This window comes from Zosterops lateralis (genome assembly GCF_965231275.1).
Source record: "Zosterops lateralis genome assembly, chromosome: 6".
Taxonomy (NCBI): domain Eukaryota; kingdom Metazoa; phylum Chordata; class Aves; order Passeriformes; family Zosteropidae; genus Zosterops; species Zosterops lateralis.
The window spans coordinates 11,198,746-11,487,103 of NC_139761.1; the positions used below are offsets into that span (position 1 = coordinate 11,198,746).

A 288,358-nucleotide genomic window follows, 5' to 3' on the forward strand; every position below is an offset into this window, starting at 1 on the left:
TTTGGAATCAAATCTGGCAAGAGATGTCGAGGATGACAAGAAGAGCCTCTTCAAGTACATCAGTAGCAAAAGGAACACTAGGGAAAATGTGGGCCGCTGCTGAATGGGGTGGGTGCTGTGCTGATGGAGGATACAGAGTATGTGGGGTTACTGAATGTCTTTTTTGCTTCAGTCTTTGCTGCTGAGGCCACCTCTCAGGAATCACAGACTGTGGAGGCAAGAGAGAAAGTCTACAGCAAGGAGGGTTTTCCCTTGGTTGAGCAGGATTGGCTTAGAGATCATTTAGGCAAATGTGACACCTGCAAATCCAGGGACTCCAATGGGGATGCACCCACCGGTGCTGAGGGAGCCACCAGATGTTATTGGTAAGGCACTCTCCATGGTGATGGGGAATAGAAAAGGTGCCTGAGATCAGGCCACTCTCCAAAGTCATGAAGCAAAGGAGAAACATGAGGATTGGAGGAAAGCCAATGTCACTCCAGTCTTCAAAAATGGCAAGTGGATCCAGGAAACTAGAGGCCAGTCAGCCGCACCTGCATATCTGGAGAGGTGCTGGAACAACTCATTCTAGAGGTCATGTCTAAGCATGTGGGAGTAAAGAAAATTATCAGTGTAGTCAGCATGGATTCACCAAGGCAAAATCATTCCTGACCAATCTGATAGGCTTCTAGGATGGACTAGCTGGCTGGGTAGATGAAAGTGGTGGATGTTGTCTACCTTGACTTCAGCAAAAATTTAAACCTGTTTTGCCTGACATCTTCATGGACAAGCTGAGGAAGTGTGGGTTGAATGAGAGGGCAGTTGAGTAGACTGAGAGCTGGATGCATGTCAGAGCTCAGAATTCTGTGATCAGCAGCACGGAGTCCAGGTGGAGGCCTGCAGCCTGTGGTGTTACCCCAGGACCAGCACTGCGTCCCATCTCGTCCCTCTTATTCATCAGTGCCCTGCATGAAGGGACAGAGTGCAGCCTCAGCAAGTTTGCCAGTGCTACAAAAGTGGGGGGAGTGGCTGGTACCCCGAGAGCTGTGCTGCCATTCAGCAAAACCTAGAGAGCTGTGTGGAGAAGAACCTGATGAAGTTCAGCAAAGGCAGATGCAGGGTCTACTGCTGGAGGAGAATAACCCCTGTACCTGCACAGACTGGGGCAACCTGCTGCTCTGAGGAGAAGGACCTGAGGGTCTTGGTGGGCAACAAGCTGTCCATGAGCCAGCAGTGTGCCCTGGGGGCCAAGAAGGACAATGGAATCCTGGGGTACTTTAGGGAGAGCATTGCAAGCAGGTCAAGGGAGGCGATCCTGCCCCTCTACTCAGCCCTGGTGAAGGAGCACTTGGAGTTCTGTGTCCAGCTTTGGGCTCCTCTGTTCAAGAAAGACAAGCAACTTCTGGCATGGGTCCAGCCATAAAGATGATGAAGGGAGTTTGGAGCATCTCTGTGAGGAAAGACTGAGGGAGCTGGGCCTGTTAAGCCTTGAGAAGAGATGATGGGATCTTAGTGCATACAAATATCTTAAGTGTGGATGCCAAGAGGATGGGGCCAGACTTTTCACGGGTGCCCAGTGACAGGACAGGAGACAACTGGCAAAAACTGAAACCCAGGGAGTTCCGTCCGAATATAAGGAAAGCTTCTTTGCTGTGTGGGTGACAGACCACTGAAACAGGCTACTGGAGTGGTTGTGGAGTCTCCTTCTCTGGAGGTATTGAAAATTTGCCTGGACATGGTTCTGTGCAACCTGCCATGGGTGCTTTAGCAGGAGGGATGGACTAGATGATCTCTAGCAGTCCCTCCCAACCCCAACTATTCTGTAAGAGTTACCAGATTTTTGCTTTTCTTTGAATAACAGTAATAAAAACCTATGATGTGGTAATGCTTTAAGATCAAGTATGTTAGTCTTAATTGACTGAAAGAAATTTATTCATCTATTTAGACTTCATAATGGTTTTGCTTTCACTAGGAGTGGGTAAAAGGCAGATTCCAGTCTGGAATCAGACTGGAATCAGTTGGTCAGATTTTTCCTGTTAGGCCAGTACATACTGTCCAGAGTAAAGGAGGAGTTGATTAATCCTCTCAGGACCTCGTACTTTCTCTGTTTGTCCTGTTTTTCCTGGCATAAAAAGGCTAGACTTTGCCTCTCACTGTGTCCAAATTGACAAGATCCATGGTGTGTGAGAAATTCAGGGTCTGAGAAGAGACACCTGTATCAAGACTCTATCTCAGCTTAGGATTTGCTGTAATTCCAGTACTGCTGTTGTGCCATGGCTGCATCAGCCTTTTTTAGAAAGGCTGATAGGTAAGCAAGGGTAGACTGGAGTACAAAATCAACAATTTAATTTGAAAAGGGAAAAAACCCTTTTTGTGGTTGTTGTGGTTTAAGCCCAGCTGGCAACTAAGTATCATGGTATCATGGACCTGACTTTCACCCTTGTTAATTTCCCCCTCACTCTGGTGAGATGGAGAAATTGGAAAAAGGTAAAAATTTTGGGCTGAGAAAAGAACATTTTAATAACTGAAAAAAATAAGTAAAGTATAGTAATATTAATAAAGAATTTGAGAGGTAGGGGAATAAAATCCAAAAGAAACAAGTGATGCACAACACAGTTGCTCACCACCCACTGACCCATGCCCAGCCCATCCTGCAGCAGTGCCCAGCCTTCCTGGCCAGCTCTCCTGGTTTATATACTGGGCATAGTATGCTATGGAATATCCCTTTGACCAGTTTGCTTCATCTGCCCTGGCCATGCCCCTCCCAGCTTCATGTGCACCTCCTCACTGGCAGAGCATGGGAAACTAAAAAATCCTTGACTTCAGGTGGGCACTGCTCGGCAGCAGCCAAAACAACTGTGCTATCAACATAACTCTCACACTGAACCTAAACAGCACTGCACCAGCTACCGGGTAGAAAATTAACTCCATCCCAGCTGAATCCAGTGACAGGAGTGATTACAATGTTTCACTGAAGCTGGATATAGGTACAAAATTGCATATTTATGTCATATATATAAAAGGATATATAAATGGTGGGCTGGAATCTAACTTGCTGTTTTCCCACTGCTGCCTTCATTCATTTGGGCAGTTTAATTCTGATTCTGTATCGCTAGGTTATGTAAACTAAATATTGCTTAAATGCTTGACTTCAGCAAGTTCAGTGCAATCCACTCCAATACATTAAGCAACCTCCTTGAAAGCTCACAGAACAGTTTTCTTATTGATCTGAGGGACTTGTTTTGTTGATACTAAATTGATACTTTTTAATGTGCCTTTGGATTTATTCGGAGCATTTGACTGTGCCAAGCTTTGCGAAACTGTAAGAAATGTAATTTAGTAACTGTACAGTATAGAATTTCTTGTATGTACTGTGAATGTTGGCACAGATGGAAACTGGATTAGGTGAGTGCTGAACTCAGAGTATTTTGGATTTTTTTCTTGCACATATAAAGAAAATTATAATGAACTCATTTACTTGAGGTCATTCTAGAATAAATCCACTTTAATCAATGATGTTAAACTACTGAGGTGTGTTACTGATACAGCTGCATTTTATTGCCTGCTTCGTAAACCACAAGTAGCAGAGAGAACCAGGTAAAGGTTTTTAGTTTCAGATGCAGGATGTGTGATGCAATCCACTACAGGGCTTATGAACATATGCACAGAGCATTTTTTTGAGCTACTGTACTTTAAAATCTGTGCCAGACATCTATGCAGCCAGACAGTAAACAAAGAAAAAAGATACCTTAGGCCAGGAACCTTCAGCACAGAGGGTTTTCCTCAGAGACTGGAAGGGGAAGTGTAGCATGTGTAAAGTCACAAAGGTTAGTAGGCCAACCAAGAGCAGCACTGTGCCTGTGAGCTACATGTATGGGATCTGAAGTAGTTGAGAGTTTTGCAGCTAATTTCAAGAGAGGTAGGACTGCCCCAAGTGCTTTGACAGCAGTTTCATTCCATTGGTATTGACTGATTGACTTCAGATTTGGTCAAGGATGCACAAGGTGAATTTCATCTGCTGTCAAAGAAGGTTGTGAAATTTTATATGTATTGCTTAATTCAAAAAGCATTTTCCTTAGACTATCAAATACTTCATGAAAATTTTGCCTCAGTCTATGTAAAAGTGCTTTGTAACTGAGCCATGTTCTGATGCCATTGAACACAGATTTCACTGCACAATAAAAGATTCTAATTGCAGTGAATATTAACTGCAGAGTCTTCCAGATCCCATGATGAGACTTTGTAGTTTAAAGTTTTGATATGTGTCTTGTATGTTTTTAGAAATTCTGTGAAATTAATGAAAAGATTGAAGAAAACACTGGTATTTTGATTTTTTTTCCTCCAAAGCCAAATATAAGATTAAAAGCAAAGCTGCACAATTGGTTTTAGACTTAAAGAAGGCTTGAAGGATTATTTCCCATTCTGCAGTTGCAAGTGAATATAGCAGCTAAGTAAAAAATATTTATGGAAATGGAATATTAAGCATAAAATGAATTCATAGAAAGCAGGGCTGCTGGAATATGGTAATACTGCTGATTTTGATTTGGCTTTTAAGGTGTGAAGGTTTTTTATTAATTTAGTTTTCAGGTGATTTATTTTTGATCCATTAGTAATAATGATTATTATGACATGAGTAGAATAATGTAGTGGCCAGTTAATGACAGTCTTCTGCACCATCAAAATCAATTTGTCATGCCTATTGGGAAATGCAGTTTCAGGTCTTTTCTTCCCATCATAATGAAAAACACCCGTAGTGTCAAAAGTTGTTTTCCTTGTCTGTCAAACAGTACAATAGAGAAATTTGGAGAGGTTTTAGAACTCTTAACTTCTTTCTTTGGAACATCTGAACACTGGTTCTACTGAAGGAGGAAAACTAATGTTCTGCTGGAGGTAGAGAAAAGACTAAGTAGCAGAAGATATTTAATTGCAGAGAAGGCAAACAGGAAGAAAAACTGCAAAATGGGATTTCTTCCTGTGGATATTTGTAATCCAGAGGGTTCAATCTCTGAACATCATCCAGAATCTGAGGGGACTGGATGGAAGTCTGACAGAGTTTGTAGCAGTGATATGCTGTCTGGGAAAACAATGAGTACTACCAAGAACTGGTCCTTGTATTTCGGTGGCAGTTTTGTGGAAAGAATACTCAGAACTGTAACTGATCTATTTAAAGGTCTTAGACACACTGACATTTTGCTGTCTTCTCTTTACTCCCTGTATACTACCATTGCCTGAAAAGTAAAGAAAATAATAATCATGCCTCCATCTTCCTGCTTCACTGGGTAGGAGTGTGCTATAGTTGAAGGATGGGTGCAGTGCTGTGCAGGGTAGGGAGAAACCAAATTTACAATATAATATTGATCTGCCAGCTCTTTTCTAATATAGAAAAACAAAAAAGTATTTTTGCTTTAGAGTGATCCCCCCAGGTGAAAGGGATTTATTTAACAGAGTTTTGTGTTTTAGATTCTGTGTTTTCCTCAGGGTCCGTCACAGGGGTCACACACACATCAACAGCCTTCAGCAGTAAATAGCTGGATGAGACCTGTTAAGTCCAGGAACTGGGCTTTTATCGGAAATGCAGTAGATCATACCCTACTCAGAACAAGAGAGGTGGTTAACCTTCCCAAGATTTTGACAACTGCATGGGAGCAACTGACCCTGATTATGTGACTAAGACATTTTCATGCAAAGGGCTGGATTTGCTCCATCCCCTGCAAGGTAGTGGCCAAAACTAGTTTGGTAGTTTGAGAGCAGGGTTATTCTGAACCTGCAGTGTCCCCATTCTTTATATGCTTGGGATTATATGGTGGTTGTATGTCTGGGTTGTAAAAAGATGATTAAGGTTCTTTAAGCACAGTACTAAAAACAGAAAATTAAGGCCCATTGATTCTTTACAGGAAACCTATTGAGCTAATACCAACAAAGCTTTTTTTCCCATTTTAACTAACATGGTTTTGTTAGTTTGTTTTAGCTGCTTTTGTTGTAATTCATTCTGGCTTTTTCTCAACCCTTGCACTTTGCCTTTGTGATCTCTGTTTTCTTTCCATCCAGAGTTTCCTTTTCTATGCTTCTCTCAGGCAGATTCCTTCCATCCACTACAAGAATAAGTCTCAAATCAATTGTTGATTGAAATCTTGGTTCCCTGGGTGTTTCTCTCCACTGCCTTAAGTAGTGTCAGGATTCAAGATACATTTGTTTTTCTTTCTTGCCATTACACAAATAATGCTCCCCAGTAGGACTTTGAAGCTCATATTGTATTCATTAATAAGATTTTAAATCTTTTTGAGACAGTCTCTCCTAGCCCTTCTTCACCAGCAGGATGCGTATTGCAGCCCATTGCATATGATTTGGTTCTGGGAGTGGGGCCAAGGAGTAAGGGAATGGGGCTGGGCCAGGAAGCAGGAATAACTGCTTCCCTAAGTGTAGGAAAAGGGATTTCTGGGTCCAAGCTTGTGAGGGTTGAGGAGGTGAGAAGTGCTGTTGTCTGCACTGAGCATGGCAGGGCGTGGGGTCTGCTAGGACCCCAGGAAGGTCACAATTTTTGAACCAGCTGTGATTTCAAAAGTTGGTTTGACCAAACTGGGATGAACTGTTTCCAGCACAGTTTTGGCTACCCACAACCTCTTTTGGCTTATTCCTGTATTCCTGATGCCAATGCATTGCCCAACGATGTCAGTGGGTGTTTTTGAGTTTGCAAGGAATGCAGGAATGGGATCTCTGAAAACAGAATCTGTATGGTAGAAATGTTCTAAAACAGAAAGAAGTTTTGCAGAAGCTTGCCTGAAACATTTTAGCAAGAAAACTGGGCTCCTTCAGACCCTTGGCTATTGTTTTTATGAATTATCCTTGCAGGTAGCTTGCCTTCTTCCATGCTGTCATCAGACACTTTTGTGAAATGCTTCTGAAGGCAAATAATTCAGGAGACTCTTTCTGACCAAGACACCAATTGCCTGGATACCACAGAAGTTTGCGACATTTCAGAAGTACTTTTCTGAATTATGCCTTGCCAGATCATCATGGGTATTCCAGTGGATCTTTTGTGGAGCTGATAACATCTCTGAAGTGTTGAAGATTTTAGCTTTAATTGAATTTTGTCCCAGAATTTAACAGTGTGCTATTGTGCCTTCATTGGCCTTTGCTATTGTTTTCTTTAGTTGTCAAAGTGGAGTGGAGTCACCACACTTTATCCAAGAGTATTTTCTGCCAGAGTCAGTAGTATGGCTGTCTTTAACATTTCTTCTCATTCTTGGCAAAGGAGTAGACTTCCTTTTCTTTTTTTTTTTTTTTTTTTTTTTGGTTTTATTCGGTGGCATGTAAGGTCTGAGACAGGAATTTGGTTCTTTGTAGTAGAGGTGTCACACAAGGTATGAAGCAATGCCTTTGTCAGTGGGTCTGTAATGGACTCATTGCTGGGTCTTAAAATCTGCAAGTTCTTTAAAAGAACCTTTGCCCTTCTGCAAAGAACTGATTATAGTTTGATGCAAAGGAGAGTGTTACCTTTTCTAATGCAATGCTCTAAATATTCAGGGATTCCTTATTAAGTGTCTGATGTGCTCAATAAATTCATCAGATTTATCCCCAGTTACCTTTAGGATGAAAGGTTCTGAAATGTGTCAGCTAGTTAGATGTTAGTTTTTATACCCAAGATGTCCTGGACACCAGACAGTTCCTGCTGGAGCAGTGTGTTGAATCAATTTCCATGTAGCCTTCAGCCACTGCTGTGTGTTGGCTTTTGTCAGACTGTGACAACCCCAACTGTGTTGGGGTTTCCCTACCTTCTGAGACAAATGTCATTGGCCTTTTCTGACCTTGCCTTGTTGTCACACATGAGATTTTGAAAGGTCTTTTGAAATTGCTTGGCTTCTCCCTTAGTACGATAATATTGCAGAGTACTACTTCCTGGATTTTCCTGCTAGAACATAACAGTTTTTACAGTGGTAAAGATTTAAATAGAATTTGAAATACTTGGCATCAGGATAGAGGTTTTTGCATGCAGTATATCAATCAGTGTGACTTACTAAACCCCTAAAAAGAGTGGCTTGTGCAAGAAACTGCATATTCCCTAGTAAATCATAGAAGTGTAGGAATGGGAGGGAGCTCAGGCAACCAGTCCATCTCTCTGTTTTGTGGCTGAGCCAAGGACTATTTTTGACAGTGATGTGTCTAACTTTTCCATAATGGACTCCAGTGATGAGGATTCCATGACCAGCCTTGGTGAGCTGTTCCAGTGTATGGCTGTTTTTGTTAGTTATTTTGTCCTAATAGCCAACAAATCTTCTTTTACCACACGGTAAGTTGAACTATTCTTCTAACCTCGCTGAACCTGGAGAACAGTTGATCACTGTCATATTTATTCCAGCATCTTGCATATTTGAAGACTTATGTCTCTTTTCTAGACTAAACAAATCCAAATCTTTCAGCTTTTCTTCCTAGATTGTATAGTCCAACCTTTTTTTTTTTTTTTTTTTTTTTTTTTTTTTTTTTTTTTACTAAGTCTGCATAAATCTTGAAAGATGTATTTCAAAACTGGACTTTATTTTTGATTTGAGATATCACAAGTGCCAAAAGGTATGGATTATTTACCTCTCATAGAACACCATGTTTGCAAGAGAATTATACTTCTAACATAGTTTTCAAATGGTTGTATTATAGATTTTTATACAGCTCTGTAGCTAACTTGCTTTTTTCTACTTGTAGTTGTTAATTTGATTTTCCTGCTGAAGTGCAGAACTTGTCTTTTTTATTTCATCCCATCAACTTCACAGCCAATGGTTAATTGACAACCCTTTCAACCTGTCCTGTGAAGGTTTTTCTACTTTTGACAGCCAGACGCTCTGCAAATTTGAAATGTATCCTAATATTCCACCATTCTGCTTCTGGCTGGGCTTTAGTCAATCTTTTCAAAACAAAGTGATAATAATACAGTTTTCATCCATATGTAATCCATATGTAAATCATCTTGTTATGTATTTTGAAGAACTTTCTTCTACTGGTTTCTTGATGAAAATGTTGAGGGCATGTTGTGCAGCTTGTGTCAGAATCTTTCTAAACTTGAGATCCTATTTTCTTTTTCTCCCTTAACCTGTGGGCCATAAACATGGAACAAAATAGAATGGTCTGAGATGATTTATTTTTCATCTCTATTAGGAAGGTTGTCCAGAATACTTCCTGTGTCCTTGTTTCCCCAGCCCTTCCCTAGAGCCAGTAGTCACTTCTGGTTGGTCTGGTCTGAGTCACACCTGACAGTTTTATTAGTGCTCATGAACAGCATTGGGCAATGGCTGGATCACTGGCTGAAACTTGGCAGAATGTCTGTAATATCACGGATTTGGGCTTCTGGCAGGCAGGCAGGCAGCTGACACCCTGAGACACTGGTTTGACAATGGACGTCTCTGTTCATCTCAAAAATAATTGTAACAGAAAAAAAAATAATCTTGCTGTGATAGTCATCTACAAAGTAGGGAAAAAAAAAAAAAGGAAAACATAGCAATTTACCTAGTGTCTGGTCTGTTCACTAAAAGGTTTCTCAACACTGAAATGGTTCCTCTTTTCTTCCCAAATTATTTAAGAGCAATAAACATACTCATCATCTGACTTGTCCTCCAGCGGCTTTGAGAGTTTTTAAAGGGCTGCTTTATTTCCTCCCCTTCATTCCTGGCAAAATCACAAACATCTAACTGAACTCACATTACTTAAATAGAAACTAATAGAAGAGATGGTTGTAGAAGTAGTTCAGGGTCTGGTCATAAATATGCACTAAGCTGCTGGTTCTCCTGGGTGAATTTCACCTTGAACAGAGAAAACAATTACAACTTGTTTGCTCAAAAAAGGTAACCATCCTTCATGTATTTTAGTCAATCCAGCTATAGACTGAAGTGGAAAGACAAAAGAGGAATTTAAAGAGTGTTGGCCTGATAGCTCAGTGGTTATTTATAGCAAAAGAGAATAATCATAAAATAAGATGAAAATATTTTTGTTTTAGACTGTTATCCTTAAACAAATCACATCCAATCTGAACCAATAAATAATGGAGAGAAGTGTTTAAAAAGAAAAAAAAATACTAATAAAACCATGATTTTTAAAAAAAATATTTCTTCTGGAAGTGTGCTGTGCCAGGTTCAGTAGTAAACATACTTGAGCTTAGGTTGTTCCTATGGGTTTATAACTCTTTTGTCTTTTGAGCATTCAGGAAAATACGGCACACAGATTTTTAAACTATGATTCTGGCTACAAAGGCACAACACATTCTTTTCTGTTTTTAATAAGTCTCTCTCTTTGTGCAACAAATCCTTCTAAAAAAATGGTACCAGCAGTGCTAACCAATGGGTAGCAGCTAGAGGCTGGGGGGAGAGGAATTGCTTTGGCTGGACAGAGACTAAGGGATTTGTACACCCAAATTTCTATTGTCTTTAATAAGAATTTGGCTTCAAAAATCATAGCCCTCATATGTATTCAGTCTCTGAGAACTGGAGGTCTCTAACCATGCATTCCTATCTTGCTGGATCCAGTCCCCCACTGGCTGGTGCACCAGGCAGGGAGGCAGGTGTGGCATTGCACACATCCCTGGCAAGGCTCCTCCCTTGTCAGGTGCACTTGGCTGCTCTTCTGGTTGAGAGCATCCACCATCTGCTGGCTGGAGCTTACAGCTGGGGGAAGGAGGAGCCCACATCCCACCAGGACTGCAGAGGTTACTTAAGGATCTTAAGATTGTTATAATATGAATTGATTTTTCTTATTCTTTCAGTGGCTTTTTAGGAGATTAGGAGAGACTTTATGAAAATACTAGGTACTTGTGCACTCTTCCATATGCTCTGGTAAATTGTCATTCTGATTCTCCCATGCAAATAACTGAAGGAAATGGAAAAATAAACTGTAAAAAATCCTTTTAATAAATTGATTTCCTCATTTCAGTTCTGAAGGGAAACCTGAATAGAAATGTGGAAGTATTAAGTATATAGCAAGAAGATGCTGATTTATTTTCTGAAGATCTCTGTGATTATTGAAAACTCTATGATTTAGGATAATTTACAGGATGGCTAAGTGTTACTGTTATTTTCTTGTAGTCATTTCATCAGTGGCTGAATAGTAAAGAATGTACCTTGGTAAGGTGTTGCAGGCAAAGGGAATTTTTGCAATAAAGTTTGCATTTTCACTACCTTTTCAAGGAACTCTTTAGTTTGTACAGAAGAGTAATAGCTATACAAGGACAGCATTCACTGCTACATGTGCTGATTAGAAAATTTCAAAGGAGTAGATTCTTGAGCAGAACTTCAGTGGTGGTGCATTTAGTTTAACATATGTTCACTATAAGTGTTAGTGTGGAAGATGTCAGAAAAATGAGAAACTTAGAAACCTTGATCAAGGCATCAAGACAATGGGACACATCATTTTGACACAGGAATTTTTATGGGTTGCATGAGTCTGGCTGTACTCCAGAATTAGTTCCAGGCCGAATTATGGTTCCATTCTGTATCTTCCTTCATGGTAGAAACCTGAGTATTGAGTGGTTATTATACTGAACTATATTACGTGCACTGTTTAAGCACACTGAGTACAGTACATGATTATGACTCTATTTTTAAGTACACTTCTCTTTTATGTGTTTTTACTTAGAATGGCTCTGTAGGTTAGTGTTGGACACAGCCCTTAGACACAGTGTGTGTGGTTCTAGAAGGGAAGTCACATTATCTGCCAGTGCTGAGCATAAAGAAGAAGGAAAGTGCTCTCCAAACTGTATGAAAAGAATGTATGAACAAGCATATTATTTTTACTTTTTTTGCCATTACAGCTGCTGCTTTTATCCTGGGAAAATAAATGATCAGTACAGATAAGGTGATGGTTGAAATTCTCCATGTTTCCACAAATATCCAGCTTTCTGGCAGAATAGCACAATTCTTTGTGCAGGCAACTGAATCACCAGAACTATTGGGTTAGATTAATGTGAGGAATTATATTTAAATGTCTCTTTAGTGCTTAGGATATCTCTAGGTGTCATGGCATTTGCCACCTACCCTTTCTCCCTCTATGCCAATCCTTTCTGGGCTAGTTTCTGCAGTGAAATATCCACAGAATCTATCAGTCTATTTCTCAGTTTGTGCCACCTGCATGTGTCCTGACCACATCAAGCCCTGTGGGGTTCAGCCCACATCTTAAAAATGAGGGAAATGTGTTCTCATCCTCTTTCTTTTCTGTCTTGCTTGTGGTTACAGAAAAAAAAGTGTGTGGAGAATATGTATAATTTCATCAGAAAAAGGCCTGTTTTGTGGTGTTGAATCAAGCATTCCTTAGGGTTCTTACCTTTCAGTCAGTAGATGTTGAGATTTTTTGCCTGTTTTGGTGAATTAAAAAATCTTTTTGCCAGGAGAATGATGTAACAATATTCAGGGCTGGGGTTTTTGTACCTGATGCTCTCTTACTTATGTTCCTGCTGAATCTTCCCTATGCAGTTTCTGGAGGGGTAAGAAAAAGAAAGATTTCTAGAAAATCTATCTTAGGATACTTGCCACAGAGGAAGGAGAGGTTTATCTATTAATTGAGATTAATAGGCGTCTAAAAAAAAAATGAAATAGTATTTTTTGAAATTGAAGAAAATAAAAAGATGTGTGTGTGTAGGGATGGTGGGCAGGACAGTGAGAACCTGCTCTGGCATCTTGCTGGCTGACTTTCTGCTGGCAGATGAAGGTTAAAAGTCTTTCAGCAGAGGAAGAACAGAAAACCAAGGCTGAGATCGAGCCATTTGTGAATGTGTATCTGTGTGTGCATGTGTGTGTGCAATCTTACACTGCACTTGTCTTTGTGTTTCCTAATGGCTGGTTTAGGCAGCTTCCTGCTTAGTTTTCTGCTGTCTGTGTATTCCATTTCAATGTGCCTAGAGGCCTCTGATTGATTTATGGTTGCTGCCAGCTTGAGAAAGCTAATGTGGTTATCACCTCTAGCTGTTTACCCCACCCTTAAAGAGCTAAATAACTCCAGTGGTTCAGCAGCTGGTTTGTGACCAGCTCAAATATCAGCTCAGGGAGAGTGAGGGGGACACTTGGGCACAGTAACCTCACCAGCTGTCTGGGGCTGAGCCATCTCCTCTTGTTCGTGTGAGCCACTGTGCCCTCATATGGCACAGAGCAGGTACAAAGCAGTTCTGTGGCCAGGTGCTCTTTTGAATACAGCTTAGATACACAAGAAATAGATGTTACAGAGCTGAGGGTAGCCATTCTAGTATAGTTCATCTCAATTAAAGTGCCTAAACTCTGTGTTTAATCACGAGCCTCATTTGCAATTGCTAGATTGGGAAGTGTTGTTAAGACTAGGAAAACCTGTTTGAGATATACCTGGAAATGGGCTCCTCAGGAATGTCACTGGGAAAGAAAGACATCAGAGACTGGGATTCAGTTAATTAATTGTGTCTCTGCTTCTGGACCTGTTTTTTAGATTCTTTTCATAACTCTAAGTGGAGAAATGGATACTCTTTCATGGTATAGAGGATTTCTAATTACTCAAATAGGCCAAGTAATGGGGCATCCATTCCTGCTAACCTGTTCATTCCTGCCCCATTTTTGCAGCTGCCTCCAGCTCATATAGAAAAGGGCAAAGTTCCTCTTATTTACCAAATAAAAGTTAATTTCTCAAAGGGCTCACCCTCTGCCTAGTGACTTTTTCCAGTGTGTCTAGAGTCACTTGACTTATGGTTCTCGTCATACCACTGGATTTAGAGAGAGAAGAGAAACTTCTGGGTAGAGATGTTGATAGTATCAATTGCTCTGGGTTTCTGGGAAATGTCTAGCTGATACAAACTGTGTAAACAAATCTCGATGAAAAGCTATTTTAAATTTGAGTTTACACAGTTGAGGAAAAAACTTATGTTTCCTTCTTCTGTCCAGGTTAGAATGACAAAGATGCATATAATTAATGCTTTTCCTTGAAATTTTATCTAGTTATTTTCCATTTATTTCTCTTTTTCTTGTTTACAGTCTCCGTGCTTATATAACAGCTCTCAAGAGGAAGCTGCTAACAAGCTCATCCGATTGTTTGTGCCAGCTGTTTTAATGGAGGCATGCTGCATGTGACTGAGCTCCACCTTCTTTGTTGAGGTACATTTTATGAGAGACACCATAATGTATGGTTCAGTCAGAATGATAGCTGCTTAACCTCTTGGTACTCTTTTCATTAATTCTTTCTTGGATCAGTTATTGTGTTTTGTCTGTCACAAAACTGGGTTGAAAACTGCTCTGGGCATGGAATGTGTCATTCATTTAAACAACATCAAGGCTCACTGTTCATGTTTAATTATTACTTTAATGCAAGTGCTAAACTGTTTTCAGTTACATCTAACAAACATGTTTTCTGGGACTGGTTGCTGGCTGACCTCAAGTAAGGGCATGTTAGGCTAAGCCTTGAAATGCTGCATCAAGCTGTCATCTCAAATAGGAGTGAGCTCATTCATCCTCCCGTGAACTATCATATAGAGGAACCGATGGAAGCAGGATATATTAACTGCCCACCACAAAGGACATTGCAGTGTGCTGACTTATGATGAGCAAATTCTAGAGTAATCCTATTGATGATGCTTAAAAACATCTGTTCACAGTGTTGCAGTAGCTAAACTAGGAAGAATACTGTGTAGTAGATGAAAGCCACCTGTTGAGGAAATCTTTAGAAACGATATATAAATATTTCTGTTGGTATTGTTGCATCAGTTCTTTTTCAGGATATTCATTATGGCATGACACATTCATTTGGAAATGGTCAGAATATTTATAGGCCCAGTTCCAATAGAACATGAGCATGTGACCAATGCTCTTACTTTCAGTTGCTCAAAAAACCAGTTTGATGCAATGTTAGAAGTGAATGTCATGCTAAGTTAACTTTAATGACAGAGAGAAAAAAATATTGAAGTAGATTTTTTGTTTTTAGAATAAGGTACATGTAGAAAGCAAGGTCTAAGCTGTCTCTATTTGAGAGATCATTCTAAAAGTTTAATAAGAAACCACCACAATACCTAATGCCTTGGTAATGGTAGGATTTGCTGGATTTTGACATGCTCCAAATAAATTACTTCTGAGCAATGGATTTTGGGACATTTACAATCATAGGGCTGATGCATTCCAATCTGAAACTAAGTCAGATCCACTTAAATTGACCTAATGTTCACCCTGATACCATCATTACTCTGTCTCAGCAGTTGACTGATATAATGACAGCACTCCTATAAAGATGCAGACCTGAGTTAAAACTTCCTACAGGCATGATCCTAAGGCTTGGGGACTTGTTTGTTTCTAAGTAACATCTGTTGGGAAAATCCGTTATATCTGTCAGTGGATTTGTTTTGACATCTAAGACCAAACTTTCCAGGGTTCTCATTTTTATTTTCTTCCTTCCTGCCTATCTTTCATGTTTCTCCACTGAAATGATGCTCATCACTACCCTTTTTTCCTGCCAGTGGCAGTGGGAGCAGCCAGCAGGGCTTGGCTTGACAAGTACCAAATGAAGCTTATATGTGCCAGGAATGTCTGCCTGTGTTAGTGACAGCCACTAGCTTACCAGTTATTGTACCAGAGTCTTTTGAAAGGGAATTTGTAAGTGGGAATGACTGTGAAACCAGTTGTCTTTTGCTGCCCTTAATGTAGAACCATTAAGAGCTTTAAAATTTCAACTCAACTTTTGAGTTTGAAGAAAGCTCTCTTTGTAAATTTCCTGGCCCAGAGTGCTCTTACTTCATGTTCTTGCCACGGTACTCTGTTGGTTTGTCGTGGTTCTAAGGAATAAATCCTGTTTTAAATTTCCTTGGTTTCTTATAACAAAGGGCTCTGGAGGAAAGAAAATCTTTTAATCCTCCCAGCAATAACCTGACATGACCTTCTAAATACGCTATTAACTCAAAAATATTAGCAATATTTTGTAGCTGTCTTAAGAAGAGTTTACAATAGAGATGGACCAAATATTTAGAAGAATAATTATATTTCGTTCTGAGGAAATTGGTATCCATAACACAATTACACATTTAAAAAGGGCTAAATGTTAAAAACTATTTAAAAAGCCAGGCAGTAGGGTATTGTTCAGTAGCACTGGCAAAATACAGACAGTTTTCTGCATCGTCTTTCTAGGCTTGTGATTTCCTGACTGCCTTAGCACAAATTACTTGCCTTCTCTGTGTTCTTTAGTTACTCCAATCTGTTTTTCCTTTCCTTCATAACTGCTTAGCTTTCAAAAGATGTTCAAAACTTTTTTTAATATGCTCAATATGAGATGCTTCTTAGAAGATTTGTGGGAGGAGACAGTTTGCTGCAAACCTGACCTCTCTGCTATGTCAGTAGACTGCCAAGAGTTGCACACAGCTTAAATATCAAACAGGTGTTCTACAAAAATTGAACACCATCGTACTAGTATAAGTACATTAACCTAACTAATCTGGAAAGAAAATTACAGCAGTAAAAAATCACAAAGGGAACAACTTAAAATTAGGTATCCAACACTATACTCTGACTGGGGGAAGAGAGATAAACCTCAGCGTGGGATGCAGAGTAGAAAAATTTAGAGAAAAGTCAGTAGAAATAGCTAGAGAAAAGAAATTCAAGCTTGTTTTCTGTCTCTTTGGTTAAAATTTCTGAATTCAGAGATAAAATAGGGGTTTAGAACCTGAAGAGTTTTTTGTTACTTTTATGCTTCTCAGGTATGCATTTTGGTATGCAGCAAGGAGCAATTGTGCATTCCCTCATAAAAATACTTGCTAAATCCTGCAGCCTTTGACTAAAGCCATCCTCCATCATGAATTTCTATTAAATATCTGATCTAAACCTGGTGAAGTCAATGAGAGTCTTTCAATTGCTTCAAGCACAATTTAAAAAGTAACAGCTCGATCCATGGAGGGACATGGGGGATATGATGCCCCAAAGTAAGATGTACACAGGTACATCTGCTGCTGCTATGTTGCCTTGAAGCTGGTAGTAACCATGCTATCTCTCTTGAGAGGAGAGGAATGGTGGAATTCCCACTTTGAATTCAGATTTGAACCCAGATGAGCAGTTCCAATGGGAGCATATGCTTGGTGCCAACTCCTCCTCCTGGTGTGAGAACATTTTTGGGCCAAGAAGTATAAGACAGCATCACTAAGGTGGGAAAGAACCACTGGAGGTCATCTGGAGCAACCTCCCTGCTGAAGCAGGGTGCCCTGTAGCACATTAATCAAGATTGTGTCCAGACAGCTTTTGAATATCTCCAGAGAGGGAAACTACACACTCTCTCTGGTTAATCTGTCCAACACAGTAAAGAAGTTCTACTTCATGTTTGGGTGGAACCCATTGTGCTTTAGTTTCTGCTCATTGCCTCTTGTCCTATTTCTTGGCACCACTGAGTAGAGTCTGCCTCCATCCTCTTGTATAGTACAGGGAGGGATCATGAGAGGAGAAGTGTGGCAGGAACAGTCAGGTATGGATTACCTGGGTCTTTGGTGTCCCACTTTTTCAGCCCAGGCCCTCTGTCATGGTAGAAGAGAATGGTGGGCGCAGTGGCTCCACTGGCTATAGCACTGCTGGCTCTAGCACAGCATGTCCCTGTTGTGACCAGCACAATGTCTGTACTGTCCCTGGTCCCAACCACTATCAGTCCTCCAGCAGCTATCACTTTCCCCCCAAAGCTTTCTGGTTTTCTTTGAAGGTTTGTACTACTGTGTTCACTAGCCTCTGCAAACCCCTCTCTGGACCATGTCTTGTTCTCCTGCATGTTATGTTCCTCTGACAAGAAGTAGTTATAACAAGCAAAGTCCAACTCCTGCTTCTGTGTTTGACTCTGGAGGAGATCCCTCAGGCTGCACTGGCCAGTTCCTTCTCCAACCTTGTCATGCTGATTCGTGTTTTAGCCTGTAGCTTCTATTGTTATATTTATTGCTGAACAAAAGGAGTATTTTCTTGCTCCCTCACTTAGACTAAGTAGAAGATAGTTATGTCCATCAGCTTCCATGAGCTTTGTGGCTGCTGGCTGCTCAGAAAGCTTGCTTGCTGAGCACCACCTCATCTCCAGCAAGGCAGGGTGCAAAAAGCCTGATGGCCTGGCAAATTCAGTAATTTTATCCAAGCCCATATGGATCTTATATTATTCATGGCTTCTGATGGGCTGCATATTCCTCACTGATTTAGTGGTTGACTTGTGATGTTTTTCGATGAGTCAAATCTCTGTAATAGTGACACTACATCCATGTATGTGGTAAATGTAAAAGAAAACAGATGTCTATAAAAATCACTGAGTTTGATTTGGAACGATGAACAGTATTGTGATTAATCATAGCTGTACAGCTCATGTGTAGTATTTTTACAAGATGGGATGGAAATTGCTTTTTTCACACCTATATGACTCCTATCTTAATATTTGGACTCAATCAAAGTTATGTATTGGACTGTTTATTTGGGGAGGACTGGCACAATTACTACTGAGTTTTGAGACTTCTATTACAGTCATGCAACCTTGAATTCAATTCAAAATTGATTTTTTTTCTGGCAATATCTGCACTGTGCTCATATGTAAAAGGAAATAAACAGTAGCCAAGGAGTGTCATCTACAAATGTGGAAAGAGAATGTAGCAGTTGCTCCCCAATAGATTTCTCCCAATAAAACGTAAATGCTTTTAGTTTTTTTCTTACGAGTTGCCTCAGACCAAAGCTAAAACATTTGCTGAACTCTAGATTAAGGACAGAATCCTAATGCAGATTTAATCAGACACTCTGAAGCACAGTTACAAAATCCCTGAGATCGGAAGGCAAAGAATTTCGCAAAAAATAAGTATCAGCCAAGTCCTATTCCTGTAATACTGGAGGTTGAATAATGGAAGAGCAGTGGTAGAAAGTAATAGCTGAACACAGAAAAATGAAAGGTCTGACCCTATGAACTAGCTTTAAGGTCATGGACAGGATCTTACAAAATCAACACAGATTCATTACTGGAAGAAGCTAGAATAAAATCTTAAGCACAGGGCAAGTGTGATGAGTCAGATCTGGTCAAGTGGTGCATACGTGCAAAATTCTGAATAAAAATAATCAAATTAACATGCAGTGAAGAGAGAATTTCCATAATGAAGCCTGTAGTTTCCTGAAGAGACTTCTCTAGATTGCTAAGCATGGTTTGGACAAGTCACAAGACAAAAGAACTCCTGGTTTTTTGCAAGGCTCTGTGTGCTCTGTAACAGGACTTTGGGAGACAGAGAGACAGTTTGCAGTGCAGACGTATTCTTTTGTTGGATTGCTTTCTTTGGTTTCAGGGTTGAGGAGCTCTCATATTCTGTAGAACCCTCTTAAAACCTTGTCCTCTGGCTTAAATAAAGACTGTAGAATGTTATAAGCAGCAGTAGTGGAGATCTGGCTTTTGTTTTACACAAGTACATGAGGTGTGTGTTGGTAAGTGGACACTGAGCGTAGGTGTTAGATGTCTTTCATTTTTTTGTACTACCTTTTCAAAGATGATATTTCTCAGAATAATGTGAGAAGGAATAAATCAGAACACTGATTTATTCCTGTTGGAAAAATCATTCTGCAAATGACTCCAAATTGCAGTAATTTAGAAATCTCGAGGTTCTTTCTATATTTGGATTTGTACATTCTGCAAGCTTTTAGTACAAATATATGAATCTTTGGTAATTACTTTAATTCTTGAATAGAACTTTAACTGAACTAAAAACATGAATGTACCTTATAGGGCTCATGCTTTGTGAGACATTTCTGCTAAATCGGCTTATGAATTTCCTTTTGATGAGCTTAATTGTTGACAGATTTTTCAAAAGCCAACAACAGCTTGCTTTGCTAGCTAGTATTCACATGAACTGGATAGTCTTGTGAAGTCCTTTATGCAATTTGCATAGTATTTTTCTTTTACTGTAAGATGAAGTGAAATCCTTTGTAGTGAACCTAACAATGTTAGACATTGTAAAGACATCAATCCAAACAAAATTGAAAAAACCAGAAAAATTACCCTCCCAGCCTGTTCTTCAACATCTCAGAATATGCAGAGCTAAAAAAATTAGACTTTTTTCTCAAAAAATATTTTTCTCCCAGAAGACTATTTAGGAAAAGGTCCTAATTAATATTTGATGTCCTAATGAAGAAGATATTATGAAGATACTTTGCTAGTTTCTGCAGGAGTCCTGTAAATTGATTTTTCATTTGAGATCTCTCAAGTCAGAATGTATTACATATGCAAATCTATTCATTAAATTAACAAAATAAATAAGCCTTTTTTTCTGTCCATGTGAAACAGATAGATCTTACATACCCAGAAATTTTTGTTGTTGGTTGTAATAGTTGGGGCTTTCTGTCTTTGAATTCTACTGTCTGGAGGCATAGGTGGGAAGAGAATGAAATGTGAGCTAAGCATTAGAATCTCTATCCATAATGATGGTTGTGGATGTCTGAGTGAAGTGAAGCATGTAGAAGCCTCAAAAATAACTGACCCTGTTTTTCTCCAAACATTTCTGAAGAATTCTGTTCCGTTAATAATGCCTTAAAAGTAATAAAGACTGGGTTCTGTGGATTCTGGCCAAATGAGGCCACATCCTACAGTCCTTGCTTTGTTTCACTGGAGTGAATTTCCCATGTCCTCATGGTAAGATGGGGATGGAGGATTGAGTAAAGGTGGCAGGATGGGAAATGGCTTGTCACCTCCGAGACTGCGTTTGCAAACTGCTGGAATCACAAATGAGCTCAGTGTTTAGCAAGATGGTGGATGCCAGCATGAAGCTTGGAAGTGCCAATTTTAATTAAAAACTGCATTTTCAAATCACGTTCCTAGTTAACAATGGGTGGGAAATTCTTCCCACCATGTAAGTTTTCTGAATGCTGTATTGACTGTCAAGATGGGTACAGCTTTTCCTTCCACAAAAGTCCTGCTACCATCATCTTCCCCGTCACCTCCCCCTGCCAGAAGAAAAAGACTACATTGTTTGTGGAATGTCTCCTGGTTCATGTCCTGCATTTAGGCCAGAGTAGACAGATTTTATTTTGTCCTCCCCATCCCCCTTCCTTCATTAACAATGGAGTGAGCACATGAGATTAACATGGCTCATGACATGGCTCAGTTGTTCGCCATTTGGAAACTACCAGTTTTTCAGTTGTATAACTGTGAGAGGAAGAAAAAAAATATAAAAAGATTCAGTCATTTTCTGTTTATTCCAAGGATAAGGAGAGCAGAATACTAGGGAGGGAGAACAGAATACTAGGGGAGAAATGGGGGAAGCCAACAACAAAAAACAAATTAGTTTAAGAACCAGCATGTTCCCCTTACTTTAAGGAACACAGTAAACATTTCAAAAGTGCATGCCAGCTCATTATCTAACCCAGTCTTCATTGACTTCATGAAAAACAGAAGCAGTTAAGCAATGTTTGCCAAAAGCAAATTTGGGTACATGCATTGCTAAAAAAAAAAAATAGTGACATCCGCTCTGTACAGGTTCCTTAATCTGCCAGGCTGGGGCAAATCAACATTTCATCATTATCATGTCTCTCTGTTGTTTAGTCCTCTCATGATTGCTCTTCTAGTCTGTTTTGATCATTGTTTATCCAAAACTGTGGTATGACGTATGATTGGAATTGTTAGCCAGAAACAAACCTCTGCAAGCATTTAAATATGCAGAGATAGTTTTGGTTAATATAATCTCAAGTGTAATATCTGTTTGCAAGTATTTTTCTTGCAAATCTTATTGTTTAAAAAAATCTTAAATGGATGTGGAATATTTATGAATTCCTTTTTCAAGGTTGAAGATTTAATTTATCATTATTTCATGTATTTTTAAGAACTAGCTCTGTTTTCTAGTTCAGGAATAACACAGGTATCTTTCTTTTTCAGTCAGTTTGGTTTGGCATATGCAACTTACAGTTACATTATTAAGAATACTGTGACAAAACATTTGAATATACTTTATATTCAGGTATTGCCATTTATTGTGATATGGCAAATGATACAGCATATTTCATTAGTTGTTCCTTATAGATAAGCTCTGATAACATTCCTCTGTTTGTTCAAAGTATATAAGTTTACAAATATTTTGAACCATATTGAACTTTGTTTCCTTTGGGAGCAACTCTTGCTCTTTAGAGAAAGGTAAGCATCTATTGAACAATTGTTTTATTAAATAGCTTAAAGAAAAGTTCCCTTCAGATACCATACAGGATTTTCCCCAGAGTCCTCACATTTTCTGGTGTGCATATTTGGGTCCTGTGGGCATTGATTTCTTTCATCTTAAGTCTCTGCCTTCAAAATTATCAGGTCATTTTAGTAAGCTTTATTTTGCTTTGGAGTCTATGTACTCTTCTGCCATATCTTTAAAATTCAGAGTTGCTGTGCAGCTCTGATCTTTAGTTTTTCAACTCCACATACAGTATATCGTACTCTTACATTTTTGTCAGCAAGGAAAAATGCTTGTTTGCTTGTTTCTTAAATATAAAGTATCTGATCTTTTAAATTTTATTTTTAAAAACCAGAAATCCTCTGATTCAGGATTTCCTAATGAAATGGGGAATTCTGTTTGTAGAAAATAATGCCACTTGCTTATGTTTTCAAACATTTATCTCCTTTTCCCATGGGGAGAAAGAAAACAGCTGGTGAAATTAGGATTTCAAAATGGGAGAAAAAAAGTTAAATAAACACCCACTTGACATTTTATCAAAAGCTGGAAAATGCTGGTAAAATTCATCTTTGCTAATTTTCCCTGTCCTCAAAAATCCCTCTTGTTATTGTTGAATTTGTAAATCCTCATGAGGACCAGGTGACAGAATGCAAATAGGATTTTCTCCTTTTTCTTTTTTTTCTTTTTCATGAGGGGATAAGTTTGATTTTTTTTTTTTTTTTTTTTTTTTTTTTTTTTTTTTTTTTTTTTTTTTTTTTGGTATTTATGTCCAAAACCAGAGTATATCAATATGTTCCAACATTTATTTCAGGCTTTTCCTTATGAAGCAAAGATTGCTTCACTCCTGTGGTGTGGTCACTTCAGTCAATGCAGTGCAGTCTGGGAAGGATGCTGACATGGAAAATCAAGGTGCTACGGTTCAAAAGTAGTTTTTAAACAACAGGAGAAAGAGCACTAACATTGTCACTCAAAATAACTACACCTTGGCTATTAGTGTTGATGGGGGAAATGTCAGAGAAAGAGTATAAGAGGAGCAGCACATGCTTGTACCAAAGGTCTCAGCACATTTTTCCTGATAGCAGCCAGAAGGTGCTCAGGGAGAAACATAAGAAGCAGGGCCAGTACAGAGTGATTCTTCCAGCTTCTGACAGTCGGCAGTTTTGGGACTCCCTGTGCTGAAGTTGCATCTTAAGCATTGTTTTTATGAACCACTGAGTGAGGAAGCAACAATAGGAACAATGGATCACTGTTCAGCATCAGTGGCAACTGCACTTAGAAATAAGTAACAGTGCCACTTCAAAACGCTTGACATGGACAACTGAGACAGAAGAGCCAGGAAATTATGGTAGTTCTAAAGCCACACCCATGGCCAGAGGCAACATTTTACAGCTCCTGCAAGTTGTGAACTCCTTGGGAGCTGAGAATCCCTACCATGCAGAGAGGTAGGAGCCAAGCTCATCATTATATAATGCAGCAACTTCTGCCCATGTGGTATCTTAATGGGATATGGTGTCCTATTCTTCAGTGTAGGGTTTCCTGCCTGTGTGTTCCTGCTGGGATTTTTGGTGAGAGCTGTCTGACTTTGCCTCATACCAATACATGATGACACCAGTCACCTGATCTCTTGAGGTTGACTTCTGCATTCTCTTGGAGTTACTGTCTCATTCCTCTGGTTCAAGGATCTGCCTCATGTAGGATGAAAGCAATCCCATGTCTTTTCCTCTGGCAGGCCTCTTTGTGGCCTCCCCAGTAAGTCTCTGCATAAGACTTCCAGCACAATGCTTGCCTTAATATGTGATCAGCTGCGTGTTTCTTTCTACAGAAAATAATTTGGAAAATGGCATAGCCTAAAGAATAATGGGAATTCAAAATCTGGCTCCAAATTTCGTTGTGAACCAGTCTGTGCCTCTGCATCTGCAGAAAGGGACAGGTGGGTTACTGCAAAGAGCTTGAGAAGCCCCTCCTCAGTGAGCCCCACTGCTAGCCAGTCTTTTGACTCTGAATGAGGCAGTGACTCCTGCTGGGTTCCTGCAAGTTTTTGCGTGCAGCACTTCTCCCTGCAGAGTGGCAGCATGCTGGGACAGAAAATAGAGGGTCCTGTCCTGGTGTGAGCCCTGCACAGGCCAGGAGGGCAGTTGTGATGGATAGGAACTGAGCTGTATTGCTGTTGTGGGTAGTTCCTGCTGTGTTTTGGAGACAGCCTGTGTATGTTTGAAGTTTTCTTGGGGATGCCAGGCAATGTGCCAACACAGGTTTTTGAATAGTTCCTTGGGGCACAAATAGCCCCATTCATTGCAGCAGATGGCTCTGAGCATAACCCAGCTGCTGGACCCTCGTCATCTGCATGTGCAGCTCTTTCTTGTTTTACTTGATTTTGGTTTCACAAGAATGTTACTGAACCCCACATAAACTTTGCTTCGGCAAGGACTGTGTTAAATCATCAAAAAATGTCAGGAGCTGAGACTAGATAAGAATGAAAATTGTAACTGTGTCCATAGTAATAACAAATGAAAGGAGTTTTTTCCTGTCACCTGTCTCCCTTTTCCTGAAACTGAGATGTTGTGAATGGCAGGCCTTGTTTCCTTTTGCAGTACAATTATTTTTACTACATCTTTTATCTTTGTCTTTTGGAAAGAGCAAATAAAAACAAAGCTTTGCTTCACCTTTTTGCTTGAAGATAAACTGGAACATTTTAACAGACTAACTTTAAATAACTGTTTACTTTTAGGTTGACCACAGCCAGTTGTCAGGGCTACAGCTACATGACTAAACTCATATTTTTTAGCAAGAATTTAGGGGTCAATGTTTTTGAAAGTGTGAGAAGGATGGCATTGGTGCAAAGCAGTGGGTATGCTGCCCACTTTGCCTGAGAGAACTGCAAGACTGAAAGTCCACCTGATGTAGGTCAGTCCCAGGGAAGTGGCAGGGCACAGTCTGTGAATAACACTGATGTACATAGTTACATGAAGAGAGTTTTTCTGTATTTTTTTTCATGGATAAACTTTTACTACCTGCTAATTTTAGACTCTTGTTTCTGCAAAGCCAGAGCTGAGCCACACCCTTTAAATGTGAAGAGCTGTTGCATTAAATCATTGTTCTTCTCAGAGGGCTCAGTCAAATGAGGACAAGATTGCAGGCAGGTGCAATTTCCCTTCAGAAAATTGATAGATGGTGCTTCTGCTTTCTGTAATGTGTTGATTTTAGTCTTTACAAAATACAGCTTGCATTCTGTTATAACTAGTAACAAATCACACATCTGGAACAAAGAGGAATGTAGCTGAGTAATATATTATATTTATCTGCAATCTGGTTCAGATCCCCTGGTTCCTTTCAATTTTTACTGTGCAACAAATGTACTCCCAGTCTTCATTTTATCACTTGTTGTAACATTTAACAAAGGTCACTGTGACCCAGAGGAAGCTTAAGAGGAAAGTGTTATGGTGGATCTTGGAAATGGAGTTTAACTATGATGGTGATGGGCACGAAGCCAAGCCCAGCTCTCCTGCGTGTATTCAGTTTGTGCTCTTTGTTTTTCCTTGTGCTGGGCTGGATTCAATCATGGAGCCACATATATGGATGAGGCAGAAATGTTCAGTAATTAGTACATCTTTCTTCTCTGATGCCTTTTTTCAAAAGAATACTTTAAATTGTTTACTTTTTCTGTGGTTGGATTGTTGAATTAATAACAAAAATGCAGCCACTGTTTAAAAGAAGTCATCCAGTGAATGCCTAAAATATTTAGCTCTGTGCTTAGTAACCAGCATCTTGTCAAATCTGGTGACAAACTTTCTTTTAATGGGGATTTAGCTGCTCAGGTCACTAAATTCAACACCATAATGTCCTTGTTTTTTCCATTTGTGGTTTTATCAGTTTAGATTTTGCCTGCTTAAGGTCTCTCTGATTAGGCTGGTGCAAAGGAAATTATTTTTTGTGGTTCAGAAATGCCAAAGATATCCTGATTTCCAAAATACTCAGATATAAATAATTGCTCATTTTATTAAAATTTATTATGGCTCTTTAAGACAACTTGGTGCTGTGTTTATCAAGTTGTTTGTGCTCAGATTTTACTAATTTACTAATTTATACTGTCGTATTGATTATAATTTCTGTTTCCTCTGATGAAGAAATAACATGCAGTGCCTCAAAAGTGTGTGTTCAAAAACATGGCAAACATGGCATACATAAATTATATTGTGTCCATTAAAAAATGTTCATGTCTTTGAAATGTAATCAATTTTCTGCCTTTTCTGCAACTGCACTCAGAGCACTTTCTTTATTCTTCTTTTGTTCCTGCAGTGAAGTAATGTTGGGGAGAGGGAGTGGCACTTGCATGTATTTAATTCATTTAGGATTTTATCCTGTGCCCATTTGGTGTAAATATCCTGCACTTCTATATTCTTTCATATTTGCAAATATATGTGTATATATATATAGATTACTGATTTTTTCCATGAGTTCTTTAATGCTATAAATAATACCTGAGACTTTACAACTTTGTGAAGTCAAAAGACAAGATCTAAAAAGTCAAACATACAAGCTGAGATGCAGCAGCTTATTAGCTTAGCTGCTAATAAGCCAGTTTCAACTTTTGTTTTTTTTTGCGAAGGTAGGAGTTACTTTTGAAAGAAAAGTCTTTCAGTGATTGCATAGCTCAAAGTATATAATTTTTGTTCTAAATGTAAATATTCTTGTATTGCTTCTAACTGCATCATCTTCTTGCAAATTGTAGATTTCCATGTCTTTCTGTGATGATATTCTTCCTATTCATTTAGATAATTTAGTTCTGATCATTGTTGTATATTCAGTCAATGGAAGGCCAAAATCCCTTTAAAAAGACATTAATCACATTAAAATTTGTTACCAGGCTGTTTGCAACAGCCACAGGACATGTGTATCAAATCACAGTATATTAGTAATACATTTTCAGTATGCTTTCATTTCCTACCTCCCTCCTACCATTGTGTATTGGGCTACAAAAATGACTGTTGTCTCTAATCAAAGTAAGAAAATGTAGTGTTCATAATTTCAGGAGGCCATGAGCAATGAATAGTGCATTTCCTGTGGTTCTGTGATTAGTCTGTACTAAAGTATATTACAAATGTAGCTCTAACATTGTCTCAGTTAAGAAAAAAAATAGGAAAATGTATCAGGCCCTTTATTTGCCATAATCACACTGAGTAAACTTTCTCTTGTCTCAAGGCTATCTTAACAACACAACAGACAAACGGAAATGAGTTAGAGAACAAAGTACAAATGTGTTTGTAACCAGCATTTCCATGAGGTAATTCACATTTTTCTGTGTACTTACGGGATATCACTGTGACACTTGGTTGATGCATACATGCTGAGTAGGTAAGGGAGGGGGAATCATGTTGTAGCTATGCTTCCCTCATGGACTCATGCCTCTTTCCTCACATGTTGCTAAATCCAAATCCAGCTAATTTCTGCCTGTTTTAAGTATAATTACCCCTGTTTCAAGCAGTGCATACAATTAAAAATGTTAGAATTTCCCTTACCTGTGAGTGAGCTGCCTAATGTGTTGGCCATTCTGACCATGGCAGTCAAGGTGGCCATCTCACAGAAGTCACCTCTGGTCAACCAGCAAAGTCACTGTGTAGTGTAGACTTTAGAGACAAATCTAGGCCCTCTTAAAGTTAATGATGGTTTTGCTGTTTACTCTGATGGCTTCAGAATTTATAAAGATTATTTCAATATGTCCAAAGATCTGTTTTCTCAGAGCATTATGTACAAATGGGTCTCTTCTGCAGTGGCATTTGTGACCTGGGACTCGGGATGTGGGAGTTTGCAAAGGGCCAAGAGCAGCTCATTGAAAACTTCCTTTCTGGACCATAGAAACCAACAGGCACTTCTGAAAATGCCAGTAAGAAGATGAATCATGTTATCTGGTGTATCTTAGAACTTCTGATTAAGTATTTAAGAATTTATCCCTAAATATGCCAATTCTTTTAACTTAGTGATGTATCACCACATTGGTTTAATAGTACAGTCACATTTTATTAGCTTGCATGATTCTGTGGAACAAAACCCTTAAAAAACTTGTAGGACCATCTAAATACCATTTTTTTAAAAAAAAGCGCTATTATTATTTTAAATGCCAGAGGAATCACAGAAGAATTTTAATCGTATTAAGGAAATACATATTTAAAAATATTAATACTTGGCTTGATAACACAGTATCAAAACAAGGTGTAAATGTGTTTGTAGTTAACTTCCAGAGGACTTGCTGTCAGAAGAAATTTCACTCTGTCTTGTCCTTTTTAGGAAGGTGGCCTCTACCAGATGTAAGCTCAGAAATGTCAATTGCCATTCACGTAAATGACTAGCAGGTTTATCCTGGCTTTCTCTGGGGCCATCTTGACTTTTGGCAAGAGGCAAAGAGCAGGACTATAAGAAAATAGTAGTTCTCATGGGAACAGTAAAAATATGTTGGTATTGTTTAATTCTTTCATAACATGCTAAATTAATTTATTTGTAGAATCTTTTTAAGTATTATGCCATTGGGGAATGTGTTTTTCATATAGCAGTCTTAAAAATATATTAAAGTTTTAGGGAGAACAGTCACAGAGTAAACATCACTGGTTATCCGTGTTGGGTGACTGGGAGACACAAAGCTTGATTTTTTGCTGCTTTATATAATGTGTGGTTATCTGCATCAGTGCAAAGTGATCTTATCTGTACATTTTGCAATCTTTTTGTACAGATGCAAGCAGCTGTAAACCATTCAGGATTGTGGAGTAGCAGATTCACGTTGTTCATAAATTCTTGTGAAGTACCCTGTTACAACACTTATCTTTTAGTAGATGCTTTTGATTAGGTGGATACTTTTGACAGTTTTCAAGTTTGTTTCAAAAATGTGTGGTTCAACTCTGTTTCTTCCAAGCTGCTGTTGGATATGCTTGGGACTAGGCCATTAATTTTGAGAGACAAAAGAAATTTAATCTTCAGTTGGATTATTTTAGTAGGGAGACCTTATTATTTAAGTTGAAGGGAAACACCTTCTCTGTTCAATATACCATGAGTAAAAAATAATATCTCAATTTTGTTCTCCATTGTTCTATTGATCATTCATAAGGCAATATCTTCAAAATGCCAATACTGCAAGAAAAGCTAACTTTACTACTATTTGGAGAGATACAACACCAGAACCATGTATACTATACGTGGTTCTCTTCTGTTTATATGGAGCACTTTTTGATCTCTAAATCTGTGCAAGTTAAAGAGGAAAAAAAACCCAAGCCAGATTTTTCCAGATGGTTCAATATCTTTGCCCATTACCAGGAGTATCTTCTGTTCTCCACCATACCTCCTGACAAGTATTTTGAAGACAGAAAAAGAACAGGAAAAACTGAAAGCCTTTGGGGCTCTCCAGTTTTTCCCACATACCCTCCGTCTGTCCATTTATCATCTGTAAGATATTTCTGTGACTTGCCATACATATCTAGACATAGAGAAAGACAGGATAGCAACCATTTTTATGAATACTGCAAATATCAGAGTTAACCTGTGGGTCAGAAACACTTCATTTATTTGGAAACAGGAAGAAGCTGATGCTTGGATACAGATTGGCAGGCTTCCCTTAGAATCAGTGGATCTCTGCCAGTATATGCCATGGTTCTCATTTGCAAAATCCCTCTTACTGCATCTACTGATGATCCTTTTCAGCAGACACCTTTTTTATTTCCTTTTGGTATTGTCATGACTTGAATGCAGCAATGGTGACAGTCACAGAATACAAGTTATATGCTTTACAATGAAGGCCAAAGAATCTTATAAACCAACAGACTGAAATTAAAATAACCTATTCAGAGTTGAATTTAACTGCTGATTTTTTTTTTCCCCAGGCAATTAACATACTTATTTTACTCTACCAGAGCTGATAACGAACATGTTAGCCTGCATCTGGAAATTCCTGAGTGTCATCACCAGGAGCACAAGTCCACCATGGCCAAACCTGGGCTTTTAAATTTTTCACCCAAGTCTTATACATCCTTACTTGATCACCACCTTTCCTACTGTTCAGGCTTTTGACCTGGAAAGTCATATCCAACAGAAGCTTTCTTCTAAGTCATCACTTTCAGATCTTCATGCCTTTCTTTATAGAATTATCTAAGATCAGCTATTCTCCTTTATACACAATCATCCAGATGTCTCCTAACAAATGTGAACTATTTTGCTTTGGTTTTGTGGTCTTTTATATTTTCAGCTTCACCTTTGGATGTTATCTCCAAGCTGGCCTTCTACTTTGCAACTGATGCCAACCTTCATTTCTAGTTTTTTACTTCTAGCAATTACCTTTGTGCTTTTCTTTCTACTGCTCCTAATGCTTGAAAAGGATTTCCTGTAACCAGCCACTAAACAAATATGTAGTCTTACTCTATACTCTAAGACTTTTCTTTTTAGTTTTTGGGATGGCTAAAGGAAACCTTGGCAAAAACTAGGTCTGTAGTGCTTGTTTCTTACAGGTTGGACTACCTGGTGCTGTGTTTGTTTGGTATTCCTTTCTCAACTGTTCTATGCCCATAATGTAATTTCATTGGAACACAGTCTGTACGCTTTGCTTATGTTACCACAGCGCCCAGCACAAAGGAATCTTTATCCCTAAACAGTGTTACTAATCATGAAGCAAGGTTAGATAAGCCACAGGATTTTAGGAACTTTCAAAGTGTCAATCCTCACTGATTCTGGGCATGTGTTCTGCAGGAGATATCAGTCTAGAGAAAACTCCAGCGAACATCTGCTGCCTCAGCTTCTATTGGAGGGATGATAGATAAGTATGTCACAGAGCACTTGTATTTTATTGCCTATCTTTAGCACTAGGGTTTCAGGTCATATATAAAAAGAAGTTCAAAAGGACTGTGGAAGCGCACTAACAGAATCTCTGACAATAGAGTTGTGGGTTCTCTGAGAGGCAGGCATCTGAACATCTGGGAAAGAATGGTAGTGGGATTATTTGCAACTTCAGGAGGAGAAATCCTGCAAAAATGTAGCTAAGTATTCAAAATATAAGAGAAATGGAGTAAAATTAGGATTAGATAAACCTTAGCGTGATTGGGGATCACTAGTGTTCAACTGATGAAAAATATGTGCTCTAAAAATAGCAAAGCTAAACTCAATATCAGGCTATACTGCTGGGAACCCAGAAAAATATCCTCATTTTAAAGATAGGAGATGACAAATTTCACTCCATGTTTTCTCATTCCTTGCTTTGGAACTGAACTCCAGGTCTTTATAATAGGAATGTTACCTGCAGATGAACTTTGTGTTTTTGTAAATAATAGATGGTTTTATGCCCAGGTTTAGTGGTTTTTTCCTACCCAGACAAATGCTCACCTGGGGATAAAACCTCTCTAATGCTAAGACCAGACTGATTCAGGAGGCTGAAATCCAAAGGCAGTACAAGAAATGTGGAGGTGAGATACTGAGAAGAGAAGTAATGGCCAAAGGATGCTGTGAGGAAGAAAGAAAATATAGGAGATATAAGTTTGAAACACTAATAAGTTGAGAATTTGGTTTTCTGAAGAAAGGGGGCTAAACAGGAACTTGAATACAGATGGCAAGATGTTACAGAAAATGGGAATGAGTGATAATGGGAGAGAGAAATTGGAAGAGTATGGTGCTTATATTTATTTCCTAAAACGTCTATTTCTAGTCTTTCAATAGCCGTGGTAATGAGCTTCTGTTTTGGGTAAGCTACTGCAAGTCAGCCCCCTTCACTCATAGTAAATCCTCATCTTTAGAGGAAAATGTCACTGTTTCCACAAACAGTCATAAAGTGTGTAATCAAGTTCTCAAGCAGTAGCGTACTTGAGATCATAACAACATGTATACTTCTTCAGGAACATGAATCTTAAATTCACTGCTGGTATTTTCCTGTGGTCTGGAAAAAGCAATGGCTAAAAGGAGAATTTGTTTTTTCAAACTGTGGAACAAAGCTTATGATGTTGCAGCATAAAACACATTGCTTATGTTCAAGAAACTTTAAAAATACTGTAAAATACAAAAGAAAACCACCCTTTCCTCAGGACTTGCAATGTCTTTGCATTTGTTCTGGTTTATAATAGAATCATAAATTTTTTTAGGTTGGAAAAAAGTTTAAGGTCATTGAGCCCAGCTGTTAACCCAGCACTGCCAAGCTGGTTGTCCCTAAGTAGCACACCTACATGTCTTTTAAATACCTCCAGGGATGGCAACTCTACTACTTCCCCGAGCTGCCTGTTTCAATGCTTGACAACCCTTTCTGTGAAGAGATTTTTCCTAATATCCAATCTCATCTCCCACTGGCACAACTTGAGGCTATTTCCTCTCTTCCTATCTCTTGTTACCTGGGAGAAGAGACCAATCCCACACTGGTTACCAGTCCTAAAAAGGTAGTTGTAGACAGTGAAAGTTCCCTCCTGGAACCTCCTTTTCTCCACACTAAACAACCTCACATCCCTCAGCTTCTCCTCATCAGACTTGTGCTCCAGATCCTTCTCCAACTCCATTGCCCTTCTCTGGACATGCTCCAGCTCCTCAATGTCTTTATTGCAGTGAGGGACCCAAATTCGAGCATGGAATTTGAGGTGTGGCCTCACCAGTGATGGTTATGGGGGGATGGTTACTGAACTGGTCCTGCTGTCCATGCTGTTGCTCATACAGACCTGGATGCCATTCTCCTTCTTGCACATGTGGGCACAGACTGGCTCATGTTCAGCTTCTGTTAACCAAGACTTCCAGGTCCTTTTCTGTTGGGCCATTTTTCCAGCCACTCTGTCCCCAGCCTGCAGCACTGCACAGGGTTGTTGTGACCCTTGTGCAGGACCCAGAACTTGGTCTTGTTGACCCTCATACCATTGAGCCTGGGCCATCGATTCAGCCTGTCCAGATCCCTCTGCAGAATCCTCCTGCCCTCTCTCAGATCACACTCCTGCTTGGGGTCATCTGCAAACTGCAGGTGCCCTTGGTCTCCTCATTGGTAAAGTTGTTAAACAGTTGCTGGCACCAACACTGATCCCTGGAGAACACCACTGGTGACTGGCTGCACTGGATGTAAATCCAGTTACCACAAATCTTTGGGCTCAGCCATACAGTCAGTTTATTACCAACTAAAGAGCATGCCAGTCCAAGCCATAAGTGGGCAGTTTCTTCAGGACAATCCAGTGGGAAATGACGTCAAAGGCTTTACTAAAGTCTGGGTTAACAACATCCACAGCCTTCCCTCATCTACAAGTGGGTCACCTTGTCATAGAAAAGATCAGGTTAGTCAAACCTGTCAACTTAATTTCCTTTAATTTAATGCTCCTTTTATTTATTTTTACTCAGTTTTTATTAGAGCAATAAATTTTTCATGGGCTTAAGAATTAAACAACAAGTCTTAAACCAGCTAATTCTTTCTAAACTGTTCTTCTGAGAGCCCTGCCTTGACTTAGCTATGAAAAGCATGAGCAGTCCTTAGAATGAAGAGGGAAACTAGCACTGTGGCTTATCAGTTTGTGATGTATTTAACATCAGTTAAATTGGGCTGAATGGCTTCTATGGTGGTGTTATAATTTAAACAGAAAATAGTCCAATACTTTGGAAAGAAACTCCAAGAAACTGTAAAATGCTTTATTAATGTTGTCAAAACTTAGCCACTAGGAACCATCAACAACTCAGCTTTTGCCTTGTGGTATGCTGCTTGTAAGAACAGTGCAGACTGTCTGAAGCAAGTCTGAATCACAGGCAATCTCCACAGCATGGTATGGGATTCACTGTCCCTATGATGCTTTAAGCTTTAGCTTTCATATTTTCAGATTCTGTGCTTCTTGGGTGTAGTTCTGAGCCTCATATTAAGTGCTAGTAAGCTCTCTTCACAGAGTAGGTAGAAAAAACAAATCCTTTTCTTGCTGAGGACCAAGGACAACTTTCAGCCCAACAGCAGAACAACAGTGGACTGAAAAGAGAAACAAGAAGGATGAGACCTCACAACCTGAAACTCTAATTGGACAATTAAACCCCAATAGGCAAATGCATCAAAACTTATAAAAATATAAGATCTTGTGACTGGTCAGGCATTTTGTGGCCATTCTTAGTCCACCCTGGGTGTAGCCCTGGTCAGATTCCTGTCCTGGCCAAGGTGGATCCTGGAGGCCTTCCAATAAATGCCTACTTTATACCCTCTCTCTGTCCAGTCTGTTTCAGGTCAGCTTTCCCAAGGCATCACTACTACTGGCCTTTGAGAAGAATGGATTATTAAAAGGCCTTTGTCTCCAAAGATTTTGCAGGCAATGAGTCTGGGTAGGTCCTTTGACTGAAGCAGGGTACCTGTAAAGCTTTGCTTTTTGTCTCCTCTTTTATTTGGGAAGAACTTTGGGTTCATTGAGATAATCTGGAAATACAAGGGAGCAATCTCTGTAACCTTGGGGATGTTGACAGGTAAGACTAGATTTTTTATCAGTGTGGAAGAAGAAAAATGGCAAAGGGAAACATCTTGCTCTCATCTCCCTCCCCTTGCCAAAACCCACCACCTAAACTGAGAAATACTGTACACAGGCCAGGGACAATGTCATTGTTTATTTCAAGCTACCGTTAAGAAGCTTTTATTTATTTAAAATTTCAAACAAGATTGCAAAATCACGAGCATCACGATCACAAAAGGATGTTCTCTTTCCCCTTCCATAACATTAACCACAGTATGACAAATTATCAGAAGCCTGTAGCAATCAGAAAAACCCAAACCTTTGCTCTTTCTTCACAGAGGTTTTTAAGATAAAACACATAAATATTGAAGCTACCCAGGACAGTGGATGAAGGAGCTCATAGTGTTCCTGTCAGAACCTGGCTTTCCCTTGACTACCCTCATACACCTTTTTAAGTTGGATGCAGAGAAGACTTGTGCATGCAGAAGATTCTTCCATTTTACTTGATGCCAGCCAATAGTGGGCAAAGTATTTACAAAATGACAATGATAGTTTACACATTCTCCTTCATAGTAGAAGTAGTGCCTGTAACAGTAACCTAATAACAAGTGTAAGGAAAGGAGGAATGAAAAATTAGTCTATTTTGTACCTTCATCCTGTTTGTCTTGTACATTCATGTCTTGTACATGCATTTTGGGTAGAATTCTGTCTTGGAAATGATGCCTTTGTAAAAGGCTAGAAAAGAAACTGGTGGAGGAGTTGAGGTCCTGTAGGACTTCAGTAACAGTTTGGGAAGAGAGGTGAAATGTCATTCTCACTTTAATAGTCCTGCTGGTTAGAGCCTTTAGACTTTGGTGAAGAAGGAAAAATGCCATTTGATTTAAATAGGCAGTTTCTCTGTATGCCCTTTGGTGTTGGTTTCCCTTGTTTAGTGTGTGGGTATCATACATGACAATGGGAAAGAAAGAAATACTTTAGAAAAACAAACAAACAACTCCTCCCTCTCTCTCTCTCTCTCTCTCTCTCTCTCTCTCTCTCTCTCTCAAAAAAAAAAAAAAAAAAAAAAAAAAAAAAGGAAAGAAAAAAACAAAGAAAAATAAGAAACTGTGGTTGTAAAACCACAAATATTGGCATTAAGGCTCCAAGGCAAGTGTAAGCCTTGGAATTTCTTTTAGCTCTTAAAAAAAATAGTCCAAACCAAAAAAACCCCAAAGCACAACAACTCTCTTTCCATGGAATCCAGCTTAATGATGCTCCCTCTACTCCCCCCTTTCTTTTATGAAGATTTGAAAGAATTTATTTTAAGCTTTGGCATAAGTATTCTTTTCTGCTTTATGTTCTATAAAGCATGTTGATATTTTTTGCTGTTTGATTTTTATTTAGAAATTAAGAAATGCCAAGTCTGCTCTGTTATGGTTTTCCCGGTGATTTCCTGCATATCTCAGAGGATAGGTATTAATTTCTTTCTCAAAAGAACAGCAGGAGTGAAAATGTGAATTCTTTAACAAAGAAAATCAAAGCCTATGTTTGTTGCTGAAAAAATAAAAAGTAATTTAAAACAAAAAGAAGAAACAAAGGCTTCAGAATAGTCTCACTTTTGAAAGAAACGAATAATTTTTTTTCAGCAGTTGTTTAGTTTTCACTCTCTTGAGTTTGTAATGTGATGTGGTCAATCATGAGAGCCATTGACAGCAGAATTTCTAATACAAAGGGAGAAAAATAAGGGGAAAGAAGAACATATGCAGAGGAATAATATTTAGAAGAGCTGTTCTTTGTGCTTCTAGCTCTGCATGGAACACACCTGGTGACCCTTCTGCACTTCAGTTCCTTGTTAGGTGAAGTATCCCTGAGAACACTTATGCTATTTTTTGTCAAAGTGCACCTAGATACAAAGATGTAAAATTCTTACCAAGTTATTCTTCCTTTGTGTTGGAGAAGTGGTATTTGATTCTGATTTTGTGTGACACAACCCTATTAGCACTTGTTGGCACTTGATGTATACAAAATAAACAAGTTATTATTTATACTATATTGCATGTATTAATGGGAAAAAAGCAAATTTGATGATTTAAAATTATGTTCATTAGATAATCTGGTTTGATTGTAGTAGACTGAAATAAAAAAAAGGTTAGATTCTTTGTATCTAGTCTCTTTGAAGCATCTGATTCTTGCAGGTTATCTGCGGGAATATAAAATATTGCATTTTCAGTTGCAAACCTCTAGGGAAGAGGACATCAATGATCAGTTTTGGAAATCTTGGCCAATAATCAGCTGTGGATGAGGGTGGGCATGGTAGGAGGAGTAATGAAGGGAAAAGAGCATTTCTGACTATTGACAATACTGGTTTTTCAGTGTGAGCTGATGAGAATCTGCAAACATTGAATGGGGCAACAGTCACCACTGGAGGCCAAACAACAAAATGATCCCTCGTAAAATGTGATGATTCAACTGCATGGATACTCTCTAATGACATGGGTCTTTAATACAAGTGTCTCAAAGAGACTGATTTCAAACTAATTACAGGATAACTACCATGTAATTAATGCCTCAGGAATCCAGAATTCACTGTCTAATGTCTGAGACCAAAGGTTAATTATAAGCACAGCAGACGTTAAGGCAACTGCTGCTATATGGTTTTATGATCTTTATTAAGATTAAAAAAAATCAAATCTATTTTAATTAAAAATGTCAAAAGCAATCTTGAACTTTTTCTTCCCTTTTGCCCCCATCTGAAGCTGGAACGTCCGACATTTCATGGGCACTGATTTGTGACCACAGATGGATTAAACTGAATGGTGAAATGATAGACATTCCAGCTGACCCCTGTGCTTTACTTTTCTCATGGAATTTGTTGTCCATCTGGACATTAGAAGTGGCTAAAGTGTGTACATAGTTTCTGTTGAGGAGCCAAAGGTCAGTGGTGAAGCAAGGGGTCAGAAATTTCCAGGTGGAGATAACTACAGTTGAGGAGCTCCTTCACGGAAAATTTGAGCATCTCTGCCACTATGGGTAGCCACTGATTTAAAAACAAGGTGGGTGGAAATGAGCAGTAATAACAGAGGATTTCTGCCATCCAGCTATGACTCACCATCATGCAGGGATCAACAGTCATGGACTGTCTTGTCTACATATTCCCCAGGAACCTGAGTGTTGGCACCTTAACATGGACAAGACAAAGCGTCTCAATATCTAAATCACATACTAACCTGAAAGGCATCTAGCAATAGAGTATTCCTCTGCTTATGACTTCACATATTAGTATAGAATATAAAAAAGTAGAACAGTTCTGTATGTGGATGGGAACATAATACCTGGTAACTGTAAACAGCAAATAAAAGTGTTTTGTATGGACTTGCTGAGATGCTCTTTTTCATTCCAAGTTGAAGCTCAGCAAGCCCATTAGTCCAAGTTCATGCTTTTCTCCCCTTTTCCTGTGTCTCTTTGGTATTCTTAACAGTGAAATCTTGACATGGTTGAGATGAGTTTGGGTTTTGTTGACCGCTTTTTTTGGGACAGGGAAGAATGTTTTGCTAGTTTCAAGAGATAAAAACCAAACATGTTGAAGCAACATATTTTGGAATAAATTAGTTGGTGTTTGAATAAGGTCAGAAGGCATGTAAGAAGAAGTTTAAATTAAAGAGGTAGATGATATATCAGTGTGGGAAAGGCAAACCTGGCAGGTTTGTGAATTTCAGATGGGCTTAATCTGTATGGGATATTCATGTGCTGGGACATTCAGTCATTTCACAAAAACCAGAATAAAAAAAATAAAAAGAGTAGGAGCTGCTGACTAATTTCTAAAGTCACCACACGGAGTTTCACCCAGCCTGAAGATTGAGATACTTGAGCAGAATGAGTGAGAATGCTTCAGTTTCCTTTTATCTAATAAGGTGAAATCCTACATCTTCCACTGAATGAGTTATACCTGGCCTCTAGGCTGTCATTTAGTCTTGGTTTGTGTGGCAGAGCATTATCCATCTTACTCCATGAAGCTCTGCCACTGGGTAAAGTGAGTAGTGGACTACTCACTCTGCATTGTTTCATTGCTCACTTGAGCATGCAAGTGGAGAGCTCAGATTACACAGAGATGTGTTTCTTCTCCCTGCTCCCTGAATATACTGTTCATTTTGAGCTGCTGCTTGATAAAGTAAAGAAAAATCCTGGTTGAAGAGGAAAAGGGGTGCCTCCTTAGAAGTAAAGCTACTGATCTGTTGTGCTTCAGTTTTTAATCTCTGTTTTGGGCCCAGAACTTCTTGACTGTGCTTCAGGGATTGAGCATTCTTGCAAGTAGGAACATTTCTTTGGAGATGTGATTTTGAGCTCCCGTGAGCTGAGAGAAGATGAGATCCTTTACTGCCTGGGCAATTACTGGGTGATTATATGAAGACAGGAGCCCATCTGCTTTCCTAACCTCATTTTAATAGGAAAGCATTAACCATGGATTTGTTTGTTTGTTTGTCTGTTGTTGTTTGGGATTTTTTCCCCCTTTTTTTTTTTCCTTTTTCCCACAGAGATAGATATATAACATGAGTGGAGACTTCTGGGCTCCAGAGACTCTGTAAATGAAACTACTAACCTGAATGATTGGGATTTAAAGCATAGCACTCATCTAGGGCACTTCTAGGGGGTTGTTGCCATCAGTTGCCTGCATGGTATGTCCACTGCTTTGGATTAAGTTCTGAGGCATGAATTTATTCTCTGTATTGAATAAGAAAGTCCAAGACTCCATTTCCTTTTTGAATTTTTGTGTGGGATCTGAGGTACTGAAAGACAGGTGTTATAGTGCCTAGCACTGAATTGGCCAACTCCCTTACTGGATCTTACCCAATTTAGCTACAACGTAAATTAACATACTTTACTTTTGAAGCATGGCTGATAATTTTATGCATATTTTTTAAAAGAAAAAGGTCTTGGTAATCAACATGCTAGCAAGAGGCTTATTCTATATAAGGTTCCTGAAGGATTATGCTTCAGAATAAGCAAGAGAACACCATTAAACTGTCAAAATGATCATATCATGAAACATTAGCGTGCAAATATATAAAAGCAAAAATCTCAAAGGAGAATCAACAAAGCACAAATGTTATTGGCATTATTCCTGGGATTTTTTTTCTTGCTTCCCTCATAAAAACAATTGTGAAAGAAGGACAAGTAACTTAGCAGATTCAGTGGTATGGTTTGGGACACCTTTATGCTAAGCATTATAGTCTCAGGAGCATGTAAGTGAATCCTCTTCACACACACATACATGCTGTATGAATTGCTATCTGGAGATCTGTTTTATCTTGTTTTGCACTTCATATTTTCCTCCTTACCCCTAGAATAAACAGGTAAGTAGCGAACATTAGTAATTCATGTCTCAATGTAAATGACTTCCCAGAAAGAACAGGGTAATTTTGCAGTTGTGATACCCCTAGTGGAAATAATTATCCCCAGTTTGAACACCATAAATCAGTGTTTAAAGAGGTGCATGTTAAAAACTTTTCTGTTTAGAGCCAAGTCTGCTTTCTCTCAGGAGTTAGTGCCTGAATGATAGGTTTTCTTGCTACTGCTTTTCTTCATTGGTCATGTATTACTTCTTCCCAGCTCGCCTCCTGCTGAAATAATTGTGGTGCTAATAACAATGTGTGGGGAAATGACCAGATGTGCTAGTTTTTTTAGACAATTATACCAGTTTTTCCAATTTTCCAGACATTTTTTCATTTCTTTATTAACTCACCGGTGCCAGGAATTGGATTTTTCCAGTACATAAATCCTAATTAGCAAGCCAGAGAATTGAGTGCTCCATTTTACTCCTGATGTGTCATTTCCCCTCTGTTCTTGGTTAATTGGCATTTTAAAAAGCCTGCTCTTGTGTTTTTAAGGGTAAAAAAAGAAATCCAGGAGTATTTTGGGACAGAAATGAAAATCTGGTAAAGGGCCAAAAGTTAGAAGAAGTTGTAGTTGGGATCAGGGCCTTTTGGTAGCTCTGGGATTGCAGGACATGGAGACTGCAGAGTGGCTCAGCTCCTTGAGTTCAGCTATGTCTTTCTGGCACTAGGAGTGACTGCACCCCATCCTGCTGTGCCCCTGCTGCTCTCTGCTTGCTGTGGGCATGGAGTGATTTTATTAAATGGTGCTGGCCCTGAGGAGCATCTAGAGACTGATTTGGTAGAGCAAAGGCAGTGTTTGGTGCACTGCTGATGTGAGTTTCTCTTACAGGCTTTCCTTGCAGCCTCCTTTTCTTCTTATCAAGGACCAGAAATAGAATGGAGTAGGAGGAGGAGGCAGAGGCTTGTCAGGAGTGAGGGTATCCTCAGATTTTAAGTCTAAGGACTCTTTTCAGCCTTAGTATGTGCTTAGGGATGCCCTGAGCCTGTGGGAGGGGTTGGTGGAGGGTTGTCAGGACAGGAAGAGTGGTTGTGAGTCTCAGGGAGGATGAAGCACTATGTCAGGAGAAGGGAATGGTACTAAAAGGTGCTTTTCAGGATAGATGGGATTACTGGAAACTGAAGAGGTTTATGAGGTTCTGAGATTCACCTCAGAAGAAGTATGAGTGAGGTAAAAAAGGTTGTGTGTTCCTGTTGGCATTGGTATGTTGCAGTTTGAGTCTAAAAAAGATTCACTCCTAAAGACATGATGACAAAGTGGAGGTTCTTGCCAGCTTGTACTGGACAGTTTGAATCTTGGGAGGATAAAGGGGAGAATGTGAGTAGAAGATGGTACCCTTTTTTAGCTTCTGCCAGGGTTTTATAAAGGACAAAGGGAAGAGAAACAAGCCTGATAAATGTAGTTCCACAACTTAGATGGCAACTGGTAAGATGGGAAATAAATAGCAAAATTTTTTTGTCAGCTAGGAAGGGGTAACACAGTTCAGCCCCATCTCCATGAAGGTCTGTCCAAATCTTGAATCTTTTGAGGTTCAGAAAAGGATGATTAATTTTATTTTTTTTTCTTTGCTAATGCATTAATTGGTTCCAGGCAGACAGTGAACAGCAGAGCCAAGATATTGCAAGCAAGGCTGCAGTCCAGGTAATTTGAGGGCTGTCAGGAGACTGAGAAGCACCAGAGGTCATGATAAAACCTGGAGTCTTTTATTTTCCAAAATGTTTCATAGGTCCAAGAGGTCTGAACAGTGTCATGGTTTGGGTGAAAGAAAGGAAGAAAGGGAGAAAGGAAAGAAAGAAAAATAAAAAAGGAAGGAAGGGAGGGAGGAAGGGAGGGAGGAAGGGAGGGAGGGAGGGCGGGAGGGAGGGAGGGAGGGAGGGAAATGTCAGAGTACTTTGGAGTTACTCCAGCACTGCTGTGTTGCCCTGAAAGGGAATCTCAGGAAATTATCTCCTAACCCTGGGGACCATATTTCTGTCTCCTGGGATCATCTTCCCAGCTGGACAAGATCAGTCCTTAGCACTGCATACTGCACTCCCTGACCTGAAACTCAGGCATTACCTTTGCTTATGACCCACTTGGGTGCTGGTGTTCCTGGCTGTGGGTGCCTTTCCCCACTAGCCAAAGCCTGGGCCTATTATTTATTTACTACTTACTTGGGTTGTTGCTGTTTTAAAATATGCCATTGCAGAATTCATGCCTAACAGGTGCCTTTGCCTTTCCCTTTTAGCTGTCCAGCTTGGTGTATTGTCTTAGTGTGAGTGCTGGGGAAAAAACAGCACAACAACAACTTTTGGGGGGCTGCATCACCAAATCCTGCCCTGCCAGTCAGCAACAGCACACTATCACCAAACTACAAGAGCTTTCACATGAGGCTTTCATTTAAAGAAAGTAAAAAATCATGCTGGTTTCAGTCATAATTACTTCTCTTTTTTATTAGCTTTTAGGGAATGAGCAACAGTTCAGTGAGTTATGTTTGTAACAAATACAGGTTATGAAATAAATGTATTTCATTATTGAAATTTGCTCATTTTGCAATGAAAGACTCTCTGAATCTGTCTCCTAAATGGTTTAACTCAACATTAGAAATGATGCTGCCAAATACCGACTGATTCAATAGACGATGAGTTTCAAATTTCTCTTGTACATGGGGAATGTGATATAGAACAATGACCTCAATTTTCAGCTGTGTCCTCAGATTCACCTCCTTTTTGGCTGTCTCTCTTTCAGTATCTTATCGTAGTTTTTCAAGTCCTGAGGGTCTTATGAGGGCACCAATATTTAATAATTAGACACTATATCTCTGATGACTCTTCTAGTGACATCTTTTACAACTAACGAGTATTTAATAGAATGTAATTAGAAGCTCTGATCCTCAGACCTTGACCTGTCTAGACCTTGTATACAACTAAGTGACTAGACAGCCCTTAACACTCATTAGGAGTTATCTGCACCCCACTTTACAAAGCTATGTGAGGAAACTGTTTAGATTTAGCCTCAAGCCACCTGCTTCATAATCTGTTGCTGTGCACTCAGTTGATCCCACTGTCCTTACAGTAACTGGAAAACTACCAATGATTTAATTTTAAAGCAAATATTCTAATTCAGGAAGCACAGAATGGAAAGCTGGTTGCTGTATTTGACAGCATGAGATCTCCAGAATGCATGTAAATAGGAGAAATTGCTTTGATGTTGTGGAGAAACATTTACATTTTAAAATGAAACAGAAATATCCAAAGATAGTTAAGGAAGTTAGCAAAATGTGTTGTTATAGAGTATATTCATCTCAGATATATTTAATAGGATTCTTTTTACAGGTAATATATTTGTCTTCATAATTCTGGAAGCCCGTTATATCTTTAAAGTAAATTAACTCTTTTTTTACTGGTTTTAAAAAAATTAATTTAAAAAAATTCTATATATGTGTTTCTGAGAAGCAGTATTTCTATTCTGAGCAGCATTTCTATTTGGCATGCCACCAAGAAATGCAGGGAGCAGGTTTCTTTCTTCTCCATTAATTTTTGAATGTATATGTGCCTATATTGTCAAATATTCTTAAGTATCTTTTGCCTGGCCCATATACCTATTCTGTCTCTTTGTACTTTTTCTCACTTCAGTTTCACTTTAATTGCATAGACCAGTTACTGTCTGAGTTATCACTCAGACTTTGGAGACCATTACCATTTCACATCTAGGGTTTTTTTTTAAAGATAAATGTGACAAATTGTAACAAAGGAAAGGAAAAATAAAATTCTTAGGTTTTCTTTGATAAATTTTCAGTGGCTTAGGAAAAGGATCCAAATACATTCTTAATACATTTGATCTTGATCCTTTCTGGAAACAATTATATGTAACCAAATGCATCCATCTATAGAAGACAGATTTTTTAAAAGAAAGTGTCCAAATGATCTTCTTAATGCTGATACAACATTTCAATTATTTGTCTTTTGAAATGAGTTCTGTTTTGAGATGTTAGTTGCAAATAGAGGAAATGAAGTGTTGATGTAGTAAGGAATAATTTACTATGTTTGGAGAGTTCTAAAGCAAAACATCTGGATCAATTTGTTTACCAAGTCCCTGTAGATAAAAGCACTATCTCTCCAAAGGATCAGTTTGTGCCCTTTCTGAAGAATAATATTAAAAAAAAAAAAAAAAAAATCTTCTATCAGCATACACAGAAAGCTCCAGGGAATTTGTTAGTAGGGAATCCAAAGATAGTTGGAAATCCTGTTTCATAGGAGATCAGCTAGTTGCTGAAAATGTGGTGTGGTTTTGTGATCTTAATTTAGTCTGACCTTCCCTGTTTTTCTGCTTCCCCTACACCCTTCATATTAAAATATAATATATTTTAGAAGCTGAGAGTAAGTACAACAAGTTTGAGATATGGCATAACAGGATGTGGAATAGAAATGAAACCTTTGGTTTTATATGGACATGAACATCTCATAATTAAAGATTTTTGAAGGTCCATCTCTTGGTGCTATTGAATTTAGTGGGAGGTAACCCCTGACTTAGACACAAATAGTTTAAACTTATTCTTGAAATGTTCTTTAGCAGAACAAAACAAAAACTTTTCACATGTCACAACCTGGAAGAGCCCAGGATGCTGTACTTTGTTGATATTGCTTCTGCTACTGAAAGGTATTTTTGGGTCCTCCTTTAACAAATGTTGCCACAGCAATTAATATCACGTTAGTGAATTTTGCAATGACTTTATTAATAGGTTAAATTACAGCAGTGATTTATTTAGAATGTTAGTATGGTCTCCTCATAGAACTGTAGATGTTCTGCAGGGTCTTTGAAAGTCTTTTGTTATATTTAGTACAAGCAGCAGTTTAGCTGTGTTAGCAGGTAGTTGGTGCTGGAGGTCTGTACCAAACACTTGGTTTTCAAGAGCTGCTTCATGATTTATGGGCTTTTTTCAGATATTTCCTTCATTTACAGGAATTTACATGGAAAGTGAGGCTGAGCCATGACAGATAAAGACTGAATGGATATTTTCCTCTAAGAGAACACTTTTTATAGTTCTTGTCTATTACCTTGATTTTTTTTTTTTCTCTTCCAAGTTTACCTTTTATGTGTGCTTTTAGTTAAAACATTGAAATTTAATTTTGTGGTTAGAGATTTGGCATGCTCACCTACTTCTGTTACTTTCTGAAAAGGTCAGAAACATGGGCTGATAATGTCTATATAGCCATCCTTTCTCAGCTCCAAAGGGCATGTCTCTCCTAGTATAATGCCTTTTCTGCTGTTAAGAGAAGCAAAACCTCCATCCCTGCTGGGGGATGTTATCCTTGGAGTGTCAAGGGAATGAAACAACCATGTAGAAGAAGAATGGCCCTAGGACAGAACATGGGTCTCATTCCATCCTCAGTTTGGTCGTGAATCTGAAGGTTGTGGTTCAGAGCCGTTTAAATTCAATTTCAGCTCAGCATCGGCATCCACAAAGCCCAGCTGAGAGTCCCGTTGTTGTTGACAGTATACTGAACTCATGAAAACAAACAGGATCATTATATAAATCAAAAGAAGATGAAAGTAGAACCCACATCTTTCAGCTTGAATACTAAAAGTCTGCCAGGAGGAATAAAAGATACTTCCTGTAAGGGTGATGAGTTGAAAGCCTTTCGAGTTTTCTTATTTTACACGGTAAAGGGAAGGGGAGAACCACCTTATTAAGCCCTATGTATATGGATGCTGTCTCATTCTAATAGGTTTATTTGATATTAGCGACCTGTCCCTACTATTTTAATTCATTTTATGACACCAGCCCTACAAAGTGATGCTGGTTATCTTCATCTTGGGGTTCTGGAAGAATGAAAGACAGTATTTTTGTTTCCCAAGAAAACACAGCAAAGTCATTATACTTGCCTGGACTAAATCTCCTGCTGTTTCTAGATCATGCAGTATTTGTTTAATCCTGTGTTCCCTTGTAAAAGGATTTTGCATGTGTTTTCATGCAGATGCTGAGTAATCTGTCAGTAGTGTGGAAAACATTGCAAAGAGTTTTGTGCAGTGTTTGTGCTTCTTAGTGTGGACAAGCAAAGTGTGTGCATATAAATGGTTAATTAGGTGTCTTTATACATTTGTTGATAGCAGTTAAGCATGAGATTTTATGATCTAACAACAGTAGAGTCTCAGAAGTCACTACATGTTATTTTATTATAAAGTGGTTTAAGCACACAAACCAGTGTTTTAGGTTTACTTTACAAATGTGTTTTCTTTCACAGTTCATTTCAAACCAGAAAAACAATTTAATACACTCTTTATTTTGTTGTTTAGTGAAATAATCTCATGTTCTTTTGATAATTGCTGGAGAAATTAATGGAGTTTTTGGAAAAGGTTTTATGATATGTAAGAATTTAGAGTGAGATCCAAAAAAGCACTTAGGTGCATAAAGAAAAACTTAGGCAGAATCTGGATACCCAAATCCAAGGGAGTGATTCAAATGCTCTGTGCAGAGACCCAGAGACTGCACTGCTGAGGCTTCTCATGTTGCTAAGAGCCCAGTGCTCTGCTAATGCTCGTGCTCCTCAGAGCTGTGTCTGCAGCACAGAGGATGCAGCGTCATGCAGGGGTGGCAATACAAGAGGTGTTAGAAAATGAGCTGCTGTAGCTAATGAGATGTAGAAGACCTGAGACAACCAGCTTATCATAGCTTTGCTCTTGCAAACTGGGATGCTAGAGAACATGTGCAGTCCACGGAGAACTAGAATTTGGTGCTGCTACATCTGGATGCAGCTACTGCTTCGTTTCAAATTGCAGAGACTTGTGCTTTTGTTGATGCAAGATCTATTTCAGCCTTAATGAAAATGAAAATGTGACAGAAGGAGAATTTTGAAGGAAGAAATGAGTAAATTTTTCATTTTTTACCTTCCCAAAGTCAAGAGTCCACAAATAAACTAAAATTCATTAATTAGGTTACTCGCAATTTCTAGAGACAAACTGTTTTTATGCATTAGCTGTGGGAAGATGCTTAAAAACAGTACATGGAGCTAAGAAACAAAAGCAAAAGTGTTTCAAAAACTGCACAGAGATTCAAGGTTTGTCTTTTAATTCTAAATGCTGCTAATTTAAGTTTTACCTGTCCATTTGGGGAACTGTCTTGGTCAGGCTCCACTCATATATAGAGTTTCATTCCACTCTGTAATAGTTTCCACAAAATTCTATAAGTGGAGTGGTACTTTATGTTCACATCTTTAGTGTTCCAGAAAAGGAGCTACATGTTTTTTGTTTATTGTAGATTGATTTATAGTAAAAAAATAATTAAAAAAAAAATCTAAATTCATCTATATGTTGGCTGGTAGCAAAAATGTAAGAAAAAATTGGTGACATCATTGTTCTTTAGCTGATAAGCTATTTCCTTCTGCTGTAAAGTGAATAGTTTGGAACATACCTGAATAGTCTGAGAAATCCTACAAGATTTCTACATGGAAATGGGCATAATATTAATTGAAGGATGATAAACTTAAAATAATTTTTTGAGACCCAGAAGATGAGCAAGTTATAAGAATAGAGGATTCATATGGCAGCTGACAGAGATCAAACCTGTATGATTTCATGTGTTCTAAGTACATTTAACTGACTATCAGGTGTTGCTTTCAGAATGTGACACAATACAGGTGGTTCATGGCCTTCTATGAGCAGCTTTATACATTGTATTTTCTGCACCCAAATGTCTGAAGACCAGATTAAATCTGTTTCTCCCAGAGAGGCCAAGATTTTCTAGGGTTCTCACTGCTTGTGGTGATTTGATGGCATGGGCCAAAGTCCATTTGCTGGACAGGAGCAATCTCTGCTCAATATATTAGGAATTACACAGTTTGTCTCACTGATGTGTTGATTGCATGTCATTCAGACATGAGAAAGTGGATAATTCTTTTACTCGAGCGTCTTCTAGGAATTGTATTAACCCATGTCCATGAAGTTTGGCTGTGAACTGTAAAGAGAGCACTGCTGGGTGACAATGTGAATGTGACCCTCTGCACAGGGGAGCCTGTGCAAAATCACACTCTTGCTTCTTCACTAGTAGAGCTGGGGAGCAGAGTCCAGTGGAGCTGAACAACTGGTGCAGGTGACACACCAGTCAGGTGTAGAAAAGGACTTGAATGTGCAAACTAACATCATTTGAACAAGAAGTCCCAGGGAATTTATTATAGGAAGTTATTCCAGAAAGGCTCCTTCTGATAAATAGCCTCAGATTAAATTTCTGCACAAATTCTCAGGCAAGTCTGTGCAAGACAAATCATACCAGAAGTTGCTATCTCAGGGATTGATCAGGAAGATTTGCCTTTAAATTTGTACTCTACTGTAATCCAAATTAGCTTCTCTGTATAGGTCAGTCTTCACATCTGTCAAGATGCTGGAATTTCCTTTTCTAGTTATTCTTAAAAAACCCCAAAAAATGTATTAGTGAGCATAGTTATTCACTCCCCCCACCATCCTAGGCAACTTGAAATTGTCACTAGATGGCAATTTCTGCTTTTTAATACAGATTACATGGTACCCAAGGTTTTGAATAAATTACCCTGCCTGTTAAGTTAACTGGCACTGGAAGTCAGTGGCAGCATTGTAATGAACTGTTACTAGATCATTTACAGTCAGGGAGCAGCCATATAGCATTTAAGTGCATGTGCCGGTCTACTGACATGGAAATTGGTCTGAAACACTTGACCTGTGTTAGCTGTGGAAATTCTAGACTGAAGCCAACTGCTACACTTCCCAAATGTCACAGGAAAACCTGCTCTAATCCGGGAATCCCATTCTATAATATAGACCTCCATGTACTTTGGAAAACAAAATGAGAATGTATCGTGCTCTGTTAAAATATTTAAGTTGCTCTTCAATTGATGTCTTCGCTGCATTCCAGATGCAGGAGAGAGGAATTTGAAGATGGTTTACTCGAGCCAAATTTTACATTGTTGAATTGAGCAAAATATTCAAAGGAGAATATACTTCAGTATCTTTTATCTTTTCCAGTTAATTTAAAGTGAAATGATAGAGCTTTTCCTCTGTCATGTTAACTTAGGGAATAGAACAACTTTACTTTCATAAATTACCTTCCCAGATCTCCAAAACGTGTATTCTTCCATGGGAATTAGAAGAGAGCTCTTCTACGTGCAAGAGAATGTTTAAGACTGACAGTGATCTTGTTTTGGAACACTGCTGGGAGTCTATGGATTTCAAGGAAACACTTGAGGACAGCAGCACATACTCATAGCTTTCTCCCACCTGCCCTCCCACTCCTTGACAAATACCTAAATCTGTCATAGTGCGTTTTACTCCTCATCTGTAAATGCTTTTAGGCAGAAAACCATGGATGTTTTTTACTAAACCCTGAAGATTGGGGTTGGATTTTGGGTTCACTAAATGCTCCTTTAAAAATTTTAGAGAATACAAAACAATCATTAAACCATCTGCATTAAGCACTTTTGATAGGTCAGAGAAGAACTGGGAGTAGCAGAGCCTAAAACTTTTAATAAAATTCTTTATTTGTAAAAATAAGTACAGAAAACATTGCAGTGATGTTTTTTACAAACCACTGTTTTGAGAATATAATTCCTGTGAATTATTATGGATTAAAAATCTGCTTTAAAGTTATTTTGGGCATGTTTAAAATCACACCTCCTCCCTTTGTTCTATTTTCTTCTGACAGAGAAGCAGCAAGGTGACTACATTTTGAAGTAATTCTTTTACTGATATAAAAATAATATTTTACATACTGTGTCTTGTTCCTTACCCCCGAGGGTCTCAAAGTGTGTTAGATAAAATATTGTATCTGTAGCAAGTGTTTTGCCTCCTATTGACAAAAATCCACTTGGGAGGCAAATGCAGCAACAGATCACAGTTTATTTGAGGGGTCTGTTCTGAGGCCCGGGGGAATTTCTTTTGGTAGGAAGGACAGAATTTCTTATCAACTGAATTTGAGCATGAACTTGAGGATACAAGAGAGGCAAGGGTCTCATACCCAGCCTCTTTCTGTCACATGCAATGCAGACTCTCACCAATATGCCATTTGATATTTAATGAAGTTAGCTGTGCTGATTATTTGATACAGAAGTTGGAAGGTATCAGGTGCTGCTTTTTTGGTTTTTTAAGAACTAAAATGTGAACTCTTCCTTTACTTTGGCTGAAGTAAGCACAGGGTAGAAGAGTGGTAAACCTTGTAGTTCAGCCAATTTTTGTTAATCATCAGAAACCTGATAACAGCACATATGCACTGTCTATCTTAATTGCTGACAAAATGGTTTAGATAAAATCCCCTATGTCATGACACGTATCCAGTATTGAATGAGCTGTTTGTGTACAGCACATCAAAGTGGTAAGGAGAGAGCATTTTTTACAATCCAGGTAGAATCATGTCAGCACAATGCTGTATTGGGCTCAGTAGTCCTCCTGAAAGATTTGGATGTTAAATCAATCACGTATAATGAGTGGAGCTCTAGTGTGGTGTGAATTTAAGTTCCTCTGAGTGATTGGCAGGGAAGCTATGAGCTGGAATAGTCTTGCTCTTGTGGAATGGAGAACTAAATGCAAGGCTTTAGATTCTGTGAATGGGAGGGCTGAGTATTCCCAGGAAGCAATTTGTTTGTCTTCAGAAAGAGCACATGCTAAGCATGGTTTCTGGCTCTATTTGTATTGATTATGTAATAACAGGTTGTACCACTGGCAGTGGTCTATCATGCTGCTTGCTTCTGTCATATATTTCTTTTGCTAAACTTGCCTTTGGGTTTCAGTTTAGATTTGAGGTAATGGATGTTTCAAGAGAAAAATGAGCCCTGATCTTCTTCCGGTCTCTCTTATATTTTCTTGAAGTGTCTTTCTTCTATTTGATGGGTGGACAGCAGCATTTTCAACAGATGTTTTTCACAGGCTATTGCATAATTATTTTTCAAGTGGCTTCTAAAAGCAGATGTTTCCATGTCTTTGATCTTTCTCCTCCTGACACTTTAACACAAACAGCAGATTCCACTGCTGCTGCCCTTTAGGTCCAGTGAAAGAAAATACCATAGCAGTGATGTTGATTTTTTTCAGCCTATTTGGCAATAATAAACATGTGCAGGCACAATTCTCCTCCCTTTTTCCCTTGTCACTAGAATTGCTTACAGATACTATCTCAGGCTTTCTCTTTTAAAATGTTGCTTTTCTCCATGACCTTTGTCCAAAATTTAGTATTTGATCTTTATTTTATTCTACAGCTTTGTTTCTAGTAACATCTTGAGCGTGTAACTGTGTCTCTTTTACTCTCTGGAGCTTTGGTGTATAATTTTTTTACCTCATACCAAGGTAGATCACAACATCACTGCGGCATCTCCATTACTGTGAAGACCTTTTGACATGATTTTTTTTCCCTCAAATAATCTCATTTTATTTTCCTCTCTTGTGAATAAACATTCAACAACTGGACTTTTCCATTGTTTGCAGAAATAATCCTGCTTTCTTGTAAACCATTTTGTAAGAGGACTTCCTAATTTGACTACTTGTTCCTCAAAGACTAAGGGAATGCAACTAAGAATGAAATAAAGGGCAGGCCCAGACAAGTTTCATCCAGCCATAATTTATCATAACAAAAGATGAACTCTAGCTGTTAGTCTAAAATTATGATAAATGCTTGAATCAAGAAAACAAAAGCTTTCTAGTAAATCTACTCAGTATCTTAATTTTTTGCCTCCAGCATGTAGAACGTCATCTGATGATGTCACATTACAGCTACCTGACAGATCCTGTTCTATTCTCATTCTGGCTTATTTACTAATTAGTGTGGGTGTAGTAAGAAGGATTCTGTTTTCTTCATCTGAACTTCCTAGCACTGACTGCAGCCCTTTGAACCATTCAGCTAGTTGTCAGTCCACCTTCCTCTCCATTTATTTAACTCATATTAATTTTCTGTAAGAATGGTATTGGAGATAGTGTCAAAAGCCCTTCCAAAGTCAAAATAAATTATGTCCACTGCTTGTCCACCCAACTAATCTTATAATAGAAGAAGATTTGATTTCCTCTCCCTAAATCCATACTGACAAGGATCGATCACTTTTTCGTATCAAGTATGTTTGGAAATGCCTTCCAAGATTGGCTTCAACACCTTCCCGTGCACCAAGGTGAGGCTGACTGGTCTATAGTTCTCCAAAATCTCATTCTTGCTCTTCTTGAAGACAGGAATCAGAATTTTTACCATGTAGAAACCTGTTCTACCTAAGCATCACAGATAATTGAGAATCGTCTCACAGTGACATTGACCAACACAAATATGTGCATCTTATTAAGTCCCATAGGATTCATAGGTATCCAATTTGGTTAAGTGTTTCCACCTTGGTGGAAGAGTAATCCTTGATCTAGATTTTCCCACTGGTGTCTAGGGCTTGGAATTCATCAAGTTAAATCTCCTTCTTATTAAAGACTTACTAAAGAGGACACTGAGTATAAAATCATAGAATCACAGAATCAGAGAACCATATAACAACACATGTTGAGAGAGACATTGAATGAACATATATGGCCTAACCTTTTTCAGAAAAGGGAGTCTAGAGAAGATGATCTAGCACCCTGCTCACTTGTATCTTGAAAAGCTCCAGTGGACTCCACTGCACCCTTTGGGAGGTTGTTCCAGTGACTCATTGTTCTTATGAAAATGAAAAATGAAAAATGTCTTTCCTATGTCTTTACTTTCAAGATGAGTTGGCCTTTGTATCTTTCAGCAGCTGGCCTATTTTCCCCCTGGTTTTCTTTTTGCTGCCACTGAACTTGTAGAGGCTTTTCTTGTTCCCTTTCCCATCCTCCAGCTGCTGGTGGCTTTGGCTTTCCTAATCCAATTTCTGTGTGATTAAACCTTTGTATTCTTCCTAGGTCAACCTTCCTTTCTTTCTACCTCTTGTATACTTCCTTTTTGTGTGGGGGTTTTTTTCAGGAGCACCCTTTTCATCCATTCAGGCTTCCTGCCACTTTTGCTTGAGTTCCTGCATGTGGGAATAGACAGTTTTGAGGCATAGATGAGGTGATCTTTGAAAATTAACCCTCTGTCCTGGACGTTTCTTTGCTCCAGGATTCTCCCACAGGATTCTTTCTAAACTGGTTCTGAATCAGGCTGAATCTGCTCTTCTGAAATCTAATGTAGTTCTGCTTGTTGCCTGATTGTCTCTCAGGATCCTGAATTCAATCTCATGGTCACTGCAATCAAGTCACTCAACCTTCAGGGCTCTGATCACTTCTGTATTTACTTCTTCTCTTTGTTGCACCAGGAGGACAGCTCGAGTGAATGACAGGAGTTTACTGATACCAGGAATCTTTGAGCCTTCTTATTTTTTTCTTTCACAATGAAAAATTTGAAGCTCCATGAAATCTCTCCTTTTTTTCTTCTTTTTATTTTTCTTCTTTCCTGGGTTGGTGATTATCTTAGTGTTTTAAGTTTCTGGCAAAGTTAGTGATCACTTCTCCAACAAAAACAAATTTTATCAGTTTTATTATGACATAAAATTTTGATGGAGAATGAATTTGCATTTGACTTTTCATGTTGTTTTTCTTTTCCCTGAACTATTTATCCTGTATCTAATTGTTTTTCCTGCTGTGTAATAAGTCCTGATGACCACAAAACAGTGGAACATGACTGAACATGTAACAAATGAAGATGCTCTTTATTTCAATTTTTCTGTTCTCCAGGTATCTGTTGAATTATCTACTCATTAAGATGTTCTACTTTATCTGGTCTTTCTCATCTGTTTTTTCAGGCTCAAATTTCTTTCTAAAGTGCTGCTAGGCATTCTTAAGCCAAAAAAAAGAGACATGTTTACTTCAGCTAGTAGAGATATAAATGTAGTCTTGCAAAAGGAACCAACTGGTCAGCCTTGTAAAACCATGGGAAACTTTCTTGCAGATTACAGAAAATGAAAGAAAAAAGTGTGCTAATTGTAGTATATTTGTTAACTATGTGGAACAGTGTAACCGTAATACTAGCTGTACCAAAAAAAAGAAAAACAAACAAACAAACAAAAACCCAAAAATCCCCCCAAAACCCAAAACCGAATATAAAATAAAAAAAACCCAACCTATCGGTTGCTGCAGTGTAGTGTTTCCTTCTTTTCCAAAGCATAATCCAAATTTTTCTTGAATTAATGTACACAAGTCACTTTAACTGCTGGCTGCAAAACTTTTGGCAATTTGTTTGATATTTCAAGCAATCTTTGTATAAAAATTGCCTAAATTGTTTATAGGTTTGTTCTCCTGCCCGGAGTTTATTCCATAATCTCTTATTTTGAAAACAAGTGTACTTAGAGGGATGCTATTAAGTAGTTTGGGCCTTGCATTGAAAGGTTGTGGTTAGTGGGAAGGAGATTCATAGAAGTTGGAATCATTATACACATGTTTATCAACAGTTGAGAAAGAATAAAATAAATGAGTCAATTCTACGTAAATATTCCCATGTAGTATTCTTATTATGCAGTATGACAATGATTTAAGTTTTCATAATGAACTCTTTTCTGTTTTTTAAATTCTTGGAAATACAGAGTCACAGAGAAATAAATGACTTGTTAATTGTTCTCTCCACATTGAATGTAGGATGGAAAGGGAGCTGAGTATTAGATGAGGTTGATGACTATATTATGACTATTTCTACTGATTCTTTTTCCGCTTTCAATGTGTGGATTATGTTGCCAAGGTAGGTAGGAATTTTTGGACACTCATAATTGCACAGTCATGGAATTAATAGTAAGCTGGTGTCAAGACTCTATACAAGCGTGTAAGCAACACTTTCATTTGCTTAAGTGTATGCTTAGATTAACCTTGGTTTTGTATTTGCTTGAGGGGAAGGGCAGTAGATGGAAAGCTTTGCCATTTTTGAATCTGACCTGACTCTGGCTGAAGTCAGTGATGCCTCACTGTGCAAAAACTCCTCTGTCTTTGAAGAATTTTATTTGCCATCTGTAAGCACTGATGCTTAAAGACTGGATGTGGCAAATAGTGCCATGGTTTAGTAGAGAAGATGGTGATAAATCAGAGGTTGGACTTGATGAACTCCAAGGTCTTTTCCAGCCCAATTGATTCTTTGATTCTGTGATATTATTTTGTGTCTGGGATAAATAGCTCTGTAGAATAGGTTTAATTAGTTCAGATGCAGCATTTCACTGATATTTCTGCATGGTGCTATAGTTTTTGGGAAGGGAAGATGTGAAATAATTTTTTTTAGTCATCAGAGAATCCAAGCAGGATATTTATTCTTCATAGCCATAAGACGAAATCTGTATGTGAATGATCCAGCTTTGTTCCTAGGCAACAAACAACACATGCTGCTAAATAACCAGCCATTTCCCCCAATTGTTTAAAAAGGGGAGAAAGGTTTTATTGAAGGGGCAATTAAAATTCCGAAACCAAAGACTGAAAAACTCAGGAAATTGCAAAATGAACCTTCATGTTTCTCTGTATACTTTCACTAAGGTTTTAACTGTATGGTATTTAACTAAGTTAATGGTTTCAGATTGTCTGGAATTTATGTGATACCTTCAGACATTTTTAAGAAAGTGTGGTTTAGAATAATTAGTAATTGATAACTCACTGAAGATAGGTGAGAAAAAGGAAAAAAAGTAGTGATTAGCTTTAGAAAGGAGGGGGAAAGAAATGTTAGAAAGAACAGACTGATCAGTATGAATACAATTTCCCTCCAAATGCTAGAGAAATTGCAAATGACCTAAATTTAAACTCATAGAATACACAGAGAACAACATTCAATGTATGAAGAACAGTCAGTAACAAATTACATCAGTTGTCTGTGTCAAGCCAATCCACAACAGAGAAGCAAATCCAGGATACAGAAGAATTAGCAAGTCTATGTAGATTTCAGTAAGATTTTTGATATTGCTTTATATAGCATTCTGATGAGAATCAAGGCAAATATTCTCAATTAACCTAATGTGGAGTGGGTGCAAGAGAGGCTTATTAAGTGCATCTGAATAGCACTTTCAGTAGTTCTTTAATGTATTGAATGAGTATCTGTTCAGGTCTCCCAGTATTCAAGGTTTTAAGTAGTGTCCTTTATGATGGTATTGAATAGACTTATAAAATTTGCAGTTGACACCAACTCTATATGCACTACAGAAAATACTTAGAGTTCAAAAATACATTTAGAAATTAAGTTCAGAGATTGTTTGACATACAAGTAGAAGTTATTGCACTTAGCCAGGAATAATCAACCATGTAAATGCAGAATGGACAACCCAAGTAGGAACTGTAGAAAAGCACTAAGGTAACAGTGGGTCTGAAGCTGAATGTCAGTTGGCAAGGTGATTTTAAGGAGAGGTCTGAATATATTTGGGTTGATTAACCTAAAGAAGAGAAAACCAAAGAGAGGACGTAGTGGGAGAAGAACTAATAAGACTGTATTAGTTCTGTAACAAGAAAGGTCTGATTAGAAGTAAGGAAAACAGTTCTAATGACAAGGGAGGAGAAGTGCTGGAACAGATTGCTTACTGTTAGCTTGGAGCATCCATCAACAGATGAGACAAACAGCTGTTAGGAATGACATGGTTATAACTGAGCCTGCTACACTGTGGGATGGGGGAAATGGATAACCTCTGGAGTGATTCTGTGTTTCTGTTTATGACATTTTCCTGCAGAAATCTTATTAGAAACAAGAGTTGAAAGTGGAGCACTTGTGATTCCTCCTTCTGCACACTGAGTATTCTTACTGCAGTGTATGGACTCTCCATGAGTAGAAACACAGTGGCTGTTCACTTTATTTAATAGGTAAGCTTTTTACTGCATTCACTCAATTATCATTCATATTGTGTGGTGTGGGTTTGGCCCAAAATTCATCAACAGGCAGAATGGGTTAATAGAAAGAGCAGGAAATCAGTTTTCCTTGCTTTGCCACATTTGGTAATCCAGTTTAAATCCCTTGGGCTCCTTTTGGATTCTTTCCCATAGGGTTTTTTTTTTTCTGTATTTTTTTTTCCCTACATGATTCAAGGTCTTGCTTGATGCAAGCACTGGTAGAAAGGCATTATGCCACTGTGGGTGTTTGTGTAGCACCTTGAATTACAGTGCTTGAGCTTAATTGAATATTCAGTGTGCTACTGTAACACAAGTAATAAGCCACAATAACAGACGATGAAGACCACAAGTCTTCCTGTTGACTCCAGTGGAAGTAATTGAATCAGGCCTTGAATGAATGAAGAGGGGATCTTAAAAGGATATTCTTGGTCAGTAGTCTCTCCAAATGTCTTCACATCCTTGTGCCATCTTATTCTCCCGTTCCCATTTGCTTGTGTGAGCTGTCATCTTACTCTGATTTGATGTGTCCCTGCTGGAGCATTTTGAAATACAGAATACATGAAATATGCCTTTCATATGAGCATGAATTCTAGTTTTGTGCAGACATGTCTGTGGTCAAAATATGATATTCTCTGTCTAGTCTTATAGTTCAGAGGCGACTCTTTCAACTTATCTAGGAAAGCATATTTTCCTAGAGAACTGGCTTGTACACAGGGTATATAGAGAATGGAATATTTTAAAAATCATGAGTAACTCTTTCAAAAATGTTGGACTAATAGCACAAGTCACAGCATTCTACATTTCAGAATCTATTTTTTATTTTTTTCTGTCATTTAAAGCCAGTATTTCTTTAAGTTTTACATGATGTATTTTTTCATTGGGAAAAAAAAAATCAGAGTCTAGCTAATGGTGAGACAGCTTAAAAATAATTGTAACTAGGAACTGGGCCATGATTAAAATTGTTCAGCTGTTCGTTTTATTGTTTGTTCCCAAAACCTTAAATGCACTCTCTGAGAACAATAACAACAGTTAGCATGTAACTCCGTATGGGCCAATTCATGCAGTCTTCTCTCAGCCCTTTCTTCCTGCAGAAAAACTCCTGTTTAGGGGACTTTGTAAGGAATTCAGGGCTGGAACTATCTCTTCTAACTATTTTGTAATAATAACATGGAAACTACCAAGAAGAAAGGAGGAAAAAATCATAAAGAAGAAACAAAATGAAGTCTACCTTGCCAGCATAATTGGATTTGAGGGAGTGAATAGAACAGCACAGTCTGTGATATCCCCTTTGAATAGTATCTGCATCTTTTTCAGCCTCTGTGAAATGTGTGGGATATTTACTATTTGGTTTCCTACAAGAGGGATGAATCTCTGCAATGAGGGTTACAGTGGTAGGAATGGCAAAGAAAAATATACAGAAAAAAGATGATGGCCACTTGCTACGGTAAAACAAACTGGTTTCATGAGGAAGAAATCATATTTGCTGTTGGTTGACTTTAGCTGAGTTGTAGAAGGTGGCAGCTTTTTCAGGCAGTGGCTGGTTGACCTTCTTAGTTGCTTGATTTGGCCTCTTTGACTCTGCACTAGCTAAGGACCTTTGTTGTTAAAAATGGACTTTTCTCCTACACATCTGAAATCTTGGTCTATGTTTCCATGTGCAGAACAAACTTTTAAGACTGATGGTGAAATACAGGAGATTGTAACTTGTTGTGGCTGAGCTCAGAAGTGATGAGCCACATTTAGGGTGGGATTCTCACCCTAAATTGCTGCTCAACAGCTGCTGGAAAATACAGTTATGCAGGCACCCATGAAAGCTGCACTCAAAGTGCCAATTTATAGACAGCTAGAATATATACAAAGACTATATAGTTCACAGTGCCTTTCCACTATAAAACATCTTATGACATCATTAATATTTTGATTTCACTGAATTTCAGCTGGGTTACCAAGTGTGTATGGGATGCACAGTTGGGTCCATTTATTACTTAATTTAGGAAGAGCTACTGTAAGCATAATTTAAGCCTTTTCTCTCAGGAGAAGTATTGAAACCTCATTCACGTTTTAGGATGAGTAAGGATGTGGTGTCACTCACAGCAGGAACCTCATTTAGAGCCCATCGATGTCAATGGAAACACTTCCCTTTGCCTCAGTGGGCTATGGACCAGGACTATGCAAGAGCAAGAGAACTAAGGATTCTGCTGACTGTACCATATAGTATATGCTGTACAGTTTTACTAAAATAAACACATTTACTTAGCCAAAATACTTAACGTTTAATTTAAAAAGCATAATATAAAAAGAATGGTTTTTGCTTTACTGATGTTTTAAGCTTTAATTTAATGTAACATAGTGAAAAAGACACCAAATATTCTAGTTTTGTTTCATTAGAACCAGATGGTCCATGAAAGACTTTTTGGCTAAATTAGAGTTGCGAATGCTTATAAACTCTGACTAGTCTGAAAATGTGCTCAAAATTGCTATATCAGATGATATGCCCAGTTTTATAATGTGAAATTCTTTGGCCATTTTACTAACATCCTGGTAAGGTGTTGTACAATTCAGGCAATTACAAGAAACTCTTTTGGATGCTACTGTCATTATTGTTCTGCTTTGGAATTGGAAAAACAACAAAATTGCTCTAATGCAAGCGAAATATCCGAGAAAACATCACAGTGATGTTGTTAGTGAAGAACTAATGAGGAAAAAGAATTGCTATTACTTATTATTGAATTTTTTTTATATGATGAGATAAATTTGTTTGTCTCAAAAAATTACCACCCCCCCCCCTCAAAAAAAAAAAAAAAAAAAAAAAAAAAAAAAAAAAAAAAAAAAAAGCCCCAGCCAAAAACCTCATGCCTTTCATCCTGAGAGAATGATAAATCTTTTCTCTTTATCCTAACAACACTGCTGGTATGGTAAATACACATCCCCAGCTGACAGTGATCAGAGAGAATATTAACTCCAGAATAAAATATTAAAGTAATAATGACCATCAGGAATGACACATGGAATTTGAATTTACTTCAGTATTGTTTTACTGCAGTCCTGTGGCAGTCCTTCTGTGTTCTGGGAAGATATCTTGTGCGTTCTGATGAGTGGAAAGCAGAGGCAGTTTTGATGGGGTGGACAGGTAGGAATTAAAAAAAAAATGCTTTGAAGAAATATAGGTAACCTGAAACATATTTCCTCTTGCTAATAGAAATTGAGAGAAAAACAAATGCCCATAAGGGGTTACTAGGGTTCAACTCTGTTTAAGGTCAGAGGTAACTTTCATGGCATTTTGCCCTGACTTATATAACAGGTTGCAGATTGCAACCAGTAATCTGCAGTTGAATTGGAGCATATCAAGTGTCTTTGGTTGCTACTTTTAAAGGTCTTGATTATGTTATACAATAGTTTCATACCTTGGGCATTAGGAATGGATTTTCAAAACTTTTTTCCTGCGATTTCCTACTAATCCTTCTCAGGTGAGAACTTCTTGCCTCTACTGTTTTAGTGGTTTCATTGTTCCTAAGTAAGCTGTTTTCATGCAGGAGGCAAATGGGATCATGTTTTCTGGGTAGGTATGTCTTAATTTCAGTACTGAAACCTGGTCTTGCTTTAAGTTTTGCAAATACAGATCAAACTGATTTGAATAGGGCTACTCACCGAGTAAGGGCTGAGATGGAAAGTCCTTTCAGGAAGTCAAACTACCTTTAAAAGAAAACCAATTTTTGCAACCATGGCAATGTGAGGGTGACAGTAGGTAGCACAAGTTCTCAATTCAGCAGCACTGTATCTCTGAATGAGTCAAAACTGTAATTGTTTTATGACATTTAGTTTCTTTCTAACTTCTTACCCAAATTCCTGGTAGCTTTTCTAGCCTGATTTTTTTTTTTCCCCAAGCAGCTGTATATATACACATATACATTTATATGTAGGTGTGTGCAAACACACATTTTGCATATGTCTGATGGAGGTTGTGAGTTTGTATCACTGATTTGCACAACGAAGTCAGGTGGGTATATATAGCCCAACAAATATTGACAAGTCCTTTGGTCTTCTGTAGTTTCACAGTAGGGTGTTGCCTTAGGATTTTCTTTGCTTTTAATCTGTCTGGACTTAGGACATTCCTTTTCATTTAAACATTGAGGTCTAGTGAATCAAGCACTCCTGACTTCATACATTGTAATTGACAATTTTTATCTATTAGAGAGTTTAGATGAAAAGTTTTATTGCCTCTACATGCTCAACCAGACCCTTTCAGAATTAAAGATAATGAAAAAAAACCTTAATGATCATTAAAAGGCATGACTTGCACAATTCTCTATACAAAATCATAGAATTGTTTTGGCTTTGCCTTATTCAGCATTAGCACTAATTTGGAAGCTAACTTGTATCTTAGTGAGATTTTTGAAAAACTACTCTGTCTGTCAAGTTTGTCAGGGAACTTGAAGCAAGAAAAACTTAATGCGACTTTGGGTTAATATTTCTCAAGAATGTCTATGTCATAAAACCCAAGACATTCATTTGCATAATTTGGCCCTGGGGTACAGGGAGGAGTGGGGAATAGGCAGAGGAAAATGTACTGGAGGAGCAGAAGAAATTTTGATCAGAGAGACTGTCAGAAACTTGTGAATTTGCACAAAGCTGTATGTCTTTAAAAAAATTAAGTGGAAAGAATCTTGACTCAGATGTCTATAACCATTTCTTAATCTGTGACCTACAATCTGTCCTTTTAGAAAATACAGACTCTGCAAACCTCACATTGTAAAATCACTGTGGAAATTGCAGCTCAGGCAAAGATTTAACTTTGGAACAAGCAATGAGTTTATATTAAAAGATACTGATGGTCCACTGGATAAATTATGCATCCAGACAAGTCCTGCAAAAGATGAAATCCTTCCCTTTAGAACTAATGTGTCTTTGCATTGTGTCCAAAATATGTGGCACCAGTGGTGCCAGAATAGGGACCTCGTGGAGATCCTGGATTCTACTCTCCTCCCTGGCTTCTGCTCTTGCTTTAGAGAGTAATGAAGGAAAATCTAGTCAAACAATCTCTTCTCCCAGAATATCAACTCAGTGCTGCAGGTCTTTGTGGTTCCAACATAAAACCAGCCACTGCTCAACTGATTTTAAACTTAAATGTTCTCTCTGGACCATGTGCTGTGAAGTGGCCCATGCACATAAGCAGCTCTTGGAAGTCTGTCAGCCACTACCTGCTCTGAAGGTATTAACCTATACAATGAAACTCAGATACTGTGGAATGCCAAACACTCATTAGTCTTCCTAATAACAACCTTGGGCAAACACAAATGACTGTATACACTGTGCTGAGCTGTGTAATTACTTGTATTTGTTATAATGGAGATGTCAGAGCAGGCATCTTGTGGCTTCAAAGTACTTTGCTTGTAAATATGAAAGATAATATTAAAAATGTCTTAAAAGACAACTTGTAAAACAGGTAGAGACCATTTTTATTGCAAGAGAGTTATTGCAAGAGAGAAGCAAATAACATAATGATTTAGTTCTGGCCTCATTTTGCAAACTTAAATTTTGCCCTTAGGTCAGGAGATATTTGAAAGCTGATGCTACACAAACCTGTGCTTTGGTCCTAGAACTAGCAAATAAAACACATGGTAAATACTGAAACCCCAAACAAGAAAAGCTTTTTTGAGAGTTTAGGTTAGAGTCTAGGAAGTCAGGAAAAGGGAGAAGGAAATACAGACTTTTTAATGATTGCTTTAAAGTTATTTTGTATGTCAGCTCACAATGAGATTCTCTAGCTCTGCACGTGAGGAAAGAGTATATTGTAATTTCAAGACAAATTAGAGAAATATCCAATACTGCCTCAAACTGTCTGAATCCATTTAATACCAAGAAGTGAAAAAGTCAGACAAATCCATGGTAGTGTTTTAGGCTGTATGACCTAGTTGAGGGCTACCTCGTAGGTGCTTAAGGCCACACACGAAGCAGTAAATGCAAAACCCTGTGAATGGGGAGCCATGTGCAAAAGGCAAAAGAAAAGTGCAATTTATTGGAAAGTTATAACCCAACATGGCCATACTAACCAGGAATTGTCAGGATGATGTGAAGCAGAAATTCTCATTCTACTTTTCATTAGGTGACAAGGTGACATCATGCGGTGTGTACTATCTCTGGTGTTGACTTTGTGCCTTGGGGAAGCTGTTGGAGAAGAGCACAAGGAGGAATTTTTGTGCATTCATTTGGATTGGGAAGCTCAGTTCATGTGTTCAAGTCGTAGCTTCTAAGGGCAGAAGGGAGCACAGTGAGCACTCCCCGGTCCTGATGTAGCACAAAATTTTAAAGAATCATTGCTGTTCCTGCAATCTGTTATGTGACTCTGCAATAGCTCCTATGCCAATGCATAGCCACAGACAGGATGGTTTTAACATGAATCAAACCAGCCAGCCAGCCAGATATTTTGAGGCACATAATGTAATTATTGATATGAAAATCAAAACAAGGTGCCATATAAAAGCAGCCACTGTTAGATCATTACAGACGAGACCATCAGTCTTTTTCCTGTAACAAACTCTGTATTCATTATTTTAGCTCAGGATATTTTTTTCATTGCCTGAATTGGCTGTTCTCTTAATGAATATTGCAAATCATGACCCAAATTATATGCCTTGAGCTGTCTTGATTTTTGATTTGCAATGAAGGTTTCGGGAGCTTGATTTGTGTCATTGCAAAACATTTCCTGGTGGAGGAAAGGGGGAGACACACCATGGAGGTGCAGAATTCTGTGTGACCAAGCAGTGAATCAGACCTCTGGTACAGAGTAATCTCCATGCTGTGTTTGGACTTCACCCTAGGCTCTTTCTCCTTCACAGGAGGTAGTAATGATTTTGACAGTGTTTTCATAAAGACTTGAAGTGTTTCAATGAACAGATTGAAGCTTTTACTGCTAGTGATGTATGTCAACTCTATTAGTGTCATGAATGGAAAATTTTGGGGGAAGAAGCGAAAACATCCTGAAATTTTGTTTCCAAGTTGATATAAAAATGGACTTCTTTTACTTACTTGCTTCTTTCCAGGTAATGTATTTTACCTTTTAAAAGATTATGGATTAACTTCTGGTTGAAAATCAAAGCAAAATAGAAGAAAAGTCAGAATCATCAAATCCAAATGTCTGTTAAAAGCTACTGAGAAACATTTTTTTTTTAGTTGAGATATTTCTATTTTTCAATTAAATCATATGCTTTATATATATTTGACCTTTGTGCAAAAAAGCCACAAAGATTTATTGACTGTCACAAGTTGCAATAAAAATGGAGTTCCAGTAAAACAAATATGAAGAATTTTAAAGACAAATTAATTAGCTCAGACTCAAATTTTTTCTGTACCATAACAGGCAGCAAACATATATGTCCAGTGGCAACTGGGAATTATATGCAGACACCTGTTAACATCTGTTTTCTGTGTATCATTTACTGTCCAAGCAGGGCAACCTCTTTGTCACATTGACCTTAAACTAAAGTCAGTCATGAAATAAGAACAATGAGTCACAGTAATTGCTTGGATCAAGCAAAGGACCAAAAGCTCTTGGAGCTGTTCACCTTCAGGGTGTGCTTTTCAGCCCAGCTTCTTGAACAGATATCTAGGGAGAGTTGGGATGGGTTGGCCTCTCTGAGATGGGGAGATGTTGTGCAATAGGATCTTCTTGCTGGCTGGTTCTTTCATGTGGGTGGAGTTTTGTTGTTCTTGTTTTTATTGTTATGGATTGTGAGATGGGGAATTGTTTTTCCATTAGCAAAGGCAAAACAACTGCTTTCAGTGTAGAGTGACCTTTTTGATTATGTACATGAACCACAGACAAAAAGAACACAATAAAATACTCCATGGGCAAACATAGTGAGCTTGACTCATCACTCTGTTACTCCAGTTCTGTACCAGATCAGTTCAACTGAACAAAGATGGAACTTTACCATCCATACTATCTGAAGCAAAGGGGTCTTGTTCTGCCCCTGACCAAAATGCTGATTTGCAGAGAATGAGCACTGCTCACTCTTTGTAAAGAGAATTATTATCCATGGGGATCTAGAGTGTGAAGAAAAGCTTGGCGCAGAATACTGAGGTGGAGGATGTGGTGTGTGTATCACATACACAACAGGATGTATCCTGACGTGGCGTGTTTTATGAAGAATGTTCTGAACAATTAGACTAAACAAAAAGTTCAGTAGAAGTTGCAATTTCTAGTTCACAGTGACCTCCACAATATCAGAGAAGGTGTCAGCACTTTGACTGTTTTACAGAAAATACTTGCATCCATGTCAATTCTAGGAAACAGGCCTTTCTAATGGGTAGTGTCTGACATAACACATATGTCACACTTATCCTTGTTAGGATGTTTTGAGGCTTTCCTTTGAGTAGCTCCCTACCACAGAAATAAATCATCTCCTCATAGAGAGCAGCAGATGAACAACAACAACAACAACAACATGTGAGAAGAGGATTTATGGTGGTGGCTGCTTTCCCCGCTGCCGTAGGTGCCCGGCACTGCAGTTCCATGGTGCCTCCTAGAGGCGCCGGGAGCTGAGATATCCCCGGTGTGTGGGGACAGCCCGCGGTGCCAGCTGTGTGTTTACCAGCCTGTCCGCCCATTTCTCCATCAGCTGTTGTGACTTGAGACTGTTTGATTCGTTTAATGCAATAGAAATGTTCGGTTCATGGCCACATGTCTGCTAAAGTGCTAGATAACCATAGATTGTGCTCTATGGTTTCTGTCTTGCCTTTATTCTCTCACTGTGGATGCTACACTAATACCTACACCTTCCAGGTGAGAAAAAGGAATCCTTGCTTTCCAGGACATGGCAAGTCTAGGTGAGAAGTATGCCATTCTGTGAAGGACGATCACAGAGCAGCATGTTGATTGGCAGACTTAACTACATTGTAAACACTTTTAATCTTCAGCCAAGGTAATGGCTTGCAAAACCCAGACGAATTTGTTTCAGATAACTGAGTCCAGTAGGCTGTACTCCTGAAAACAAAGCAAATTGAACACTGACTGTGCAAGCCATGGCTATTCTTGCAATCTCTAGATAGGTGCTTGTTAGAAACATTTTTGCCCATGTTGACACTGGGTTACTTCCAGTAGTCAGAAAAGAATGTGGAATACAGATTGAATAGAGGATAGAAAAGGATGAGTTTGGATATTCAGCTTGTCACTTCTTTTGGCACTTGGAATCCAGATGGTATATTTCTGGCATCTGCGTTCTCCAGGCTTTTTTTTTTTTTTTTTTTTTTTTTTTTTTTTTTTTTTTTTTTTTTTTTTTTTCTCTTCTCTGTAACTTGCCTCATTCAAAGTGGTTAGGACTGATATTATGTGACACTGTTTTGTACAGACCATTTAACATTTCTGAGATGGGTTAAATCATTTCAGTGTGCTGCAAGGTTTTCAAATACTTTCAGAGAATGACCCATTTCTGAACAGAAAAGCTTCCTGTTTGACACATCCCTTCTGTTCACAGCTGCTTACATCATTGCTTCCCATCTGTGATCCTGTTGTCCATTTGCAACCACATTGTTTCCCTGTTCAATGGGAAATGCAGGCTAGGACTACTAGGGGAAGCAGAAATATTTAATGTATCTTCCAGCAGTCTTTACTGTGACAAGAGTTTTATTCTTTCTGGACAGAGGCTAGTCATTCTGGATAATGCTACAATTGATTTGGCCAAGCTGATGAACTTAAAAAGTTCATCATGCTGTTCCTGCTCATGCTTCAATGCTCCTTTCTTCCTGTGTGTTTTGACTCCTTGTACTCACTCATGATTCAAGCTCCTGTGGCAAATCTTGTCTCTCTTTTAGTTTTCATTATGGTTCTGGTATTAGGATAAGGTGGTTTTTTTTCTTGTCTGTCCTGAATCAGAAGAGGCATCTGGACCTTTATCAGGCAATTAAGCAGAAGTGCAAAGCAGAAGCAAAATCAGTGTAACTGTATAGCTGTAATGTGTAATAGGAATTCTTCAGTTCATCAAAACTGATCCTTGGTGAGTGGTACTTGTAGTAATAACAAGGATATAGTACTAGGTAAAGCATTAGAAAATACGAAATGAAGGGGTTTATCTTGGTGTTGCCTTGCTTGCCATCTTCTTGAATCAGGATGAAAAGGGTGCATGTGTGTGACAAGTTTCTGTTAAATAGTCCTGAGGCATTATAGCTTGGATTGGATAGGCTTTTTTTAAAAAATAAAATATTATTATTATTTTTAACATTTAAATAGAGGTTTGACCTGGAGTAGAAGGAGACAGATGGTGTCTGATGGCAAAGCTTTGACCCTGATGGTGACATTGTATTTGGCAAGAAACCAGTTCTGTCTAGGTTCATGTGGACGTACCAGACTGTTTTGGTTTTTTCTTCAATGAAATCATCAATTGTCACTGAGACTGAAGGGAAGACTAGATAAACCTCTGCATTGTCTCTGAAAAATTAACTCTATTGATCATATAAGCTAACATCCAGTTCTTTGTGCAGGCAGACAGTGTGGCAAAGGGGAAACAAAAGGGCAAGCAAGACTGTATATTGGGTGAAAATACAGCTCAAATGCAGATTCTGTTTAATATATATGAGCAAAACTCAAAGACTGTTGGGAATGTGTAGTGCATCAAAGCTGGCTGTGTGTGAAACCAGATGGGTTTGTAGCTGAAACAGTTCTATTTCTGAGGATATCGAAAATCTGCCTTGACTGAGCACAACCTACTCCCCAGGGGTGTTCCTCAAGCAATTCTAGATCTTGGGGCAATCTCAGGATTCCCCTGGAACAGCTTGCTGCTAAACAATGAAATGCATTTACTTTTCTAAGACAGAATATTGTTGACATTTCCTTCTTGCAGGAGACTTGAAGGTGCCGTGTTTTGACTTCTGTTTAGAATGAAGACTTGTTTGGAAATGTGGGAAGTTCCTCCCTACAGAGCAGAATGTCCAAGTTTTTATCAGCTGTTGCAGAACTGTGGTGCTCTCTGGAAATGGAGACCTTATGCCAGATCAATACCTCCAGGGCAAGAGAGAAATATCATTAGGTCACTTAAGCAGACATCTCACAGCTTCCCCTTGCTCTTCCTTGACAAATGACTGCATTTTAAAAAAATATGGTATTTTTTCCTTTCCTAAGGCAAGTTAATGAGCATACAATGATTATCTTACCATGGTATCTCAAGCTGAAACAAGGTGTCTGAAATATCTGCAAGGTCAAGCTAGAATTATGCCCTAAATTGTGTTGCTCTCTAATTTAGATGTAAGTATTGAACAATAGATTAACTAATGGGAGTCATTCATTCTGTAGTAGAAGTGCACTTCTTATTTTCAGACAGGACAATTTTAAGAATAATCATTTGTATCCCCTTACTCTTGGAGAAGGCTTGAGGTAGTAATCAATGTTGGTTGGGCATTAAAAAAATATTATTTTTTATTCTTTGAAATTAGATTGAGAATGGCATTTGAATGCAATTTTTTTATGCTGAAGTGTGTCTGAGGTTGAGAGTGCTGAAGTATGTCTGAAGTATAAACTGACACTATGAGACACCTGTAGCAGCAGCTAAAAGACAGGAGGAATCTATTCCTTTGCTGAGTTTCTGCTGAGGCACTTTGCCGTAAGACTGCAGGTGATGTACTCTTCCAAGTTCTCCAGACATGGAATTTGCTATTGTTTCTCCAAACTTCACAGTGCTGGTTTTGGAGAACTAACCATTAAATCATCTGCAGTCAACTGACTGACCCATCATGTTTTAATTAAATCACTTTAATCAACAATCCTGATGAACAAATTCAATTTTTAAATTTTCTATTTAGGAAGTGTTGTCTATGTAATTTCAGATATTTCCCTCAGAGATAGTGTAATTAGTTTCTTCTTTATATGTCCAATTGCAGATTTATTTGTGATTAAAATTGTATTACTAGTATCCAGTATCAGTATCTCGCATGCCTCGGATTCCACCATTGAGGCTGTTGGCATTTAAAAAAGCAAGCAATAAAAAAAAAGAAAAAAAACCCAAAAAACCTGCAGAATTAAGAGAGAAAAAAATAATCTCAAACAAGATAATGTACATTTAGATTATTTATGGTGCAGTCATGCTCGTTTAGAAATAATTATTTGGTCTGTTCTTCTCTCTATGAAACTAAGTGATGAGGCATGTCTGGGACTTATTTTTGTTAACAGAATTTGAACAGGTAAAAGCTCTGTGTTTTAAGGGTAAAGTTTAGGGTTTATGAATAATTTTTCTGTGAACTGGTACTTTCCCACAATGAAGCAGCTGGCTGAGAGTACAGTTTTCCCTGAGTTAGATGAGATCGTCTGTATCCAGGAAGATTTTCCCTGGAAGTTTTTCAGCACTGCAGGAATGGAGAGGTCCCTTGGAAGCTCTTTCTGCTGATACATAAGTCAGGCTGTCGAGAGCTCTTTGCTATGTGTTTCTGTGACTCCCATAATCTGTAAACCTGATACTTGTGTGGTCAAAGTATAGCTGAAACGGAAGGGAGTGTTTGTGAGCTTATGACTGGACTAGCTGCAGTTTCACAGAAGAAAACCAGCTTTATCTCTCTAATCCTTCTGCTGGCAGGCAGGACATGAAAAACGAAGGTAAGACACTGTACCTATTTACTGCTTAATTTCTCTCCATAAATTCTAATCTTGTGGTTAGAAAACCCAACAAAATCCAGTAATTCTCAAATGTAAACAAGTAGAAAAATAATACTCCAGAGTGCAGGAGTTTGTAAGTATCCAAACCCTAAATATGTTAACACAGCTGTGTGTCATGTGATCCATTGCAGTTCTAACACAAAAATATGTGAAATGTTTGAAAATGTCCAGAATACTGCAAATTTCTGATGATCCCCTAACTGAACAGCAGCAAAGCAACTTTAAAAATCCAAAAGGAATGAATAAAGAGTTGTGCTGAAATGATATAAACAGCTCTTTTCCTTAGCTAATATTTAAAAGTTCCAACTAAAGCCCTCCCACAGTAAAGCTGTGTAAGCTAGAGGTCTTGCAATACTTTCTGAATGTATTACTCTGCCTGTGAGCAATCCAGCTGTGTTTTAAGGCATTCCCATAATCTGTTTGGGTTTTTGGGGAGGTCAGTATGCCACAGTTCAGTGAGAGGCAGTTTCTTCAGATGTTGCTGAACAAGGTAGCACAGAACAAGAAGTATTCTGGCAGTGGCAGTGTGGTATTCCAGCTCGCGTAACTGCTGTTGCTGGTTTCTGAATGTCTTGTCTGTCTTTATGCGGGGTGTTCTTAATGCAGCTCCACGACTTGAAATGTTTGTGTCTCCTGGTCAAAGGCTGGAGTTCTGTACACTCCAACTATACCCTCAGCTGGGTTCCTGTGGCAGGTAAAGCATTGGTGGGAATACCACCTGTGTGTGCAACATTTGAAAGCTAAAAGTCATCGTTAGTCAAGAAGCTAACCTGTACCCTTTGAAAGCCCAAAGTGGAGTGAAAAGCACACAGAAAGTCACAAAAACATGGCAGAAAGCAAAACCAATTGCTTAGAGAAGTATTGTGGAATTTACTAAGTCATAAGTGTTATCTGCATGCCAGGTCTTCTTTCAAAGACACAGTGTTTTTTCCACATAGTAATAAACCTAATAACCTTCTGCAAATAGCTTTTTGCCCCTGAGCAATAAATGCAGGATTCAGCTATAATGATAACTGCGGGAGATTAGAAGTTAAGCCTCCATGAAAAAAGAGAACAAAGGAAATTTATGTGGATTCAGTAACATTTACAAAATAATTTTAATTCCATGCAGTTTCAAAAGCAATGTTTCCATGTGCTAATAATGTCAAACAAAAAATAACACTACTTTCACATTTTCTTTTTTTTTTTTCCTTTTAAATATATTTCCTTCTCATTTCTACTACTTGAGCAAAAATGTTATTTCTTGGTTTAATCCAGCTCAACATATCTTAAAAGGCATTTTGTGGAGCAAACTTTTCTACTTCATAAAATTTCTATTCATTGTATTTTCAACCTCTGATGCTAAGAGAAAGGTGTCACCTCCTAGTTATTTTGTACATTCAAAGAAAATGTTGCCAAAATATATGGTGGTTGGTGTTGGTTTCTAACAGGTTTTAACTGTCTCTTCCTGGAAAAAGCCTGCTTGGAATTAAATTTCAGCAAGCTCAGGTATATAGTTACAGAATCTTTTCTTAGGATCTTTCTTCTGGGACAGGGTCTGGTTTGATTAATCCTATTATTCAGCAAGTGTGAATGACTAGTATTGAACTAGTATTGAACATGAAAATATTGATCTATATTGATTCTCTGTCATATTAGAAATCATTGCTTCTGATAAATGTATCTAAAATATATTTGTCCACTGCTATCACTGCCAAGAATCCTGGGCTGAATCAAAAGGCCAGCAGGTTGAAGGAAGTGATTCTTCCCCTCTGCTTTTGTGAGACCCCACCTGGAGCATTGCATACAGTTCTGGTGTCCCCAGTACAAGGAGGACACAGAACTGTTGGAGCAAGACCAGAGGGGACCTCGAAGCTCTTAAGAGGACTAGAGCATTTCTCCTTCAAAGATTGAGAAAGGTGGTTCAGCCTGGAGGAGAGAAGGTTGTGTGGGGAACTCAGCAACCTTCCTGTATCTGAGGGGGGCTGCAGGGAAGTTCTGAGCAGCTTGGTCTGGTGGGAGATGTCCCTGCATGTGGCAAGGCAAATTGGGACTAGATGGTGTTTAAGGCCCATTCTAACCCCTCAGCTTTCCATGGTTCTGTGATTGTGGCATCTCTATAGATGTATAAAACTCACCAAACAGAAGGGCCATTTCTTCACAAGCCTTCGTGAATTCAGGTATTTCACACAACATTTTGCTGCTTGTCCAGCCAATGCCTTGTGGAAATAGTGCCAAGATGCAGAAAAGAGCATAGATTGTAGAAATGAGTAGGAATGGTGTGAAGGCTGGATTTTTTCCAGAACTTTTCTGTCAATCAGGCAGATGATCTGAGATGCAGTGCCTTGGTGCTTCAGGTATACAAGGATTTACAAATGTGTATACTACCATATGTGTGATCAACTTGATTCGTAATATATAATAAGTCTTATCTAGAAGAGTTTGGTATTATATTTACCAGACTTTTTGCTTTGCTAGAGACAGGATATTCCTGTTTGAGGGATTATTCTTTCTCAAAGGTCTGTGTATGCTTTCTAGGAAAGTAAGAGAAAAACTTAGTGTCAAAAAAGGCAGTTCTGGCATTGAGTGAATTATTTAGGATAATTTGATTCTTATCTGCCAGAAAATTTAATCTGAGAATACTGGCAGAGGTGGGAAAGAGGTAGGCCTTCTACTTCCTCTCTTGGTGGTTAAGCTGTTCATCTGCACTGATGGATGCTGTGGTTTAATTCTGCCTTCTGCTCTGAAGATTTAGATCCTGCTGTCCTCTCTCTTGGGACAGGACATGAACAACAGCAGCAGTGAGGTCTGCTGCAATGTGTTCTCATTTGTTCCTCTTTACACGTTTTTGCTTCAGAGGAGCTGTCTGTGGGTCTGATGCCCTCTCTGCCAGGGGCTTGTGCTAATCAGATGGCTTTAAAGATGTCCAGTTTGGTGGTGGCCACTCAAGTGCTGCATGCAGAGTGAACAATTTTCAATACAAGGGGTGAGAACCTGCCTCACAATCCTCCAGTAACTATTCACACAAGCAAAATCAGATCATATCTCAAACCCATGCCCCGTACAATCAAGAAAGGAATTTGAATTTATGTTCCTAACTCCTCATAGGAGTATCTCAGCAATTACTCTTTGTATAATTCCAAAATGGAACTGGTCCAACAAGCCACTTCATGCGAACTATTTCAGTGATAGTTGAGAGTGAAAGAGCAATAGAGTAAGAATGATTCTCTAGCCTGATGTTAATGGCACTCTGGAAGCTGTGGCTTCAATACAGTAGGAAAGTGTCTTAGTATAACAAAGGGTGAACTGTATATAAAAACTCAGAACAATCCCTCTGCAACAATTTTGTAAATCTTGTATTGTATTTCCTTGTCTTTTATGTTTGCATTTGCCAAATGTTTGCATTTTCCAAAAATGCTTCCTCTTGAGACACATGGAACATTTCATGTTAAACAAAGTACAGTGGGCTGGGTGGGGATGGTAGTGGTTTTGGTGTGGAAACCTGGAAAAATTGTGAATTCGGTTCAGTTTGAACCAACATTCTTTTTCAACTGTTTGGCTTGGCAGCTGAACTGAAAAACCAGTTATTTGACAGCCCTAAGCCCTCCTTTGCAGTTGGACCCTTGTGTTTTACTAGGAAAATTGTAGCATTAGTCCCTGGAGCTGTTCATGCATGGCACAGAGGCATGAAATGGAAATCCCAGTAAAATTTAGGGTTGTCTGATTTTTTTTTGCAACTGGTGGAACTCTGAAGCGAGATTAAATGATGGTATCCACAATATGTGCACCACTGGACTCTCCAAAGACACACTGTTATTTTCATAGATTCCCTATGTCGCTTGCTTGTCAAAAGGATATCTTTGATCCTTATGGGAAATATTAGGAGGAAAGCTCTTGACTTGTGTGTATTGTTAGCTGGGAACAGAGACATTCCTTTTTTTAACTTGTTCATTCCATGATGTAATGAGAACATTTTAAATGAGGACAAGCAAATTGCAAGCGCCAAGCTTTTTCCTAGATGTTGCTTATAATCAAACACACCCAACCATGCTTTTAAATAACTCATAATTAAACATGCAAAAATGGAGACTTAATTTGAACATGTAAATTAATCACATGTTGTAACAATGGAAATTCATAACTGAAAATCCATTAGCAGACAACGTTGTTCCTCATTCTTTTGTTTACATGTTTATACTAATCACGCAATAGGATTTTCGGTGCATGTCACTCTTTGAAAATCAATTCTGTATCAACTTAGGAGATGTGTTCCCATTTCTATTGTATAGCTTTGCTCTATAAATGCAAATAATTGCAAATTAAGCCGCAAATGTCTAAAGAACAGCAGGAGTGACCATTATTTGATGTATGATGCACATCATGTCATTTCTGTGTCACTACTCTAGGGGTTAAATAAGTATCATGTTTTGGACATCTTAGGAAAATAATAAACAATGTAGCTCATCCAAAAAACATCTGCTCATATTTTTTTTGTTAAATAGTAGACAAATATATTTAAAATGTGTTTTCAATTGTCTGCTAAGAAAATAAGTTTGCATAAACCCCATGCTTTTATCCTGAAAAAAAATTTGTGAATTTACCTTCTGTGGCAATTTAGAAGAAGCCAAAATTTATGCAGATTTTGTATTTAGCAAGTAAAGAACTCAGTTGCTGTGGTGGACTACATTAAACATAGATGGATGAGAATGAGGTCAGTGGAGTGAACACAAGCTGTACTCCTCAGAGCTACTCTGCATACACATGGCCTTAAAGATGTTTACCCAATGGAAGTCTGTACTTGCCTGTGTATTTCAGTGCCTGTGCATGATAGGCTGTGAAGCTTTGCCTAAAAAGCAAACCTGTGAAAGAAATATCCTTTTCACATTTGCATTTTGGTTGAATGCTAGCAGCACTTCTATTGATAGGGTGAGGGTCTGAATTCACTGGAGGTCTTGGGCTCTTTATCACCTGATGGCAACCCTGGTCAGTAAAGCCTTTTTCATTAACTTAGATCAGGCCTTGGAATCCCTCTGCATCAGTTAGTGCTTACTCAGTTGAAAATATTGCCTTGAGCTTTCTCACTCATGCAGGAAATGTTCTTCTCAACTAAACCTCTTCTCTGGTTTTATTGTATAAATCCTGCTTGATCCTCAGCGTCCTGCTCCTTAAGGTACTGCACAGCTGTCTTGTACTCTTGACTTCAAGCCAACCTCATGTTACACCTCCCAGTACATCAGCCATTTCCACTCTGTTGTTTTGTTAATCCCTTTTAAATAACCACTTTTTAATAGCGCTACTTATAGGAAATACCTCTCCAGCAATTCCTCTGAATCACTTACATCCTAAAATGTTGCCATATGCATCTTAAACTTAAAAAACCCCATATTGCCATATTCTATATGCTAACATTGTGTCTACAGACATTGCAGTGAGTTAAAGTGAAAATAAGGAGGAAATTTTTAAGGAAAACTTCTCACCTTCTTGCATAAGAAGTGCTGAATTTTGATGGGAAGCACTTGGACATAAAAAAGAGCTTGGACTGGTCGCCTATCAAACTGGAGTCTAAATAATGAAGGGGAGCTACACTGCAACAAAGTGTATTAAGTGTGAAAATAGGGAAGCATTTATAAAAATGCAGCAAACAGCTTTGTGATAATTAGTGGAAATGAGGTCACAGCCTGTCTTTCTGTCCTACATGAACCTTTTCTTTATTATTGTGGCATCACAGCTTATGACTCTGAGTTTTCAGTGGACTTGTACCATTTCTCAGTTGTTTTTGCTCTCTCTTTTCTCACAGTAAGAGGCAACTTAAATTCCTAAACTCAAAACCCCCAAAAATTCAACCCGCAAGCCTCAGTGGTATTTGGAGTTTATGTATTCTTTAACCAAAGGCCTTTGCATAACCAGATATTGGTACATTTTTTGGAGAAATTCTTGAAGCTTTGGGTTAACCACTGCTTTTTGCAGTGATATCCTTGAAAAAATGTCAACTATGTAGCTGTAATAGAGGGCTGTGGAGTTGAGGTATGTCCATTTTCTGGAAGTGGTAGACTGGTGTCAAGGTCTAGGTTGACCTCCATCAGGGTTCTGGCTCCAGCTTGAAGAGTCCCATGGTGACATCAGAACTTTGGCATCTGTATTTTAAAAATTTTTGTGTTATTGCCATTACTTCAGAGAAAATCTGATGATCTGGCATGAATGAATCCACTACAGACATACCTGCTGGAGTAAGCAAAGTACTGTAAAGCTTTATGGGTTAAGAAATTGCCTCATTCATTTTTCATAGGTGATTAATTCTGAAACTTTTCTGTTGCCTACAGCAGTAGACTTGGGTGAGTATGGGAGAAGTTCTTCAAATTGTAGGCAAAGAGACTTGATTTCTGAGAGAACAAACAAGAAAAATACAGCAAAACCCTTGTGGGAACAAAAGATACAAAAGCACTTAAAGAGGTTGAGAGTGAAAGAAGCACACAAAGGGTTTACAAGGCTGGAGTTAAACAAAACTAAGTAGGATTTAGAAACGTACTTAGAAAAAATAATCCTCAAAAGGAAGAGAACAGCATCCCTTTCCACCCAAAATCAAAAAGGAACACTATTAAAATGTTCTTAAACTTGTTCTTAAAGTATTTAATTTCTTTTAATAACACTCATGATATGTTGGGTAGTCCAAAAAGATTGTGTGTGTATTGGCAAACCACAGTAGCCTTTTGGATACCCAGTCTTCATCTAAGTGTGTTTCAGATCTATGTGTGATTTACTAAATATAGGAGGTTGATCTATTCTATAGCACAGAAATTATGTGAGAAATTTCATTGTCAGGACCCTTTTACTAAGATATTCTGAAGCTTTGTGATTGCTTTTCTTCTTGATCCCCTACACAATCTGCTTTGCCATTCATTTTATTATGGAACACTACTGAGAGAAACCAGAAATAAAATCCAAGACCTGAACTTTCTTTCCCATATTTATTTTTTTGGACGATATTCTTGTTCAGGTACTGTGAATGGGAACATCATCCATCAAGAAGTGTAGGGTTCAACAGCCAGAGTCTGGAGCAAAATAATTTGGCACTACTATTCTGGGCAGTGGATCATTTGTGGCTTTGGACAGACAGAGCACGTGATCTTTAAATCTCAGTTTCCCTTTCTGTAATATAGAGTGATGGGAATAATTTAATTCTTATCTGACACAATATTTCTATTTACTATAGACAGATGAAATGGTATGTAAATAGCCTTAATGAGCATTGTTCAAAATCAGAGCATATCCATCATTCATCATTTAATTGTTTCAATTTTTTTTAGTGAAGAAACTGAGTTCATAATTGAAGAGACCAAAACATTTAAAGGTTGGATTTGTATTCTGGAGAGTATTCAGAATTTCAAGAAAACTACCCCCCCACTGTTTCATTATGAGAAATATTCTAAAGGCTTTCCAAAAGTTTTGTCTTTATGCACAACCACAGTCTGTTTATTTCTTCATGCCAAAGATGAGGTTTGGCACAGGATTGTCCCATACCCTTGCCAAAAGCTCTCCTAAGAGCACACTCAGTTAGTTTATATTACTACTTTTGAGAAAGGAAACATTAAAGAACCCATCTTTTTAATACAGTATAAAGGTCCTCTGAAGGCTGAAAATGCCTTCCTCTGGCCCCACCTCACTGCAAAGGACTGGGGTATGTGAGGGAAAAAGGAGTCCTACAGTCAAAGAGCTGCCTCTGTGTGAGGCCTGGGAGCGAGGACAGCTTCATGCTAACCCTCATTTCCCTGCAGGCTATATTTTCAAAAAGTGCTTTTAAGTGTGGTTGCCCAAGTGGAGACAACCATAGCTTCATTTTCAGCAAGTCTGGGCACTCTAAGCACCTGTTGATTCCGGTGAAGATGGACCTAGGCTGCCTCCTGCCAGTGTTTCCAAACTTCTGCAAGTGCAGGGTACCCGGTGTCAGGTTTGTCCCTCTCCCTCTGTGTTCCTGATGCACTGGTGCATTGCCTTTGCAGCTTCTACAAAAGGTCACTAAGCCAGAGAAAGGCCATGGTTATTCTATTTATACAGATAAATATGACTTGTATATAACTAGCATTTTCTCTGCTCTTAAATTGGTATAACCTGTAACTGATGTATGGAACCCTGGGCCTCTCTGTGCTACCTAGAATGATGCACCAGGTGTAATTTTTAATTTTGACTTTGGCACTGTCTTATATATTTCGGAAAGAGAGACTTAAGAGATTTGCTAACTCTGCTGCAGAGAGACTGCTGATTACTAAACCATTTCATTTAAATGCAGAGGGTTTATTTTTTTACACTTTTATGAAGTCTTGAAATCTGAGATAATACAAAATTTGAACAAAGAAGGCTATTGTCATAGAAATGACTGAGTCTGTAGACATATTGTGCACAGAGTGAGAGAGCATTTTAGGTGATTTTATGATGATCTGCGCATTGTAAAAGAAAAATGTGCTCACATGTACCCGTGCATCTGTGTATCCATTCCTCCACTCAGAACTCAGACTGCACATTTAGAAATGGAAGCCAGCTGTTAAAGCTGTCACCCAGCTGTGTATCTGCCTCCTCCTGGGGTGTCCACTCAACCCCACAGGCTGCGTGGGGCAGTCAGCTATCAGAGAACTCAGCTGAAGCATGGAAGACACTTCTTTCCATTTGAGTTCCCCACACCATATGGCAGCCAAATTTAATTTTCAAATATGCTTTCCCCCCGCCCCCAATGAAACTGCCACTTCAAGATTTTCATGTTCAATCATCTTGTTCAACCACAATGCCTCTTTCTCCTAGGGATAAGTCCAAAGAATTTTCATTAGGTGGGTGAATATCTAAATATTAGGGATGTCTGTGCAAAACCTGCATATTAAATCTGAGTATCCAGTCTTGCGTGGATGGAATCCTTTTTGTTTTCTGTTAAGAATAGCTGTCTTTGAGACCTATCAGAGTTGCACCACTGTGGATCAACCTTCAGTGTCCAGGTCCCTAACACTTTTTATTGAAATTTAACACTTGAGTTACAGAGCAATTCCAGTATGATATGGAACTGAAACCATGATGAAAATTCTCAAAGTATTCAAAGAGGGAGTTATTTTATAATCTGCAATTATGCTTAATACTGGTGTTTCTGGACAGAGTAAAAGTGGAAAGCTTTAACGGATAGATCCTCCTGCCATAACTTCACACTAATACTCAGATGTCAGTCCTTGAAGAACATCATCCTCTTTTCTGCTGTAAATAAATATTTTGTTTAGTTAACCTGCTGGAGGATTGAAAAGAAAATCAACATGTTTTGTAGACTCAAAAAATGAGGACTGTTTATTTGTACATTCTGTCTGCCTGCATATTGCTGGCCAAAAAATATTCCTCTGTCACATCTGCAATGAGTCCAAGTCCTTCCACATTTGATTAAAGTGTTACCTGTAAATGTTAGCTTGTGAATACATTTTCTTTTGTACTGATGTTGATCTTGAAAAACTGTTGCTCTGAGCTTGAAATGAATAAGTGCTGTATCCTATGGCACTGTATAGCCCTAGTTGGACCTCTCTAGTGTCTGGGAAATTCCCAATGGATCAACCCTAGCAGATTCTCTGAAGCCTAATAGGTTATGTTCCTATTAAACCTTTAATTATTTAGAGTTAAAGCCCTTATTAACACCATTCTGCTCACCCATCCAATGGGTATTTCTGCCTTTTGTTAAGAATTTAATTGTTTCTGAGGTGTCTGCTTTTATCAGATGTAGTTTGAATTGGTGATCATGTCCAAAAGATTGTTGAAGGGGTAATATGCATGGGACCACTCATCCAGACAAAGCTTGGCTGCATAAGATTTGTTTCCCTAGGAAATCTGGCACCTGTGCTGTTAGTCATACCTGAACTTCTGTGGATTTTTGGTGTTCTTATTTATTCATTAGAGAAGGAGAGATAAGAAAGTTTCATCAGATGCAAATCATCATTCTCAGAGGAGATCAGCAGTGACCAATGGAGCAATTTTTTTCTCACATTTTGTCTCTTTCTGGGGTTGGTCTTTGATAACTGTATTTGAAATACACTGGCATGATAGACTGGAAATGAGAGTTAGTAAACACTTCAATTTTCTGTCAATATTTTAAAAATACTTCCTCATGTCAACAGCCAATAGGCAAGATGCAAATGAAATGTTGAGACTCTGTTTGCCTTCACTTCTGTTTGTATTTGCTATATCTGAAGATGCTCCTAGATCTTGTTACAAAAATACTTTTCATTTAGAAATTCAGACCTCCTCTGATGTAAGCCCCAAACATTTCCATTTCTAAGTGCAAGAAGTTGATCCCTATGTAATTACAAAATGGTGCCAGGTTCTAACCACACTACCTTACCTACCCTAGTCCTTTGGAAATGTTTTACTTGCAACAACTTTATATACCAAACATGTTTGTTTAATGAAAATGTTGTTATGATAACTATAAACAACATATTTTTAATATGACTAATGTTTTGATGAAGTTGGTTTCATTTTCACAGGTCACTGCTTCCTTTTCCAGCCTCACAAACAGTTTTCTCAATCATTTTGGGCACTGAGTTGGTGCCTCAGCACTTGGATCTGTGTCATATGATTTGATCTTCTTTTCAGTGTCCTCCTATTTGTCCCTGTCCATGTGCTGTTTTTTCTGACACTTTTTTTTTCTTCTTGTGTCATTTTATGACAGTGTTTCTCCATGATGTGCTTGTTAAAAGAGGTGAGATATCTGGAAAAAAATTAGACTTTTTGTGAAAAAAAAAAAAAGAAAGAAAAAAGGCAAAAGAAAAAAAAAAGAAAAAAAAAAAAGAAAAAAAAGCAAAAACAACTGACCAATAAGCTACCTAGAAAGTAATTTTACTTTTTCTACTTATTTGCGTGCATGTTATCTTAAAATCTTCATTCATGACTTTATCTACAACGTAAGGCATATTTTGTAAATGAGTTTAAGCACTCTATCAAATTGTAATTATTCATGAATAGTCTCTCTTTATGGCTGGAGATATGCATCACACTAACAGAGTTTGATATACTGGTTATACAAATAAAGTTCATCTGAGGTAACACAGTTTATTCCTTTCTCAGGCATCCAGCCTGGATCTCAGCTGCAAAGTAAGTACCTCTCCACATCTCATTACCAAAATAGCAACCTTCTTAATCCTTTGCTGTGAAGAACAAAGGTTCGATTCAGTCTCTGGAGCAGAAATAGGATCTTATTAATGCACTGGCAACTACAGTGTTGTTATTTTTGTTAGAAAAGAGAGAAACAGGAATTTGCTGATATATGTTAGATTAAGGGCTGTTATTGTTTTGAGATTAATTGGATTGTTAGCTGGGCCTTTCCGATGTGAGCTGAAAATCTACAAAATACCTTGCAATTTAATATACTGGATGAGATCAGGAGCTACTTCCTGGAAAATCACTTCTGTTCTTTGTATTTTTTTCTGAAAGAATCACTGAGGCTATCAGTTAAATGGTGTATTGTTTACTGTGCAGGGAGAAAAGTTCTTGTGTCAGTCTTGCCTGGAGTGCTGGCCTTTCTGGACTCAACCCATTGCCATCCAGTGGATTAAAGCTGAGACCCAAGACAGCAGTGAGGTACCTCATGCTCAGCCTCTGGGAGGTCTGTGCATTGGCTGAGTGTTGAGGCTTGAACATGTCACAGCTGAACTGTGAATTCACATTTTGGAGTGTTAGAGCTCCAGTTATGTTTTACGGAGTCCTTTTTTTCTTTCAAAATATTTGCTGTCATGTAGTGTTGGGCTGCAGTGGGCTGTAGCATTTGGGATCCCTGTGGAGTAGACTCTGTCTCTGGCAGCTCATCAGGATAAAAGTTGAAATTAAGATTTCAGAGAAGAGCCAGAGAAATTCCACTTGGTGACTTAAATGTTATTGAGCTTGAGGACCTGGAAAAGGGTTAGTGATGTATCTGGGTGAACTCCCAAATTGGTATGAATGACAGGCATAGAAGGTATTGCTTAGAGCAAAAATAAATGCAGTGTAACTGATCTGTTGAGACCAGCTGTTGGAACAGTTTCTGGAAATGACTGGTGCTTGATAATTCTTTGTGATAGGCAAATGGCATACTCCAAATTACGTGTGGTCCATTGTGTAATTCTGTGTGGGTGTGGACCTTTGCAGGTTATTGGCCTAGGCTACCTGGCACAAAATGTGTTTGCTTAAGTCTTAGCATGTAGAACTTTGGGTGTTTGTATTCATGTGTATGTGAAAGGTTCAGGGTTAAGTGAGGGAGAACTAACCAGAAACTGAGATCAGCAGAAGCATTCTGGATAACTGTTCCCAGGCCTGAGTAATGAAGACCAGTAAGATGGCATTTGCAGTGAACCTCAACTCTCTGCTTCTATTCCTCATGGTTAGGAAAAACCCTGTGTTTGGCCTCTAGGAGATATGACAAAGATCTGTCTATTGACTGAGCATGTAGTCCGAGATTTGTGTCTTAAGTATGTGAACTATTATTTGTGAGTTGGAAGAGATTTCTGAGCATAGTCTAAGGCTATTATGTAATATTAATTGCTAATTTATCCTGATTGTCCATGTCACCAGAAGGTTTTAAGCATCAAGTTTTGATGGAACAAGAATGTTTGAAGTACCAATAAGATAGTTGGGCCCAAGTCTGTTCTCTGTTACACCACTGTAAAGTTAGGATACTTGTATTGGCTTCTGAGTGACAGAGCAAAGCAGGACTGGACCTGAGAGACGAAGCTGTGAGTTGCCTGTGTGTGCCTTGGGCAGTGAAACAGCTGACTGAAGAAACAGCTCATGTACTGCTTGCATTTCTCCTTGATGGTTTCCAGCTGTCCTCTTATCCCTGGCATGCAAAACATTAATTAGTTTCAGCTTATGAAAATAAGTAAGAGGCAGTGTGTGCTACCCACCTTATAGTGCTGCACATGAACAAGGCACTGCAAACAGTGAACTGAATCAAATGCTAAGTGACATTGTTGTTATTAAGCCAGGGGCTGAGTAAAAAGAAAGTTTCTTTGTTGCTCAGCATAGTCTAGATGGTTTCTCAGCTTATGCAATAGAAGAAGACATGCTTACATCCAGGAGATCAGTGTGTATTGCACTTGGAGCATACATCAGAGTGTCACAGACATCATGTTTTCATCTCCGCAGGTCTTTTAGCATTAACAAGCAAGAGAAAGGAAAGAGCGAAATAGGACAGTAAAAGAAGAAGGCAGTTTTTCTTTTTTCTTCAGCCTGTAAACACATTTGTAGGATATTAACAGTCTGGGGGGTTTTGTCATTATAGTTCTTGCACATTTTCAGATGAGAGGTCCAAGACAGCTTTGTCAGAGAATATGAATAATTTGTAGGTATAAGATGTATTCAAAGAGTTCACAGACCTTAATTTTCAAACCTGCTAGTTTATTGTTACAACACGAGACTGAATAAGTGATATTTTTATGCTGCTGCAATAAGATCTGCCACTACCTTGCTGCCCAGGCTGGAAGGGAAGTATTGGAGAAACTAACTGAAATCAAGAGATGCAGGAGAAAATGCATTAAGCAAAGCATGAAAATCCCAATGTCTTTACACCATTGCTCATCCTAAAGAAAGATTTTGCTGAATTGGATGGACTGCTACAGACTCTGTTTAAAGCAAATTGAAAAGGACAAATTGAAATCTAAGTGAGTACTAGAGACAGTGGACAAGGTTATGCAAAAGTTGGAATATGTATGGATGCTGCATTCATGATGGAAGAATTTCTGCAAATAGGAAAAGAAGGTGTTGACAGGTTGGTGTTGCCCAACTAGGAGTGTTGTATAAGCCTGGAGAAATTATCCCTATGATTTAAAAATATAAATAATAAAAGAACTACAGATACTTGTATGGACAATAATGAGTTTGGACAAATATACTACTAAAAAACCAATGATTACTAAGACTACTTGGAAAATGAATCATCTGGGGTCATCAAAGAACAAAATTAGATGAACTGTGGTTGAAATGTTAAATAGTTTTTTTTTAATTTCAGTCACAGAATGTAACTGTGATGAAGTTCTATTATGATGGTGGAGGAGAAAACTGAGAATAAAGCAGAAAACATGTTGGTAAGAGTAGGGAGAAGTGGTTTGTATGAATTTTCTGTCTTACATTCCTGATGCCATCTGAGATCAGAAGTACTGCAGATCTCCAAGCAGGTAGTTTCCACTTAATTTATTGCATTAACTCAGATACACAGTGGGTAGATAGAGGTGGCAGACAAACTTACTGTTATGTGTTTTGCTATAAAAATGATGAGTGAAAAGTAGCCCGAGATCTAGAAGGGACTGGAACAGACATGGTGGAACTGCACAGTAGACTGGACTGGTAGGTGAAAGTGGAAAACGATCAGAACCAATCCTGGTTTTTTTCTCTCATTTATGCATTTTACTATAGAAAGATAAAGCAATAGGATTTGTGTGCACTGTAGAAATTTTAATTCTATTGAAGCATCTGATGTTTATCTCATTTGTAAGATGAGTGCTGTTGTTGGAAATCTCAAATTGCCATGTTGCCAAATTACCATGATCTTAACCAGAGGGTTTTCAGACTGCAATGCCAAATTTAAATGTCTATCTCATCCATTCAGTAATACTTTGTGAGGTGCTGGTATTTCCTAGGGACCTGTCACCCTACAGAATATGGGAAATTAAATTAGTGGAAGGAATTTGGTAGCGCCACATGTTGACTTTATATTTTCTTGAGGAGATGAATCCTGAAGGAGTACATGCTTCTGAGCAGGAGATCACTCTGTCTTGTTAATGGAGTAAGACTTATAGTGAAGTTGGGAAAGTGTCAGCCAGGAAGAGTTTTGATACTCAAAGTAAGGAATAGTTATATCAATCCAGAAAGCAAACTACCATGCTCTGGCAGGCTTTCCAAATTAGTGAGCAAAGTCAGCCTTTACTGAACTGCGAGAATATTGCTCAAGATTCATCCTGTATTTCTACTCTTAACTGTCTGAGTCACTGAAGGTATGTCTACTCAGGGTTTGGCAGGCAGATATAAACTCACTCTGTCCATGCTCCAAGCTGGCTGGATGAAAGCTGCCTGGGAATGGGAATCTGTGTAGCCTTCATTAGTATGTGGCTGAGTCTGAACTGATAAGTTCTGCTGGGAAGCAGAGTATGTTAGTTTGGGATCAGAATTAGAGGGTTGCAGTTACAAGACTTTAGGATCAGAGGTAGCTTCTATCAGGGCATCTTGGAGCATTTGCAGATAGAATTGCATCTTTTTGCAAATCTGCCATGGAATTGCATCCTTAATATATTAGAAGGGTTAGCCAGATGTGATCTGGAAAAATGGTGCCCTGAAGGCAGCACATTCTTTTAAAAGAAATCTTGAGTAAAAATCCAGTGCCAAATTCAAGCTTTAGCAGTTTGCTTTCAGATGCTTTCTGTCAGGTCTGAGGATTGATATATGCTAGTGTTAGAGGGAAAGACTTAAAACTATATTTGAATCTAAACCAAACTGGTCCATGGAAAGGACTGTGTGCAAATGAACACCTTGCAGTAGTAGCTGCCTGAATTAAATGTCCTTCCCTATGCAGTCCATTACACAAAACACTTGCTCCCTTGTCTACAATGAATGGAAACTGCTAATGACAGCTGATTTATCTGATGTTTCAGGCTCTTGAGTCACTTAGGTACTTTTGAAGATGTTCTTCCAAATTACCTTCTGTAATTTATTTCCATGCCTCTGATTTTCAGAAAAAAAGCCCTGTTCCTAAATAAATTCATGAGTGTTTAAAAATTATTTTGTCCTTAGCCTTAGGAGACCATTAGTTGCTATGTTCTGGAAGCAAATGAAAACAGTGCATTCTGTAGGACATAAAACTATTCCTAACTGTGGCAGTGGATCACTGCAATCATTAGATTAATACCAACTATTATCATCCAGGATGCTCATCTGGTTTTATTGAGCTTTGTTAACGAAATGGAAATGATTAAATTCATCCTGTCTGTCCCTCTAAAGTTGTGCCTGTGAATGAGTCACTGTTTTACAAATGGGTGTTGCCAGACACTGATATTGAATACGGCTCCAGCCCTCAGAGCTCTGGGTCCAGCACCGCATTCTTGGAGTCCAGACTGGAACACTGAAATTCCCATTGAAATCTGTGGGAATTCTGCATGGCCAAAGCTCAGCTACCTTTATGGCTGGCTGAGGCAGCTTAGACAGAGCTGTAGTTCTATGCATGTAGTAGCTTGGGGACTCAATACGCATCTCTTCACTTAGTCACTTGAAACCCAAGATGCAGTTGAGGATACCACATTCCACTTAGGCTTTGTTTGCTTGAGGTCAGCTGAGTGCCCGCTGCTGCCTCTGGACGTGACACCTTCCACCCCACTGGCAGAGCTGCAGCTGTGGTTTCTGTGCTCCCTGGGCACAAGAAGTATTTGCACAGAGCAAACCCCAGTGTGTCAGTCAGCTGGCCTGCCCTGCCTGCTGCAATGGTCCTGGCTGGCTGCACCAAGGGTGGAATATGCTTCAGCCTTTTCACAGACATGGAGCTGTTTGCATGTCCTGAAAGTAAACAACTCCCAAAGATCTTCTTTTGGAGTTGTTCACAGTAAGCTGTGTCTTATGGACAAGGTTGACCCAATAGTTAATTTTGCTTGTTTGCCTCACATGTGAGACAGGGATTGAATAGTCCTGGCTTTGGAGAGTTTCACATCTGGATTCAAACTCTTTATGGCTACTGTTCCCTAATCTGTGCCATGGGTTGTTCCCAAGTCATAGTTCTGTAGTTTTCCAAGCTTTGTGTCTCATATCATCCCCCCGGGGTCATTTGTAAAAGTGGGAGGGCCAGATTGGTAGTTGCAAGAAAAAGAAGTCTCATCACTGACGTCAATGCAGCTCTTCCACTTTAGCAAGGGATCAGGCCCATCCACCAGTGTCACGGTCTGCTGGGGAGGAGGGGAGGCAGCCTCAGAAGTGTTGGGTTTGCAGTTAGCCAAGTGACAAACAGAGAATCTGAGTGCGGTAGCCAGGCGTGTTACAAAACACACTGTTGGAGAGACAGCTCTCTCTGGAGGCTTCAGTCTTGATTTACTTACTCCTGGTCGTTGTCCTGATATTCCATGGCTTTCAGACAATTAAAAAAACCCCTTGATATATGGACTTCTGTGAGAATAATTGGCTGAGACCCCTTGTGGGATTTCTGGGTGGTTTTATGTGGTATAGCAGTTGTTGGCATAGCTGCTTTTGTGCAGCTGGATAAGGCTGTATTTGGAAAATCCAAGGCTGGTTGCTCTGTGCTACTAAATGTATGACTACACATAGGTTTAAAGTAATTTAAAGCTTCCAAATATTTTAGAAATCTTCATATACTTTAAATAATTTTGAAAGCATGAATTTAAGACAATAATCCTGAATTGAAAGGAAGGGAGTCTGAAAGCTCTGAGTAAGGCAGAAAAGAGCTAGGGTTTTCTCAGGTGTAAAGGGGAGTAGAGGAGGGGAGAAAGGCCACGGAGCCTTTCAGAGATCCACTAGTGCTGTTGCCAGAACTCTGCCTGTTTTGTGCATTTCTTCTCCTTTTGCTCAACTGAACAGTCTCTCCAGAAATCAGCAATTGGAAACACATAACAAGTAATTCTCTTTGCCAGGTAAACGGGAACAATAGTTGAGTGGGAAAGAATGAATCACTGCCATTAACAAGAAAACTAGGGTTGCTCTCATCATCAACACAATGCAGTGTCTATTCTCAAATGTCAGGGCTAATAACTCACCATTTACAAATTAGACTTAACCCCCTCCCACACAAACCCACATAGCCCTTGCTAGCCTTCAAGCTTAGGTTATAGCTGCCTTTCTCTGAGGGCTACCAATAAAACCTTCAAAATACATATCCTCCAGACAGTCTGGCTTCTTTCAAGATCAAATACTCTTCCCCTTTTCCCTCTGGATTTTGTTTTAATTACAGCTACATCACTGAAAAATGTGGAAAGCCCATCTAAGGCCCTAATTATCCTTAATGTAAGAGGACCATTATTGTCTACAGATGAAATGAATAATACAACCAGTAAGAAAAATTCCAAAGTTTTGATTACCTTAATAAATTCCTAAAATGAAGGAACTCACAGATCTTTATCCAATGCAACCACAAATTATTAATGCAGGTGGGAGTATCAAAAGCTAGAGTGTTTCAGCTGGCATCTTACAACATCTGTTGAGATGGTGTTTTTCATCCAGTGTACTGATGGATTATAACTATAGCCACCCAGAAAAGGTGTAACAAGGATGCCAGTATCCTAGATAACCATCATGTAGGTGTAGAACATGAGATGCTGCTAATTTCAGATGCTCATCAGGATATTAATAACCTCCATACTTTGAAAGTAATGGGCTTCTTTGAATTCCTGGTCCTGAAATACAGAAGATATTCTGGATATGTTTTTCATTCAGGATGATTTTTAAAGTGAAGTTTAAACAGGTAACTGGAAAAAAGGACACAGAAACAAATTTGGGACTTGTTAGTAGAGTCCCCTTAGCAAATTCTGATTGCCCAGTCTGACACCAGCAGTTTTTTATTAATGAATAAAACATTCTTTTTTTCTCTGCAGATTGAGAATTCTTCAAAGTGATTTACATGCAGTTCTTACAGTTCTTAGCACAGCTGTTTGCTGGGGGTGTGTGCTCTGTGTGGGGGATCTATCAGCAGTCTGGCTACCTCTGTGTGATCTTGGGTAAGGCCTGGATAAAAATCAAAGGCCAGATTGTTCTGTTTTCCCAAATGTGTTGCCTGGGGCCTGCTAATTAATAGAATGTCTAGGAATGTCATACATCTATTGAAAAAAAAGCGTCACTTGAAAATTGCTATTGTTTTAATTGAATGTTGTCATTTTCACATAGTGACCAATATCTCAGCCTACCAGTCCTCTTGAAAGAGCAAACTGGAACATGGGAAAACTGGACACTCATGGGGAAATGCTGTCTGTTTTTAAGTTATTTTTTAACGTAGGTCTCACAGAGTCATAAATGCTCTTACATGTTGACTGGGGTCCTTGTCCTGGAATCCAGATTTTTATTTTATTCTTATGAATTATTCCCAACATAAACCAGTGCTGGAGGCTGAGTGCAAACAGGGTTAGAGAATTGAGCTGATTTTGACCTAGCAATGGAACATAACTCTGGAAACATTTGCCGGAGATACGGCACTTTGTGTCATGGGCAGGCCAGCTGAAACTCTGAGGCTGTGCATGGCACTAGGCATGCAGGGATGTCTACCAGTAAGTGCTTGCAGGATTGGGTGGTAGGTGGTCCTAATTTATTTGCTGTTTTAACAAAAATCTGGGATTTGTTATGGAGTGAGTTAGTTCCTCTGGGAAAGGTGGGTGTAACTTGTCAGGACATGAAGGATAACTAACCTCAGACATTTGGGAAGTTGTGTGTGTGTGTTTTGATGCATATGATTTTGTTATGTAAAATATTGAGGCTCACCCCCTGCTCTGCCTGTGGGTTTCTGCACAGTTCTTTTGAAGGAGAAGGGTAGCTCATATGATGAGGTGAGAAAGAAGATGAATGGAAATAGAAACCAGGAGGAATCACTTCTTCAGCTGAATAGTTATAAGTGCTTCTAGAAGTCAAAAATTTTTGTCCTGTTTCAGCGGGCATATACGGCGGAAAATAGAAAATTATCTAAAGGCTACGTCTTGATTTTTGCAAACTTATTTGGCCACAATTTATTTGTATATGATGAGAGACATTTTGTAGGATATCTGAATGTAAGCATTCCCCAAATGCACCACATGCTGTCAAAAGAAGGTAAAATCCTTCCTTTTTTTTTCTAAGTCTTGGATTGGAAACTGGTTTTCATTTGATTTGTTTCTATCAGTGCATTAGAGCAAAGGTGTGTGCTTTGGACCATGGGTATAATTTTGAAGGCTTCTTATGTTGAAAACCCTCTCAGTTGGCAAATAGATCATTCAATGCTATGTTTTCTGAGAACCCAGCAAAGATGATGGCATTTTGGAGGCGGAAAGAAGCAATAGGGAATGAGGGGGAGTATCTTTTTATCTGTCAAATGCAGTTGTGGTATCTCTGCAACACTGTGCTTTAAGTGCAGTGTGCTGGTCTTGGCTTTTATGAGAGTTCTGGAAGAGTTTTGTGCACTGCACAGTCTGATTGACAAAGAGGTTTTTCTGTCCTCGCATGACCTTCTTTTAATTTTAAAAAAAATTCAATAAAAGTTCAGCCACACAGCAAGGGATGAATTTAAAGACTGCACACCATGTGACAGTGGTAAAACTTTCATAATAGCCGTCATATTTGTTGGTTTAAAAATCAACTTCATTGTCATAGTTAATAGTTTGCAGCTGCTGTAGAACAGAGGCAAATTGCTATGTATGTGTCAGCTCTAAATGCAAGTAAGATCCACTGACTAGGAGGACTCGGTTAGTTTTTCCTATCTATTGGTAGTATTGCTGATCATCATCTCTATGCGATGAGAGGATTTCATTGCCACATTTCAGCACTGCTGAGCTGATTATGTGAACTTGCAAGTAAAATAAACTTGTTTTCAGTGTCCTGCCAAAATATGCTCCACAACATCCCATTAAAAAGGCTTCCAGGGTCATGCATAAGTAGGTGCAACCTCCTGCAAATCTATGGGATATCATTGGCATTGATTTAACTAATGAATGTAAGTTATATGAAAAGTGTTAAAGAATCAGAATTTAGCACCTTATGTGAAGCTCAGTAATAAAAGCTTTTTTGGAAGATCACAAGGTATGCTCTCTGCCAACTTAAAACATATGAAAGTAGTTATAATTTTTACCAGGTTCATATCAGATGGGAACGGGAAGTAGATGAAACAACTCTGTCTCCTTCATGCTGGTGATGTGCAGAAGGTGTGTAAAGTCAAAACAGCCCAGTGGTCAAAGTGTAGCAAGCAGGCTGGGCAGGCAGAGGAATTATGTGAAGTGTCTGTTGATTATCCTGGACTGAAGGCTATCCAAGAAAGCCTCTGTATGGCATCAGGAGTTGTGAGAACCATGGGCAATTATGTCTAAAGAGATCTGTTGTGCATTTAGGCTGGGCAAATGTGGTGTTACTGAGATTTAGGGAGATCCTGCTTTACTTCTCCTCCTTCCTACTCTATCTGCTTTTAAAGTAGAACCGAGTTTAAACTGTGGACCTAAAGCTGCAGAACAAAGTATGAGGGGCATCCCTTTGACATGATGTCAGAAGGAATGTGGTTATTTAAAGAAGAGCATCCCTTGGTGTTTTAGAGAAGTCATGGAGTTCAATAGGTGCAGGTCTGGCTGCCCAGGATGCTGTGTTCTCATGGCTGAGGGTCAGCTGCTCCTTCAAGAAAGTAAATAGTAGAGGAGCAAGAAAGGCTTAATGACTGAGCTTACAAGAAGACAGTACTTTTAATGCTGAAGTCAAAGACTTAGAGCCTAAATGGTGGGAAAATTTCCCCAGGGAAGAGGCAGCCCACACAGTCCTGCACTAGATTACTGTTAGTGCTACTTCACTTATTTGGTTGAGATTTCTCATGTGTTTCCTGGGCCAGAACCTGACCCTCAGGTCTCATTTACAGTTCAGAGAATTTCAGTTTGGCATTTCTGTGAACATTGTGTAATTGCAATAATTTCAACTCTTGTTATTCCTTCAAACTTGGATAATTTCTCAGAGTGCTAGTTTATTTTATTCACATAGAGACGGTCACTAGCACTGAAGTCTAAAGTAAATACATGGGATATCTAGTTAATCTGTGGGTTTTTTCCTGCTGGCTGTCTGTATCGGTTTATGGAGGTTGCTTTGTTTTACAAACAAATGGAAGTGTATACAAGAAGATGGGTGGAACCTTCAATGCACCCTGTTCAGTGTGTGAGGGCTCGAGGAGAGTGGCTCTGGAGTCTGAAAATGCCACACAGTAGGTACCTCCCCCCATTTCTGAAGTATATTCCCTATCCTCTTGATGGAGTTTCCTAGCCCTGAGGAGTGAGGGACATCTGGACTGAGCCCCGGGTATTTGTCAGCCAATTTATAATTAGAAAAAATTTCTTTCCACAGAAAGAGTAGAGAGGGAAGGAAGATCATAAAATCATAGGCTCAGGGCCCCATCCAGCATGGGGTTTTACACTTGTGGGGCATCCAAAACTTATGTGGGAAACCTGTTCTGTGTCTCACCACCCTCAGAGTAAAGATCTTTTTTCTAACATCTAATCTAAATCCCTCCTCTTTTCATCTAAACCCCTTGTTCCCCCTAGTCACTATATGGCCATTTAAAATGTCATTCTCTCCCTTTTTTTAAAATAAGCCCTCTTTAAGTACTGGAAGACAACAGTAAGGTCTTTCCAGAGCCTTCCCTTCTCCAGGTTGAACAACTCAACTCTCTCAGCCTTTCTTCACAGGAGAGGTGCTCCAACACTAACATTCTCTGGATTTGCTCCAACAGGTCAATGTTTTTCTTGCACTAGAGATCCCATAGCTGGATGCAGAACTTCAGGTGGGATCTCATGAGTGCAGAGTAGAGGAGCAGGACCACCTCCCTTGACCCCCTGGCCACACTGCTTTGGGTACAGCTCAGGATGCAGCTGACCTTCTGGACTGTGGGCATACCCAAGATATACTCCTGTTAGAAAAGGTGGGACAGATGTCTGGAAGATAACAGCTATAGATGTGTTGGAACTACCCCTTTAGTATTTGACCTATATCTATTTTTCTGCCTTTTGGGACAGAGGAACTTGCAAGTTTTTGACCAATAGTTCTCTGTCTGCAACATTCCTGAGTGTTTCCTGAAGGTTGTGGACAAACAGCCCTATTTTTCCTTGATGGTAGTCATTCTTTTCTGAAGGAGACTTCTTCATTTAGGCCTACAAGGGCAGTTGGCCTCTGTGATTAGAGAAAGAGGGTGGACTTCATCTAATTAAATGTAAAAGTATCTGAAATGGAAACATGTGCTATTACAGTAGTACTTGATCATTCTCTTATAATCTGTGGATATGAAGCCAATGTAGTCAAGGGGACTGTAGGTGCCAGCTCTACTTATCCTGTAGCAGATGTGTAAAATGGCAAGTGGACTCTGTCCATAACAGTGTCTCTATCTCTTAATTAGAGGGGGACTGAGACAAGAAGAACATTCCCAGATTTTTTGTCTTCTGCTTCCACAGTGGTGGAACAGTTTGTAAAGATGGTGTTCTGTATTTTATCTTCGTTCTCATGTTGCCTTCCTTCATGCCTCTAAACACTGACATAACTTTTCAGGGTAGGCATGAATTAAGTCTGTTGAACATAAATTTTGATTTTTGTCATTGTAGCTTTGCCTGGAACAGCACAAAATCTACTGGCATTTTGGATCTGCAGGAGAAAACCAGAATTTTTCCACCATCAAAGGTCTCTTGGAGTTGTTGAAAGAAGGCTGGAACAGTCCTGGCTTTTTGACTTTCTTTTCTTAAGGTATTTTTCCACCTATCTGATTTCCAGAGAAGTCTGATTTTTATTTTACATCGCCCCACCCCTGTGGCGTTTTTGACATTGGCCAGAAATGAGAAGCCTTGAGTTGGAAAGGTGTCATCAAAACAATGACTAGATATACTCGGAAGAAATGTTTATTATTTGGCTTCCTGCCTCTGAGAGCTGCTAATTACCTAGCAATTATGACCAGACATAATTTTTCACTGTCTAAAGCTGCCTCTTGGGTTTAATATCTGTCAGAAAACAAAAACCAGAAAAATTTTGAGGAGTCCAAAAATGGCCAAGAGATGTATAAATATTTCCTCAGGGCATCCTTTGCTACCTTGGACTTCAAGGCCAGGAGTTTGGCTATCATTGCCTCCTTAGAAAGCATTCTTGGCTCCAGTATCCTGATCCATCTTTTCTCTCCTGGCTTTTCAAATAATCAAATCATAAAAGTAGTTAGGGGAGTACATTATGCATCTGTAACTTCTGTGATCTTTGGATGCTTTAGGAGTCAAAACTCTGCATGGATTTGCCACAGCTGAGGGCTGTGTGTTTGACTCAGAAATCCTTTTGCACGCAAATTTAAGGGCAACCAGTGCAAAACAATGTGGTTATAATGCATTAGCTGAGCAGGAAGCATGGAGATCTGTCTCTGCTCTGTCAGGAAACAATTTGTCTGTGGAAATGGCATGGCACAGTGCTTGGGAAGACAATGCTGTGAGCAGTGTTCAGTAGGCTGGTGGCCTGAGAAGGTCCTACAGGGGCACTGTCAGTGCATCAATAGGCCTGATTTATCACTGTATTATATTAGTTCTACTCCAGGGTGACTCCATTCAAGTCAGTGAATTTATCATAGGGTAAAGCTGGTGAAAAATAGTGCCTCATCCCTCTTGATTTTTGCATGAATTTCTTCCACAGAGCCTCATCGATACTTTCAGTTCTGTCCTCCTCATGCCCAGCTATGACAAGGTGGGAGCTGGAAGCTTCTCATTATTGCATAGAGGAGTTGGGATATATTCCTGGCACTGGCAGAAATTTCTGAACCCCAGATTTGCCAACTAATGCTTAAAGATGCTTTCTGGTGAAGACAGACACATGAATCTTACAGTGTGGTTCTTGAGATGGCACTTTGAAAATGGGATTTACTGTTGAGGTGGAACACCAGAGGCTGTCACACCACTAAGCTGAGAATAAACAGAGAAGAAAGCCTACATGAGAATGCCATGAAAGTGGGTATAAATGAGGGAGGGAGTAAACTCTTGCATCCAAACAGAGTTTGACATTTGCCTGTAACATGCAGGTGCTTTGCCAGCATGAAGAACAGAACTGAGAAGTGAAAATCTACATCTCCATGTTCATCTTTCAGCAGGCTTCCAAGCATGCACATTTCGTTCAAAATCACTACCAAGCTGTTTATGGTACATCTGTGCCAACTGCAATGTTTTATGTAGTCATCGAAACCAAATCATTGTGACCTGATGTGACTCAATTTTCTAAAAGGGTGCATCTTGAGAATTCTCATTTTCTTCAGTTCAAAGTGAAACACTAGGAAAAGTGTTGGAATGGATCTGAAAACAGTGCAGCATTCTTATGCAGAGGCAAGAGTGCCATTCAGGCAAATGCCAGAAGAAAATCTGTCTTGGGTGTGTTTTTCAAAATGAGTCTGAAATATTCATTGGAAAAGTGTCAGGAATATGAGACTTAAATGAACTCATTTACATGCTCTAATTTTGCCTATATCTGTGGTATTGGGAAATGCAATAATAAATTCTAAGTGCTCTGTTCCTGAAATTTTAGTTCACTTTTTTTTTTCTCTGCATGGAAATTTATTTAAGAGTGTATGTGAAGTCTGGGTTTTTTTCTCTCTGTTTTTATTTTTTTTCTCCATATTTCTCTTTGTTCTTCTCCATATTTCTCTCAATATAAGTTTTATAACTCTGTGTGACTTTTAAACCTGTTAAGGATATGGAGAAAAGTAAAGGGAATTTTTTTGTCTTTTGTTTTGCTGCTGTTTTTCTTGGATTATAGAAAAATTCTTGTTTATATATTCAGCTGTTTAGATATGTTCTCATGCATAGGTCATGGTTTATTATGCGTTTTATTCTTGTTTCCTCAAGTGCTGCTGAATACCAGCAAAATTTTCCAAAGTTCTTCAAATTAAGGTCAGATGCTTTCAGGCTCATAAATCCTCCTGGTCAGTGTAAGATATTTTGATACTTGAAATTTGTCACCATCTTTCTCTTCAGTAGCACTGCCTGGTTTTAGCTTCATCTGAGATTGAACTGAACAGTTAAGCATTGTCAGAATTTATAATCAACAGTTGGATTTATGTGTAATAATACTTACCAGTGGTGCTGAGTAGTTTTGTTTTTTAGAGGTTCCCACTACACCAGACAACAACAGACACAGAAAAAAATGGCTTGTAGTTTTCCCATGCAAACCATGAAAGTTGTTTAATTTTTTTAAAAAAATATAGTAGTTGATGAGAGGCTTCCTTCTGATGAAATTAGATTCAGTACCATAACTGATGAAATAAGGAGGAGATTACCCCAAATGACCTTTGTGTCTGAATCTTTGTTTGGAAAGAAAAAAGACTTTTTTGAATGTACTTCCAGATAGTATCTACATTTCTTAGAAACTTGCAGGGCTTTTTGTGGGAAACCCCCAAACTATTTCTGTGTGGCTTTGGCCAAAATTATTTGGTTTTCTCTTACCAAATTTCAAAAAGGTTGAATAGTTGGCTTTTCTGAAGGAAAGGCAATACTTTCCATATAGAAAAGTCCCTATGTTTTTTTAGCATTGCTTTTTTTTTTTTTCTTTCCACATTTCTGACAAGCAAAAAAGTACAAAAGTACCTGGAATTACAGTTCTTATGTCATGAAATTTCTAAGTGAAAAATAAGATTTACAGTCTCTGAGTTTTTGCCTGCTGCAGCACCAGTCAGTGCCAACACATTAGGCTCACAATTTGACGAAAATTCAAACCCAGATTAGTGTTTCTTCTACTGCAACATTGCAAATAACATTATGACTAATTGCCAGTGACACCAGTCGGTGAGGAATAGGGGCTGTAGTTGCCTAAACAATCTGTACTATTACTGAAAGGGATCAGCTGCCCTTTTGGTACCCTTCTGCTGTGACTGCTGGAGTGTTCATGTTAGTGCTAACGGTGTCAGATAAGGAAACTTTGCCAACTGAAAACTCATAATATGAAAAAAAAAGAAAGTTAATGTGGATGGAGGGAGTGGCATAAACTGAGGTAGTATAATTTGATTGAAGTCTGAATTGATATTGCTTTGAAATTGCAGTGCAGTCACGTTACATGCTTGAGATTATGCAGTGTTGGTGCCACAGGGAATTACAGATGTTCAGTTTTGTGGTGCAGTTCTGTTTAAAAACAGGCTTGGATGCTATACCTGCTGGGTAATGTGCTTTATGGGCTGTTTCAGCAGGTCAGCATGAAGCAACAACTCTGATCATGAATCTTTCTCCCTTATGAATGAGAGAGGCTGTGCTGATCTGCATTGCCCTTCCTAGACACATGGAAGGGGTTCTCAGGTGGTAGTTTTTTTCCTATCCTTGTCTCCATAGACTGTGGGGATACATTTGCAGAGTCTGAAGCTGCTTTTCAGAATGAGGGAGTACAGTATTGTTGCTGTTCTGTCTATTTCTTATTTTAAACCAAGAGATTGTGCCTCCTGACTTCCCTAAATCAGGCTTGGAGCCTTCAGTTATGATTGAAACAAAGATGAAGGCTTAAATGCAAGGATTAGATAGTTAAGATGAGGGTTTATAAAATATCCATTTTTGCCACGAGATAATTTTGTGATGTTTCTGTAAAGAAGGCTCTTCAACAAAAACTAGAAGGAATTCGGCCATGAGGAATTCCAGCAGTGAGAATTTGAGATGTTTGGGAAATCAGGAGCAAACTGAAACTGAGGTCTTAGAAATGGTGGTATTTTTTTTTCTGGTGCCAAAAAGCAAGCCAAGTTATTTTGTCCTGAACAATCTGTAGATTTAATCTCTCTTGAAGTGCCCAAGGGGTTCTCTGACAGAGTTTTGGAATCTGTGGTTCTCCTTGGTGCTGTGTTTTACAGCTTCATAACAAAACACTGTAGCTGATTTCTGTAATGGATAAAGTGTAGTTCAGTATATATTTGATCTCTTTCAATAACTAGAAACCTTAACCATTTTGTAAACAAAGACTCAGCCCATGTGAATATGCCTAAGAAAAGAGAAATTTTATTGGATTGTGGAAGTAGTGTATCTTGTATCTTCTTCACTTATTAAAACATAAGGCCTTAATTTTAGAGTTAGGAATAAGAAAGATGACAAAGAATAGCACTAGATTGGAAACTATGAAGCCTGTGTCTTACTCCAGTGAAAACAGTTATGGCTGAGTCATTTTGATGAAAGCATGTACAGCCAATAAATTCAATAAATAGATATATTTAAACACATGGAGGCAATGATTACATGAGGAAACTTGAGAACAATATTTTAAGGTGTATAAAGTATTTTCATTTGCCATGAAAATGAATATCTATCGTATAGATTTCTTTTCTCTTTCCCACAGTCTATGAAAAGTTGAGGCCAGAAACAGCTTGAAGATTGAACATGGTATGTCTTTAAAATTCAGCCATTCTTATGCACATTTGCCAGTAGTGGACATTGACCTTCTCTTTCCTGCTGTGGGCAGACGTCATTCAGTTCAGGAAATATCAGAGAAGTGACACAGCTCTGGCTTAGCACAACAGTGACCCTGCAAAACGTGGCCTTGAAAATCTTATTGTGCTGGCAAACCAGAATGTCTGAGCATTCCCACTGCACTCAGTCTTTGGCATGGTGACCAAGGGTAGTGACAGTTTAATCTTTGCCCTTCTCTTAGCTATAGATGTGACTAACAGTGGGAAAAGCTAATGAGCAGATGAACAGCAGATATTTTGAACTTTCAATATTTCTGAGATATTTAGGTAAAACAAGGTAGGGCAAAATTTTGTATAGAGAGGTAATCCTTTTACTAGGTGAAATGATAGAACTGGAAAGGAGCAGCAACCCTCACTTGATGAAAGCTTGTCACTTTTTCCCAACTTTTACATCAGTTGCTCTCGTGATGTTTGCAGCTGGGTAAAATTACTATTTTTTAATTACCATTAGTTATTCATTAAGTTTAAAGGCAGAAGACAAAATAATGTAACTATCTGCATTGTGTGGATGTTGCAATGTGGAACAATCCTGACGAATATACTCTTCTGTAAACTGATTCTTTGTTTTAATTTGTGTATCTATCATAAAAAGTATTTAGACTGAACATTAAAAAAATTAGAACTGTGATATTTTACTAGGAATATGTGTACTCAAATGTATATTCAGGTGAGGATGAAACGTATTAACAGTGTGGTGTTTGTATCAGGTACCCTTATTTTGCAAACTACCTGAAGTTATGTGTCTGACCCCATCACTACCATGTGCCATCATAGCAATCCAGTTTCACTAAGTGTTAAGTTCACTGCTATCCAGGAAACTGTTTCTTTGAATTCCCTTTTCTCTGTTTCTAATAAATCTTGGTTTTGGCTATGATCACTCTTGCCTAGGTAATTTTACAAAAATGCCTGTAGAATGCTGAGAAGCTCATCAGCTTTGTGGAGAAGACCATCAGACTTTCCAGAACTTAAAAGTTCCTCTCAGTGCCAATCATTAGACCAGAAAGAGGTTATCCAGTTATTTTTCAGTAAATTTTGTCTGCCATCAGGCTCCAGTGAACAAACAAACAAAAAAACCCAGAATCTTGAAGACTAAAAGAAGGCTAAAAATTGGTGTTGGTGGGTGGTCATATCATATAAAAAAAGATGAGAACTGTTTAATTTATGCTTGGCTTTTGCAGTGCATGAGGAATAGCTCCCTTAGCCGTGGTGTCATTTGGAGCATTAGTCACAAGAAGAGCTATGTGTCTTGATGATAATATCTGCATATAGGAAATCCTCAGAGGGTTTTTTTAGGATACATCCATGGCTGGCTGGACTCTCATGAGCTGTCTGGCACAACCAGAGCATCTTGTATGGGCAGCTCTCTATGTGCACTCAGGTAATTTTGGCCTGTGAATAAAACTGTCAGCCATGCTGGACTCCTGTGCTGCAGGTGGCATTTCGAATGCTGCACTACCTGGGTGCCAAAGTCCTTAGAAGTGATTCAGTGGGTTAAACCCAGAAATATGAGTTTGCCAAGTATTGTCACAGATAAATTCTTTCAGCAGTTGTTCTAAGACATCTTATTTAAACATAAGGCCTCAATTTCGGAGTTGAGAATAAGAAAGATGACAAAGAATAGCACTAGACTGGAAACTATGAAGCCTGTGCTTGACTCCAGTGAGAATAGTTACGGCTGAGTCATTTTGATGAAAGCATGTACAGTGCAAAGACAGTGGCTAAGACAGAAACCAATGGCTTCAGAAAATGAATTAAAAAGAATTCTTCCTCCTATTAGAAAAAAGGCATTATGTCTGATTTCCTATCTGTAAAAAAACCTCAGAATAAACACAGCTGTTTAATATCTTGAGGTAGAAACCCAATCTCTTCTTCATGCTTTATGGTCTATAAATTTAGTATGTCAGGCTCCTTACATAGTAACTCATAAGCATTTTCCACTAAGACAGTTTGCATGGTGTGCTTGAAGATGAAGTTTAAAGTATCTGTTCCAATAGCTACTTTCAGCCTGTTTGACAGACATTTGTACAGGGTAAAATGCACTGTGTAATTTCTGGCTGGTCTTTCAGTAGTAAAACTTAACATCAAATTCATAACTTTATTAACACTTTTATTACCTTGTGACCTCATCCTGCTAGGACCAGGTTGGGTTCAGGCAGGGGATGTGATGCATTTGTTATAGGACATATTGGCAACCTGATATCCACGTTTATTATGATGTGTGATATATCTGAGCTAGAAATATATATGTGAATGCCACATTTGGGGGAGAAAACTTCCTAAAACATGGAAGTCAGAAGTTAACCTCAGTTCTTTTCTTCTATACATATACTTGGACTTAGTCACTTACTGAACAGAACTTAAATAAACAAATGAGACTTAATTTGTGCTTGGTAGAAAGTTCCAGCCTCTTTCCAGTGAAAACTTCACCATTAGGTCTTAATGAATAATTAATTTTTCACTTTACTTTCTGAACTAAAAAAACTAATAAAATATTTCAGATTGACTCATAGCGAAAAAAACCTGTTTATCTCACTGTAATGAAAAATCCAAATGTAATGCAAATAAAGCATTGTTTCTGCTTACACTAAACATTTTCTACACCAAAATACTTTATTTCATATAATTGTGGGATTTTTAATTCTCCTTAATTTTAAGTACATTTTAAAAGAAAACAATTATTTTGAAAAGTCAAACCATTAAAAACAAACAAATATTTTCAAGGCTTTTATGTAGCTCTCTGATATCATCCCAGCTACATTTTATAGCAAATAATCTACTTGAGTGGTTTTTTGTTTTGGTGTTTTTTTTTGTTTTTTTTTTTTTTTTTTAGTGTTGATTTATAAATGATTCCTTTAGCTGTCCTGGTCATTTTCTGATGGCTGCTTGCCATGGTGTAATGTGTTTCGCAAAGTTTTCAGAGAATTCTGGTGCATACAGTTTGTGCACCTGAAAAATAAATATGGATAAACACATGTGAAGGCCCTTCCTTATCTATGGTTGGTGCAGGCTGCAGGTAAGGCTTGTCCTAATCTTGAAAATCTTTAATTTCCCCCCACAGGGTAAGTAAACCTTTAGGCTTTGTTTTCTGTGCTTGGAAGGGAATCAGACTAACACTGTGTTATCTAATTCTCCATCTCCTCTACATTTCAGGTCTCCATTTAGTTGATTTTGGAAAGCGTGAAGTGTTTGAGAGGATTAGAGACAGCAGAAGAAGAGGAATTCAGAGTATGTATTGAGTAAGGCATGTTGACTGTGGAGGGAGATTTTGGAGTTTGTTGTGTTTATGGACAACTACATTGCAGAGTTCATTTGAATGCTCTGGGGTTCATAAACTTGTGTAGCCTGGAAGGCAGGGCCCATTGGAAGGAGTCAGAATTTCAGTGCAAATGATTTACCCAGCTGTTGAGATAACACTTAAAGGTTTAGTGGTAAGAAAAAAAAAATTAAGGTCTAATTTAAGTTGACAAACACACTGAAAACTGCAGATGGGCTCAGGCTGAAAAGTAGAGTCTGTGAAGCCTTTCCAAGCTCAGGCAGGTTGGGATCCAAATCTTCTCCTACTGCTCTGGCTTTTGGTTGCTTTTAAATTCCTCTTTGGTTCTTTTTTATGTCTTGTGTAAATCCAAGATGGTGGGAACATCTGGTTACAAGGGATTTACAATTGTTTGGGTGGGTATGTAATGAGAATTCACTTTTTCTCAAGTGAAGCCCTCATTCCCAAGCCAAGGTCAGTGTCCACTGATGCCTAAAAGTTTGCTGTCTAGCTCAGAGTTCCAGCTAGGAATGGTTCAGTTCTACTAAATTTTCCAGTATCCTAAGACTTTTCAAAGGCTTTGCTTCAGTCATTTCACAGTGAGGCTGGTCTGCTCTCAGCCCCAGTGTGATGGCTACTAGGGAAGAGCCTCAAGAGTTGCTCTGTGTATTTTTGGACAGGGTAGAAATATTATTATTTTTAGACACATATAATGCCACTCAACTCTTCATGCTACAGAATTGACAATTATCTGGGCACTGCTTTTCTTCTTGATCAGTATTGAAACAGTAACTAAAATTTGGACTAGAAGCCAGGAAGTCTGCAATTGATGAAGTGATAAATACAAAAGCCTGTTTTCGTTTCAGCATTCCTCATTTGACAAGTGTTTACCTAGACAGTGTGTAGTCAAAATAAATTGTCATTTTTTGCAACCCCAAGTATTTGATATGTCAAAACTCCTGTGAAAACAGATAAACAAAATCTGAAATTTCCAGATGGATAGCTGTACTGCAAGCAATCTACCCATGATTCAAATTTGAAATTTATTTGAATCACTTGTTGCAATACAAGCACATGTCTTAAAATATTAGGACTTGTTTCACAGAAGACTTGCTGTAATAATGAAAAAAAAAAATCTTAGTTTCTATTCAAAATAGGTTATGGGATTTGATTTTGGTGGAACTGATTTTACCTAATTCTTCAGAGTTTGTTAGATGTCCTGCCAAAAAAAAAAAGCAGTGGAAAATGTTCCCCAATGAGCCCAACACAGGCAGATGGACCAAAACTGTCCTTGGCAGTGGAGGTCTGCTGTATTCCTGTTCTAGTGAAATTGTGAAGAATGCTGTTATGTATATTTCCTGTGACTTATCTCCTAAACTTATTGTACTTTTCTGTGATAAGTACATTGAGAAGCAGCCTGCATGCCTAAAGCTTGATTTTTCAGAGGAGCTTATATGTGCCCTCTTGTAATCTTTGTGATTTTACATACTTCAAAGTGCAATCTGAAGTTAAGTAATATAGTTGTTGTTCTGTATGTGGTTTGAGAGATGTGGTTTGTAGATATTTAAAACCTCATGTGTGGACCTTAAAAGTGTAGATACCTGGAAGTGGAAAGTGTAATTAATTTCTGAATTCTTTTTTCCTCCCTCCTTCATTTCTATCCAACTATGTATCTCATGTGTGCCTACCAGGGATAGATGCAGAAATACACATCGAGTGTGCAAGTTCCATATTAATTCTTTCTGAGTGAGCCATAGAAGCTCTATAACTCTGCTCATTACCTGGAGTGGTCAAGCTTTTGTGTATTTTTTGTGTAGACTAGAGAGGAAGTTTACATCAAGTTGACAATTTTCAGTTTTAACTGAGGTCGGAAGGGCATAGGCTCAAGCACTGGGATTCTGACACTAGTCATGAAATTTCAGTAGCTTGTATATTTTGTATGTTACTGATGAAAAGTTCATACAAACAGCTTCTTGAAATTTAGAGAAAATCTTCCCTGTTTCTCTATGAACTCAGCCCTGAAATTTTTTATAATTATGTCAGTTTTAGATAGCTTTCTTTGCTGAAGTTGGTCCTCACATGTAGAGTATAAAAAAAGACTCATATTCTTTGAGGGAATATGAAAGGGAAAAAAACTACATTGCACCAGAGCCTCAATCCATATCTCATCTCTTGTCTTCATACAGCAACAGCTACTACCCCTACAGTAAAGGAAAGCTGAAATATCCCCATATCTGTCAAAATACATAGCTGAAATTAGGAAGAACTTATTTTCTGACCCCACACTCACACACACTTACTTCCTGAAAAATGCAGTTTTGATGCTGAATACATTGTTCTATCTTGCATAGCTACAGAAATTATTAGTGGTCATAAATGATTCATTCCTCTTCAAAGTCCACTGACTCAGTGACAGCTAGGAGCACTTTGTTCCTCAGGTCCACCACAAATAGCACAAAGAAGTCTTTAGAGTTTTTTAACTTTGTAACATTTATGACAATAATATCTGAAAAAACTTTACCCATACACAGCATTGTGTGTGGTATTGGACTTGGCCTTGAGACAGAAGAGAAAGAAGCACATTATGTAGGGTGTTAATACCTTTTAAACATAGTCTAGATTGTATGTATCTAAGTTAACACTCATTTTCATCTCTGCTTTCTAAATGTGACTCTTGTTTTATTTAATGTTCATGTTTTAAACAGAAGGTAGGAGGAAGAAAGAAAGGAAAGAAAGGAAAGAAAGGAAAGAAAGGAAAGAAAGGAAAGAAAGGAAAGAAAGAACTGAAAAAATGTAATTTCCATTGTGAAAAGGCAGTGGCATTTGATACTAGTTGGTGCTACATAAATTTGGCTCAAATTCCACATTTTATGAAGTGTAGGTCTTATGAATCTTATTAAATACAGTGAAAAGAAAAATATCCAACATATTAAACAATGTCTTACATTTATATAAATTATTAGAGCTTTGTAGACTATGTAAAGGTCTAAGTATAAAGTATATTGAGAGGTTGGAATAGGATCTCCAAGGTCCCTTCCAACTCAAACCACTCTATGATTCTCTGATTCTACCTGCTATATTATAGAGATACTAACTGTTGTGTGTGAGCAGCTTGGTATCTATTGATGAAAATCTGCATCTTAGATATGCTTAATAATTTTATGTGGACATTGGACAAGGGAAGGGTTTTACTGGGCCATTATTTACAGTCTTCTGTGCTGGGGATGAATTACATGATGTAATCCCATCCCTAACCTCATTGTCTTTCATCATTAGCCAATGAATTACTTTTTGCTCCTGCACTTCTTTCAGGAAGCTCTTTTAAGGCTTTGTGCAGCTGATTGTAATGCAACTTTTTTTTTTCCTTACCTAAATTAATTCAGGCCACTTTATTTCCCTCCCAACATAACCCTACAGTTAGTTATTCAGTTCTTACCTCATGATAACACAATTCGTAGAGAGCAGCCACATTTCATCTGTGCTCCCATTTTTGTCTGTCCTCCCAAAGTAGACTCTCAGTTCCCTACAAGGATGACTAGACCTTCCTTCCACCTGTTCTGGTCTGAGTTCATCTTTGCACACAACCCAGCACAGAGCACTGTCTTCAGTTTACTCTTATGTTTTATAGTGATATTAGTACATCCCAATTTCTATTGGAAATACTTTGCTTTTACCTTGGGCTAGTATCACATTGTACTTTATCAACGCTGGTGACTCATTGTAATCTTGTGATTAAATTCTATGCCCAGGTCTTCTGCTGGATCTGTCATTTCCAGCTGACCGGAACAGTTTTTGTAATGGTACTTATTAGTCACACTACATTTAGTGAAGAAATATGTTGGCTATCACATTCAGGAATAAGTAGGTCCTACCATATTTGGTAGCATGTTTTTTCCAATATGTCTCACAAATTTATGTGTCCACAAAATGATACAATTTCTGATGGCCATTTTCCTTCCAACAAAATATTAATGAGGTCTTCATCCAGGTTCAGATTTGATCCATGTGAGGCAATGGCAAAATTCTGACCCTAATTCATTTTAAAGCCCTTAATTCAAATTGATTTTGACCTTAAAAGCTATGGTTTTATGCATGTTACTACAGATTTTTATTTGCAGAAATTGTCTTTATTAAACTGTGGCAGTATTCTACTCCTGATTTTATTTCTAGTTTTCAGAAGATTATCATATATTTCAATATCCACTTTCCAGTAATGAATGTTAGTCCACCAAGTCTTGTTATGGCTCTACTGTCTAATTTCAGATCCTACCCTATTGGTTTCACTTCCTCTGGTTTGTAACCTTGCCACCTTTCATTGGTTTCCAAATAGCAAAGTTGTCTCCCTGTTACCTCACCCATTTCAACTCAATCCCTTATAGTCCTTTCAGTAACTGAACTGTCTCCATGACTACTCCTATATTCTCTTATACTTTTCTCTTTCCTGCTTCTGCTGATATTATTTTCTTTTTGCTGAACCCTTTCAACTGTTTTTCTTTCAACTGTGGAGCAAAGTAGGATTTGCAGAGTTGAACATGACTTCTTTTTTGTTTTCTTACTTGGGTCTCTTAGCTTAAAGCTCTTCTGAATGGTGATGCTAGTTTGAATCTTACAAAATCAGTTTCTCAGGAACTCTGGTAGAGGCTGTTTCATGTTGGCATTTTCTCCAAATGCTACCTTGTATACTTATTTTATTATATTATTTTATTTAAGGCATATGTTGGACCTGAATCATGACATGATTACATTCTTTTTTTCCCTGTGGAAAAAGGTTAGACTATTTGTAGAAATATTGTCATTTGCCATAAAGGAATGTAAACAATTTATTCCCCCCAGTTCAAGAAACAGCCCCTGTAGAGAGTGTACAAAGTCAAGAATGTTGATTTGGCAGCAGAGTTATTCAATGTAAATCCCATGTAAGCCACAAAGCCATTTTGGCTGCCACTTCTCAGAAAGCTGCTTGTGGATGTAGTGTATACACTGACAAATCTCCTCCTTTCCATCATCCTGATCCAAAGAAATATCCCTGTGGAAATACTTCTAGAGAGACACATCTTCAATTGGTGATCCTTTCTTTTGTGGATGCCTGGCTTTTTGCCAGGAAAGGCCATTTCTTGATTAATCTGAAGGCAGTACGTGTTTGTCGTATTTCTGATTTCTTCAGATGCCTCTGACTGCTCATTCCAGCTGACTGGACAGCTGGCTTATTCTGAACAGAGCCAGGTAATGCTTCTGTGTGGAGCAGATGTCATTAAACACAATCAGTGCATTCCATTAAGTCTGCCAGGTATCTTCTGACTTAGTCAATAATTTTCTGTTTCATTTAAGGGGCTTGAGAGGGATCCACCAATGTAAGAATATATTTGAAAAGAAATACAGTCATGTTTAGTTTCATCCCTTAAATCCAGTCAAGGCTCCAGACAATTCTGCAATCACAACTATTTGGTTGTCAGCCCTCCAATTAATTAGTTGCAAGAAATGTTGCTGGCTCCAGTAGATGCTACATCTCTCCCAATGTTAGTAGTGGGTCATCAGCTTTTAGAAGAATTCTGCAAGAGAAGATTCTGGCACTTTATGATCACTTTTTACCCTCTGTCTTTAATGATTGGTTGGTTCATACAAGAGCTTGTGCTTACATTTGAAAGTGCAACTATTATCACTAAACAGTGAGATTGTATTTCCTTGTGTGCAAATTGCCAGAGCAGACACAAGCTGAGAGTTCATATTTTGGATGAAATTTGCACAGATTTTCACTTCTTATATATTTGAAAGTTTTGACATTCAGAACACTGGAGAAAAAAATTCCTCTTGTACTTCTTCCTGTGGAGGAGAAAAAAAAAAAAAAAAAGAGAGAAAACAAAAGTGGGAACTAAATACTTTCCACTGGTTTGTTTTCTGTCTTTGTTCCCATCTACTTACGCTCAGACATTTTCATGTGGCACTTTGGCACATCCAGGTGTATAATTCATGCTGATTCTTTTGTCTGCTTGGAAAAGGCTTCTGTCTTTGGAAAATTTGACCCTATCTATTCATGGACATTTTTGACAACTCTATGTATTTTTTTTCCTTGTTGTTTCAATAACCTCTTGGTTGGCCAAAGGGACACTGTGTTGACACTACATTGGCCAAAAACCTCCTGCAGTTTCAATTGGCAGGGTTATTTTCCAATTCCTTCTCTTGATTGCTGGGTCATGCAGCTAACTTTATGCAGCTTCTTTGTTTTAGCCTAGAGATGGGAACATTTTGTGGAGAGAGAAGAGTGTGCCCTCTTTACATTCTGTTTATTTTACATTTGAGGTATCCTTGAGGGAGGATGTTCTACATCACTTCATAGTTTTAATAAGGAATTATTTCCAGATTTTATTTAACTGAGCATTATTAAGTGAAAGGATACAGATACTTCAATCCAAACATCTTTATACATATTTTCCAGCAACTTCCTTCACCACATCAGTTTTTCAGAATCTGTAAATGTAACACACTTTAATTACACATAAAGTGATCATAATGTGATGTAATGAAAAGCTTGTTAGTCTTCAGCACAAGTAAATAAAAGAAAGAACTCAAAACCCTTGAATTTAATCTGTGTTTTTAACTTGCATGTTTTTCTGTGCATATCTTAACATCTACTGTGCATTCCTCTCTTGCATACTCCTATTTTTTTTTTCAGTGCTGCTTTTCCTGATGTACTCTGTGAGCCTGGAAATAAATAGATAGAGGGGAGAGGAGGTGAACTGGGAAAAAAGAGTTCCTGTCTTGTATTTACCACTTGCAAAAGTGGAGACTGGCCTCTTTCTGATAAGAGTGTTTTAATTTATTTTTTAATCTGCTTTCATAGTAATTTTTCTTAATAGCTTATTCCCTCCAGCTGAAACACAGAAGGCAACAACTTCAATGCTCAGAGAAATCGCTTGGCATTAGAAATGACCAATTACTTGTTAAAACAAGGACAAGCAAACCCTACTGGGGCAAATCCATTGCCATAGCAATGAATTTTGGCTGATTAGACTTTTGTTTTTTCTTCCTTGTGTAAACATTTTTGCAATGATATCTGCATCTATATTTTGTTAAAAGCTCAACACCCTTGTCTTGTTTGTCTCACCTTCTAAAATATCTGCTTCCTTCATGTTCTGGTCTCTAAATCTTGTAAAAATTGTCTCAGCATGGCATAAATGTCACATGTATAAAGTGTTCCTGCTAATGTCAAAAAACGAAATGCAGTTGAACAAGTCAAAGGTAGCTACTTGCAGAGTAATAAATAAACTACATTACTGGAGTATGGGAAGTTTATTTTACCTACAAGAAGGGTAATGTGAATATTAGCTAAATTCTAGGATTGATGAAGACTGCTCATTCTCATTCATAAAAAAGCCCCCTTTCATTCAATATCAAGCAGCTGAAATTGTTGACCGTAGGTTCCTTTTAAGGTAAAAAAAAAGTAACTTTCTTCTCTCCTGGTTTTTAATGATGTCTGGGATTTCAAAAGAACCTATGGGATTTAGCAACAATTTCCCTTTAAAGGGCACTTTGATTTGAAAGTCTAACTCTTCTAGGTTCCTTCAAAAATACAAGCTGTTATTAATAAACTATTATCCAATGCCTGTAACATTACATCAGGCTTCTGCTTTTTTTAAGTTCAGGAGACCATATGGGTAGTTTATTCTCAACCACTTCTAGGAACTAGCTATCTTACCAAATATTTAAGAAAATTTGTTTAGGAGTAAGAGATCACTGGTAATTTGTTGTCCATTCTAGGAATTCGGGCAAAGAGGGCCACTCATTATTTACTGAACTGCTTTAATGAACTACTAAGCACTGTAATGATAATCTGATTTAACTGTGAAGGTGTTCTTATAAAGAGAGATTACGTTGATTTTAATATATCTATTACCTAATATCTAAATGATTTGAAAGAAAAGACAACATAAGTAAATGGGACTAATTTTATAACAATGTTTTCCATAAGTAACCAGGAAATCATGATAGCTTTTGGAGATATTCAAAGACATCTTCCTAATGGTAATATGCTAATATGAAATATGCTAAAAAAACATTATGAAATCCTATTTTATACCCCTCATATCACTTTTCTATGGGAAACTGCTTTTACCAGGATGTGCCTAGAATTATGGTGGAGTAAAAGTGAAAGTGTTTTAAAAAAATCTGTTAAATAATTTTGCAGTTAAAACATGATTGCCACAGTTGCAGGACTAATTCTTCAAGTGTATGCTTTGCACTTTAGAGGGATGATTCTTGAAATAGTAATCTTTCAATTAAAGAGAAAAAAAGTCCTCATATATTATTAGATTTCTTAGGTTAGGTCTCATGGACAGCAGTTGTGAATTCAGAGTATCCTTCTGTATGATATTACTGTGATTGAAGCAATCATATTGTTGAGACAGGTCCTGCAAATGTTTCCTCACTGTGATTGCTACCAAATCCTAGCTGCCTGCTGCCTCCTAGAATAAACATATGGTAGGAAAGCTGCTGGTGGAAATTTTGTTTTATTTTCAGTGTAACAGGGTAACAATGGTAACAGTTGCCACTGTTCAAAGCGAAACGACTGATTCAAAACAAAACCTTAACCTGGCAACCTGTCAGAGTGAGACAAGCAGTGATGCCAGTCAAAACAGCAAAGGCTGTACTGTTCCTCCTCCCTTGGTCTTTCTCTTACTATGAAAGGCTGTATTATGTTTACAGTGTTTATTTTATCTCTGAACTTTTTGCTGATGCAGTTCTCCAGTGCTTTTTTATAGTCAGTTGCTGCTCTTAGGTGGAATACTTGAAGAAGTTGTCAGCCTCTTCTGTCTGTTGCTGTCACGCCTGTGTTGCACTTCAGTGCCTAAAGTTTTACTGCATGTTGCACAAAGCTTCTGCCTTGACTGGAACTGGAGAAGCTGCTGCAAGAAAGGGGTGGGATGTGGCTGTACCATGTTGGGAATAGGTAAGAAAAGGAGCTGTGGCAGCCAACAGCTGCAGGGTAGACTCTGACAAGGCATCCAAAATCTGGTGGCATCTGATGAGGCACCTGACAAAACCCCTCTCATCCCCTCTAAGGTACTGGGTCAAATGTGGACAGAAGGAAGTTTTGGTTGGGTCAGGGTGGGATGGCACACCAGGCAGCTGAATTCTTGAGTAAGGCTGTTATAATCCAGCAATTTGGGCCCTCAGATCCTGCACTGTGGCAGAAAGAGGAGGAGCCAGATGCTGCCCTGGGGCACCCCAGCTTTGAGGAGGAGAAGCAGCTGACCAATACTACAACTCTGCAGCCTAAGCATAGAGCAGCCATGTGAAAATTAAACTTATCAATACCTTTTGTGTGGAAGATCAGTCACCTTGCAATGATACTACTTTCTGTGCATAGGTTGGATAATGCCTTTACTTCCAAGGAGATCCTAAAGTGAATCAGTCAGCTGCTGCCACCTGAACAGCATTCTGCACTGCAGTATGCACCTTATAACATACTTCAGCAGTGACTATAGCCCAGAGCAGATTAAAAAGAGATGGACATAAGTCAAATTGTCACTCATTTTCTCTTTGAAAATAAGGTCTTCCATGTTGGTAAGGGCAATAAACAAATGGATTACCCAAGAAGGAATCACAGATACTATCTGCATTCATTGGAGCCAGTAGTTCCCAAATAACCTTTTTAAGCCAGGAAGAAACTTAGCCAAAGTGCACCCAAAGGCCTGACCTTTGCCCAGCACCTCCCATACCTTGGTGAGTGACTTTGGCCAGGAATGAAGCAGAGAAACATTGGCATTTCCTCTGTCAAAATATTATTCTGCCCCCATGGATGTAGACAGTCTTTTCAAAATATATTCAGTTTTTATCTGCAAAACAACAAGAAAATTTCCTCACAAGAGGAAACTCTAAAAATCAGCTACTCAGAAAAACAGCTTATTTGAACCAGACTATTTACAAATCCAAACAAATATGCTTGGCCAGAATACCAAGATGGAGGCAAATAAATATTTCTCCTGCAACTGTAGAGTTTTAGATTTAATATCCTAATTATCCTAACTCATTTGGTGAGTTTTGGAGTTCTTTTGCTGTTGCTCTCTTCTTGTCCAATGTATTTTGCTTGTTAGGGACTTACCATAAATTTGGATGCTCTGTGTAATGGAAGGACAGGAGGAAGATGCTAGATGTAACCATAGCTGTATCAGAGAGGAAAAGATAATTGAAAATTCAGTGTGGTACCTCCCTGAAGGACCAGCACAGCTTCCTGTGAAAGGTTAACCTCTGTTAAGGTGTCAGGGGATCGACCACTGGTGCAAGGCTATTGTCCAAAGTTGTCCACAGCTGTCTTTTGATAAAAGCATTTCCCACTTCTCTTTTCATAGACAAAGGATAAGGTCTGATGCCACCTGATAATACAGACCAAGAAAAACTTCAAAGCATTGCAGCTCTACCAGTTTTTACCAGGGAAGGAGTTGGTCATGAGTATTTGATGTGGCAGACCAAGACTGTGAGTGAAAGAGGCTGTTTGCTGGAGAGCCAGCATTTCCCTCCTCCTATTCTCATTGCAGTCATTTTATTTGTTCCATTTTCAGCTAAAAAATTTTCTTTGGAGCAAAGTAATACTGTGGTTACTTTCCCTACCAGGCTTCTTGTACCCATACTAGGAGGGCCTGTCTCCTTGCTATAAAGACTTTTCCTAACATATAATCTAACTTTTCTCTCACACATGAAGCTAATTACTTCTTGCCATCTTTTGATGGAAACAGGATATGTGATGACTTCAAAATTTTTAAAGTCAACATTGGCTGATGTTTATAATTCTGTCTTCAGTCTTCTGTTTTTTTCCTGATAGGTCACATTTTATAATTTTCCCCTTGTTCTTTGTTCTCCTCAGGACTCTTTCCAGTTTACCACATCTTTCTTAGAATTGAGAGACCAAAATAGATGTAGCAGAGGCTTTACCAGTCATTAGTAGAGTGGATAATTTCCTTCCATGTTTTATGTAGAGCTTTATTTTTAATAAACACAGAATTATATTATTCTGTTTTGAAATGGTCATCTACAGTTGACTCATATTCAGTCTGTGATCCAGCTTACCCAGTTGTTTCTTTTCCATCCTTCCCTTTTTGATACTGTATATTTGAGTTTTTCTTTTATTGCAGAACTTTGAACTTTATAGGGTTTCACCTAAGTGATTTCATTCCCCTCTCCCCACTAATTTATCACGCTTCCTTTGGATTTTCTCTTTCAAATTGCTTTCAGTCTCTTCCACTTCTTTTTGCCCAAGTTTTAGGACTATTTCCTGTTTCACCAAGTTATTAATGACTTCAACTGTTCTGAGGCCTTCTCAAGCATAATAGTTTGAAAATGAAACATTGGCCATCGCTTTTTTCCATACAGTTGTATACTTAAAATATAGCAATAATATCTAGATAATGTTCCACTAGTTTTCTTAATGAAGAAATTGTTTCTTGAGAGACTATATATATATATATATATATATATATATATTTCCCTAAATTTATCCTTTCTGGGTTTTTTTAATGGAATATATATAAATATTTAGAAATTGTTTTTTGCATTTCACTCATTTGGTTTCTAAGCATCTTAAGCTTTCTGGATCAAATTCTTCAGCTGGTGGTTAATTGAGTTCAGCTATAACACAATTCCTTTTCTGGTGAATAAGACTCCTGGTTGGTGTTTGTTCTTTACACATTGACAAGCCAAGGGAACACTTTGTACAAAATGAAGTGTGTTGCTTCTAAAAGTACATGCCTGCTTGTCACATTCTCTTTCCTGTGCTCTTTCAGTTAGGACTATACAATTTTTCTGGTTTACAATATTTTTTTTAATTGCATTTCTTTCATCTGATGTTTTTTGCTGCTTACTTTCTTTTCCTTCAAGCTTAGCATTTGAACTACTTATTTCTAAAATAGCCACTGTAGATTGAAATAATTAGATTTTCATATTTTTCAAAATAGCTTTTGGATTTTGCTTGAATATGGGTGGGCTTAAAATGTTTCAGTTTTTTTTTTTTTAAATTTCCATTTTATTTGTTTATCTACATATTTATTTAATTTAGTCACCTTGGATAAAATGGAGCCCATATTGTATTTCTCCCCTAGCATCAATAAAGTTGCAGATTTTAGTAAAGTTACACAAATAAAGTGCAATATTAAAATATGCTTAATAATAAAAAATATAAAGGATTGTATCTATTGCTAATTTTCCTAAATGTTATTTTCCCCGGCTCCACTATAGCTTCCTTATAAAGAACCATTGACTTCAATAGTACTGGAGTATTTCTAGTTATGTAGATAGATATAGCTAGTAATTTTTTGTGATGATTTTGTAGAGCAAGGTTTTACTGTGTAAGAGTTTGAATAATGGGATATGACTGATGATATAAATACAATAGTGCACAGATAATGTAATGCATAGTATTTTTTCAGGTCCTAATCTTAATGAAGCTTTTCTGAGGCATTGAAAAGTACTTCCACAGTGGTTACATTACTAACTCAGTGCAAATACACTTGGACATTACACAATGCTCTCTGTTGGGTGATTATTTTTCCAATATTATGTCTTCTTCAAATAAGATTTAATGAGAAGAACTTTTGCACTACAGTGAGAACAAAGCCAATGTCTAGAATGTGGTCTACTTTTTGTTGAACACTGGCTTTTAAGAAATGCTGCCTTTTATTAATGATAATAGCCTTCCTCAGGGGTCATAATGGCACCAGTGCTGTCTGGCATCTTTGTTGGTGACATGGACAGTGGGATTGAGGGCACCCTCAGCAAGTCTGAAGATGACATGAAGCTTTGTGGTGCAGTTGACATGTTGGAGGAAAGGGTTTCATCTCTCTTGTAGAGACAGGCTGAGAGAGTTGGGGATGTTCAGCCTGGAGAAGAGAAGGCTCCTGGGAGAATTTTTTGTTCCTTGCAGTACCTAAATAGGCTATAAGAGAACAGGAGAGGGACTTCTTACAATGGTGTGGAGTTCTAATACAACAGGGAATGATGTCAAAAATGCTGAAGAGGGTAGATATGAGATGTTTAGATTAGGTATGAGGAAGAAATTCTCTGCTGTGAAGGTGATGAGACACTGGCATAGGTTACCCAGAGAAGCTGTGGCTGTCCCATCCCTGGAGGTGTTGGAGCTCAGGTGTTGGATGGGACTTTGAGCAACCTGGTTGAGTGGAAGGGTTGGAACTGGGTGATCTGTAAGGTCCCTTCTAACCCAAACTATTCTGTGACTCCATGATAGTGTATGATATGAAATAAGGGTAAGTCAATTAGTTGAAAGTAACCTGTTGCAGCAGACATTAAAATCATGAATCAGATTAGCCACAGTATCAATTTGTTTGTCTCAACAATGTATTGTTATTTGGTTTTAATTGCATTCTGGTTTCTAATGTTTTAAGAAAACATTTTCTTAGTTTTGTATAGCTTGCTTTTCAGTTGTGAAAAACATGAGATTTAGTTATTTCATTTGAAATGAAATTTCCTATTTTTTAGGATTCTTAAGACCTGGAGATTGAAATAAAAAATGAAATATTTGTAAATTATTCAATAATTTCTTCAATTATCATCTTATTTTCATGTTCCTGGTAGGAAATACTTGTATTTTCTGAAATGAATACCTGTTTGGTCTCTGTGTTTTACTTTTGTGTGTGCCACTTAGTTTGTATTTAGTTCTGAACAGTCATTATGTCTCTTGAGTATAAAAAAGTCTGGGCAAAATGAAACTAATCCCTTTTATGATTTATAACAAATATTGCACAAATAATAAGGGATAAAGGCTCACTTCAATTTAAAATATCATAAAACTCTAATGTCAGGTAGTTTAAAAAATTATTCTTGTTTCCATAATTACTATTTATTGAGTTGATTGAAACCTCTGTTTTCCAGCACAATAGTTTTATGTAGGTTCTGTTGCAGGTTTTCTGTACAGATGAACCTGATTCACTAGATGTACTAGAATGGGACAAAATAATTAGAGGAGCTAATATTAAAAGTTTATTTATGGCATAGTTTCTAAAGTAACTGATTCACAGACTGCAGTCCAAATTAAAGACTTCTACTTTCTTGCAAAATTTCATTTCAATATTCAAAAATGTTGTACCTATAATATTTCTACTCTCTAATAACTATCTTTTTCTTCAAAAATTTATAATACCCTTTTCTTTCCAGAACAGCCTATTATTTCACTAGTATCATATAACTTATTTTTAAAACTAACTTATTTGTTTTTATTTGAAGATTTGTTAGGTTAAGTGGTTTCTTTAGACTACATTTATTTTCTTTGATATGTGACATTATCCTAATGATAGTCTCTGTGCTGAAGTCCTATGTTTGACTAAGTGATTTTGCTGAAACTGTAAGCTAAGATCAGACAAGGTTTCTTCTCAAGCCATAATTCTAGTAATTGAATCTGTTTGTGTGATATGTATTGGCAGAACAGAATGACTAATCTTGCAATGAATAATTTATTTGATAAATGTAGATTCTCACTTCACTACATTTTAAGAACAAAGCAGATATTTTGAATTATTCATTATTCAGATTTAACGAATTTTATAATTAAAAAAAAGATTGTTATTGATAATTTCCCTGGGAGTATTGATTCAGATAAATTTGAAACTCAAGTGTAACTCTAAGTGTTTAATTTCTGGTGCATATTAAACATGCTTCTGCTAGAAAATTGGATAAATTTTTGAGTGCCTGGCACCATTGTTCGTCATGAGATTTTAAAATATGGTTTCTATGAATACATGTGCATCAGTTCAGAAGCTCGCTTATATATAGTATTTGTACCATATGATTGCTTGAGCATTTGTGGAAAGCACATATGAATAATATTTGAGCATATTCAAGGTGTATTTGTTTGAAAATACATGAGAAGGGAAACAAACTATTAATTTTACTTTATTTTGGCTGATTTGTAGGTGCATTCTGTTGCAATTCAGATCTGCCCGTTTCAGTGGAGGAAGGGTTTGCACCAAGTGCAGAACTGGGTGACAATGTGGAAAGATCAGACACAGGTTTTTGCTCTTCCAACTGGACCTTTTGGCTCTGGTTCCTCTCCTGAGTCTGCCGGCTTTGTGCTGTGTCAGTGGAAAACTGTCTGAGGGTTGCTCCATGTGAGGCATCCCTGTACCAGGTCTGTGCTTCTCCTTGCATGATCTGCAGCTTGAGGAGATTAATCAAAAATCTCATCCACCTTGAAATTGGGCAGTAATTTACTGGAAGTGCTAGGATATTTCTCCCAGGATGAAAAATAAAAATTACATCTCTGCTTCCATCTTTTGCCTGTAGTTTACCAGAAGAAGGTGAGAAGACTTAAGGTCATGACAAAATCTTCCAGAAAGGCAACGGGGTGTGAAGTTTTGGCCTCGGGAGCTTGTTTGCTGTAATTAGATGGGTGGGAGAGATTTTTGCTCCTGCAGTTCTTGTTTTCTGAAGGGAACTCTGTATATAGCAGATAAAAACAAATGTTCTTAAAATAGGAATTCCTATCTGGAAAAGTTAAAAATGCAATTCAGACTTCAGCTATTCAAATGCAGGTCAAATGAGAACCTATTCAGAAAAGAGTAAGTGCAGGGTCTCTAAAATGTTATGCTAGAAATACTATTCCTGAAGAAAACAAGAATTGATTTCCATCTTAAAACACAATAGATGCTGCACATATTTTTAGTATTTGTGGGAACATCAGGACTACTTCCAACAGAAAAAGTTAATGTAATTTTGTGGCTCATTTTAGGTTTATTTAGGTTGAGACAGACATACTGATGCTCAATGAAAGCTTCAGTGCTAACAAGGGTAAATAATCAAATATATTTTGTGGTAATATTTTATGAATTTCATCTGAGTTCGTCAGACCTCACCTCACTTCTCAGTATTGTTAATATCCTGATAAAAATGTGTTTTCAGTCTCTGGCATTCAAAGTTTGTAAGTAAATAATTCTGTCCTTGAACCAGAGTGCAGATTAATTACTAGCTGGACATTGTTCCTCTTGACCAGAGAATATGAAAGTTTTTAACAAAGGGAATATTCATTAATCTTGTGAGATGTTTTTTTTGGAAGACAGATATGTATTTCTGAGGGAAAAGAAACACTTACAAGATTCAAACAAAGGGCCAAATTTTCTGTATACTTGTATATCACATGTTTTCCAAACAAGTTGATATAATAGCTGTGTGTCCTTGTAATGTCAAGTGCAATGTCTGGCTACTATGAAGCAGAATATTTATTTTGAGATATTAAAAGATTAAATATGTATTATTAGGCCAAATCAGACAGCCCTGTTTTAACAAGACACTTGAAAAAAATCAATTGCTAACAGTCTGAAGAAAATTATTTAAAGAAAGACAATGAAAATATGTAATAAATTTTACAGACATATGTCATTGATGTGCTGTATAATTAAAACCAGTGGCTTCTCTACCAGGAAGTTGAATCAATTTAGGAGATGGATGAATAAAACCAGATGTATATATGGGTACCTTTATTAGGGTTTCTCACTTTAAAAAAAATTTAGTGTGTTTTTATCACATTAATTCAGCATTAGGTGGAGCAATGCCAGTGTAGCTCTGGCTTGTTTGTAGCATGAGGAATATTGCTCCAGAATGTTGCTGTCCCTGTAGGAATGCCCTGGGTCCTCTTCAACTTGCTTTATTATTTAATTGATAAGAAGTATTATGGTGTATATTATATATCTGTTCTTTGATCCACAGAGTATCTGAATCTGTTATAGGTTGTAGGTGGCAAGTTTGGTTCAAAACCTTTAATTTTAGAGCACTGCTTTGGTTGTAGGAGTCCTTGGAGCAGTTTCTCTTACCAACAGAAGTTGTGAATGTTTCACAAATACTAAGGAAATTTTAAGTTGTAGACTAATCTGAATTTTTCCACTGTCTATCTTTCAATGGGGTAAAATTAGATAATTTTCCTGTGTAATGGAAAACTTCACTTTTCATTTGAATTTAAAGGGCAGAAATTTCTTCTGACACAGAATATTTTGAAATATGAAAAATCTTTCTTGAATGGCTCTAGGGCTGACACTTTGGATCAGATGAGTTCTAAAACATCACAGGTTGGAGAAATAGAAAAAAAAAATGGAAATTTTCAGGACAAATAAAGACACTAGATCCTAAAAGCTAAAATTATGAGAAAGGAAAAATATCACAGTAGGAAGGAATAGGAACAAAGGGATGCTTAATAAAGTAAGTATGAATGAGTTTTGCACTGATTTATGTCCACTAAAAGGTTGTCCTTGATACACCTTAACAACAACGTTTGCCATAGAAGTATTTTTTGCGCACGATTGTGTATGCAGTACAATAAATATTTGGTCATTATGACTAGAGCTAACAGCAGAGTTCAGGGCCATGGGTGTTAGGAGAACAGTGTGAGGGCACAGGTGTTTGTGAGTACCATCAAGTACTCACAATAACCAAGCCCACAAACGCGTATCTTTAACAGTTACTGCCAGGTAATGCTCAGCTACTGGGAGCAAATGCTTGAAATGAATTTCTTGCTGCCATCTTGTGTCTAAAGGCTAAATGGCAAGGAAATTTCTGGAGTTCCAAGTACTGATTTTACATTCAACATCAGGTTATTCCTCTTAGTCCTCTTAAACGCCAAAGCACAGGCAGAGGCTAGTCCCAAAATGACAGTTTTCAAGGCTTGCTCTTAGGAAGAATGGAGAAATCCAATTTAGCTTAATCCAAGAGATTCTGTGGATTTTTGGTGAGAAATATTTGGCAGCTCAGGTGTTAAAAGTTGCTTTCCCCAAACCTTTTCCCAGCAGAACAGAATTATTGAGGTGCCAGAAGAAATATTGCTTCCATGATAGACAGCGTGGAGTCTGTGTTTGCAATATTGGTCTCCCTATTAATTTTCTTTATGAACTCATACATGGTACACCTTCTTGGCATTGTGTTGTGCTCCAGAAAGACCCAAAAGAGCTGTTAGATGTTATATATAACATCTAAAAGAACAACATTGTAGCCTACAGCAGGCGCTTTTCAGGAGCATCCACAAAACTTCAATGAAGATGACATTACCTGTTACATAATTTTTTATTAATTCCTCTCATGGTTTTTTCTTCATTCCAACTATTCTTGCTCATAAACCTTTGCTTCCCTGTGTTCTCTTTTTTATATCCCATCCAGACTTTAACTCTTTCCCTTCTCAGCTGAACTGGAGCTTTTGGCTGATGTGAAGGGCTTTTACTCTGTGCTTCTTTAGAGGAAAGCAGTGCCATTTCCATTTGTTTGCTAGAAGGCCAAGCAGAAGTTGACTGTGCCTGTGGCAGTTTTGGAGACAGGACTGCTTACAGTAACTGCTGACTGCACCCACAGAGCCATTCACTGCAACAGCTTTATTGCAAACATCTGAGGAGACTCTTACCATATTTACCATGTAGTGAATGGAGACAGTGGCAGCAAGAAATTATTGGACAATGCAAAATCAGTTCACCTGAGTAAGTGGATTGGTGGGAAGACGTTTCCAAAGCAGAGGAAAAGGATGATCTTGCATTGAGAACAACCACCCTCTGTGTTTCTTGTTCCATGCTAAACTCCTCATCTAGATAATTCAGTTATTTAGCAAGCGCTTGACTTTCTTTCCAAGCTGTACTTGCCCCATCATAAGTATTTTTGCCAACAATGCATTACCATGTCTTTTTGGATAATTTTTGAGGATCCGTATTTTCCATGCTGTCTGCTCACCCAAGCATCCTCAGTCCTTTTCCAGCTGAAACAGTTCAGCATAATAAATTGGTCCACCTCTTCCTTCTCCCTGTCAAGCTAGTAAACATCTTGGGGATTCTTGGCGTGAAAAAAAAGTTTGATTGTATTAAAAGTAAAGACAGTCAATGAAACTTAAAGTTTTTGGCTTAAATCAAGGATGACTGAGGTCTGTTGACTTTAATGATTTTCTGTCTGCAGAGACGAGAGCTGGAATTATATAAGTACAAAAAATATCTCTTCATTCTGTAGGGTCTGGAAATACTGTTGGCGTAAACCACTGGAACAAACTACCCAGAAGTGAATTCTTTCTCTCTTGACATTTCTAAATAAGACTAAATGCCTTTATGGAAGATATATTTTGTTCAAACAGAAATTATATGGCTCAGTGCAAAAGTACCTGGATGAAAATCTGTGGCCTCTATTATACAATCAGATGTCTTTTTGGATCTCAGATCTAGTGATCTTCAAAGTTTTCTTTGTCTTACTTTTTGCAGTCTCATGTTGTTGGTTATATTTCCTGCTTTTTAACTAAGACTGTAGAATTTGGGGAGCCAAAGTCTTTCTGGAAAATTGCCTACAGAACGACTGTAGAGAAGCTAGTAAGTGGTTGAGGGCTACTGTCCCACTGACAGTAATTCTGAATAGTTATTGACAAACTGAGCAACTAAAATAAGAAGTCATTCTCAAAAGAATATGGAAGTCACTCTAACATACTTAACACATGTGAAATATACACATAAAACATATGTGAAATAGAGACAAGGTTCATTAGACATGGACTGTTATTAGGGTTCAGTGCTCATTTGGTTTGAGGTGACTTTCAGGTTCTACTTCTTAAAAGCTATTTGCGGTTTTCAAAGTTTTATTTTTATTTTTATTTTTATTTATTTGCAGCTTTAGTCACACATTGCAGAGTCAGGTAATATTTGATTCTGAATATATAACTTATCCTTGCAACTCTGAACTTTGGGCATTTGCATATTTTTTTGGAGCGGAAAGCTGGCATAGGAGAAAACAATCTCCTGAAAGAAGTGTCTGAATTTGAAATCCGTTCTCATGCTGGATCAGTTTAGCATTGGCAAGTGGCCACTGGTAATCAATCTTCTGACAAAACAGTGATAGAGTGGCTCTGTTCCTCGGGTTAAATAACTCAAACCAAGATTTGGGATCAGTCCTTGGAGAATAAGTATCAGTCTGTAAATAGAGTTGGCCACATGTCTACAGGGAGTTATTTTGACAAATACAGTGTTGTCTGCAGATCTAAGTAGAGTCTGAGGAGAAGGGCAGAATTTACATTTCAGCTGACCTTAAGGAAAGAATGTATGTCACACAGGATACAGATAACTTAATGCTCCATAAATGCACTTGCTAGGGACACACTTTCTCATAAAAGATTGTCATGGAGTACAGATAGAGACAGCTAGATGCCCTAAAGCATGTATTCTTCACTGATATAATTTCAGCATAGTTAGGTAAACACTTTGCTAATGTAATGCTTAGATGTGTCGTCTGTCATAATAGAGTACAAAATCCTAAACTCTTGTGCTGAACTGTGGGGGCTGTTATTATTACATTTTAATGTATTTCAGAAAAAAAACCTCAGTGACCTAACAGGAACTGTAATATGCTAAACAACTGTTGTTTAAAAGCAGTACTTAATAAAAGCAGTTTCCATACAAGCTCAAATCCATGAGAACTCACATGGTTTTTAGTGACATTATGACTGACATATAATAGCAATAATAATAGTTCCTTGTCATCCTTATGCACGCTGTACATGTTTTGATTTCCTGAGACTGTTTTACAGAATAAAATCTGGAATGTATTTCTTCATTTCAGAAATGAAGGAATACTCTTTGTACCACCTCCTTGAATTTCTGCAAATCCATTCCTATTATTCACAGAAAATTTACTTAAAAAAGAAGTACAGACTAAAAAGTTTGGGATTAATTTGCACTAACGAGGAATCTTCTTGCTGCAGGTCCCAGCTTTAATCCAGGCCAGGCCAGTAGTGCAAGTTTTTTAGAGCTGGTAAGAAAGTATCCTTTAGAGCAGATAATGTCAGTAAAGACAATGTCAATGTGCTGATAAGAAACTGGACATGGAACCATGATCACCCTGCAGCGAGGGTGACCTTTTCTAATTTCCTGTTACCGATCTGGGATAGGGTCACTTGACAACATCCCAGTATTTTGTTCTTGCTCATGATGGATAACTCCTGATATCTAGGTTGTAGTCAGTAAGCTGGCAATCCCTCTTCCCTCTGCCAGAATCTGCACGATATCACAATTTGCAACCTTCTTAGTAGCCTCATTTCTAGTCCATATACAAGTAGAATCTCAGTCATTTGCTTCTGTATTTCCACTTTAATTTTAATTTCTTTAAGTATTCCTCTTTTCCTTCTTGGTTAAGATATAGTGTTGTGTTACTATGCTGATTTTTTTTTGATGTGCCCAAGGCAGGCAGGAGTGAGAAAGCCCTTGAAGGTTGTCCAGCCTGATAGGAGAGGATGGACTGATCCATCTTTAGTATTGGGAGCTGCTCTGGAATTTGATCTTTGGCCCAGTCAAGCCTCTTGCAAGAGTAAATGTTCCCATCTTGCCTGTCTGCAATTTCCTCTTTCTCTTCCTTTACCTTACATGTGCAGATGGCTGTCTCTGGGGTATGTATCTACATTACTGACACATTTACTAGTAAGTGTGTAGTGTGGTTTTCCTCAGTGTTGTATTTAAGGAATAAAAAAACCGCCAACAACAAGGGTTGCTTATATGTCTGTCCTTCCACAGTGGTGGAGAAAGTCCTATGTTGTTCTTCAGATAATGGACCTTGCAGAACTTGAAAACCAGTTCTTTAACAGAATCGACTCTCAAATATAATTTTGAAATCCTTGTCTCCTAATGGGGTAGATTTCCTTTGAGACTTCCCCTTAAAAAGAAATCCTTTGCTTTGTCAGTGTGACAGACCCATTTAATATTATATGTCACTAGAAAAAACATCATGTGTCATATTGGTGTTTCTACACATTGAACTGTGGAGGGAGGTGAGGTCAGACATTGAATATGCAAGGCAACAATTGACAATGTAATGCACAGCATTGGCTTGGTGTCCAGCCAAGGATTTGCAATGCTTTTAAAATGGTAAAGTACATGGCAAGTATTTGATGTGCCAAACCACAGAAGATGGTTGATGATGCTTATGGAGTGGAAGATATTCTGTAAGTAGTCCCTGTAGTGTATTTACTATACTATAGTGTATTTACTATACTATAGTGTATTTACTGTACATTTTGCACATGCTATTTATTATTCTGCTTGTTTGTAGTCTTTTTTGCCCCATAGTATATTATCATGAACAGAGACCCATTGGACGAGTTTTACTTATTGTGCAATAGGAATTGTGCTTCTTGCTGTCTCCTTCCATAAATTCATTTTCAAAAATGGACAATGCTGAAGCATTTTATTACCATATAGAAAAGTGTACTGGAAGTAAATTAGATGTAACAATATCAAAAAACCCCAAACAGCCCAAACAGAAAACCAAAGCACAAAGAGAATTGTAGTCTTCATGGAAAGGGAAAAACATCAGGGAAAGCTGATGTTTCAAACATCTTTTATTCTCCATTAATTAACTTCCTTATTTCTCCATTAATTTTTCACATCCCATCCCATCCCCACATTTCTTTGGTATTGACTTTTCTCATGGTGACATGTCTACAGTTTGGTCTTCTGCTGCAATGTGGACATTATCTGGCTAGTTGTGAACTCACCAACTCACTTGTCATGAGCAATGCAACTGCCAGAACTCAGCATATGCTGTGCACCCTGAAGGTGGGAATGCAACTGCTGTGCTTCTAATAATCTCCACACTGGATGCTACATCCCAGTGGTGTGAAAACATCTGAAAGCTTCCAGGGGGGGCTGCCAGTGTGCTTTGTTGTCCAAATTTGTCAGATCCCTGGGATAAGAGGTGACTTGGCATTTGTTTTGTCTGTGGCCAGACACCCTGGAGCAGGACTGAGTGCTTGCCATATAAATCTGATTCTCTATTTAAAAACTCTGTAAGAAATCCTGATTTTTTTTTTTTTGTATTTTATCCTGAATGATCCCTTGAGTTCTGATCTGTTTTCGCTTGCACTGATAGACCTAAGCAAATCAACTGAATTCCTTTACAGAGGATCTAATGTGTTTTTAATGTCACTCTAAAAGCCAGCTAAACAAAAAAAGAAGTTTGTATGATGTTGCCTTATTTGAATTATTATAGAAATATCTCAGGTCTACATGTACTTTAGTTTTCAGTACAAGAAATGCCTACAGGAGTGACATCTGTTTTCAAGCTCTTAAGCAACTACTTACCTTTAAGCTTGTGAGTATCCATTTGAAGGTGGAACTTGCTTAATGTTAAACACGTGTGTAAGAATTTGTCAGGCTGAAATCTTTAACTTTCTTCTCCTCTATGGTTTACTCTGTGTGTTTGCTAGGCAATTTTAAGCAATGCACCTTTATTCTGTTTACATCAGCTGTGGAACCTTTTCCCTGTGTTTGTGGAAATCCACATTTGACATTTTCAGAGATGTCTGAGCCAAGTTCAAACCTCAGTGTTTGGATATAGGGTGATGGTAGACACATGTCTTGTCAGTTCCCCAGTTTTTTTTTTTTTTTTTTTTAAATGTATTTGATTACACATTTGGTTATATAATGAAAACAAAACTTTCATATGTCTGGTTTGGGAGGGACTGTGGTTGAAGATGGGAAAGAGAAAAGGATCATGGGGAAGAAGGCAAGGAGGGTTGAAGGAAGACAACCAATGGTGCTACAGCCAGTGAGGGTAAGAAGTCTGGAAGCAGCATTTCGAAGATTCTTCAAGGACTTGGTCCCTCGAGCTCCTTTGGAGAAGTGGATGATGTGGATGTGTTTCTGAGCCTGGCCTGCAATTACCTTTCTGCCTGTGCATGAGGCACCCTGAGCAAGGGGCTTTGGAAGCTTGAGGATCCTAGAGCTCTACCTTTAAAGGCTCCTTTCCTCTCTTGCTTGCAAATTCCCACTGGTCAGAAGAGGATACCTGGTCCCTGCTGTAGTTGGGATCCTCTGTTTTTCAAAGAGAGGGAATAAGGGAGCTAGAAGGATCAAACTGAATGGAAAATAGTAATACCTTTAAGACTGCATTTTAGATTAAATTAAAATTATTTTGTTGTGATACTAAATTTTTTAAAGATTTCATGGCACCATGGGACCTGATCAATGGACAGCCAGGGGTGAGCAAAGCCTATGCCTATTTATCTTTGCAAAAGATGCATTTCACAGAACTGAAACACTGAGTAATCACCGTACCTGGATCTTAGCCAGACAGTCTTGGACAGAGTGACTGACCAGTCACATATGTTCTGTGCCTTCTCCATGAGACCTCTTCTCAGGTTAGGAGAAGTAATGAACTTAAACCAAAATGAATTATTTATGGTGTTATGCAGAGCATGAAAGGAAAGTGGGTTGAAGTTTTCCTGAGCCTAGAAAGACAGAGCAACTAAACCGCAGGTAAACTCTATCTCTCTGAAGATGAAGGGCAAGATTCTCAATTGATGTACATCCCTGCAACTTGGCATCATTGGAGCTGTGTTGATTTACACCAGCTGAAAAATCTGGAACGGAACAATGCACTTTTTGTTTAATTTTTATGTGATCGTCAGACAATCCATCACATTCAGTTGGAGAGGAATAACATTTGGTAGATGTTTAGTCTTGATTTTTTTCCTGAAATGGGAAGTGAATTAAATGTAGTGAAGACAGAATAAGGCATTTTTATTATTTGAGCTAGCTGAATGGTCTGAAAAATATTAAATAAAAAAAATTGTCAAGTATTTGACATCACAGCAAAATACAGTTAAATGAATTATTTCTTTTAAGAATTGTTAATAGGAATTTGAAGTCAGTTGTTCTGGACATGACTAGATTTACTAAGAGTTGGCTGTGTGAAACTGTCTGGCTAATCCATCTCTTTCACAGCATATGTTATATAGCCCCTGCCTGTTGCACCTTTATCATCCACTGGCATCACTCAGTGATGAATGTCATCAGAGGATCCGAGGTGCAAGGATTATGTGCTCTGTTTTAGGGACTGGAATGAAACTTGGAGTGGTGTCTGTCTCTACCTGCTGCAGTGGTGAAAGTCATGTGTGAGTATTGCTTTGCACCCGTGACAAACGGCTTGCCCTGAAGGGAGGGTGGTACAGCGGTGGCTGATTCAGGGACAGAGGCACTATGCCAAAGCAACAGAAACGATTTATGGACTAAGGACCCTGCTTACCTGAAGGATCACTTACCTGAAGTGATTGTAAGGGGCTGATTTCTGTTTCTGCCTAAGCCTGTTGTTGAAGGTGGTGAGGATGAACAAGCAATGCCAAACTGATCTCTGCCTCCTGTGCAGGCAATGTTTGACTCTAAACAGCCCTGAAGACCTGGCAGGGTTTTTGTCCATCACTGGATGTGCAACAGTTTTGGCATAGAGCAGAAAATGACTGATGCAGCAAAAGTCTTGGAGCTGGTAATTTCCCCATTTCATTGAATTGAAACTCTGGGACTTCTCATTTGGGTCTTGTTCTGCTGCTGGGGAATACATGTATTAAATTACCATTATTCCAACCTAACACTAGGTTACAGTCCAACCTCTATTATCTTTAAAAAGCCAGTTTTTTAGGGTGCTGCAGTTTAATATTGGAAAAATATTCCTAATGTATTATTCTCAAGGCTACCAGTCAAGCTGTGCAAACCAATCTTGCAGTCCATGGCAAATAGTAGTGTGGGAAATGTACTTCCTCTTTCATAGGCAATTTCATCATTTCTAATAACGATATTGTGATCCAAAATCAGAAAAGAATACAAGTATGTGATGTCTTCAGTAAGTCATGTGTTAAAAATCCCTAAACCTGATCTGGGAAAGTCTCAATGGATTTGGAAACACTGAAGAAGTCAGGCCTACCTCCCAGGCAGCATGGCTAGGACAAATGGCTGGGGAATCCAGCATCAGACCACCTTGCTACTTAGCAAGGCAGGTGGGGCAGGGTAATGGAGAACCAGCCATCAACCAGCCTTGACATCAGGGGATTCTCAATTTGTAGCAAATTTACCCTCTATGAACATGAGGTTAACCCAGTATGAACTGTAGTGGGAGAGGAAATGCTGATGAGCACAAATCCCTTTTCTTCAGCACAGGAAATTTTCTGTCAAATTACTTCTTGAAGAAAATGTAGGAGAAATGTTCTTCTCTGGCTTCTCATGATGGGTGAGCAAAATTTGAGTGTGGACTTAATTTGATCTACAAACTGCATGTGGAATGTGTATTTTCTTGTGCAAGTGTGGAAGGCAATTTAATGTTATGCCCTTTACCATGAGAGACAGTTCATCTGGGTTGAAAGTGGAGAGTTTCTTCATGTTATATAGCAGCTGAAGTGGGTGAATATTATGTGGGCTGTGCTGGTACACAGTAGTATACCAAATGTTGCTCACATAACTTTAGAGGTGTTCAGTCTAATTCAGTAGCTGCCAAGAGGTTTAGTGCCACAGACCTATATAAGAATATCCTGCTCTTGGACACACAGTTCCTGAAAACATAAATCCCTGTGTGTGGTTACTGCACGACCAGTATCTGACTCATTGCTTCGCAAAGCACTTTTTGTTGCTTGGGAAACATGAGGACATGCACTATCCAAACCCAGTAACTGCAGCACTCCTGTAGCAGTCTACAATCTTGGAGCTGTCAAGAAAACTTTGTTCTCTGTTACCCACACCATGGCCACTAGGAACTTCATGAGATGAGCCAAACAGAACCCTGTATCTCCAGCCACTCTGAATCCATCCCCTTGGTTCCAACTGATGGGGAGCTCTCAGGAGGTGTTAGTAGCACAGTCCACATCTATCACAGTTTTCTTTCCATACAGCAGGGGGTAGTAAAATACTCAGAGACTACATGTGCAAGAAAAGAGAATCAAATAGTAGAGCAAGTGAATGGAAAACAAACAAAATGTCTATTTTTAAACTGAGCTAAATCCATATAATTTTCAATAGGGAACCTTTTGAGTCCTTGTAAAACAAGTTCCTTAAGGGTTTGAATGATGCTATTTAAATGTGTAATGACTTGGCCTGTTAAAAACCCAACATATTGATTGCTGTACTTTGAGGATGAAAGTATTAAACATTTTAATCGTGCTGTGCATGTTTAGGATGCAAACAAAAGTCCTCATTGTGAATCTGCCAATTAAAGTAGCTGCCAATAGGGAAAGGAGACATGCCTGTGGCTTTCTTTGGGTTAGCTGAGGTCATGGCTACAACTAATGCAAAGGTTCTTAAAGAAGTTTGGCATCTGAACACATGAAAATCCCAAGCAATACTCCACTCTTTCTATTAAAAATTTTGGAGCTGTTTTGGACTGACAACAGTGTTTACAGAACAAGATCAAGACCTTTTTTTTCCCCCTTATATTATTAAGAAATATATAACACTTAAGAATGCAAAGGACAGTCTGAGATGTTAGTGCTAGAAACTGCTCTTGAGGTCCAGAGTACTGTATGTGATCATCATATAGTCCAACAGGGAACTCATAAACCATTGAGGAAACCCAGGGGAAGCTGGTAGGAATAGTTATGTGCTTCTAGTCAGGGAATGGTTTAGAACTACACTGTTTCTCTGCTTAGAGTTTGGAAGTAACGATTGAATTTCTATTAAGTCATTGCCTCTGTATTTCTATAGCACCATTTAGTAGGTAGACAGAGTAACATCACATTTCTCTTCCAAACAGTGCAGAAAACAATTGAACTTCTCTTTTCTGTGAGGATTTCATAGAAATGCATAGCCTGTGAAGCTGGTTCCTAGTCACATTCTTACACCAGTTTCGCCTGATAAGGTATAAATCTCAGCACACTTATTCCAGTGTATGTTAAGGGCAATATGAATGACTAACACCCAAGGTACACTGGTGTAGAGAGCTGTGAAGAGCTGAGTCTGGCTCAGTGTTCCCTATTGCAAGAGGAAAGCTGTACTTAAATCCATGTACAAGTCGGGGTGTGTTTATTTTACGTTTCTGCAAAGGTTTTAAAATTTGCATCTAAAATTTTATCTGTATTTTTGTCTCAGCTGATGTATGAAGAAGACATAGAAGTTCTTTGGTGAATATATACTGAATTTGTGTTATATAAGGATTTGAATTTACTGGTAACTATTACTAAAGATTCTGAAGTAAGTTAAAAAAACAACCTGTAAGCCAAATCTACTTTATTTTCAAGAATCTCCAGCTATCACTCACACATCCTTGCCAAATGTGTCATTTCTCTTAGCAACAGTTTAGATGTCTTTAACAAGTATTTTTAACCTGTAAAAGAAAGTCATAGAGCTCACTTCTGAAATCTGAAGTTCTGTGCAGATACCTAAGGGCTGGATTCAGTGATAAATTGCTTCCCCTCCTGACAAGACTATGGAAGCTTTTCTTTCAGGGAGTGCTTAGTAATTCAGTGAAAGTGGTTTGGATGGATTTTAATCTTTCCAGTTGAATCTGGCTTTACTTTCTTTCTAGGATTATAAATTATCGTATGTGTAATAAGACGTGTACCTCCTGAGGAAAATGTTAATTCTACTGAGAAAGATGCTGATTAAAAGATAACATTAGTCGTAGATGTATTTCTCTGTAATTTATCCACACTTTAAATTATCACCTAGGTTATCCTGGGGCAATGACATCTTGGTAGCCATGGTTTTTACATAAAATGTCCAAAATTTCACTTGCAGTTTTGCCTGCAGACAATTTGTAGTGCAGTTTTTAATGCTCTTTTAGATCCCTTTAAAAACAGATATTTATGGAATGACAGATGCTTGCATTGGAGATAGTTAGCTGGTATTAACCCGTCAAAGTAAAAAGCTGTCCAGTCTTTTGCAGCCACCTTCTCTGTAGTTTCTGTCATCCCTGTGGGTTATATAATGCAGAGTGATGTGGCAACAGCTGAATCTGGTTGAATGTGTGCCAGAACCACAAATATGTTGCTGGATATAATGTACCTTTTTTCCATCTAATGAGCAAAAGCACAGATGATACACAGGGGTTCTCACATCCCACTCTATCTCTCATTCCCATCTTTGGATTGCCTACCAAGTGCTCCAAGTGCAAACTAACCTCTGAATTTGATATACCAGATGCTGCTATCTCATTTAAACTGTGTCTTTTAAAAACATATTAATACTTAGCAATATCAGTTAAATAATCTCTTTACTCTTAACATTTATTTAATCAGGTGGGTGAGGCATACCTGCAATGAAATCACATTCTTAGTGTCCCCTTCTAAGCCTTCTACAGCATCCTGTCCTCTTCAAGTCTCTCTTTTAGATGCTGGGTTTCATGGGGGAAGCATTATATTTATTCATTGCTGGTTCAGTGCTAAACACTCTTTCACTGTTTTAAGGTTAGTTATAAACTTCCAACAATGTACTTACAATAAGAGTTTTACCTGACCCAGTGCCTTATTATTTTTCTGTAACTGTTTTTTGGTCTTTTGGAGGAGACCTTTTAATTCACCAATTCTTGAACTTTATTCTGGATTAATAGTTTTCTAACAGTAAGTTTGGATTAAAATTTAAAATAAGTTTTCAAAAGGTCATTTTACAATGACATACTTGTATGGCCATAAAGAATTAAAAAAGGAACGGATATGTTTGGTTGTTCCAGAAGCTCCTATGTATAGGTTAGATTTCAAATTAAAGGGAAAAAACAGGGAAAAGGCTTGAGAACCTGTTTTTGTGTCAGATCCACATGACTGGCAGGAATAAGACTGTTGATATCACTGGAGGTGAATATCTTTAAATTTCTATAGGAACTGGGGAAAGATAAGGTATCAGAAAGGAAGGCTGTAGCAAGTCTGATTTTTGATGGAGTTATAAGAGTTCAGAAGGAAGCTAGTGTAGTCATAAGCAAATATTTTATTTTCAGTATTCCTGGACACATCTTCCATTTAAGGAAGGCTTGGGATAAGGCTGGGGAACTGGAAAAAAACATGTCAGAGAGAGTACTATGGCGTAGGCAGGAGCATATGCTTCATATTAGGTATTCCAGTACAAATTCTTCCTCTCTCTACAGTACATGATAATTTTAGGGCTAGGATTGGAATCAGGTTTTCAGAAAAAAGGTAGAAAGACGTTTTTATTCTTGCATTCTGCAAGACTGGCAGAAATAGGATGAAAGTTTGCATAACTGTGAACAAATGCCTTATAATGGATTTACTATACAAATTGGTCACTTTAAATTAAACAAAAACAAAAAGCAAAGCAAAACAAAACAAACAAACAAACAAACAAAACCAACAACAACAAACAACAACAACAACAACAACAACAACAACAACAACAACAACAAAAGAAAAAAGAAAACTAGGCTTAGGTTTAGGGTGGCATTATGACCTAAAATAGGGAATCTTCTTCTTCCAAGCTCACTGTTGAATTGTTTAGGATCACCAAAGATTAGAAAGAATGTTGTTTTCTAATGAATCTTAATTTTTCATAATGAAATGTTCACTCAGTTTCATTTCATTTTTTTGGCTTAAAAGCAGGAATACCTTGTTCACCTGAGTGGGAAGAGTGAATATTTAGAGAGACTACTGGTGATTATACAGTTACTCTCCTTAATGCACTTTAGCTGCAAGAACTAGTTCACTGCCCATATAATAAGTAGGATTGTAGTTGGGGTTTATCTCATATCTGGGAAGGAAAAGGTTTGACATGGACGTTTAGGATGACAAATTATCTCAAAAGCTGATGTTTTATGTGTAGAGATTACTAGAAGGATTAGTTCTACACTTGCTTTTCAGGTTAGGTTAAAATCAGTTTAAGTTTTGTGAGTAGAAAATAAGTATTGAAGAAGTCAAGGTCCTGTTGGATTCTTTATGTTCACAAGTGATGAGAATATCCATTTCTCCACATGCCATTAATTTGTGTAGGGTTTCGCTCTAGCTATAGATTACCTGGCTGTAATCATAACCTTGTGATTGTGGAAGGAGTGGGGAACTCAAACACACATTGTTCCCAAGAAGTTATTAAACTCCATAGTAGTGTAGAAGTGCTTACAGAAGGAATTGTTAATAATGAGCAGCAGTATATGATGTTCACCCAAGGGTTCTAGAGAAGCTTGGAAGCTGGATTACTGTAAATAACTGCTTTGAAGTACTAGTGAACAGGAATTAATATTGTGTGTTGGCAGAGAGTCAATATGGATTTTTAAGGGTAGGTCATGCCTCACAAATGTAGTAGCATTCTTCAGAGAAATCAATAAGCTTGTGGATAAAGAAATAATGGTTGATTTAACCTATTAGGTTATATCTTTTAAAGAATCTAAGAAGTCAGAGGATAAAAGAAAAAGAAGTCAGTCATAAATGGTCAGTTTTCACAGCAAAAGGAGGTTACCAGTCAAGTGTCCATAGGATTTATCCTGCAGCCTGGAATGTTCCCAACATTAATAAATGGTCTAGAAATAAAAAAATTTTGAGGTATCTTAATTTGCTGACAATACTAAGTTATTCTGGATAGAATGATAGAATCATAGAATAGTATAGATTGAAAGTGACCATTAAAGATCATCCTGTCCAAACCCCCTGCAATGGGCAGTGGTATCTTCAGCTAGATCAGGTTGCTCAGAGACACATCCAACCTTTCCACATTCCCTGAATGGGAAAGTTGTTCCAGTGTTTCACCATTCTCATTGTAAAAAAATTCTTCCTTGTATCTACTGTAAATCTTTAAGTTTAAAACTAATACCCCTTGTCCTAAGTCAATGAACCCTACTAAAATGTTTGTCTCTATCTTTCTTATAAGTTATCTTAAGTACAGAAAGTCTGCAATAAGTCTCCCCAGAGACTTCTCTTCTACAGGCTGAAAAACTGCAAGTCTCTCAGCCTGTCTTCATAGTACCTTACAGGTGCTTCATCCCTCTAATCATCTTTCTGACCCTCCTTTGGACTTGCTCAACAGCTCCATGTCCTTCCTGTGCTGAGGACCACACAGCTGGATCCAGTGTTCTGGGGGGTCTCACCTGAGCAGAGCAGAGGGGCAGAATCCCCTCCCTCCCCTGCTGCCCACGGGGCTTTGGCTGCAGCCCTGCACACGGGTGGTGTCTGGGCTGCAGCTGCACATCTCTGGGTCCTGTCCAGCCTCTCCTCCAGCAGCAGCCCCAAAGCTTTCTCAGCAGGGCTGCTCTCTATCTGTTCGTCCCCAGCCTGGGTTGATACTGGGATTATCCTGACTCAGGTGCAACACCAGCACTCGGCCTTTTTTAGGTTTGTGAGCTTGGCACAAGCCCCCTTTTCAAGCTTGTCCAGGTCCCTCTGGATGACATTCCATCCCTCAGGCGTGTCAACTGCACCATACAGCTTGGTGGTGTCTGCAAATTTTCTTAGGGTGAACTCAGTCCCACTGTTTCTCTCTTTGCTGAAGGTATTAAACAATACTTTTCTCAGTACAGATCTCTGAGAGACATCACTTGTCACTGATCTCCATTTGGACACAGAACATCCACCATGTCATTGAGCTGTTGACCACTATCCTCTGGGTGTGATGACCCAACCAATTCCTCATCTACCAGACAGTTCATCCTTTAAATCCATTCTTGTCCAATTTTGAGATACCTTTTTTTGGGGGGACCATGTCAAAGGCCTTACAGAAATAGATGGCACCTGTAGTGCTTTGTTCACTGATGTGGTCATGCCACTGTAGGAGGCCACAATCACTTGTTCTCCATGTGCCTTAGCACAGCTTCTAGGAGGATTTGTTCCAGGATTTGTTTCTCTGCTTTGTAGGCAGAGAAGTAAATATGTAACATAATTTTACTGTGGAGAATTACAGAAAGGAGTAGAATATGTTAAGTAAAACCAGGAAGTGTCAATTTCAAAATAGGAAAAAAGAGGTATTTTTCCTCAAATTGCATTTTTAGGCTGTCAAGATTCTTGCAGCAAGATGCTGTGGACAGTAAAACACTTTCAGATGTGAAAGGTCCATTGAGGACTATTAAAGATAGAGTTGCTGCATCTGGATAGTTGCTGCATCAGCCACAGATCCCAGGAGGCTGAAAAACATTCTGGGGAATTAGTGCTGTATATTATACTGCTCTCACACTCTTCTCTGGGATCCTTCTTGGACACCATCAGGAATGGCTGCTGGGTAAATTGAAAGCTTGATCTGATAAAATATAATAAGGGGTGGTCTTTATAAATTAATCTGGTAAAAACCAACCCAAATATTCAGTGTATTTTATTATGCATATGTGTTATTTGAATTTCCCAAATACTGCCGTTATCAGTGCAAAATGCTTGCTATCCTTGTCATATTTGCATATGTTTTAAAAGACAATACAATTGCTTTAGTAAGATTAACTTGGTACTCTGCACTCTGAGAACCTTTTCATATAATGTTATTTGAAATCAAATAAATTGTGTATTTTTTTCCTTTTGTGTAACTGTCCTCTTTTCCAAAGTCAAAACTCAGAATAGGAAAAACGTTAATTAAAAGCATAGTATATGTTACACATCATGAGTTGTCTTGCAACATAAATTGTACAGTTGCCAATCAAGCAAGCCCACATCTACCAAGCCCAGACTACTCAGGTTTAAAGAGTTGCTCTTTCAGTTATCTTTTTCTGCTTTTGCTGTGAATATTGTAAATTTCCCACAGTGCCATCACTCACACTTTAGGACAGGACCCTCACTGGCTGAAATCAGCAATAGTTCTTTTTAGGCATTTAAAATAGTATCAGAGAGTCATGAAGGACTATTTGGTCCTTTTAGTTGCATAAAAAACCCAATAAAAACATTGTATTGTTCAGAAATAAATCAAAAGATTTTGCAAAATGTCAGGTGCAGAGAAACTTGTAGGAGATGAGATCCCTTTTGAAGCAATATGCTCTATACTGCTGGTGATAGGCTTTCATTAGCTTAATTAGCTCCAGCTTCTTAATTTGTACTCCTGCCATCAAGTCCTGTGTCTCCATTCTCTCACAAACACTCTCTATAGTCTGGGTGCATGAAGCTTTGTTGCTGTATTTTGCAAACACAGTAGAAAGTGGCAATATTGTTAGACATGTCCTTGGATGCCCTGTGACTTGCAGCAGCAGCAGGAGTGATGATCTTGTATTTAATATCAAACAATAGCTCACTATAGAATTTTCTAAACTAGAGTTGGCTTCTCACCATGTCCCAGAACCAACCTGGCATTTCACAATAGAGGAATCAAATGTCTTTTGGCAGCATCTGATGTCATCATTGCTTAGGGCCTGATCTCAGAATTTGGCTGTCATGAGTCACTTCATCTACTCAGTTGTGTAAAACAGAAAAAATGTGGGCATCAGCAGTGCTGTGACCTTTATACAGTTTTCAAGAAATTGAAAGAAGGCAGAGCTGTTATTACTAATTTTAAACTGCTAATATATGTTGGGCTTTTTCAATCCATGAAGCGAATGGAAGTCTATCTATATCATATTACTTTAAAGGAAGTCTCATTTGAACTCACAAGAAGAATGGCAGTGGGATGTGCATGGAGAGAAGAGTTGCACCTCATTTTGCACTGTCCTGGGTGCCATGGGTGATGATCACCCTGGTGTCATGGGTGATGTATTTGCTGCCTTGGGGGAAGGACAACTCCTATCTTCCTTTTGGCATATTAGCTAGAGTTGCATTGAGAAACAAACAAACAAAAAAGATCACTATTTAATGCAAACGTCACGTTTGATATTCAAAATTACATTTTATGCTGAAGATCTGCTGAAATTCTTCAGCAGTAATACATGCAGTAATAATATGCATGTATTACTAATGTGCCAGACCTCTGAGGCTATTGGGATAAAACTGAGGTTTCTTTCACAGCTTGTGATCTGGCCGATCTGGTCTGTTTGTAATATATAATATTTATCACTTGTGGAGCTTGACTGGTATCATAAATCAATTGGGTGTTACTCAAGTAATGTTTGAGCAGGAGTTAAGCTGTAAGAGAATTATGGGATGATTTCATATGGTGGTCATCAGCCACAGATAGTTATGTGAGGAAAACGGACCACAGCTTCATATCCTGATCCTTTCCTATATTCTTCTACCTTTAGTAAAGTTATGTTGCTCCTCCTTCCTCTCTGATTGAAGACAAGAATGAAGTGATTGTATAAGAGGATTTTTAAAATATAAACAATATATTAATAAACATTAGGTGATAAAAGATCACCAAATTAAACAAAGCAGAACAAGTTCAAGATTGCAGAGGTATTTTCATTCTGAGTTGTGTGGTACATATTGATGCCTGAAAGTCCATTTTTCTGGGGACATGCATAACATAAAGGCTTTTCTTTTAATGTTATCTTTCTGACTACAATAGTTGCATAATCAAATCTTAAAATGTGGTGTTTAAGGATTACAGCAGAAAAATATTTGACATACTAGCAGTTTGAGCACAGTCTGCTAGTTGTGCTAAGCTTTCAGTTTCCAAATCAAACTTTTTGTCTGTGTCCTTCTGATGGCCTTCTTTCAGAAATTGGAGTGATGTAGTTGGACCATGGAGATTCATCAGTGAAAATGGGTAGGTCTGTTCTGATCTGTTCCCAGCTAAAGCTGGGATTGAGGAAATCTGCAGTCTCCTTCTGTTACAAAGATCACAGTCGTTTCTGCACACCTCATGCTGCATCATATACACTCAGAACCAGAATTTATCTCTGGCAAGAGCTGCACTTCCTGAATTATGTTTGGCATGCCTGTTCTCAGTTGTGAAGCATTTATCCATTTCCTGGTGTCAGCTGCTGAATCCATAGGGATTATGGTCCCTTTTAAATAAAATCCAATCTTGTCGTCTGCTACTGAATCCAAGAATTATTATCACTTGTTTCATGGGCTTCTTATCAACAGCTTATTTTGGCCTATTGGTCTTGAAACATTTTCATTACACCTCATCAACACCTGGTTTTGCTAATTCATGATGTGGCTGAAGTTGAAGTGAAGGTGGCTCTGCCATCTAGTTTGATTTAGATCTATTGCTGACTTACTAATATGAGCAAAAATGGCAGCTGAGCGTCTGTCTGCCTTTTTCTGTAATAAATGTACATAAAGAATCCCTGCATCTGCTAACTGATGCTGCAGATTGCTTTCCCTTCAGTGGAAGCCTTTCCAAATGGCCTCAAAAGCAGCAAGAATAGATGCTTGTGGTTGTTTTTCCTGGCGTATCAGTGGTGTATGGAGATACATTGTTTCTGCTTCCACTGTTTCTGTCACTGCAGTTTTTAGGTTGGCCATTAATTTTTCTGTCAAATTGCAGTCTGGAGCATATGTGTTAGATGGCATCTACAATACGTGGCACCTGCATGCTCCATACTGTTTGCTTAGTTCTGTATCAATACATTTTCATTATATTCCTTTCACTGATCACTTCAGTTGCTCTTTTAATGAGTGGCATGTCTCAAAGACTAGGTCTATTGCTTTAAAAATGTTGGACTTATTGGCTTCCATTCTTTCTGGGATTAATTGTGGGTGCCAAGAACGAGAAATCTGCAATATAAACATTTTTTCTCAGTATTCAATGCAATTATGTACTCAGGTAAAGGCAAAACAAAACACTTTTGTATCTATTGTTCTTCCTACTGGGCTCCTTGAATATTTTGGTGATCTGTTCCAACATTTGGGGGCATTATTCCAACAGGATTGTCCTGATCAACTTCCCCCTACTATAGCCCCTCAGTGTTATACCAACGATTTTTTTCTCCTTCCATAATAAATTCTGCAGGGACACTTCGTTCTGGTGTTCAGTTTTACTGCCTGTACACAGATTTTGTCTGGAAATCCACCATGCCTGGCATCACTCCATGTTGAAGATTTCCTTTGTTTCTCACCCTTATTTTGTCTCTTCATAAATCGTGTTTTCTATATTATTGTGGAACTCACAAGATCGACCTCTGCTGTCATCTTCCATATGCCACATGCTGAGTAGTAACATAAGAAAACAACACATTTCTCAAGGCTTTAAATTGAGAGAGCTGTAACAGAACTGAAGCCTTGTGGCAAGCCAGTGTTCCCAGATGGGAAAGACTACACTTAAGGCCTTTGGTGCTATTAATTTTTAAAGGCTGCAAAGAATGAATAAAGTGTGAGTGAGGCCTGATGGCTGACAGGGATGGAGGGGCCTGAGCTACCCGTGCTACACCAGTGCCCCTGATTCTGCCTGCCTTCATTTTGAAGCAGTCTTGACATGAGGTCAGGGAGGCATTTCCAGTGGGAATAAACTTGCCAAAATACACCTTTATACTCCAGTGCTGTGCTGGCAGCAATGTGGGGCTCAGCAGGTGAAGGGGAGGGGCTGTTACAAAAATGTTTGCACTGAGAGAGGTAAGATTCAGGTGCAAGGTCGCTGAGCTATTTGGAGGGGGTTTCGCTCTTTTTAGCCCATTCTGATTAGCTGATATCTGAGGGCAATATTTTTACTAATTTATGATGAAATGTAATCATTCTTTGTTGCAATTCTGTCTATATTTACAAACTTCCAGTTCCCTGAATGTCAGAAGTAAACATGAGAGGCTCATTGCTTTAACAGTCTCCTCAGATAATTGTCTACCCTAAGCCCCTGTTTCTTGCTTCATTTCTTTATCAAAATCATCCTACATGCCTTCTAGTTGTCTCTGGGGCTTTCCCGCTGCCTGCTCTATCTGTGCCTGTATTTTTGCCCTTTCTCATCCTTGGTGAACTCAACTGAACAACATTCATTGCCCTGAATTTGAACTTAGTCCCCAAGGAAAATTGCAGTGGTTGGTTCTTTTACTAGGCCTCTGTTTTGGGTGCTGACCTCCAGCGTTTCTTCTCTTCCATGGAAGTGTTGTAACCAGCTTTTTACATTTAGCCTAATACGTTAGACTCAATAAAATGTGACCCCTAAATTCAACTCTACTATCAGACAGATTAGCTAGTCCTATTTATAAATGTCACTGGGATTTTTTTGTATGCTGTCATACTGCAGTTCTCCTTTTCCCCACATCAAGTTTTTCTTGTTTTGCATAGACTCCGTTTTTCAGAATAGAAAATAATTGACTTTTAGGGTCACTTAGGGAGGATATTTTGTTTTCCCAGGTTTCTGGGTGGGGCACTTCAGCCCCACATTTATTTAAGCAGATCTCTCAGACATTTGCACTTAACCCTCTTTCCTGCCAATAACACCTGGCAAGTGAGCTAGGTAAGTTAAATTGCAGATATATTAAAGATTTATTTTAGGTAAAGCCTGTTTGTAAGATGTTTGTGTGCCAAGTTATGTCTGGAGTAAACTTTTAGAGCAAACATTAAATCAGAGGCAAGCAGTACAGAAAGAATTGTAAAGGGGAGTAAAATAGAAAGGCTGTCAGATCTGTAACTATAATAAAAATGGTTGGGGAGAATTCTATGGCATTAACAGATAATTGCCAGAGTCGTAAAATCCAGATTTTTCTGTCTTCAAGACTCCTGGGAGCTGCTGGAGAAGAAGAAAATTAAATGTAATGGTTCATATATAATTCAGAATTTTGTTGCTTTTTATCATTCTCAAAAGAGTAAAAGTGACCTACTTTCTATATGGTGTAGTTTAGTGGGAAATTCCCCCGACTCCCAGTGTTAGCATGCTTGTTCTCCTCTTAAGCAGGTGCTAACTCCCATCTCTGCTTTACTACTGCTGGCATAGTATGTGCTAAATGTGTTGTGACATTCTTTCCTCTCAGTGTATGGTGGAGATGGTTGTGCTCCTTCCCAAATTCCAGTTTTGTTAAGCTTCTGAGATTAATGCAGGATCTAAATTAATTTTCTGTATGTTAGTTGTCAACCACAGCAGAAGTAATTAAATAACAAGCTCTCCTCTAAGATTTGTGTTTAGAATCAATAAGTTATATTTAATGATGACTTAAGAGAGAAAGAAAAAAAGATAAAGCTCAAAGACATGGATAAAAAGGCACCACTTCTTTATTTGTTACAGTGTATGTTTGGAATAAACTGTGAAAGAATAATTAGAAATGTTCTTGGAACTCAGAGGATAGTCAGTATTAGCTCCATTGTAAGGATGCATTTGAACTGGAAATATTTCAATCCAGAAGACTTCTTCCATTCCATGTTTACAAAATCCAAGGAGAACAGTCTAAAAAATCTAGGTGAGGAAAATTGGGAAATTGGACTAAAGGTTAGACATCAAGTCTGTCTCCATTTACAGTACAATGCTACGGAAGTATGCTAGAGAGAGTATGAAACCAATCAGTTCTGATCCTGCCCTCCAAGAAAAACCAATGTTTAGCTTTCTGGATCTAGCTCTATATGGAGGAAAAGGAGAGAAAATTAATGATTTTATGCTTCCAGTCATATTACTGAACTTATTCATGACTGAGTAAGGAAATTCTTCAAATTTTTCAGTTCTTTTCCTATTTCTCTTCCCGGATAGAGACAGATGAGGGAATATGTTAATCCTCTTTTGCTGAAAAAGGAACTTTGTTGACCAATAGGAGATTCTGGGTTGTAGGATGGACAGTGCTCTAGTTACTCTTCCAAAAGGAAGTGGCTACACAGTTTGATTCTCAGGTGTAAGTGCAAGAAGCAAAACAGAATAATGCTTTTCATTGAATGAAATGTACCCTTTAGAACTGTTTCTGGGGAAATATTTGAAAAATAGCATGGTTCTCTTTAGCTGTGTTCTATTTAGTTATTTATTTGAAGTAAGCAGTTTCCTCCAGCTATGGATATTAGACCAGTTAGCAAGAGGACTTGTTCATATATTTTTGTTTTACTTTTTTGATCCAAGTCTTAGGAGTTGGGAGTTTGGTTCCAAAGGGAATGAGTTTACGTATGCAGGACACGTTGTTCAAGGAGCTAATACTTACAGTAAACAGAGGTTGCTTAACTGTTGAGTAATGCTACAATAGTTATTTCCAATATTTTGCAAGAAACAATGTTCATGCAATGTTTTACCACTAGCAATTTGTTAGTGGTTTTGATTTAATGCCAAAAAAATCTCTAAGGGCTGTAATTTCAAAAACATGGAGCATCACACATTGGGAACTATACCCTCTTTATACTTTTGTAAGGTAAGACATACATGAAAGAGGCACAGTTTTTTTCTCCCATTAATAGTACTTTAAAATCTAAATAGTGTAAGAACACTCTTGTAACATCACAAATGGTAAATTATGTCCATTGAAAGCAGATGCATGTCTGTGCAATTTATGTTACAGGTTAAAGAGAAAGTCTTTAAAAATGCTTACAGAAAGTCTCCAATGAATTACTTCAGGAAGGCAGATACAGTCTGAAGTGGCTATATTTTGTCCTCTGTTTTTGGAGCAGTGATGTGTTTACATTATAGTCAGGTCAAACCTAGCGGTACTACAAGTCTATAAGCAATTCTTTGTACAGTGTATCACATCTATTGTGATTAATATTTGAATAGAGAAAGTTATAAAGTGACCGAAAATAAATTATCTGTAAAGTGTCTCTGGATCTCCCTCACTCCAGATCCTATAAACATTCAGAATACTGCTCTACTTAGCATATTTCTTTGTAGCCTAACAGTATCGCTAGAAGTTTTCCTTTCCACTGGAAATAGGAGGCAATTTCCTAGTGGAGGTAAGCTTTAGCAAACACTCCTATTAATGCAATTCTCACCAAGTTCTTCCACTTTAGATGGAAACAAGTTCCTATTTTAAAGAGGGAGAACTAAAGGATAAGTTAGATGAAATTCATTTTAAATATTTCATTCTTGTTAAGTGGCAGAGAGAAGCAAACGGTTTTATCTCCTATGCTTTTGCTTTCTCTACTGTTGTGACATTTATGTAGGTCTGCATATCTATATAGGTATACACATATTTACATGTCTATATTGAATAGAGACATAGTACTACGCTTGATTTGACTTACATCTACTTTTCTCTAATTAGACATTTGAGTCCAAGTCCAAGATATTGGAGACTAAGCATGAATATTCTGAAGGGAAACTAGGAGTTTCCCACCATTTCTTCCGCCACCTTAACAACTCTTTCTTTGCTGGTGCAATCCTATTATTATAGCCTTCTTTAAAAATAGCAACATAAGATCCTCTTGGCCTGAATTTAGTAAATTCATGTGTATTTTCTCATGTGATATAATACTGTGCATACCTACCTACACACAATTTTTTTTTCACTAACATATCTATGCTGCATTAGCTCTCATGGGTTTTCATTCAGTTCCAAGCTAATTGGTCTTTGGTAGCTTCATTTTGTTAAAATCTGAATAAAACTTTTAGTGACCGTTTGGAAGGCTTGCCTTCAATGAGGACCTAGAATTTAAGATGTGAAACATATTAATTAACTGATCATTATTTCCACCAAACTCACTCCCAATTAGCATCCACTTGTGAAAGTAACTATAAAAGTAGGCTTCTTCATAATTTCTTTTCTCTAATCATTATTTTTTTAATAACTAGGAGCAGAAATGGTATCAGAGAGTCTGTGTGGCTACACTTGTACCTTTTAATACAGAAAACCCAGGAAGTATTTAGGTATTCATGTTTATGTCACACTCTAGATCTTGCTTTGCAGATAATATGTTCCTTTAAAATACTCCATGTCTCGTATTCTTTGGTGAAGCATCCCCAAGAGAAGGCTGGCTCTCCATACACACAGTAGTACATGGAAAAATATCTGTAATGGTTTGTCAGACACCTCTTGAAATTTTTGATGGGCTGCTAGCTTGTTAGCTTAAAGGCAAAGTGTGAAGCCATGTCTTGTAACACAGAGAAAGAGCACAGTGCTAATACAATCACGTGAAGGAAAGAAGCCTGTGGAGAAAACCTGTGACTCTAGCTAAAGAGACAGGTTAATCATGATGAAGTTGCTGGGAAAGACTGTGCTTTGGGGTGGAAAAGTGATCATAGAGTTATCTGGAAAATAACTCTGAGAAGGAGATGAAGACATCCCAAGCAGGACAGGTTCCAACCATCCAAATGCGCATCAGGGGTGTAAGTGCTTGGGAAGATATCTGCAGCAGTGCAAGACATGATGTAATCACAGATGCAGAATGAAATATCTGCTCTTTGTTGTGAAAAAAAGGTCCCACATCCTTTCTTTGGTATTGTTAAAAAAGCTTAAATAGAAAGCAAAGGAAGATAGAAAATAAAAGAGCAGAAAATAGTGCAAAAAATGCAAATTGATGAAGAGGAGTTAATGAGCTGGATTGAGAGGTGGAAGTAGTGTTAATGAAATGAAAATAATACTTCTGTAGAAATTACATATGAGAATGAAGGGAGTGAAATGAGAAAACTCAATGTAATTCCATTACTGTGGAACTGACTAGCATGAAAGGAAAAATGAAGGAAATGTCCAGGAGGCATCAGATAGATAAAAGGAAGGTTATGTTAGAGTGGAGTGTCAATGAGGAAATGATTTTCACACTGATTCTTGTAATTTCTCCAGTGTGTTTCACTGCTTATTGCCTTTCAGAACTGATAACTTTCTGATGATTGGATGTCAGAATATTTTGTTCCACAAAGGAAAAATTTGCTGATGGGATTTCATAGACTTGTTTTGTGTGCTTTTTCTTGTCATTAACCATGTCTTCTTCCTACTGCCCTTTAAACCTGATGTAATGCTGGTTTATACATCTCCTCCTAAAGGAACACTCAACATGAACAAGTTATAAAAGTATTCTACTGAGTTTGCCAACACTTGAGGGCAGGAACACTCAGACATTTTTGAATACTTTGGTTCTAATTTAGCACTAACTGGAACATACCTCATCTCCACAGTGTTATTTTCTTTAGAAAAGAACATTGGTTTCATATACAGAACAAAAGGATGATCATTAAAACCCATCTGTGGGCCTCCTTAATAAACAGAAGCGTGAGATAACCCAGAGAGCTTTTGCACAGCAGTACATTGAAACTTCATGTCAGGGAAGTTTGCAGTGCTCAGAGATTGTTGGGAAGTAAGAAAGTGCAAATCTTTAACTATTAACCAACTGAACCAGTAACCAACTAAAACTCAGTCCACACTCTAGCAGATTTTTGTGTCCATTTGTCCAGATCAATGTGTCCATTGATATTGCAGTCTTAGAATCCTTGAGCAGTAGCAATAAAGTGTCTATGTTTGCATATCTAAACACTTGTGGACAACTTCTTCCTCTAGAGGAGTAGAAATACATTTGATGAAAATAGTGAAGCCTTTTCAATATCCACTTGACACACAAATATTTTTCCACCAGTGAACATTATTTGGACCAGTAAATCTGTGAAATACACAGAGAAAAGCTGGTTAAGACAAGGAAAAACTTACCAAGCAGGGATACAAATTTTGGAGCGTGAATTTTCAAAAATTCTTATCTTCCATGTGAAGGGATGCTAGAAAATGTTATTATTTTTAGATTTAGTTGCATAGGAGCTAGTAAAAAATCAGATTTACATATTGGGGATACATATAAGCACCCTACCATATGATAAAAATTGTACTTGATATATGGACCATTATTAGTAAAATTAAAAGGACCTGGCCACCCTATTTTTCTGGGTTGTCCGTAAGGTTAGAAAGATTCCAAAATTGCACCATTTTGCTGTTGAAAATGGATGACCTTCATATTTCTTCTCCTGAAGGTGAGTGTATATGGAAGAGATGAGCTAGGATGTCAACTAGCAATATGTCAGCTATGGCATGTGGGTTGTTCATATCCAGGCTGCTCCCAAACAGAAAATGCAAACTAAATGAAAATCACTTCTCCATGGTAAAAGGTGGAAGAACCTACCTTGAATTCATGGCAGGACTAGACTATGTACTATAAAAGACTGCTGTATTTTATCCCTTGATCTCTAGAATACTGTAAGAGGGAAGATTATATGGGGAACCTTGAAATTCAGAGCCAATTATTCTTCCCAAGTTTTGCAAGGTTCTCAGGATGGTGAGTAATGGGTTGCTGTTCTGCACAGCAGCACAGCTGTACAGCTACTGGATTTGCTTCAACAAAACATCAACTTTTCAGTAAAAAATTGGCTGCAAGAAGATAACAGATGTACAAAAGAAAATAGGGAAAGAATAACTCTTAACATCTTTATATTTTGTTTACTAGAAAATTTTAAAGGGAGAAAAAGCTTAACTGTTATGGCAAGTTGTTATTTTTGCCCTTATAAACTATTTTTATTGTACTAATTTATTCCTATTATTGTGCCACAGATAAGAGCACTGTTGTTCCAGCTTGGCAGGTTCATATCCAACCTTCCTTTTCCAAATACTCGTATCTTTGGTGCTATTTAAATGGCAACAGAAGCTGGCAAGAATCTATGGCTACACTTCTTGTTCTTTTAAAGAATGAAAAACACTCTGGTTAACTCTTGTCTTTGTTTAGTCTATTGTTTCAGTTTCTTTGAAAAGACAATGGCAGACATTTTACGGGAGAGAATTATGGTTCAGCCCCTAAGAAGTTTATTTCTGTTTGCTAACTAACTAGTCTTTTGGGGGCTTTGTATTTCTTATAATATAGTAGCAGTCATGGACACTAATTCCCAAATATGGGCTTGTAATTCCTGCTTGGGGTTATAGTCACAGAAATATAAAAGGCAGAGGGACTAGGAATAGTGACATAATCCCAGAAGTGTTACAGAAAGAGAGGTCGTGATGCCCTTTAAGTGAAGCTGTGACTGGAAATGTTCTGAACTTACTGTCCCAGTAAACCTATTGTCCTCATTACATGAACTCTTTGTGGGCACCATACAAACACATAACAAAAAAGCTGTCTTCTGCCCAGAAAAGCTTATTTTCTAATTTACAGCTTCTTTGAGCAGCTTCTGTCCACAATAAATCTCAAAAGGTTGCTTTCTGTTGACAATCCATTAGAGTTTTCACTGAAGCAAGTGCTGAACTCGGGCAGCACTGACCTGCACGTGCTCCTGAGTGTTTACACTGGAGTGGCTTTGGTGCTCACCCTCCATCCTGTTCCTGCCAGTGTCATAAAAGCTGGTGTTTACAGAGGCATGGAAGGGCAGGGAGGAAGGCAGTAATACTTCCTGAGAACAATTTCCCCGTTCTGCAACACTTTGAAAGTCAGGGACTTCTTGAACCAAAAATAATGTTGTGGGTTTGAGGTGTCCTTGCCTCAGTGGATCTCTCTTCCATGAACTTGTCTAGTTTTCTAGTGAACCCATGTCATCTACACCTGGGGCACAGTGTTCTAGTCCAAAATTGCATGTTATTGTGAATTTACCTTGTTTTGCTTGTTTAGAGGCTGGTACCTGCTAAGTTTCCAGGATGGGAAAGTACTGCTAGTTAGCACAAGCAGTACTTTCTTGGGATGGTCCCAGATAAAAGATGTAACCAGATGCACACTTCTTTTACAGCAAAAAAAATGATTAATATTATGATACTGCAGATACCAACACTTAAAAAATATGTATTTTAATAATTAAAAGCTTCTATAGGTGATAGCTAACCAATATACTATCAGGAAAAGTCACTAGTGTTGGGGAAAAAAAAACCAAACCAAAAAACCAGCAAGGAAGTACCTCTAAACAATTGTTCTGCCTAACATAACCAGGTAGTGTTCTTGTTTACAGCCTTGGAAGACAAGACAGACAAGTGTGTGTTTTTTGTTTCTGCATCATTGGATTTTTTACATATAGTGGTTCAGGGATTACATCCCACAAGGTTTTTACTCTCCATCTCTTTTTACAATCACTTTGTGTGATTTTTTAATGTATTTTTTATCCGTGTGATTTTTTTATGGTATGTCTACAGCACAGTTACAAAAATTATATAAATTAACCTCCCCAGAACTTCATGCTGCTGCAGCTAAACTGTGCAACTGGACTCATAGTTTATTGCCAGCAGCAGTGTTTCCTCTCCACTGTGGTAAACTGCCAGGTAAACACACACCTTAACTTCCATAAGTGACCTCAGGAGTCTTCCTTTGCTACTCTTTTTTCAAATGTATTTTTTCACTACTTGATAATTTGAATGAACATGTACTGAAACATTTGCATATCTTGAAAGTAAAGTTTTGCATCTTGTACAAACAGAAATTCACTCTATAGTTTCACATGAATGCTTAAAATAATTATTTAACAAGTCTTTGTTTTCATGCTGGGCTGAGGTTTCCTTCCACATCTGCAGCAAATTGTCCTAAGGAACATTGATTCAAAAGAACCAGATTGTCTTTTAGTAGCATGGTTAGGATAGGCAGATGAGTCATGAAGAAGATTACTGTTATAGTTGATGTCAGGAAAAAACCCAAAAGTTTTATGTATTATATTTCAGCAAGTAAAATACATAAAAATTTGGTTTCTTTAGCAAGATAATCTGGTTTCACTAAGTCTTCTGACACTCTTTGAGCAGTCTACCTTCTATATCTGAATGCTAGAAATGCTGAATGGATGAAATGCTAGAAAATAAAAAAAATGTTAGAAGTTTATCTGCAAGTATCATTGCCACTTGACAATTTCCAGCATGTGATTGATGGTTAAGATTTCTGCATCTTATATAATAATTCCAGCTGACTTTTGCAGACTGCATTTAACTTGAATGGTATCTGATGTAATTTAATGAGCAAATTGCCCTTTATCTGAACAGTGGATCCTGTACCACCAGTTCGTGCAGACTTTCTCTCCAAGCAACATAAATAATCGTCTTTTCTGAGTTATTCCTTTATCCTTTTTTGGGGAATGTTAGACTTCATCTATCTTCCTGGTAGTGAGGGAGAGCTGTGTTACACTGTTAGAAATCAAGAAAATCTATGTTACAAAAGAATGCTTTTCTTCATGGCACTATTTTGCAAAGTATATATGTGTGGCAGGAGAGGTGTTTTTTTAAAACTCGAGGCAGATAATATATAAAGTAAAAGTTCAGTGGAAGCCCAATTTGAACTTTTAATTAGCTGGATTATACACTAGGATTTGAAGAAATGACATTAGTATGATATAGGAGAAAAATCCAGACTTCTTGAACAGGGATTAAAAATATATTAATTTGTTATAATACGTATTATAGGGAGTAGGAAATGAGCCAAAGTAGAAATGATATTAGTCTTGCAGGTATTCCAAAGAAGAGTGATGTACATAAAAAGGCAGCTAAATAATTGTGGAAGTTATGCTTTGACATTTGTGTTCTTCTCTCATAATTCTACACATGGCCACATGTAGCTATGGCAGGTGAAGTCAACTTTTTGGAAACAATTCTAAAAAGTTCTAGTTTCAGCTGCAAATGTCAAATCTTATCCTAGTGCTGTTTCTGATTTCTGTCTTGCATAGTAAATGGGCATTGGCAAAAATCCAGAGAGTAATAGTGTAAATTCAACTTTCAGTTTTGAGTCAAACATAAGGAAGAAATTTCTGCTTTATAACATAATTTTAAAATCCAACTTAGACAAGAATTAGATATTCTATCCATATCTGATTTGCTTTTGATTGATGATCTATAGCTGGTGTGGCCATTATTTCTGTGAAAAACTGCTCTGTTTTCTTCAAGCATTTCTCCCTATGCTGTTTAACCATCTGTTGATGAATATAAGTAAATATTGTTATTGTACAGATACTCTCTAGTCTGGCCTGTAACGTGTGATCCAAATTAAATCTTGGCTCTCTGGGGAGTTGCTGATTTTTAGTGGTTCTGAGTATATGTGACTGAGAGTGTGTATAAAAACCACAAACCACCAAGGTCATATTTATTTATTTATTTGCTTTGGAGACCTTGCCCCTACTTGGGGAGGGGGTGCTAGAAATCTGGGTGCATGAGGTAAGTTCTCCTTACACATGGAGTGAATTAGGAAGGGCTGAGAGAGAAAAATACTGCCTTTTCCAGTGTCCATCATTATGAAACTGGAATATGTGTTAAGCAGCTGCCAACTTTACATGCTGAGCAGAATACCAACAGTAAGCTTGTCATCTTTAAGTTGCTCATTTTGCCAATATGTTTCTCTTTGGTCTTGATGGGGGGGTGAGGGGGATGGGGGCGGAACTTAGGCAATCTCAAATATATTAAGTAGTGAAACACACCAAGTTAGAATTGTTCGAATGGAAAATTTAGCCACATTAATAGTGCATCATCTTTTTTCTATTAAGAAAAAAAAATAGGAAAGGTTACAGGACAAAATTTAAATATAACCAAGTTAAATAAAGACAGAGTGGCCCCATGGTGGGAAAAGTATTAGCCTAAAACAGCTTGAGAGGAAACAAACACATAGCAGGTCTATTTTCTGTATCTGTAAATAAATACAAAATTAAACACTGAAAATTGACCTAAGAGGTTCCCCTTGATTTTGAAGGAGATAATTCACTGGAAATGTCAGAATAACAACTGGCAAATGTCAGGTGTAGGTGAAAAATAATTAAATTCTTAAATTCTATCCAGAAAAGTATTTAAAATAACACCAACAGTGTGTGGAATTATATTCTTTTGGGTTATAGTTGTCTACATGATATAGTTCTCAGTAAGTAAAGGAAGACAGGGGAAGGCCTTACTTTTCTGCATTTTTTTAAAATGTAAAATTAGGCCATTTTTCCAGATGTCTCTGTACAGATGTATCCAGTTGGGAAAGCCAAAAGGGTATTCTGCTGTTTCATTGAATAGAGCTCTTTGTAAATTTAGCACACTACATTTATATAGTATTTGTCTTAGCAGCTACCTGAACTGATGCAGAGAAAGCAGATGAAATATACTCAAAATTAATATCTTGTGCTTTCACTTGTGCTAAGAAACATTTTCCTCCCTGAAGTATGAAATGCTAGTGTGAATTGAAATGGATTCTTAAGAATAGTAAAACATCTAGGACTTCATTTCCTAAGATATAGAAAGTAAAATGAGTGCAAAACATATTCTGTGAATCAACCATATAATTCCCATATGAATAATGAAATAATTTTTAATGGTATTACTAGAGGGTGAATTAAGCAGTTTCCAACTGATTAAAATGACATTGTGTATTTTGAAACAACACTGAATAAGGCATCAGAGTGGAAACCTTGTGATTAGAGAAATATTCAAAAGTTCTGATCAAGTATATAGTAAAGACAGGCCTGAATCAAGGTCCTTTGTACCCTTATTCAAAGTAAACCAAAATGACAAGGTATGTAACATTCCTATTAGTGTATAACTCAGAAAAACTTCCATGATTCAAATTAATGCATAGTGACTACTCCTGGCTTCTGTTAGGAACTCTGTGTCCCTTTTTCTGGACAGCAGAAATTATTTCAACTGTATACCCTGCATGCTGGCATTAAAGGAACATTTTCACTTACTCCTTCAGTTCCAAAGTTTAACTCGAAGTGTTAAAAGTGTTTCTACTAAATATAAACCAGGTTTTCCACTAGCTCTTTTATGTTTTTGATTTCTCAATATTTCTCAGTATTTCTCTTGATTTGGCAGGTCAGGCTGTTTATAGAGGCACTGACCATGATTACCTTCCGTTGGTTTTGCTTTTGCAGGAGGCAGTCGGAACTTTGTAGAATCAGGGTTTTTTTAAGAATTCCCAGAGTTCTAATTGAGAGATGAAGAGAGACAGAAGGAGACAGAAAACTTAATGGTTTTTAAACAAATATATTTTTAAAGTGTATTCACATAATGACAACATTTTTAATTTAAACTCTTTTCAAGAAACATCAAACTTGTCCTAATCTACTAAAGTCCTGCTATAAAAAGCAACATTCTAAGAGCTAGTAGTCTAAACATGCTAATATAGAATGGTTCTAGTTTAGGAATATAAACCTGGTGAGGATAAGCCTTGGGTTTCTTCTTGAGTTATTGCTGTGATCTACAAAATAGCTACCATTTGATGTTTCTGGTTTCAGCTTTATCTGAAGTATTTTGGTGTAAGAATTATAGGGGAAAAAGTACAGTTCTTCTAATAAGACAAAACTGACAGAACTGATTTAGCTGAAAAGTAAGCAAAAATTGCTGCGAATTGGAATGAAATTTGTTAAGTATTGGCACTAGCACAGCTTGTTTTAGTACTACAATTAGAACAAGTCTGCAGCCTTCATATATCCAAACTGACATCAGTCTGGAATGACTTTTCCAGAAAGAGTAGTATGGTGAAGAACAGAGTAATGTGTAGGCATCCTTAGCAGTGGCATGCCAAACAATGAACCATGTGGTTTACTTGCTCAGTTTTTAAATAAGAAACTGCTACAACATCCAGAAGGCTGGACACGGTGCAAAAATTGATAATTTAAGTGTGTGACTGGGAGACATCTTTAAGAAAGCTTTATCTGTCACTGTGGTATAAAATGATCTCATGATTTGTAAATAGTTTTCCCAGATTAATTATAATCCTGAATTTCAGGAATATTTTAAATCACCCTGATTATACAGATAGATTCTAGTCTTTACGTGTATACACATGATATACATAATTAGAGAAATGTGCTTCATTCAAACCAACTGCAATCATGAAATTACTTTTTCCTATTAAACTTTACAGGAGGCTGTGATTACATCCTTTTAATATGAGTTCCCTGCAATTCCCAAGCTCTCAAATGTTTCAAACCAGCTGTAGTAGTAGGACTTTTAATTATACTCTTGCTTAGTGAGTGACATATAGCTCTTTCACAGTTTGAATTAGCCCTGGACAAACAGATAGGAGTAATGTGAACTAAAAAAGTAAATGCAGAACAGCTGTGGACAGAAATGAATGCCTTGATTGAAAACATTTTCCTGGTAGTTTTCTTGAATATTGCTATGGTACAAAAATTGCAATTTTATTATAGGTTTTCTAAAGTGACAGGTGTCCTTTAGAGCAGCTTTCCTGTGATTTTACCTTTAATTTTGAAAACTAAGTTGTTAATCTGCAATTTACTTCTATATATTGAAAAAGGCAGCGCATTATTGTTCCTGCAGTGATTAAACCCCCTTCCCCCAAAAAATGCATCTGGAAAGAATCTTTTCTGGGGAAGGGTCTAGCTTGCATTGGGTATAATTTCTGATGATTTAGAGGTCATTAATGAACTTCCTGTAATTGAAAAAAAAACAAACCATGAAATTATTGAACTGAGACACCAGTTAAAAGTGTACTTTTGATAAATTGTATTTCTCTTTCTTAAAAAATCTTAATTCAGAAAATATGAATATCTTGTTTTATAAATATAACCTGTGCCATTATAAATATACCAATTTCCTTAAGTGAATACTTAATATTTGATGCATTTTTACTTAGGGTAGAGAAGGTTAATAGTACCACACAGAAAAATTACCTGAGCCTTATTTCCATCACAGTATCAATTCTTCAATGCCATGGGAGTTTTTAGAAAATAAACAGGAAAAGTGTAACAAAAGCACCAAAACAAGACTGTCTTAAAGTATGGTCTTTGGAAATGACACTTCGAACTCCCCAGGTGCAGTTGGATTTTTAACTGTGTCAGCAATTGCTCAGAATCCAACAGATTCTGGGTTTGGTGCTTCTCAGCTCAGTAGCACTTTGTGTAACCAACCACAAAACTGTGAAACAAACAACTCAGGACAAGAATCCAGAACAGTTGCAAAAGCATAGATTTTTCTCTTTGTCTTGAAGAAGTTGTGTTATTGCTGAGCATGACTTTTCATAACCACCGTGTTTCTAAATTCACTTTCTATCAGCTTTGTGTCGTTCATACTCAGGATTTAGCTAAGTGTTCAAAGAGACATCACAAATCTCTGATGACTTCCATAGCTAACCACTGAACATGAACTGAAATTTAGAGACTTGCTTTTAACATCAGCATGGTATTAGCCTGAGATAAATGTTACAATGCTTGCTGGGGACTTGGTATGATTAGAAATGTGCCCCTGCAGAATTGGCAGACAGAAACTGTGGCAGCATGAGGCAGAAAGCTCAAGTTCTTTGGAATGGCAATATTTTGGAAGAGGGATATTACTTGTTCCAGCTCAAAACGTCTTAAGGATGTATTTTACTTTGGGAGGTTGAAAGTGTGTACCAAGCTTTCCCTGAAGAGTCAAGTGGGAAAAATTTCTCCTGGAAGAATTCAGTCTAAAAATCTAACGCACATGCATTGACTCTCTTCTGGAGGAACGTGGCTCTCTTAACCAGTTACAAAAGGTGTCACAAGTAGCTAGTTTAGGTACCTAACTCTGGTATTTGGCTTGGGAATATTGCAAAATACCCAAAGCATTGTATCAAAGACATTCTGAATGGTGTAAGTTTTGTCCATCTCACAGGACCCACTACCAGAAGAATCTATACCAAGCTCCTTTTGAAATCTCTGACTTAATGCTTGAACATGTGGCACTGCTAGTGCTGAATACCCTCTTTGGATAAGAAGTTTCTATAAGCCTATGTGGTTCGCTTGGATGGAACAATGTTGCTTCTCAGAGATTAAATTCCAGATTCTAGATCTTGGCCAGATCTACAATTGTATGAAAGGTTATTGCAGTCTTCTAGCTGATATTAATAAGTAAATGTAATATTTTCCACTAGAAAAAACAGGTAAAGTCAGAAAATTTCAGTTCATATAGCATGAATTATTTACATGCCTGACATTTCTGTCACCTGCAGCTTCTTAAAGATTGATACATTTGGGGTTTTTACATTACAAGATAAGTTTCATGAAGCTGTATTAGATAAAGAATGGTGAATGAAGTCAAATGTGGATTTTGCAATTACATCTGAGCATAAATCGGTTTTCTTCATATTACTTCCAAGCTTTCTGTTCTCTTATTTTGGATTAAAATGAACTCATTTAAACACTAGTGCAATTACGAAGAAAAGCTGTTGTTCTTTGATTTTTGTACTTTGATAAAAGTGATGCAGTTTTCTTAAAAATCTGATGTTAACCTGAATGCTTAGGCTAGTTCAAGGGAATGTACAGCAGCTAACCTTTCACCACCGAAATTTAAACTTTAAATAATACCCTTTGTCCAGGGTGTCTGAATGTGAACTGAGCAGGTTTCACAAGATCCTAAAAGTAGGCTACAAAAATGCTGCTTTCCTAGCTCCATTTGGGAGAAATGGATTCCTGTGTAGTATTTTCAGAATCCCTCACCGCAGTTAGTTTTGTTCTGGAATCTGACTGCCATTTGCTTTTTCAGCTGAAGCAAAACAAAATAAACAATGCAAAATTGTCCTGAAAATGAACACTGACAATAAAAGTCCAGCTGCTGTAAGAGGAAGCTGTTAATACTTAGTGGTGTAGGGGTAAATCACAAACTCTGAAGGGCTTTCCTAGGATACATCCAGAGAGGAGTGGGAGGACAGTCATTGCCTTCCTTTACTTAGGCAGCATGAGAAGGACAGCTCAGCCAGATCTTGGACATGAAATTTCTTCCCACTAATGAGAACTATTTTTAAAGCACTTAGAATGTTTTGTTAGCTATAGTAATAATAATGGAGTTATTAATATAGCTTCACTCTGTCTAGACAGATCTATATCTAGCTGAAAATGATGAGAACAAAAAGAAGAGAAACAGATTTATTTCTGAATTCAAACATCTCTAATTCCAAAAGTTTTGCTGAGTTCCCACCACCCACCATGCTGAAATGACACCAGTGTACAAGAAGTTGGCAGAACATGATGCTTATAGCAAACATGGGCTGTTACTTTTTTGGATTGCACCAAGCACTCACTGTCATGTTTAGCAGCCAGGGCTCAAAGGTTGCTGTGTTTGGCCAGAGTGATACCAAAAGTCAGGTGGCCCAGTTACACAAAGAGAACTAGAATTTGGTGTGAACCAAACTGATGTGTCCCCAAACTCCTGCAGATCAGCACAGCTCACCTGTCCTGTCCCACCCAGAAACCTATGGCCCTGTCTGTACCTTTGCGCCACAGCCCAAGCAGCCTCTGAACCTTTCATCCTTCCAGTGCAAGCAAGTGCTCAGTTCCTCCTGCAGCGGCCACATTCGCCCCCCTCAAGCTGCAGACAATCTCTTACAAACCTGTGCCATATGTGACCTCCCACCCCCAGAGAGGCTGTCCACTTCCTTTCTTTGCCCAGGAAGCAGCCCTTCCTCTGGGAGCAGCTCCCTCAAGTCAAGCAGCTGCTTCAAACTTTTCTGTAGAGCTGTGTCCCCTTCTTGCAGAAGGTGCTATTTTCCCCCTACCACCTACCAGGTGCTTCGTGGTTTAACACTTATACAGGATAAATTATAGCTATCACAGTAATGGTATTCTGCAGTTTTTATCCTGTGTGTTTTCTGACATTGGGAATTCGGGTAGCTCTTGAATGACAAAGATGATTCCCCAGACTAACTATAACTCTCTGAACCTTTAATTCTTTTCCTAATGTTAAAAGGTGAATTTCAACATTTCAGGATGTTGCGAGTCTTCAGTTTTTTTCTGCTAGAATGTCAAATGCTTCAGCTACACTGAAAGTAAAGAGCATGACTGCAATGCTGACCATTTTTCTTTTAGTGGTTCATAACCCTCCTCAGGCACAGTGCAACTCTGTGGAAATATTCGGTGCTTTTCCATATTTCTGGACGTTTTAAACTCTGCTTATTATTGTGATTTAGAACCCTTGTATTTCCATCACTGAAAAAAGCCTTGAGAAAATGTGCTTGCAGACCTCCTCATTGGGAGGGGAAGGAAGGGGGGAAATACTGGGAATCAGTAGGGGTGGCAGTGCTTTACTGTGGTGAAAGCATCATGCTATTGTTATATCCTTAATGCCAAACTGGGAAACTGCACAAGGATACTCTGCTACCTCAACCCAAATTCCCAAATCCTCAAATCTTCCAAATCTATATCTCACCCAGCCAGCAATCTCATCTTCCCTGATCTCTATGTACCAAGGCCTTTCAACCCATGATCAGTCTACTCCAGTTCTATTGATGTTTTTTCTTTGCCAGGTCACCTCAGACTCCTGAGATTATGTCTTGAAGCTTTCTCCTCCACTGTGTCCTGGATACTCATCTGTATGTTCCCTATTTCTGTCTACATTCAAATCCTTTTCCACCTGTGCATTCACCCCATTAACCTCCCTCCTCATTCCAAATCTCTGTGTCTGTAGGAACAATTAATGACAAGTCCATTTCTGTTTTTAAAGCTATGGATTTATGAACCTTCCCCATGTCCTCTTTCATTCCCTTGGATGCTAGCGCCTGCTAGCTGGCTGAACTTATCCCCTTTCTTGGATCTGCCCTCAGAAATAAACATGCCCCAGCTCTTGTTTCTGGCAGAACTCTAAGAAAACCTGGACACTGGCTGCAGTAATCAAAAATATGCTCCGATGGCAAAGAAAAACAAGAGAAGTTTGGGATGAAGAGTCCATATAGAGCCCTGTATGAACTGCTGTCCTTCAGTTCTTGATTTATTTTACTCCTGGTACTCTTTGCTCTTGGTTCTGTAATCACTCAGGGCAAGAAGGCCAGCTCCTAAAGGCCCACTTAAATCAGCATCTGTGGTCTAACTGATCAGTATTACATAAGATGAGCTTCAGCACCACATAACTGGTCCCAGCTGAAAAGGTACATGGCTGCACAACATATGCAAAATACATGATCATACAAAGGATGAACAAATTGCTTGGCTTCATCCTCCAATTCTGTAATCTCTTCCATGTGGGAACATCCCTGCACCCAGTCAGAGCCCTCATGGTCTCCATGGAGTTCTGTCCTCCCCTGCCGTGGCTCTGGCCATGAAGCAGCAGCATTTGACACGATCCTTGAAATGACTTTTGTAAAGCTCTTGTTTCCATAGGTTATTTTGTGGGACTTTAATGAGGCTGAGGGAGAAGCAGAATGAACAGGGAGAAGGAACCTGGGCTTGTGCCAGAACATGTGGTGGATAGTAGTGGTTTGATTTCTAAAATGGAGGTGTTGCAGCCAATGAGCTCAGTATTTCCCATATTAATGAATTTTAAGGTTGGCAAGAAGCTGCTTAGACAAACACAAGAAGCGTAACTAGGAAGGATAAGAAATACTCTGTTAATATTATTCTCCCCACCCGTATTTGTATGTAAACAAAACCCCTCTGTTTATGTTAAATTCTACTCAGATTAAACAGTGAGATGACTTTAAGTGACCGGTTTGGCAACAGTTTGGAAATATTATATCCAGAGATAATTTTATTCCCAAACTGAATTATATGTAGCAAACTGCAAGTTAATAATTTGGCCATGAAAGAAATAATAAGATAAAAAAGAATTTCTTATTGTCAGTCAGCCATATGTATTCCATAAAAATTAATGTTTTTGAATATTCGGATGCAGTTTTTGTGTTGGCATTTGCTGGGAAGACAGTAAAGCGACAGTGAAAAAGTGTAGTATAAAATTTTAATTCTCTTGATACCATCCAAAGTAGCAATACTTTTTCCCCCTGAGTTATTGACCTAAACATCCATTTTGATTCTATTCAATCCTGAAAGGGATGATGCTTTAGGGTTTTTTTCTTTTTTAACTAAAAATGAGTTGAAACACTTATTTTCCCAGGTTTCTTAGCCCTTCAAAGCCTGCTGAAAGGCGACAGTATTTGTTTATAGTAGACTCTTCAATTTTTTGAAGGTTTCCATTGGAACTACTGTAGAAAGACAAAATATTTTGCACATTTACTATTGTATATTCTGTTGTAGTTCTAACTTCAACCCCAATGTATTTCCTTTGAGTTTGTGCTTTGAATTGGTTTCACTGATGAAGACACAATAAATTATACATAAAAGAAAGTGATCTTCTAACACGATGTTCATTAGGCAGTTCTAACTTGTAATGCATCAGAAACCATATGCTTTGTGCATTGGCTCACAGCTGTAAAACTGACTTGAAATTACCAAATGAAGGCTTGGTGCCAGTTTCCAGTGAAACCAATGACAAAACTTCATTTATTTAGATGGTTCAGAGTGAACTGTGCAATATTCACAACTACAAATTAAAAGCTTTTGGTTTTGAGCCAAAGTCTCTTTTTTCCTTCTGCAGCTTTGTAATGCTGAAAATGTAGGCAACCCCCCTCCCCCTTTTTTTAGTGCATGAAGATATTAAAAAATGTAGCCTGTGTTTCAGTCATTTTAGTCCCTTCCGTTTCTTCACTGCAAACCAAGGTTTAGTAACTCAGGGCAGTCAGGCTTATAAAGAAAAGGAGACTGAAGTGTCAAGTGTTCCTGGTTACACCTCAAGTGATATAGAGAGCAGTACACCTGTGTGAGCCCTCATAACCTCTCCGGGGGCTGGAGGGGCAGGTGCTGCCCATCAGTGTCCATGACAAACCATCCCACTGTGGATTCCATTCGTAATCTGATCCTGAGCTCAGGTAGTAAAAGGAGAGACCATTTCGTTTATGGAGAGAGGGCTGTTCAAGCACCAAAGGGGCATTTTGGGAAATGTTCCCACCCTTTGTTAAAAATGTATGTAATTTATTATTTTTATTAATGCAATATTTTACATCCCCTTGAAACAAAAGTGGATGAGTGGTTTCTCTATCACACTTCCCTTGTTTACTTCCTGAAGTACTTTTCCAACTTTCAAGAGATTTCTGACCCTTTTCACCTTGGAAAAGAGGCTAGGCTTGTGGCTTGTAGACTGAACATGTTCACTGTCTATAGAGGTTTGAGCCTCTTAGCAGGGAGTCCATCCTGGACTTAAAGCAAAAACCTATCCATAATCCTGGAATCATCATGAAGCAGAGGATGTTAGAGTCATTTGCAGCTGCCTGGCATTATTGCTGAGGGACAAATTGAAATGACTGATCTGCCAGGCTTGTCAACACCTTTGAAATCTGCAGCCTAGCCTGGTCCCCCAAAGGACGCCTTGGCGAGAGACAAGGAGCCAAAATGACAGACAAAGCCAGAGTCCACCTACTTGTCACATTTTCTTCCTTTGTTTCTTTTCCTCTTTTATAATTGCCTTTCTTTTTGCTTGTTCTTATCCCAACATTAATGTTGTAATATTGGTAAGTGGTTTAAGTAGAAGTTTTATTAACTTGTGTTTTTAATCTTTTTTACTGAGAAAAAGTACCAAAAAATTAACATCAAAATAAAAGCTGTTACACAATCCAAGAGTTGGGTGCAGTCTGTCTCCTTTGAATTCCATGGCTAAATTCCCATTGGCTTTCATGGGAGCCTATTAAGAAAAAGCTAATGTTATTTTGTAATATGTATGCCACATGGGATCTCAATTTAGTCACTTAACTAAAGGCACCTAAACAAGTGGCCTTCTTTTGATTGATGTGAATGACTCAAGTAGCTAAATGGGAATACGAGTGCCTAATTTTAGTACATCCACAGATGAATGTGGCAACCACAGTCCAGTACCATAACTTCATCTATATGGGTTGGCATTTATCAGTCACACTGGGAATAGCTTAGCAAAGAATGCTTCAAAAACACTTCTGTTGTGTATATCCCATAAATCTAAAGTAAAAGCAGATAACAAAGGAGAGAAGTAAATATGAACCAAAAATCTGGGATTAGCTTGACAAAAATAAATTATTACCTCTCTGAGGCTTTGCTTCATGTTAGTAATTAATCACCTTTTTAAATTAACTTCTAATATTTCAAATAATTAATGTTTTAAAAATATAAAGCAATTTAAACTGTCATCAGAGCTGGGATAGAGTTTGTCTGGAGCAGCGTTCTGCAGTTTGGTGAAGATCCAAGAACTGCTTAATTTAGAGCAGAAAGTGTTCAATGCACTTGGTTATTAAGCACCAAACTATAAACGAGTGCTTCAATATTTGGGAGATCATGACCTCCAACATCACATAATTTTAAAAAATTAGGTTTCCAAGTCACAGTAATATAAACTGAGACTCTAAGAATTTACAAAGACATTGTTTGCTCTTTTCATAGGATGAATATTAAAATTTCTCTTGTCTGTTTGAGGATTAAGGCCAAATCTGATTTTTTGTTACACCTTTGTAAAGAAGAATTGCAAGTTCCACTGCTAGAGATTTAAAAAAATGTTTATATTCAGAAAATATGGTCTATATAAAAAAAAGATGTATAAGTATCTCCTGGCTCTGAGTGTTAATGAACGTATACATTCACACAGAGCATATGAATAAACCCTGTCACTTGAGACCACATATTTTATTCCTTCAGCACTTTGGCGTGTGAGCTTTGTGATTTAATCCACATATGTATAATGAGAAAAGTCTCATGTTTCCCTTCTCAATGACACTCTTGTGCTGGAGTTCTTTGCTTTTTGACAGCTTTCAGTGTGCCATTATTGGTTAGATTTCTTTTGGTAAACCCTAAACTATTCTTTACTTAATTTCCTCTGGGGAGCTGTGTACAGCTTCTGCATGTTTATCTCAGTTCTCCATTTTTTATTTGAATCTTCTCAAGGAAGTGACAGAATTTTTTCTGGCTTCCACTTACTGGTGTGCAAGATGCCTTTATTGTTTAGGAGAAAGGCATATTCCAGACTTTTCTAAGGTGTCCACTTTTCAAGCCTCAACCTTATAGGATAGGAGAGCCTAATCTTCAGAAATATTTCTGACAGTGGTCTTGCTTTGACCTTGTTTGGCTCTTCAAAAACCACATATGCTTGGTGAGATTGTGTCAGGTACTGCAACAGAAGATTTCATCCACAAAAATCTGGTAGGGCTAGAGAAGATGTTCCTACACCCTGAAAAACTTTGTTGCACTCTTACTTGTTTTTTTGGCTGTTAACCCCAGAATCAAGGCACCAGTTAAGTTTGCCAGGAAAAGAATTCCAAGCAAAAAGGTACTTACCGTGTTCTATGCCTGTATCTCAGGAGATCTCTGGGTCCTAATAGGTTGACTGTGTCACTCTTGTCACAGTAATGTGTCTACTGTGAGTAATACAATCTTTATGGATAGTGCCAAGTGGTTGGAAGCAAACTCTGTGTTGTCACGGATTGCTGGGACATAACACAAACCCAGGCCCTTCATCACTGACACTGTGAGTGTCCTCAACCCTTTGGGCATCTATCTCCTGCACCAACTGTCTGAACTTGAGGTGTTAAGAGCACATTTCCCTCATTTTTCTCATTAGCCCTGAGATCCAAACCAAGATTTCAGTACCAACAGAAGTTCCTTTGTTTCTCCTCTTTGAATAAAAAGTGCATTTTATGAGAGGCAATGAATGCAAACAACCATGGGTGGGCAGAATGTCTGTTGGAAGTAGGAGCTCATTCTTCAGCAGAGACAATGCCTTTCTGCATTGCTGCTGGGTCTTTTGATAGGCTTCAGAGAGCAGAAGAAAAGGAGTCCTTGGCCCTTAGTGATAGCTGCCTAAATTTTGTTCCTAGAAATATGTGGAGTGTGTCAAGAATGAATACCTATACTTCTTTCAGACACCAGCTTGACATGTTCTGCTTCTGTGGCTGTTTTGTTATCTTTTGTCTTTCTCCAGGAATAAGTCAAACTCTGGATGTTATTGAAAAGACTAGTGTGCCTTTTCATAATTGATTAATTGAGTAACTTTACCCTTTTTTTTTTTTTAATCTTCTGCGCCATGGTAAGGGAGAATATGGTTACAAAATGAGCAGTATACTTTGTTTCTTGCAGATGAAGAAACATATGGATCCTAGCTTTCAAACTTCTGAAATGGTTGATGAAATTGATTCCATTACTTAAGGACTTTTCTTCTCCATGAGACTTGAAACTGGTGCTAATGACCCTCACTTACATCTTCTCTGTGAATCTGCAGCAACTTCCTCCCCAATGTATCTGTCAAAGATGTGTTTATTACTGAATATTTCTTCCTTTGGAAGGGTAAGAGAATCTTTTTCTATCATATCCATTCTCCATGGGATGTTTCTTTCAAGAGGTGTCGTTATTTCTGAATCAGAATTCCATCTCAGTCAGAAGCTTAAATTTTTTTCAATTATTCATGTCTTTCCTCCACACTTTGAATGCTAGTAAAGCTCTACCTTATATCTTGTTTCTCTTCTTACTTCTGATTTCTGACAGGATGAGAAATTCCAGGTGTTTTCTGAGCCTCTTTCTGTCAACAGCTTAACAATCTGGGGATGTTGTCATTTTGTGTGCAGACTATTCATATAGATGAGAGGCTGTCATGGCCTTCTCTGAGACTGCAGTCAGGGCCGCATCCATGATTGGAGAGAATGCCACTAGTGAGTGCTTCAGCTAAGTGGATGGTAAAGCTGAAAAATTTCACCTTCTCTGTCATCTGATGAGCATTCATGTGGCGCTCTTTTCAATTTCATGAGGTCCTTGGCCATCCAGGAGCATCCGGGAATGGTGCTGCACTTGGCAGTGCTCTTACAATTTTTATTGGTGTGAAGAACTTCCATTACTTCTCTGGGGTAAATGTGCAGCCTTCCTCTGGGCTCATGTCGTGCCAGTATGCATATGTGCAATCACTGTGAAATAAAACAGCTTATTTAAAAATAAGACATTGTCTTCTAAGTATGCATATAGATTTTCTGCTTGCAGTGGACATAAAGACAAAGAATAACTTTTTCTTCTAGATAAAAGAGTGGAAGGGAAAATAATGTGGAAAGAAAAATTACATGGTCAAGAAGCAGATATTTTCTCTATTTTCTTCCATGGCATGACTGTATTTGTGCACTACATACATTTGCTGGTAAGTTGCCTCTCTTCCTTCCAAAAACCTGCATGTCAAAAATGCTAACAGAACTATTAGCACATTGAATGGGCCATCATATTGCTTTTGGGAAAGCATCAGCCAGGGATGCTAAACTTCACTTCTTGCTTTCAAAGTCTACCACATGAATAAATATCACTAATCATCACTGTTAGTCATTAGCAAGTAACCAGTTGCAACTACTGGGATGAAGAGGCAATTTTTTTTCTGAAGATGCCTTTCATGCTGACATTTGTTTAATTGGTGGCAATAAGGCAGCTATGCTTGCTACCGAAGTGAGAAAAATCTGACACCTGCTGAATCCTGTGTATAAATATTTCATAAAGATCCTGTCATTCAAACAATGCCCAGGACTTCAGGATTTGACTCTTAGCATGAGGGAGCTATTGTGGCCTGCTTGTGTTAATTGTCCTGTTGCTTGCCTTCTTACAGTGCCCTTAGGAAAGTTGCTTCACTTTAACCCCAGTTTTATGGCTGTATCCCTTTTTGCATCATGGATAAGAAAGCTTTTGTGATGCTTTTCCATGCTATGTTTAGAATCTTAAATTCAAGACCTGGAATTTCTCAGACAAATTCAAAGTTACTCAGGACCTCCCAGGATCTGTCCTCCAGTAAGAACAGAGAAAGGAAGCCATTGCAATGGTTGGAGGGCAGAGTTATACAAAAGGTTACTAAATATTATTGCTTGTGCTTGATGACTTCCAACTGCCCTGCCACCCACCTTCTTACTGAGCCAGAAGCAAATTTGAAAAAGAAACCGCTGTGCATCACTTCCCTAGCAGAACATGCTGCAGACAAAAAGAATCGAAACCACAACTAGAGAATTGGATTTCCCCTGCTTTCTCCAAAATAAATATTTGTTTGCGACAAAAGCAGCCGGAAGAATGAGACATGTACCTTTGACACTAAAGGCTTGTGTGTTTGTGCCAGCTGCAGTGGAGGTATGAGCATCCACTGAGTGCTATCTAAGGTCAGGCTGAGCTCCATCTGCCCCAACTTGTGAATTAAGGTCTTCAGCTACTTGTACAAAACAGAGAGAGGAAGGCAGCCCAGGGAGTCCAGCAGGAAGGAATCTGTAGCAAGTGACAAGCAAAATGGGCAGTGGGGCTGCCTCTTGGAGTTGCTCCCTACACTGCTCCTTCCAAACAGCAGCATCATTTCCTCTGAAGCCATTGTGGTGCAGCCTCGTGTGCTGGCTTTTGGAATGAGCTCCAAGGGGACAACATTGATACAAAAGTATACAGGTCCATATATAGCAAGCAGCTCACAGCCCTTATTTGGGGCGGAGATAAGCAGCTCCAGATGGTTAGCAAAAAGGAGAGGCAATGAGGGTGAGCTCTTTGGAGTACAAGGACCATATCTGCTTCTGCATGCTGACTTTGAAAGGATCCATGCATCTCTTGGCAGGGATCATTCTTTAAACAAACCCGGTACTACAGATCTGTGCTTTGGGCAGTACCTTAGCAGTTAGAAGGTTTAACTAGCAAGTGGAGAACACTGATCAAAACACCCTTCCCCTCACAGTTTTAGTGTGCTTACACACCAGTTCTCTGTTTTCTCAAAGGTGGCCCAAAAGAATATATTCCTTCTGTGAGTTGTTGAAAAGGCAACAGGTTAGTAGTAGAGGGGATAGCAGAGCACCGTTGCTAGCTGATGGGGTCAGCTGGAAAAGCCTTTTCTGATGAACTCTGGAGAGGTGTTTATCAGGCATCCTCATAGGGAGGCTGTGGATGTGACAGATATTCTTGTACTTTGAAAATCGAGTGCCCCATCACTTGGTTTTTCTTTGTTTTTCTTGTACCTTATGCTTCACTTTCTGTATAAAGGCACAATAAAGGAAATATATGGGACAGAGATTTGCCATTAAAGGGTCAATTTTTATAAGCAGTTACCACATGAGATTATCTGGAGCACCACAATTATGGCCTTTCGCAAGCTGAGGGAAATGTTGTGGTGTCTCATATGGCACCATTTGCTAACACTTAGCCAGAAGAGATTTTTATGGTCAGCAGGCACTCTAAATTCATAATGTTTAGTTTCACATTTTTTTTCCTCCAGTCCACTTTTCCAGTTCTCATTTTCATCTGTTACCTGGCATGAATTTACACAGAAGAACCTCCCCTGTCATCAGAGAGCCAGAAAAATCCATTCAGATTAGGAGACGGAAGGAGATTTAGAAAGAGAGTCTCTGTTGGATCATGCTTGTGCCTTCACAAAAGCCATATTTTTATTATGCCCTTACATAACCTGTCCCCTGTTTCAAATACAGCTTGAAAAAAAACCTCCTTCGTACAAGAACATGACCAGCTGAGTAAATAAAAAAACCTGTTGAATTTGTGGATTATACTTACTGAGGCCCTAACTATTTTGATACATGTGCCTGCATAGCAATACGTTTTGGAGAGAAATAGTGATATTGAGACACATGAAAACAGTTGGTAAAGGCTACAAGTTAACCTGAAAACATATTCCTGGTAACACAGTTAAAGGAAAGGGAGAGGTGCTCAAAGGTAAATTCAGGTCAATTGGCATCTTCAAAAACAAGACTTGGATGACTTATAAAACAAAGTCATATGCAAAGAGGGAACAAGTCACAGAAACAACAAATTTACCACAATGTCATGAGAGTGGAAAGGAGGAAAAAAAATGACAAAAAAGAACTCAGCAGTAAAATGAATATATTCATACAGTGTCAGTCTCTCCAGACAAGAAATGGTGCCAAGCAGAACCGCATCAGCGTGTGGCCGCTTCTTGCACTGACACTAAAAACATCTGTTGAGGTACAGCATTTATACTGTCTGCCAAACAAGAGTTTTTTAATCTTAAAACATATGCTGGAAATAGGAAAATTTGGACAAGAACAAAAAGAAAAAGGAGGGGTGGGTGGCCAATAAATTAGAAGTGAGAAGTGGGGAAGGACAGATTGGAGACAATGTTTTCCACATAGTGTATCATAGCTAATTCAAGTCATCTCAGGTCACCAAGGAAAGGAAAGCTCATGAAGGAATTCACAAATTGCTCAGAGAAGTTGAAAGGAATAGAGTGGTGTTCTTCATGTCAGACTTCATCCTTCAAACATTGGGTTTTGAACAGTTAACCATAAAACTCAGGTTTTAACAAGTTTGGGAATACATCTAATTTGAGATGGAAGAACTGATGCTGATAGCAATATGCTTATTTTTCAGGCATGCATATCATATTTTTTGCAGAAAGAATGTATTTAAGCCCCCCAGCTGAGCCAGGCCCTAATATTGGCTCTTCAGAAATTGTGCCTCCAGCTTATTTGGTTAATCACTTATGCAAACAAATTTTAGATACATTCAACGAGTAAATAATGTAAAGATTATCACCTTCACATTTGTTTCTCTAGTTGTAAAAGCTAGAATACAGAATTCAGAAATATTTCAGTGAGAATAATTGTCAGATATGACCAAAGAAGCTATTCAACTATTTCTAGGGTATTTTTCAAAGTCCCTCAGTATTCCTTATGATAAAATACTCCCTTAGAAGGCAGCTTATTTTCATTTCTGAAATAAACTGTATATTTTCAAGTACGTTATTTGGTGAAGTTATCTAAGTGATCTGTTTCCTGAATTTCATAAACATGTATGAATAGAAGATTTGATTTAGTGTCACTGACCCTTTGAAGTCAAGAAATTCTTTCATTCAAATGAATGTCTCTTTGGTACCATCTCAGGCTTGCAGTATGTGGTACATGTCTAAATACAGAAACTGACAATGAACCCGCTCTAATAAAATTTGTCCACTCAAACAACTCCATGTGAATTGTGCTTTTAGAAGAGATGTGCCTAGAGTAAAATGCAGGCCCCTAGAAATCAGAGGAAACTCCCACTCTCTTCAATAGATTTGAGATTTCATCTCTAGAATACTTGACTTTCAAGTACAAAAGATTTATGCTTAGTAAACCACTGGATATACTAAATTGCACGTTTTCAAAATCTGCATCAAATTAATTGTGCTGTATATCTTTCAAGATTTGCTTTAGTTTATTTCTATTCCATTTATTAAAGGTTGTATTTTTGAAAAACTCCATAGAAATTAACAGATGAGTGGATTACACACACCATGGCTTACAGAATTTTTCGGTTCGGTAAATGGGACAGTTTAGACTTTGGATTGTGGTATATTCCACCCATTATAGGCAATTTATTTCTGGGATATAAAACACGTTGGACAATATGAAAATCAAATTCCAGAATGAGGTGATGGGATGAAATGGGAGAGATTTCCTAAGGGCAACACTCAGAGCTACATAATTTTCTGCCCTATCTGATAATTTTTGGTTTTGACTGAGTTCTGTATATTAGGTGAATATGTAGCTGAGTTTTACTGGATATTTATGTTCTTGTAAAAATACAGAGATTTTTTGTGCCCACATAACAGTTATTTTCAAATGTTTTTGTTTCTTCCTGAATCCTAAGAGAAGATTTTCTATGATCATCAAAAGGGAAAAGACAGTTTAAGCCCATGGATATCTCTCCCTTTGTTTTCAATGCATCACAGCCAGAAAAGGTGCAATTAGCACAGGCATTGGCAAAAAAAAATCTCATTTGTTCTTCTGTTAAAATGCTGGTAACAAATTGCAGTTATTTCTTCATGATTGGAAAACAAAAATTTTTAAAAAGACCACTAGGAAACAAAGTATTCTAGGCTGAATTTTCAAGTCAGATAATTTCTGTTAAAGTTCAAGATCATGCTGAGGTTTCAGAGCTTTTTTTCCTCCCAGTAGGAGACTTTCCAGTGATCTGCAAGAAGTGGCAACATAGATCACGTGGAAATGCATCTTGCAATATCCTTCTTCCAGTGAATGTTAAGTGTCTTGTGAGACCAAAGCTTTGGCTGAATCTGTGGTGTTTTTGAACACATCCTCACTTTTATGTCTGTGAACTAAATTTGCAGATTACTTCCACTTTGATTTGCATTCTTATTTCTCAAAGAAAGCCGACTAACACTTTTTTCCTTTCTCACATCAGTTTGTCTTCTTTAGTGAGAATCTTCACACTGCTCATTGCAATATGGAAACCTGAGCTGTAAATGAAATTTTGCTGACTAATGACTGTTGACCTCCATCTTCAGAAAAATTTCATACACAGTGGATTAAAAAAATATGTATATTAACATGATAGTGTGATTAGAAAATTCATCATCTGATACCTGTCTGGGCTCAATTCACCATAATCAAAGATTGATTTAGGTCTTTGATTCCGTAAAAAAGCCTCCAAACCCTCCAACTCGTGGCATTTATGTTTTTTCCAAAACTTTAGGCAACATAAAGAAAAGCATTTCAAGGTTTCACCAAACTGTTGAGTTTTGAAAAAAATGTTATTCCCCTTAATTTGAACCATCATTTTCTCAAAGAAAATTAAATTAAAAAACCAACTAACATGTTTTTGTAATTAAACTGAGTATTGAGCTATGCAAACAATAAAGATCCTTGTTTGAAATTAATTCTTATCCTGCTTCTGGGATTACCAGGGGAATAAAATTATAGCAAAACAAAACAAAAAAACCTGCTACAGCCTAGAACTTGCACTTTACCAGAAGCAAAAGGAAATTTAGACTCAATACTTTGGAGTTCTATTGTCTCCAAAAAGCATGATTCTAGAGTTTGTTATAAATTTGACAAAATGAAAAATCTCATCACTCCTGTCACCAGAAGCCAAAGTTGTACCTCTAATTTTTATTCTTTGTAGCTTACTAGTTTACTTTTCCTCCTCTGTACCTAAGGGATATTTTTAGGTGATTCTCAGGAATGTGAAAACAAGAACAGTGCTTCAAGTCAAGAGATATTAATTGTCAAAATTTTAGAGGAAGGAGAAGATCCTTCTAGAGCAGGAAGCTTGCCTGGAGGTGGGAATGGTCTCATAGAAAAATCTGAAAACTTTTAGATTGACTATATTCTTCTTTTATATTAATGTGAAAATTAAAAGAAAACTAAACAACCCACAAACAAGGCCACAAGAGCAACATCCGACCTGTGATACTGTATTAAAAACCTCAAAACTGTTTTTAGAAACAGATCATATTTCTGTGAGGAAACATTGCTTGTCAATTAACATAGTGAAACACTCAAATCAATTTCAGAAATTTTAATCTTGTATCTTATTATGGTATTGAACATATCAGTTTTGGGATCTCAGTCTTTTGAGGATGTCCATCTGCTGTAACTACCCATCAGTCCTTTGCTCTGTTGAAATCTAGCCATCTGTTTTGTGTCGAGCCACTTGAATAAACTATTGCTCCCCTTATTCTTTGTGTACAGAGATGCCTTTTGGAACACAATATTTGGTCAAGTTTCTTGGCCCACAGATTTCTTCTTCTTATCCAGTTGTCCTGCCCCAAGTGCCCCAGTTGTGCTTGGGTTCTCAAGAGTCCAAAGTCAACATTGTAGAGGCATGGGCATGCTGAGTTTGTGGTTGAGGGCACATCCAAATATTGCTACATCCCAGATTTGGTTCAAATACTTTGCATAGCCCATTTATTCTAATTAAATAAATTATATTTCTCCAAAGGAAAGAAGAATGGGGAGGGAAAATGAGCAGGGATCAACTGCTGAAGCATTCCCTGCGTCAAAAAACACGAGCATTCCTGTAACATTACACTGACTCTGTCACCAGGGACCCAGCGGCCCAGTTTCAAGCCTTTGCTCAGTGCTCCAAGACTCCCAAGTCACAGAGCTATGCCCATGACTTAATATTGCCAGCATTAAGCAGATTTTCGGGGGAAATTATTCAAGTACTTTTTTTTAAAATGATGTTTTCTTCAAGTTGAAAAGTCATATTGCCTCCCTAAGGGCCAGAGGCTAACACGTGGAATAGATATCAATGAATTGTTTTCATCCTACAAGCTAACGACCATGTCAAAATTCCTTCAGTCTCTTCTGTCTTTATTGGGGAGTTTTAAAAATATAATTTTCTTTGCTATGCCACCTATCAGCTAAATGGTTTGTTGACCATTTTTATAAAGTTCATGTACACATTTAAAATTCTTAAAAATGAGTCAGAAGGTTGATTTATCTTTACTTTATTAATTTTTTGTTCCAGCTTCCATTTTTTCAGGCTGGCATTCAACGACATAAATTTTCAGCAAATGCGTATTTTATATCCCTTTAAGACAGAGGATTTTGCTGCATCACTCACTACATAATAAAATAAATGGAGGAAAACTTCTTGGGGCGTGCACTGCCAATTTATCCTCGAATGTCTCGGCTTGCCCTGGCACGCGGCCTGACCGCCGCAGCAGCGCCGTGTGCTCACGGCCGCGCTCTGGCCAGCGGCTCCAGCACCCGCCTGCTGTGTGGCCCTGTGCAAACAAACCAGGTTTCCCTTGCTCCTAAGGATGGCACAGCTCATCTCCAACCCTGGAAGACTGAGACCTGTGGTGATGGGATCCAAGAGCAGCACGCTTTGATCCCGCAGCCGGGTATGGGGCAGAAGCTGGCTGTGCCAGCTGGGGCCAAGGCAGGATGAGCGTCACAGGGTTTGCTCTGGGAGCCCTCCTGCTGAAGCCATGACTTGATTCCCTGCCTCCATCAAGCCCTTCCTGAGTGTTTCATAAGTTAAATGAACCCCAGAAAAGTAACTTTTTATAATACCGTGAATGTATAAAAATGTCTGAAACTGTAATAGAAAAGCACACTTTGTGAATATTAATAATTTAACTATTGTGAAGACAGAGCTTTCACCTCTTCTAACTATTCTCTTTACTAGAAGAGGTGGAAACTCTCACTTCTACTACTTTCTAATAGGTATCCAAACAGATCATATCTCATTTTCAATATTAACAATATTAGCATCCAAAACTTAATTCAACTCCTTTATTACTTTTGCAAGATGCAAACTTGCATTGCCCCATGTTGTAGATGACTTGGATCTGCATATTTTATTAAATCAGTTTTCTTAGATCACTAAGTGACAGCAAATGAAGAACAGAAATAAAATGGTAAATTTCAGCAAGAATCTAGTTTTTGAAAAGTGTTACAAGCCTAGAGAAAATTTCTACCTGGATTTTAAATTTTTTAGAGATAACTTAAATTTTGTCCATATACTTAAGCATTGTCTATTTAATGCAGGAAGGTTTAATAATCTCTAATGTAAGAAACCTATATCTCCTGTGCCTTTTTCCTCTTTTTCTTTTTTCTCTTTTTTTAAATTACTTTCTCTCTCTTTTCCATTTTCTTTTTCTTTTTTTAAGGGAATTATTGTTTTCTGAACAAAGAGATAGACATTTTTTAAAAGCATATTCCTAATTCACTCATTAAAGAAGATAAACTGATAATAATTTTGCCTTTTTCCACCCCAAGAAAGAATAATGTTGCAGGTCAGGATCTTCTACAATAGATTTTATATTATAGAAAGTTTAATCTGCAGGGATGAGTTAGTGTTTCCAGGGAGTGGCATCTCAATACTAGTTAAATATGTCTCTCTCTTATAAATATGATCTCAGATGGTTGAAAACAAAGTTTGAATACTAAGACAGTTAATTAGTTTGGCTCCAAAAGGTACCAAATAATATCTCCTTCAAAACAATCTCTAAGTGGATGAGGTTCTTGGAAATACTATGACATACACTGTAATAGTTGGTTGTAAACATAGATCTGGAGTCTTGCTTCTGACAGTAACAGAAGATGATAGAACACAAAAAATTACTCCTGTACATGCCATTGTTGTTTCCTGGGAGGATCATTTCTTCTTCTTTTAATATAGATATTTACTCTTTATAGTCACAGAATATGGGTGTGGGAACTTTATTTCTGGAATACATTTAGACTGATATAAAACCAAATCAGGACTAGAATCTGAATTTGAATTCAGAATTCCAAAATCTAGCATAATGTTATATTTACAGAATTTAAACAGCCAACTGGCAGAAAACATTCTCTTTGGCCAGGTATAAGTAACCCTCTTTGCCTAAAAGGCAATGGTATTTTTTTTTTGTGTGTGTGTGTGTGTGTCTTGCTTTAATGTATTGTAGAAGGAGCCAGAACTTCAAAAATACCTTCATTTATGGGGTATTTGCTGAGATGATCTTACTTGATAAAGAAAACCCGTATCTCAACGTGTTCAGAAAATTAACTTTTCACTGACACTTGATTTCAATGTCTGAGTAAAGGGACTTCAGTAGCAGCAGTGGGTAGGGAAGCAGAATAGAGAAGGAGCCATCAGAGAGTCCCGAGACACAGCCAAGTTCTAGGGAAAATATGCACTATTATGGTTCATTGTAATTTAAGTTAATACAAGAGAAACCCAAGAGAGAGGTATATTTGGAATCACACCCAGAGCACTCATTCTTTTTGGAGTGAAATGAGAACTTATGTACTAGTATCATCCTGTTCTTATTATTAACTCAAAAAGCTGCAGCACAAATACCAAAAATTATGAAAAAAAAATAGCTGCATCTATGTATGCTATGGAAGACTGTCAAATACTGGTAGTGTCTGTTAAAATTATTAGGTATCATCACAGATTGATCTATTTTTTAATGTGGGGCTTGGAAAAATTCAAAGAAATCTTACATTGCGTGTGCAAAGGACACACACAAAGTCCAAGTCTCTTTTCTTTGGCGCATCTGCAACTTCAATATGTTTCATGCAGTTTTTGAAATGTTTTTATGAAAAAAATATAAAATGTATATTCTTATATGTCAAGAAACATATAAACTAATTTGTGAAGTCACATGGGCTTCACTTTGCCCTCAGGCACTCTTCAATTCTCTTGTGTTTAGATTTGAACCCATCTGTTTTTACTAGTAGAAGGAGAACAAATGAAGCAGTTTCAACAACTGAAAACCATCACAAGAGACACAGATCAGGTTAGACTAGAACTAAACCAATGGCAGACATATCACTACCACAAGCCTCCAGTCCTTTAACTTGTACTTATCTGACTGATAATGGCTGAAAGCCATCTATCATTGCTTAAACTACATGATGACAAAACCAGAGTCTGGAAAATATCATTACTTGATCTATTTGGTAAACTTTCAAATATTTCAGTGGATTTGCCAGGCAAACAGCCTAATATAAAATTTACTTTTATTTAATTTGTGTTTTATTGCTTTTAAATTTAGCTTGCAAAAAAAGACATGATTAAAATGCTACAGCTGAGTGAAGGTACAGAGCTTCTGTTGTAGAAATTTGAGTGAATCTGGATCTGTAGATAATTTGTTGCTGCATTTTAGCCCAGAAAATTTTGCTGCAGGGTTGTTTAGTGGGTTTAGATGTATGTCTGAAATCAACTGGGTACATGGAATGCAATATCTTACTCAACCTTTTTCTTTATTATGGCTACTGTTGGCTGTGTCAAGGCCAAAATATTGGTACATCCAGACAGGGAGACCATCCATTCCTTACTTCAAAGTAATATTTCAAAATTCATTCTTTTGTTGCCAGAATGAAAGAAAGGCTCAGTCAACAAACCAGTGCTTTACAAAACCACAAAATAATGAAACTTTTAATTGATCTTAATTTTCACCATAGAATTCAGTCAAAATAAACCCAATCTTTATGTAAAACCTATCCACAAATCTTCCTTCAAAAACAGTGTCTTTTGGATTTTCTGAAGATCTCACTCTCTTGCAAACCTGAAATAAGAAACAATCTATTTATGTTAATTTTAAATCTTTTCTGTTAAAGATTTTAAAAAGACAGAATTTTATTAAAATAGATATTTACTTTTACATGTGTGACTCAGGAACATTTCTGGACAAATTTAACTAACACTTCTGTATACAGCAAGTGCTTGGTACCTAGGAGTGCTGCTAAGTGTATTGCTGAATTTTGATGGTCAACATGCAGGATTGGAATGTGCAACATGGAAACATTTTCTGAGCTGCTCTTGGGGCTGCAGAAGAGGAAGCTTCCCAGCTAAGGGGGAAACATTGCAAAGAGGTTTTCTCTGGGCTTAGGCAGGGCAGATCAAGGCTTTGAAGTCTTTTGAAGGGAAATGAAAGTTCTGCCTCAAAAAATTGAAGTGGATGCCAATGAGCTCCAACATTGAGATCACTGCTGGAAGACCTTTTCTTTTGTATTTGGTAAAAGAGAGGAAAAGAACCAAGGGCTGATAGTGATTTATGCAAACATGACAGGATCTGCTTCTCAGGGGGAGATTGGTGAGTGATTGAATCTAAAGCCCCTTTTCCAAACGTGTCTTCATTTCCCCAAGTCCTGTCTGAAAAGAAAGGCATGTGTAACTGAGCTCAAGCAATAACAAGTTGCATTTATGCAACATGTTCAAAATCAAAAGCTACCAATACTTTTTCATAATTTGCATGGCAAAGATTTCAAAGACTTTTAAAATGCCAAAGGTGACAAATGCATTTGCAAAACAGCTGCAGTTGTTCTAAAGGAACTGCAGTTAGGATATGCCCAGGCTTCCATTTTTCAAAGATTGTTGCTGGTGGTTTTTTTTTTTTTTTTTTTTTTTTTTTTTTTTTTTTTTTTTTTTTACTGAATAAGCAACCTCTCTGTATGGGAAAATATCTAGGAAAATAAACCCAGAACACATGTAATATAGAGTAGAAAAAATATTTTAAATAAGTCAAAACTGACTAATTAATATGAATTTCAGTATTTTATTTGCTCAACAAATCATTTCTTAAGTACCAGAAAAGAATACAATAACTGTCCCAAGATTTGCTGTAGATAAAGCAAAAAAGTATTTTAATTATTCATTATGAAATTATAGTAGTAGTGCCAGAATAGTTGCTAAGAAATAACCAGAGAAACTTTTATGAAACAAATGTAAAATTATAGAAAAATATATTATGGCAGGTTTAAAGGTAAAAAACCCTGTATGTAGATGTTATCCTCTCATGATGACATTTTAAAACAGTTTGGTTTTCTGACATTCTCTCACAGAATAATAATAATACATCTTCATAAGAGAAAATCTGTCTAAAATCAAAAATATAATATTTTTCAACTGTAAAGAAAATGATTAATTGAAAAAGGCTTTTTCTTTGTGATCACCAATGCCTTATAAATATAAATATAAAAAAATATCCAGTGATTGTTACTCCAAAATTGAAAGAGGAAGAATAAGTTTTCTGGACAATATTTTTGAAGGTGGGAAAGAAATAGCAACAGGAATATGATAATAGAAGAAAAGTGATGCAGTCAGTGGTTAGAACTTTGACAATGCACCAGCTTTTGCAAAAATGTACAGTAATGGTCTTGGATATGATAAAGTGCAAGACAGTAACCCTCAGTAACATATCCAGCTTCACAAGTATCTGACGTCTTGTTTTGATTCTCACCCCTGTCAGTGAGGAAAAAAATCCATTCTGGAAATCATAAGAGGCACTGAGACACTGAAACTTCTAAAAAGGTTGAATACCATTTCTTTGTATAAAGAACTGTGCATAGAAAGATTATATAGCACATTTGAATGTTTCTAGAGTATCCCAGAATTTTTTAAACACTCTACCTTACAGTTGTAGTGATTTCAATTATTAAAACCTTCTGGAGTTCTTCATTTCTCTTCTTAACTCAATGCTGTAATCAAGAGAATGTTCTCCTTCTGTAGATAGACATGCAAGCAGAAGCTGTTTGATATTGATTCTGATGTGCCTGAGCTACAGATTAGAATTAATTAAAACCATGTGCAACAAAGAGTTTAATGAATTAATTTAAAACAATTATGTATGGAAATTATACAGACAAATAAGCATGATTTAAAAAGTAAATTCAAGTGTCAAATAATTTAATTGAATGCCTGAGTGTTTAATTGCATGCTTCAGGGTGTTTCAAACAAATGATAGAAAAAATTTTATGTGCTAATAAAAGTGGTGCATCCTCTAAAGCACTGCCTTTCATTTTTCACATTGTTCCATACTCCCATTCTAGGAAGACTGCCATGATTTTTCAGAGACACCCCATAGTCAGAAGGGATTTGTACACATACAGACCCTTTCCAAGACTGGGCCTTTATTTCAGAGTATTAGTAAAAGAGTAAAGGCTGGAAGCGGGCACTGTTAATGAATCCATAGCACTGAGAATACACAGAAATGGTTAAGCATCAGCTGATGCATTTAAAGATTGACAAATAGCTTAGAAAGCAAAGATATTTAATGCAGAACAATGGGTAACAACACTATGGGTGTTAGAAATCTGAGATCAGCTCATAGGGCAGCCAGGCAGAGCACCATGAGCTTGTATAAACATCACCAATGTGTCTTCCAGTAAGTTAATTCAGAAGCAACTTCTGAACTGTCAAGCAACATGAAAAGGGACCAAAGGGATTTGCAGAATGCAAAAGCAATAGAGGTAGCTCCAAAGTGGTAGTAGCTATGAATCACCTTTGATTGACACCATTGCCTGTTGCAAAAAATCTTTGCTTCTGTTAATTTCATTAACCACGATATTTGAAAATATGCTTTGGGAAACCATGAGGATACAATAACTAGTTCTGGGGAACAGTACACTGACTCATCTCTCACTGAAGTCAATGGAAAAACTCTGATTTATTTCAACAGGTTTGACCAGCTTCGTGTCTCAAACAAACAAATCTTTGACAGGCTTTCATGGATCATGAGATAAAAATATCTCAGATTGGAGCTTTGAACTTCTCTGTATGTAAAAATTTTGACTTCAAAATACCAGGGATCAACCCTTCTACTTAACCTTGGACAACTCACACTAGTTGCTGTAAATGTGTCTCTTCCCTCCACTGCATCTTGGCCAATATTTGGTGACACTGAAATTTATTTGTGATGAAGAGTGGCATGCCCTGACAGTCTCCCACGCTCACCAAGAACACAAAGCTCTACAGAAACCTCCTTTTGTGTTCTCAGATTTAAAAAAAACATTAATCAAAATTATCTTGTCTAATAATAAAAGGATCCATCATCTGGCTAAAAATAAACACTGGAAACAAAACATAAAAACTGCAAACTTTAATTAGAAACACAGAAAACTGAACATGTCTGATTCAAATCTTTGGCTTGAGTTTTTGCCTTGAAAATAGCACAACAGATCTTGGCTAAATGCTGGATTTGTCCTGGACAGGCATCAGGAGCACCCAGGCTTCTCAACACTGCTCAGCTCCCAGCCCAGGGTGGCCTGGGAGAGCCTTTTTCCCAAATTTCCCTTACCCATCCACAGGAGGGGAAAGATGCTTGCTTTCGCTGATCCACTCACACCACACCAACCTTCCTGTCTCCTCCATCAGCTTAAAGAGCAGCCTAGAGTATTTGCCTAAGTCTTGAGTTAGCTCTTTTAGATGCTTTTGAAGGGAGTAAAGTGTTTCTCATCCTTTCTTCAGCTGGTTTTTCATGTGGTCAATGAGAGAAAGTGAAGCAAAAAGTGGCTGTAGTTAGTAGAAAGATACTGTCCTGAAATCAGAATTTCAGGAATTTTGACTCACTTATGAGTTTTTGAAGGGCACTTGCTAAAATATTCCTGTTGTGACTGAGTTCAGAACCTCCTGTTCTAGGAGACAAATCTTTTCCTCTGACTTATCAGACCAGATGATACCTCTCTCTAAGATACCTGATATTTCTCTGCATTTCATTGCACTAGTATATGTGAAGTGATAAAGAAACCTTGCTTCAAATATTGGAATTTTTCTGAGGCTGAGGTTCCTTCTCTACGCAGAGCCAAACACAATGGGATACCAATCACCAAACAGTGGCTCAAGTATTCTTTTGTGTTTAGTAGTCTATAGTGGATTTATAACTCCTTATTGTGGATGGTTTCCTTTTGGACACATGTAACCTTTTATCATAAACACAGTCATGCAGTTCTGCATCTGTTGCACAGGAACCATATAAGGGGAAAAACCAAACCAAAATGCCTTGCAGGACTGATAGGAAAAGAATGTCAGAAAGGCAGTTCTATTTGCATGACAGAACTCTTCCAGTGATTAAAGAGAAGTGGATGAGATGATATACTGTGATTTTTGGAAGTGATGGATTTTGCCTCTGTGAGTTTTCCACAAGCAAAGTAAAAATATGAGTTATATGTAAACAGAGCTGAAAAAAGGAACTATATGTTGCTTGTTAGCAAAGCAGGGAGGTGGTTCTGATAGAAGCCTGAAAGGTCTTGATGATGTTTTTATTAAGATGAATGCCCATTTTGGAGGGTTGAATAACACTCTTGCAAAAGTTGCTTGTGACATGAAAGGAGAAGAATTGTGAGTGTCAATGGGTGTATTGGTATCAGCAGAAAAAAAAAAAAGAAAAATCTTTCCAGAAAACTCATATGGAAAGAAAGTTCTGTGTGAACACTTCAGGACAGAATTTCCAAGATATTGCAAATAGTCTTTATTCTCAGATCAGTTCCTGATACAGCAACCTGCTTACTTCAGAAAAGTAGGTGTTACTGCAGGTTGAGTGGTTTTTATTCTGAACTGAAGTGTAACTACACTGTTGTCAGTGGAATAAGGCCAAACTCTACCACCAGTTGAAGATCTAGTTCTTGTGTTTGTTTTGCTTTACAGAGAAAAATGTAGATCATAATGGAAAGTTTAATAAAAGACACTATCTGATATGGTAACTGGGTGAAAGGTTTGAAAAAGTGTCTTGGGATAGAGAAGTTCTGAAACACAGTAGATCCAAAGCAATGATCAGTTCGTGAGGGCTAATTATACATGTTAAATGTTAAAATATTTATTATATATGAAACACACTAATGCATTTGTGTAATAAAACCAGAGATAGTTGAATGCCAAGTGATTCCAGAATGGAATCCAGTGGGCTGAAAGTTCAGGGTGCTTGTTGGCCAGTCAGCAGCCATATGAAACCTCATTCTCTTGACATTCAACTGGGATCCTGAAGGCCAGACCAACAAAGGAATTTAGGTTCCCCATTCTTTTATAGGATCCCAAAGTAAGATGCTTAAATAGGGGTTGGGAGCCTGAGATCTTTGTATATCTTGGCTTGTATAAGCAACATTTTCTATAGACTTGTGCACAAATCACAACCACAAAGGAACACCTGGGGAGGGAGAAAGAGGAACTGATCTCACAGCTTCATATGTTTTTTATTACTAGGTAACTCTTTCCATGCAGTGTACATGTACAGAATGGTTGCTGCACTTGGAGTCTGGCTCCCAGGGAGGGCAGCTTACATCACAGAGTTGGGAATAAACAGCCAAAAGTTCAGCACTATTTAGCAAAACCCAGACCAAGCTACTTGATCTTCAGACACAGAAAATACGTCTTTCGCAGTGCTGTGGAGTACTTTATTAGCTGTCAGTAGATATGGCGTGACTTGCATTCCAATTTCCCATGGCTGCAGTGTGTCTCCAGAAGTATCTGTTAATTTTGAATATGTTCTGTGTTGGTGGATGGGGTGCAGGACAAGGTTGAAACGTCAAGAAATTAATCTGAAATGTGCTGGATTTCTTCCACATTGTGGGATCCAGTCCATACTGCAGGTGGTGGTCTTATAAAATAGTTGTTTTTCACAAATCATTGTGCCTGTTCATTAATTTAATGAACCAGAGGGACATTTCCCTGCAGTTTTTTTTATGAAAAGGGCTATCCAGACCTACATGTCAGCTCTCCACAGTGTGCAAAGAGTTACACCTCCCTTGTCAATGTATATGTGAAGACAGAGAATTCATTGGGCATTATGGAGCAGCCAGCTAAAAAGGGGGACCAGATCTGTAAGAAGCATAGAGTCAAAGCCATTTCTCATGTGAAAATTAAGGTATTTCACTTAAAATTTCCGAAACTGCAAAATTTTCTCATTTTTAAAGCTCTATAGAAAAGTTTAACTTTTTTTTTTTTTTTTTTTTTTTTTTTTTTTTTTTTTTTTTTTTTTTTTTTGTGAAAGGTTTAGGGGTTCCAACATTCATGTAGTCTGAAATCAGAGCAAAAATAACAATCCAATTTTTGTTTTCTGAGGAAATGATTTAGAGTAAGGGTGCTATCTAAGAAGGTGCACCAGGCAAATGGTTGGATCTTGGACCTCGAAGCTCTTGGTAAGCACCTTCCCTTCCCACTGAATTACCAAACAAGTTTTTCTGTAGTCTTTCCTCTGCTGCCATCAGTGTTCATGTAAACAATCCAGTGTTGACTGAAGAAGACAAAAAGGAGAGACATTTAATCTTGATACATCTGGGAAGTGTGAGAACTGATTTGAGCCCTTATTCAAACTGTTCACATCACCAGGTCCTACATACTATAGGGCAAATGTCCTCTCTCCCTCTTCAGTTGCACCCTGGCTCTGAGATGATTTCAGATTTGAAGCAGTGTGTTTCTGTGGGCTATGTAGAATTTGCTGCCTTAGCAGATTTGGTGCTTCTCCAAAGGGGTCTTTAGAAGGGATGTTTCAGATTAGGTTCTCCAGTGGTGCTGAGGGTGTGCGTGCTAACGGTCCCCACTGCTTGTGCTCACTGGCAAGGACTTGGAACAACTTTTGACCCCAAAAATGCTGGAAGGCATGAATTAAATGATCATTTTGGATTCCTACAATTTCCCTACAAACAAGGGCTAACCTATAGCTTAAAATACAAGTAATCTGCAGGGAGCAGATACTTGGAAAGAAGAAATGATAGATGAGATGGGATTATAGAAGAGCTTTTGTACAGCAAACCAGATAAAATTGGGTTTGCTCCTGAGTGTCTTTGTGTTGTAAGGTCACCTCTTTGGTGGAGAGAAACAATACTGGCACTTAGACAAGATTAAGAGCAAGAGGGCATGGCTGCAATCTAAGTTTGGGAGGGGTGGACAGTACTTTGAGGAAGGAGAGGAATTAGGGAAAGAACACTGCAAGCAAGCTACGGAAATGAAGGGCAATTTAAAAAAAATTGGCTGACTATGAGCATGAGCTGGCTATTTAAGAAACTTGGGTTCACTTTTACTTGTGCCAGGTACAAACTGTCTCATCTGCTGCAGGGAATAAGTCTAAGATGTCACAAGATGAGAACCTAGTGTAGTTTGGAGAAGTTGGAAAACTTATGTAAGACATAATTTTATTCATCAATCTAAAATCAGGTAGTTTATTCAGCCCCTGTCTGCAAGGTAATTTGGTCCTTGCGGAGAGACAAAAAATGGCCAGACTACCCTGAAAGAAGCTGCATCCCACTTTCCCTTCCCTTCTACCACTATCCCATCCAATACCTTTCCTCTACAATTGCAAGTCTTTGTGCAGCTAGTCAGTGAAGGTGATTGGGAAATTAATCAGTTTAAAAATAAACCTTCTGCTGAGTTAGTTTTAACCTGGATTGGTTTCCTGATTTGGTTCATAATGCAGCCAACATGGCTAATGGTGTCTGTATCTTGCTTTATGGTCGCAGTCTCTGCCTTCTGTGATTTGCATTAGCCTTGCAGCTGCTGCACGTGTGCTCCGCAGGACTCTCAGACCACACTAAAGAACACTGTGCTATGGAAAGAGAGGGCTGGGTCTTCCATGTGGGGAAACACTGTATTCAACTGGAAATGTTTTACTGGAAATGTGTCTATTGCCATCATTCAGGCTAAGCTTACACAAAATAACTCAGTGCCTGAAATATGCATGTCATAAAACTACCTGTGCTAATTTCAGACTTTTCTGTGATTTCATGACTATCATAAATGTTCTTATTCTCATATTGCATTGCCAATTAATGAGCTTCGTAATTCTATTCAGAAACTATCATGAGGCATTCTTCTTGTTCTGAAGAATGGCTCTTTCTAATGGGCCTTTCTAATTCTCAGAAGAGAAGTTTGAAAATAGGAAATACAAACTCTATAGTTTTTACTGCATTTTAAAAAAAACATTTTCTACTCATCACCATTCAACTTTACTTTTTCAGTTCTACTATCAGGCTAGCTGCACAGCTGTGCTGTCTCAAATTTAATTGTATTCTAATCTGCGGTTCTTCCCATCTCCTCACTACCTCTAAGTCTCTGCTTAAACTCTCCTTTTCTCTTGACAGAAGGTCTTAGCAAGTTCTGGCTTTGATCTTTTCTTTCTTTCTTTCTTTCTTTCTTTCTTTCTTTCTTTCTTTCTTTCTTTCTTTCTTTCTTTCTTCCTTTCTTCCTTTCTTCCTTTCTTCCTTTCTTCCTTTCTTTCTTCCTTTCTTCCTTTCTTCCTTTCTTCCTTTCTTTCTTTCTTTCTTTCTTTCTTTCTTTCTTTCTTTCTTTCTTTCTTTCTTTCTTTCTTTCTTTCTTTCTTTCTTTCTTTCTTTCTTTCTTTCTTTCTTTCTTTCTTTCTTTCTTTCTTTCTTTCTTCCTTCCTTCCTTCCTTCCGTCCGTCCTTCCTTCCTTCCTTCCTTCCTTCCTTCCTTCCTTCCTTCCTTCCTTCCTTCCTTCCTTCCTTCCTTCCTTTTCCTTCCTTCCTTCCTTCCTTCCTTCCTTTTCCTTCCTTCCTTCCTTCCTTCCTTCCTTCCTTCCTTCCTTCCTTCCTTCCTTCCTTCCTTCCTTCCTTCCTTCCTTCCTTCCTCTCTTTCTGTCTTTCTGTCTTTCTGTCTTTCTGTCTTTCTCATTCTCTCTCTACTCAGTTATGCACTCTTTCACTCTCTTTCTGTGCCTTTTTTTAATTTTTATTTTTTTTAAACATGTGACATGCTATATCCTCTTCCTATTAGGTTGGGACCCTTTCCCTGTTTTGCAGATTTATCTTTCATGGTCGTGCACACAAACATGCTTCATGTGTTTGTGTTTTTCTGTTTGCATCTTCTTACCCTCTTTCTTCCAGTTCTTCATCTCCCATGTGCCCATTCTCTTCCCTTATGTTGTTCCTTTCCTTGACCTCTTGGTCTCCTCTCATTTATTGTTTTCACTGTTTCTAGTCTGTTCTACTTGCTATACCATATGTTAAATGTCTCACATCATAAATAAAACTTTTGACTCCTTCCATCTCTAGCTACTGGCCCATCTGCAGTTGTTCTTTCATCTAAGCTTTCTGAATATGCTGTTTACACTTTTTCTGCCTAGAGCTTTTCCAATCTGGCTTCCCTCCTCTGCCCTTAAATGAAACCATTCTTTCCACAACATCTAATGGCATCTACTTTGCCAGATCTCAGACTCACTGTTACAACCGTAACTTCTCTTGGCCTCTCTACTTCTGCTGTCCTTGAAATCTCTCTGGGATTCATCAGGTCTGGCTTTCCTTGGCTGCTTCTCTAATCATTTCTTTAATACATCCTCTGGAGGATCCTCCAGTTCTTGGTAAAGAAATTGAGGGTTTTTAGCCTTGTGTAATTTTACCCACAACCAAAAACTCCCTTGTCATCATTTGTTGAAGATTCACAGATCTACCAATGCATCCCTTCCGTCTCCTTCTGTCCTAAATAAACTTTTAGTCTGACACCTTTATAAATGATTTACTATTTAAACTTAATTTGCCTTAATTTCTACCACAGACCTTTTCCCTACATTCTTCTCCTGAACTGTGGACTTTAGTGCGGTTGACATCCCTACTCTGATTATCACCTAGATCACAGCCAAGCAATGTATAAAATTAACAAAAATGTAATCTCCAAGACATAATGCTTCCTAGACATGCAGGTTGCTGTAACTCTTATAATAGAATCAGAGAATCATGGAATAACTTGGGTTGGAAGGCATCTTTAATGGTCATTTAGTTCCATCCCCCCACTATGACCAGGGACATGCTCAACTAGATCAGATCGTTCAGAGCTCCATCCAATATGGGTTTGAATATTTCCAGGGATGGGACACTCCTGGAAAGTCTGTGAATTCTGTGTAGTGCCTTGATGCTCTCACAGTTAAGAATTTTTTTCTAATATCTAATCTATGCTCTTTCAGTTTGAAGACATTACCCCTTGTCCTATCACCATGATCCCTAGTAAAAAGTTTGCCTTTTCCATCTACTCCTCTTTTTTCCTGACAAACTATGTAGTATATTTTTCTCAGCCCCTATTGGTCCCCTAATGTTCATTCAGGAAGCAGGAGAAAAAGCAATATCCCTACTTCAAAGTTCAGGGATGTTTCATGTATCTCTCATGTACCTCTGCCTTCATAGCCTTCAGTTATATTCTTCTTTATTTCATTGATAAGAGAACTATCTACTGTCAGAGTCAAAGCTCTTTATACCTACTTCCATTTGCCATATATTATAAACTCCCTCTCCCCCCTGTTAACTTCCCAGATGAGGCTCCTCGTGGTTTTGATGGCCAAATTTCCTGTAAAATATCTGTAAATCTGTCTCATTGCTTTGCCTCAAATCCCTCTCTAAATCTCTTTCCTTTGGGAAGCACAGTTAGGCAGCTTAAAGTTATGATACTAAAGTCTCAAGTTTTCTTTCTTTTCCTTTGTTTTATTCCATTGCTTACCCTAGACAACTGGTGTAATTTTTTTCAGATTCTTTCATCTTTTTTATTCCATCTATATTCACTACATTCTAATTATAACTATAACATCTATAAGGAGCAGAAAAAATAGCAGTCACAATTGCTCAGTAGTTAATTTTGAAGATTCTATGGTTGCATGAAACTTTTTGCATATGTATATATATGTAAATGTATATATATGTGACTGGAAACATAAGATGGGAAAGGCAAATATTCCACATCTTGCTACATAAAACTTTTAAAAAGTGGGAAATTTAAATGAATAATAGAATGGACATTGTCATATACCTGCTGTCAATGTCTAGATTTTTTTATCACAAAATCGATTACCTGATACTATATGCTTTTTTTTGTACATAATATATGCATAATATATACATATATTATATGTATAAATACATGTCGAGATATATATAGCCTACATGATATTCTACTTGGCTGGTAGTATGTGCTGAACTTTTGATGTACTCTATGAAAGGTGGAAAAAGTATGTAAAGTAGTTGAAGTGGTGTTGACTGATGAGTGAGTAGCTCTTAGTAAAAGGAGATAGTGCTTTATTCTGCCAAGTGAAGTTATCCTTTGTGTGGGGCAGGCATTCTGAACCTTTTTTTTTTCCCTTGGTGTGTGGTCATCCTGAAATGCTTTAGAAATGTCTAGTTTTCTTCTTGTGAAGCAGATTTGTTTTTCTTTCCTTCTTTCTTTCTTTTTTTTCCATTTTGGTGGATACTTCATTTTCCTGGTAGGGAGCTGTTGTTTTGTGGAATTTAAGTTTTTAGAAGTAATATATGTTTGAGCAGGAAAGAGACAGCTCCTCAGATGTTAGCAACTGGCAAAGCTATTTTGAATATGAGGCTTATTTGAAGATATTTGGCGTGATATTTATGTATTTCATATAAATTAAAAGCCAAGAATAATTTATTATTTAAATTATTAAATAATATTTGGAGAATAATAATCTTGTTTTCAAAACCAGGATTTTTAAAAATAATTTTCACAAATGCCTTCCAGAAATTAACATAGTTCTCATTCCAGGTATGATCAAAATACACCTTAAAGGAAGCTTTTCAGAATGTGACATATGTTAGGCTACCCACAAACAAATAGACACAAATGCATCTGTATTATCTTTTTGCAGATGAAAATCCTATTTTAAAGTATAAAGGTGTGATCTGAACTCAAGGGTGGGACCTTACCTACAGAGGGTAATTCCAGATTGCCTAACCTGAATGACATTTATTGTTTGCCTATTATGTCCAAGAGCACTGTGTTATGAGTTGCCCACAGGTGGGGAAATTGTAAGGCTCTTTCCTCTCATCCTGAATGAACATCTATGGGGTTCATGGTTGCAAAATATAATTCACCAATGGTTTCTTTTTCAAAAGCAGAAATTAAATCTGTCACTGCTGGAAAATGCCATGGTTATGGAAGTTCTGTCCAAACTGAAAGAAACACAGGAAATGAGCTATAAGGCTGTTAAGAGTACTGGAGAGCATCTTCTATGGGAAGAATGAGATTGGTATGTTTATTTTAGTGATACAGAGGCTGAGAGATTTAAAACCTCTCCCTCAGTGCTCATGGGAAGAGGGCATTTCAGGCTATTTCAGTGCAAGGCGAGATGGGTACATGCCAGTTGTGACAATATTTCTGCTGCCATCTACAAGAAAATGCTAGCGGTCGGAGTTTTCAGATGTCAGTCTTAGTAACCTACAGATAACAACCCGTGTCCAAGCACTACTAGTTTCATTATGGAGCTTATTACTGTCCTGGAAAAAGTATGTTCAACTTGCTTCTGTAATAGTCATGTGGATTTATTGTTTCAAAGTGCCCCTTCCCATCCTCTGTCCTTATAGTACAATGTATGAAGATGTACTTTATTGATCTATATTTTGAAATAAAAATTTCACAATGTTCATGTCCTCTTTACTTTCTAAGGCAGTCTTTCATGGGAGTTTAGTAAACCATCTAATGTTAGAGGCTGATGGCCAGCTCAGTGACCCTGCAGAACAATGGTGGAAACCTCAGACAAGGTTAGGAGAGTTATTACTAAAAATCGAATCTCTACATGAGTCTAAGAAATAAGTGCAAACTGACTTTAAAAATTAGAAGACAACTCTCTGAATACCACTGCAAATACCATTGGCAAGAGACACGTCTCTAAGCTGTCTTCAGACTCCAGAGTAAATAAATAAAATATTTCAGAGAGAAGAGGGCTGTATATGTTGGCAGTATTTCCTGACTTTGTGTGTAAAACCGAGCACGATTCGAACTTCCACTAGGTAAAGACACTGACACAAGAAACTCATTTAAACTGGTCAAATTCTAACAAACATTTTCTGTGAAATTTTGGTGAGGTGGAGTTTGCCAGAAGTTTTTCCAGGAATTAACAACCTCCAAAGACTGCAAACACTTTTTCTTCTGAACATCTCTAGCCAGAATCTTTCTCCAAAACTCATAAAGCAAGAACTTGAGAAAACCTGCCTGAAAAGCAGTCTGCGTTGTAGAAATATAGTAAGAACTTGCCAATCTTTGAAGCCAGAGAGAACCTAAATAAAGGCAGTGAAGACTTTGTGCTCACTGTGCTTCCCAAGCACTATGGAAGAAAATGAACAAGTTTTAAACAATCCAGTGGGGAACTTGACCTTTTTCTATACTCCCTCTTTTTCTTCTTCCAACCTCCTGATTTCTCTACAGGAAAGTCATATAAATGGCTGATCTTGGTTCATCTCTATTTAAATGTACTTCTTTGGGCCTCTCTCCCTACTCCCATTCTCCTCTTTTAGCCCTTGGTAATCAGAACTTGGCTTATACTCATTCCAGCTCACCCCCCAAAATCAAACAAATAAAACACCGACATTCAGTATGAGATCACATTACTTAGTGATCTCAGTTCTGGTGTTACCTTACACTTTCAGCTGGTCAATTATCTCTTTGGAGCAGTTTGAAATGTTCTATTGGCCTATTGACTCAGTGGTACAATATTTGCTCACTACTAGCAAGCCTAATCGATCAATGGCACTGAGTGCATAATCTTGGAAGATACGGACTCGCCAAGATCTCTGGAAAGAATCAGCTCTATACAAAGCTTAGAGGCAAAATTTGGTCTGTGTTTTGCTTTTGTTTTTGTTGTTGTTACTTTTTGTTTGCTTTTATTTGTTTTTATTTGTTGATTTTTTTTAAACATAAGAAGATATTAAACATTTTTAACTCAAAAGGGATTTTAAATTTTGACACTGCCTGTGCACAGTCTCAATAAGGACAAGGGCTGTGAGAAATGAGATGAGATCTTGTTGCATAATTTTAAATTGAATGAGATTTACATATATTTTTATTAAAAACAATGCAAGGAGCATGCATTCTTGGAGGAGATTCATTAGTCAAAAGTTCAAAAACTTGGCGAGCACAACTATGTTAAATGTCCAGTCAAACTTTTTAAGAGGCAATTATGTAAGATAAAAATGATCATTTGTTCCTATGCAGTCATTCATGTTCTCTTGACTTTGTAGACCTTAAAATTTTACCACCATCTCAAAACACCTGACCTTTGGGGTGCTTTGATGATACTTTCAGAAGTCTTACTAAAGGATGGTTAATTCTGTGGTGCATGAAATTTGCACAATACTAACTTCATTTTTTTTTCTTAATGGAACACATTTTTACTATTTTGCAAGCCTTCCGCAAGTTATTGCTCCATGGTTGGTTTTAAAATACAGTTAGGAAAATCAAAACAAGCCTTGATTACAAATTAATTATGCAGTGAAATAAATTAAAATACAAAATAAAATGAAGTAGCTTCTCAAGTGAAATGTTTAATCAGTTTCAAGTGTTCTGAAAAGAAATGATAAATGATATAGTAGTACCTTTTACAGAAAAGCTTAAATATGTTAAAATTTTTGTAGACTGTAGCTGCATAAATAGTTACAGTTAATTTAAAATAGCTTTCAAAGTGCTATGGCAAGATAGGGTTTGGCATAGCATAGCTGAATAGAAAGAAGGTTCTATTTTTTCTTTCTTTCTTTCCTTTGCCTGCCATATCTATAGCTTGTATCTGATTTATCATCAAATCATATATGATAGAAGTCATACATGTTGGAATGACATTTATGAGCCAGAGTTCTGTATGTAGGCATCTTCAGATCATCTGGATTCCTGCTCATTCAATTACAGTCCACTCGGGCATACTCTTGCCCTCAGCTAGACCCTTCAGTGCACCTGATAGGCACCTCAGTCCGTGTGTTACTGAATTCTTTGTCCCAGTTAGAGATCCTCTTCAATAAGGATGGCCCTGGTTTCTCATTGGTATTAATTCAAACATAATGTGATTTTGATCCCTTTGAACCATAGTTTTAAAATTAATAATAGTAATAACAGGAACAACATGAATAGAGGTATATCTGATAGGTAATTACTGTGAGCTGACATGGGACCTTCCTTTATTTTCTGTCAAAGTTAAGCATGATTTATTTTAATATTTTTTGTCCTCAAGTATTTTTTCCACCATTATTCTAAAAATGATGTAGTTTATCTCCAGTCAAGTAGCAATGGTTCCAGGCTGCCACTGTGGAACAGACAATCCACAGTCTAAGCAGGAGGTTCAACACTCAAGGACAGTTCTGAAGCTCAAAGCTATAGGATCACTGTGCGTCAGAGTTACATCCCTGATGGTCTGAGTTCTGTGCCAAAACCCACTTCAAGACTAAGAAGCAAATAACAGTTCCAAAAGAAATCTGTTCATATCTTCGGGAAGCCTAGAATCCCTTTGGCCTACCATCAACACTTCTATTCTACAGCAGATGACAAAGTTTTTTTCTTGTCTTTATCATGAACTGATCAACATAAACTCCAGTCAAGATTTTTCCCATATTCCTTCATTTCCATTTTCATTTCTGAAAGCTATTCACAAAATGTTGTGCTACTTCCCAGTTAAAGACAACTCGATGCCAGTCACTGAAACGTAAAGACTATGTATATGCTAAACTTGAAAGAATTCTCTGTTTTGACACTATCTTGTCTATATCAGATTTTTGTTGAATACCTAAGTAGTAAATACCTGCAATAAAAACGTCCCTCACTTCCTTTTATTCAGTGCATACTGCTGAAATATGCACTTTCTGTCATTTAGTTTTGATGATGAAGTTTTTTCATTCAAATCCCTTTGTGGTAAATATTTACAAAACCTCCCAAAGCCTGTCAAAAGCAGGACCTTGAAATTGCAGTTAAAGTTTGTTACAGGTGCCAACAAATATCTCCTAAATGAAATTAGGACATGGCATGCCTTCAGAAGAAACGAATTCTAAGAAAAATTCTATCAATTGAATCAATCAATTTTTCTTAAAACAACCTTGTACCAGGGATCTGAATTATCTGTGGGACTCATGAGAGTTTGATCAGCAGCTGTGATGGGAGCTTAACCCCAGAACACATCAGAATGACCACGTATTTCGTCGCCTTTTTGATCAAAGGAAAACACTCACTGACTTGACGTAGCTTTCCCACAATAATTGCATGTTAGAGAAAACCAAACCAAAGCATCTGATGCCCTGAGTAAATAGGCACAAGCAAAGGACAGAACAAACAACGTAACATGCTGTTCCACCTCAAATGCTCTTGCTTCCCTCCTTTGCTCTTTTACTTCTCCAAAATGCCTTGGAACATAACCATCATTACACACTAAAATGATTCAGGGAAATTTTCACCGAACAAGGAATAAATTATGAAGACCCACAGTGAGAGCGCCTATGTTATTTCATCCTGTGTGGTGACATGTACTATGGCCAAACATGTCAAACAGTTACCTCTCAGAATTTTAAACTCAAACAGAATTGATGCCTATGTCTCTATTTGAGTATCTCCTGTCTCTTTGACTGTCTCCTTTATCTTTGAATTTCTTTGAGTTATTTCAGATTTTTCAGTCTATGTAACTCATCTGGATTCCTTGTAGATTGTAGAGCTACTTTACATAGAATTTAATATTCTGGGATTAAATGGCCAGGTGACCCTTGTGTTACATTTCCCAAGCAGTCTCTGAAGAGTTAAGAGCTCTGGCACTGTCTGTAGCACAGAGGAAAGGCTAGCCATGGATTCCAGCATTGCTTTTTATTATGTTGCAGCTGTACTGCACTCAATTCTACTTGGACAAATTCCTGAACAAGAATCTATTTCCCTCACTTCACTTTTGGAATAAGTACTGTTTTGGTTTTTGGCTCAGCTTTGAAGCAATGTTCTTTTTGTCAGTATTGAAGGAATGAAGGGTATATTTAAAGAATAAACTTGGGATGTGTTTGGTGATTTTGATTTAGGATGTAGGAATAAGGTTCTCAAGGGATGGAAAACTTGAATTCTAAAAATAATGAGCATCTAATGTTTAGTGAAGGTATTATTATTGCATTGACTCATATGGGCCTTGCTTGATTTACTTGTCTCTTTAGGAACAGGGAATTTATTTACAATACAACAATATTTATAGCAGTTACAATTTATAAGTGCTTTATTCCAGTAGTTATTTAAATAAAAGTATTAAAATTCAAACATAATATGTTGGCTGTCATACCTAGAAAATCCACTAGCCAGAGTTTAGTTTACTCAGTTCTTAAACATTGATGTGAAATCACTCATTCACTTGTGTGATTTTTAGCTGGGTGCAAAGCCTGAGTAAGTTAAGTTTTCTGAATATGTAGGTCATTTTAATCTACCCACAGACTATTTAAAAAAGACATTTCTTGACTGCCATTTCCTCTTTGAGGCCTTAACCAAGTTAAACCTCAAGATACATGAGATTTGATATTTCACCATAGGACATCCGTAAATTGCTTATCCCATCCAATCCCTGCACTAAGAACTGTATTAGCTCCATGGTCCCAAGAGTCACTCTACAGCAGAGTCAGGTTTTGGATCTAAGCATTTCCTTTGTAAAACAGCCACATGGAGAGAAAACAGCAGTACAACACAATTATAGCTTAAAGTTACCACTTTGTTCATTGCCTACAGGCATCTACATATATTTAATGGTATGCTTCACTGCTGGGTAAAGGTAATCCATACAGCAGAACAAAATCTTCCAAAGAGGTTGGCCAAGAGCCGTTCTTTAGTTGCATGTGGCTTGCAATTATGGAGTTGGAAAGAAGAAATTTTGACAAAATAGCAAAAATATAGTAGACCCTAAACCAGAAAAATCAAAGGAAACAAAGCTCATTTTCCGACAGGGTGAATTATTGACCACTCTTGCCAAGAATGGATAAAGAAGTTATTTCAGATTTCCTTTGGAAAGGTCAGCTTTCAGAATTAAATCATCTTTTGGTTGATGCCAGTAACTAAACAGACAGATCCCTAAGCAGGAGGTGTGAATCTCCAATTGGACAGAAGAAATCAGACTTTCAATGAGAGACTCTGCACACCTCTGCTTGTAAGAACAAGTATACATTGACCAATGACTTTCACTGATGTGTTTAAAAGACTAAATTTTGGGTAATCGCCTCATAGTAGGTCATGCAGCAACTCACTCCACACAGGCTGGCCCTTTGCATTGCAACACCTATACGAATTATGGAGCTCTTCCTACCATGAGCCACACAATGTCAATCCCTCACTCACATTTATTTAAAGAGAGATATTTTAGTCTGCAAGCACAGTCATGTTTTCAGCAACCCCCTTTTTTTCCCTTTCTCTTATTAAACCATTAATTTGTACTATCTTCACTTAAATTATGTCGGTTTCCAGGAAAACAGAACATTTTATCTCTTTCTAAATCAGGAGAATAAGAATTTGTTACTGTATCTCTAATCTGACCAGTGCTGCTAAATTGGTCAATTTATGTACCTTTTTGCTCTCTTAAACACAATTTCTTCCCAGAAACAAGACTTTTTATAGAAAAAGATCATGAAGCAAACGGTTCATTCCACTTTCCTGCCTGATAAGATTTTGCATTGAGCACATTTAAAATACTCTTTTATTGCTCTATGGTAGATTTTAGACAAACACATTTATTTTTGTAGTGATCAAAGAGATATGGATACGTTTGTCATCTGTTACAGATCTAGAGGCAATAGAAGGAAAAGAAGACTCCCCAAAGCATTTCACATGAAGACGTTTCTGCCCAGTTATGTATTCTTGGCTAGGTTACAGCTAAGGGGCCCTGGTCTGGCAGAAGTGACACTTTCATATACTCCACTTCTTGACCACAAACAATAAGATGAAATAAAAGGTGTGCTCCCCAGGTGCCAAGCTAAGCATACATTTTATACTTTAAAGTCCTGAAAACTTCACTGAGACTTGTCTGAGTGTCCTGACTCTTGCATCGAATATAAAGTTCAGCAGCAGTTTTTCCCCCTGTGACAGACCTGTGGATGACAAGTCAAATAATAGAGTATATGCACTGGGAGCATGGTGCGGGAAAGCCTGAGGGAAATTGCACCACCTCCTGGGAAAGGACAGGCTTAAAAAGCAAGGAGACTCTGAATTGCCAGTAAGTAGCCAGGAACATGAAGCAAAAGGACAATTTTTAACATTCTTTTCCCTTTCTGTATAAGGATAGGAACTAAGGATTCAGTCAAGATTTCAAATAACCTTTCTTTTGCATTTGGGTAACTCTTTTACTTGCTTGTCTTTTTTTTTTTTTTTTTTTTTTTTTTTTCTGACAGCCCCATATCTGTAATGCACAGGTTGATGTTGGAGAAGTACACCTATTTGGTTCACTGTTTATGTCCTGATGGGTGCATTTTAGAAATCACAACATATACGTTGGGTCACAGGTCTGTGAGCATGTTTATGAATATGTCTTTAAATAAAGGGATATTCATTGCATAAGATATCAAACATGCCCCCCCAAGCTGCTTAAGAGTTGGAAAAATAGAATATTTTGCATCTGGATAAGGAGCCAAATTCACAGTATGAGATAGTTATCATATATAAAATTTCAGAGAGATCAAAATATCTACCCACGTGCTTATTTTCAGAGCATGGTTATGAAATATAAGCTGCCTTCAATACCTTTTTTGTGTTGCAGTGTGTGCATGTCTTTTATGAATTTCTAACCTATTTTTTATACTGAAAACAAGAATTTTAAAAAGGACAGAGAAATTTTCCATATTTTTTTTATTTCAGGAAATATATGTCTTTAAAAGTAGATTTATATTGCTCCTATTATTCAAAACATAAAAGACCTCAAAAGCTTTGAGAATTCTGTCTAGAAGCTGCCAATAAAATGAGTTTCATAACTAATATTGGTTTTGATACCAATAAAGCTGTTGAAGACACTGCCAATCATTCATTCTCCTCCAGTTCAAATCTTTATAGAGTTCAGATCTTTATAGGGATGACATCTCACTACACTGACATCTGGAACATAGCAACAAAATGCTGCTGGCTCAGAGAAACAGGAGCAACATGCAATATTCATTGCCAAATGTCACTTAGCAACATAACGTGTAGAGTGGAGGAAAACTCACATCAGCCATATCCTACCTCTCCAAACAAACAAAAGCTCCTTGTAAGACATATTTTGAAAAGGCAAATGATGTCATTATGCTACCTAGGAAAATTTTCTGTTCAAAATCCACGGAAGAGAAAGGGATCAGAATACAAATTCTGGTTCATTCCATCAGAGCATACAAGATAGAGTTAGCCTTTGCACTGCAATGACAGCCCCCCAGCCCCTTGGAAGAAGGGTGTTCTGAGTTTAGAGGTGCAGCTGCAAAAATTCCTGGCATGTTACTGGACTGTTGCTTCACTTAAGTTATATAATTACAGGGTTATGTTTCAGACATGTAAAGTTTTTGGATCTCCATTTCTTTTCATAAGTGCCCAGTTGCCACCCTTTTCTCCTGTGAGTGCCTAAATATTTATGTACTCTCTAAACATGTGAGGAGCCTAAAGTTCTGAATGGACCACTGCATCCATGTGCCAAAATACAGTACAGCAGTTTGGAGGAATTTCTGTAGTTTTTAAAAGTAATGTAGTTATATCAATATGTTTCTCAGCCTAAGCAGATTCACTATTTTGATTTGGATTTTTTTGGATCTCTGAAAGAGACAGAAAAAAGTTTACCCAAGGAAGATATGCTAAACCAAGAAAATACTTTCATGCATTTTCTACCAGATATTTTTCTAAACTCTATCGCTTCTCTCTTGCCTTGGGGTTAGGCATCTTTGCAGGAACTGTGAAGACGACGAGAAGTTGGTTTGCAGAGGACCAACAACAAATACTTATGAAAGGTTGGCCATTAAAAGTGGCAAGAGTTACAAGGAGTTACTACTGACAACAGATTGCAGTTTTATTATGTTTGTTTAGGGATTTATCCTACATAAATAGGATATTTATGTCTTCCCATTTGGAAAAACTATTAGGTTTGTGCTAAAACAAAAGTCCCAATTATCCAAAGTTGAGGCATCACTAACACAACACGATATCACGTTGAAGCATAAGAGAGCCTTGAGGTCCTGCAGAGATTGGATGCAACTAAGTAACCTAAAAAACCAGTAATAATAACATCTGGTAGCAACTAGAAGCTTAGCAGTAAAATGTTTGTGAGAAAGATCTAGAAACGCTTGTCCAGTGCAAGAGGACTACGTGCTGTCAATGCAAAGCAGTTACTAAAACACAAATGTACAGTGGTGCATTGGGAATTTGCAAAAATTTAGACAAGTATCAGAGTCATTGACAGAACATCTGTGGAAATATTAGTTTGAGTGGTCTATTGAAATCTGGAGAAATTTGTTCAAGACTCATGAAGAGGAACAATGAAGAAAATTATTAGTGAAGGAACTGAAGAAATAGAAACCCAGTTTTATATGAGAGATTGCTTTCTTTTGGACACAGTGGAGTGGTCAACGGAAGGGTTGGGAAAATAATTTAAAAACTATTTTGGAGTACAAAAAAAAACCAGTTAACAAATTTTGCACCATGAATTTTAAATTGAAGTTACAAGAGGAGTGAATTAACACCAGAGGAATAAAGTTCTGCAACAGCATAATTGTGGCAAAAAGCTTAATTGATGGTAAGGTGGAGGACAGTCTCGTTCTGATATGTAAACTTTGATAAGAACACAAGAGTATCTTTTTGGTTCCAGTAGTCACATCACTTACACTGTTAATCCTGCCTGAGAGGGAAATTTGTTTCCTCTCTGCACTGGTAAAGATAGAATGTCAGATCCTAATAGTAAGTAAAACAATAGTTTTCCTAATTAAGAAAGTTGTTAATTTTGGCAATGACAATATACAAATTTGTTCATTGCAGTTTGGCAATCATCCGAATTTCTCAATTTTATGACAACTCTCAAATTATTGTTTTGTTGTTGTCAACAGAAACCAAGTCAAAAAGTAGAAAGAAAAGCTGGATGCTATCATGACCTTGAAATTTTATTTGCTGAAAACAGGGCATCCCTGCTGAAGGACTTTGTATTTATTGTGCATTTCCTGACAAGCTGCATTTCACAGATGTGTCCATCAGTTCTTGTCCAGATTATACAGATATATCAAGTGGAATTTCTTAAAAGCAACACTTCAATAAATCAAGACCTTAATTAAAGGATAAGCATGAGATGAAGACCCTGGGCCTAAGAAATGTCTCAGCTTGTGTGAAGAGGGGATCTGGTTCCATACAAAGTGTTTGTGTTCAAGGTAGATAGTTTTTAGGCCTATTTTAGACCTGGAAGGAAACATCTATGTGGGGAACCTTCATGTAATTTCCTTAAACAAAAGGACAAATTCCCATCTCATTTTTTTTTTTCCGGGGACTCAAAACAGGATTGCCCACAGTATTTACTCAAGTACAGTTACTGTCCTGGGCCTTTAAGTTCCATTGGATATTTACATTGCACTACCTGAGTCTCATATAGGTCTGTATTTTGGTAATGTCTTTTGGTGCATATAAAACATTAAACCTGATATTTCTTCCTTCTCTTACTGTTTTAAGCACTCAGTCATAGGCAAGAAAATGCCAAAAGATAAATAAGGATAAATTCTTGAGAGAATCTCATTCAACATACAAGAAAATAGGTCCTGATTTTGCACGACTAGCAAGTACATTAGCACAGTGATCAAATTTTCTGGTGAGAAAAATATCCAGGTAAATGGAAATATTTTAAGAATTTTTCTTTAGTGTCTATATCAATATTACTTTTGAACTTAATTCCACAGCAATTAAACATCAGGCTCAGAAATCTGTGAGTCCCTGAGACCCTTTAGAAATTAATTTGTTATGAGAAAAGAGTTAGAAAAACAAAAACAATGCCCAATATGAGATAAATATTTACATGGTCACTTTGAAGCTCTGCAATGATTGATCATACTCTGGGCTTCTTTCAGCTTAATAAGAACTTGTAGAATGTGGCCACAACATAAGATATTTTCTTTGGATCCTTATTTTTCATGGGATGATGATTAAGAAACACTTCAACAAATAGTGTGGGAAGGCCTACTTGGTTAAAATCTATGGATGCAATTGGATGGTCACCTGAAAACAATTTTTAAATTAGCAAATATTGCAGAGGAGACCCATGGATTTGAGCTTCTTGGCCATATCATTGGCATTGTTTGTAAGGGCAGTCACAGTCATGAAGTGAAGTCTTTATTAAGAAATAGGTCGTCCAGAAGTGTTTTAGGTTTAATTCTAGTTCTTGTCAGTTAGTTTTTTTATCATCTTCAGCTTCATCTTAATGATAAGTTAGTAGTTTAATTTTAAAATATGATGGGGTCCCTCCCTCCATCAGTGTATTGAGAGTATACTGGAAGTAATGGGGTATACCACTGAGCATAGCACTTTCATTCTTTAATGTTTTCTCTATGTTGAAGTATCTGTTGTGAAAGGTAAGAATTAAATATAATCTTATATCAGGATGCCTGAAAAGTCTTTGTGATCTCATTTAAGGAGAGGCCATAGCTTCTGTGTTGTAGCAATGCAGTGTCCTGTAGGCTTTTTTCCACACTCATCATAACACTAAGAGTGATCATTCAAAGAACATTCAAACCTGAATGGCCTGGCACTGGTCTCCTCTCCTCTCCTCTCCTCTCCTCTCCTCTCCTCTCCTCTCCTCTCCTCTCCTCTCCTCTCCTCTCCTCTCCTCTCCTCTCCTCTCCTCATATTTAACTAGACTGTTTTAAACTCTAAATTTTGCTTCCTCTTCCATTCTTGCACATGGCAGTTTCACCCTGGTGGTCAACATTACTGCACTTACTGAAGCCTGTAGCAAGTTATTCCCTTTATATATCTTTTCTTTATTTATTTTTTTTTTCCCCACAAGTCAGGGCATATGAGTGAAGAAATCTTGCTCATTCTTAAGTGCCCAAGTGGCTAATTTAGCTTCACAAATTTCTGAGAGGGAGCTCAGCTGGGGTCATTTAAAGCTTGGGTTTTGCTTGCTTTTGTTATATTTCTTTACAACCTCATGAAATTGACTCCAGACCCTTTTACTGCACCTGGCAGAAAGCTGTAGTTGCTTTCCAACCTCTATCTGGAAATTGAGGTCTTCCCAAATGAGACTGTTCCCTGTCAGATTTCTGCCTTTAATAATGTTAACAAGAGCTCTGTTCCCCACTCTCACTGCACTGGCCCATGGCTGATTCCCAGGACTGCAACAACGTAATTTTGTTAATTCTTCTTCCCTGGGATGATTTAGACCCAAAAGGATTCTGTTTCACCATTCATTCTGCAGAATACCACATAATTAACTTAAGATGGTCACAACTGTTTTAACCAATTTGATCATAGGGTGACTGAACTGTGTATATTCTCCAGCACCTGCATTCTAGTCATGAGTGCAGGCCCACTGTTTTTTGTTATAATATCTAGTTTCTCAATCTATGCTACAACTAAAGCTCTTCTATTTTGTTGTTCAAGGTGGTTGCATCTTGTGATCTCTCGTAATTTTTTTGTTAACTCCAGGCACTATCTGTTCACCATTTCTTCTTTTCTTCTTGAGGGGTGAGTGCTCTATTCTTTCTATTTCTTCCTGTTTCACAAAGAACCCTTGAGCAGCCAGTGGGTAACAGATGTGAAGAGCACTTGTGGATGCCACATACTCACTGGTATGTCCTCATCTGATGCCCTCAGCACAAGACACTCATGCTCATAATTGCTCATGTCTTTACTGGCCTTTACAGCACAGCCAGAGGCACACTCATTTTCTTAACATGCTGGACCTATTCCAGGACATTGCAAGAGTGAAAGTGGCACAAATTGATGCTAAAGACTGTTTCACCTGTGTCTTTCATATGATGTGAAGTTGGTTTCATACAAGACAGAATTTAAATAAGTTTACTTGAAAAATGAAAATGTGGAATTTGCATCAAAGTTATGAAAAAATGAAGCAATAAGATCCTATTTCAGATGCTCTTTAGCTGTTCTAATTTCTAAATGAGTTTGTGAAGTTAACTGAATGGCCTCTGGAGCTTACCTGAGGCCGAGACCAAGAGAAACTCTTCCTTCTGGTGCAGAATGCCTGTGCTGGGTGACCTGTTCTTTTCCACTCCAGCAAAACACGATGTTTTTCTTCCTTTCTTATTTACCCAAAGCAAATTTCATTTATCAGAGTGTTGGGAAATCTCAGTGGTATTTTTCTGTGGATTAAGCTATTTCTTTTGTCCTTTATCATTATATTCTTTTTGCTAACATTTCTTCTTATACCCTAGTTATCTCATTCTGAGTTTGGACTGATTTTTACTGTTATATTTTCCTGAATATACAATAGTAAATACTGAAACTGAAATATCTCAATCACAGACCTTTGATTAACTTCAAACGCTGCCTCCAAGTGTTGTTTTAAAGTAAAACATACTGTAATTTATAATGAAATTGGGCCTAGGTACTCAAAGAAAAAAACATACCTGTGAGCAAACTTACTTCTGAAAGAAATCTCCTTCCCCCATATTGGCAGGTATTCAGATAAAGATCCAGGCCCTAAAATAATGATTATCATCAATATATTTTTTTTCATTTTAAAATGAAAAAAGTTTCCTATTTGATTTTTGACCCCATTTGGTTCCTGTTTTAAAACTTACATATCTGCAAAAGTGAAGCATAGAGATTTATTTTCAAGTTACTTTTTAAAAATGTTCAGATTAGAGTTTCAGAGTGTTGACTTTCAAACGAATTCCAGTATAAGCAGATATAATTGTCTTATTGAGGGACTAAAATGAAAATCCCTGCTTTTCTATATTATCAAAATGAGTGTAATGAGTGTTTTGATGTTATAATTTCTTTGGGAAGATATTATGAACTGTAAGGGTTTCTTCAACATTTTAATATTTTATATTGATGTAAAAATGTCTTATTTGAATGGAGATATTTTAAGATGTAGGTTAAGTGAGATTGATATGGGCCACTGAAGATGAATCTGTAGAATTATGCTGCACATAAACTTTGGCAATAGATATTTTAGGCTAATTTGTTGACTGAATTTACTGATTTGCTTTTTAATCAGTATACAAATGATGCACTGACACTCTTTGGAATACTTCTGGAATACTTTGGAATAATTCTGTCTTCTGGACCAGCATACCAGACTTGTTCCTGGAGCCAGTGTATTCTCACCAGTCAGGTTATGCTAGGAGTTATTGAAATTGCAGAATATGATGTCATTGGCCTTTCAACTTCCACATTTCTCTTTGTGATGTTTCTGTAATTAGTCTGGGTTTGCATAAGAAGGGGGTCTAGGAATGCACAGCCCTCTCAAGTCACTATCAGCCATGACAGAGGGATCTCTGGACTGCAGAAAGCTGCTGACATCTGTGCGTACATAGAAACCATAGCATGTTTCTGCAGGATCTCACAGCCTTATCTTGGCCATAGTGCCAAGCAGATTTGGCTTCAGACAGAAGAAAATGGAGGAAATAAAAAAGAGTAGCTACATGAGGATTAACTTTTCCTGGAACAGCCGTTTTAAGAACAGAGCCATTTCTGGTCCCATCTAACCAGCACTGTTCAGTAACATTGGTTTGGTAACAATTAGCACTAGAGATGCTTATATTCATATTTTTTTTTTTTTGTGAATTAGATCTTTGGATGTAGCTGAATTATACAGTTATCTATCCAGAGGGATATTTATTTAGAATGTACTAAATACATTGTACATGCTGAATGTGCTCTAAGTCCATTTCTGTCACAGGTGGAGTGTTGCACTTCATAAGAGAGAAGTAGCAATATGTTAACTGATGTAAAGCAGTGTGATTTAACAAAGTTTGATAGTAAATATGACAGTAGTTTAAGAAAATTTGATGGTAAGGTACAGTCAATAGGGTCAGACAAAACTGTCAGAGACACTCTCCTGCTGAATTTTGAAGTTCAGAAATGATCCTCTTGCTTTCTAATCATTCTCAGAAGGAAGTTTAGGTGCAGGTGGATCCAACTTAGTCCCAGACTTGGCCAACAGTTTATATCTAAAAGATTGTATGTGCTCATTCCACCTTGTATATCACCTAGCTAAGATTTCAAAATTTCAACATGTTTCTTCCCAAATCACTTACAGAGTAACAGATGCAATTGGGATTCTCTTTGACTCAAGAAGTAATCTTGTGCCTACTCCAGGGGAGCTCCTGGCCTGCAGCCCACTGCTGTGCAGTAGACATCAAGGGGTCCTGGGCTTCCCACAGTTTGAGGAATAAGATAATGGACTCATAGTTGTATCTGAATATCAACTGCAAACATTTCTTCCAAAGTTGGCTGGATTTGGATCTTGACCAGCACTGTGGTTAGGTGGATGCATTGCTCAAATTAGCTTCTGGCTATTGTGCTCTTATCTGTCTCCCCCAAAACCAGTTTGAGTTGGATAGAGCCCTCACAACCAAATATACCATTGCAACCACCACTGATGATTATCACCTGAGCAGATTATGGGATATAATATGGGATATATATGGGAATGGGGCAGAGAAGCACACCATTACAATTTCCTTTGCAAATCTTGAAGGCTATATCTCAGTGCTTCATTATTGTCTGAACTGAGTGAGAAACTTGACTACCATGTGGATTCAATGCCCTCCCAGCCTGCACAATGTGAGTGTCACCTTGTCCCATCCTGAAGAACTCCCATTATGTCAAAGAGTGGGGTTGGAGACTTGGATGTGTAAAGAATAAAGGCATGAGGTCTAGTTGTCAAACCTTCTTTATTTGAGACATAAAAGCACTCTCTGATGGGGGACAGAGACCATTAGTCATAATATGTGATTTTATTAGAACCACTCAAAGGGCATCGGACAAATGAAATAAAGAAGCAAATGCAACAATTAGCAACAGATTTACAGAAGTTACATAAATGGACATAAATGCCTCTAAAACCAAATTCTCCAATAAGCAAAGGAAACTTTAAAGTGTTGGAAACATTTTCCTGCAAAGATGACAAACGGATGTTGCAGACCTGGGTGTTGATGGCCGTGCCACCCTTGTGTAGGTCATGCAATTCAGCAGGGATTTTCTCATGGACTGCATTTGTGCCAGCCCAGCACAGTACTAACTCTCTATTTTGCCACTACCTATACCTGTGAGGGCAAGTCTTTGCAGAATCTAGAATATTGATAAGAAATGTGTTGGGAGGAGGCAAATATTTTGGACTGGTAGATGTTCATTTTGTCTCCCAACGTTCCCTTGACACATGGCCCAGTCCTGCTGTAGCTTGATGTCTGACTTCCCTCAGGAGATGGAAAGTGGCTTTGGCTACACTTTCCATGCCACTTCTTCATGTTTTCCTGCACTTCCGTAAGGTTTACATATTAGTCTATCAAAATTTTGTTTCATTTTTGGTTTCCTTCTGTCAGCAATCTCTCATATAAACAAAGTAAAATAGTAATGCCAATAATTATAGCAATAGTAACACCAAATGCCATTAAAGTAGCAATAATAGTTTTCACTGGTCATTTGTTAGCCTTATCTTACCCCAAAGACAAAAAGAAGACTACCTTTGGATGCAAAGGGTGATTGTAAAGATCTACAGAGTTGGAAAATGGTACATCGGGAATTATGGAAATCTAGTCCAGCATCTTTTCATTTAAGGTGGATGTACATCTGGCCAACAGAATCCCTCCAGTTTATCAGTGATCAGAACACATAATAAAATACAGGAGCAAGTTAGGAATAGCATTTTATTTATTTCTTTGCAAATTTTTAAGAACAAGTTAGACAAATGTTTCTGAGAAACCAATCAGTTAAAACTCATCCTGGTCCAGTACTACAGAAACTATCCCAATGGCCTTGGGACAGAGTGTCCACATCTAATATTAGTATGAAATCTGACATCTAAAACTACAGTGCTACAAGATTCAAAACATTTGGAATAATCACCTACGTTTGAAATTCTAAACTTCTGGTGTTTTCCATCACTAATTCTTGGTTTTCTTCGGTTCCAGAGCCTCCCAATGTCTTGCCATGAATCAAAGGAACTCCTCTAAGGCAAAATTGCTCAACTATGAATCATTCTAATGAGATGGGCTCACTAATAAAATCTCCACACATTTTTGGTCTTTTCTCCTTAGCATTCCTTCTTTCATGTACTCATCTTATCTACAAATATGATGCTGTCTCTCTTCAGTTTTTTACAATTCTCTATTTTCTGTAGCTTTCCTTATAAAGAAATCTTCTTATTTAACAGGTCTATGCAACTTTTTAGAGCTATGTCCTGTTTCAGTTGTGCTCACAAAGGATAAAAGAAAATCTAATAGTTCTGACATTTGAGTTTACTCCTTTCATTAAGAAAAGCTTGTATGTTTGAAAACAATGTCAAAGATGGGAAGTTGAGCAACCATTTCAAACAATGCAGTATGGAAAAGGGCTGTTTGCCAACCCCACTTCTATTAAGTCTCCCCATGGACCTTAATGGGAGGTGGAATATACACTACCCTATTGTGGCAAATAAAGTAAAATTTCACATCAGAAACAAACAGAAAAGGCTTCAGGAAGAACACTCAGATGTCTGAGAGAGAGGTGGTATAGTCTTGTCTTCCCTACCAGGTCTTTCTGTTACCCATTATCTCCCCAGCTGAAGCTGATGTTTGATAGCCAGCTTTGCCTCTTTCTACCAGCTGACCAAAATTCTCCTGGTTTTTTTTTTTTTTTTTTTTTTTTTTTTTTTTTTTTTTTTTTTTTTTTTTTCTTCCCAGGAAAGCATCAGCTTACTCTGTGGTTTGAGTCACAAACAGTTCTGATCCATATGCCATAGCTCTCGTCCAAAAGCTGTAAATTTGTGCTGCTGGGATGCTGTTGCTCTTTGGAAAGTTGTGCAACTGTTATCTTCCAAAACTGTACCTGGAAATAAAACCAATATTTACTGAGAACCTTTCACAGATGCCATAGCCTCTCTGAGGAATCCTAGCATAATACAAAGGGATAACCTTTTAAGCATTTTTGATGGAATGTAGTGGAACAAAATGAAAATTCATTACAATGTTTCATCACTCTTGCCAGTAGCTGTTAGCAAATAAGTCTCTGAGTTGATCAAACCTAAAGTTAACTTCTGACTAAGGACAAAGAGAAAATAAAAAGAAATTGTCTTTACAATGCTTTTAAAATTTAAGTTCAGTGTTGATTTAGTTTTGCAATAAGCAAAAGCATGGGTTAGAAAATTACAAAATTTTACAAAGGGATCAAGTTGCCCATTTCCCTTGTCTGGTTTTGGGGTTTTTCATAGTGTGAAGCCTAAGCATTTTGTCTACATCAATGAATGAAATTTCTCAGAATTTATAGTGTGCAGCAAAGCCAGTTCTTTCATGACAATTGAATGTTTAATTTAACTCCCAGATCACTCTTAGTTTACTGAAATTTAGGCGTTTAGTAGGGCACAACTTCACAGACTAGAGAAGAAGTAGTGTCAGATTAAGATGTCAGACTCGATGAGCTGGGGGTCCCAATTATATCTGAATTACCCATTACTCATTATTAACATTATGGGTTCTTTGGCCTATTGTCTATATAGCATGTACCAGTGAAGACTGTTTGGTCAGATAGATGCTCATATTTTCTAGACAGAGAATGCAAAACCTTTCAGTGGAAGTCAGATTTCCTGTGTATGGCCATGACCTGCTGTACATGGAGATGTACAGATGAAACTGCTCTCAGTTTACACCTCTGCTACAACATACATCAATGGATGTGGAAGCAGCAAAGTAAACACAATAAAAAACAAACCCCAAATATAAGCAAGGGTGTAAGCCTTGGGCCTTCACAGTATTGAGGCTTTGGGAAACTGAGAGCAGAAGACATAAACAGTGTCTTCTGACACACTATTCCCCGTGTTTCTGTCATTACAGCTTGCAGAAGGCAGTTCTGGACTGTCAATTCTTGTCTACATACCCCAGTGAGATTGGAAAGAGTGTCCAGTCAGATAACCCTTGTTTACACTGAGTCTTACAGAAAAAACTAATTCAAGTAGAAGCAGGACTGAAGGAGTTAGGTTTCTTATACATTTGTTTCTGATTGGATGCAAAGAAGAGAGAAAAGAAACCTGTACATTTTCTGAGGCCTAATATTTGGTGTGCTGCTATTACCATGCTTTCCTTTTCATGACACTTTTTCTCAGGAGATATACCAGTCATTTGACATTTCAGACCTCTTCAACCTTCTGGCATATTTTATTGAGACTGATAAACAGGGTAAAATGTTACCAGGAAAGGTAGGGGCTGTAGGGTATTTCTGCAATGGCCCTTTCCACAAACACATGAAGGACATGATCTCACAGTTCTCATACTATTAAGAAATCAGGCTAAAAATACCAAACTTTTCCACAGAAATGGTAAGCTTTGCCCAGGACACAGCTGTCACTGGGATGAGAAGGGAGAAGAACAAAGAGGACATGGTGGGAAGACAGCATGAAACTTCCCTTGGGCTTGTTTACACCAGCACAACATGCCCTCCAGTTACACCAGCATAACAGATGTTCCCTAAAATAAATGTGTTTCAGGGAAGGCGTGGAGATTTTTAATAGGAGCAATACATTTGGGGGCTGGGCATGATTGTGGGATTGTGTCAGATTCTGTGTCTGGCTCCATGCCCGAGACGAGCCCAGGTACTTCTCACTCAGTTGGCAGCTGTGACACCCACCCAGCTGGTGTGAGAGATTTTGCAGTGCACAACAGAGCAGAATGGCAGATTCTATTAATGTGCTGTGGAGATTTTTGTCTCTGGCTCACTGGAATAGGGACATCACATTCCTGCCATACATCTTCTGGGGATGAACTGGTGCTACACCTCTGTGACAAGGGAAGCAAATCACCATCACTCCTCTGCTCAGCCTCCTGATATCCTTGTGTGGCAGCAAGTAAAGAAAAGTGAAACTACAACCAGCAGTAGACGTGCCTTGCCTTTCTTTGAAAGTGAGAAAAAACTGAGCAGGTAGGGACTGCCCCTCTTTCCCAGGGCACAGATAAGTGTCCTAGAAGGTGCCTGTGTTCAGTACAGAGCAGATTACAAAAGAAACCCAGAGACCATCCCCTCTGAGTGGTGCCAGTTTGCACAAAGCTGAATAATATATCAGAGAAGAAAAATTTATTCACAAAGAAAATACCTGCTTTTGCAAGGATATCACAGACAGCTAAACTCAATGCAAGAGACAGAATAATCTGCTTCAAGTTAAACCAAAGCCCAGAGCCATTTGAAGTATGAAAGGGTTGAATTGACATCAGGGGCTTATCAAGCAATGAATAGTTGCTTAATAATGAGGGCAAGAAACAAAAGCACTGGAAAGAGTTAGCCAGGAAATTTTTCTAGGAATGTCTATATGTTTCTGCCCCACCACAGGCAACATATACCTATTTGTAAATATTTATTTGATGAATGGTATCTAATTAATTCAATTAAAACCATTCCTGATGTGCATCTGAATGGAAACTCTGTCAAAATTACAGTTACAGCTCTTGTAAAAGTTGAAGAATCTGTTGTGAAGGACAACCCGTGGAATCAGGTGACAATTTTCAAATATTTAGAAAGCTATATAACTGCCACTGAAACCTCCTTTTAGTGTTGAAAAAAAATCCTGATAGTATCTTTATTCAAAAATAAAGGATTAAATAGACTTTTTACTTTAAACCAAGCTAAGGTTCAAATGAGCTATCTCTTTATTTGGGTCCCAAGCCCTAGGAGTTTTTGGGAATGAAGAAAATTTTGCCTATACACACTTAGGCATCTTAGAGATTTAACATATGGAGTTGTTGCTCTATTTTCTTCTACAAAGGTACCAGCTCCCTGGCAGGATCTGCCACACTTCTGTAGCATGCTCCATAATGCAGGTATGATGACTATCCTTCCAGTCACAAAGGTATTGCTCCTCTGCTTGGAGGAAGTCACGAGCAAAGAATGACATTTTGCTCAGAGTACAAAGCTTTACATGACAAAAAGGCAGCCTGTGGTGATGAGTTAATAACACTTGATGAAGACAGAAATAATGGGACCAACATGTAATAATGACCCAAAGCTGTGTAGCAAGCCCCACTGTGTCTGGCTTTTGTCTGGTTGAAGAGAGCACATCCTTGGGCTCCTGTTGTACTTTTTATGAAGTTAAATTCTTGGCTTCAGCTTCTAAGGTCCTTCATTAGCCACTATGTTCCCATGCCTCTGATTTCCTTTCCCTTTCCACTGTGTTTTATCAGCACTCACAGCCTCATATCCCTTTAATTACATTCCCTCACAATCACCTTATTTGTATTACACTTTTTTGAAATTATTTTTTTCTTTCCTTCCTACAGGCATATGGACACCCAAACATACTTAAACCATCATGGCAGATGCACACACACACACACACAAACACACACACACACACACACACACATTAATACCACAACTTGTCTCTCCATGCTTCTCTTCGGTTTCTTTTTCTGTTTTCTCTTGGTGTCTGATCTTTGTACTGCTCTGCAGAAGGATGTCTGGGCTTTGGGAAATGTAAAGGGTGCAGACAGACCACAGCCCTTGCTATAAAAAATTTGGAAGTTTATTGGGGAAAAAAAGGGCTGAGCCCGCAAAGGAACAGTGGAGCTACCCTGTCCCTGTACCACTGCAGTACTCACATCACCAAATATCTAAGTGCCCAAATTAGGAGGCTTCCTTCACTCCTCCTAAAATCACTGGAGACACAAAAATATCTTTGCAAGTAGCATTTCAGGACACATCCTGCTTTGAATTCCTCCGAAGGAATCAATTTCTTTCCATTTGCACTCTATGTGGGGGACAGGTTGGGGAGTTCAGCCTCCCAGTACTGATCTATATGTCATGTCAGTGGCTGTCAATCTTTTTGTCATCCTAACAATTCTGGGAGCTCATGGAGCTGGTTTGCTTTGCAGTCAGCAGAGCTGGCTGGCCAAAAGAGGAAAGTATTTTCATCCCACCAGTCACTGAGCTCTTAAGGCCACTCTTCTGTTATTTTGTATTGCACTTCATCTGGGTGTAACTGGTGCCACATATGCCCTTAAATCAGAAATATTCTGGGCCCAGGAATATGCTGAATTTTAATGTTGTATAAGGTATAAATTACATAATACAAAGCTATCACTAATAATCGTAGCAAGAACATAATGCATAGCATACACAGCATACTGTCCACATTATATCCCAGGATAATCAATCCTGTAGTTAAAAAAAAAGGAAGAACTTTTTTCTTCCTGATAAGAGCATTTCATTGAAGAGGAAGAAAAAATTGACAGGATATGAAAAATCTAAGTGCAACAATATTTCTTTGTGATTTATTTCATGTTTTCGTTGATGCGAAAAGTGTTTGTAAGCTGAGAATTTGCTGTTCTATAAGGCAATGGGTCAAAAAGAAACCCATGGAACAGTACTGCTGAAATTCAGAGAAAGTAGCAACGTTTTAAATTCAATGATGCTTTGATCTAAGTTAAACCTTCTTCAGTAATCGTGGATCCCCATCACCCAAGCCATATGGCAGGATTCAATAAAATGGAAGGTAATAAAATAATAATAATGCTTTCATCATGCTTGACTGAAAACTGGAGATAGACTGAAATCTTTTTCATTTTAATTGCCTTTTGATATTTAATTTGATTATTTGATCAAAAGACTCTGGGTTGACTCTGATAGTGCCATAACTTGGCTTTAAAAGTTCTTTGTATTGATGAGACTGCTAAAAGAAAATATCACAGATAAGAGTGCATATAATATAAGAAGCTATCTTTGGTTCAGAGGTAGGGATTGTTACTACAGAACAAATTTATACATGAATTTACAGTGCTTGAGATTTATTGATTAGTTGCAGGTGATTTGAAGAAAATTTTTTCATTGCGGAAGTTAAGCTGGAGAAATACTTCTGGGTTTTTTGTTCATTGTCCTGACACCTCTCACGCCCAGGGGAAGAATTTTGTGTTTACTGAACAGACTGCATTGGACTTGATACAAATGTAAAATTGATGTGTCTGGAAAAGGATGTTCTTTATTAGTGAATTGAATACACCTGCAGGAGCAACAGGATTAAAAGATCTATTTACTGTTAAGAAGTAGATAAAAGGAGATAAAAATCCAAAAGTATTTCTGTGAAGCACATCCACCTACAGCTGGTCAGTGTTTTGCGATGGCTGCTTCCTCTTTGGAAAGTTCTGCTTTCAGTTTGGTTTCCCTGGGAACGATATGTAAGAAATAGTCTCTGTTGTGCTGTCTAGAGGCTTGATTATTCATCAAAATACCCATGATATTCCCTTGAGACACAAATACATTCATATCCAGAGAGAGCTGATATCCACTGGCCTAGCTCATAGAAAGGCTTAATTTAGCAAAAAAACAGCTGATCATGTTGCTCCACCGTTCAGATAGTTGTTTTTCTACTTGGTTTGTAATACCAAGTTATAAGAGAGGGGTCCCAAAATTCTGTTTTCAAGATTAACCACTTCAGGAAGTGGGTGTTTTCCTCTCAAAACCGGATGACTTTTTTAAAAAAACCAAAGAACCTGTTTATTTTAGCTTCTTTTGCCAAATGAAAAAAAAAAAATCAACAACCCCAAAAAGTCATTGCCAATAGACTAAACTTTTCTGTTCTAGCTTGAGTAAATATTTTTGATGTAAAAATAAGCAGAAAATTAATTGCCTGACATTGAAACTTTGTTAGAGTACCTCTGGAGGGTGTCACTTCTACAGGCCTAGAGAAAACTGTTCCATTAAAAAATACATTAATTTCTGATGCCATTTCTCTTTCAAGCAATCTTATAAAGTGTTATATACTTATATATTGCTTTTAGAACTGTATGGAGTCTGACTATTCAAATTCATGGGGTTGATGTACCACCACAGATTCCCAGCCCCTTTTTTGCACTGGTGCACAATAGACTCTAACCGGGCAATGCTACAAGCAAAGTGAACTCCAACCTTGTCCACAAACTTGCCAGAGTTAAAAGTTCTCCAAGCAGAGGTTGGAGATGATGAATGGTGAATGGTGCTCATGCTCACTAAATCTGTCACCAAGCTGGAAATTCTCTTGGAACAAGAGTGTCAATTTTTGTGCGAAAGGGATGTCTGAACTAAAATGGCAAAATCTAGCACATCTAGATATGGGGCATCCCAAGGTCCACTGAAGTCCCTCGAAGTTCTGGGTGATAAAAACTTCTTGCAAGGCATTGAAGGAAGATTATTGCAAAACCTATTGAAGTATAAAGACTATCACTGATTCCAGCAGGCATCAGACCAAGCTCAGTGTGAATGAGTATCAGAGAATGTCTACATAGCTTTTTGCAGGCAGAATACAAGTTTTTATGCTCAAGATTTGAGCCAGTTGGATGTATGACAGCCTTGAACTGGAAGCCATGTTACTGCATTTACAGTGTCGAGCCCAAGCTAAAGCCCCTGCTGAAAGACAGAAAATATCAATTTGTGCTCAGCAGAGTGCTCTGTCCAAGGATGCGTAGCATGGATGCACATATGCTCAGAGCTCAAACAGAATGATTTCATGCTTGCCTGCAAAAGACCACGTAGAAAAGTGTCTTGAAAGGAGAAGGACATCTCAACTCTGACGTGAACACCAAAATACTCACCCTCCTGGACCCAGGGAAACTGAGGAAAAGAGAAAGATAGGCTCTTTCCTACCAACATTTTCCTTTCTTAGACAGAAAGAAAAGAGATAGCAACAGAGCTCTGTAGATGGAAAAAAAGAAATTAATCTAATTAAATTCCAAACCCACAAAATTATCAACTTTCACTGGCATGAGCTCTGCAAGCCCCCAAACAATACTTTAAAGTGCTTAATTTTTTCACATCAATTTTAATTAAGCTCTCATTAGGCTCTTGTGCCCCTAGAATTTGGCGAACAAAAGGAGCTGCCTTGCCCAGCGAGTTTCCCAAGCTTGCACAGCTCTATTCCTAAGGAGATTTATCACATTTTTTTCCTCCTCTTGAAAGAACCTTACATGAACCAATTCAAATGAAAACCACATGGACTAAAAAAGACTTCATCATGCCAGATACCTTTTTATATCCAAAGCAGTGAACTTGTAGTCAGTTTGTCCTTTCATGTGTTGTTTTTTCTGGCTTTGGGACCTAAGAATGATTTTTTACTACGTGCAGTAGTAAAACAACATATTATGCAATTCTATTTTTCAGGGAGAACACTATGTAATTCATAGACTTTGCAATGCCACATTTTCTGCTCAACAAATACAAAAAAGTGGCTTCTCTTTCCCTTGTGGGCAGACATCTAGAAATTTGTGTTCAGCAAATGATATTCCAACTTATTTATTTGGGGTTTTGGAATTTTAACTGTTTCAAAAGTGTCTGCATAATGTAGCAATAAGCAGCTTCCAAACTGTATTTTTATCTATGTCATTCAAGAACCTGGCACATAGAGGGTTGCTATCTTCTATCCTTTATTCCAGTCAAAAAATTCAGGTGAAGACACAACATACTATGAGTAGTTTGCAGCCCAACAGATCTGATATATGAGGAAACTCTTTCTGTAAAATGCATATGATAGATTAACAGCTGTGTTGAAATAACTTGTTGGCAATGTGCTCACTGGGATGATTTTGAAAATTATGCCATCTTCCAAGGAAAGCTTTCAGAACTCTCTAAAGCCAATCTCTGATATAGTTAGTTAAAATACACTTTTTAAATTGATGCTTTTGTTTTTAAACTTGAAAATCGTAATTGCAGAAGACTAGCCCTCTAACCCCTCTATGGATTTATGTGGTGCCTAGTATCTCTTCTGCATGCAACTTGTGAAGTGTGTGTTCAATATGATGGAAACTTAGATATTGATTTTCCCAAACCAAAGTCACAACTAAAGAATTATCTTTAATGTGTAACTGGGATCATTTTCCCAAAGAATTCACTCACCTATAACTCAGAAATTTGTTAGAACTTTGAAACATGCTGATAAGGAAGCTATTATTAGACTACAGAATGTCTTCTTCTCATGCTCAGAAGCAGTGCAGAAAAAAAAAAAAAATACAACTGAGCTTCCTCCAAGTAATGAAAATTCATTTTCAATCTTTCCAGACAAGTTCATGGAAGAATAATCCATTTATTGCTATACCACAATACTATATCAGGATCAGGAAACCTTTGGAGTCTGACTTGCTGGAGGCTGGGATGTGTTGCTGTATGCTTGTCTTGCTATTATAGTCGCCCTTACAAGTCTAAATTTCATGTCATGGCCCTTCCATTTAAAGTGTGGATGTTTTTGAAAGGAAATAGCTGGTGAAAGAAAAAGTCCAGAACTTCTGCAGACTGGTCAGGATTGAGAGGTTGAGCAGTTGTTTGAGGTGTTCACTGAAGATATGTCCATGCCTTCCTCTGGAAAGAAAAGTACTACAACAGTCTGGATATCCTTGTTTATCCCAATTGACCCCCAGTTCATCCCAGCTGGCAACTGAGAGAGGCATCAGCAGTGAAAAGATAATTACATAGAAAATAGATCAGGCTGGATTGTAAAGCATGCAAAAAGGACACCATGAGACACTGTCACCCTCAGCCTCCAGGTCAGCACTCCAGACACAGCTGACCTTGGCTGCAAGAAGGCAGTGACTGTTTCAGTGGAGGTTTTTCCAGACTGTCTAGAGACAAATGATCTATGATTTCCTTATATGTATCTGTTGGCACCAGAATATCTTCCTCCAATGTGCTTCTGGAGATCCTGGTGGTGTTAAAAACCATGAAAAGGACCAGTCAGTATCAGGTTAATGTGTGAGGAGCAGACCTCACAACTCCTGCATCTTGCCATCTGTTTCTACACAGCAGGAAGGCTGCTGGAGAGGTCATGCCTTTGTCCTGTTAGTGGTTATGCAAGCTTGTTTCCACAGCCCCAAAGGTGTTGGAATAAATACACTCTAGACTTAATCTACTGGGTCTTGTGGCAATTTGTACCTTCTAAGCCAACACATCACAGCTATCAAGCGGGACAGGGCTGTGCTCAGGCACAAGTAGGAGGGAGTGCTAAGCACACCACACCATGTGGCAAAAAATGAATTTCTGGCCTGCCTTGTTTCTGCTTCTTTACTTTAAATAATACTCTTGAGAAAAATTAAAAGATAAATCATAAGAGGAAATATTACAAGAGATGGAAAAGATGCTCTTCACTTTGCATTATCCTCTAGCTGGCCATAGTGCCAGAAATTTTATGATGGAATTGAGCAAACTTTCCAGAAGACAAAGGGGTCTTTTTCTTCTTATGCAGTCCTTCTATTCATGAACTCATACTCTTTTAGCTTTTTGCCCTAATCCTTCCAAATCAGATGGGATCCATAACTTCACTTGCGAGAAGCCCTTCCTTTGTGAGGGTTCCCTTGCATCTGTTCTCCTTTAGGAGTATTCCTTTTGACTTGAGTTTCCAGTTGGAGCTTTGTCATCTTTCCCATAAGTATCCAGCCCCATAAACATCAGTGACTTAAATTCCTGTGGTATTTAGTTATAGGAGAAGAGTACCAATAATATACTGACCACTGTCCAAGTGAAGTGAACGTCTTAAGATGTGTCACATTAAATGGTCTAAGAAAAATCTGCTTTAATAGTCTTCTATACCATGCTTACACATGATAGGATGGCTCCTGAAATTATATGAGACTTCAATTAATTGCTGCATTTGAAACAATTTGATAAATGCAAATCGGTGAGACATCACTTACCCTTTGTACTGAAAGCATCATCTGCTACACTTTAGATCAAAGTGGAAACCAACTGAGTTCATTTGGCTTTTACTGTTCAACCATGGCAGGACAATCAGACTAGGAAATGACCAAAAAGGAACAGAACCAACCAAAGAAAAAGTACCTACACACCTCCTCTCAGTGCTGTTACACTTCTTGATATTGAAAGTCCCATATTCTTGTTTTAAATCAGTATGTTACATCATCTCCACTGTGATTTCTGTAGTACAGGCAAGCTTGGAAGATCTTTTGAAGCAGGTTATTTACTCAGTGATATTTCCATAATTTTGTTTTGTAAAGATCTCCATTCTCTTCCAGAAACTCTGGGAAGCTAATCTGACTAAAAAATCAGAAGGACTTCTTATTGACCTCTATATCTTCTGTCCACTATTTGTTTTGATCTCTCATAATTTGTGACGTGTCCAGTATTTTCCTAGACGTGTGGTACAGTTCCTTTTTCCTAACTTAGCTGAGTGCAATTTCTTGGATCTGACTGCTGCTGTGAAGTCTCTATGTTAATTTCACCTTCACCTTCTGGAAATATTTAGCAATCTTTAATTAAGATTTACTCTGAATATCCTTTTTTGCAAGACAGTCTACAAGAATGCTTTGTGGATGAACCTCCATGAAAACAGACCGAATCATTTAATTTGGCAAAGCAGAAAGATTTTCATAGAAAGTTGTTTGCCTGCCTCTGCTTCAATATACTGTATGTACTATGTTGGTGTAAGATGCTCAGTAAGTCATTTAACTTTACAAGTTTAATGCTACGTTGTCAGTTAAACACTTTTTACCCCTAGGTTTTGTTCTTTTTTGGAACATGCTTAAGGACAAAGGTTTTAATTTCATTTTAAAGTAATTCAAAGGGACAGTCTGTATCTTTTGGTAACCTTTTTGTTCAGCCTCAGTGGAAAAATAATGCAGAAGGGGAAAGAACATTAGAGATACTGTATGGCTGAGACAGTTCAGGATTTCTCCCTTCAGAACGCATTTCATATTTGCCAAGGAATCCACTACCACCTTACAGTATCTCTTACTATCAATTTGAGAACTGTTCCAAGACATCTCCCAAACTGAGAACGGTAGAGATGCTCTGCTCATTGGCAACATTAAGAAACTGTGTTCTTTGGCAGACACATCATCTTCCAGTATAAATCTGTGGACTGGGGTAGACATAAGGCTTTCCCACCATCTGGGAAAGCCTGTTACTCTGCCATTCTTGGTACAGCTGGATTTTAAGCTCATCCCTACATCTTTAGGAAGCTGAAACAAAGAGAGGCAATGGCAAAAAAAAAAAAATCATTTACTAGACGGGAGTCTAGGGTGAATGAAGGGCGTCTCTCAGGGTGACTGGCCTCAGCAGATCACCTCACCAATGCCCCAGCCTGAACTATGCAGACAGTTTTTATAGCTGTTGTCCAATAGCTGCACCAAGAGAGTGATTAGAGTATTTCCAGACTAGGATTTTTCAAGGACTGCCGTGTAAAGGAGATGGTAAACTTTTTCCACCAACAGATACAGAAAAACTTGCAGATAAAACAGATGGTTTTTATTTGCCCAATATACCCTGCACAAACTGAGTTTATTCTGAACCATCTGACCCCTTATGGTGGCTAGAGGGAATAATTTCATTGTGCAAATTCCTTGTTAAAGCTTTGCAGTTAAATTTTGTGTGTGAAATAATAGTACATCTGTGTTTAATTTTGCAAGTTTGCCATACATCATAACCTCAGAAGAACCCCTCAAGATCATGCAAATTAAAAGCAAGTATGCAGATGATTTGCATACATGTTTTTCTGGGTTAGACATTACATCGGAATGCATTGGCAGTGAGTGGCTGTGACTAATGTAACAGAGCATTACATTTAACGTGCTGCATTATACAGTTTTATGCACAGTAATGTAATAATTAGTTTGTCAAGATATCACGCGTAGTTCAAATTTAAATAGTGTTGCTCTCTGCTGGTTAGTCCTGTGAACTACATATTTCTTAATGTGAAAACTGCCCATTAAATTGTTCTCAGAGGTAGAATTTCAAGTCCCTTTCCACCAGCTGCTATTCAAGCAGTGACTTTGTGAGAATCAAGGAAGTACGTGCAACAACAAATCACTTTGATCACATTCACTCTTTTCTCTGGCAGATGTTATTAAAAAACAGCCTTAAAGACTTCGCTCTTCCTCTACCGGATTTCTGCATGGGTCCTCATTAACCCATCTTGTATTTTCACATTTGATCATTCTTCATATTCTTTTCTATTCCCTCTTCCTCCTAGATTTCCCATCTCCTGAATAAATATTCTAAAGAGCAATATTAAAGGATGTTCCTCTTACTCTTACAAAAAAGTAGCAGCCCAAACTACATTTTCTGAAGAAAAGGAACCAGTCAGCATATTAGGCATGCTCTGATTTTACCACTTGGACTGAATCTTTAGGAGGATTTTTTTCTCTGCTTTCTCTACCAAAACCTGACTGAGATCTAGAATTCTCAAGTGCAGTGCCAAGGTGTTTACCAGGTACAATCCTATATGCTAGGTGAACTGCAAAGCTTAGGCAAATATCAGGTCTTTTAGTAGCAAAGAAGGATTTTGGTTTGCACTTGGGCATCTAAGCTAATTTTAATCCCTGCTGACCAAGTTGTTGACATCTTGTTTTTCTTATACACAGGTGAGGAGCCTGGAGAGAAGACAAGGTAATGAGACCATGCAAACCATTCCGTAGCACAGAGCAAAGATTACCTTTTTCTCTGACCCTCTATTGTAAGCAGTGCACAAGAGAACAAGTGAAAAAAATTGAAATTTGTCAAGAAGTGTGCATGCTGTTCACATAATGTTTTCTCTGGTAATCTTGCAAGTTTTACTGATTCTGGTCTTAGAATTGCAATCTCTGAGAGATATTATCTTTAAGCTGTTATTTTCATCCCACTTAGCTAGGATATGTATCTTAACTCATTTTGATGTATGTATCATTTGTTGACTGTATGAAATAAATACCTGACATTTATCCTTGAAAGTTGCTAGATGATTATAGATAAACAATTTTTTTCAGCATAATTATTCAATAATGTATATGTGGGATATTTTTAAATGGTGAATTCTATATTTTACTTCAATTCTATGTTTTAAATTCAAATCTTATGAGCAATGGCGTAAGTTTCTCCCTGGCTTATGTTTTCAAGTACCAAGAACATTACAATCCAGATCTTTCATATCTGATCCTACTTATGTCACTAGCAAAAGCTCCTTGCTGTGTTTACTTCATCACAGATGTGCATTGTAAGAATTTGAAGAGATCTTCAAATACCTCTTGGTCTATTTCTCCTTCCAAACAGACAATCCCTGCAAGTGTTCTGATTTTAATTTAAATTATATGCATCAGTTGTTGCCATAAAACAAGTTAGTCTTGGCCCTGATGTTATAGGTTGTCAGGAAATATTTTATATTGAGAAACAATGGACAATGAGTATATGATATAACTTGCGGAAAGTTGTGCTCCTGCAGTTTTCCCTCAGACATTATTTCCACTTATTATGGTCTTTGCTGCCAGTGTTTTCCAAACTGGCAAAATCAGAACTCACGAAGAAAATACGAGCGAAGGACAACATGTACTCTTAGCAGCCTGAGGTTTTATTTTGGGCTGTAAAATAGGGACACTTCTGCAAAATTTAAGTGCATAATATTATGTGACAAATCTCAAACCAGGACAGAGAGGATGCCACATAATTTTACTTTAGCACCAATGAAATGTAATTTAAAGGTAATGGTGAAAGACTAAGGTTGTCCAGAAAAGATTGCAGGGGTGTGAGATAGGCAGTTTTTTTCCCTTTTAGATAAATCACATAGTAAATAATTGGATTTTTTTTTTCTTTTCTGCAAACAGAGCTAACTCCTCTATTCCAATTCAAAAGTGTTACATTTGACTAAAATAGCTCATATCAGAGACACTGTTGTACCATGCCTTTTCTTGCTCACTGGCTACTGCCTAGGGGCGGCAGTGGTTTTCTGCAGTCACCATCTGCCTTTCAACCTTTTATACATCTTTATACTTTTTTAAGGCAGCTGCAGACCTTTTTGTTCTTTAAGGTCAACCCAATGTAAACAATGAGAGCACAGACAAGCAACTGCATCTTCACCATGGAGAAAAATCGATATCTTCACTATAAAAAGGCAGGCTTTGTCTTTATCCAGAAAGAATTTTGCTTCTGAAAAGGTCTTGAAATCCTTTTTTTATAGCTAACTAGTTTTTATCTATATCAAAAAAACCCAACCCAAACCTAACAAAAACTGCAAGCAAGCAAGCAAGCAAGCAAACAAACATAATCTCCCAGCAAACACAGTTTTTGTAAGAAACACTGCAATTTGACTGTTATAGTTTCATATAAGCATGTTGAACTGAATTGATGAAAAGGGAAATGACGTACAATATAATTTCTTTCGTAAATAGAATTACATATTACCGTGAGAAAAACAGTTAACAGAAAGTTAAAAAGGAGCAGTTAGAAGGACAAATTTTTTATGGCTCACATGGAGAAAGTTTAAAACCACCACATCAGAGAATTGCAGCTAATGAACAGTGCTAATTAAACAGAACCATTCAATGAAAACAGAATCATTCAATGAAAACCCAACCACAAAAAAAAAAAAAAAAAAAAAAAAAAAAAAAAAAAAAAAAAAAAAAAAAAAAGCTTCAGCTTCATGAAACAGCCAAATTAAAGACGAAAGTAGCTCTTAAAAATACATCCTCCCAAACAGGTGGAAGTCATATATAGTTGGGGGAAATAGAAAAGGGCATAAGAGCTACCAAAAGAAGAGCAAAGAATAATAAAGATGGAAAAAAATTGTAGAATTTTGGGAAGCTGTGAAGAGGCAACTGCCAAAGAATGTATTTTGTTCACAAATATCAAGATGCAAGGGGAATTTGTAGGCAGGATGAAGGCATAGTAGGAAAGTAATCTGAAATCTTGGCATTATCTTCCCTGATACAGGAACTGTTTTGAAGAATTGCTGAGAGCAGACAAGATACCAATAAGCTGCTTTGAATGATTCACATTTTGAACAGAGTGTTTAGAGCTGGTCATTCCATAGAGTAGAACTGGAACTAAAGTAGGTAAAGTAGATTTAGGAAAGGCATAGATAAGAACAAGGATAACCAGAAATTTGAAACAATTGTTCATGTAAAGCAACAACAAAGAAAGGACTTTTCAGCTTGGAAAGATCTATAAAATATTAACAGTGAAGTAATAAATAGGAAAACTGTTGAGCTTTTCCCTCTATATAAAAGTGTGGACACATGGAAGTTTCAAAGCAATTTAAAAAAAAGTTTTTAAAAGTACCTTTCACAAACTTAAATATTTACATTACACAACTCATTGGTAGATTATGCTGAGGAGACAATAGTTCCATCTAAGTTCAAAAACAAGCAAACAAAATTAGCAAAGAAATAGACAGATTCACAGGGCATACACTGATTAAACATGCCAGTCTGCATCAAAAACATCAGTTCAGGAAGTCTATGAACTTAAAGAAGTAGGGGAAGTATAGCAGGGGAAATAAAAAAACCCCAGATCTTAATAACTAAAGTGGTCTATAAAACCACATTTTATGTTCTCTATCAAATTGTCCATTTCTTTACCATTAACATCAGCAGAACATTTAGTGATCAACACTTATGTTCTCCAGTATATTTGTGGTTCAATACACACCAGTAAAAATCTTGGTGGCTATGCAGAATTTTCATGGATTTTGCCAAACTTGGAATGTTTGATAGGGGATTAAACACTGATGGCTTTCCTGTCCTTCACCTCTTCCTTTCTCCTTGTCTTCTACCATGTTTTGCCAAAAAGAGAGATTTCTTTTCTTGAATAAAAATGATGCTTCCTTTACCCTCTTGTTCATTTAACCTTTTGATTTTGACTTGGTTTTTTTTTTTTTTTTTTTTTTTTTTTGTTTTGTTTTGTTTTGTTTTGTTTTGTTTCTAGTTTTTGATTTAAATGTGTGTTTTCTCTAAAATTTTCCACATCATTCAGTTCATTTCCCACCTTTCAGTTTGTTTCCCTGTATAGAAGGCTTGCTGTAGAATCAAGCTTAGGTAGTCAGTTACAGCCTCTTCCAGCAGGCACATGGAGCCATCCCCAATATATAATGGTCAGTACTGACTGATTTATTGCTGCCTTAGTGCAAACCTTGCACAGAGACCTCTTTTCCACTGTTAACCAACATGTAGCTGGATCAGCTCTGCATCTGAAGAAACATGGCTTTGTGCTCATAAAATAAGAGAGTTATCTTTTAGCTCTTTGGAGTGCTCACTGCCTAACAGACTTTGCCTTCAACTTCAGACTACCAAGACTGATGTAATCACAGGAGAAGCAGAGACCCCTCCACCTAGAAGATGTGTACCTTCCCATCAGCAGTAAACCTTTCCCCCCTGCTCATCTTAGCCCTCATCCTTTGCTTTGGTGGGGTTTGTACCCTGAGTTTGAAATGTTGCTTGACAGTCACCATTGCATTTTCTAGCTCAGCCTTGTAAATTCAGGCACTTATGACATTGGGCCATTTTATGCTGACAACCTGATGTAAAATGAGCTTCTCCACATGGAAACAACCCTCAGGAGAGCAAGTTCCTTCCAACTGGCTTCATATTTTGTTTACTAAAGCAGTTTGATTGTCTCTGAGTTATACTCACATATCTTGTAATTTTTCAGTACTGCTCCTATTACTCTTGGTAATTTCATAGTTTTGGGCCAGGTTAAATTCCCTTCTGCCAACAATCATCCTTTGAATTCTGTCCTTATTAATACCATAAACCAATTTATAAAATAGCATTCCCTCTAGGACATTTCCAAATGAACAACATTCAGTGAGCCTTCCTTCTACCACAGAGAGCTGCAGTTTCCTCTTGTGTCTCAAATTATTATGAAATTTATCACATTCTACAGAAACACTTAGCTTTCGTGAGTGAACTTTTAAGATCTTTCGTAACTCTTCTAAATTATTACCATGGAAAATGGGACTGGAATAAATCTTGTCTTGGAGCATCCTTCTGCCCCAAGACAAGAGGAGTTCTACCTGACCGAGCTGTTGTTTTTCTAAGACTGTAACAAACTAAGTAGGAGGAAGTTTTATATTGTCATTGATTAAAAGTTTTTCTTTATCTGCAGATCTTGTCTAAAAGAATAGGGACATCCCAGCTTGCATAAATTGCTTGCCAGCCTTTATTTGATTAATTGCCTACGTTCAGTCTTCCTGAAAAAAAAAAAAAAAATTGCTATTACGATGATTACTTCCCCCACCCACACCAATTTTGAAATGGGATCAAGAGGCTGCAGTCCAGAACCTATTTCCACCTACAGCTGAGCTGGTGTGCAACCACTGGGTGCTCCTTTTGCTTACCTGTGGAAACAATTTGCTGCTCTGAATCCCGAATGATTCTTGGTGTTTGCTGCAGAATCTCAGTTCTGGTGCCTTTCAGACACAGCTCTGAGCCTGGTGCTAGAGAATGTCTTTCTCTTGGGAACTCTCCTCCCTTGTTTCATGAAGGTAAAATTCTCTTTAGTCATAAAGGGGACAGATATAGCTGGGACAGAAGCTCTGGAGCCCGAATGGGTCAAACACTTAACTATTTTGCCCAAGCTGCGTGCCTATGACAGTTTCAGAAAAGAGCCTTAAGGCTCTTAGTACTTCTAGTCTCTGTGCTATTGCAAGCAGACAATGTATTTGGCTGTATAACTTTTGTATCTCCTTTGGCCTTGTCTTTTTCAGCCTCATAGTTACTCAGAGAGATTTTACCAAGGTTTTTGTATCTGGTCTTACAGATGTAACACAGAGCTCAAGGGAGATGACGTATTTTGGATCTGGTTTAAACTTGGCTTCTCAGGAAACGGTTACTGTTATGATTTTACTTTGTAACTCAATATCATTTTTATATTCAGCTCTGAACTCTGCAAATGTTAAGAAGCAAAGCTTTCCTGCTTCCCCAAGAGGTGCAGCATAATTATATATGAACATTGAAGGCAAAGAGTAAATTAGTGAAAAGAATTTATTGATAAAGTCCATCCTTAACATGGACTCTGCTGATTGAATCACTAGACAAAGCCCATCTCTTTCATGCTGCAAGTAAGTACCTTCCAGCCATTTGAAAAACTTCTAGTATGTTACGCAGATTGCAGGAGGGAGGAGGACTGCAAAACCTCTGTGGTCTGGATAGATGAGCCTTTGGGTTCTTAACAGTGCTCACAAAGATCTTTTGCACTGTACTCTTCACTGCTGTACATGGAGTGTACATTCTAGATTCAATAAGAATTAAAAAAATGTTCAGCTTATGATCTAGCTGCATTAGAAGTGTCCACCTTATGTGCCACTTCATAGGTCTCATTTTTAATGTACAATCTTGAAAAAAACAGAGTCCATAAAAGAGTGGTATTGGTTTTTATACAACATCTTCACCAATGATCTGAGGAAGGACACACCCAGGGAAATTTTGCATGATGCGCCTGATGTTAAACAATTTTTCCGATCATCAGATACCCCTCTGGAAGTGAAGAAGACAAGAAAGGTGTCACCAAACTGAGAGAATGGGCAGGTAGGAGGAGGTGGTTTTCAACTCAGCAATGTTGAAAACATCTCATTAAGCATCAAAGGAACAGCAGTCCAGCCCACATTCACATTATGCTGAGCTTTGGGCAGGCACATACAACCCTTGCTCCCTCTTGCTGCTATATCAGCCCTGCTGATCCAAGTGATGGAAGGACAGATTCTCCTGGCCCTATAGCACTTACTGAGCAGCTCTCAGGGCTACCCTGACAGTCACTGTTCTAGTGGGACCCCATGTCCCCCAGGCTTTTTTTCCTGGGATGCTGTAGCACAAGAGATTGAAGTCCACACAAAGACTTGATGTGAGATGACTCTCACATATTCTGCCATGTCCACACTGTGCAGTTCTACCATTATCATTTATTGCTGTAGGAGAATGGACAGGTGTTGCACATACTGGCTTGATTCATCTTACCCAAGAAATATTATTTTAGAGCCCTAAACCCAGTTAAGTGTCTGTGCAGAGTGCAACATAGCATAAAATATACCAAGAAAAACTGAATTTTAGACTATTTACAGAGTTTCAAAGTGTCAGCCAAAAAATAAGAGATGCTGTATGACAAGAAAGAGATGTACAAAACACATGTTTATCTCTTTTGACAGACAGACAACAGTAAAATCATCAGAGACTGTCGACAGTTCGTTTGTCATAATAACAGCAGTGTTTTATTCTATTGCCTTGTCCTTCAGGTTCTAAAATATCTTCTTTGAATATAAATTCAAATGCCAGATGATATTAGTATATTGTTTGATGTTGTTAGCAAGTATATTTTTTTTACCTTGTAAATAATGTACTCTCTTTTTCAATGCCCCCTGCATGAGATCAACTCACAGTGCAATTTGCTTATCTTTTTCCTTGGACGGCTGATAGCAATCAGGCACTTTGAACAATCTATGTAGGTCATTGCAAAGCTAATTAATCCTGCTTTTCAGGCTGAAAATTATTTTCAAGGAAATGTGTTCTAAAACAGCTGTCCCAATGATTTTAAATAGGTTCTAATAATATGCACATTTAGTGCCTTACCAGTATTTCTAAAAAATAAAATTGATTGAGATTCATTGACAAGACTGAAACAGAAAGCTGAGGGTTACAATTCTGGCTATGTATTTCCTGAGCAAGGGAAGGAAAATTGCAAAGCTAATCAGTTTTGGAATGAGCAGTATAAAAGAAAACCAGTAAAACAAGAGAGCAACGGAAGATAAGTGGATTGGTATTTTCTTCTAAGAGGGAATCATTTGAACCTTATAACCTTAAGGAGGAATTATGTCAAGACAATAGCTTTGCCAGGATCAACATGAGAGTTTCTTCATCTGTAAACCTTTTCCAGGTGCATCTAAATTTTAAAGGTCTGTGGATTCAGAAAACTATAGAGCTTTTATTGCGTTTTTGGTTTTACACCAGTACTGGATCACCACTTTTTAATTTCATTTTTCAGTGAAGAGCCTTTTTTTTTCCTCAAAGAATTGTGCAGGGTGACAAAAGAAAAATTAATCTTTGCACTCCCTTACATAGTTGCTACAAAACTCTCTCCCTCTGTCTGCTAAGGTGACAATGGCAGCCCTGCCATACCCAGCATTGGTTGCAGTTGCATGTTGATATAAGACGGTTGATAGCCAAATTTCATGTATGAAACAGCAACAAGCTGCTTACTTGATACAATTCTCTTGGCTTACTTTTTTAGCAGAGGTATCAGGGAGAGCAATCAAAGAATTAAACCTGATCATCAACAAATTAATACATTAGACAACCATCCTAGGAACCAAGATGTTTAATCTGCATCCGACACAGTATCTCAAATAACTCCTGGGGCTGTGTTTCTCAAACTGTGCTTTATGCATCACTGGTAGAGTTTAATACATCAGTCTGTGAAATTTGAAAGAAACCACACATATTCCCTGTACTTCCAAGAAAACAGACTTTCATTTCGTAATAAATGAACATTAGCCTTATTTTAAGTTGCTTGTAAATGAAGACAATTGTGGGAACACTGTAGACACGGTCTGTGTTTTTCTTGTCCTGAAAACATCCTCACAGTCATTCAATTAAATGAAGTTAAGAAACACTGGCCTACAGAGTGGATCTTTAGAATCAAACTGTCAGCAGGAATTACAACACCTGGAAATAAAAGATGTATGTTTCTAGGTCAGACTGTCTGCGGTGTTGGATTCACAGATGAAAAATGAGTGTAAAGAGATTTTATATAAAGAATGAAACATGTCTTTCCTGTCTTCTAACAGTGGCTTCCCCCAAAAATGTTTATTGGGATTATGTTCCAAGTTCATAGGTAAATCCAATTCTGAATCCATTCCTTCCTTCTCTCTTCACAATATTGGCAAAGGAAGCAGAAGGGAAGAAAAATTCAGGACTATTTCAAGTATCTGGCATCAGTAAACAATTTGAGGCTTGATCACATTTTCCTTGAACTTTAATTTTCACAATTTGAACTTATACAAGTTTGATTTCACTAGATAATATTAGGAGGTAAATGAATCTTCTTCTCAAAGTGTATTATACCTGAACAGGGGTCCCAGTCTTGATTGAACAAAATAACACTGGGAGATGTTCTATCAGATAGTACTGGAAACTGGACCTTGTTCCCCCATCTCTGATTCTAAGCCCTCAGTCCTCCTTCTACTGAGCACATTTCTGATGGACACATTTGTGTTGTAGCTCCCTTCCAGGTGCAGTGAGTGCTAGTCCCCCTGCACACTCAGCCCTGATGGCTGGTGCTTCTGATGAAGGTGGAACCACATAAAGGGGCTTCTATATATTCACAGCTCTCCTCAGGCTAGATCTCTGCATGCCTGCCTGCATTCCTAAAACCCTCAGATTTGTGATTCCGGGTTTCATGGTGTCATCCTACCTATGCTTACAATGAAAAGCCTAAGCCCACGAGACAGACAGGATTTGACACAGCTGCAGGTGTTTCACCTTTTCTAGACAGGCTGGTTTATCCTCTCTGCCAGGTCATAAACTGGCATTGCACCTCTGCCATTTGCTCACTATTTTGAGTGCTTCAGAGCTCCAGATTTGAAGGGATGCCTTACCATGCTTCTTCTTAGACTTGTGTCAGGTGACATAAGTGGTCTGAACATTTGATCCACAATTTATAAGAGACTTCATTAAATGCAAGAAGTGTTAATCAAAGAGGGGGAAAAAAAAGCTCTAATAAGCATTTCAGCATTGCTAATTTGCACAGATGGTTGAATTGGAGGGAATGTGCAGAAAGAAAAGATAGATCCTGAACATACTTTGAAACCAATTTTTCACCCAAATAGAAATAACTTTGTGAAGCAGCCAAAGACAAAAGTTTGCTGAGGCAGCAGCACAGAGGCCAGGTTCAGGCAATAAACAATTGGGTTCTGTCATGATGGCAGCACACTATTAAGAAAGAGAATGAAAGCTTTTAAAAGAAACAAACATGAAAATCAGTTTTAGCTCATATCTCTACTTTCTTCACTCAGAATAACCTTGGATTCAATTTCTAGTGCACTCTGTTTCAAACAGATGCTTGTGGTGAGCATACCATACTCTCATAAGCAGGACAGAGAGAACATAAATTGCTTATCACCCTAAAATATGTATGATCCCTGAAAAGTTACAGGCTTTTTGAAGGGTTAAATGTATGTCTATTGAAATAAATGATATTGAGACAGGGTAGGGTTCCTAACTCTTTAAATTATATTTTAAATAGATCAATCTTGTTTTCTTCCTCTATCATAAGACTGGTGAAAGGAATATGATAAGGTGCACATTGGTAAAACCACTGCAAACCCAATTTTTGTCAACTGTAAACACATATTTATTAATCTCAATTAGAAATGTAAGACTGAAAAAGTCTTCCTAGTCTCAGATATTGTCCCTGTGCTAACTCAAGTCATCAGATATTAAGTGGTGGAAAAATCTGGTCTATCTACATCTAGAAAACAGTTTGGGATTTTTCTTCTGCTTTATGACAGCATTAGAACATATATATGAATTATAAAAAAAATTCCCTCTTAATTAAAAATCACTTACAGTTGCCTCAGGTGATTATTGATTCAGAAGGTTTCTGTCTCTGCGGAGGAAGGTGTGGAATGATTTCTGCAGTGGCCTAACAAGCCACATGGACTTTGCAGAAAGGATACAGAATTCTTAAACTGCAATCACAAAGTAGCCGCAGTTTGAGTTTGTTGCATTAGTAAGAGATTGCAATCAGTTCTTAAAGCTTTAAGGTTAATATATGGTTTAGTTAATATTCCAGTGTGAGTACACAAACACACACACTCTTCTAACTGCACTATAAATAATTGATTAATGCATTGAGCTTTTTAATCATTGGAACAAGTGATAATTACAACCATTCTAAAGCATGTGCTAGCATAATTCCATTGTAATCTTAGAGGGGAAAGTCTTATCTTTTGCAAAGGCAGTTGCAAAATTCCCAATGCTGTTCCTAAGTTAGAGTTTGCCTTACTATAAAAATTTTTAGCAACAAGCTAGTAATTGTTTTCTATCTATTGAGTGGGACTGTTTAGTTTAACAGGACACACAATAAGGTGCTTTCCAAAAGCTCCTTCAGTGCTTTTGGTGTATTCCTGGAGCACGGAGCTGGAAAGTATAGGTCAGATACCACATTGTGTGAATGAGCTCTCAGTCTGGGAACAGGACAGACATTTTCTGCTTCTTTAATGTGACACTTGGAACATGCTTTAAAGGGATACTGAAATAGAAAATGAGAGTTCATTGTGTAGGGGAGCAAAAGCAGAGAATTACAAGTGTGGTGAATGACAAAGGAGATTTTGGTGTAGGTAGAAACCAGGCAATGTATATGACTGGCTAGTTCTGGTTTTCTGTTTCTTTCCTACCTACTGAGAAGCTGGACCTTCACTCAGTACAGACCATCTTTTCTCTCCTTCAAAGCTGTGTAAAAAGCTTTTGTGTCATGGAAATTACTGGAGCTGTACATTTAATGTACTTTTAAATTCAGGTGATACTACTTGCAGATAGAAGAAGGAATTAAGTTACAAATAATGAGCCAGCATCCCATGAGCAAATCCCTGTTGCAATGAATAATTTCAACAATTGGACTGTTTGCAGAAACATCTTTTTAAGTAGGTATTAGAAAATGTCCGTGGAAAATGAGTCAGAAGTCATTATCTTAGCCACATACCCCCCTTACAGAATTAGTTTCAGCTTTCTGAGAGCAAAAAAGAGCCATGTGACTTAGTCATCTTACAAAAATTACTGGAGAAACTGGATTTTAAATACTGATATCACACACTGAACCATTAATGAGCAATCTATAAAACAAAATAGGTCTGGGAATGCTTGCAGGCACAATAATTCAACCCACATTCTTCATTCTCTCCATCTCTTATTCTTTTATTGCATTATATTAAATTGAATGGATAATTTAAGCAATTAAAAGGCAAAATAATTTTCCTGGACTAAGAAATTATGTTGGTTTCATTAGGCCTGTTAAGTTTGATATCAAAGTTTAGTTTTTTAGTATTAATGTAATATAGAAGGGGTTACATGGATTAGAAGGGCTAACATAAAATCTCCAAAAGATTAAAATATTTACTATTTGACAAAGGCATACATAATCAAGCTGGCACCTCCTCACTACAAATGCATGTTTGAAAGTTTGGGTTTGGATAGGTTTTAAAGGATTATTTTTATTAAAATATCTCAGGTTGCTAGAAATAGACCTCATGGTAGACAAACAGTAAACAAGGTCACATACTTCCTACCTGTTGAATAGGGAAAAGCATGCCAGAGTTCTTTGCCAAAAATCCCCTTTTGTGCCTTTGTTCTAAATAAACCCAAGGCAGTTCATTGCCAGAGCCTCTCTGCTTCCTGCACCCCCTCCCACTCCAGGCTTAAGATTCCATTTCTAGAAGCAACAGATAATTGGGGATCTTTTGAAATCAAGTATTGAGTTTTCTATTTTTAGCCACGCTAATAAGGATGAACTGAAATTCTTTCCAGAATTTCACCTCTTCAGCTTAGGAACGAGTAATCAAAATTTGTAATAACGCTTTGGTTTGTGTTTCATGTTAATGGCTGAAGTGCCTCAACAGCCTTGGGAAAGGAACAGCTTGCTTGTCTAATTGAAGCTGGCAATATTTCCACGTCTTATTTCAGCTGGTAGGTACTGTAGCAACCAAGGTCATGTAAGAAAATTTCAGCATATGGTAACAGCTGTGCCTGTGATTGCAATATTTTCTGCAGATGGTTTATTCATCATTAGATAACAGTCATGATTATTGAGGGACTAATTGGATTTTCAAACAGCTAATCTTAGAGGATGGAAGAATTACAATGGAAAAGTTTGGTATAGCTTAGGGAGTCTCTTTATTCAGCTCCTTGCCAACTCTCAGGTTTTTCTTTAATTTAAGATATTTCCTTTCTTTATCTGCTTTCTGCCAACAATTTCATCACCTTCTAGAGAAGCAGTCTCCCTCAGTTTTTCTAAATACTAATGTCATCTTTCTGCCATGTATGGTGCCACCACCAAAAATCTGAATTTTGTTTATAACATTTAAATGCCTGGTATGCTGTACAGTTCAGCATGTCAGAGTCCTTCCTTAAGACAGCCTTGAACATGTTTGTACAAGGTCAAGGAGATCAGATTAGCAAGTTAATGAATCACAGTAAATAGAGAAGCAACCATTGTTCTTTACTTTTAATCATCAACAAGACACTTTTTCCCAATCACAGCCCTAAACATGTTTCTGTCCAAAAAAAACCTAGGAAAAAATAAATCCAAAGAGTTATGAGACTGATGCAGATTGTGGGAATCCCAGAGTTATCAGAGAGGAGAGTTATGGCATGAGAACTTGGGCACAGGGGTAATTGGCATGAATGAATGTTTTAACATCAAACAGAATTGTTCTTCTGTTCATGTGACCAAAATTCTTTCCTTGGAGATGATGCCTTAAAATGCTTTTATGTTTTGTCAATCAGGGCCATATGACTCTTAAATTGATTTAGGAGGAATACTCAAAGACTGGGGTACTACACAGGAGCATAGGTAACAGAATCAATTCCTTAGAGGATATGTCTTGGGCTCTAATACCAGCATTTTGTCTAGCAACAACAGTAGGATCAGGTTTTCATAAAAATTTAGACTACTCAGTAACATTCTATGTTTGACAATCCATCAATATTTAAGTATAACAGGCTTGAAGACTTTTAGCCCATGATAGTTCCTGGATGTGGGCTATTAGCTACAAAACTCACATACAACTCTTCAGCAATTAAAAAAAAAAAAAAACCAAAACCATTTAGTCTTGCTGGATTTCTACATTAAAATCTGCTCTTTTAATTCCTTTCTCTGGAAATATGTATTCTTTTGTTTCAGCTCAACCACAAAAAAGGCTAGACTAAAAGAGTACTGACGTCTTACATAATAGAATTTTTTTCTCTATCTGATCTTTATTCTTTCTAGGCTGATTTTGCAAGTTATTTGAGGACACCTTAAAGTTACAGTGCTCTAGAAGATTGATACAGTGGCCACAGTTCCAGTGTTATGCCTGGGATCTGTGTTATAGCAAATACAAGGCGTGACTACTGCAACTCTTTTGAATATGTTATGGTCAACATATTATGTCTCATTCAACCACATGCATAATGTTTTACTCTGGTAATTACTGAATGATAATTGTGCTCTGGTCAGTTTAAAGACATGATAGGCTGAGATCCACTGTGGGAAGAAATGGGGATATTCCATTCTCCAATCCCCTTCTAATGACAGTAAAACTTTGCTGGGCTTTATTCCATTCACTAGGATGTCTCCCATTCTTTTCCAGATCTGAGTATGGAGACTCAATAAGATTAAAGTCATACTAAGAACAAAAGTCTGAGAGGAGAGACTGGAGAAAGTGGCAGTAGCTGGTGGGTAAAAAGTTTGAGATCTGTGCCTGAACAGCAAGTAAAGAACAAAGAGGGATAGGGACTTATAAATAACCAAAAGATATGTTTATTTTGGAATAAAAACCTTATTCCCTCAGGAGATTCCCTCAGCACAGGCTGACTAATGTAGACTCTCCTCACAGACAGGGAGAGAAGGTACCCCAGGGAGATGCACTGGTGAAGGTCTTGCCATTCTTAGCCTAAACTGCAATTGTAGAAAGCCAGGTCTGAACACAGAGATATCATTACAACAGGGTTCTCCTTTCAAACCCATTTCTATAGATTTTATGAATTAACGTCACTTGACATTTGAAACGTGGTTTTAGGAATAATATGTGAAGACACAAAAGGAAATTATTAGAACAAGGGATAAAATTAAGAACTGAGAGTTGTACTCCACAGTTACTTTAAGCAGATTACTGAAACCCTGTTTCTTAATTCACTGATCTTGTACAATGAGGATAATCTTTATCCACAGGGTTTTGTGAATGGAATTTGTGAAGTGCTTTGAGGGCTTCTCCATGAAAGTCCTATAATCTGGAATTTCAAAGCTTTATTAAAATGTTTTAGTGTAGCTAAGAAGCAGGTAAAGTAAACATAAAAGCTGCAAAATTATGATGTAAAACATTCATGTTGACTCATTAGTATTCTGAAAGTATTCTGAAGTAGTAGCTATAATGCACTAGTGTACATGGGTGTCTGTAAGACTTCATGAAGTCATAACAAGCCCTAGCACTTTACCACACTAGACTTTCTGCTTTTTAAAAATATGTACTTAGAAATTTAATATGTAATTAGAAAATTTATTAAAATACAATGCACTCAGCAGTGTACACTGAGTGTCTTTTTTGTTTAATGTCTCATTTCTAATATTCTTCTACCACAGTGTCATCATACTTAACATTTTTTAACTTTATCTTGAAAGATACAAAAACCTAAATGTCTTAAAGAATTCATGTTATTTACTTTATAATGTTTAAATCTTACAAAACAAGGTGCTACCAGTGTAACAGCTTACTATTTTATGTTCCTGTTTTACAACATAGATAATTCTACATGGATAATGCAGATTCTTTGTATATTGTGCCTATCAGTTGTGTGTTAGCTAGTGTGCTGAAAAACCAAACTGATATGTGTTTTGCACAACTCCCTGCTTTGTATCTTAATATAAGCATATTGACACTGTGACAACTAAACCAGCTATAGTGTCTTTTTAACTGCATAGCTAACCTTTGTGTGAAGAATTACAGGGATAAAAAAAACCTATTGCCACACTGGGAACTTTGCTTCAGAGTTTACTTGCTTTGTTTACATGAAAAAATGAAAATAGATTCCTGTGTGTTCATCTGACTTCATCTTCTAATTTCTGAACAATTATGGCTTTTTCTGCCCACCACCTCATGCAAGTACTGAGCACCACTGTGCCACTACATCTTTTGAGATACCCCTGTCCTCCCAGAAGCTCACTCTGTCTCCACTCTGCCATATCATGTAAGCCAGTTTCTGCAGCTTTGTAACTGTGGCAGTTTGCTGGTAGGCTTGAGAAAAAAAGCCCTTGCACAGGGCAGGATGTAGTCACATGGATTCAGCATCCTTCTAACTTAGTTATCCAGCAGCAAGTGTGAACCAACCTCTACCTCTCTGGTTGTGAAAGAGGACAAAAGGCTTCCCTGCCCTGGGTGGACATTCTCTATTTCTACAGCTCTCACCCATGGATAAGGCAAAAAAGGACTCAGACATTCTGCTATACACCAGATTGCATGTGCCCTTGCCACAGAAAAGGCTGACAATATCCTGAGCTGCATTACATTGCCAGGTTGAGGGAGGTGACCCTTCTCCTCTGCTCAGCACTGGTGTGGCCCCACTTGGAGTGCTGTCTCCAGTTCTGGGTTCCTCAGTACAAGAGGGACATGGACACACTGGAAAGAGCCCAAGAAAGGCCCACAGAGACAATTAAAGGTTTAGAGCATCTCTGTGATGAGGAAAGGCTGAGAGAGATGGGGGGGACTGTTCAGTCTGAAAAAGAGGAGGCTTGAGGGAGATCTTATCAATCTGTATAAATGCCTGAAGGATGGTACAAAGAGGACACTGCCAGGCCCTTTTCAGTGGTGCCCAGTGAGAAGATAAGAAAGAGGAAACACTTTTTTACTGTGAGATGGCCGAATACTGGTACAGGTTGTTCAGGGAAGTTAAGGATTCTCCCATCTTGGAGGTATTAAAAATCTCTCTGGACATGGTTTAAGAGCAACCCTTCTTGAGTAGAGGGTTTGGATCAGATGAACTCCAGAGGGTCCTCCCAGCCTCAGCCATTCTGTGATCTCTGATCTGTGATTTTAATACAGATTTTTCTGGCATGGACAAGAAGATGTCAACAAGAGCTCTAGAGATGGTGTATGAAGTTCTAAATGTTTGTTGTTGTTGGATATACTCAATAATGTAGCTAATAGCTCCTTCATACTAATAAAACCTCAACCTAGGAACCTGCCTAAACTGCAGACGGGAGAAGGAAGGAAGGAAAGAAGCTTTACAAACAATTAATTCCCCTCATGTTAATGGGACAAATAAAGATTTATCAAAGCTCAGCTGAGTATTTTGGTGATCTCCTTCAATAGCCTTTTCTATGGCTATTAAACCAGATTTTAAATGAGCAAGGAATAGAAATCCCTCATAATACTCATTCTAAAATTAGAAACAAGGCTTAAGAACATGTTTCCACATCAAATACACAGCCAGAGCATTTCATTATAGCAATCACAAAACATTTGAAGTGAGAGTGATTTAGGCCAGTGTTGAGCTGGTGGAGATGGAGTGCAGAATTTAGGAAATACTTGTTCCTTTTTCCTGCTGCTAAAATTAGAAAATCTTGGCATATTTTCAGGCCATAGACCAATTTGTGTCTTTGTTAGATGTCCAAGTGCATGAAATTGTACTGATATAAAAGCAGTAAGAGTGAGAGAAGGATCCAACTTTAAAAGGGGAGATGGATCAAAGATACACTATTGAAATCATTATCAAAACTTAGAGCAAATTGAAAAAACAAGAGACAGGCAAAACAATTTTTAGTCAAAATGATCTGAAATTTCAGTAGGACAAATGTTTCTGTGAGAATAGTTGAAGTTACCTGAAGAGGAATTTTTGAAGCTTTTTCAAAATACTGATAAATATTTTTATACACAAATTAATTTATTTTTCACTTCTATCCTGGGTACCTTCAATCTGCTCCATGACACTTAATTCCAATAAAGTGTTTAATTTCATTCTCCTCTAGGCTAATTCCCCCATAAGGGCTGCAGGCCTATTTATCTTTTTGTTAATCAAAAATTGTATTAGTCAAAAATGCTTTACTACAACATCATTATCTCTGGTGAAGTGCAGTTTGGCCCTACTTTCCAGGCTTCTCCTCATTCTTTATTTCAGATTAGAGTTGGTTTTTTTTTTTTTTTTTTTTTTTTTTTTTTTTTTTTTTTTTGTTTTGTTTTGTTTTGTTTTGTTTTGTTTTTGGAAATATCCAGGTTACTTCTGAACCTTTTGGCACAACATGGGAGTCACATGGCTGGTGCATGGCTGGAGATCTGTCCTGCACAATCTGAGCACTGTGTGCCAGACCTTCAAGCCAACAAAATCATTTGCAAAACACAGTTTTCTGTTTAAATGAATCTAATTTTTTTTCATCTCATCTTTTCCAACGAAGTCTGGAACAACTTCCCATGGAGCAGGACTTCCTACTCTTACTCAGTTCTAATTTGGATGATGTGTGCCTGGAAAAATACATGAAAATAAGTTTTTGGGGTGACTTTTTGCTGTTTCAGTTCTAGCACATGCACAGCTAGCACAGGAGGGTAGTGCTGGTAGATGGGAACATGATGAAACAGCCTCTTGGTCAGCCCATACTGACAAATAAGAGGGTCTGTGTTTACTGAGCTGCAGGACTATGGCAATGCTCAGACTTTTTTGTATTCCTGGTGCTGTGTGTGTCTCAGTCTGCAGCCCCAAGTGGGTCTATGTAACAGAAGGTCTCTGTTGTAGCACAGGAACTGTGAACTCATCCACTCACCTTTGCTGCAACTATTCCTTTGAATGAAAAGTTTTTTGAGGTTATGGGTAGTAGCGCAAGTAACAGCTATGCCCAGGCCAACAAGGAAGAGTCTGTGCAACACTCCTGTATTTCCTGTGGTATCTCACCAGGAGAGGGGAATAATCTCCCACAGACCACCCCAAATCATCAAACCAGTATGAACTATACATACCACACCAAGAACCAAGCATCAAAGCTCAAGTGCTTACATATTCTATTAAGTGTTTTAATATTAGAGCAGAGAGACCAGAAAAACTGCAACCTTTTGGTTCCCTGTGGTCTCCTAAAGAAGGCCATGAGGGACAAAACACTGTATTTTTTCTGTTCTTCTCTACAATATTAAACCACTTAATAGAATATGTAAGCTCTTGAGCTTTGATGCTTGGTTCTTGGCATGCCAGAGGCTTTGTTACATGTTTCTACAGTAATTGAAAGAAATATCCATCTGTAGCAATTTCATTTTTTAGCAAGCTGAACAGATTCTTGGGAGGTAGGAGCTGCAAACATATGAAACGGAATAAAATAGTTTCTATCGAGCTCAATTCTTTTAGTTCTGCTTTTGAGGAAACAATCACAGAGGAGTGTTGTAGAGAAGCCCTGGAATCAGAGCTGACATATTTGTAATCTTGGTTCAAATAATGCTGCACGCAGCCAACCCTGGGGATGCTTACAAACCTGCCACACCATGTTAGCAGACAGGGCTGGGGTTGTGCCACCAGACTCTGGGTGCAAGACAGCAGCTCCAATTATCCAGCTCAGGCTTATTTCCTCAGTCACAACAATCGTTAACCAAATCTCATCCACCTTGTAATTATCATGGTTCATCTTCCCCCTTTCTTATCCTTCTCTCTGTTATGGTTTGTTGATATGACTTTGGGACAGTGATTTATCTCCTGCCCTGTTTAATTACTTTGTGTCACAATGGAACACTGATCTTGGTCTGGAAATACAGATGACACTACATTACAACTAAAAAGCAACAGTTACAGAACACCTATTCAAAAATCAATTGCAAAATGGAAAAATGGGATATGCTACAAGCAGAGGTGACCTGGTGTCTCGGAGGAGTAGAATAAGAGTGAAATGGAACCAAGAAAGAACTTAGGAGAAATTTGTAAAGCCAGAACTTTGTAGACACTTGGCAAGGTGCTGAACAGGGAAAATTTCTTTGAATAGCGGAGAATCAAGTTTCCACAGTGAGGTTTGTTATGGCCTTTGAGAGCTCAGAATTTTTACAGCTTCAGCAGATGGACTTCACCCAGGTAATATGTTATTTTTTTGGAACTTAAGATGTGTGGTTAGCAGCACCCCCACCAACATCTTTCATTTCTGAAGCTGGCACTGTTTTGGGGATTGGCAACTGATTGCTTACGATGCATACTCACAGCACTGTGACATCCTGACACAGAAAATCTCACCACTCTGGAGTGCTCCATTAATGCTACTTCCAGTCTAAAGGCACAAAGCTTCCCTGAAGTAAGGGTCATGCACCATCTTACCTTTCTGCTGAAAAGCAGCAGGGATTTGTTTGCTATTGTTTGTCCTACACTACTCTCATCTGAAATGTGTAGCTGCAGAAAAGAATTACAGTGAGATTCCTTTTTTTCTGCCAGGTATTAGAGTGAGCTCAGTTGTGCATTGAGCTGGGCTCTCCAGGTAGCTGAACACCTCAGGGCAAAGAGAGGTGCTGTAAGGCCAGTCTGTGAAATACATGAGATTTTAATTTACATTATGAACATCATAAGCCTTTGACTTTATAGCAGCCTCTAGAGAGCGAAGTCAGAGAATCTTTTCTGGGCAGGGATGATCCCAGCAATGAAATGTCAATTCAGAGCATGTTGTTCTGCACAACTCCTCATACAGTTTTATTTTTTTATTAATATAGTGAAAAGATAGAATTGTAGAATTGGATGTGTTGGAAGAGTCCTTAAAGATCATTATCTTCCAAACTTTTTGCCTGGGGCACAGACACCTTTCTCTAGACCAGGTTACTCAAAGTCCCATTCAACCTGGCTGTGAACACATCCAGGGATGGAGCATTCACAATTCCTCTGAGCAATCTGTTGCACTGCCTCACCACCCTCAAGAAAGTGCTTGAACACTCTATGTAGCTGACATCCAGCCTGCAGTAGTCAATGTCACCAGAGAAATCACTGCAGAGCAGGACCATGCCCACAACAACCACAGCTTTATGACAAGGATGTTTAAACTTTCTTTCCCTACAGTCTGCACCCCCACAATGACAAAACAAACAAATAAAAAAGAAAAATATAACCTTTAATCTGCAAAGCCTAGGTTTATAACGTCCCATTACTTTGACATACAGAAATCTAGTTGTGGAACTGGTGAAATACATTTATAAACCAAACCACCTTTGCTCATCCTCTCCTTTGAGGAACAACCCGTTTCCTAGTCTGTTTCCATCCACTCCAAATCTAAAGCTCCCACTCCAGTCGATTGTGTCTTTCTCTCCCCGTGAAGGTCTGGCTCCTGTCTCTCACTGCCTTCTCAGCAGTCTGTTTGCAGGGCAAGTCCCTGGCTACTTGCTGCAGCTATTCCTGTCTGCTGCCTTGCCTTGCCCTCCTGTCCCCTCCAGGCACAACCTCTCCACTTTCACCTGAAGGTCCTGCCTGACCCAGTGCCTCTCCTCACAGGACACAACACAAAAGGAAAACAAGCAAATTAATCATTTCACAGGTGGCTTATATAGCAAAGTGTCGGTGCTGACTAAAAAGATTTGAGAATAGCTGTAAATGTTCTGGCAAAAGGAAAAAAAAAGAATGTAATCTTTGATAAAATGATGGAGGTCAGCAAACTGCAGCTAAAAATGGAGATAGCAATGAGATAAACACCAGCTGTTTTTTAAATCCTTCTGAAGCAGTGTACGAGGTGAATTTCAGGTGTTTAAGGGAACATATGCAAAGTTCTTGGAAAACAAACTGCCATAAAGGAATATTAGAGGAAGAAGGAATATATATGGTTGTTGCCGACCAGGATAAATTATTATTAATGTTTGCAATAAATGCCCAAATAGCAGGCACCAGAACAGTGCAATGGTTTGGCCTCAAAAAGCCTCTAGACACCAAACTTTTTCACATAGCAAGATGTAAAAGGTCCAGTTTCTGTGTTTTGCATTAGGAGGGGGGAAGTGAATAGAGAAAGCTGACAGCTGCCAGATGGCACAAATAGCTCCACATTACCAAGAACATAAGTTTATGACAGAAGACTTGCAGTTTTGCAAGAGCTCAGTCTTCAGAAAGTACCCCTAAAAGTTTGTATTGTATAAATCAGGGTGACTGAACAAGGTTTTCATCTTCCTCTGAAATACTGTTCATCTCTGGAATTTCTGGCCATTGGCTTCAATCTCTTGCTTCAGTGAATTCTGAATGCCACACTACTACTCTTCAGTCCCCTCTCCCAGCTCTTGCAGTCCTCACAGCATCTCCAGGAGCTGTTGGAACTGCTTGGGGCTTACCTTGGTGGCTGTTTCTCCATGTATCCTTTACTGGCATGTATGAATTCCTGATATCACCTAGGGCAGACCTCAAAAGAAAAATGCTGAACTGCAGATCCTGTAAAATGGGTAGGGCCACAGGAAAAGACATGGGATGTTGTTTTTTAATCTTGCTATCAGTTCATGGGATTTCTAACTTCATACAGATTCCAGAGACAAATAGGAATTTTTAAACTGGGCTCTTTACAAGATACACTGAGATAATCTTAAGTAAAAGATGAGTGAGTCAAGGCTTAAGACTTCTGTGACCAGCTATGAGTGAAGATGCACAAATGTAACAGAGAAATGTAGCTTATCTGCACGCATCCTCCTTTCTGGGGTTTTCTGCATGTAATTCTGCTCACCTGACCAGCTAGAGGAGAAAATTTTATTGCTGTTAATCATATTTCTTTTCTTGTAGAAAAGGACAGAAGTAAAAGACCCTACACATTGGTTTAAAGTAAGATGGAATAAGATGGAACCAGAAATTTTCCCTTCATATATAAAATCAATATCTGTACTCTTTAAATAACGTCTGTAGTTGGGACACTTGTTCAAGATGCCCACTTGGCTCCTGCTAAGTTTGTCCCGCTTGTTTTCCAGGTATGAGCACATATGAAAAGAGGCTCAGCTCTGAGTTGGTTTTGAAGTTTCAACAACAAAAACAGGGAAATCTGTTCTGTGTCATCAGTATCAGGCACTGAGTTTGTATGTCTGCAGTAATTGCCAAAAGATTTCTCACCCCAGCTTTGTTGTGATTCTGGTGTTCTCTAAATGTCAGTGAAATCAGATAACCGCCCCTTCGCTAAATAATGTCTGTCCTCTCCCTCTGTCCAGGGGATGAACATATTGCCAGGGACTTTTAAATAGAATGAAAGATGGGGAGTGCTGAAACAGCCACATGTACTTCAATTTCTTCTTATAAGATTGGTTGTCATTAGCAGAGATTATTTTTGTTCATTGCATATGTACGTTTTTTAAATAAAATTCCCAGTACTACTGCCCCTTTCTCAAAAAACCATCAGGCACTCAAGCCCAAAGTTATAGCAAAAGAAAAATTTTCTCTCTTTAGAAGGCAAAATAAATCATTCTGTGGGAACACTGCCAATCAGAGGCTTATTGCAAATGAAAAAAAATTACACAACTATCAGTTAATTTGGATCAATGACACCTGTTTCTAGGTAGATTCAGTGCAGATGTACACAGAGATGATGCTGTTATTTATAGAAGGGTTCACAGCCCATTAGAAACCATCTTGTAAAAAAGCTGACTTTAAAACCTCTGAAGATGCTTTTAGGGAGCTTCCAGATGCTTGGATAGTCAGCCAAATCTCTGGCTACAAGAACAGGACGGAGATCTAAAAAAAAATCAGGTTGTGTTTTTAATTTTCTCCTGTGATATCTCTTGCATTTAGCACTGAAGGAAAACATAATAATTCAAGAGAACCAAAATCTGTCTGAGTTCAAAGGAAAGTTTCAGTTCAGTTTGTGTATGTCCAAACTGGCATCCTCTCCCTACAGGTGGTAAATGCAACTGATGTCTCTCATAATCTTTTTTATAAATAACATCAACACAAAGGTTTGCAAGACAGGGTCCAAAGAGAATGAGGGTAGTTGATATTCTACTCTCATCTGAATGGATGCAATATCATTACAGACCTTCCTTTCTTGTTGGCATTATTAAAAATTTACCTATTAGTAAAAGAATTTTTTTTGTGCAATTTTATAGACTTATTCTAGAAGAAAGAAAATACTATCTGGGTTTGATCCTATATAAGGAACTGAAATTAATGAGTGGAGAAAAGAATGGTGCAGAACTGAGTTCTCATTGTGCAGGTTCATGTGCATATCCAGACATGCAGAAGTATTTCTACTGTATTTTCATCCATTTAGTATTCAGTACCATGGCATGTTTTCATACAGATGCTGTACCTGAGCTCACCTCCTCTTTTGTTCCTTCAACGACCTTCTCCAGACTTGTTAAGCAATGGAGCGTGCTTTTTCCTCAGGAGTGTTCATCAACATTTGCTGCTTCCACACACTGAGAAATACACTTTCCTCCCAGCTTCCACAATTTAAGTCTTATCACGTAGGTAGAGGCAGTCTACTGGCAGTCAAAACAGACATGTCTTACTTTGCATTTTTCATGATACCAGTACCTGTGAACAGAAACTTCACAGATTTTCAGATTTAACTACTACTGGCTTAGTTTACTTTAAACGATAAGTTGTGGGAAAAGAGAAAAGGATAACTGAATGTCAACATGAGAACGAACTGAGTTATTTCACTGGCCTTTTGCAGGCTGTCCCTTAGGTTTAGTAGGGCAGTTTTAAGAAGGAGGTTTTCAAGGAAGCCTAATGATTCTGGTCAGCCAGTCTGGGTAACCTGCAGTACCTGGAGGAGTGGAGCAGTGCCTGTGCTGACTCCACAAGCTGTGGCAGCAGAAATAGCACAGCTCCATCAAAGCACTGCTGTCCTGACCCAGAAACCCAGCTAGGGAAGGAGTTCACAGCCACAGGGGCAGTGCTGAGCTGACACAGCTACCCTGCTTTCCCTGTTCATGCTCTCCTGAACACACAGCGTAACTCTCAGCCTGCACTACATAGTGTATTTTTTATTTTTATTTTGTTTTGTTTTGTTTTATTTTATTTTATTTTATTTTTTATTTCTTTACATCTCCAGAACTTCAATGCTACGTAGGATTTAACACATCCAGCAAGGCACTAGAACAAAGGGCCATGCCCAGAAAAGCAATGAACACATGCTGTCATAACATGACAGTTAAAGTCACCTCCCTGCCCCTGTGAAACCTTCTGTTTCTTCAGCCTCCTCAGCACATATGCTTTACCAGCTCAAACTAACTCCTGCACTGGTAAATACATATCATCAGCTACCCTTTGACTATTTTATGCTAACAGAGTCTATGTCTCTGCTGGAAAACATAACGCCATCTCATTTGGTTTAGTAAGCTTAAAGAGGGTTTACTCAGCTGCAGGCAATATCACTGGTTGTTGTGCAGTGTGCTTTACCATCTAACAGACACAAAAGTAGTATACAAAAGAGAAAAACAGGAATTAAACTTCTGAAATTTAAAATCTTTGCCCCAGAGCAAATGTCTTTCAATAGTTCAGGACACACTAAGGTGAAGAACAGTTTTAAGATAGTAGATAGAGAAATCAAGAATGATTTTTTTTTCACAGAGGACAGCTAATAGTTGCCTTACAAGTGTTGTATCATTCATGGAGCTAACCAAGCCCATGGAAAAGATGTGTCCCAAGGCTAAGGACCTAGAAGTCTGGGATCTGATGGCAGAAATTAGTGCCAGAAGTGAGGGTCCTGGCAAGGCATAATTTCTTTAATTTTGAGGAAAATAAAAACAATTACCTCTCACAGAACTTCCAAAGAAGTTCCAAAAGAATGAGGTGAAATTTGTTAATTGCTTTTTTCCTAAAAATATTTTCATGGTATTAATGAAAGAAGGAACTCAGACTAAAACTGAGACTGAGAGTCAAAACCAGTGCACACTAAAATATGGTTTACATGTCAATCTTTGCCTTGGCTGTATGTGTTTCTAATCACTACAACTGAAAACAATATTACATCTGTGTTTTTTGTAGGAAGAAAGAGATCACAACCTAAACCTGTGCTACAATCCAAGCCTTTGTTGTGACTTCGGTGACAAACCTTCAGCTCTCTTCCATCACTGTCCAGTCAAGCAACTTAGTTGTTCTGGAAAGATCCGTAGAATGGTTTGCCACAAGCAGGGACATCTCCCTCCAGAGCAAACACAAGGTTGCTCAATGTCCCATCCAGCCTGGCCTTGAACACTCCCAGGGGTGGGGAATTCCCAACTTCTCTGGGCAACCCGCTCCAGTTCCTCACTATCCTCACAGGGAAGAATTTCTTCCTTATATCTAAACTAAATTTCCTCTCTTTCAGTTTGAACTCATGTTGTCCTTTCACTACAGTGAAGTATCCCTCTCTGGCTTCTTCTGGGCCCAAAGAGGACCCAAAAGGCAAACACAGCAAGAGCAACCTTTCGTAACGCTCCCTCAAAGAAAAGTTGGTCCTTCCTTCCTTCCTTCCTTCCTTCCTTCCTTCCTTCCTTCCTTCCTTCCTTCCTTCCTTCCTCAGTTCAGTTCCACTTTTTAGCACATACAAAAGAGTGTAATTCACAGCTCCTTTTGTGTTTCCTCATGTCAAAATGCTGTCTCTCAAGTGCAGATTGGTTCTGCAGAGTGCACCTGTTGAAAAATACTCGACCATTTGGACAGAATGAATGAATTGCTGGAACCCTGCTCCAGCTGAACCTTTTGACCTGCACCAGCAGTGGTGTGCCAAGGCAAAACAAGTTTGGCATATGGGTGATGCACAGTACTTTGTGGAAGGACTAAACTTTCATATCCCAGCAGCCATAAGACATCCTCACTGAACTTTGAGAAGAATGCAGCCAGTAAAATGACAATGCAACCCTAAGGCCCTCTGTGGCTCCAGTTTAAGTTCCAATTTCAGAATAGGAGCTTTATCTTGAAATCTGTATTCAGACACATGCACACACATGCAAAAATTGAAGCAAACTGCAAATGTATTTTCTTACCACTTGCACTTTTCACGAGCAAGGATCTTCGGCAGGCTTTGAATAAACATTATGAAGCTTTGCACTCTAACAATCTTAAAATCCCCATTTCTGACCCTGAAACTAATTCAGAGTAAGGATCTGAGGTCCATCACACCTCAGGCTCAGCGAACCACATGCTCCTGCAGGATGACAGGACACTACAGACAGCTGCGTCCTGTAATCATCTGCAACTGGCAGCCCACAACAAACACAAGGCATTCTGAGTTCACTGAAAGTGGAAAACAAAACAACTCCAATTACTTTTTTATTTGCTCCAGGTTGGGCAGCTTCATCAGCCTGCAACCAGGGTAATTGAGGCACAAAAAGTTGTTATCTGTGAGGGATTGTATTTCAGCCAGAACTCTAAGATGCTGCAGAGGTTGATCTCTGACCTCAAGGAGGTGTACTTCTACTTTTAAAAAGATTGAAATTTACATGAAATAGTTGTTTCCAGTAAATCTGGTGTTTTCTCCCTTCACACTTGTTGTTTTAACTGTTGTATTAATAACCAGAAATTCATGACAGCCCAGTAAACTCATGTGAAAAGGACATCAAGTCTGTATGAGCAGCCCTCAGAACAGTGCTGTTATGCTTCAACATGACTGTCAGATTATTGTTTTTAAATAACAAGTAGAAGAGACAATATCTTCTCATCCTTGGAAACTGAGCTGTTTTTTTTTTTTTTTTTTTTTTTTGCTGAGACTTAAAACAACATTAGTCTGAGCCAGAGGCTAAGCATGGGAAAACTGAATGTGGATGATATGCATCAGGCATTGCTATTTCAGCCCCAGCCCAGGCTCATAGAAAGAATTGTCAGACAAGTTTCAGTGCAAGCAGGATTTACAGTACAAATGTCAACAAGACAACATAAATAGCAGTGAATAAGACTTGCTGGATGATTGGATGGAAATACTATGGTGTTTTGTGAATGCATTCTTAGTCATTGTTTCTTTTATTTTTTGCAGGGGGTTTACACTTACTATACTGAATATATATTCTTAATATAAACTTAATATATATTCTCAAAACCCAGAGTTCTCCCTTATCCCATAGCCATAGTTATCCTCCCCCAAAGACAAAGAAAGATCCTCACAGTAATCACTACCAGAGCTTTCACAAATACCTGTGCAAGAAGCAGCTATCAGCACTCTATTCATAGTTTCTATGTATGATATGGCAAGTGCACCATCTAGTCACAGCATCGCTCACTGCCACAGCCATGGCCTGCTAAAGCACCTTGCAAGCATTCAAGCACACACTGTCTGTGTTCGAAGTGTTTCTTTTTTTTGTTTTTATTTATTTATTTATTTTTAATATACAATCGGTTGGGTTTACTGGAACTTTAGGACAAATGTATTTCTATTGAAAAAAAATGCATATTGATTGGGCAGAAGGTTATGGGCTGCCTGAGCTGGAACTTTTCAGTGGAAAGTCACTAATTTTCAAACTCAGCACTGCCCATAAGAGACAGAACATATGTAAGTGTTTATTATGTGAATACATCTGAAGACCTATTTAAGCTGATATTTTAATGCTCCAACATTTGTGCCACTGGCTTCAATAACATTTTGTCTCCCCTACATCAAATTCTTCCAAAGATGGGAGAGAAGAAAGAACAACAAAAAAATCTTTTTCAGCTACAACGGCTTTTTTGAAAAACTTACATCATGGTCTTACCCTAAGAAACAACACTATTTTTGCCTAGCTATAGGCACCATCAGGATACAAACAGATAACTCTTCAACTATTTAGGATAGTCTTTGCTGAGTATCATTGAATTAAAGTGCAAATGTATTTTCTTCCAACTAGCCCTTTTCATGAGCAAGGATCTCAGGCTGGCTGATTATCATGTTTGCTGAATATCATCGATCCCATTTGCTGAATATCATCAATTCTATTTCAGCCTCCTCACTTCTTCCCTCCCTTTAAACTGTGCAGTGGATGTTAGACACTCATCCACACCAGGATATCCGATTCCCCATCTTGTAGTGGTCACACATGCCCTGCTGCCTGTAAGCAATTGGGTAGAGTATGGCAAATCTAAACAGCACATCTCAGGGGGAACAGAAGAAAAGAGCAAAGCCTAAATTCCCTGCTTTTTCTAGCTATGCCACCTACTTAGATTTCCTCCCCTGCCTGAAGCTAGTCCCGCCTGCTAGAGTGACAAGGACTTTGAGGACTTTCATTGTTTCCAGGTTAACTGGGTGGCCTTCATTCCTCTTCTGTCTTGGGATTCTGTGGAGACCATCCCACTGTTTTACTTCACATCCTCAAAGGAAATGCTTGGACTCACCATTCCATTGTCTCTTTAAACTAAGCTATTTCTCCATTTTCTTCTCCTTTTTTGTGTGCCTCTGCTAAGCAGAACATGAAGCCCTTTGCTAAAGTTGTTGGTGGATTATGTCTGCATCAATTTGGGCATGACCTTCCATTCTAAATGCTCTACCAGCACTCTGTTTGTTTGCTTTTATCCATGCCATTGTATTTGCTCTCAGAGAGAGATAGATTTGAGACACTAGTGTGCATAGTGTTAAAGAAGCTCCCTTTTCCCCAAATTCATGCTTCTGGAAATGATATCAATGGACATGATCACTCTGGATCTACCTACTTAGGAACTGGAGGGAGCTACTGGAAAGACATTTGCATGTCACAATTTTGTAACTTGGCCAACAGGGCTAACAATCTCTAACCTTTTCTCTAGAGGGAAAAGTCTTGAGGCTGGGGAACAGCCTGATTTTTTTGCACCCTTTTTCACTCATCAGTACTATTTTTTTTTTAATGAAGATCATAACCGTAGGATAGAAAAATGAAAATCTCCAGCCAAGATCAATGCAGAATCTGTGCAGTAATGAGCAAAATATCAAAAGGACTGATATTCAAAAGGAAGACGACACCCCAAGGTACCAGCAGCAGTTTCATTGAAACTATTGGACAATTCCAGCTTTCTGAAGGGGAGAACAGGAGTGGGCCTGCAGGCAGCTGTGCAGAGCAAACCTGATAAAGCTGCAGCTTCTCCCTTTTAGCTCCCTCAACCTCACACGTGCTCTATAAAGCACAAACTAAGATCTCCCCTGCTGAGCTAATCTCTTAGAATATAACAGCCCTGCAGTTGTCTAAAGAAAAACTGCCTCAGACAGGGCTCCACATCAGACTTGGTCCCTTTATGGCTCTTTCCCAACAGTAAGTCCACACGTGATCCTTATGCTTTCATCTCTGGCTTCCAGGCAATCTTTGTTCTCTCTCAGCAAGGAGGCATCACTAACTCTTTCTTGGGCTCAAAACTACAGGGACTACTCCAACACTCCCTGAAAACAGGCTGCCTTTCATATCTCCCAGCAATCCAGGCTCCCAGCCACAGGATCAGTCAGATCTCCTTAGCCCTCCAAGTTCCATTAGTTAGGAAGAAAAACAGGCACAGGTAAGAGTAGAGGCTTGAATCCTTTCAAAGCCTACATTTGCCCATGATAAAATGCAGGACTCTTGTAATACTTCCAGTAATTTAAACACTGGAAAGTAGAATGGAATAATTCCAAGTTTATTTAGCCTTTTGAAACATTAACTCTTTCTTGCTGGAAATGTTGTAGATGCACAGCTCCCAGCAAGTTGTGCCTGCATCTGCTCTGGAAATCTGTGTGAAGTTCTGTCCTTGAATTTGGTACAAAAAGGTTTTTAAAAATTAAAGCACATATTTTGTTTTCCAATTTGAACACCTTAGAAAGTCACTAAGGCAGAGACAAGGCAAATAAAAAACTCACTATACAGTGTGAGAAGAATAAGAATGGATATTAGATTATTGACAAAGTTGCTGTGCATGCCCTTCTGGGTTAAAAAATACAGTCAAGCAAAATGAGAGAGTCTAGAAGCACACCGGTATACCAAAATCTTTTCATTTAGCTGAATTTATATAAAATAATTTCCTGGTTATCCTTTCATTATTCTTAATTTTCTCTCAGTGACTGTTAATTTAAGATATTTTCATTAAAGTAGTGTTCTTCATAAATCCCAGAATCCTAGGATGGTTTGGATTGAAGAGGACCTCAAAGATCATCTAGTTCTACCTCCCGTGCTGTGGTCAGGGACACAAATAGGTTGCTCAAAGCCCTATCCAGCACTTGCCAACACTGACCTTGAACCCTTTAAATATGCACAGTGTCTGCCTTTGGGCTGCCAAAAGCCATGTGCAAGGGCAGAAGAATGGCTGAATTCTACTTTCTGTCGAATTCCAAAGGAGAACAGTAATTCTCTTTGGGGAAACACTGCTGTCTTTCTCTGCTGATGCAGATGCTTTGCTGCAGCTCACCGTGTCAGGAGCAGTGGTAACCTACAGGCGAAGGAATACTGGCATGTCCTGGTTCTCTCTTTTTGCCGTTTTCCCAAAACCAACCACCGGGAATGGGTTAGAAACGTCCCGGTGAGGAAAGCGAAGGGAGCGGTGTGCGGAGCTCCAAACGCTTCTGTGTTCAGATGCTGCCATCAAGCGGACAGACACAGCAGAAGGCTGCGATTAATGGTAAGGACATCGTTTCGAAAGAGGAAAGTGGATGGAGAGGCGAAGAGTAAAACAGCATTTTCTCTCCAAGCTTCATGCTATAAAAACATTTTTTGTCTAATAAAAACTTCTCACTAAGCCTGGATTATTCCCTCTTCTATATTATATCACTTTCATATTTTAGCATCTTTGAAGTTGCTCAGACGTGACTTTGAGAGACTATGAAAATATAAGAATGCTGCTCTGTGTCTGTAGAAGTTGCCTTGATTGCTAGGCACAAGGATCACATTCTTCATCGTGTACCCACAGACTTTTCTGAGACCTCAGACATGAGCTTCAGCACAGCTTCCCCATCTCAAGGACCTACAGGGGACTGAAATGCAAGAAAAAAAAAATAATTTTGAGTTTTAGAGCTAATAACCAAAAATTAATTAATTCAATGGTTCTTCAAATCCCAGATCAACAGTTCAGTTTATATTCAAAATGGAAACATTCCCTTTTACATGAAGTCTTATTCCTCTTCTTGTAAAATTTTAAAACAACCTTCACCATCATAATTTTAAAACATTCCTTCATGTCCTTCAAGAAAACTTAGAGAAACTTCAAGATATTACTTGATGTTTGAAAGGGCAAAATCCTAGTAAATTTTCTGGGTTGCTCTCATTCAATGGCCACAGAAATGCAACAAAACTGCCCTTTCTTTGTGAACCTCAAATTCCAAGTCTAATATGGGTTGAGCCACTACAAAAGTCTTCTCTCAAAACACTTCTTTCACCTAAGCCAGGCATAACTGGATATTTTCCTAGGCTGTGTGACTTCCAGGAACACAGGATTTGTCCATGCCTCATTCACAAGAAATGCATAGTAAACGAGATGTGTTTTGGAAAATTCACAATGTATGTATAGTACATGTGCAATGATTTCATGTTCTCTGGATGCATACACATGTAGTTCTGCCAGGAAGGCCCTGTATTTATAAAAACAAAAAGTGTTCCATATCTGTAGCAAATTGTTTTGCCCTTAAGGCTGTGATAGTAAATAAATTTGCCAAGGCAAATTGGAGAACTTGGAGAGGGAATGACATAGTTGTGGAAAGTATTGTACTCGGCCAATGCAAACTGCCCTGCTGTTTTCAGGGATGGTTTGTACATATTCCTGTAGCCAGGTCCTTAACACTGCTTCACTCTCAAAAGCTGAAGGTCTGTTTTAAATAGCAATACCGTGGTCCACTTGGATCTAAATATTTCTTTGAAAACAGAACCTCATGCTATCAATCTAGAAGAGCAAAGCAGCTGGGCTGCTGTGGATATATCATCAGCAGATGGTTTGGCACTTACAGATGTAACCCTCATTGATCCAGAGCAATGCATATATTGTTGGTTTATGGACCAATATCAAGAATGGCAGAAAAAACCCCATAACCCCCATGTATGTATTCACCAGTCAGATATCCTTCTCCAGAATTCAGTGATTATTCCTTCATATGCTTTACTTTTCACAGCAGACAGACCATGGCTTTTTTCCCCTTTCCTAGAAAAAAACCAAACCAACATCCCAACCTCAAAAAAACCCAAAACCAAAACCCACCCAAACAAGCTCAAAACAAACAAACCAAACTGGAAAATCATCCACGACCTGTCTCTGAAAACCAGATATTTGTGGAACATGTATTTTTATTGGGTTTTTATTTGTCTTCATTTGTTTGTTTGCTTGTTGGTTTGAAGAAATGCACTGTGATGGAGGAATTGCCCACTGGATCACCACGGCCAAAACAAAAGGTGACCGTTTATAAATATGAATTACAACTTCCTAAGTTTTGTATGCTTAAAATACAACATTTTGTTACTTAATGCCTTGTTCTATCCTGGAGCAGAATAAGCTGTAATGGATTAGAGAGCCTCTACTCAAAGGTGGGAGGAAGGTGTACAGGCAGCTCAGGAATTTAACCACTGACTCCTGGCAGATACCTAAAGTTGTAGCTGGTTTTGAATTGAAGCTGCAAGATACCCAATGGATTTATGCATGTTTCTGGTTATCTCCAAATTGACCCTAACATATTTTTAATAATGTTAAAATGTACAATACCAAATTATATGTTTAAAATATATTGGTGTAAAAGAAGTGTGTAAACTCCTGAGACTCACGTTTCATGGCTTGAAATTCAACTCTGTTTACCCGGTTTTACATTCATCTGGGTTTCTAAATCTTCTTCAAACTTCACTACAGCTGGCTGAAAAGTTGCCAGGTTTGATAAATGCTTGTCTTTCAAACAAGAGCTTTGAGAAGGAGCATCTTCTTCATTTAGAATTTTCAGCCTATCTAGACTTCAACACTTTCCACAGTAGTATCTGAATACCATTTTTCCTGTTAGCACTACATTGTAATGCAATATGTGCAAATATTACCAGCAATACAGCAAACTTGCTATATATTCGTAGCAATTCAGAGACATGTTAACAAAAAAAAAAAAATCCTACTATAATGCCATGTATGTGCTTTAAGGCTTTTTTTTAATTGAGCAGCTGTTAATGGATTTGGGAATAGCACAGTTATGAGAGAGCTGAAAAGCTGCTAATCATTTCTATCTAGGGTGGCTGGGGAAATAAATTGTTACATAACTGCAGTTAAAAAGACACCTTTAGGCACTGCAGTTGGAAGTGATTGGTTCTGTTGTTTTGGTGGGGTATTTTTTTTTTAAATTGTTTTTCTTACAGTGTCAGGTTGGCCATTCAGGAAAAGAAGGTGGGAGAGCCAGGAGGGTCATGCCCTAGGGTGGGACAGATCCATGGCCTCACCAGCAGCACAGGCTGGCAGGAGCTGAACGCGTTGCTGGAGTTGGGGCAGGTAATGGGGCCCATTGGCATCCCGGACACAGCAAGTGATGAACCAGCTCCGGGGGCTGTCCAGGGGCTCCTGGCAGCAGCAAAAGGAGACAGAGCCAGAGACAGGGCTGGAGCACAGGTCCAAGGGGCCCTTTCAGCAGATGGGCTACCTACAGTAGCCCAACTGCAGGCAGCGGTGGAGCCCAGCATGGCTAAAGCACAGCTCAGATCAGAACCAGCACTATTGGGCTGGCCCAAAATGGTCCTGTGGGCAGGAGGGGGGTGACAGTCCCAGGTGAGGCTCCTCAGGGAGGTTAAGATTTCTTAATGCCCTCAAACCCCTGACCATTTTATGGCTTTCACGACCCTTTGCCTGTTTGCCACTGCTGCTTTTGATTCTTGAAAGCCTCGTCCTCTCCTTGAAATGCAACAAAAAAAGCAGAAGTGAAGAATTAAAACCAGCTGTCCTATTTCAGTTGACACGTGACATCTTTTCCTTTCTCCCCATGACACAGTCATGAAGGATACTTCTCTCAGCAGAGGTCTTTTAGGAGTATTTATAGAAAAGTCAGAATCTGATCCTTTAAATCTACTAGGTCTCTAAAATTAAAGACATTGAATACCTTTTTAACATTTAAAAATAGATAAATAGAACAATTTATAGATAAAACATTTCAAGCAAGAGACCTTTAACCTGAAATTAATATCTCAAAGACCTCTAAGATTCTATAGAATCTCACTTACAAGCATGTAAAAATAGCAACACTGACTGAATAGGTGAGATATCAGTGTGAATTTGCTCCTGCTGGTTGCACTCTCTAAAGCCTTTATCAGATATAGCAAGTGAGTTCAGCATGGACACTTGTTGCAGACTTTGGTGTAGAATAAGGTTTAGAAATTAATAAATAAACCAGTATAGCCCTTAATACTGTTTATTAAAAAAAAAAAAGCATTACTGAGTAATTTGCAAGTACTGTACTTGCCAAATGAACTATGCACAAGACAAGAATGCTGCAATACAGTTCCAGTGATAAGTTATTTTTTTTATTTTACAAGAAATAGCTGCCTTGAAGAGAAATCAAAATAACATTCCTTGCTTTTTAATCCTTCTTTTTTTTTTTTCCTTTTATTTTGGGGAAAGAAGAATCCTTAGCAAGCCAGACACATTACATTTCTTCATTATCACTCAGCACAATTTACAGCAAATATACCCACAAATACTGAGGCCAAACACAGGCAAAAAGTTTTACATATTGCTATAAAAAGTTGCAAGATGCTGCTTGGCTTTCAAGGGCCTAGATGGCAGTGTAGTTCTTAGTGTAATTAGTCAATTTGATCTTCTCTGGGAAGATAATATTAACTGAGAGGTTTTCCCCATTGTTAGACTTCAGAAAAAAGTTCTTTTTCTTGCGCAGGAGATGACTGTATTTGGCATTAGCAAGCCACATTTCACATTTTGAGAAAAAAACAATCCCAGTTGTACCCAAGACAACAAGACACGTAAGCAAGCCCAGCACAACAAAACATATCACCTGGCTTCTACTCAGTAAGGGATCTGCACTTTGAATTGTTTCTTTCACTGTTATTTTCAGGATTTCTTGCTGTTGATGCACTGATCTATGGTGAGCTTTTGAGAGTGGCTTGTAATTCTGCATATGCTTTGTCTCCATATTCATTCCAGAGAGACTTGTGTTTTTGCTGGGATGTTTGCAGGTCACACCAACAAACTCTGGTTTACAGATGCACTCAAACCCTCCCTGGGGCTGCTCACTGCAAGTCCCTCCATTCTCACAGGGGCCACTGGCACAGAACGTGACACGACTGCTGCAGAGCTTTCCGGTATAGCCACGGGGACAAGAACAGCTGAAACCCACACCAACATCTGTACAGGTTCCTCCATTCTCACATGGGTTGGATTCACAGTCGTCTCTGTCTATTTCACAGAAGTTGCCAGCAAAACCAGAAGGGCAGAGACAGGAAGCGTGGGGTGCAAAACCATTGTCATCAATGCATGTTCCTCCATTCTGGCAGGGAGAACTGGGATAGATAACAAACACAGAGACAAAATTGAAGTCCAAAGGAAGAAACTATTAGGAAACATTTCCTATAACAAAAAGAGCTGGTTTTCTTTAGAAGAGCCAATTCCAAATGCAAATCCACTAAAGTCAGTAAAGCTGAATAAAGAATGAGTTTGTCCAAAAGCTTTGTCAATAAAGAGTATAATATCTTCTGCTGACCCTTCAGGCAGGATTAGTACACCAATATATAAATTCAACCCAAGGAGCTGTGAAAAGATTTTAAATTATTTCAAACATTTATTCAAATTAAGCTTCTCACTATTTTTATATGCTTGGAGCTATTTAGCTGAGCAACTACTCAAGACAGAACAAAGACATGAGCAGCATGGCTGCCTCCTTTCTACTTGATTATTCCTAAATAGTCTATATATTGTACTGGTAGAGCAAAACAATGCCATAGCAGCTAGGTGTAAAGCTGATTGTTTTTATTCTGCCTGTCTGTGTTCTATGGCACAAAAAATTTAGAAGCAAACAGATACTTCCCTAGAAACTGCCCTTCAGTCAAAATTATTGATAGATACAATAATAAAAAAAATATCAATGAGAGAATTTCAGCCTGGGCAAAGACAGCTGTAATGTGAGAGCAGGACCATAGGAAACCAAGTATTTCTGCAAACTCTTTTAGTACTTCCTGACTAGTAGCCTGTTACTATGTTTTAAGTGACATAAATTCATTGAGAGATCTTTTCTATCTTTACAATGCTACTGGGCCTTACTGAGTAATGCCAAAAGATGTGACTACCCACTGACTGGCAAAAATGTGCCAATTCAGGGGATCTGTGCAAAGTGCCCTTGGTCCTTTAGCTGTTTCTGCTGCCTGACAAGGGGCCCTGGGTCCCAGGTTTACAAATAAACCTCAAACCCCACTTTCACGGCAGTTCATCACATATCAACAAAGCTTTTAAAACTCCCTTTGTAAAAAATGAAAAACATTTGGCAAGGTTTAGGACAAGCCTCTTTGATAACAAACCTTTTCTGAATATTTATGTATCCCTGAAGACATATAGCACAGTAATATCTGATAGTTGGTAAGTCCAAGCTGTTATTTAAGGCCCCCCACTCCCAGTGCAACGTCCCAGGGGTAATAAACATCACAGCTTCAGATGCAGACATTTCACATATGGAGAAGTCAGTAGCAACAGGATGTTATGGGATTCCATGGTGGGGCAGAGTGATTTAAAAGATCTGTTGATGTCTGTCTGACTGAGATGACTGTGAAACAGATACAAGCTCCTGACTACAGATGGTCCCTGATCACTGGCCACAACAAGGCTGGGCTAGTCACCACTGCTCTGGGACAACCTTTGGTAGAGATTGCTCCAAGCACCTCTGGCTTCACTGGGGACTGAAACACTCAGCAGCCACCCATCAGGGGAGACTGAACATTGTGGCAGAGGAATCATCTGTCTGTTTTCTGCAGCTTCCACATTAACTGCTCTGCCCTCCAGTACTGTTCTTCACTTCAGATGTTGGTAAAAAAGCACTAAAAGAACATAGTGGAAGTCTGGGAGCAGTTATTAGGAAAGCAAAACTGGGCTTTGACATAGACATTGTTAGTGATAACTCAAGGTAAGGAATTTCAACATATTAACCAGCCACTATGTCTTCTTAAGCAAAATACGGAAACTGGAGTTATACAGTGAGTTTGTATATGTATTTTGAGTGGTTATGGCCATATTGGAGAATCTAGCATTCTCTCTTAGCTTAATGGGTCCTAGGGAAAATTGGACAAGCTGAAAATGTGTAGAAGTTTGAACCTTCATGGCTGGGTTTAATCTCAGCTTTCTAGAGAAATGGGAAGAAATTGCAGGAGAACGTAAGTGTAAACTTTTTTTCTGAAAATTTCAGAAATGTAAAATATTGAAATAAAAAACAGTTAAGGGGAAAAATGTGGAATTTTGAAAATTTTCTTTATTTATTACTAACAGAGCTGCATTTGTCTAATTTAAATATGTTTAAATAAATAAAGCTTTAATATTAATTTCCTTGAATAAATCCTGCTACTTTGCATTTTTTGGCATTTAACACAGCAAGGTGTAGTACACGAAGGCTTAGTTGTGGAAAGCATTCCATATCATTCTTCTTTGCTTCCCAGATAGTCTGACTTCTTTTAGAAAGTACCACTCACTGCTCAGCTTCAAATCAAAGACCTCAAAACATCACATGGAGGTCACTAATGCAGATACATGTAAACAGGCTAGAATAGACATTTTGATTGTGAATTGTCCTGGTTACATTTGTGAATATTAACTAAGAAACCAGCAGTAATGCTCAGTAATATCAACATTTTTAATATTACCACTGAGGTAGAGAGGAATTGAGAGGAACTGGGATGTGAATGAAATGACACCATCTGATGAGGTCTCTTTCTGTGGTGTGGGATGCACTCTCTGCTGGACTGTGAATTATTAGCAGACATGGAGTGCTTATGCTGACAACAGTTGTCTTTTTGAACTAAATGCAGATTTGCAGAGCCTGCTGATAATTTTCCTGAAAAAGACAGGTTCCTAGAGAACCACTGTTTCAAGTATGTTGCTTTCTTGAGAAAAATTGTTCGTGATTTCCAGGTTAGTTCATCAGCATTCAGTTCAAAAAGAGAGTGCCAGGACAAAAAAAAAGTAGTTCCAGCAATTTAAAACCACAAGGCATGTAAGGAAGTGCCTGGAACTAATCTGTGTTTTTTTGTTGATGCTGTATTTTTGGAACTCACCTGTTTTTTGGAATAGCTAGTATACATGTCCACACTGAATTACTGAAATATTTGGTTTACAGATGAAAAGCAGAAAAACCTATTCATATGCCCCATATAAGGCAAGTAGCTTGGATGTGAGTCATGGCTCTTTCAAGGAACTTAAATTTCCTCATTGTCAATGAACAAAAATAGACAAACCAGAGTAGTTATCTTAGAGGCTGAAAGAAAACCCAGACAAAACTGTGAGAGTATCCCCCAAGTAAAGGTGATGATGAAAAAATTCTACTGACATGAAGTTGTGACAGCATGGCAATTTTTACCAGAGAGAGTGAGAGGTGTTAATATTCCTTAAACAAGAGTGTACAAGCCTTCAGGAAGATTCAGCCATAAGGTAGATCTGAATACTCATAATTGTCTATCACTGAGCAAAAAGAAAACCAGGGGGTATCCACATAGAGCTAGAGAGCAAGAAGGTATCTCCTAAAAGAAAACTGTGATTTTAGAAGGATAGTTTTACCAAGTTTGTATGCCATCATAAAGGCATTCTGTATGTTTCTGGGATCAGAACTCTGATGAGCTAGAAGACAGCAAATGCTTCTAGATTTGAACAGAAACCCCGATTCACATTTTCTCTAACACTGAAAGGTCTTCTGTTCTTTCAACAGTTCTATCGGTGACTTTGCTGGGAGTTCTTTAGCCTGTGCCCATTGCCTCTTGACCTTTCACTGGGCACCTCTATGAGAGCTGTGACCCTGTTGTCTTTACTTCCCCCATCAGGTACTCGTGGACACATCATGGGCAAGTTGCTCAGAGGCTGCTCTTCTCCAGGCTAAATGACCCAGCTCTCAGTGTCTCTTAATAGGAGAGATGTTCCCATTCTTTAATCATATCCATGGCCCTTCACTGGACTCACTCCAGTATTGCCATGTCCTTTTTATATTGGGTAGCCCAGAACTGGACCCAGCACTCCCAATGTGTTTCACCAAGACTGAGCAGAGGGGAAAGATCATCTCCCTCAACCTGCTGGCACTGCTGTTCTTAATGTCCTATTTCTTTTAAAGAACAGAGAGCAATGTTCCCTGTTCTGATGGAAGTGAGACTGTCTCCTTCAGTTATGGGCATATTATTATATGTTGGTTATGAAGAAAGGGCAGACTGGTGGGCTAGGTGCTTTCATGCAGACAGCTTGTGTGCTAACTACTGTTCTTATTAGGGTGTGTATAAATTATCCCTCACTAGAGGTGAGAACACAGGATGGGAGTCATTTCAGGTCTGTTTACAAAAATCATGAGAAGGCATAAATTCACCACAATAAAATGTGCAAGTTAGCACTTTTAGTACTCAAATTGTGCACAGAAAGCCACACTGTTAAGACATAATCTGTTAAGTCTTTACAATACTAATAGATCGGATTTGTAAATTTTGATAATAATACCAGCAATTATCAGAAGCATTGTGTATTTTAACACAGAGATACTTCCACTTAGCAAAGAATTCCGACTAACAGAAGTGCAGATTTTAAATGCATGTCAGAAATCAATATTTACCCATTAATAATGCAGGGTCCTTTCTTGAGATGGCAGTTTTTTCCTGTATATCCCTGGGCACACAGACAAATATATCCTCCATCACCAGTCTCTATACACGTTGAATTATTGGTGCAGGGCTTTGCTGAACATGGGTGAATATCTGTTGAAAAAAAACCAAAGAGGGCTTGATTAATCTAATGAGAAAGAGTTAGTAAATGGTATACAATACTTCAAATAAAATATAGCTTTAACAATACTTCATCCTGCATTTTAATAAATTCTGATCTATTCCCCCTTTGTTAAAATGGAGTTCAGGTTGTTCAACTATTGCAAACAATTTCAATTTATTTCTCTCTTTCTAGCTCCTGCTTGCAAAATGTGTTTTAATTGCTCCATTCTATAAATAAGTAGTATTAGAAATAAAATATTAGTATGGTACAAGAATTTCTGCATAGTCTAGCCATATTTTCATAATCTTGGCTTTTCCATGAGCAGAATTCTGATAAAGCAATCAGGAAACAAGAATTCTCCCTGCTCCCTGCCCATATCATTATGTGCTTATGAACAAATGTTGCATAAAAACAGAGATCAGCAATTTACAAAAAAAATCTGTTAAAATTTCATCTTTTGGCTGGGCTACATTCAACCCTTACATAACTGTACCAGAACACAAAACTGTATGATGTCTGGACCTGAAGTCACACATCTCATTTTCTTTGCAATTGCCCTGTTGAGCCACTTCGCACTCAAATGATTACTGAATTTTTAAAATAATTAAGACTAAATAAACAAACAAGTGCATATTTTAGCAAGCTACTGCAGCAGCTGCAGAGAAGTGCTGACTGGAAGGTATCTGATGCCTCAAACACACATATACACACTTTCTAAGAAGATGAAAAGGGATTTAAGGGCATTTATATTTTACTTCCCACAGCATAACATGAAATTTAGATGATACCATGAGGTACTGCAAAATTTTAACCACAGAAAATTACAGCCTTAGCTTTCAAATACAATCTTCCCTGGATAAAATCTTTCTCTGGATATTTCCTAATGCATTAGCCTTTTCTTGTTGCAAGACAACAATTTAGCATGCACTTTGAGTGTAAACTCCAATTTCCACAAGGACTAAAATAATCTCAAATGCTTTTTGGAGCAGTGTTGTTTGCCAGCTATTTTCACAGACTCTAAAGGCAGCTAATGAAGTGTGTACTTTGTACTTGAAACTTTCTGAAGTATATTTTTATATGAATGGGTATGTGTATATATACATTACTGTCAATAATTTATATCAGGTGTTTAATTTTATAACAGATCTTAAAACGGTGCTGTACCAGGTTCTTTTAAAACATAATACATAAATATCCTCAATTAGAATATTATTTTACCTCTCAAAAGGGCAACCACCAAGTGGTAACTGAGATGAAAACGCAAAAACAGGATGTTATATTTATATATATATTATGAGTGGCCTCAATCACATTACCCATAATTAACAGTTGCATCAAACTAAGTTGTCCTGCTGCAGTACATGAAGTAATCATTGAGTGTTTTCATGAGGAAAATATGCTCAGTAGTAGTTTGTCACAGGATAGATTTTAGCCTCTGTCTCATGCATTCACAGCACAGGCATTAGAGACTCCACTATACTCTCCGATGAGTTTACCAACATGTGGCCTTGGCAAAGCAGTCCAGTGACAAGCAGGACAATTTACTCCCAGCTTACACTGTATGTTGGCTTTTTAGCCAAATTGAGGCCAGGATTCCAGCAGGAGGTCATGGACCTGCTCACACGACTGTGTAGGCACAGCCAGGGCTGACAAGCTGACAGATCTGATTTAGCAAAGTGGATCAAACACTATGACTGGGCTGTCATTTTTTTCCTGGAAACAAATTGACTAAATTGATTTTTCCTTTGTTATGGTCAGTGTTTGATGTGGTTCCTGCACTGTGCAGTGTATATCAGCTGCAGAGGGAAGCTCTGTGCTGGGCAGCCCGGTCCCAGGGATTCATAGCCTGGATTTCAAGGCTGTGTTTCCATAAGATGAGAAGATTATGATGAATCATGGCATCATGATCCATTGCAAATAGGTTAACCAGAAGTGTCAACACCATGACCAACTCACAGATGTCTTTCTTCAAATGCCTTGTCTGTCCATAAGACAGCAATAACAGTCACAAATGCTACCACTGATTCTGCCCTACATGTTTACAGTGGATCAAGCCCAACCCATAACCTACGTCTCTAAATTACTAGGAAGGTCATTCTTGACCTGAACTGAGAACCAGGCTGCCCATATTAAAAACAGCTACACAATCAGAGGCATTAGCAAACCAGTTGGTTATCTAAAACTACTCCAGAAAGGAACTTCCATGATCAAAGCCAAGGAGCCCATATAGTAACTTTTCTACAAAACAGAAGAGGTATCATCACTAGTTCAAATCATCTTTTTTCCTCCCGTGCTTAGCAAGTAAATAAACTGCTAAGACTATATCACTATTTTAGAAATATTTCAGTTGTTTGTAGCAGCCAATGCACTTTAGACACTCTCACAATTTTCCATTGTAGGTTTTTCCTTTCTGTTTCCTAACCTGATCAAGTTTCATTTAATGATGTCTGTAAATTAACTGTAGCTACCTGTAATGACTTCATACAGGCAGGAAACTGACACCAACTTTTGGCAGAGGATGACGATATCAGGGGCTGAGCAATAACCCATTTGAAGTTTCCATGTGTTATTGGGTCAGGATAACACTTTCTATCAACTTTCCAGTAGCAAGAAAAGGAGGAGGAGCACGAGCACCCTTCTCTTGATCCCTTATGGCAAACAATCTATTTAGAGTAGGTAAAACCACTGAGGTGAAAGACTATCAACATAACATTATTGCAAATGAAAAAATAGTTATCCTTTTGTCTGAAAATTCTTGGCAGCTCTTCATGGGGATCTAAGTTCAAATTGACAAAAAAGACTCTGAGATGACTCTGAGTGTTGAGAGAAATAATCGCTTCTGCACTTAAACAAAGGATACCATTTTTGGTATTATAGGACTATCTTAATGAGTATATGTTAAATTAATACTTTTTCATAAAGATGTGGGTTCAATTTTCAATGCATTCTTTTGCATCCTAAGTAGCAATTGCAAAGCTCAGAATTGCAAAGATATATTAATATGAAGAAATTCAGCTATGCAATTAAAGCTTTTAGAAGTAGCTGTGAAGATGCTACCTTTAAAATATGGAACTTTGTATTCACTGACAAGCAACAGAACTGAGCCTCCTAAGGTGGCAGAGTGGAGATTGTTCTGTGTAGCTTTAGAAAACTCTGATTGTAGATCAGAGAAGGACTCATTCCTCCTCTAACTCTAATGAGAATCTAGGTGTCTGTCTCAGGTACAAACATATATATGAGATGTGTCCAGAACAACATCTGGAGAGCTTAGAGTCACATCTGCACCACGGATGTCACCACTGCTACCACAGCTCCGGCAAACATACATTTAAGAAGCCTCTTTCTGCTCATGTGTGCAGTCAGTGAGTACAGGCCTGCAAAACCTGATGAGTAGATGAGCACCTGAGAATCTTACATTAAATTCCATGTCATTGCAAGGATGTGACCTGCATAAAACCTTCTGATTCTTTTAGTTGTCTTGAAAATCTTACACAGTTCAAACTGTCATCCATCACCACTTTGGCTATACATTGGAGAGCTCAGGCATACTCTATAAATTATAAGCCATATACCAACAAAAGCCTGAAAGGCATGAAGAGAAAATGAGGCATTGGACACCTGTCCTCTCGCAGCTGCAGCTACATGGGCAGAACAGCGCATGCTCCTGGATGCTCATGTGGTTTCCATCCCCTCAGATCTCTCTGACTGAACATTGCCTGTGTCAGCCAAAATAAACCATCTCAACAAAGGCCAATTCTTCAGCTTGCTCATACTAAGCTGGCTGATTCTGACTGACAAAGGGTGAGAGTGCACACAGAGCTGTGCTCACCCCTCAGACCTGAGGGGGAAGTGGCAGCCTGTTCAGGAAGACTTTTTTCTCAGTTGTAGTAATGTTACTTCACTGAATAATCACTGAGTTAAGTAAAGGAAAAAATAAGCACAATGTTTTCCTTTCAAGAAGCACTAAGAAAATAGTATATACATATATACATATTGTGCTACATAAATATTTAATACTATTTAATATATACAACTTGTATTTTGATTAGAAAGGCTTACATGACAAGAAGGGAGCAGTTGTTTGCTGGCCTTGTCCCTGATAATTAATGTTTAAAATAGAATGAATTTACACTTTGCTCACACATATGCCCAATTACAAAAGATACTGCATTGCTATTGCCTAAATTATTACGGAAATTTGAGGTTTATGTGCTACTGCCCAGAATCTCCTCATTATCTGGAGCTAACATTCAGTATTTTTAAATTAGTTCTCCAGGAGGACTTTGTGTGTCTCGAACACCAGATGGGGCTGCTTCCCCTCACTTGCTCAAGGAGAGAAAAGGATGTGCAAACCTATGTCACAGAGGCTGCCAACCCAACCCTCCTCACAGATGCACTGCCAGGGCTTGGCACAGCTGCCGTGCAAGCACCCAGGGAAAGGAACACACTGATTACAAAGTGCACCCTGCCAGCCAGGCTGACACCTGAAAGAGATAAAAAGACAAGACAGAAGCACAGTTTATTTCTAATAAACATTATAAAAGTATGCCCCCTTTTTGAGGCACAATAAATAAACTCTTGCATGCAAAATTGTATTATTTGAACAAAAGTATTCCATCAGTGCTTCCAGGATACTTAGAAGCAGTTTATGTGAAGAAAACCATTTCATTCAGCAAGGAAAAAACCCAAAAAATAATCAATGTAAATATTTCATACTGGAAAAAGTAAATTAAAGGTATCTAAGGTATCTAAAAGTAAAGGTATCTAAAGGTAAAGGTATCTAAACATCCATGCTCTGTGATTCCAGTCACTGTATCCTAATAGAGTGCTGTTTCATTATAGATCCATGTTTTCAGACACCAAACCATTTTGGTTTCTATCTCTCTTATCAGGACTAGAATTACTGAATCTGACCACTCCCGCGCCAATACCCCTGTCTGACAGATCTTTTTACCTGCATTCACTAGGAAATTCACAGAATCCATTCTCTGGATGGCAGCCAGCTTTACAGTTCACGCCTGGAAGAAGCGATTTATAACATTATAGCAGAAAAATCGGCACAAACCCCCCCACATCATGTCCTTATACACATTACTGATGTTTTGAAAGAACTCAGAATGCAAAGTGTTCCTTTTCTTTTTTCTTCAAACATATTTTTGCATTGTAGAATTTTGAATTAACCTAATCTGGAACATGTTATAGGATATTTCTATAGGGCAAGTGAAATGACATACAGAATTAATCCCAAAAGAATGCAAAGTTGCTTTAGCACACGAAAAGTGGATGTAATATCCCTATACACCATTTATAAAGGATAATGTCAGAGCATATCCATGGATGTCATTTCACGACATGCCACTCCAAATGCATTGTCTCAGAACTGCTTGAAACACAAAAGTACTTTTATTCAGGGAAAAAAAAAATCCATTTAAAACTACTTAGAATAAAAGCGCTGAATTCATTTCAACCCTATACGGGATGAAAATAATAACTTTCATTAAATCATGCATAAATAACGTAAGTTAAGGAGAAGAGCCCTCAGTGGCAGTTTTTGTTTGTTAGCTCAGGCATTTGCCCCAGGCGATGCTCTCGGAGCTCTCCGCTGGCCGCGGACACCCCGCCAATGGCAGGAGAAACGCGCTCCCTCCGCTGCCAAGGGAAAGCCTCCCCACCACACCAGCATCTCTGCCTGGAGCTCCTGGGGACGCCTTTGACCGCCGAGGGACTCCGGCAGGGCTCCGGCATCGCCAAACTCCCCAAACTTTCCCGAGTCGCCTCCCGCGCGGCGGGCGGGGAGCGGAGCGGCCTTACCTGTGGCTGCGGGCAGCACCAGGGGCAGCAGGCAGCAGCAGCAGCAGCAGCAGCCCAGGATGCCGGCGGCGCGCAGCCCCACCATGGCCGGGCCGGGCCGGGGCCGCTGCGCTCCCCGCGGGGATCGGGGCCGGGAAAGCGGCGCCCCCCGCCCGCAGCGCCGCCGGGATGGGCGGACGGAGGGAGGAGGGAGGGACGGAGGGCGGGGAGGGCTGCCCGCCTCCCCCCGCGGCCGGGGAGCTGCCCACGGGACCGATAAACCCTGGTCAGTGCCGCCGCTCCGAGCCGGCGGCTCTCCGGGGACGGGCGGGGGAGCCGTGCACCCCCAGCACCTCCAGCACCTCCAGAAACTCCAGCAGGTCCAGCACCTCCAGCACCTCCAGCAGCCCCAGCACCTCCAGCAGCCCCAGCACCTTCAGCACCTCCAGCAGCTCCAGCACTCGGCTCCTGCCGCGGGAGAGGGGTGGGATCCTGTAGGGGCGCGGGAAAAGGGAGGTCTGGAGGCAGGAGGAGTGTTAAGCACTCCCTGGTCTCTCTTGAAACTCTCTCTCTCTCTCTCTCTCTCTCTCTCTCTCTCCTCTGGTCTCCTTGAAACTTAGTCTGGCTCTCCGCAAAGACCTAATGTGCGGGTCCTTAGAAATCTAAAGAATTCTCAGTCATTCCCATCAGAGCTCCAACACTTCCAGGAAAGGCTCAGCGAAGGCAGGGAAGGTGTAACACTGTTCTGTTTGTGAGGCTTGAGGATTCAAAAAAGACCCCACCAAAACGTCCCAAAGTGTACCTTTAGCAGTCACGGAACAAATCAAGAAAAAGCATTACTTTTACCACGAGGCAATTTAAATTCTGCATTTTATTCTGTGACTCTACATTTCTCTTTTATATCTCTTTATTCTTCCTTTGCGCTGTCCCTTAAGGAAATAGATTGGCTCTTTCTTATTCTTTGTGTGCCTTCTAGTTTATTGTTTTCTTTTAAAGAAGTTCTGCCTGGTTTTTAGGATTCCTGAGGGACCTGTTTTTTGCCTGCTGATGCACTGCTTTCTTCCACCAGACCTCATTTACTAATTTGCCTGCTTTTATGTGAAGCAACTAGAGATCCTTATACTACGGTGATAAAACCATGATGGACTTATTCAAGATTACCTGCTTGAAAATGCCCACTGGAAAGCACTCATTAGCTTCAGATTGTCCGTGTAGTGGTATTTCAAGAGTGGTGTCACGTAGGCTGTAAAAGTTTGCTGCTAGCAATGCTGCCTTTTAGTTTTAACCAAAAATGGAGGAAGTGAAGGACAGAAAAAGAGTAGAAAATGAGGGTTGGGTTAAAAGAGAACACTCAGGAGGTGAGGTGTGAGAGGCAGACACTGCTTCTTCAAGGCCCTCCTGAAGTTTTGGTATCTGAGAGAAACTATGGCTATCTGACTCCATAGGTACAGACTGCATCCATGACATTTCTGCTTGTCTTGCTTTCCTTTTACTGAAACGTTACTTTCTGTTTTGAAAAGATGACTTTGCCTCACAGCTTTTGCTCTAGTTCACCAAGCCTTGCTGGAGTATTGTCAATGGCACCCTGGAGAATGTGGAGTGGTAATGATGACTGCTGAATCCTTTACTCTGCCCTCTGGGAGCCTCTGCTTCTGTGGGATAAATATTAGCAGCTCTTTGTCTGTTCACTTTGCTTTCATTCTTAGTTATTTGTTCACACCCAGGTTGTGATGGGCCCAAGGTGTCTTATTCTTCCCTTAGGTTGTAAATTCTCTGCTTGCTGATGTAGAAGCCCTGCTCCTTTAGACCTTTTTTGTGGTTTTGGACTGAAATATAGCCTGGGTAGTTAAAAGGGTTCCAAGCATTCTGTGATTTCTGTGATATTCCAGTATTACCACGACCAACTAGTAAAAAAGTCTTTAATCTTTCTGCCTTCTATCCTAGAAATTTCTCCTTGTATTCTTCTTGCTTCAGACCTTGAGAGTAAAGAGTCTGTAGAATTCATAGGCTTTATTAGTCCTCTCATCAATGTCAAATTATCTTCTCTAATTTGCATTGTAAATAGAGGCTCTGACATAAAATGACACATTTCTTCTTCTATATTCTGAGATAACTGCCAAATACTTGCTGTATTGTTCAAACCTGACACCTTACAAAAATCATTAGGAAAGTCTGGTTCTCACAATGCTATGTACAATGTTATAATGGCCATTGCAAACTTCAGGTTTGGTATTCTCCTTGCTTTTTTAAATAGATACACTGTAAGCAAAAACTAACTCTTTTTTGGAGCACCTCTACTTCTTACTCTCTTGTAGGGGTGCCTCTTAGATTCCTGGAAATAGTTCCCATCTCCTCTACTTTCTTCAACTGTTATCTAAACATGACTTGCTAATTTTATTTCTAAGAGGTCATAATCCTTTCCTTTTAGAGTAGAGTCTATCTGTTGGAACAGAATCTGCCCAGATACTAATTCAAAAATAATTTCAAAACAGAAACCCAGAATTCTGTAAAACCAGGCTAATTCTCTTCTCTCCCCTCCTTCCACCTGAGTAAAGCAAACTGAAGATAATTTTACTTAGCTGGTTTACCACCAAAAGCACTCTGATCCAAATCTCCATTGTCTTCACAATACTTCTTGAAAATTACAGTAACTGTGTTCTGTGTTTCAAATCTTAGTGATTTCTTCTCAGGATAACCTTAATTTTTAAAATTTTTTGGGGTCTTCCTGTTAGAAATTGGAAAGGAAAGAATCTCATGTGATAGATGTCTAAGTGATCTTCCATTGGATGGAGATCATCCATTCTTTACCAAAAAATACTTGAGTGGTGAGTACACATTAAGAAGCACTGGTCTAGTGATCTCCTAACTGTGATTATTGGGAAACAGAGAGTTTAATGGAAATCTTGCGAGATTTCTGTTGGAACTTATTTTAGGAATCCGGAGCATCAGATCATCCGAGAGATTGATAGCAACAATTCAGTCCAGAAAAATGTCTTTAAGGATCCTTGTCCAGAAACTAATACAAATCTTCATTTGTTCCAAGAAAATGGCACACAATTGTCCTTCATTCTTAGACAGGAATAAGAAACACGTTCAAGGACTGAGATATTGGAAAAGGCAGACTGAGAATTTAACTTGGCAAGAAATTCCTTTTGTACACTGAATGTAGAAACAGAGTTCTTCATCCTTCTGGTCAGCAACATGCAAGCAACTTTGCAAGGTCTGAAAATGCAAAAGCAACAAGAAATTCTTGAAGTTATATCCTAGGTAGGAGTTCTTGCACTCCCAAGGTCCTGTTTGCCTACTATTCTAACACTTTTTGACTGGAGAGAAGTACAATCACATTTTTATTTCACTGTTGCAAGAATATGAGGCTGGAGAATCTGCATCATCAAATGATAAGAAACACAAAGCAATTAATTGATATTACAGCTCCTGAGAGTCCCTGAAAACTCTGGTAGCTGGAATCTGAGATATCAGCAGTGCCACAAAGAAACCATAAACCAAATGAGACCTCACATGAGGGAATGAAATAACATTGATTAATTTGGACTACCCTTATGCATATTGCAAAGAGTAAGGGAAAAATATCAATTACAGAGCAGTGCCACAGGCCTGGCACTTTGTGAATTGCTGTATCAGAAACTCTCTCTGTGGAGGCGTTTCTTTCATCCCTTGAAGTGATCTCATCAGCCATGAATATACACAGGCATAAAGTTTTAGGCTCTGTTACCTGGTTTTGCAAGTTTGTACTCAATGGCTAGTGCTGTCCATTTAGAAGAAAACACATCAGATGCAGTTGGAGCCCTAAGGAACTATTTTTCACTCTTTCTGTAAGGCTGTCCTATCCTTAGGTGTGCTGGGACTAGATGGGCTGAACCAGCCTACAAACTTACTGGGTTTGAGCAGAGCATCCTCTCTTTCCTTTCCTTCTAACCCTTGCCATGTCCCAGAGGCACAGTGGCATTTGTCCTCCCATGTCACCTTGACTCTGGCTCCTCAGTGGGCTGACTCAATGCACTGTGCTGGCAGGTGGCTGACACGAAAAGCATGAAATTATTTCTGCTGTCACCATACCCTTTTCAAAAACATGTGCAGTGGTGCCTTTTTAAGTTTATTTGTTTAATGTATGTTATAATGGTTCATTCCATGTACCCCCCTGAGTTTATTCTTTGTGGTTCACCCCAAGTTAAAATTTTATGTCAGTCGTTGTGTTATATAACCCCTGGGTCCTGTCTGTCACATCGAGGCCTCACCCTGGATCCAGAAAGTTCCAGTGAGGTCATTGAGTGATTGGGCCGGATCCCAGCTGTTCCCTCCTTCCCTTCCTGTTTTGGTTCCTTTGTATGTCCCTCATCTGCAGAGCCACTCTCTAAGTGTTTCCTATTGGTGCCATGCTCTGCCCTTCCCCTTTTCCCATCCCTGTATTTAAGCGGTTGCACCAGGGTGATCTTTGCTCTGCTGCGGCAGACTCCCTGGAGGTGAGGTTGTCTCTTGCGGGGTGCCAATAAACTCCAGTGGTTGATCCCTCAACAGAGTCCTCTCTTTTCTTCCTTGCCGTGGTTCACACTGTGCAGGACAAAGAGCTCACAGGAAAAGTGAGGTGTGTCCTCACACAGAGCTTTACCTTACTTGTGGTCGGTGCCAGGGCTGGCTGAGGCAAGGTGGGAAGAGGTTCCCAGAGACACCATCAGCACAAACATGTTTCTGTGCCTGCAAAAGACAACTGGTGAATGCCTGCAGACATCACTGGGGAGACAGGCACCTCATCCAGTTCTGGCTGTGTCATTGCGCATGCACCAGAAAGTTTTTCTTCACAGAATAGATTTCACTGCACACAGAAGTTGCAGCTATCGCCAGTGAGCTAGTGATTGCCAAAATATATATATATTTTTTTGAGCATGGTAAATTTTCCCCATTGGAATGGTAGCCAAAATGTGTAGAGCTAAAATATACAGCAATAATTTACAGGAGTTAAAGCCAGACTCGTTCCCTTGCCTAGTACTGAAAATCCTCACAGCCTCCCTCTCTAAACTATTGTCAAAACAGTAGCTCAGTGCTATCTATCACCCAATTGCTATAGCACAGAGAATTCTGCCAGCTGTTTTGGAAAGTGCATTATATGAAATCTGGGCTGCTCTGAAGACTGAGGCAAAACTTCCGTCGCTAGAGCAGCTTTCTACTGACTGTAGCAGACTTGATAAAAAAATAGATGTGGTTTTCTCCTTTCTCTGTGTTAGGGATGTCAGAGATTTTGCCATCTCGGAGATCATAGTCTAGCCCTGCTTTGATATTTCAAGGAAATAGACCTAAATGTACACATTTGAAATATTCAGTAAGATTCTACATTCAGAGTCTTTACTCTGTCAGATGCATGAACTTAGCAATTAAAATACAGGGTCAAGAAAATACTACATAAAAAAGCAAAGCAAGACAACAGCAAAAAACCTTTAATTTTCTAGTTTTTCCATCCTACTCTTCACAGTACAAAAGATGAGAAACTGGAGGAGCATAGGCATAAAATAAAATATATTTTAAAAAAATGTCACTAATGCAAACAAAAATGAAATCTTCTTCTACGCTGTTACGGAAAAGAATATGCATGTATTTAAAGAAATCTAAGCAAAGGCATTTTTCAAAGATCTAGAAGAGTATCACTGTCATTTTATATAGTAGTAGTGGGGTGCCTGTTCTTGAAATATAGAATAATATAGAGAGTTATAGAATACAGAATAACATGTTCATTAAATGACAGTGTGAGAATCAAGACTAGATTTTTTAGTATAAAACCAGAGAAATTATAAAAGCTTGATCTATCATGATGTGTGAAACCAGGAAAGACAAAAGTGCAAAAGTTGTAGTAGACAGAAGTAGTGGCCAGTACTGTACTTGGAGGAAAGATTAATTTAGTCTGAGTATGCAGACATTTTTTTCTAACACTAAGGTTGATCAGACAGTATGAAAATTTGTCACCAGAGTAGAGGCAAAACCAAACTTCTCTTTAAGGGAAAGCTAAGTACACTTATGAGGAGGGTAATAAAAAACCATCATTGCTTGAAGCAGGTGTTTGAATTAGGTTATCCAAGATGCCCCTTTCAAAGCCATCCTTTTGGCCAGGCAAACATTCCCTTGCAAACTGATGTTAAAAATCCTAGGGATTTTTAAAAGGTATTTGACAGCCTGACTGATGTCAATAGTAACTAGGAAGTTTTTATCATAATGTGTCCAATACATCCAACATGCTATACCAACCTGGAGATGCAGATAATGTTCAATTTGTAAATCACATCACCTTGTTATGCTTTATTTTCCTGCAGTGTGAAAGATTTGGTGCAGTGAATACAAGTGTAGATTCGTAATAGTCGGCCAGGAAACAAAACAGGATTTTTTGCTTTGTTAGTAGTATTGCATTTTAAAATATATTTTTAAGTACTTGCCTGAGGCTAGAAAAATAATATTACTTCCTACATAAAACATAACTAGATCTGAGAATATGGTTCTGGACAGGGGCTGACTGTGTGTACAAAGGGGAGAAAGCAAGAGAGGGAAAAACAATCTCTCTATTAAGGCACAATGTTCTTATGGTTTTCTGAATTGACAGAATAAATTATTCTTTCTTCTGACTGGAAGGCATATTTATAAAGAAAAATGGACAATTCACTGTGAGACAGACGTATATCAAAATGAATAGCTTAGTTTTATCTTCATGGAGTTTGAGATGATAGAGAGCCATCAAGGATTAAATTTTTGAGAGAGGGAGGAAATTCAGCATTGAACAACAGTTCAGGTTTTTTGGAAAATTGTCCACATCTGAATAATCCAGAAAGAGGAAGCATTGCCATATATATCTGAGTGTGTGTAAAATCTATTTAAATTTAGTCTTTGTAAGAGTTCTCTCTCTATGCTATCTATATATGAAGAATGAACAGGAAAAGAAAGACATCTAGGGGAAGTATATCACAGAAAAATAAATGCATCAAGAAATATCTTACAAAATTGTCACTTATCAAAACGGAGTAAAGGTACTCTGACAATTTACAGCTTTTACATTCTGAAAACTCCAGTGTGTTCTGATACTAACAGTTTCAACCTGAACTTTCATACTTAGAGGAGCCTGCTGTTTTTAAGGCTTTGAACTGGCCCTGATGGAGGCTTTAGGTGGCAAAAAATAAATGAAAACTAATCCACCTACCTTTCTAGACTCATTACTGCTGTCAGAACTCTAGTTGTTATTCAGTCTTTGATTTTGTCTTGATCTCAGCTGGATTTTTTGCAAACTACAGAAGCAAGCTGTTATTTTCAGTCTTAGTGCTTTCTCTGATTTTGAGCCATTTTAAGGGAAAGATGTTGCATTTATTTCCATTATATACAAGCTGTGGCAGATCCATTGCTGTTATTTATACACCCTCACATATGGGTATGTTCTGCTGATTCCATCACATGCCAAAAACATTTCCGGTGTTTTTGATTTGTTTTTCTTCTGACAAAGAGACCAGATCATTCCTCTACCCTGTGTTGTTTGGTTGATTTTTTTTTTTTTTTTGTTCAGCTTTCTCCAAAATATATGTTTATTTTCTGAAATTTCTGTTGCCTTTTTTTTAATACATCCACTAATTCTAAAAATCAAGTGAGCTTCTCTGTCATAGTCCCTTTTCATGTTTTTTTTTTAGTTCTCCCCTCTTATATTGTAAACATCTCTATGCTGTACAGTTCTTTCCTTTTCCATACTGTTTCTAATTAGTTTTTCTTCTGCTACTTTTTTAAAATGTGATATCTTATCATTATGGCTTTCATTCCTGTCTCTAATGATATCGTTAAGCTATAAAATGGAACCTAAACTACATTCTATTTGCATTATTATGGTTACTTTGCATGTTTTTCTAGGTCTATTTAATCTTTAATTTGTTACAGGATGTTATATAACCATTGCTTGAAAATGTTCAATTTTGATGTAATTTCTACTGTTCTCTATCAATGCATTTTTTCCCTCCTGGGTAAGGGACACTTGAAGAAACTGCCTCAAGAGTATCATTCCACTTGTAAATGTGAGGATAAGATTTTATAACAATTGGTGCCATAAAAATAATTATTTGAGAATTTAAAAGAACCCAAACCAGAAGGAACATCTGAGGGGAATAATAAAGCAGAATATGCAAAAGCAGTCCATTTTGCTGTAGCCAGAAGCTCTTTCCCTCAGTCTAGCATCAAGGCCAAGAAAAATAGAGATTGGCAATTTGTCAACTCTTTATACACAAGTAATATCAAGAAAGCAATTTTTACAAAGATATACAATCTGTTTCCTTTGGTTTAGTTCATGTCTCAGCTCTGCACTTCCCAGAATTTTTTTTTTCTGTCTAGCCTTATCTTGAAAGAATTTTCAAGTGAAGGACAAGTATTTGTTAATGGTGCCACAATAATATATTTTAAATTGTTAATGGTGGTAAACACTTGCAGTCAGGAAGCCTGAAAATTTTTGCATAACAAAAAGCATGACTTCTTGCTCTGTAATTCCAGTGTGAGATCTAAGATAATCTGTAACTTTGGAAATGCAATTTTCTGAGAAAAAAAATTAATGAAACAAATTAATTACTTTGGAAAGTTTATCCAGGGCTTAGTACATATTCATGTAGAGTGCTCAGTGATAGGAATTATTTTATAAAGCGTGGTTTGAGAGTAATCTTAGAAATTAATTAAGCAAAAATGTAATTTTTGTTGTGTCTGAAACACCTCCATTCCTTAGTGGTGAAGATTAAGAGAGGTGGCCAAAGCGAGGCTAAATTAACTGTAGTTTGTTTTTTCCCATATCAGATCTGATTAATAGGAATTTTTGCAAATCATATAAAGGTAAGTAACTTGATAAGCAAGAATAAGTTTGCTGAGATCCTGCTTTTGCACTGGTTTGTTGCATTTGTTACACTGATTGGTTCCATTTCACAGAGAGAAAGGTTGAGGCACAGAAAAATAAAGTAAGTTCAAACTCACACTTGTGGCTAAGTCAGGTATGCATGATTAGGTCTTCTGCATACTTATTATTATTATTATATTTAAAAATAGGAACCTTAATAAGGTTCACCTTTGGAATGAGCCACAGACTGGGAAAGAGGAAAGAAATTAGGCATACAAAGAAAAGCAGCTATTCAGTACAGGCCATGTAAAAAAATTGGAACTAAATGCAGAATTCCCTTGCATTCTGAATTTCCAGTGATGGCTATTGGCAAAGGAAATACTGGTTCTTTGTGTCAGAAGTGGGCACACTTTCAGTTTCCTGAACTAATATGAACTATGGATTTCTGTGCTCATGTTCTTGGAACAGTGATATTTTTATGTTTGTCTTCTATCCTCTTTATTGCTGCTAGCATGAACTATGGTAGCTGTACACTGCTCACTCTTGTAGGCCTTCTGTAAACTAATTAAATGGTTCATCTGCATATTACTTCTGAATTTGAACGCATGCACAATTACAATATTTCTCTTCAAAGTGCAATAATTCTTAGGCATTTTGTTCAAATGTGTAATTTTCCCACTGTTCCTTTTGAATCTTCAAACAGAAATGTGTCATAAATCTTCTGAATCCTGTTCTCTTGCATAATGCAGTAACATTGAATCACTTAGTTTTCTGATTTAGTAATGTTCACCGTTAGTACCGTGTAGATTTTGGTCTACTCTCCCTGTTATACCTTATGAAATTAAAGTTGTAGATGGTGAAACAGTGGACACAACAGGACTTTGGGAACTGGAAACAGAATAAAGAATCTGTAATACATTACATGATTGCTGGCTTGCATTTTGCTTACTATAGGTAAAAGCCTCCAGTGACAAGGAAGAGAATAAATAGCTCTCACTTGAATTGCAGCTTTGGAAAGCAGTGTAGAGCAGGTCTGATATGAAAGACGAAATAGTGCTTTCAATTATGTTTTCATAAATGCAGAAATGTACTGATTTTTTTCTCATATGAATAATGTATTCTATTACTTTTTCATCTGCTTGTGTCTTTCTTATGTGTTTGTGTGTGGTTTTTATAGCTGTGTCTTACTTTGAGTATATAAATTTCTTTGTTCAAGGGCTGTCTTTTTACATTGCATTTCTAAAATACCAGTCCCCATGATGGGCTCCTAGGAATTTTGAAAATACTAAGATGATATAACATTTATATTGCATTAAAGGTCTTGCTACTGCCGTCAGGGCTGTAATCTGACTACACAGCGGGCTGAAGAAGAAGATAGGGAGGTACTTTTACTCAGATAAAATGTGAAAGAAAACACAATAATGAAAGCAGGACAACAAATTAGGACACAACCACAACAAAATGACATGACCATGATGATCCAGTAGAGAGTTCACTATCCCCATGACTCTGAGGGATGGGGCTTTCTTGTTGCTTCAGCATTTTTGTCTGTTGGAGGAAATAAGAGAATGTACAAAACCTGTGTAATGTTATATTATTATATTGCTTTTGAGGCTGAAAAGTCAAGCCCTCAACAGATGGAAAATGATGCAAGAATTAAGACCCATGTGCAAACTTAATTTGGCTTTTTGTGATTATGCTTTGGAATTCCATCTGCAATCTCATCGTTGCATACTGTGTTTTTTCATGGCACATCTGCCTAATTGAGTGCTCACTTTTTAAATAGCTTTTCAGTATTTTGTTTACTCATGTGGCTCCTGTGTTTTACCTCTTGCATTTTTTAAAACCTGTTCTAAAGAGTTGTTGAACTTTTTCTGAGACTTCTCATGCTGTTTGTATTTACATCCAACAGCTACAAAAAAAAGAGAAATGAACATATTTTCAGAGCATAACATAAGGCAGTACTAGTACATCCAATTTATATCTGGAGGACAGAGAAACAAAAGAAGTATAAAAAGCCCAATTCCTGCTTGTTCCGTGTTGCCAATGGAAGACTTTTTTCAGTGCATTTAGCACATTAGACATTCAAATCACAGCTCTCAAAGACATGAAAGGCAATGGTGAAAGCACAACACCTTCTCAATTCAGGCTCAAGTGAGGAGAGACCCAGATAATGAGTAGTTGTAATTGCCACGCATGAATAGTTTGGCTCCCTCAACTTGCCTGGCGAGAGAGGCATGGTAGAACATAATTCTGCAGAAGTTTTCAGCAGAGGTCAGTCTTTCTCCTCCTGCTCCCCTCTGTACAGAGCCTCTGACCTGTGGGTCTGTGGACTGGGCACCTTTCACAGCACAGCCGTGGCTTGTTTTCACAACATACTGTTTGCTCCATTATACCGAGCCCTGATTCTTGTTGCAGTTAAAGTGCACGACATTTATGTAAACCTTCCACCATAAAAAGCCATACAAGAGGGTTGAAAAAAGATTACCGGGAGAAGTGCAAGAAGTGCATTGCCAATGTTTTGTGAGCTTCATGATGCTCTTTAAAATTAGCTTTCAGCTAATATTCTGACTTTTGCTGGGTTTTTATGGCCTGTTTGTTTTTTTAATCAGAAACAGGAGCAGAATATCCCATAATGTGATATCAGCATGGTGTCTTCATGGTTTGCCTTCGTGTTGGCAACAATTACAGCTACTTCACAGAACTCTGCAGCTTGAAGCTGGTGAGGTAACTCCCAGTCATGGCAGAGGGTCATCGTTGATGAAGCAATGAGGCCCTTTGCTGAGGAGTTTTACACATTTTTGCTGAGACCATGTGAATGGTGAGACATGAATTTTTATTCCATTCCAGGCATAGTTCTTGCTGTTTCTCCTTAAGATGAATCCTTTCTGCTCCATGTTTCCAGCATTCCTTCCTTAGAGTATTTTATAGCTCAGTCTCTGTTATGCTTCCTGGATTTCTCACATCAGTGTTCCTTTAGAAACATTCCCACTTTTTCCTTTCCTCGAATTTATACTGTTCCTCTCCAATCCTCACTCTCCACCACTGCTCTCTGGGCAGCTGAGTCTCTCTATTTACTTCTCCTCTCCCTCCCCATGGCTATCTCCTGTACCTTCCTTTTCTCATAAGTGCTTCTTCATCTGCAGATCTGCACCCTGTAGTATTTTACTACAGGATCCCTTCCCACAATCTGCTTGCCCATCCAGTCCCAGTTCACCAGTATCTGGGACTGTCATAAAATCCAGAATCCTTCTTGTTTCTCCTCATTTGTTCACACTCTGAAAACATATACTCATTGGGTTTGAGCCAACTTTTTCTTCTACAGGAAAGATGAGAAGGGACCATTGTCGAGGTGTGTGGGGATAGGGGTAATGTCTTAAACTGAAAGAAAGTAGACTCAGATTAAATATAAGGAAGAATTCTTTACTGTGAGGATAATAAGGCACTGGCCCAGGTTTCCCAGAGAAGTGGATACTGCATCCCCAGGAGTATTCAAGGTCTGGTGGACGTTGTTTTGAGCAATGTAATCTAGTAGAAGTTGTCCCTACCCATGGCAGGGGTGTTGGGGCTGGGTGATCCTTAAGGTCTCTTCCAACCCTTTATCATTTTATGATTCAGTGATTCTGCTTATCATCTTAAACTCATCTTCTCATCTACTGGTCTTGAGTTTCCTCTTGATCCAACTCCCATCTCTAGAGTCTGCTTACCTTTTTCAGACTATCTCAGTCTCATCATTTCCTTGGGGAACACTGCACTCTGGCCTGCAACGTGCAGAATAAACAATACCTGTTGAGGTCTTATTGTGTAAACATTAAGAATTTTCTGTTGAGATGTGCAAATGACAGTTTTTTTCAGGGTTTATATCTTATTTGGAAAAGAAAAGATATCCATAAGTAAAAAAGAATAAAGCTCTGAGAAAAACTGCAGCATATATAAACGGCATATCCTGCTCTTTACCATGGGGATAGGGAAAAATGTGGGAAATCTGTTTAAATTTTTTAATAATTACCATAATTTTGGCCCATGTCCATGTCAACCCTATCCCAAATCTTGGAAATATTTCATGAATTTTGCTTGACAGTAATTATCTAAACTCCAAGAAAATAATTTTTTTCATCCAGATGTCTGGCACACACAATTCCAGCTGGAATAGATGTAAACTTGATTAAGTTCTCATCTGTCTGAAAGCAAAGCCCTATGAGAGAATGTATCTTGCAGTGTGAAATATGGGTGATTCAGAAACAGTCCTATCAGAAGCTGTGGAGAGTGGCAGGGTGGGTGTGAGCCTATAGAACCCCAGGAGCAGAAGATAGAATTTCAGCAGAGTTTTTACAGAGCACAGAAAAGAATGGGAGTGAGAAGAACTGTGAGGAAGGAGAACAAGAACAAGGCTGGAGCAGTGAGGAAAGCACAGGACAGACATGGCTGGAAGCAAGCAGTGTTCAAGAGACACACCATAATCCTCACAGATTGTGATCCTCAAGTGGATCCTCATCCACTTGTCCTACTAAACCACCACATTTCCCAGGTATTCCATCACAAGACTTGGCTTGGCCATCCCCACTTTATTGCCATTGTTTCAGTAGTGTGTTTCTTGCTATTATCTAGTAATATATAGGAGAAGAGGAGATCATTACTGTTTCCTGGGAGTTGCTTTTGCTCCTGAGCCCTTGTCTACCTACTGGGGTCATGGACCTGTGCATGTGCATGTCCCTAGGCAGGCACACAGGCCCAGTGCTTCCCCAAGAGGTGCCATGCCCAAGAGTAGATTGGCAAAGGAGCTTGGTTCAGTCTTGCAGAAGCTCAGAGACACATTCCTGCTTGTGCTGTGTTTCTGACACACACCGTGGAACAATGGGAGTGAGCAGGAGTGGGATGACCCATTTGTTTGGTTGCCATGACAATGTTACCCAGTACAGAATGCTGCTCTGAGCAGCCCTGCAGCTTGGCTGCTGTGGGATGATGATACTCTGAAAAAATAATGTAAGAGGGTTGGCCATTGTCATTTCACTGCACTGCATTGACCTCTGCAAGATGAAAGGTGTAGCTCAGTGACAGAAGTCTGCTCGTAGAATACAGCATTTGTTTGAAAAGAAGATTATGTTTTTTTTCTGGAGAGGCATTGCATGAATTAGATGGGGATTTATTTTTTTTTTTTTTTTTTTTTTACATTTCTATGCAAGTAATTTAATTTCTATTGCTGCAAATAAAATACCTGAGAAAACCAATAGTGTCTTACAGATGTAGGGACAGAGCTGTATTCACATTGCAGCAGAAAGAATACTTTCTCTGGATTGGAAGCTGCTGAGATCTATAAGTGGATATGCATCGGAAACATGTATAGATATGCCTGAGATCTGATTTACAATGGTAGATAAAGACTGTTCTGTATTTGACAGAGATGAAATAGGCCGCTCTTGTTCTCCCCACTGTGAGCAACTACCTCATCTGGTGTAGAAAGGAAAAAATACTTCACCACCAGCTTATTTTCACCCAGAGATAACTTTCTTTAAAGAAATACTGGTTTCTCAAATACAAATCACACAAGATATATGCCTTTAAGTCTTTTCCTGAGTCTTTGAGGCATTTCCATATGCTTTACTTAGTGTTGAGCTTGCTACAAGACAAAAATTACTTTTTTCTTTAATTTTATACTTTGTTATAGAAGAGCTTATGATATAGTCATTATTACTATGATTATTATTAAGGATGAGAATAATACTTTGTATTGCTGCAGAACTTAAGTATTCAAAGTCTTGTACCAGGCTCTGTACATACTTGCCTATTTTTATTTAAACAACCATAGTAATTCTTTTCAAAATGTACCGTAGTGAGCAAGTATATAATGGATCCTCCTAGATCAGATGTAATTTATTTCTGTTCTTCAGGAGATTTGGGAATATACATCCGTTCCTGTTACAGGGAGGGATGTGCTTTGCAAATCTCTATTCCCTTGACAAGAGCAGCTCTTAGCAACAGGTGATTTCCCTGTGTAATACTGTTTATTTGCTGTTAACAAGTTTGTCTCTCCTTGGAATTTTGGTTCAAATTGGCTCAAAAATAAATGTCAAAGCAAAGTGTTGCACACACACATGTAAGAGATGAAATAATGAAGACTTGCATTTGGGTTTCTCCTTAGTCTACATGAATATTTTTACTTACCAGTTTGACTTGCTTTTCAAGAATGAAGAGCTCCTCCCCCTTTCAATGGAATTTGTTTTGAAGGAATTTTCTAATTTGGCTAGGGAAATTAGGGGAAAAGGGAAAGTATCTGGTTGGACAGAGGAAGTTTACTGGAGTTCTTGAATATTTTTCCAGGTTAACCTTGTTTAATATTTTTAGCAATGATATTGGCACAGAAATTAGAAAGGTGATGAGGAAACCCCTCATGTTGCAATTGGACAAGATCAGATCTCCTTAAAAGAAAATAATATAAGAGGAAGCAAGTAGATTAATAGCAGGTGAAATGAGATGGAGTTAATTAAATGGCATGTAAGTTTGTTCATTTGAATACCTGGATTTTAGAAGTCAGGAGCCCATCCATGGGAAATGACTGAGGGGAAAGACCAGACCACACTGTAATAGTGGCTGCAAAACAGTTTCTGAGAAAAGCAATCCATGAATGGGCACTGCAAAATCTTCATAATCTGAAGTATCCCCACAACACAATCCCTTATTTGCATACAGTGACCCAGAGAAGCGATTGATGTGTGGTTCAGAGGGAAGGAAATGGCAAGACCTGGGGAATAAGCAGTGTGATCAGAAGAGACTGCTGAACTCAACCCAGACTGAGAGCAGCTGCTCCCTACAAATGTACTACTGAGGACAGAACAAAGTTACCTGTTCAGAGGATAAAGCTAGCACCAATCAGATTGGTTTGAACTGGTCGTTAATTAAATTTGGCTGGAAATTTGAAGAATATTTACAAAAGAGTATTGAATAGCCTTTTTAAAGGAGTATCAAGGGCAACTGAAACACATACCATGAATAGAGTAAAACCACTGTTTTGAAGTTGTTACTGTTTGGCCTCAATACCGACCATATGATTTGTCTTACTGAGATAACACTTTCTCCTGTTAGCCTTGTCAAGTGAAAAATGATCTATTTCTAATGCATATCCTGCAATTCAAGGAAATTTTATGTCTGTTTCCATTTTAAGACTTACTTCTTTCTTGTTACTCTGGCAATTATAAAGTGCCTGTACTAGCAGTTTCCAAGTACTTAGAATCAGAAAAATCTCTGTCATTCTTTCTTTTTTAAGGCTGCTGTAGAAAACAATTAATTAATTTGTTTATGTCTACATGTATAGGATGAGTGAGAATGGCTTGTTTATGTATAAATAAATGACTGAAGGGAAACGAAGTAATTTTAAATTAATGCGACATTTGGAAAATTTTCTGAGACTCATGGTTAATTTTGTTTCCAAGAACTGCTTCTAAAATGTCATCTCATTTGAGCTCACACAAGCCTCCACATCTTAACAGTTTCCTGGGACAGCCATCATGAGAGGTCGCTGCAGGACAGAGATGAACCGTGGGGTTCCCAGTTTTTCCTTGTGAAGGGCTTGCTCCTTTGCCCTTGGAATCCAGATTAGAGTCTCTGAGGTGAATGGAGTCTAGAACTTGTTTCCTTCAGTATTTGCTTCCTTCATGCTATCACTCTTAGGATGTGAAGTACTTTTGGTGTGCTCTTTCAAAGCAGTGAGACCTTAAACTGTTACGTGTTGCTTGGATATCAAGAACAAACTGGACAATCAGGTTTGATTTCTTGTATGGTTTCTTTAGATGAAAGTCCAGGCTTATACACAGACAGCTCAGTAACAGATGTCCTCTCTTGAGATTTAGGCTGGTGGGTGTAAGAATAAATGACAGAAAATGTACAATATCTGAAAAAAACCCCAGGTACTCAAAAGCATCAAATAAATATTTACTTGTAAGTTTGAAAACAAAATCCGATGATTAATTAAACATAAATTGTTTTTTCAGAGTGATTCTGGTAGCATTTTTTATTTACAGGGAACTGCTGAAAATAAACACATTTCTGAAGCACCTCAGAAACATTTTTTTTTCCTTCTGATCTGTACAGATGTTAGACTCCTGATGAGTCCTGCTTGGGAGAAGTGGGAAATCAAATGAAACCCTTTAACAGAATGTAGAAGAACAGCTTTATGAAGAGACCTTACATTGGCCAGTTCTCTGAGAAAGCTTTGCCTGGGCTTTGTCCTGAAGTGATGTCTCCAAGACCAAAATGTTTCAAAGCTCAAATAAACCTGATTTTAATGGAACATGCACTAAACCAGTTGCTTTAAAATAGAAGAACCTGGAAATGACTGGGTAGGAAAGAATGCAGATATTTACACCCTTTGTATGTCTAGAAACAAAGATAAAAACAGCAGGTGAGAGCAACAAAGGGTCTGCCAGAAAATTTGTAGGGTCCACTCATCAACTGGATATTAAAAACCTGTTCAGAGAACACAGAGGGATTTCAGAGATGGTAGAAACTTTCTGCATCACTGCTCAAGGCAGAAGAAATGAGGGATATTCCTGTTGAAAAATCATTCTTTATGGGGGACTCATCAAGTGAAGTGATTCTGAAGGGGATGCTGGAAGTGACTGAGAAAATGAGCAGTCACACATCCCCAGGACCAGGGTGTATTCACTCATGGGCTCCAAAGGAAATCAAGGATGAAATAGCTGAATTACTAATCATGGTGTATGCCCTTTTACTTAAATTGCCATCTGTATCTGAGGACTCAGTGGTGACATTAAGTCTGTTTTTGAAGAAGAGAAATGCAGAGAAAATTATTAGAAACTATAATAAAGAGTGGAATTAATGTATATGTGATACATTGGTTTTAATTGGCAAGAGTCAAACTTTTTTTGTGAAGAAGTCAGTATGGGGTTTTTTCATAAGGTGAAACCCTTTATTGCAAATCTTTTACAGTTCTTTTTAGAATTAAATAGAAATATAGATAAGGATGATGTGATTGATAAATTCTTAGATTTTCAGAATGCTTTTGATAGTCTTCTGATTTTGCTGCGACTTTGCATGTGTGATGTAGGAGACAGCAGGGAGCAAAATGAACCATTGCCTTACCATGGCTGTGCTAATGTTCTTCTGGTGTTGCCAAGATGACTCCAGCCCAGTCTATCCTTGCAGGTACCTGATTGCTTCTGTAGTTGGTTTCCAACAAAACAGAATATTTCTGAGTTGCAAGAAACACAAAGCAATCACTTCTGGTCCTGGGTATTTATTATTACTGTCTGTGAGTCCCAGAATCTCATACTCTGTTCCTCTAAATAGTTCCTCAGTCTATGCCTGAGCTGAGGGCTCACTGCTCAGAGGCCTCTGCCTCTTGTGCCACAGAAATCCCTCTTCTACTAGTAAACCTCTGCCCTGACAAGCAGGAATCTTCTGCTTCCTACAGGGGCCAACCTTTCCCAGTTAGTCCTTTCATGGAATATGATTTAAAACAACGAGCAGTCACAGAGAACCTGTCCATCACAGCTATGAGCAAATGTGAACATTTCTGCTGGCAAGCAACCTCATTAGCAGGAAAGCTTTGGAAACACCTGCCACCAAGTCACTCAAGTGGAGTGGAGTCACTTCAAGCCCATCCTTAGTGGGCTCAGAGTCAGGCAGGCTGTTGAGATAACTCAACTTCATCCGGGCATAACAGATGTTGTTTAAGAAAACAGGCAAAGAGACAACGTGAATTGTTCAGGGAGACCAGAGAGGGACATTGTACCACACTGGTAGTAACCATGATCAAATAAAAAATACTTATTCTTTCTAATTTACATTCAAGGCCTGGCAGCTTGAGAATTGGACAGTACAGCAGGGCCCTCTGTGGAGCAGATATTGTTGTGGCAAGGGATCTACCCCTCCCTCTATGGCCTCAACAGGAATCTACCTGATTTTATGTCCCATTTATACCTTCCTGACATTTGAAAAGTAGTCGATTTCAGATGACAGGAGCGGGATTGATGATTATTAGAGTCATTTCTCAGCACTGTAATTTTTGTCATCTTTACTTCAGCTATTCTCTTGCTATCCCCTGAGTATCATTGGAACACTAAGACCCAGTAATTTTCATCATTTACCCCTCCAATTCACACCAGTTTTTTCTCTTACTTCTATGGGCTGGACAATACAAATATTTTCACTGTTTTGCAAATTTTATTTTACAGTTTTAATGTTGTCTATAAGTTGTTGAAGATATTATTTAGATATTTACAGATGTTTTAATCAGAAAAGTGATCGAAGTCCCAATCCATTACTGAATTTAAAATAAAAATAGTTGAATCAGGCTGGAGATTCATAGTGTCTGTTAGCATAAGCAGCAGAGTAGGCATTACTCTGTGATGACACATACTTTCCTCTCTTGCAGCAATGTGTGCCTCAGAGATTTCATGAAGGGTATAGCTGTGCAGAACAGAATATGGGGAAAGAGATGATCCACCAGAGATGCAGCTGTACAGATCTCCCCACATGCCAGAGGACCATGTTTCTCCTGTTCCATCTCCTGTCTGCTGTGCAAAGAGATGTGGCTTAAGATATACAAGAGATAAAAATGGCTAAAAGACATTGATGGTGTAAGTTGGTGGAACAAACATAACTATTTTCTCATCATTGTGCTGGAAATATTTTGGCCAGAGCTAAAAATCAAGCTATATATGTCTTTAAATGTGTGCTATGACCTTTAGGATTGGATTTTGGTGTTGTTGGGGTTTTTAATATACTATGCATGTAAAAAAACCCCACCCTATTTTCTGTTCTTTTTTTTTTAAAGACACCAAGAGACCATAGATTTTAAGCTAGTGTAAATAATCTCCTTTGAATGTTATGGTTATTAATTAGCTAATTTATGCAGCATGAGGATTGGGCTCATGTTCTTTGAAATTCAGTGATGGATAGCTCCACAGGAGAACATCAAATGTAAAGAATAAAACTTTAGCCTTCAATATTGAAAAATAAATAATTTGAAAAAGTTACAGCAAAAAACTGCACAGTAATTCTGAGTTCTTTCAAGGAAATCCATCATAACAATAGGTAAAGAAATGTCTTTTCCATGGGGTAAAATACCTGGATTGATATTCTTCTAGGGGCATGTAGAGCTCTTTAAGAACACGTGATACAAAATTCAATCTCATTCCAAAATTTAAAACAACTTTTACTAAAAGATATGTCTTGGCATTCCTGTCAGTGGGCTTATGGTTTCATATACTGGACACATTTCTTTGCTAATTACCAAGAAGATATTCTGATGCAAGTAAAATTTTCAATTCAAAGAGAAAATTGAGTTTTAAGTAGAAGGTTAGCCCTGGTTTATTACTGGAAGAATTCATGTGGCCAAACCTAGGTATTTTCATTGTCTGCCTTTAAAAAGAGAAGGAATCCCTTTGTATTTCCATGCACACAATGTGGTCACGTAAAGGCAAAAGGCGAATAAAGAGCATTTTGCTTCATTTATACATCCTTGTGTGCTTGGCTATCTGCTGTGAAATATCATTTGCTTTTAGTAGGAAGCCACAGGTATTGAACTGATTGGTACAGTTTCTTTATGAGAACTCACTGCAAGTTCGGGAACACTTTCTATTTCACAGCGGGTCTATCTTTTAATTTGAGTAGCTGTTGCACTGGGGCTGGAGCAAGGAATAGTGAACTTTTGCTTTCAGTCAGCTTTCCCAAGGTACACAGAGGAGCATACAGATAAAGGGACAGAGCAAGGGAAAAGCTGTAATTGCAATGCTCTGCAGGCTGGATGGCAGCAAGCTCTGCCTGAGCTCTGCTGGAGCAGGATGCAAGCAAAGGACAACGCCACACCTCATGTCTGCTGTTCCTGGAGCAAGGGACCAGCTTGACTACACCATCTCAGCTGTGAAAACCTGCTTAGGCACCATTTTTTCACCTCAGGACCTATATGATAGCCCTGCTCCTTTCAGCCCTGACCCAGCATATTAACTCAATGTCATCACCCACTGATTCAGCATCATCACCCCAGGGTAGGTCTTCGAAGGCTCAAGAGAGTCCCAGGACCTCTGCTGTGAGACCTGTGCAGCCAGACTGGAGAAAGAGGAAAGGAAGATCACTGCTGCTTTGGGGATACCTCCCTGAGGATGCTGAGTGGGTGGGGGTGGATTTTCTTTATGTGACAGTGTGGTTTTTTAAGAGGAAGAGGGCTCTCACCTCATGACAACAGCTGCTGGAAGGGCATTGGAACTGCAATTTTGCACTGCATGCATTTCTAAATGCTAAATGCACTGCATGCTTTTCTCATTTCCTGTTCTCAGTTGCTTTGTTCCTTTCTTTCTCAGGAGAGACTAAAGACTGCCTGAGAGATGTCTTACCAAACTGACTGGCAGTTTATCTGGGCTGCAAACAGGACCAAGCAGCAAACCTCACATCCAGGGAGGTGGTTGAGGAAGGATGAGATTCAGAGTAGTGCTGGGTTGTTTTGCTTCCTGTGATTTTCTTGCACCTATGGAGAATTTCAACAGACTGATTTAAGGCAAGTGGAGGTTTATTGTCTAGTACTGGTGATGCATCCCTGTATTCTGTGATGACTTTGTGGGGGACTGCAACAAGACTGCAACAAGTGAAATAAATGCCCCTACTGAGCATATAAAAAAACCTACATTATCTTCTGTAAAGCAACTCCATAAGTGAAGAATAAAACCATAAATAGCTTATGGCTTGCTTTTCTTCTTAAGGAAAAAAAAAAAATAAAAAAAGAAAAGGAAGGGAAAAGGAAGGACCTTCTGCACCACTAAAAGTTTGGATGATGCAGAAAGTCAATTCTTGCTTCTGTCTTTTAATAAATACACAATGCTATTGAGGATATTGGCTCTCTTTCCTGAGGAAATCCAGCATCTCTTAACAATTCCTGTACTTTGCCAGGCAGACCTCAAAATTACGTGGCTAAAAATGTAATATCCTTCTTTCCATACATGCAGATGGTACAAATAAGTATGTCTTTGAGATCAGATAGTTTAAAGATGGCTGAAATTTTCAAATGAAGTATTTTTGGTGGAAAAGATGGGTTTCTACAAAGCAGACATGTCTGCTCTCCGAAATTTCTTATTTTCATTATAAATCTGAAAAGAGATCACAACCAGAGAAAATTCTTGCCACGTTTTGAAACTATTTTTTTTGCTTTCATTTGTAAATGTGTACAGAAGATCTAAATGGTCTGTAATAACTCTTCTGCCTTTAGCTAACACTACAACACATTTACTAAAGACTTTTTTATAAATCGGTAAGACAATTTCAGTCATTCTATAGAAATAAATTATTTTGATTCAATATCCCAACAAATAATTTGTGCCATCCAAGTATGAGAGGATGTCATCGTCTCACATCTGCAACAAATGACAATTTAGGAGAAAATTATAACCCCATACTATAAATGGTCATTTTTAGCCTTCTTACCATATGCACATGATCCATGTGGAATTCCCTCTTGTTTTAAAAAGCAATTTGCTTGGCCTATTGCTGGGATTATACCTTTAGTTACATTTCCTATTATGGTTTATTCAAGGGTTTATTCAACCCTATTTCCTAGAACACTTACACATATTTTAGCTCAAAAAAGCCAAACCCTTAAGGTAATACAAATTAATATTATAGGCTTTCATTAAATCTCACTGAAAAGGGTGGACTGCTATAACCACAAGGCCTTGAACTACATTGAAAAACATGTTTTGATCCTACTACAACCAATGGCTTCCTCCACCACAAGTGTGTGCCTCTTAATGCACACAGTGACTCATGCAGTGGCTCACAGAGGTGCACAGAGCCAGGTTTGACAAGCCAGATACCACCACAGGAAGGGCTGCTCCATGCCCAGGCACTACAGCTCTAAAGCTGTTTGGGCTGCCATGAAAACTCATAAGGACTCTTGCTGTCAGTTGGCTGGAGGATGTCCACACACCAGAGCAGCCAAGCCAGAGAGAAGGCTGCTACAAGACCTATCTATATTTTAGTCTAATTCATTCCTTTGAGATTGGCCAGGAGCAGGACACTAAAAGTGCCCCATGTCAGCTTAATGCTGACTGAAAAAAAGGTTTAAGAAAGTTATTAAAGGCAAATATTTCTCATAGGTCTTCCTAGGTGTAGAAACATCACTTTTCACATGCTTAATAAAGTAGTGGGCAGTCATCAAAGAAACAAATGACTCCATCACCATTCCTTTTCAAAAATATATCCTTCAATTATTTCACTTTGAACTACTTTGAATTACTAAATAGTAATGAAAGTGAAGTAATGAAATAGGAAGTATGAACAAGGCTTATTGTATTTTTCACTATATAATTTAGCAATTTTTTTTTTCAGTACATAATAATTTGTCTCGTAGAAGACTTTTTGAACAGACAAATTAACTCTACATCAGGACACAATTACATAGCTTCATACTATGTATTTGTGATGTTCTTAAAATAGAAAGCTTTGTAAATACCTTTGATAATTAATAAATAAAATATTAATTGCATATATCCTTAGTGGGAGACACTGAGGATGGCAAAATTGAATTACTCCCTCATGCTTAACAATTTTTTTAGCTTTGCAGAAAACCAGATGTGTTGAAATTGGTTCCCCACAGAGTAAGCAGACTTTCTATTATATCTCTCTGTATAAAGTTTTGTGTTTAATGCAGGCATAGGATTTTGCATGTATGCAACTTATTTCAGGATTTCCTGCTGCCCTCTCCTACGACCTGGAGCTACTTTGAGCTATGCAAGGACTAAGGGAGGAAAAGAGTCCTAGTGGGGACAACTAATGGCAGGAAGGGAGGGAACAGAAGAACCTGATGGACACATTTCATTCCTCCTTTAGCCTATGACCTAACATACTGTTAAGTGAAGAAAGAACATCCGTAATTCTTCAGCTGGGTTATGAATTGAGAGAAATCTGTGCCATAGTTTATACAAGGCCTGGCTGACCTTGAACATTCACACAAAGCTTCCCCAGAGTCAATTCCCACAGCTTGGATAGATAAAGACCATCTGTAAGACAGATGTGACAAAATAATATTTTAGCTGTAGTTCAGGATGCTTTTACAGCTTCTATGGAAAAACACTGCTGTGAATATCTCCTTCCTTCTCTCTTCTTTTAACCTGTGCTGGAGACAGGATTTGAGAGTTCAGAGTGCTCTGGCAGTGACCAAGCCTAGGCTGTGGTGGGCAAGAGGAACAGTGAATGGGAAACAGCGCAGAAGAATACAAGGGGAGCAATGGGGGCTTACTGGGTATGATGCTCACTTACTAACTATATTTTTAGAAGCAGATTTCTACTGTAGAAGAGAACAGTAATGTATCTAGAGGAGATCTCATATTTTTATGTCTTCAAATGTCATATTTTCATCACTTCAAATCTGGTCCCAAATTTCTGACAAAATTCTTAAATCTTCAGCAGTCACTGTCTTGGACACCACATGTGGGCTAGATTTCTCAGTAGGTATATGAAGTTCTGGCAGATATCACAGCCTGTCCTTCCTAGCAAATTCCTTTTCAGCATTTTTAGCACTTGATCTATATTACATGCTGGGAAACTGTAATACTTTCTGTGTGCTACTACACTCTGTGCTACTGTGAACACTTTACACCACTTCTGTTTCATGTCTTTGGGCTGAATGATAGCTAGGTGGATTAAATCTTCTTTTCCACCTCCTTTACCCCCTCTCTATTACCAATCTTCTTTGCTTTCATATTCTCCCCTTCCCCAGCACTTTTTGTGTCTTTTTTTCAGTTCCTACAGCAGTTCCTCCATTTTTCAATTATCACCTGCACCAAAGATCAAAAAGAAGCACATAAGTGTGCTTGAAACTATGTGCAGGAAACATATTCCTTTTCAAATAAGAGGCCTCTGGAGGAGAATCATGGAGGTAATAAGAGTTTTTGTTTGGTTTTGTTGTTTTTGGGTTTTTTTGTCTAAGGATGTTTCTTTGCATTTGGAGAAGGACAGATTCGTTTGCATGCTGGTACAAGTGATAGATTCATTTGCATGCTGGTGTAAGTAATAATAAATTAGCTGCCTAAATCCCTGGTTCCTATTCTTTTGAGAAAGTAAGAGACATGCTCATTAACATTTTATGGAGCCTCTGGATAGAAACAATGTATTCAGAGTCAATGAACAACTCCTAGATTTCAATATTGAACTCTTTGGCTGCCTAAAAATAAACCAGGATCCTCAAGGCATGCTACAAAAAAAAAAAAAAAAAAAAGAAAAAAAAAAAGAAAAAAAAAAAGTGCTGTGGCAAGGGATTCCTTTGGATTCAGATCACCATAATAAAGCCATTCTCATGACTATAAGTAATGCCCTTTATGCCCTTGCAAATAGCCTGAGTTGTGGCCATGATGGAGTAAAACATGGCTGCTAATATACTTAGAGTGCAAAAATCTACAGCTGGGATATTGACAAATCCTGGAGCTATTTAGGACTTTTTCACCTGTTGTGCTTTTTGTCTGGTTGGTTGTTTTTCACAATTTGTTTTAGTTCCTTAATTTCTCTTATTTGGTTGGTTATTTTTTTATGACTCATAATTATAAACAACATTCCATTTAATAACAGCAATTCCTAGCCCAGGCCTGATTATGTCCTCAGCAGTTTCCAGGAGTCATGAATTTCTTATTATTGTCCTATGAAGACTTGCCAGTGTTGCAACCACCTCTGATCACTACAGTCTCTTTCGCACAGGCAACTGCAGCTCCTGCCTCACTTCTCTCTATCTGATTCAACATTCCTCTGAGTTTCTCACATTTGCTGGTGAGAGAAAGTTTCTAGAAACACTCTAAAAACACCCAGAAGGAGCTGCATTTTCCAGCCTTGGCTATTGAAGTCATTTAGCATTGTATTTTTGTCATTTTCAATCACATGATTCTTACTTGATTATTTTTTGTCTCTTGGCACAAAATTTGAGCATCTGGTCTTCTTTTGAGAAGTCTCTTGAATTGGTATTTCAGTTAGATTTCTACTTTCATGTCCATCTACTTCCTTTCCTTCTGTCAACCATCCTCTCCTCTGCCTGCCTGTTTGTCTTTGCTTTTCTTTTGATGCTTTACATATCCCTGAGAATTCTCTCTCTTGTGTTCCAGATGGGATTTTCATCTTCACACAGATCCCTTGCTGAAACACAGCTCCATACTGTCCTTTACACAATCTTTTGGCAATTAAAGTATTTAGACACATAAGCACATTTGTGCTCATGTTGTAAAGTTACTGCAGATTCCAAAAGCAGCTTTTGCAAAACCATAAGGCCCTGCTGGCAGAAAAAGTGTCCTCTGAAGTGAGTAACATTGTTCTGTAGCAAATGCTTTTTTTTCCATGCAACATTTGTCTGTTAAATGTGAAAGGTTATATATATGAGTATGAGCAGGTGCAATAGTTTCTCCCCCAGAGCTATAAATAGAAGCAGATAAAACTGTCTTTTCATCTATCCAAGAGCAAATCTGATTTAGCCAATTCACAGAATAAAAAAAGCAGTCAAAAAAATCTGCTAAGCTACTGACTTATCTGAGCATTTCTTGATGTAACTGATTAGACCACACTCAAAACTTTCGTTCGAACAGTTGGACACATCTCTGCTATCTTTATTTTAGATTTTTTTGTGCAATGCCTCTGAAGGGTAAAGTTCTGTCTCTGTGGAAGAATATTATGTGTTTGTTTGCTAGCAGTCTGCCCTAAGCACTCCACAAAATTTGTCATAGTTTACAGAGTGAAAAAAAAAAGTAAGTCTGCAATTCACAGCAAAATGCCTTACAATCTCATACATACCTGAATGCCCATAAAACAAATATCACAATTGTTTTCTAGGGAGAAAGCAAGAGAAGCAGTTCTGATTCTAGTATGTACTTCAGAACTGCAATATCAGCTTTGCCTGAACACCATTCTGTGAAAGTGCTTGCACTATGGAAATGCATCTAAATCACCAATTCTACATAGAATTAATTACAAAATCCCAGTGATGAATATATCTATAGTCTTATTCTGACTCCCAAATTAATGCTGATGAAGTTACAGGCAGGGTTGCAGGGGGGGCATCTAGTCTATTACCCTGCAGCAAGAGAGAAACAGGAAAACCTAATCTGCTTCTCGTAGATGGTTTTTCAATATTAAAAAGCTGTAACTGTGGGGAGCCCATGTTCTCTCAAGGTAAGCTATTTCGTGGTTAATTATCATCACCATTAGAGCATTTTCCCCAATGTCTAGCCCAAATCTCCTTTGATACAATTTAGCCTCATTACTACTTTTCCTGTTCATTGTAGATGCAAGTAAAAATCTGTTCTCCTTCTCTTTACACCAATGTACTCCATGTAAAAGTTTTTCCATTCTAAGGTTGTATTTTCTAAGCCTTTCTATATTTTCGTTACAGGCAGTGATTTGCCTGAGCATTTATACATTGAAAACAAGTTTGGATAAGACCTTCTGCAAATTTGGAAACCAAGAGATAAAATCTTTCATGCGAGGTTTAATCCAAGTTGTCTGCACAGTAAATGTTAAAAGTGCCTTGTGATTCTTCGCATAAATCTTGCCTAGAACAGGAATAAAACCTTATAAATATCATGCTTGTAAACAGATTTCTTCCTGGATGAACAGCAAGCAGATCCGCAATTATAAAAAATAATACATGACAGGTAGACTGACTTCAGCCTCTGTCAGTCTCCTAGTCATTAAAATTGCAATAAGCTGATAATTAAAGCTTTACTAAAACAATTTACCGAACAATTAGTACTTGGGTGTGGCCAAAAGTGCTCACGAGGGAGCATTGAGCCCTCCTCCAGCCAAGAAAGATGTAAGAGGCAGTAAGTGGTCGTAGCTGCAGATTTCACCCTTTGGCAGGAACCCAGGTTCAAACAGGGAAGCTGAGCCTGCTGTGCTGCTGATGTTGCTATTTGCCACTGCCCAACTCCATCCACCAAGGCCCCATTTCCTGGTGAATAGCACTGGCAACAGATAGACTTTCCAAAGTGCTGTGGAACAAGATTCTCTTCTGCCAAACAGCAAAAGAAATATAGTGGATTATTGTCATGGCAAGGCAGGGCCTTGCTGGAGACAGGTTCAGACCACAGCATGGAATGGTGATGGACATGGAAGCTCACAAATCCTAAATAGTGCAGCTCATAGGATTGATTGCCTGGCAGTGAGAGCTGACAAAAGGAGCAGTGTCTGAGAATGAAGGCATTGCCGTCTCAGCAGAACCTTTCCACCCAATCACAATCACTGTCTCACACAGATATAGTGACATTT

General features: G+C 38.2%; 1 protein-coding gene and 1 long non-coding RNA gene across 2 annotated transcripts; one reads left to right on the forward strand and one right to left on the reverse strand.

The window, feature by feature from the left end:
* The first annotated feature begins 100,049 nt into the window (after window positions 1-100,049).
* On the forward strand, window positions 100,050-218,339 carry LOC310910773. Its single transcript, XR_014590392.1, has 4 exons — window positions 100,050-100,335; window positions 100,473-100,547; window positions 214,693-214,717; window positions 218,070-218,339. It is a non-coding gene; the product is annotated as an uncharacterized lncRNA (long non-coding RNA).
* A 30,532-nt stretch (window positions 218,340-248,871) lies between these two features.
* On the reverse strand, window positions 248,872-260,374 carry DLK1 (delta like non-canonical Notch ligand 1; the record flags this gene model as incomplete). The annotated part of the gene is made up of 5 exons (XM_083863989.1): window positions 248,872-250,046; window positions 254,327-254,468; window positions 258,832-258,962; window positions 259,433-259,496; window positions 260,290-260,374. 5 exons carry the CDS (start codon window positions 260,372-260,374, stop codon window positions 249,305-249,307), a joined length of 1,164 nt encoding a protein of 387 aa, XP_083720115.1. The 3' UTR covers window positions 248,872-249,304.
* Window positions 260,375-288,358: the final 27,984 nt, after the last annotated feature.